The sequence below is a fragment of the Leptinotarsa decemlineata genome, unplaced genomic scaffold, assembly GCF_025532065.1.
Source record: "Leptinotarsa decemlineata unplaced genomic scaffold, Ldec_3_MD MMD2_tig00026328_RagTag_RagTag, whole genome shotgun sequence".
Lineage (NCBI taxonomy): Eukaryota > Metazoa > Arthropoda > Insecta > Coleoptera > Chrysomelidae > Leptinotarsa > Leptinotarsa decemlineata.
Window position 1 is genome coordinate 32,616,765 of NW_027412688.1, and position 247,105 is coordinate 32,863,869.

Genomic DNA, 247,105 nt, shown 5'->3' on the forward strand with positions numbered 1-247,105 from the left:
GTGCGTTTACGGTCGTTTTTCGTGCGCTTTCGATCGTAAACGCACGAAATACGATCGAAAACGCACGGAAAACAACGTATTTTAAAATGTCATTGTCGAATACTTCGCTCTCCCATTGCCCTTATGTTGAGTCCACAACGCTCAACCTCTCGACGGCTTTGAAGGCTAAGGCTCAGTTTACACATAATGGACGTCTGGCAGAGACGAGGCGCTGACCTTTACTCATTTCGTGTGAAGTGGGCCTGAGGTCCGAAAAGGACCAGAATGAAGCGCCATAAGAAAATACATGGGATTTTGGGCTGGAATTCCTATAGCTATATTACTTAAAAAAACACAGTTGGGATCCGCCCAGAAAAAATTGAACACACTGTGTGACCGCCAATATTTTTATTTTGTCGAGCTCGAGTAATAAGGTACTATTATAGAAATTTAGATTCTTATCTGTTTCTTAAATAGAGATATGGAACACCGCGCCACTGTTGCAGGACCCTGTATAGTGACCAAACGGTCATCTGTCAGGTTACGTTTAAGTAAGGTTACGTTAGATCTTCCGACAGTTCGAGTCTCTGCATATGATGATTCAAATGACACTGACCTGTAAGAAGGCCTGTTAGACATCATAGTTCATCCCTACTGTAATCCAACAACTGTTTGGTGTAGTATCATAAATCTTCTTGTCATCCAGGTGTTTAATCTGTATTTGGCAAAGTCTAAAGCGACGCCAGTGACAGGTTCTGGTCCAACTAAGCTGTTTGCAGCACCCTCTTTTGCAAGGAAGTCAGCAGCCTCATTGTCTTCTAGTCCAGTATGACCAGGAATCCAGACCAGAGACAATCTGTTGAGTCGTTTTTGGCAATTTGCTACCAATTTAGACATTGCTCGGTAGGACTAAGAACTTCCAACGCCACTTGACTGTCCGAGAATATTTTTATTGACTTGTGTATGGATTCTTCCAACCTCTCCGCACACAATTCAATAGCGATGGTTAGCTGTAATGTAAATGGTTTTCGACCCGTCTGTATGCTGATGGTTTAATAATGTTATGACAATACGTTTTGTTCCCGATATTATTAAATATAAAATTTCTTCATTAAGAAACGTTATGAGGGTGTTTAAACTTCTCTGGATCATACTTCGAAGATACATCGAAAAAAAAACTGTCATTGAAAAGACAAAATTCAACGACATCCTTCCTTTTCCTCCTCCTCACTTTATACGAGCCTTGGTGGAATTAACCCCCGACCGCCGAGAAATTTGCTCGCTCTCGAAACCCACACCAGCAGAAATCGCACCAGACATCTCACTCGAAGGGACATTAATAATTACACCGCGAACCGCATGCCTATCAGAATCAAGCCATCTTTGAAAATAACCCTTCCCTCCCTCCTCGAACCGAGTACTTTTCGAATCAACGACGTAAAAACAAAAGCGTGTGGGCCGGCATAATTAAAAATTCTTGCCGCAGTAGGCCAGGCCTCGTTTCCATTGGGTCTCATTACGTTCGGTGTCTTTTTCTAAAACGCCAGATAACCTTTCTCCATCATGGAATCGGGATGAAATTGGTCCGATGATAGATCCAGATGAGTAATCTGCATAAGAGTTTCTAGCATTCGGTTGAGGTGTCACTGCCACTGGCTTTTTCCGGAATTATGTGGAAGGTTCGCTCTCGAGGGGACTAGAGACATTTTGGATGCGTTTTTCCACTCCTAATATTTGTCATTAACTTTTCTCCACAACCACCCTTTGGTCTCTATTTCTTGGTCATGAAAATTTTGTCCAATTGCTAACTCCAGAGGAATGTAATCAAGCTAATTAGAACTTAATAATGTATCAAGACACGTCAATCTTCAAAAATCATTAATATTGATACCGTTGACATCAAGTCTGATGTGATCACTAGAACTGATAATCTTAGGCTAATTAGTAATTTTAATTCATTTGAGGTGTCGGATAAACTGCCACTGACTCCATCTGAGTGCCGTGGAGTTAAAGGTTTATTCGAGGGGGATATATTATTGATGCGTTTTCCCTTCCTAATACTCATCATCATTTGGTATCCAAAACAACAACACAATCACCATTTGTTAGCCATAACAATTTGGTCCAATTAGTAACTTCAAATGACTGCAATCAAGCTGATTAGAAATTAACGTTATTCTTCAGAAGAGTTATTCAAATACTAATCCAGAGCAGGTGCATCTGATATTGATTCTCAAAGACCGTTTTCTCGGATGCTATACCTTTGGCCATTAACTCTGGTGTCATACGTCGGAAACTATACCACGAACTGATAATCTTAGCATGGTATTCTTCAGAATACCATGTCTTGGAACACTAACACTAAGAGCCTATCTGCTCTTATTTAGAGCAGATACGCTTGATATTGATTCTCAAAGATCCTCCTTTCGGCATTTGGCATTAACTTTGGTATGATCTGTCAAACACTATACCTGATAATCAAAAACTGATAATATTGAGCTAGTTAGTAATTTTACTTCAGTTGCCAGAACTGATAATCTTTACAATACAAAAAGTACTTAATTTACTTTTGAAAAGAAGAATAAAAAGTTAAAATATTGCGATATCAGAAAACGACTCAGGAATTTTTCTGAAGAATGTTTTTGAGGATTTTATTGCTCCCCTGGCACGTCTGGTGAATGTGGCTTTCAAAAGCAGGTTTATTTCCGAATATTATTATAATTGGAAAGGTCATACCAATTCTCAAGAAAAATATTTTTGAAAATGAGAAATGAAAATTGTAACTTACTATGTTTTAACAATGTACACCTTCATATAACCTATACACCACTCTAGGTAATGACAGACGGTCCTTAATGACTTTATTACCTGAATTTTGATTACTTGTGACAATGTGAGTACGTTAATTTGAGAGCTGGAGAGTAGGTCATTTAGTAGGTTATATCTGCAATGTTTATGTTTATGAATTTCCAGGGATTCCGAGAAACTGAGTTTCCAACCCTTGCCTGCATGGTGCAAAATTTCCGTATCGTTTAGATTCGATAACTTGTGTTTGCATTCCAAGGAACGGTTTGAAAACGTTGAATCCTTTTCACCTAGTCTGAAGGACTTTTCATGTTCAGTATACCGTTTTGAAAAATTTCGGCCAAATTGTCCCACACAAAAACTATTACACTCTGAATATTAAGCTTATAAACTCCAGTTTTCTCCATCTTGTTCAAAAAAAGGAAATTAAATAACCCGGCATGTGACCTGAATGCCACTTCCTCATTTTTTTTCTGAAAAATCCCGCAATTGTCTCTGGCAAAACAGCAGTAACGTCAGTTACAAAGTGGTATAAAATCATAGGAAGTTCATTTCAAATTTTTCATGATGATATCCTACTCGCACCACGTAGTAACGGCCAAATCCATCATCATCATCATCAATCGACTAAAAGAGGAATTATCAAGACTCTATTAGACCGTGCTTTCGGGCTCTGTAATACGAATGAAGGTCTCGAGAAGGAACTAGACATCATCAAAAAAAGATCTTCAATTGAATGACTACTCCAAAGCGATGGTGGAACAGCCTTTGGCTAAAAGACAGCAGGAGCCTCCGCAAGGAAGAGAAGCCGTCACAACCAATGCACTTCTCTACATCAGAGTATTATCGAAAAGGATAAGAAGAATTGGGTTCAAGTTCAAAATCAGAACCTGCTTCAGGTCCGGAAACACTATCCTTAGCAGCCTCACGGAAACCAGGCCACCAAACGCGGACTGCGATTCCAAGAATTGCATTTACCGGACACCCTGTGAGTACGAAAAATCCAATATCGGTGAAACTAAGAGGCCATTAAACTCTTGCCGAGTACAAGAAACACATACAGCGAAGGGAAACCAGCAAATCAGGAATAGCAGAGCATGTTTGGACCCATCAACATAACATCGAGCGTTCCCAAGCTGAAATCATACACAGGCAGGAACACTGGTTTAGGAAGAAATTCAAAGAAGCCGCATACATGTTGTTCAACAATGTATTCAGCCAAGGTAGCGTAAAGATACGCAACATATGGAAACCCATAATCAGGCGGAAAATGGTCAACTCCCGCCAAACGGTCATCTCCCGCTAAACCGATGAAGCGGAAAAAAGAAAGCATGAACGAATGAACCATAAATAGTCTCTCGGAGGAATTAGTCCAGTCACCCGAAGACGATTGTGGATACTAACAACCAAAACGTCGTGAACTAACTTGGTTTGGAATCTCTTAAGTTTTTATTTCTTTTTTTTCGTTTAATTGTGCTTTTTTTCCTTGCATTTTATTTCACTGTAATTTTATTTCAGGTTTTTTTTGCTTAATATAATTGTTACTTTCAGTTCTTCTTTTTAATTTTTAATTTGTATTGGTTCTTTTAGGGATTTTAAATCATTTTATATATTAGTAGATAATGGAAGTCTGAACTAATGAAATTCATCAATTCATTATATTCTGAATTATTAGAAAATCACAGATGGGTTACAGTTCTATCTGTATTTTCAAAGTTATTTGAATATGTCTTTCGTGATGGTCTTTCATTCCTTCAAGAAAAACAATAAATTTTATCGAATAAACAACATGGGATTCAGGGTGAAAAATCTACTTCAACCATCATATTATTATTTTTCAATCAAATAATTGAATACATTGTTGCTGACGAGTGCCTGGTAGCAATCTTTCGCGATTTGTGTCATAATAATTTATTGGTTTTCTCGGAATTGGTTCAAGGGAAATTTTACTGAAATGAGTTGAATACTTTTTGAAGGAAAGACAGTAATATACAACTTCACTGATGCGAAACAAATAAAATATAACAATTGACTGTTTGGACGTTAATATATGTGACACACTTCAGCAAGTTTTGATGCTTTATACTTTATACTTTTTTGGGAGTACTGTCCTCATGTATAGAGATCCACCCTTAAGCATACCCTGAAGCTGAGAGACCAGATTAGAGCCATAGTACATATCAGAAATACGCGACGGACTGTGGCTGCGCATCGTTTTGAGGTTCAACTCAGTACATCTCGAACTTCACTGTTTAAGAACTCTTTCTCTTGGAGAACTGCATTTATTTGGAGTAAACTTCTTGAGAACGTTTTTCCAAATGTATTTAATCTCCAGCGATTCAAATCCAATGTGAATCGCTACTTTCGCACGGGCACCGCTCTTAGAGCACCTCATGAATTTTTCAGTAGTGCTTGTGTTTTATCCTTAAAAAGAAAAAAAGGGTGTCCTGTGGGAACCGTTATGTTTATTTTATGTATATATTTATTTATTTTTTATTTCATCCACTATGGTAGAGGATGAACCCAAACAAATTAAAGGTTCACAATAACATATCAATAAGGAATGAAAACGCCGAATGGATTGAAGACCCAACTTCAGTTGTGAATAGCTTCAATAATTTTTTCAGAAATGCTCCATTAAATATTATTGAAAAAAGCCAGAATTTCACAAACTTGTTCAATCCACTAGAAAAATATACTTATTCAAATTGGTCCTCACTGCTACCTCATAATCAAGATGAATTATACAAGCTATTATGGTCAAAATAAAAAAAAACACCTACTCATCCGGATTTGATGAAGTTCCAGGGTTTCTATTAAGAAAAATTTTAGGCTCTATTATCTCGCCTTTAACATATCTGATAAATATTTCATACTGTACAGGAATTTTTCCGAATCTTCTTAAAACGGGTAAAGTCATTTCCATATATAAAAAAGGCGATCCAAATAACACGACAAATTTTCGACCAATCACAGTGACATCTGTTTTCTCTAAGATCTTCGAATATGCATATTTGAATAGACTGAACGTTTATTTGAATGAGAACAACATTATATCCAAAAACCAATATGGTTTTCATCAACCGATGCGATTCATTCTTTATATTCTAACGTCTTGAATTCAATTAGCAGGGGCGAGTGCCCTATCGGGGACTTCTGTCACCTCAGTAAGGCATTCGACTGTGTTGATCACGAAAATCTTTGCATAAAACTCCATAATATTGGCATACAAGGAAATGCACTTAACTGGCTGAAAACGTTTGTCTCAACACGGAAGCAATATGTCAGTATCATCAATGATAATAATAATGTGAGAAAGTTATGTAGGTGTCCCACAGGGATCAGTGTTGGGCCCTATACTTTTTTATTATATGTAATAATATGGAATCCATCTCTACATATGCTCATTTTACACTATATGCAGATGACACATCACTGGTTATATCAGATGAAATAGATCAAAATCTACAAACCAAAGGTAACTTAATCCTGCAAATATTAAGGAAAATTCCCTACATTAGAATTATCAAAAAACACGTTGGATAAGATTTCATGCTAGACAAAAAGAAATAGCCAGATTCAACTTGCAAATTGAAGATGATGAAATTTCTCCGTGCTCTACGGTGAAATTTTTAGGTGTACACTTGGATGAATTTCTCAGCTGGAAAACTCATTGTGGAACAGGAGTCTCAAGAAATATAAGCTGTAAAAGCATTTTTTTAAATTTTGAAATACTAACACTGCCATGCCTGTATATATTCGAATTATGTGTTTTTATATATGATAACCGTAACTGTTTCATAAGAAATGAAAATGTGCATTCTATTGATACCATGTACAAGACAGACTTTCATATGCTATATTGTGAAAATGCACTGACTTACAATTCCCCCAGTGTAATAGGGTTCAGATTATTTAATCTGCTACCACTTGAATTGAAAAACTCTAGTACTATCCACAGCTTCAATATTACACTTGAGCCTTTCCTACTTGAGAAAACCTATTACTCCCTTCAGGAAATGATTAAATAATAAAATGAAAATTTCAATGAATGTATTGCTCTTAGTAAATTGTTTTATTTTTATTTATACTTTTAAGCTCTTTCCTGACTAATCCTACACAATGTACCTTTTTGATTGTCTTACAGGATAATAAAAATTATTATGATTTTTTTTCTACCGTAGTGTGCGCTGGTCAGGCCCTATCCCCCTAAGCCCCGATACATTCGGGAGGGCGCGCCAGCATTATCAACCAATGACCACTCCTCACACCGTGGGGTAAGTGATCATTGGGTCCGAGAATCATGTGCCCTGAGCAAGCGCAGTGAGCCAAGAATGACAGCCTTCTGCATCAGTGAGGCTGAGATTTCTGCCTTAGTGCGGCAAGCCGGTATGATTTTAAGATTCGAGAGTAGAGAGGACATCATTCCACCAAGGACTCCAATAATCAGAACAACCATCTTGACAAAGTAATCTGGATAGAGTCTGCGGAGTTCGAAGAGAAAAATCTCGATATTTTATCCGTTTTTCCTCCTCTTTTCTGACGATATTCGTCTCCTCAGGATCTGAAAACTCCACGACAAATATCGTTTTGCTCTGGTGGTCAAGAAGGACCACATTAGGCTTATTAGTTTGTATGAGCCTGAAGGTGGCGAACGAATAGTTCAAATAAATTCGGCACTTCTCGTTCCCTACAACGGATTCAATATCCCCCGTAGCGTAGGGCAACACCGGTGTCTCGTCAATACCGTAAGAGTGCCGTAGATGGTAATATAGCACTCTTAGGGCCGCTTTATGTCGATGGATATAGGCCGAGACCGCATATGCTGGACATGCTGATAGCAAGCGCATTAGGGTTTCGGGCGCCTCGCGGCAGACCCTGCACCTTGTATCAGGAACCTCTATACCCATCACGCGACTGCGGTAGAAGACACCATCCTGGCAAGCTATGATAAACCCCTCAGTTTCCGACTTCAGCTCATTCGACTTGAGAAAAGCGAAAGTTAGGCGCTTTGATAAGCCAAGGTCTCCAATGTTATTGAAGAAGACCCCATGCATTGGCTTATCCTTGTGTTTTCGCAGAAGTAAGGTGATCTCTGCGGCTTTTATCTGAGGTGTTTGCTGAACGGGTTCCAACTCGGTGACAGAGTTGTGGTAACCTCGTTCAGTGTCGAAAACTATACCGAGTTCATCAGCTGCTCGGGCAGCTTCCCCAAAGGGAAATGCTCCAATTCCTGCTCTATCATGGTCACGGACCATGCTGAGAAGGGGATCCGAACTCCTGACGACTTTACAGGCTGTATCCAGCACCATTCTGTCATGTAGACACTCCAAACTCAAAAGTCAACGGCCTCCCTGTTGCCGGGGGAAGTACAACCGTGGAACGGACGATATGGGATGCAAACTCGGGTCATTACGTCGAGTTGATACAGCTCCTCTCGAGTCCACTTTACTACTCCAAACGAGTAGAGTAAGATTGGAACGGCAAGCAAATTTGTTGCAGCAACTTTGTTCTTCCAATGACCAGATCTGTTGAAGTTTGTGCTGATACTTGCCGCGGAGAGAGTTTTTCACTGCTGTTACCTCTTGTGAGTGGCGTTGTTCCACCCCGAGGTAAGTATACGTCTCTCCGGCATCCAGATGGTGTAGGATGCTTCCATTTACGAGCTGCACATCCTCTCCGTAGTTCCCGCATCGTCCTCTTTTGAGATGGACCGTTGCACATTTGTCTATACCGAATTTTATACCCATAGCATGCGTGTACTCTTCCACAACCCTCAAGGACTGATGAATTATTATTATTATTATTATTATTAATTACAGAATAGGAAGAAACAGTGACATTTACAAATATGTACTTACATAATATAATTTGTGAATCTATATGAAAGATGAAAAATAGAACTGTCAGTTAGCTGAGAAATGTCTTTTGATTTGTATAATCTGGCAGTTGAATATATCAAGGACACGACTAACAGAATTAGAGGTATCGCACATTGTATAAATTGGGGATTTTTTCATTATACTTTGTATTGTAAAGATTGATTGTATTTTAACAAGCTGTGTATTCAATAAATTTGCTTGTCAAAAATATAGAGCTAAGAAATTATACAATTCTTATCTTAACGTTTCGGATGCCAAAATCTGTCTCCGTCTTCAGGAATGGACAAAATTTAAGTCTATACGCAGTTCTTCCTTTGCTGATTATTTGTATTTCTCAACTCCTTCGATAGATGTCACAGGATTTATCGTCAGTTAACCTGTTTTGTTCATTTGAAAGACCTGTGAAGCTTGTTGATTTCTCAAGAAATGAACCTAACCCCAAAATTTCATCCATCGCTTTGTTTGTTCCCTGTTCAAGCTCGTACGTAAACTGACTCAACTCACTCCGCAACTAAATCGAACTGAAAATTAATTGAATCACGACTCCTTTCAATAATACTCTCTGTCGCTATTCCAAGCCGGAATCTTTTCCCAAAACAGGGAAGCACATTAGCAGGGATTTAAGAAGCGTTGGTATTATTTAACTCGAAAGCTTTTCAAGCCGAATCTGCCCGAATTGCTGAATTTGTTCAATTTACTCAAGATAGTCGGAATGAATGGCAATACGCTTCACCTATATCGAGCATTAGATATTATGTTGAGGAAAATTGAGAGGAATATTCGAATATTGATATAGATTTGAGGACGTTTCGAGAAACCGCTGAATCAAATCTGCTTTGGAAATTATTTTATGATTATTACTGGCCAGGCATGATTAATTCGTTCCTTTCAGATCTGTTTGAAACACGGCCGGCACAAAAGTTATCCCATGGAGAGGGTTTAAATTTTTCATCTGAAATAACGAAAATGGTGCATTTCATTTTAAGGAACTATATTGGACGATTTCATCTCAGGGGTAGGGATTATTGACGCAGTAACTCCAATCCGAACATGACTCATCACATCCTTGACAAACATTTTTTCAAACAGGTCAATAACCAAGGTATACTCTCATAATAAAAATAACCCTAGCAGTTACAAAACACTCTCAAACGAGGTATGTTGAAAAATCAGGTGAATTTTAATGTTTCTCAAAAAATATTGATTCATCAATTTCCCCTTCAGAGTTGTACCCCTCAGATAAAATACAGCAAGTCAGCGTTTTTTTCCAATCCTCAACCGCCTCAAAACACCCCCCTTTCATAGATTGTTTCAATCTTGGGAAAAGGAGAAAGTCGTAGGTAAGCAAATCTGGTGAATACGGTGGCTGAAGCATGATTACGGTGTTGCTTTTGGCCTGAAAACACGAAAACGACGAGTGCGCAGGTGCATTATAATGAAGCAAAAGCCATGAAATATTTTTTCACAATACTGGACGTTTCCTTCGTATTGCTTCTTGCAAGCGGCGCATAACTTCAAGATAGTGCTCCTTATTGACCGTACGATCATGTGACAAGAACTCCCGATTCACTACGCAACAATATCTATATCTGTAGAGTAGGGAGGGTGAGTATAGGCTCACAGCACTTAGGCCACATGTGACCCATTGTACATCCTCCCGAGGAGTTTTCCTCCTAGGCCATCGTCCATCCTGTCCTTTCCAGGAAGGTGGACAGGTCCATGGGAGACATCTCCTTTATATCGGCAGGTGTAGGCCAAGACTCGCCGAACACACACTCTCTTATTGACGATAACTCTGGACACTCGCACTGGACATGCCTGGCAGTTTCATCTTCTTGTTCACACATCCTGCATAGAGGTGTGTCCACTAGCCCCATATTGTGGAGGTGTTTCCTTAGTTGACAGTGGCCAGTCAGAAATCCAACTGTTGAGCGTAGATATTTCCTGGTCTTCGCCAGATACTTCGGCTCCAGCTTCCCAGGGTCACCCAGGAAGATCCTGGCAAGATTGCATCCTTTCATTTCATCCCATCTCTTTAGGGATTGAGCATGGGTGTGACATTTGGCTAGTTCTACAATTGTCAAAGTCATCAGGCCGTAGGTCCTACTGGGTCCTAAAATTCTTAGTCCAGCCGCTTCCTTGGCTAAAGAGTCGGCAATGCGATTACCTTTACTTCTGTCGTGCACTTTAACCCACCTCAGGATAATGTTATTATCTACCAAGGCTTTGGCTAAATCTTGGTGGCTAAATCTTGTTGTGGAATTGGTCGCGGTGGTAGTGCACCCGACTCACGATCGGAAGGTCTTGGGTTCGATTCCTGACTCGACCAGATATTTTTCGATAGAATTCATGTGGTTGAAGCTGGGATGATTCTGCAACCGATTTAGGAATCACACGTTAAAAGGTAAGACCTCGTTAGTATTTAGCTCGCACAAGTTTCTCAACTTCTGAGAGTTGTCGTTTATATGGGAGCGACAGCTGATTAACGGTAAAACAGATTTTAAAACAGATTTAAACTCTACTACGCCACAGTAATGCAGTGTGCAAAACCTTGAAAACTTCGCGTGCTTTTTTTGGTCTTGGGTCTCCTAGGCTCTTTCAATGGGACAATTGGACGTTGGTTCCGATGTCATAAACGTACACCCATCATTCGTCATCAGTTATGACCCTTTCAAGCAAATCTGAATCGCCGTTGACGCTATTCAACGCCTGAGGGATGCTCATGCGACGGTATTATGATCAAAATTCAACAATTTTGAAACGAACTTCGCTGCCACCCGCCTCATGCTTGATATTTCCTCAGCAACTTTGATAATGATTTGACGATTCTCCATAACAATTTTATTAACTTTCTTTTTCATCGGTCCATGGAGCGTCCAGGGCGAGTGTCGTCATTCAAATCTTCTCGACCTTTCGCGAAAAGCTTTTACCACTTGTAAACATTTTCATAAATCAAAGTACAATCATCGTATGTCACTGTCAATATTTCAAGTGCTTATCAGCACTTAATTCTATTTTTTAGACAAAATTTGATGGAAATTCTTCGATTTTCCTTCTCTACATCTGTATTATTAATTTTATTTTGTCAGATTATTGAAAGTGAGAATTCCCAAAAAGGTATATGAACAACTCTGTTCTCTACAGAAAATACTTCTGTTTATCCCATGATATGCTTATTGGAAGTGAAAATTCCCAAAAAGGTATATGCACAACTCTGTTCTCTACAGAAAAGACTTCTGTTTATCCCATGATATGACTATTGGAAGTGAAAATTCACAAAAAGGTATATGAACAACTCTGTTCTCTACAGAAAATATTTCTGTTTATCCCATGATATGACTATTGGAAGTGAAAATTCCCAAAAAGGTATATGAACAACTCTGTTCTCTACAGAAAAGACTTCTGTTTATCCCATGATATGACTATTGGAAGTGAAAATTCACAAAAAGGTATATGAACAACTCTGTTCTCTACAGAAAATATTTCTGTTTATCCCATGATATGACTATTGGAAGTGAAAATTCCCAAAAAGGTATATGAACAACTCTGTTCTCTACAGAAAAGACTTCTGTTTATCCCATGATATGACTATTGGAAGTGAAAATTCTCAAAAAGGTGTATGAACAACTCTGTTCTCTACAGAAAATACTTCTGTAGAACTCTGTTCTCTACAGAAAATATTTCTGTTTATCCCATGATATGACTATTGGAAGTGAAAATTCCCAAAAAGGTATATGAACAATTCTGTTCTCTACAGAAAAGACTTCTGTTTATCCCATGATATGACTATTGGAAGTGAAAATTCCCAAAAAGGTATATGAACAACTCTGTTCTCTACAGAAAATACTTCTGTAGAACTCTGTTCTCTACAGAAAATATTTCTGTTTATCCCATGATATGACTATTGGAAGTGAAAATTCCAAAAAAGGTATACGAACAACTCTGTTCTCTACAGAAAAGACTTCTGTTTATCCCATAATATGACTATTGGAAGTGAAAATTCCCAAAAAGGTATATGAACAACTCTGTTCTCTACAGAAAATACTTCTGTAGAACTCTGTTCTCTACAGAAAATATTTCTGTTTATCCCATGATATGACTATTGGAAGTGAAAATTCCCAAAAAGGTATATGAACAATTCTGTTCTCTACAGAAAAGACTTCTGTTTATCCCATGATATGACTATTGCAAGTGAAAATTCCCAAAAAGGTATATGAACAACTCTGTTCTCTACAGAAAATACTTCTGTTTATCCCATGATATGACTATTGGAAGTGAAAATTCCCAAAAAGGTATATGAACAACTCTGTTCTCTACAGAAAATACTTCTGTTTATCCCATGATATGATTATAATCATAACCATAACCAATAATTATTGGAAGTGAACATTCCCAAATAGGTATATGAACAACTCTGTTCTCTACAGAAAATACTTCTGTTTATCCGATGATGTGATTATTGGAAGTGAAAATTCCCAAAAAGTTATATGAACAACTCTGTTCTTTACAGAAAATACTTCTGTTCAATCACATTAATATTCATATGGCGTATAATCACAAAATCAGGCTATTTGCGAATACATCAAATGGCATACAAAAATATTTCACCCAAAAAATTATTTACAGGCGTAACTATTCTATTAAAAATCGTGTTATGCTGAAGAGAATGAAGAACTTAGTGTTAGGTGAAAGATATTTATAAATACAAGGTAAATATAGCTGATTTTCTTCCATAAAGGTTAGATTGGTTAATTCTAAATCATAATTATTGGCAGCTGTCACATGATCATAGCATAGGTAAGATTTTTTCCAAATGTAAAAAATATCTAGCCATAAAAATGTAATGCAACCATATTTACCACTTTCCAATATAATCCAGATGAAAAAGAGACAAGAAAAACTTGTCCGATGATGATGAAGGTTTCTTTATTTCTCGCAAACATATTGATAGACTTCTGTGCAATAAACTTTTGTCCAAGATTAACTTTCCTGTCATTCAAAACTCCGATAAGAAATAAATTATTGAACAATCATTTTCCAACTTGTGACCCAATCACTAACGAATGCATCGAATCTTCAGGTTTGTATACTTACTCGTAGTTTTATCTTCTAAGAAGATTCTGAAGATCAACCTGCTGTTGATTTCTCAAAATTCCCTGCGAAACACTCAACCAGAAATGTTTCAAAATCATTCATGATAATTACCAATTTTCACGATATGGTACTTCAAACTGCTTCTACGATGCACAACAGGTGACCAAAATCTGTTTTTTTTAACGAGTGTGACACTCAAGTTTATTGAACTATAGACAAACACCAATAGTTTTCCAGCAAGAAACGGTATCCAGCGTGGTCAGAAGAAGTGGCCCCAGGAAGGAAAGGAAATCCAGTATTGCAGAAGGGACACCTTCAACATCTACCTCAAGGTTAAACATATATAGAATTTACTCATAGATTACATCCCAGTGAATCCGACTTTCTGGATAGTAACAATAGAGAAAAAGTGACCATCATTCATAAGATTGACACTAAAATGACTCATCAAATCCAAAGTATCAAAAATTCCCACCACACAATTTTGAGATCAGCAGTTCTACGATAGATTCGTCAACCTAACTGCCACAATTCTCCGAAATAGAAATATATCTTGAAGATTTGTTACTATTAAAATGAGTAGTGTTATTGCTTTCCACCAAGTGTTAAAAAAAAACGGTTCAAAATTACATTGGGGTTGTTAGAGCTATTTCGTAGAAATATAGGGTCTTCCAACAAGGACTTTCGAACTTTGACACTTATAACTGGTTGTTAAATCTACATCTGTCAAATTAGTTGTCATTCATTGAATCTGTTTTGCCGAATCACCATGAACGGATATATCATTCAACAACATGTGCAAATAATAATAATAAAATTATTTCATCAAAATTGGTGTTCTGTTTAGGCAACGTACCGCGCTTCGCTCATTTTATGGATGACATAATCGTCCTACTAAGAGGACTATTCACAATGTGGTTAATAAACGGTAAAGTTCCGGTAAAACGAATGATTAAAGGTATTAGGATCGAAATGATCTCAACCTATTCTCAAATTTTATATGGTGAGATCTCCGGCTCGCTCAAACTCTTATGAAGCCGCAAGACCCGTCGGGCGAAATGGAATCCGATTCCTATACCGGAACTCGGCAGCGGAACCGTCAAAAAGTCGAGCCCTCGCAAGAGATTTCGTCTGGGCAACCCAAAAGGACCCGGAGACGCCGTCGGGAGATCCGGGAAGAGTTTTCTTTTCTGCATAAGCATATGTTTAGTTAACGATTGATCAACACCCGTACGTCGACGAAACGCAAGATCTTCCAAAAACATCGCCGCTGTCTGTGAGGATGTGCAGGAGAATCCGAGGCAGTCGATCTCGCGTCGCTAAAAAGAACGAACTCGGCTTTTCGCAGACTGCAATTTGGCGATTTTTGTGTCATGACTTGGGCCTGCCTGCACACAAACAAAATCTAACTGACCCAAGAACTGAAGGTAAACGATTATACAGAGTGACCCATTTGAAAGCGGGCCACCTCTCTAAAACTGTTATTTATTATCCGATTCAGAAGTTTTTTTTTTCAATAGATAGAGCGTCAATAGTTCTATTAGAGTGCTGTGAAGTCGAAATATAAATAAAATTTTCAAGGCCTACTTCGAATTTTTTTCAAGGTCAAAAATCCAAAAAACATACTAGCGATTTTTTTATATGAAATTTGACGACGCCACTGGATTTGTGATGCTTTCAAATGGTTGTGACTGAAATTTCAAGATAAAATAATGTTTTTTAACAGAAATATGGCATAAGTAAAATATACCAATCACTGTCAAAATAATTCAAATAGTTGTATATTAAATAACAATTTTGTAAATAATATGGTTTGAAATACTTCTTCAGAACATAACAACTTTATGTGCGATATAGTTATCTTTATTAGCACACTGCAGTTTGTTGTCAAAGAATAGAAATACACATCTTTATATCATAATATAATTATCAATATTAAAACCATAAATGAACCACTACAAAAGAATGTATTAACATGACAATGCCCACACATTAAATTTTGGACTGTTCCACCAAATCTCCATTCAATTCGATACATTTATCATATCGTTTTCTAATGTTAACCAAAACATTCAATAATTGATTTGGGGTGATATCTCTGCAAGCCTGTCTTATTCTTTCACGCAGTTCCTCTTTGCTCGTTGGGCGAGTTTTGTATACTTTTTCCTTAACGGTGCCCCATAAAAAAAAATCAAGTGGAGTCAAGTCCGGGGATCTGGGGGGAAACTCAATCAGTGAACTATTTCGCCCTATCCACCGATTAGGAAAATTTTCTTCCAGCCAATCTCTAACAATCCTGCTATTGTGGATGGAACAGCCATCTAATTGAAATAGAATATGGGCCTCTTCTGCTAGTGGAAGTTCATCCATAGCGTTGGAAAACTCGTTTTTCAAAAAATTCAAAAAAATTTGACCATTCAAATTGTTTTCAAAAAAAAAGGGGCCAATTATTCTGGTATGTAATATTCCGCACCAAACATTTATTTTTTGGGAGTACTGTCTTCTGCAATTTATTATCCAATGTGGATTTTCTTCCGTCCAGTACCTTGAATTTTGAGAATTAACTGTTCCATTGGTTGTGAATGTTGCCTCGTCACTGAACAAAATTTTTTTCAGAAAATTCCTGTTATTTAGATATTCTCCTTGAGCCCATAAACTATACTCCATCCTCTTTTCATTATCGCCTTCTTCTAAGGTGTGAAGAAACTTTAAAGGGCTTCATATTATTATATTTCCTAAGATTTCTCCTTATTGTTTCACGCGGTAAGTTGATGTCCAAACTTGCAATTCTCACACTTGTTTTCGGATTATTATTAAAATAATTTCGAATTCGTTCAGAATTATTTCGTCTCTGCCTTTGTACAGTATTAATATTCTTCAGGATATGTTTACTAACAGCTCCATACTGATTGAAAATTTTGTTTACTCTTCCAACTGTAGCTCTGCTAATATTTCGACGCTCCGGATGCATGTTATTGAAAATTCTACATACTTCCCTTTCGGATCTGTCGTTGTTACCACGAAGTTTTACTATTTCAATTTTCTCCTGCAAAGTCAAATTATCTGCCATACTTCTTTATTAGTGTAGGTACTTGAAGAGTTATAAACTTCACTATTAATACTGACAAATTTGTGTCTTTTCGTCTTTTATTTTAATGACTTGTCATCTCCACGGCAACTTAACTTTCAAAGCCTTCTAATAAAAATAATATTTTCGAAATGTGGCATCCCAAACATGTTTGAATGAAACCAAGATATGTAGATATTCGGAATAACTGACAACCACCAAAGAGGAACTGCGTGAAAGAATAAGACCAGGCTTGCATAAATGTTACCCCAAACCAATGATCGAATTTTGATCGAATCTTATGATTAGTTAGCATTAGAAAATGGTAGAATAAACGTATCGAATTAAATCGGAAATTAGTTACAAAGTACGGAAATTAATGTCTGGGCACTCTCATCTCAATCCATTTTTTTGTTGTAGTTCATTTATTTCATCAGTATTGGTTATTATTGATTATTGAATATTGATTACTATTTGATGTAAAGATGTATATTTCATTTCTCTGATGACAAAAAAACTGCAGTGTTTTGATGGACATAACTATCTTCTATACTTTATGGAGTTCTGTTTGAAAGAAACATAATTTGACACCATTTTGAATAACTGCTGTTTACAAGCTCGACTGCTAACGACGTGAAAGAGCATTTTAAACGATATTATTAATAATATTGTGATTTAATATGACGACAATTCGAAATATTTAGATAAAGTGATAAAAATTTTACTTATGCTATATTTCTGTTAAAAAAACATATTTCATCTTGAAATTTCAGTCACAACCATTTGAAAGCATCACAAATCCAGTGGCGTCGTCAAATTTCATATAAAAAAATCGCTAGTATGTTTTTTGGATTTTTGACCTTGAAAAAAATTCGAAGTAGGCCTTGAAAATTTTATTTATATTTCGACTTCACAGCACTCTAATAGAACTATTGACGCTCTATCTATTGAAAAAAAAAACTTCTGAATCGGATAATAAATAACAGTTTTAGAGAGGTGGCCCGCTTTCAAATGGGTCACTCTGTAGATAACGACGTATGAATGGGCTCTGAAACAGTTGGCAACTGACCCTAATATTCATCGAAAAGTCATCTTCAGCGATGATAACCATTTCTGGATGACTGGGTACGTGAACAAACAAAATTGCCGTATTTGGAAAGATACCAATCCACATGAGATCCAAGAGTGTCCATTTTTTCTTTGAGAACAACGTTGGCCAGGCCATCCTTGTCAACGGCGAGCACAATAAGTTGATGATTACCAACTTCGATGTTCGATGATATCTTACACATACTTTGTTTTATTTAAAGTCTAAATAGTTGAAATCAGAGGAAACAAAGAGAAAATAAGACCCAGAGGATACACTTTGTTAAACTTCTCTTTCAGAAATGATTCTATAGGGTAATGAAATGATATAAATGGGGATAAGAACAATTAATTTTCACGAAGAATAATTTCTTATAATTTTTTTATTGCAATTATATGTAAACACATCCCAAGGTATGTATGTCAAAAATAACATGATGAATGAAAAATCAATTGACTCACATTGTACGAGGAAAGTCTCAAATCGATATACAACACATAAATCTGAAATACCCCTTAGGGACAGATTTTCGAGACTCTAAATAGAATGAGAGGGTGAGCGGAGGGTACGAAATCATTTATTTGCACATCAGGATAATCATGGAAAAGGTTCAATTTAAAGGTCACTAGATTACTAACAGATCTGACGTTTATCATGACATTTCTGATTGAAGTTTCATTTGCAGTCTAGTATGTTCGCATTAGAAACATCTAAATACACTTTATTATTCTTTGAATATTGACTTTGTTCAGATCTGCTTTGAATTTGCTTGTTCACTTCAATAAGCGTTAGTTAACCGTAAAAATGAAATAATGGAAAAACTGAGGAGATTCTGACAGAAAAGTATATTGGTCAGACTAGACAAACTTCTCAAACTAGTTTCAAAGAGACGGTACATGTATTCGTGTACTAGTGTCGTTCAGCAGGCCTTGGAACGGCCATAAAAACCTTGAGATCGATTAGATTTCTGGATGCTAATGAAAGTCGCGAACGTAGTAAAATGTTGTATGAGAAACAGCTCATGTTTTACATTTATATGAACTACTTCGGTGAAATAACGATGAATACCCTGCCAGAAAGTGAAAATGAAAGTTGGTTATGAATAGACAAAGTTAGAGCTAGAACGTTAGAAAGTTAGAGCTAGAAAGTTAGAGTTAGAACGCGTTGTGTTCTAACTTCTAGTGTTGTAGCTCTGGTATGTGAAAGGAGTGGAGTGTTTGGATATATATTACGGCAGAGATTCCAGTTCTATATTTCATTGAGCAATAGGAAAATTAACTGAGAAGAGAGCATAAAAAACTTTCAGTGAATATAGATTAAAAAAAAATCTCCTGAGAAAACCCAAAGCTATCGCAAGAAATAATAGAATCATCAACAAATAGAATACATTGGTTTGTATAAACGTGTTGATGAGCAAATAATACTAATGAAAACCAGGAAAAATACTTACTCATTTACTCAGCAGAAGTGATTACGGAAATGGTTGAAAATTCAAATTTCATCAAAAAGTTGCTAAAGGAAGATTGCGAAAAGCAAGAGAAGGAACTGAGATGGAAACTTCTATAAAGAAATCGATTGAGAAGTTTAAAGAAGTGGGACGCAAAATAATTGAATTTGAAAAAAAAATAGGTGAAAATAAAACGGTTATATCAGCAATACTACATGAATGCGAATTTTGGTAATAAAAAAAAATCATGAACAAATGTAATGGAGACATGAGATTCCTCAGAAAAAGTACAGGCAAAACAAAAGCAATGAATCGGAAACCAATATTGGAAAATCAATTGGAATGGTTTAACAGTATATCCAGAAGAGTTTTCGACAATTGTTAAAAAATAATCGACAGATAATCCCGTAAAATATGAAAGGGTGCTTCGAAGAAAGAACTCGAAAAAAAAAAGATGAAAATAGATAGAAAAAAAATTAAAGCAAAAATACATCAAAATGACGTAGAAAAAACTAATTGAAAGTTGTGAATCTTATATAGAATGTTCATACGTACATCATTGACTACTACAATTATCGCGAGTTCAAACAAAAATCAGTTCAGTCAATCTTATATCTCAAGAAAAAATATTTTTTAGAGCATTAGGCACTACAAGCAAATGCATGAAAATGAGGAGTGATGGAAATTTTGTTTTCCGTAAATACGACTAAAAGTTATATTCCATTTAACCTTAAACAGGAACATACATCAATAAAAATTAAAAAATATCAGCGACAGTAAAAAATTAATATTTTCATCGATTTGACATTACAGGAGTTTTTTTTAATTGTCTGAATTTTTGAATATTTTTTGTTCTTATACTAATACTCAGAACTGGATTGCACAGAAAGAAGAAGGGAAAGTACATTCAATGATACCTCCGCACTTTCGTGAATCCTACAGAGTAATTTCATTTCATAAGCGACAGTTCAAAGACTCGCTAAGCCACAATCCCAAAATCGATATTCATAGTGTCAATAAACTATCGATTACCTTCGAATGATTGAACTGTCAATTACTTTAAATGTCGATTACTTTCAACCGATTAAACTGTCGATTACCTTCAACCGATTAAACTGTCGATTACCTTAAATCGAATAAACTATCAAATATGATAAATGAAAAGTTTTAACTGCCGTTTATGGCTGATAGCAGTTTGGGTAATCGATTTCAAGGATACAGTCAATGACTCTTCAGTACTCGTGAATGCTACAGAGTAATTTCCTTTCATAATCGACAGTTCATACACTCGATCAGCCATAGGTATTAGAAGTTCATACTGTCAATTACAAAAACAGCCATATTCGACAGTTTTAAATGTCGATTCCCTTTGAACGATTGAACTGTCGATTACCTTCAGTTGATTGTAGCTAATGGACAGTTTTAACTGACGTTCATGACTAATGGAGTTCGAACAATGGATTTCAAACATACATTCTATGACCCCTTAGAACTTTCGTGAATACTGCAGGGACTATAGACGACAGTTCAAACTCCCGATTAGCCATAATCGATAGTTCATATTGTCAGTTAACTATAATACAGCCATAAAATGTCGATAACCTTCAAACTATCAAATTGTGGATTGCATCTAGATGATTGCAGCCAACGGACAGTTTTAACTGCCGTTCATGGCTATCAGTAGTTCGAACAATCGATTTGAATCATACATTATATGACAGTTCAAATACTTGATAGCTATATTAGAAGTTCATACTGTCAATCAACTATAACCCAGCCATATTCCACAATTCAAAACGTCAATTACCTTTAAACGGTTAAATTGTTGATTACTTCAAATAACGATTTCATTACCGATTACCTTGAATAACGATTACATTGTCGATTTTCTATAGACGATAGTTCAAACTCTCGATCAGCTATAATCGATAGTTCATACTGTCAATTAATTATAACATAGTTTTATTCGACGATTCATACTATCATTTATCTATTACTGATCATACGATTATAATCAACGCGGTTTGAAGTGATGATAATAGATAATCAACAATAAAATATTGGAAATCTAATAAGGATGGTTTAGATATGTATGCCGAAGTCCAGAGATGTTTTTAGTAAAAAAATGTGTTTGGAAAAACTCGAGAACAAATTCTAGGAGAATATAAAAAGGTACTTTGAAGGAAAAAGTAAAAAACGATTTGGATAGAAAGAAGAAAGAGAAGAAATGCAGAATAGAAGAAAGGGGAAAAAGAGGAAAGTGAGAATATTCTGAAATTGTCACAATAAATAAAGTTCAATGTTGGTTTTTATAATCAGTCAACTTCAACATAAATTTTCTTATACTTCACTTTTTATGAAGAGGAAGAAATATTTTCCAATGATGTCCAATAACAAATTACGAAATATATGGTAAAACATTCTGATGTATTTTTAATAAATTTAAAATTGGATTATGAACGACAATATATTGGAAAACTAATTAATATGGTTTGGACTTATATGTAAGAGGTAAAATTTGGTTGGAACAAGTCTCTATGAAGTTCCAGGAGAGCATAAGGACATGTTTTGGAGGCAGAACTTCTGAAAACATATTAAAATGAAAAGAAGTGAACAAAGAAATGCAGGATCGGAAAAAAAACTGATAAAGGTGACTAAACCCCACAATAAAGTGAGTTTTTCATAAGTTCATCATGGTGTTTAATTATTACTAGCCACTTTAATCCTATATTTCATTGTAACGAAAAAGTGTGTTGTATTTTTTTCTAATGATAGCATATCTTGATTAATAAAAAAATGATCCTTGGACGGGTCCGACAACCAGTTAAAAATTATACTTATTATGTTGTTGTACCAACATATGAAGTAACAATACCATAACAACACTCAATCCGATATCAGAGCTTCGAAATGACCTAAATCACCCGTATTAAAACCCAATTAAACCCGCATCCAAATTAATAACTAGCCTTTTAACGTTCCACAACAGCCCAATCGAAAAACAAAAATAATCCGACATAAATTAAACGATTAAAAAACTATTCCGTGTCCCGATGCGAAGCAAAGCCAATTAATCGAATCCAATTATGATAATTGAATACATCGCGACTAATTAAGCATGTAAACTATTTGACAGTAATTGTAGTGTAACGCACACAAAACCCAGCCGTATTTCTGATAGAGATAGAGCGCATGAAGAGCGAACGATTCTTCGGCAAACTCCGCCTAGGTGGCTGTCAAACCCGCCAAAATGGTCCTTCGAGCCGTATCAATATGGCCGACAATGCGCGGTGCGGTCGATGCCAATGAGGACCCGCTTTTCAGAGAGGCATTGGTGGAAATCTGGCCACGCCTCAGACGAGGGGTCCTTTTGAAAGGAATATTAGGGAGTATCTACAGAGACCTACAGGACAGCTTTTCCAAATTGAGCGAGTCAGTTTACTCTCACATTTGGTCATGTAAGGTTCCCCACGCACAAACCCCAAGAACAAAACCGCGCCAAAACCACCAGCGCAGTGACTTTTTCGGTAATCATCCCTAACGCAGTGTCGGCGAAAGTGAAAATGTGTCAGTTCTGTTTCCGACGGTAACTGTTCTTCCTCATACATCGAAAAATGAACAATGAAACTTTAGAGAACACCATCCACGTTACGGCGCCTAGCATACTGAACAAACCTCCTCAAACGATGCCTCAGAGGTCGCCGTTTGCCATACAGGAGCTTCTAGGGCTCGGGGACAGTCACCACAGATCCCCCACGGCGGCTGTGTCTGCAATCACCCCCAATGTGTACCCCCAAAGACATTTGCAAGCGCCGACATGTTTTCCGTCGGACCACGGATTCAACCATCATCATATGAGCATGGCCGCCAGCCGTATGGCTTACTTCAATGCCCAAGCGGCGGTGGCGGCGGCTTTTCTGCCTCATAATTTGGCGGCTAGCATGAATGCCAATGGGGCCCATTCGCCTGCTGCGGTTTTGGGGCTGGCGGGGCATCAGACTGGAGGTTCTGGTGAGTACCGTTTTTTGTAGATAAGTCGTTTCATAGTACAATCAATATTCATCTTGCGGAGTAAGCTGTCAAAAATAGAGGTACTGAGTTTGATTCAAATCCTCTTCTGAAGGCATACAAAAGTGTAAATTAAGCTTGATTACTGGTCTCCATCTCTAGCAGAAATTGTCTGCATATCAATATCGATTCAGATGGAAAATTATCGGGTTCTGTTTTTCTATTTCATACAGTAATAATCTTAGTCAGCTTGTACTTCCTTAGGTCTTTCATATTTCAGTTTATTCTCTGTTTATTCAACTTGGGCCATTCTATTGTGAGAAAATTCTTGGCATGGTAATATGTTTCTTACTCCACGATTTTGAAGTTTTCGTGTACCGTCAGATTATGATTTTTTTTACATTGTGTAGCCTCCATCTGTAGCTGATATTGTTTGTGTATCATATCGATTTATGCTATTTTTCTATTCCATATAGTGACGCTCTTACTCAGCTTATACTCAGCTTCCTCAAGTCTTCAATCTTCAGTCTATGGTTAGAAAGGCATTCTAGTTTTGAGTACTGTTAGTTAACGATTTTTTTTATTTTGTAAGGCTTCCAGCCCTAGCAGATATTATCCGTATATTATATCGATTTATTTCAGATAGCAAATTATATCCAATGCAATTTTTCTATTCCTTATAGTCATCTTGTACTCAGCTTCCTCAAGTCTTCATACTTCAGTCTATGGTTAGTAAGGCATTCTATTTTAGGTAAATTTCTGGCATGTTGATGTAATTTTTACTCCACAGTTTTGGAAGTTTTGAGTACTGTCAGTTAACGAATTTTTTGCCTATGTGAGGCTTCCAGCTCTAACAGATATCGTCCGTATATTATATCGATTTATATCAGATATTAAATTATCCAATGCAATTTTTTTTATTTCATAGAGTGATTCTATTAGTCAGCTTGTACTTTCTCATGTTTTCATATTTCAGTTTATTTTTTGGTTATTCAAGATATTTTATCGGGAGTAAATTCATGTAGGTAATGTTAATATAACTCTTACTCTACAGTTTTGAGAGTTTTGAAAATGATAATTGAAACAAAATATACATTATATCAATCACCACTCGAAGACGATTATGAAAACTTATAATCAAAATGTTGTGATTGAAATATTTTTCCTTATTGTTACTTATTTTTAATAAATTGATGGATGTAGGAACTTTTATTAAGGAAATATGACTATGACTTTTTGAGATATTATTCTGAAACTGGTTTATAAAATTATAATATCTCATCTATATTCATTTTTTTCCTTCCTTTTTTTTTCCTTCCATACATTCAACTCGTACAGTTAGAATCAGAGGTTCTATATTGGGTTTTGAAGCTGTATAAATGGTTTTTGAATGTCAAATATGTTCCATTTGTGTGACTGATTCAACTGGAAGAATTTTACGGTTCCAATTATTCAGAAAACTAACAAAAATTTGAGCAAATCGTGGTTGAACTAAACAAAAATATTGCGGATGAAAAGTAAAACTTAATATTTTTACTATTAGACCGTTAGATACCTATTGAAAACGATTCATATGATTTCACTTTATATAAATACCGTTTCATTCGGAACATGTAGAGTTTCAGTGAAATAATATTTTTTGGCATTTCCAGTATGAATTTATGATTCCATACAATTCAATATCAGTAAACGAAAGTTCTTATTCTACTTGAGCTCTTTTTTCAGTTCATGTGTGTAAAGAAACATCTGTGGATGATCAACAGTTTGAAATTTGTAAAAAAAAATTTAGGTTCCTGTTTATGGTGTTTCACTGAAGATGACTGAAACGAATCTAATTTGATGCACTGAAAATATGGCTCAATCTATTTTTATTAGACATTCATGTGTTAATTTTTTTACCTACTTATGTAAAAGGAAAAATGTTTCGTTGTTTTTATTTCCTTTCTTTCCATTTCACTTATTATTTCATTCAGATGAATGTTTCAAATTGAAAGCATATCGTATTTTGAAGAAAATGAGTGTATATTTTTTTTAATTACCATTTATTCAATCAATATAAGCCATCATTCAACTCGAAACATCTTGAGTCGTAGAATGGGACTATAGAAACTATATAAAATAGCATATAAAAATGGTATGATACATTAAAAAAAATTAATTAGTACCACAAAAAGAAACATATAAAAAATTTGTGAAAAGTGAAAGTACTATTAGCTAGTTATTAATAATTAATTCATTTTGAAGCCGCAACCATGAAAAATAACAAAATGAATTTATTATTCGTGAATTGTTGAATTACAGTTGAATTATATGTATCTAATCAAACATGAATTATATCTCAAAGCGTTAGGATTTCAGAAAAAAAAACAATTTACGGATGTTTCATAGAAGCTTGATAATTTACTGAAATAGAAATATATATAATGAAATTATTTAGTTTTTATTGGGGAATTTTAAAATAATCATATACAATTTTTCATTCAGATTATGAATTTGTCAAAAGTAGATGTATTTTATAGAATTCATGAAATCAAATTATGAGAATTATTCAGATGAAAATACTTGAATTGCAATTCCAATATTGCTTTGAGAAATACAGAAATATAATTTCGAAACCTCTACGGCGAATCAGTTTTTCTTGGAACCTTTCAAATGCGTTCATTCGAAAATATCTATTGAAAATTAACAGGTATCAAGGAAATTTGAGATACATATAGATTATTCATAGATTTCTTTCCAAATAGAAACGATAAGAAATGTTTTATCGGAAACCCTTTCCATTATGGATAATTAATGAAAAATCATCGATATAAAGTTTCACTTACAAGAATTACTTGTACTTTTAAAATTGAACCCAAGGTATTTTCTAAACACTCTATAAACTCGTTTTCATTCAGTAATCGAAACATTGGCTGTAAAATGTATTTGAAGCGTACCTACAAAACATATCTCATTATTTCAACTGGGGTGTTATTGTGGATTTCCACATATAAATATATTTTTCCCTCCATAATTGATTCTGAGGTGTACCATTATCAAAAATCACGTGAAAATGGTGGAAAAAAGTTTTCTACCTCTCCTCATTTAAAAGAGCGAAGGCTTTTTCTCAAAAACTGATTTCTACTGAAAAATATTCCCAATTATTTAGAGCTTGACGCAGAGAAACTAAAAGTATGGGCAATAATGTTTCAAAGTGTATCGCTTTTCAAAAAGACACTACTCGAAAGTATATCCAAGTCTTTCGTATCCACTTGATAAAAGTAATTTTTCAAAATCATATTCAAATATTGTGTAGTCTAAAGAAATGTGATTAATATTTAATTGAACCATCTGAGATCAAAGAAACAAAAATTATTGTCTCAGCATAAAAATTTCTACCTAATTGTATTATAGAAAATAATTATGAAACTAGTAAATAATCACTTTCAGTATGGTAGATTTTCAGTCATAGGTATAATGAGTAGAGTACAGTTTTAACTTGTTTCAATAAACTGATCCCAGTTTTTTTCATACAATTTATGTTTATACTTTCATTATTTGTCTTGAAATTCCTTCTTGGAACTGTTGTGAGTGGAAGTTCTTTTATCGGATATCTATGAAACAAGATTTGTCTACATATCATTTTTCAATGAGTTTATGAATTTGTAGTTTCTTGAGGCAAAAATGATAAAACTTTGTAATTTGACCGGTAGTCATGATAAATAATTGAAGACGAAATGAAAGAAAGAAAATTATTTTCCCATCTCAACGTTTTTCTCGCAAACTACCCATCCTACACATCTGGGCACATTATTACCAGTTATACTCGATCCAACGGAAACATACCAGAAGTGTGACATTTTTCACTAGGAAATGATTGATTGAACACGCGCCAAGAAAAGTGCCACAGTTTTGGTGTTTCTGTTTCATTCAGAGATCCAATACTAACTTTCTGCGATTACATTTAGTCAACATCGATTTCTAGTGTATATAAATGTATATAAATGATTTACTTATGCATATGTATAAACATATTCATCGTAGATATAACTTCAGCTGCAGTTACTAACCTCATCATTTCTGCAGTCTTGTTAATTAACTCCCTGTACCTCGCGGAGGGACGACGTTCAGGGAGTTAATCAGACGATTCATATTCTAAATTCAGTGTATGTATTTGGAACTTCAAAAAACTTCTAGTATGCTTTTGAATGTTTCAGTAATTTTTCATCATGTTGTTTATCAGATCAGACTAACTGGCCATATCAAATTGTCACCGTTTAATATGCATGACATATGTGTTATTTTTGACAAAAAATATTTCTTACATGGTCACTTTTGCAAATAAAAGTGATTGCTTTGACATTTTCATGTCAATTGTCACTTAGGTGTCCACCACTTGTTTGTTACTACTTGTCATCATTATCAAATTGAGGTTTTAAATTAACAAAAATCTACAACTATAGCAAGGGAAATGGAAGGTAGGTAAATGGTGAACATATCAAAAATTCACAGATTCACGTTTTCATTCAATCTGGTACTTTTTTTGTTTGTCTTCACTTATTTGAATTAATGAATCGAAGGGGTTTTTGTATTAAAGTGTATAATTTTTATAATATAATATAAAGTGTATAATAATTATATTATACACTTTAATACAAAAACCTCTTCGATTCATTAATTCTAGTCGGTTTGTTGCTTGTAGTTTGCAATATTCGGATCATTTTGAATATTTTCGTAGCTTATCCCAAACCCAAAAAAACCAAATTTCAAAAATCGTATCAATACTTGGGACCCAAAATCTACAATTTATTACCAATAGAATTGAAATGTATTAAATCAAATCCGCTTTATGAAAAAAAAACTTGAAATTTGGATACATTACTACCCAAGAATGGATTTACACCGTATCATCAATTAAAACGACCAATACATTTGAATATCATCCTCTCCCACAATCAACTCTCTGTAGATCTTTGTAAATTTATATGTTTGAGTTTATGTTTGCAAGAATGTGTCTAAGTATATGTATGTATATGTAGGTTGTGTATATGCGTGTGTATATATGTATTCTATTCAACGAAAGTCATTTTTTGTGGAGGAAAAAATCAGTTTTTTATCGACCTTTTTTTGGGTAATTGTTACCTTCCACAATCTGAAAAAATATAAAAATTATAATGGAGAACTTTATACAAGTGTAGAAGGGCAAACTTTTTAGTTTACCCCGATAAGTTACTGCGTAAAAATCAAAGTATTTTTCACAAAGAAAAATCTTCTATTTATCAGTAACTTGTCGTATTTAACAATTTTGCCTATCAAAAAAATTATTAAGAAATAATACTTATCTTTTACGTTTCGGAGGCCAAAATCTGCCTCCGTCTTCAGAAATGGATAAAAATTCGCAGTTATTCCTTTTTTGAGAGCTTATTTCTTTACTTCTTCGACAGATGTCAAAGAAGTTTTGAAATATGAAATTATGCCAATGTTGTTGATTGAAGATTGATCGAAGAAAACTTTGGATAGTGGCGAAATGGCAACAAACTGATATCGGAGAGTACCTTGTATTACATCGAATGTTTCAGTTGTCAATCAACAACATTGGCATAATTTCATATTTCAGAACTTCTTTGACATCTGTCGAAGAAGTAAAGAAATAAGCTATCAAAAAAGGAATAACCGCGAATATATTCGAATTTTTTATCCATTTCTGAAGACGGAGGCAGATTTTGGCCTCCCAAACGTAAAAGATAAGTATTATTTCTCAATAATTTTTTTGATAGGCAAAATTGTTTAATACGATAAGTTACTGATAAATAGAAGATTTTTCTTTGTGAAAAATACTTTGATTTTTACGCAGTAACTTATCGGGGTAAACCAAAAAGTTTGCCCTTCTACACTTGTATAAAGTTCTCCATTATAATTTTTATATTTTTTCAGATTGTGGAAGGTAACAATTACCCAAAAAAAAAGGTCGATAAAAAACTGATATGTATTCTATTCCATTCACAAAACATGTTCTCCTACGTCAATACTATATTTAATAATTTTATACATTGCCTTCATTTTAATCTTTTTTGAATGAATCAAATACTCACGCTCAAGGCTTTTCCTTATGTGGTTTTTAATTTGTTCACTATCTTTTGTCAATGGGTGGATGCATGTACATGTGTGTATACAAATATATGTATGTCTACATATGGAAATCTAATAAATATCACGCACAGGAAACCAATTCACCCAGATAGCTATCTGGATAAGAACTCCAACCACCAGCCACGACCAAAGAGAAGCATAATCAGAACTTTACTTGAGAGAACCTCAGGCATTTGTTAAACACCATTCGAAAAACATTTTCAAAGGACGTAGGTATAGCAAAGCTGATTTTTAACGAGCAATACGACCCACAACAGACACTGCCAAAGCTATTCCAAATTAGGCTGCCAATGGAAAAGCTTTCCAGCCACATGTGAAGAATGCTACCGACCGGATCGAGAGAAACCCAACGTGAGATCGATAGCAGAGAGAATCTGAGGTCAGCAAAGTATCCCAGAGGGTCTTTAGCAATATCAGGGTTCACTGGTTTCCTTGTAGCTGTGGATGGGTCTACTTTGGGACCACGAAGTACCTGGCTATTTGATCACAAGAGAAATTGTCGCCTGGGGCATCTGAAACTATATAGGGAGGCGATTGAAATTCAGAAGTACAGGCAGGGATAGGGAATTTAACTATCTGTACTCAATTGCTCGTGTATCAGGTCATTTGATTCAACTAATAGTGAGGCAGCCATAGGTACACACCACCAATGGAATGGATTCGGAGACCCAAACCAATTCTGTAGTATCTCTGAGAACAAGCAGAACACTTGATCCATTGCCTCATCGTCTTTGATAATGTATACATATACCGCAGTTGTAGATGAAATGTCAGGCATAAAAACTTGCAGACCACGACAAACAACTCGAAAAATAGCACCGGTTGTGAAAATTTACAATCTTTGAAATTCCCTTTTTCGACTAAGGCAATGATGAGACTTTGTGGCCAACTCTGCACAAACCTCTTCATTTTCTTTAGTATTTAGTCAGGTTATAATTATGTGAAAAAGGCTTTTCTGTTTATTCAAAAAATAATTTTATCAAGCTGTTGTTTCCTTCCTAATTAATAACGCAAACAACTGAAAACCCCGATTCCTGCTGATAATTTTCCAATTAACAAAACTCTTCGAAGACGCAAAACAAACACTCGAAACAAAAAAAGATTGCTTCAATTACTTACAAACTTACCTCGCATTGAAATTACAGATATGCAGACCGATAGCGACCATTAACGATTATCCACTTACTGTTTCCTGTTTATTTTAACAGGGTGGAATTAATAGACGATTTCGTCGCGCCCAACCTGGCAGTTATTGTACTAATTTGACATAATTATGATAAAAAAAATTGTTGAGTCACGTAAGTAGTACGTTGTTAACGTTTTCACGATCAAACAAGGCTACGCCTGAAAATACGATCGCCACCGTTATTACTATTATTATTTTAATTTTTTATATGCCCAACATTCTTTTATATTGTTTTCCCGGTACATGAATGATGTTGTGCGGTAGTTTAAAGCGTTTCTTTTCCTATTGGTTCTTTTACAAGTTGTTTTCACTCTGATAACATGTTGAATCGTTTTAAAAAAATATTTGTTATGCCCTGCAGCTATAGTGTAATAACAGTACTATCAGACTACAAAACTGAAAAAAATTTCACATTACTTGATAGAAATTAGGTATTTTGTGAGGCAACATATACGGACATTGGACTAGACGCTCTTTCTGTCGGAACAGTTTATATTTGAACCTTAATTCAAGCTAATTCTTTGAAGTAAGAAGACATCAAAATTTTCTCTGTGAACAACTCGGACTTTTGCAAAAGGAATCTGGTTACTAACAGATCTGGTGCTCTGTCTGTAATGAATATCTCGCACTAGCTCTGGTATCTCAATGAAAAATGCCCCTTATAAGCGATGGACTAAGAAACCTTGTAGGTACTTCAATTGATCGGACTCTTATTATCAAAACTCATTATTTCTGCGACTGATTGACAATTCACGTCAGTATATCAGCTATGGCATGAAATTTGGTTCCCTTTCAATGGGAGACCTTCATGGAGCAAGAGTCGAATCGATTCCTCTACGAAACCCTTCATCACTTGGAAGGATCGATTGCAGCTTGAGAAATGGTTCTGATGCAGATTCTGTGGAACATGTTCTACCTTACGAATCAGACAGTTGTCCTGAGAATCTTGTGAAGAAAATTTGATTAGATAATTTAGGAAACACTAGCTACGTGAATAGCATTTTATAAGTGTTGTTCATGACGAAGAATTTCAAGAACGAGGTTTTAATGATTAACGAGAACGAGAATGTTTCCTACTTATTCGCCAAGCACTATACTCTTAGGAAGGTTTGAAATAGATGAACACTTCAATCTAGCAGACCACTATTATAATCTTCATGCAGTTATTGTTCACTGTGGTTCTGGTGTTGAATCTGGTCATTATTAGGCATTAGTTAAAGATGAAACGGACCATAATCGTGTCACTAAGTGTTCTGGCGATGTACTGAATTTATTGGAGCCTCTGGAGACACCCCACCTTTTATTCTAAGAGAGAGGACATTGGCAGATCAAGATCTTCAGATGATGTGGTGCTGCAGGTTTTTCCAGGTTTTCCTACAGCTGAATAAGCAAATGCGCTACTGGAATCAATCAAGTCTCCGGAGTGCCAATTAATTTTTGTTGTTGTTTCATAATTTGTATTACTTTTGTTTCATATGTTTCTATAATTGAAAAGTATTATAATAAAAGAGAGATTCCATTATTGTTTCAGTATCTCAGATAAGGTATTGGTGATTCAGGACAATGTTGTTATTTTAGGTACAGGTTTAATTAACCTACCTAAATGACATTGACTATAGTTTGTATATTTGAGGATTTGTTTCTCAAACTGGTTCAATAAAACGAATCCGATCGTAACAAATGAAAATCTCAGTAGAAGCTATTTTCTCTATCCTATATTTAATATGAATTTTCACAAAATGAACAGGTCATCAAACGAGCAAGTTATTCATCAAAATTTTGTTCAGAGGGACCAAAAAAGAGCATGAATTAAAAAAAAAAAGTTCAGTGTCAGTATTTTCCGGGTTTGAAGGTCGTCAATTTTTGGAATTTCTCCCTAACGTTTCGTATGCGTGAGTAGCTAGCTTCTTCAGAGGTTTATACATCATAAGTCACTCCAATGACTGGATATAACGGCTGCGTAAAGCGTATTTTGTTGACTCAGATAGTTTGGTGTGCTAATATTTGTACCTGGATCAGGTAAAGTATCAATAACATTCGTTGACCCTTTTCTACCTGCCGTCATGATGTTTGCTATGCTTGAACTGCTTAGAATGAGATTCCAAATTCGGTTGAGGTTTATATCTTCTTCTTTTCTCTTCTTTTATCTGGATGTTTGTGGATCTCTATTGCCTTCCATACCAGTTGGTTGGAGGTAATGAGTTTCATATTTTCAGTGCGTGCTCCGTCACAGGCGACTTGTTCGTTTGGCCAAATCTACAGTTTCTTTCATGGTCCTTCAGCCTTGTTCCCTTGGATCCTTTGGCGGTTCCCACAAGTGCGCGATATACTCCTGCTGTTGATGATGGGTCTCTCTTGTCTTTAGCCGACCTGAGACTTTGTTGTTGTGTCTTCTTGGTTGGTTTGAAAACCGTTTTAATGTTGTTCTCCCAAGAGTTCTTCAATTCTGTCTGTGACCGAAAGGATATATAATAGATAGGCACGTGCAAACATCGTAGCCCCTCCCGGTTTTGAACCGTGAAGCCTTAAAAATTTTCCTGGAGTGCTTGTGTTTTTTTCTTAACCATTTCTTAACCATTTTGTTGAAACAGTTGAGAATGAGTTATTCGTGCCAAGTGTATGACCTTGACCTCTAAAACCTACAATTTACAACCCTCTGAATGAGTATCAAACAGAATATCGTGAATATTCCAATCGATCCAGTGTCCCCGTTCCAGACGAATCGCTTCCAATATCCTCGAAACCGGCAATATTGAACAAAAACCTAATAAAGCAATATTTCGCTCCGGCGAATTTCTAATTATATCATCGGTTGTCTGAGCCGGTGCGGTGCGAATTTAACCAATAGGATACGTAATGAGGATCAATGGCTCATTACAGCGTGATCTGAACATCAATACTAATTGGTAATTTGATGTGGGCCTGATTAGACTATCCAGGCTCTGGCTGCCTCCGCAATCCTCCATTTTAAACTAGCTCATATCCGATTCGGTAAATTCGAAGCCGGTTGGCTGGCTGACTGAATGGATAGGTCGCTAGCTCTGGAAAACTTTGTTAGCGCTCTGAAACAGTTTTTTTCTCTTTGCTTTCTGTCGGGAATTGGTATATTAGGTTCGATATTAGAGTTGGTTTTATTGAGCTGTATATAGCATTCCTTTGAACGATACGAAATTACGTGAATTCATAGAAGCTCCGGGAAAAATAACATTTCTAAGGACTACATTAATGTGTTGTGGTCTTCATTCTGAAATATTTCACTTCGCTTCATTAGTCATATCCATTTGTATATATGTTTTTGGTTGACAACAGAAGCTAGTTCTTCTTCAGTGGATCGCTTGCTTTGTGCTTGCTATCAAAGAACAATCAATATAATTTAATGTTTGAAGATGATTTCATGCAAATGTTGTTTGCGGCTCCGCTTTAGATGGCCCCTCTCTAACATATCGACCGGTATTTCACGTATGAATGCTTCAATATTGGCTTCCAGAGCGTCAGTCGATGCTGGTTCATCTCTGTAGACATGAGCCTCAACATGACCCCACAAGAAATAATCCAAAGGCGTTAAATCACAAGATTTAGGTGGCCATCGAATGCGGCTCTTAATTGGGCTATTGATTCGCGTGACGTGTGGTATGTGACACCGTCTTGTTGAAACCATATGTCAGACATGTCCAATTCTTTCACTTTGGGCAACAAAAAAGTCAATCACACGGTAGCGCTCGCCATTCACATTAACGTTCCGGCCATTGTCGTCTTTGAAGAAGTACGGCCCGATGATGCCACCGACCCATAATCCACACCAAACAGTGACTTTTTTGGGATGCATCGGTAACTCTGGCAATGCTTGTGGCTGGTCTTCACTCCAGATGCGGCAACACTTTGCTCATTAACGTATTCATTCAACCAGAAATGAGCCTCATCGCTGAACACAATTTTCGATAGAAATGTGGATTTTCCTCCATCTTCGCCAGCACACATTTACCAAATGTTAGACGTTGTGGGAGGTCGTGTGGCTTCAATTTTTGCACCAGCTGTATCTTATGAGGTTCTCATCCAGTGCAGTAACAGAGGCCCAATTGCTGCGAACGGCGGCGAATCGACATTTCACGGTCACCACGAACACTGGCGGATACAGCCGCAATATTTTCTTCGGTCCTCACTCTACGTATGCGTGTTGGTGGTTTAATGTCCAATAATGTAAACTGGGTTCAAAATTTAGTCACAAGCTTCCAAATAGCTTTCTCAGTAGCCCATAAATTGGAAGAAGTGCACGATGCAGTTTCTTCACCGAGCATGAATTTTGATAATAAAATTCAATAATTTGCAAGCGTTGTTCATTGCGAGTCGATTCATGGTTAACTTATAGACAGACCAAACTGAACAAGTTTGACATTGACACAAGACACGATTCACGCGTGATCTGTCAAAAACAGTGTTGCCAAAAAAATACAAGCAAAAAATCATTCATTAGAATCTTTGGTTTATATTTCTATGGACTACATTATTGAGTTGAATGGTCTTTGCTCTGAAGGGTGATATGTCAACTTGCTTCATCAGTCATTTTGGTTGATAACAGATGCTAGTTCATTGGTTGTCAGGAGATGTTATTTCTTACTTATCGCTCTATATAAAATGAGTTGAAGAATACGAACTTATGTTAATTCATAGACGCTCTATGAAAAATGAAATTTCTAAAAACTTCGTTAATGAATTGGAGTGTCTCTATTCTGACAGATTATGTGTAAATTTGCTTCACCAGTTTTTTTATTAACAATATTTGCCTAGTTTTTGGGAAAGAAAGTTTTTGGGTTTCTACTACTCCATCTTGATGAAAAAAAAGAATGAGGGAATCTTCCAAAGAAAGGAAGGAAGTAATCAATTTGAAAATAAGTAACTCTATACATGAATGTGTATATCATGCAAAGAAGTAACTTTCAGACGCAAACTGAAAGAAAGTCCTCCTGAAACAGCTACTTTCATATAAACATTGAATTACACGAAAGAAAAAAAATTCTTTCGAAACAAATACTTCTATATAATACATATATAATACAAACTGAGTAGAGGAAACTATCTTCTGTATAATTCAGTGTTCATATAGAAGTATTTGTTTCGAAAGAATTTTTTTCTTTCGTGTGATTTAATGTTTATATGAAAGTAGCTGGACTTTCTTTCAGTTTGTGTCTGAAAGTTACTTCTTTGCATGATCTACACATCCATGTATACAGTTACTTATTTTCAAATTGACTACTTCCTTCCTTTCTTTGGAATATTCCCTCATCCTTTTTTTTGTATCAAGATGGAGTAGTAGAAAGCCAAAAACTTTCTTTCCCAAAAATTAATCACTCCTAAAAATATAACCCCTTCAATTCAAATTTGTCTAGTTCTTTTGCGATCAGTCGCTAGCTTTGGAAAACGTTATAAGCGGGAAGTGGTATATTAGGTTAGATATTAGAGTTGGATTCATTGAGCTTTTGAAAGATACGAAATGAAGTGAATTCATAGAAGTACTACAGATAATAGCACAAGGGTTTATTGTGGAATGAGTATTTATTTTTTGAGAAATTTTTTGAACGGACCTCGTATAATAATCGACTATGATAATTAAAAAAAAATTCTTTCCTTGTAAATAATGTATCGTTAAAGTTGACTCAGTTGTATAAGACACTGAAAGGAAAGGAAAACAATGACAGAACTCCATCTCTAATAAATATCCAAATCAACCAATATTTCCAATGGGTCCTAAGATATATCAATCTAATGATGTCACGAAATGCTCTAAACGTACAGCGAACCCAGCAATTAATATAAAAGCGGTGATCAGTCAGGTTCGAAAAGGGCTGAACTAGAACGCGAGGGAAACACAAAAGCATCACACCACAGATTTTTATGAAGAGGGGTGGTCAGAAAATTGTAGTCTCTTTCCGCTCAGAGTGCACATATAACTATGAAATTTCTCAAGTCTTATAATGTATTACTTTTCTCGATTTCTATTTTGATGAAGGAAACCAGACGAATTGTCAAAATGTGCACATGGAGGGTAGCTGGTTGACTTTCATCCCGAAAAAAAATTTTTCTTTTACGTTCAACGTAACTTTTTCAGCGGAGAACTTTCACTTTCTTGACACCAAAACGTTAATTTGGTTTTAAAGTATCATTTTTTCTTCCTATGGTGTTGGAGCTTCTAATTTTGGCTGCACCATTTATTAAATTTGACAAATAGCATTTTTTAACCAATAAAGAAGCTAAGATGGAGCTGCCTCCATGTAATGGAGCCCATTTTCAAAAAACCACGTATGGAGACTCATATCACATGGTTGGGGAATTTGATGAATATTTTTCAGCTCAAAATGTAGAGAAGGAACTCTGTCATCAGAGAGACAAATTCGATCTTACGAAAGTTTTCATTCCTTTAGAAATTTAAATATGAGAAATATTCTGTGAATGATTGGAAACCGCTTTTTTTCCTTCAACTGGAATTCAACAATCTAATTTCATCTAATTGAAGAGGAAGTAAAAGTTTGGTCCGTGAATCAGTACTAATTTTATGAAATGTTGAATAGAAATTCCAATAATATACCATTTCATTATATACAAACTGACAAACTAAAATAGCATTTTATAAATTGACTGTTGCCACTGTAGAATAATATGTGCAAATAATATTAAAAAAATTAAATAGATATTACTACACAACATTCCACTCGACGTATGATGATAGTAATAATAATAATAATGCAATATTCGCCACGAAATTGCATTAAAATAAGATAAACAATTATCGAACTTCTCAATATGATTCTATAGCTCATTATTATCTACTTGAAGATAATAAAATCTAATATATCAAAATGGATGTTTGTTTGTTGGTTGGTTGGTTGGTTGGTTGGTAAGTGATAAACTTCTACATCGCTTAACCGATCGTGATGAAACTTGACATGTATAAGTAATTTTTCATAGAGAAGGTTTTTAGGCTATCAATTTTTCTGTGACTCGCCATTAGATGGCGCTGTTCTATAACGCTGCGCACGCCTAAGTTCGTTGATTCTGATTCTACCAAAACATTGAAACAGCAGCGATACAGCAACATAGTACTAGTCTAATATATAAAAATAGATATTGAGTCATGAAAACGGTTAGTTCATGAGGTTTCGGAAACGTATAATATGTTCAGATGTTCATGTTCCAGGGATTTCATTTGAGTGACACTTTTTTACGTACAAATCACCAGTATGAATGACTGCAGTTTTTCTAGGGAAAACTGCATGAAAAATTTAAACTCTCTCAAGCACTGAGCGTTTGGATAACATACTCTGTAATTGTATTCTTGAGTTGGGAAATTACGAATATACTACAACATATATCCAGTTGATTTTGCCACAACATTTCATCAGCTACTGTTATCCTTGAACATATTAACAATTTTTCCTCGTTCAGTTATCCCTATAATTATAATTCTATGAGTTTCACACTACTTGGAAAACTCTCCAATGCATTGTTTCTCCCACGTTATTTTTTAACAGTAATTATGAGTTGTTCACTATACCTCGTCATTTGTATCATACGCACATGTACTTGCTGAACAAGGCTCAGCACTGAACCTTGAGGAATTTCCTTTTCCTCTGGTTTTGTTTTCGATGATGTTTCGCTTTATCTGTTTTTTATTAAAGAAGTAACAAGATATCCACCCACTCTTACTCTAGAATGTTGAAGGATCATCCAATTGATTATTTCAACTTTTCATTTAATGTGAAAAGTAACATCGTTGAAGAAGAGTGTAATCAAAAAAATATTCAGTGATTTCAATTGTTTCGTAAAAGTGAAAGGTTGAAAGCTGAGTAATACTCAAATACTTTTTATGGCTATGTTAACTATATTTATACCGACAGCTTTGATTTTTTTTCTATCGTCCTTCAAATAGTAGACGTTTAACCTGTTTTTCGAGAGGATTAAAGCTGTCGAGGATAATGCTGTCGATAGGATATTCCAATAATTATTAGTTCTGCAAAATATACTGTGCTGTTATCAAGTTTTTTACCCGTGCAAATCCAGCCAAAATGACGATACAACACAGTCAGTTGTAAATTAAATAGAGTAATCATTTGAGTATCAGTTGAAGAGAAATCAGGATGAAAAAAATTATTGTGAAATAAGTGGGTCTTGATCATTTCTATTTTATTGAATCAGGAAAATATCATGCAAATTCTGGAGTGCCACAGGGTTCCAATTTGAGGCCTCTCCTCTTCATTTTATTCATAAACCATCTATCTTTGATTATTAAGTATGTACACTCAGTACGGGATTGTGCGTTATTCTGCAGAAGGACATGAATTGTATCTATGAATGGAAACAACTCGAACTGTCGGAAGACAGTGTGTGTCTCTCCTAATTGGAAAATGATGAAATAGCAGAGCACATACTTTGTGCCTGGCCCGCTGGGGAACGAATCAGGTTTTTTAGAGTTCGGCAGAGCCGTACTCTTAAAAACCTGATTCACTCACCATAAAAACTAATTGGCTTCGTTAAGAAGCTGGGTTTATTTGGTCGAGTGTGAATAGGTGTGAGCCACAATAAACCCTTGCGGGTTGCGGTGGAGGGTCGAATAGACCCACTCACTTTGAACCTAACCTAACCCAACCTAACCTGATTAATAAACTGCATTTCAATCTCAGTAAATGTAAAGTGATGAGTATAACTTGCACTAAAGAGCTAGTTTTCTTTAACAATAAGATGGGGGGAGAGAAACTAATCAGATGTACCGAAATTAATGATCTTGGTGTAACTTACAATATAGTTTTTTCATTTGCGGAGCATATAGGAAATATAGTATCAACCACTAATAGAACACTAGATAATAATCTGCAACGCTCAAAAATATTATCACAATAAAACTACTCTATTTTGCATTAATAAGGCTTAAGTTGGAGTTTGCATTATTACTGTAGTTCTCGAAGTATGAATCCTCATTACATAAAATAGAGAGAGTACACAATACATTTTTAAGAATATTGTATTATAGAAAATACCGTTCTTGGCCTGACTATAATACAGTTAGATCAACTAATTTGAGAAATGAATTCAAAATAATGTCCTTGAACCAAAGAAGAAATCTATTTGCTATTATGTTTTTGTACAAGGTGATCAATAGTAAATTGAATAGTCCCGAAATTATTTCACTTATCCCTTTTAATGTACTTGGGCGCCGTACTTATGTTCAATATGCCAAATTCTCTCATAACTATAAGATCCCTTCTCGTGAGTACTATGAAATTAATCAACAGTTACAATGTTTTTGTAACTGTTGATTACTGGAAAAGTTACATAAAAATGGCGCTGATACCCAAGTACTCAAATTGCTGGCATCGTATTTGAATAATCGACACTTCAGAGTCAAATATGAAGGTAATTGTACAGGGAAATTTCGCGCAAACTCTGGAGTTCCTCAAGGATCAAACTTGGGTCCATTATTTTTTCTTGTATTCATTAATGATCTAACTCAAAATATAAAGTACTTTGAGTGTCTCCTATTCGCAGATGACCTTAAATTTTATAGACAGATCGAAAACTTACAAGATTGTGTCAAACTACAAGAGGACATCAATAGTGTTTATCGATGGAGTGTGAAAAATGATCTTCCGTTCAATATATCCAAATGTTCTGTCCTGTCTTGTACCCGAAAACTGAATAAAACACTATACAATTACTTAATGAATGGTATTGAATTATCCAGGGTAGAGACTGTCAAAGATTTAGGTATATACTATAACTCCACACTCTCGTACAAACCTCATTTGGATTACATAGCATCTCAGGCACTAAGAATTATGGGATTTGTAATGAGACAAAGTGCACATTTCAATGATATTAAAGTGATTACTACACTTTATAATAGTTTGGTCAGACCTAAACTTGAATATGGGGCTGTAGTATGGCATCCTTCCTATATTGTTCATAAAAATAGATTGGAAAAAATTCAAAACAGATTTCTGAGATTTTTATATTACAAGAAATATAAAGTATACCCGGATTACAATACAATTAGAACAGTAGCACTACGAAATGAATTTAAAATACCCAGTTTAGAAAATAGAAGACAGGCAACTATAGTGTTAATGTGACATAAAATATATAAAAAAAATTATAACTGTCCCAATCTCAAATCTTTACTGAAAGAGAGAATTACCAAAAGAACAACAAGACTCATTCAATTCTTTGATGTACCATATGTATCAACAAATAACTGTCCACCTATCATTACAATGATCAAAATAACAAACAACTTCCTGTTAATGTCAGATATCAACTTTGTTCTCCGTCCCAAACAAGTTTATAGTGGTGTAAAAAAATACTTTTCAAGTTTAGAATAACTACTATGTTTCTTCCTTCCATTCGGCTTTATGTAGTAACTACTCGTAGATACAATGTAACTGTATTCACGTATAAATATTAGAATTCTATTCATGATTTAGACTGTATTGACATTTTTATAAGAATAATTATTTTCATGTAATGAGGTTTTTACCTGTTTGAAAATAAATAAATAAATAAATGTAGATTTTCCTCTATCTCCTGAAGTCTTTCATACAGTAATACTTATTAATCACATTCTGGACATCTCCTTATGAAATGTAACAACTCTTAATGGATTTTTCGATATTTCCAATATTTTTATTGCGGATTAAATACAAGCCCTTGCAATTCATTGGGGATACATTGATACGTATTATGTTTATGCTTTAAATTCATAGCTTAATTATTACACCTCAAGTATTATGTATAGTTGTGTAATAATAAAGTTATGTAATAAGGCCGTCTTGGCTTGTTTGGTTGGAATCAAATAAATAAATAATACAAGTGATTTTTCTCAATATGAATTATAAGAAATCGTTAACTTCAAGTTATGATAATGATGCTGGCAAAAGAAAATACATAAAACATATTGTGCTCTTTTGATTTCATCTATTATCGTATCATCATGATATTCAGAGTGGATACTATTTTTATTACTCTTCAAACTCAGTAGATTTCAGAAATATCGAAGAAATGGACAACACTGTCGGTAGACTCGAATGATCCGTTGGTGACAGACACACAAAAGCTGTGTGCCCAACAGCAGGGGTGATGATTCGCAGACTCGATCCCCGTGGATGCTAAAAACGCTCTACTAACCATACTCCGATAAATTTAGGTTCAGGTGACCCTCAAGTGGTTATATAAACAAAGGGTAGATTTTGCAGTGAAGAGCTCCAATTTTATTCACGCAAATTTCACTGAGTAGGAACAGTTACGTTTTTGTCGTTGAATTTATTAGATAACGTTATTAGATGCCTGATGCAAATACAAATCTCTCCAACGGTTCCAAACCGCATCAAGAGGTCATTATGAGTTTTTTATATAAGAAATAATGAAATAAATCGAATTCTTTCATGTGTTTCTGCCAAACCTCTACTACATAATCTTTCAGTTATCTAAAAAATGAACTTCTCATTTTTACCTTCATCGTTTTTCACAAATGTATGTACATCTCGGTTAATTCCATTGTTTCCCTTTATCATACCTTCGTATTATAAAAGATCTTGCAAAGGACCTCAACACTGGACAATACTTAGCTGTTGGTGACCTGTTGGTGACCTGTTGGTGACATATCCACAGCATATTTGAACCATACCTGAAAGACCGCAAAACGGCAATGCAATGTGAGTACGGAAAGGATAGTACAGTGTTGAGTTCCACAGGGGACGGTTTTGGGACCGATACTATCTATTATTTACATCAATAACCCAGTAACTTCACAAACCTCTGGCAAAATAGAAAGTTTTGCTGACGAGACAGTCATTTTTTATTCTGGTGTGACATGGAATGACCCCAAACTTGAAATTTAACAAGGGTTAAATACCATTATCGACTGCTTCAATCATAAATTGTTAACTATCGATATTGATGAAACTACGTTTCTTACAATATATGATGGAATTGACCGATACTTGATGAAAATCCGTGAGATTTTCACTGAACGATTTTTCAAAAACGCAACACGTGTTTTGTCATACAATGGCTTCTTTATGTTTACCAATATTAAATTCACATTTGATATACAGGGCCTTCCAGTATCTTTACAGAAACTAAGTTTTTGCCTATCACAAGTTATATGAACTACAAATATTCAGAAGTGAAGATTCTTAGAGATATTTCGAGAGTTGTGTCTACTAAAGATTTTGAATATTTAGGGATAAAAATTGACAATCATTTACGTTGGGATTGTCGTATAGTTGATGTCACTAATACTCTGAGAACTTTACTAGAGAGAATCAGATATGTGAGCAAAATATTGACCCTGTCTTTATTTTGCATTAATTTAATCTCGATTGAGCATGGGATTTTGGATTGGGGAGCTGCATAGTAAGCACATCTTCAAAAACTAAGATCATAGATATCTCATGAGAGCGGCTCAAAAACCAAAGAAGACTCAGAATGTGGAGTGTACTCCACATCACTAAGCCTGAGGATTAAGTGGAGAATGGGAAAAAATACCAGCGTGGTCCAAATAGAACTGGCTGGTATCTCAATCGCCACAAAAAAATAACCAGGAAAGGAATTTTTGGCAGAAACATTACAATCTGCACTGACAGCAGACAAACCCTATTAGCCTTGAACCACCAGCCACCAGCCACCAAGATTTAGCCAAAGCCTCGGTAGATAACAACATTATCCTGAGGTGGGTTGAAGGGCACAACAGGAGTAAAGGTATTCGCATTGCCGACTCTTTAGCCAAGGAAGCGGCTCAACTAAGAATTTCAGGACCCAGTGGCACCTACAGCCTGATGACTTCGATTATTGCGGAACTAACCAAATGCTCAATCCCTAAAGAGATGGGATAGAATCAAAGGATGCAATCTTGTCAGGATCACCCTGGTCAACCCCGGGAATCTGTCGCATTGCCGACTCTTTAGCCAAGGAAGCGGCTGGACTAAGAATTTTAGGACCCAGTGGCACCTACGGCCTGATGACTGCGTCATGCTACATCCTTAACCATGCGTCCGACACGAGGACTTTTGTAACATTTGTAGACACGTGGGGTGTGTGAGACTCCAATATGATTTTTCTGTTGAAATTAACATTTTCTTGAATTTTAACATAGTTGTTTTGAGAATTCTATACTGTGATATCTCTTTTTGCAAAAAAATTATCTTCGATTTACCAAAACGAGCAATAAATCGTTATATTCCGTCTTTACCAAAACAATGAGTTCTTTTAATGTAAAAAAATGTAGGTTTACTCGAAGAAGTCTTTTGCACATAAAACGACTAAATAAATATTTAATTGCTGGTTCAAACAGATAATGAAACATCATAAAATAGAAATTAAAAAACATATATTATCGACAAGCATAAAAAAAAATTACAGGTCATCAACATTTGCCATTTCTACGCAAGATTTGCAGTACATTTCCGCATGGTCCAGACATATGAATTTATTGTATTTGTTACAAATGTTTTTTGTATTTCGATAAGGGGCACGATGGCAATCTTGACACCTTCCTTGTCCATTTTGTTTAAGTCTTTTGGATGGAGGTTCTACAGTTTCGCCTCTGATCTTCGAAATCCGGATAGTTAATAAAGATGCTAACATTATCGCTCGTTTCATCATAATCAGATTCGTTAATTTCATCATCACTTCCTATTTTATCCCATAAAGACTGAGGACGGGCCATTTCTCGCTCATAATCACCTTTTTTATCGAATAATCTAAGAAACTACTCGATTTAGTTTTTTTGAATGCGCACGATTTTGGACCATATAGAGATACGTGGGGTTTCGTGCACCCCAGTTGCTTTATAACAGGTCTGATTCAAGCATACGTCAAACGACGACTGATTTGAGATGTGAATATGAGAGTGGAGGCTATATGCGGAAGTTACTGAATATATTCGACGCTGGGACGCAGGGTTGAAGAGATGGGATGGAATCAAAGGACGCAATCTTGCCAGGATCACCTTGGGCGACCCTGGGAAGTTGGCGCTGAAGAAATATCTGGCGATGACCAGGAAACATCTACGCTCAACAGTAGGATTTCTGACTGGCCACTGTCAACTAAGGAAACATCTCCATTATATGGGGCTAGTGAGCACACCTCTATGCAGGATGTGTGAACACGAAGAAGAGACTGTCAGGCATGCGTAGATTTTTCCTGGTCATCGCCAGATATTTCTTCGGCGCCAGCTTCCCAGGGTCGCCCAAGGTGATCCTGGCAAGATCACATTCTTTAATTCCATCCTATCTCTTCAAGGATAGCATGGGTGTAACATTTGACTAGTTCCGCAATTGTCGAAGTTATCAGGCCTAAAATTCTTAGTCCAGCCGCTTCCTTGGCTAAAGAGTCGGCAATACGATTACCTTCACTCCTGTCGTGGCCTTTAACCCTCCTCAGGATAATATTATTATCTACCGATGCTTTGGCTAAATCTTGGTGACACTATGGTACTAGCTCTAAGGTTATACGTTGTCTGCTCAAGGCTAATAGGGCTTGTCTGCTGTCAGTGCAGATTGTTATGTTTTTGCCAGAAATTCCTTTCTTGGTTATTTCTTTTGCGGCAATTGAGATACCAGCCAGTTCTGTTTGGACCACGCTGGTATTTCCTCCTATTCCCCACTTAATTCTTAGGCTTAGTGATCTGGAGTACACTCCACACCCTGAGCTCTCTTTGGTTTTTGAGCCATCTGTATAAATCCGTATTGCATTTATATCATCTGACTCTACGTTCTGCTTAGTTTGTATTTTGTAGGGCAGATATTTGAACGGCGTTTGATTTCACACATAATGGCGTCGATAGGTATCTCCAAACGAACGCAAAATTTCGATAATATCTCACATACACTTTGTTTTATTCAAATTCGAATATAGTTGGCACCTTATGAAAGAATCTATAGAAGACAATGTCAATCTAACATGCGTGGAAGTCCACTTATAAGAATTGCCTGTAAGCGATGAGAACTTAATATATAAGGTTAGAATACCGTTACTTACAGATATATTCTCAACACCTTCAATTTCGTAGAGAGATATTTGAAAGTCTGACATTTACGAAATGAATTATGAGGGTTGTCACAAAAAATACGTATAGTTGAAATAGGTTATTAGAGTCAAACATCTTGAAAATATAAGTCACTTTCTTTCTAATAATTTATTTGTGGTTGTTACTGTGGTTCCACGGCACTATAAGAGGTTTGATAGGTTTGTAATTATCATCAATGAAAACACAGTATAATCAATACTATGAACTGAATTTCTGAAACCATATCACAAAAAAATAATCATTTGAAAGCGTTGGTTTGACTCACTTTAGATCTCATCAGTGATTCTAGGTTATACTAAAATTACAGTCGCAACCAAATATTCTGCAATCGAATGGAACTATATTTATTGGGTGTTGTTACCTTGACATTTTTTTCAAAGAGTCAAACTAAAAAAGCAATAATGCATGTAGCCTTGAAAACTTCGGAAAAATAATCTCATAAAAAGGACTAATTTCGGTGGAGTATACGTGCCAAAAGAGCCTGTTCTCGAGTTGATTAAAATCTACGAACCGATGTTGGGACCCTGGCGAGCATTTAAATTGCTCCAAATTGTTCGATATAACTTAATTAAATTTATTTTCTAGTTGCGGTAGCTGTATTTCGTGTATTGAGTAAATTATTTGACAAATAGTGCTAGTCTGTGAGACAAGAAGTAATTTACGAAGATCTTTCATGAACCGCAGCAAAATTGAACCTAAACTATATTTCAAATTGACGATTTTGTGACCAGTTTCAACAACTTCATTTTTTGCCCACATTAACATGATTAACATGGGCATTAGCAAGTGTGGTTGAGTATCTAAAAGGAAATTTCTAGCTTCAACTGAAGATTCTATTATAAGAATATTACCAAATCCACCAGAATTCCTAACTTTTTATTTTCTGTGGGAAAATATTTCGAAAACAGTCAATATTTTCAGATCATGAAAAAATGATACACCAAAATCTTTTGACTGTACCGTACCGTTTCGTACCGTTTTTCACCGCCTTGGACCAATTGTTTTTCTATAAGAACAAAGGCCGGAGTCACGATCAAAGAGAACAAAATCCGGGCTGATAGGTCGTGGTCGAATGGAACCGGAAGTACTAAACGTTTCATCTGCTACTGCGGCATACATCTTCAGTGTTATGTGTGTTTACTGAAAAGATGGAAGTTATATCATGAAGTCTCAATTTCTAGTTTTTGTTTTGATTGGTGTCATCCAATTCTTCTTCTCGTTAGCACGAATTAAAAAAAATGCCGTAGTTGTTCTTTGCATAGTTATGGAACTGTTGTTCAAATTATTCACTTACTGAAGGGAATGCAAATACAAAGAAAACTCCGTTTATCTTTGATATTTCAAGATTGAGTTTTCTGTCGATCTTATATGAATGGAATCTTCCTCAGACTTTTTCTTGAGTCCAGCAATGCACCAGCATCACTGATGAGACCTATTGTGGGTCGAAATAGCGTCATCTGGTATTACGAATGCTTTGTTTCTGGACTATGTTCAAAACTGCCAATACATTATAGATAAAAATCATATAAAGTGTGAGTAATGCATTACATAAAATATTTTCATTGCAACTTCTTGATTCGTTGATGAAAAAACTATAATATTATTTACATACTCACATTTTATGTGATGGAATTCACGAAATGAAAGCGCAACACGTGTTTCATCAAACAATAGCTTCCTCAGGCATGTCCGTACTGACTGAATTCTACCTAATTAGTGTTTTACATAATATAACAATTTGAATCATATGACCTTCTACCTTCTCAATAACTGATAATTTCACCACAGCTTAGGTTAGGTTAGGATGGGTCAAAAGTGAGTGGATCAATTCGACGCTTCACCGCAACCCGCAAGGGTTTATTGTGGCTCACACTTAACTATTTAAACCCAGCTCCTTAAAGAAGCCGATTAGTTTGTATGGCGAGTGTTCTTTCAGGTCAGATTGTACGGCTCTGCCGAGCTCAAAAAACTTGATTCCTTCTCCAGCGGAGCGGGCACAAAATATGTGCTCTGCTGTTTCATTGACTATCTTCCGATAGTACGAGTCTCTGTATATAATGATTCAAATGACAGTGACCTGTAAGAAGACCTGTTTGACATCGTAGTTCATCCCTACTGTAGTCCAACAACTGTTTGGTTTTGAGAATGAACGCCTTGGAGTGAGCCAATCCTGGAAGATTTTACCAGAAGTCTTTTTGCCATCCAGGTGTTCCATGTTTACTTAGCAAAGCCTAAAGAGATGTGAATGGTAGTTTAGGTATGAACTGATTGAAAATTCAAACATCATAACAGAATATTACTGGAGTCTTTTTCCAACAGCAAACCGTCATTTTAACACCTCGACATGTGTTACGATCACCAAGTGATCATCATCATCTTCAAGAGGAAGATCAGTTTGATCTTGGGTTTGGTGTTGGGAAAAAACTACAGTTATATTCATTACTACAAAGGTCCCAAACAGTGCATCACAAGATAATTAAAGAAATTAAACCGTCCCAATAAATGTTGGTATAGTTCGCCAAGTTATGGTCTGCGAAAGGCCGAGTTCTTGTGAACGACGCAAAATCGACTGCCTCGGATTCACCTGCACGTTCTCACAGATAGTGGCGATGTTTTCGGCAGATCTTGCGTTTCGTCGATGTACGGGTGTTGGTCGATCGTTTACTGAACTATGGACATGAATTTATCAACCAATCAATAACAACTAATTTGACAAATGTAGCTTCAACAAGATCGCCGAAGAAGTCCCTGTTGGAAGATCCTATACTTATAACGGAACTCGGTGTCGGACGGCCGAATGCTCTTGTACCTGATTGTCCGATTTTTCTTCAATTATTGAGGGAATCTTTGTGTTGTGAAGTGCAGGTATCCATGTTTTATTGATGTTCAAGCTCTCCTACAATTGAAATTATTCTTATGTTTATGTATTTCCATAGGCTTATTCTGGTTCTCTGTCCGGACTGTTCCTAACAATCAGAAAACAGTCACTCAACTGTCGCGTTAACCTTTTCAGTCCACAACTGACTCACTGATTTTAGATGATTCAAAACAGTACAAACTGAGAACCAGAAGAAACCTTGTGGCATCTCTAACCAGTGTTATAAATTATAAACCAAAGTAGCCCCAGAACAGGTCCTTGTAGGACTCACAAATATAATTTAAACTTGCTAGCGACAATAAATGATATCTCAGATATCTTATCATTGCTTTCAGTAAATATATCCATGCAAATTCGAACCCAACTAGACCGTTCGTCGGACAAGTAAAACGTGTGAAAAGCTCAGTCACACGTCAAGTGAGGGGAGTGTATGCGTTTCCTGGCTGCCTATTCACTGCTTAATTCCTTCAGACAACTGAATGAAGAGGTGTTTAGCAGTATGTGTGTGTGTACCAGCAAAACTTTATACCTGCGCACCCTTCTACATGGTGGCCGCGTAAAAATACCGAATCATACTTTTTGATTAGACTGCTCGAGTAGTTTCCACATTCGAGTGGATCGTTATAATTTTTCTGATTGACGTTAAGGAGAGGCGTTTTTCGTTAGAATTCGGTGGTCATTGTGGCGGACAGAGTGGTCAACAAATTTTTCAATATATGGAAATTTCACTGTGATTTTGTTAGAGAAAAATCTGAATTGTTCAATTAAAGTAACTCAACTTTCAATATTGAATATAATATTTACTATATCTATTATTATTTTCCCGTTATAGTGAAAGTCAGTCAATTTTTTCCGGTTATATAAGGTGGTTCATGATGATTCAGACATCTAATATACAGAGTGACTAGTAAAGTCCGAATCACATGAGAATTTGTAGGCTTTATGCAAAATTTGACTTTGACATCAAATTTTGCTTGGATTGAGATGAAAAATAACCACAAAATTATAATTTTTGGTGTTTGATGAACATTGGTATTGCATATATTTGTTTATCCATTGAGGTCAAAGGTTTTTGTAGGATGTCAGATGCCTCTGATATCTTCTTTCACAAAATTGTTGAAGCCTGACTATTTGTTTTTGTCAACTTTTCGATAATTTTTATTATGTAAATTTAGAGAGAAATCTATCCTATCGGAAAATTTAGGTATCTTAGACACATTGTGGGGGCGAAAGAAGAATTCATCAAGACTTTGACTATATTAGGATAAATGATGCCAAGCGTTGACGCAGCATTTTCTCTTTGAATTACAATGGTGATTCGTTGTATTGGAAACACCTTGGAAAATAATGGAACTATCTTATCTAATTAGCATACGTTAGAAGTGCGGTAATATGAAATTGAATTGGGCTCTTTTACGGAAGGTAATTGTTATTCTTAGACGTATTGGTGAAGAGGACCGACAATAAATGGGAAATATCTGTATTCCTCACACGGGACAGTATCTGAACCACGAATCCAACCACCATCAATCGACTGAGAGAGGAATAATGAAGACTCTAGTAGACCGTGGTTTCGGACTCTGTAATACAAAAGAAGGTCTCAAATAGGAACTGGGCATCATCAAAAATGACCGTCAACGGAATGGTTACTCCAAAGTGGTGTTGGAACAGACTTTGCTTAGAAGACACCAAGAGACTCACAAGGAAGCGAACCCGCCACAATCAGTACTTTCCTACATCAGAGGACTGTCGAAAAGGGTTAGAAGTATAACATCAGAACCTGCTTCAGATCTGGGAACACTATCCGTAGCAGCCTCACAAAAACTAGGCCACCAAACGCGGACTGCGATTCCAAGAATTGCATTTTCTGGATACCCTGCGAGTGCGGAGATTCATACATCGGTGAAACTAAGAGGCCATTGAAAGTTCGCATTGCCGAGCACAAGAAACACACACAGCGAGGAGAAACCAGCAAATCAGGAATAGCAGAGCATGTTTGGACTCATCAGCATAACATCAAGTGGTCTCAAGTTGAAATCATCCACAAGGAGGAACACTGGTTCAGAAGAAAATTCAAGGAAGCCGCATATATGTTGTCCAACAACGCATTTAGCCAAGCTAGCGTTGAGATACGCAACATATGGAAACCTATAATCGAGCGGAACACGACCAACTCCCGTCTAACGGTCAGCTCCCGCTAAAACCGATGAAGCGGAGGGAGAGAAGAGGGGATAGGTGAAAGCACGCGAATGACCTATAAATAGTTTGATATCCACTGAAGAGTCCAATTATTTATTCAGTAACTTGTGGTATTCATAAATTTTACCTTTAAATTGAAAACCAATGGGAAAAAAATTGTCGAAAGAAATATTCCTACCTATTTCCGTTTGAGGCGTTTTGAAAATTTTTTTTTTCAGTTCTGAGAACGGGGGGAGATTACTTTTCGAAACGTTAACTATTTAAAGCAAGCTAATTACATACATTCAATTGTTTTTCATTATTTAATTTTTTATCGAATTTTAATTTACCATTTTTTCTCTATCAATTTGGCTGTTTATATTTCATACTGTGGAAGGTTGAAAACAAAGATGCTCAACGGGAAACAGTTTTCGAATTGATAGAGAAAGTTATTCAAAATGTAGGAAAAAGAAATAATTTTATGATATTATTTCCTACAATTTCACTTCGAATGTATAATTTTGAACAGGTCCCAAAAGATGAAATGAAACCAAAGAAATAAAGCATTTGTCATCCAACGATTTACCATAAAGCCCTTCAGTGGTACTAGGACAAACCACAAATGCATTAATCAACTGTCAACTATCATTAGAGATAAGCTTGGTTATAAGAAAGCATGGACAGTTCTTTTTACGAAAACACCATCAATGGGATCGACAAAAACTCTCAAATCTTGTGTATGGAAGGTAAACAAGTGCCGCACTCATGTATGTTGCATAGCGAAACTTTTTTGTAATTCGGTTTCATCTAGTTCTCAGTGAAAGCTGTAGATGCACACAGAAAGCGATTTCTCATTCGGTGATCGATATTGAGTTTAGCTTCGCTAAGGGTCCTATGTTCATCGCGGAAGTTATGTCTTACAAATGACTTTGTCCTTCTGGCATCGCATGCTGCAGACAAAGACAGAAATCGATTTTTCATTCGGTGGTTGACGTTTACGTTTGTTTTTTTTTTTTTCAATTACAGCTGTTATGTGGACCCTTGTATGAACAAATGTATCCAAAAAAGTCAAGGCTTATCCAATATATAAAAGTTGGTAGTTATGTTTAAGTTTTATGTCCATCCGATAGATGGCGTATTCATCCATGTCTAGTTTTACATTCTAAAAGAGAACTAGTTAAGTGAAATTTCGGACTTTCCATTAGGTATTTCACATCGCACAAAAGATAGAAAGCCCCCCTTGATATAGAATTACCCTTTTCCTGATTTGCGACCTGGCGAACTCTAAATGAAATTCCAAATAAAGCCAGTCTTGGAGCAATTAAGCTCCCGAGAAGGCTCATTGTAGTTTCGGTCGAAAGATGGTGGCTCTTCTTGCCAAACTCCCTGGATGTGTGCTTCCAAATGCCTGGCATTCTTCCCATTGTATTATTCTTGTAATAATTATGTTGCATTTTACCAAAGTAATTCGCGTATCGCGCATAACTTGAGGTTTAATGTCCTATATATTCCCCGAATACGACGTTTTATTGCCGTTATTAAAATCTTGGTTACTCAATTCCAACCCGCCGCCAGTGGTGGCGTTGGAATTTTTTTTCACAAGGGCACCAAAAACAACAACATTTCACGTTTTTTTTTCATTATCAGTGGATTATTAATATTGAACTTTCTTTGCCTAAAAATCTCAATGGAGAGCATTTTCGTAGTTGTAGTTGTGAAAATTATAAACACCAACCCCGTCAATAGATTTTGTTCCTAGAAAGATCCATCAAGCTCATTGAGAAGGTAATGAAAACTTGATATGCATAAACTGATTTATCGAGGCCTCTTGAAAATCAGTTCCATCATATGTGATGGATACTTGATGAGAATCGATAACGATAACCATAACACTTTATTGTGAGATTTTCACTGGGTATTTTACAAAACCTCAAACACGTGTTTCGCTAAAAAATAGCTTCCTCAGACGTGTTCATCCTGACAATGGTTTGGACACACCTGAGGAAGTTATTATATAGCGAAACATGTGTTGCGGTTTTGTAAAATGTTCAGTGAAAAGTATCACCTGAATACAACTTCACAGTATTGAAATATTTCTAATTGAAAGGTTATTATCGGTCTGGTGAAGGTATTATAGAAAAATTATAATGAAAAAAAAAATTAGTGAATCTGAAATTGAGACGCGAAGAAGAGATAGCTGATGATGGGATTCACTTTTGTTACAGAAATTATAGAAGACCAGTGGTAGTTTTGACGTTGCCGCAAGATGGTGCCAATGGTCAATATTTATTTTTATTTTAGTCAACTGATCCTTGATAAATGATGTTGTCAATACTTTTAATAATAGATACTGATTTTATGTAATTGTGTCATATTTGAAAAATCATTTTTGCTGGTAATCAATAGATTTGTTCTATTGCTCACTATTTGGATAGTTTATTGAGTACTGGGTGTTCCAAAAGTGAATATACAAGTATAACGTAACACATGATAACTAGGGTAAAATATAAATATGCATTTCAATATTAATGAAAGGGCTATTTAACTGTATAATATATGAATATTACAGGAGTTTTTCCTAACACCAAACTGTTATTTTAACACCTCAACATGTGTTTCGATCATCAAGTGATCATCTTCAAGATCAAACTTTTCCAGTTTGATCTTTCTCTTGAAGATGATCACTTAGTGATCAAAACACGTGTCGAGGTGTTAAAATAACGGTTTAATGTTGGAGAAAAACTGCATTAATATTCATTAGTACACCAAAGGTTCCAAACAGTGCATCACAAGTTTATAATGTATGTCTGTCTGTTGCCCTCCTACGAACGACAACCCTCAATATCAGAAACTTGTTCTAGCTAATCATTAATGAGGCCTGACTTTTCAACGTGAGATTCCTAGCACGGTTTATATTCGGGTTTATAAATCAAAATATAGAAACAAATGTATGTAACATTTTTCAAAAAATTAAACGGAAATTCTGTTTAACTATTGGCCAATCTACGTATGATTTTAATTTTGTTCTATCAAATATTATGGTAGGACTAACAATTTTGGAATAGAATACCAAATATTACTAGAGAGGATCCACATATGTAACATTTCTTCTGGAATATTTCGATTTCAGTCCCATATGTTACCAAAAAAATAAAACAAATGTCGATTTGCTGTCATCGAAAGTTTGAACTGCCGATTATATAAACATTATATGAGGCCTTTCAGCGCCTTTGTAGAATAAGATATATTTCGTAAGATTATATCAGCTTAGAACGCGGATTAGTTTGAAAAAGCGATGAGCGACAGTGAGCAAGTGAAATAAGGGCGATAATTATAAAACTAAAGTATCAGTGTTCAGATTCAATTTAGTATTTTCAAATGAAAACATAGTGTCTTACGAATAGGATGAATGTGCAGAGTTTCCATCTATCATATGTTCAAAAACAGGTTACTCTTATAAAGGTGCACGAAATCAATTTTCCTCGAAAATTCGTAACCGTACCGTTCATCACACACAAATGCATAATGACATTTCATTGACAGCTTGATTACGTTCAGAAAGAGTATTGCGAATCCTGTGTGTACACGTCGAAATTGAATTACAGTAAAACAAAGAGTTGGCGTTGACGAGTGGGTTATTCGAAACAGGTTTACACCGGCAGCAGAGGGAGAAGGGATCGGGAAGCCGGTAATTAACTTCGACTCGATGATTAATTAGTTCCAACGGGTGCCGTCCGACGTCGCTGCGCTGTTTCAGTGTTGCCACTATTTGCATTTATTATAGACCCTACGAGAATTTTTGTTTGTGAAAAACCTCACGTTTCTCAAGAGATCACTCTCTTAAAGGAGGGAATAATATAGAGATGTCGTTCCATCTTTTTCATTTTACATACCTTGAAATATTTAGGATAGCAGCCAAAGCCTAAATGTACTCTTATAACATTATATTTCCATTAGTTCGACAATGGTTAATGTCATCATTGCTTCAGCGACCTACACCAAGTAGATCATCTCCCAAAAAAAATATTCAAATAACAACCGCTTTTCTGTTTCTGACCTTCTAGAAGCACGTTTCAGTTATAAGAGAAAAGTTTAAATTAAATGCAGTGAATATTATACTTCGTGTCTTATAGTATAACAATGTTCAATTGAAGGTAACTCATTTACAATTTGAACTGAGAGCTAACGGCAACAATGTTAAATGTTACAACTAAATTCTTACCGGGGTCATTTTTATTGTCTATGCATCGCCATTGTAAATAATTGAAAAGTCAGATGATCCATAAAAGTTGCCCCCCCGTAACAAGATAGCTTCTGCATATCGATAGGATGAGCGAATAGGTGAACCAGTTCGTTAAATACTTTGAAACATCGGTAAACTGATCAACACTCCGCTGGTCTATTATATTTGCGTCCTCAAAATGCCATAACTAGTCATTCGGTTTTTTCATTATCAAGCGTCCTTATTTGCATTGGCGTAGTGTGTTGTGTTTCTTGTGAAGGTGACTTTGTTTTGTATTAGGCATAATAAGAAAATGTAATCAGTTTTACCATTGACACCAGGTAGCGCCACCTACTATAACAATTTTTCGTAATTACCTATGTGTTTGAATAAATAATTATAATTAACCATTTGATTGTGTTAGAGGTGGAATTGTGGATTTTGAAAAGTTTTGATTAACAGATTTTGCTATCGACTAGAAAGACCTATACCCATTGGGATTGTCAAGCAGTTTATCCCCAATTCTCTGATTGTGAAGTTCTTGCTTTCATTTATTCTAAGTTTCCAGCTACCAGATATTTGGAGGCGACAGCGTTGAACCAAGGTTTTGTCATTAGGAGTTCGTTTCATTGAAAACGGAATATATGCATCCTTGGATGATAGAGTAACTTCCGTAACTTTAGAAGCACAAGTTGATGAATCATTAGAGCTGAAACAAATATCTAGCCAGGGAAAATTTCGGAAATGGTCCTGAAGATCCTTTCACTCATCAGATATGTATTGCCAAACTTTGCGCGGCTGTTATTAACTGAAACCTCTAGAAGTGTTCATCCTTTGAGTGTTCTTCATCAATTGTCGACGTTTCTTTACCATCTCAAATGGCATCTTCAAGACTGGTTACTGCTCCTGCTTCGTGAGTTGCACTTCACCCATCGCAATCGGAGATGGTGAAGAAACTCATACCACTGCTGATCCGGGTTGAATGAAGGATCGAATGATGATGAAGTCAATAAACAAAATCTTTTCAAGATAAATTGTTTTCAATCGCGCGATGTGAATTCCAATTTGGAGCCTTTCGTTTTCAGTTAATAGTTTATCTTTTCCCTAGTTCTGTTTTTCAATTCTTTGCCCTGTTATTATAAAAAAATCTTTCAAAATGTTTCTGCTCTGAATACAAGGACATCATTTTTTCTATATTCACAACAGGGAAAATGTATTTCAATTACTTTTTATGCACATCCATGTTATTGAAAGCCTAATGGAAAATAGCGATGGCGTTGACAGTCAAATTGACACCAGCATTTTCGTCTCGCATTCGTTGTTCCGTCTTTTGTTTCCACATCTCGCTCGCTGGAAATAATGAAAAAGTAATTGCATAAGTTTCGGAATGTTCACTCATCGGTAAAATAATCCAAAATGATTTTTGAAATTTCAGTCTCAATAAAGGAATCACTCTACTGATAATGATTGTATCCACGGCAAAGTTAAAACTAATCAAATTTTATTGAAATGTTAATATAATTTCAGTGGCAATCTGTCCATTGTACAGTGTGATCAGTACTGGCAGAGTTATTTTTTAAACAGTTTTTTTTCGAAATTTGACTTTGGACCGCTGCCTGAAAAAAAATGGTCTTAAGAATCACATTATATATCAAATTTTATTTATTTTTTTCCAATGCGAAAAATGAGTTATTAATTATAAAAATAAATGAAAAATTTGTTTATAAAGAAAATTTTTGCGGAATTGCTAAATTTTCATCAATAAAATGCATTCATTTAGGCGCAATTCATACAAACTTCTCAGACACAAATACTTTCCCAAAAATAGGTATTCTATGAAGTTACCCACTTTGAATTTTGTAGAAGAGTATATTTTCAATATGGCGCTACTTTCTATGAAGAATTGTCAAAACTATGAAGTTGCGTGGTTGGTTACCTCTCGTTCACGGGGAGATGGGGCACTGACAAATATGTTTTTTGTCGTTCTCTTCAGCCTAGCTCGAAAAATGATACTCTGAAAAAGAATTCGATTTTTGATTATGAGAAAGCATCGACTTTATGTTGATGATGGAGACTACCTTGCACTGACGAATGGCCAAATAGCTCGACACCGCTCTGCAAATCGATTTCGGCAGTTGTATCGCCAACAGCATATGCAGGAATTACTTCAGTGAAGAATCCTGCACTGACAACTATCGGATATATATCCAATGCTTTTCGTGGTTTTAGCCAGGGGAGTTGTTTTCTGATAGGTGCCAGTCCATTAACCTACTGTGTATGTATTTTGCGTATTTTAACAGTGATTCAGTTTACAAAATTGTTATTTGTGGCTGAAATTTTCATTACAGCCTAACAATTGCATTTAGAAAAACATTTTTCTGTAACATTTTCCAATATTCATTTTTGGAAAAACAAATTTGACATTTTAAAGATAAAACGAATAAAGTGAACATAAGATTCAATTTGTTTCATCCACCAGTTTTTTCAGTCCTCCAACCAGATAAGTCTCATTAATGATTTCAGTGCAACCGGCTGACGGTAAAAATATTGATCAACTAATTTTTTGGACGATTCAAATTATTACATACTTCAGTCTAGAAAACTGATTTGAATTGATAGCTGTAACGTAAATGTTGCCCACACAGCACTTTCCAGTTTTTGTTCCATTTTCGGTTTGAGATCCGTTTATATTTCAGGTGTTTGAACCCAGTATGTTTTAGAGATGACTTTCAATCATCCTTTCTTCACGGTTCGTAACCTTAACTGAGAGTTATGAATTGAAAATATACTTCGTCAGCACGTGGTTCGTGAATACGGAACAAACATCAGATCCTCCACATATCCCTATACTACAGTTGATTGGTCCACCCTTGCCTCTCTTTTTTATCACATATATTTATAAAGATTCATTCAACATTGCTGATCTTGATGTGGATTTCATCGTTCCTGCTTCTCACTAAGGCAGTATTTGCACCCTGCTCAGCTTATGTTATCCTTGGCCACCAAACCAAAGCATATGTTATCAAAGGTTCAACCATCATTGATGAGAGCCAATATATCATGAGTGGTTTCATCCCCCATGTCCTCTTACGAATACTTCTAGCCAGAATCAGTGCTAACTCAGCCTCTTTTCTCATCTTATCTAAGTATCGATTCCACTGTGGGATCTAGTTTCACTGAGGAGCTGTTGAGGTCCTGGACCTACCTGTTCTTCTTCATCTGTTCATTGTGGCTCACACCTATTCCAACTCGGTCAGATAAATCCACCTTCTTTACAAAACCGACTTGCCTAAATGTTGCTCGGAGGGTGCCACGAGCTTCCAGGGTGGCTGATATACTTTTACTGATTTGTGTATGAGGTGGGATTCTTTCAATCTTGGCATACAAAAATCAATAACGTGAATTTCCTTTTGGAATACGGTTGCATAGGTTATCAGACTGTGACTGTATACACTACACCAGAACCTTTTTGACGAAAGGGGGTATCATTTTTCTGGGGTTTACAGACATATGCTCTTTCTGGCACCAATTGTGAACAACATTCAGAATTTTTCTGGGGGATATTACAGGCTACCCTTCTCAACGTGGTTTTTGCTAGAATGATGAGGTCAGCTGTCTAAGGTTGCAGATCTACTTCTTTTCTGTCACCACCACGTGACCACAGATCTCACACTCCTCATCCACCAGGAGTGATCACAGAAGAGGGGATGGTATACCAACATGGAGGTAGCCTGTGGCGACCCTGAACCTAATGGCCTTATCGTAAAGAGTCGTAGTTATTGTTTCAGTTACGAGCATGGAATAGATACAGCCAGATAAGGTTCAGGGTCACAAGATTAAGCCTCTGGTGACCCAGAACCTAACAGCCTCATCTTAAAGAGTCGTAGTTATTGTTTTATTCACGAGCATAGAATAGATCCAGCCAGATAAGGTTGATTATATGCCTTAGTAGCCGGTGTTTATTCTATAGAATATAGATTTAGGTAATGCATTATTAAATGCTCCTTCGATAACGAGCAATATGACCACCGCCATTTCTTTATTGTTCAGGGAACGGGTTACTTCTCTGCAAGCTTATGTACTGCGAAATCTGTCGATTAGCAATTCTGATACTTCCATTCAGTATCCTCAGGAATCTTCTGAATAGGAAAGATGTTATGGTAATTGGTCGAACTGATTTGGGTTGTCAGATGTAAACGGCCCACTTTTGGTATATATGCAATCCTTGCTATCAACTAACTGTGTGTGTAGCAGTGGGGACAAGGTTCTTCCTTGAGGTCAGGCACTTGCTATTTGTGCTACTGCTTTTTTTTTGTTTTTCAAAAACTTATAACCTATATAACATCAAAAAGTCAAAACTACCGAACCTTTTGTGGGTCCCCCTCTTTTGGTGTCTAATTATTGGACTGCTTTTTTTGTGTACCCCGTACCCCCGGATTCACTTTGCCATTACATTTTCGTGAAATCTCACGAAAACAACACCTCTCTGGCCTTCCTACATATTTTCCCTGACTCGCAGATATTGATCACACACGGGATTACCTCTTCAGAATATTCGCTCTAGGTTGTTGTTTCAAAGCCCTTAAACCAATTACGAACATTCCGAAAACAAATCTACCGCACACATATCCGGTTACATGTTGCTGAAGAGCAAGCGAGTATGTTCTAGAAAATGTTTTTCGTCGTTTTTGTGGCGTAATTACACATTTGACGTGGAAGAAGAGGAAGGATTCCACAAAGGAAAATACGCTTTTTAAGGGCGAGTCAGGCGAGCTCGAGACATAATAAAACACAAGGATTTAATTAAACTTATTCATCTCGGCAAAGTGGGATGATGTTCGAGGCAAAACTGCATTTAATTAAGAAGTTCAAATTCTTCGCATTTTTGACATAATTGAGTTTACGCCATCCTTTATTTCGAATGGCTCAATTCCGAGCCCAACTCGGCCGGCGCTCCTTCATTAGGGGCTGGGGAGAGGGGGATAATGAATTGGTTTGTTTAATTCGTCTGGTGAAAAATCAAGACGAATGTTGAATTGTTATTAAGAAGTGAAAATGTTGTGGGAAGAGTATGTCTTACTTTTTCCAATGCCATTTTCATTATTTGCTGAAATTCCTTCCAAACTAAATTCGTGACTGTGATCAGGAATTGTATTTTCTAATTAGATATTGATGTTTGTGATGGAATTGGCAAATATTTGACTGAAATTCATAACATATTCAAGTAACACTGAATAGTTAACAGAACGCAACACGTGTTTCGTTATTCAACAGCTTCCTCAGGAGTATTCATACACTTATAAACACACCTGAGGAGGCTATGGAAGCATAATATACCTAGTGAACATTGTGAATTGCCAATTTTTCCAATTTCGAATCGTAGATTGTAACATACCAATTTAAAATTTCTATTTTCTATTCTCACAGATCTGGGATGCCTCTGAGCAGTCTGCAGTCTGCTGACACATATTCAAAGCACATATTGTCTATTTTAATTTCAATTTTTTTCATTCATGTTACGGTTAGGTATAGAAACAGATGTCAACTAGTACTCTTCTTCTTTTATTCAGCCATAGAGTTGTTTTTGATAGTGATCAAAATAGAGTGTGAAGTAGTCCACATAGCAATAGATATTCAAGAAATATTTCATGAATATACATTTAAGGATATTGTATTATGCTATGAATACGCCATATATACGCCATGAATCAGGTACTCTTCTTCGTGTTAGATCTTCTCTAGAAATGTGTATGGTTTTGTTTAATATATTGAATGTTTCCGTCAGAAAGTCATTGTCTGTGGAAGAAAAATAGATGAGGGTGTCATCTGCAAATAAGTGGATTTCACACATTCCAGCTTCCCCTATTATATCATCTATATAAATGAGGAAGGGTAAAGGGCCGAGAATACTATCTTGTAGCACCCCAAATTCATTTTCTATTTCTTCGGATTCTATGTTATTGAGAAGCAACTTTTGTTTTCTATTATCTAGATAATTTGCAAACCATTTCAATGATTTACCCACAATACCGATACTTTCCTGATCTATTTATATCCACAGTCTCAAATCCTTCTGTACATCAAGGAATACTGCACCTACTAGTTTATTTCCTTCAAAACTTTTTTTCCAATCATCTAAAACACATTGAAATGCTGTTTCATAACTATGCTTGCTTCGAAAACCAGATTGAACACTATTAACGTTGATTATTATTATTATTAAAAATAATGAGAATAATCCATAAGAATAAATTACATCTCATCATTACATATATAGAATCGTATTTTGAAATTGTCAATTATAACTAGTCATAGAGTCATCAGGATTTTTAATAACAGTTTTTTTTTGTATTATAAGGGCACATCATGAAAAGCGTTCAAGTATAAGCAGAATACCAGCACAAAAATATCAAAGGGTAAGAACCGCTAATAGCGTAAAAACAGGAATACATCCGACATAACGAAGATATCGTCTTAGACGTGACTGTCTGCACTGCTGGAGACTTCCAGAATTACGAATCTCAAGAATCAGTGGAGTCTTTTTAGAGGAGTGTAAAACAACAGTGTTGAGTTTCCTTGATGGTTTCTGGAAATAGGATTTTGATCAGAATTCATAAGGTTGTTATATTTCCTAATAAAGCAACCATTGGAAAGAGTAAAAAATCTCAGAACCTCGACACTCTGATTTCTCCAGTGACAATTTATGTTCAATAGTGAGACTTCAGTATTTTCATTCATTCATTTCAAGGGTAGGGATGCAAAACCACAATGAAACTCTCCAGTAAACCGTATTCCTTGTTTTATTGGTATTCTTGAAGTGCCTCTTATTCCGGTGTAACTAAGTTGGGCTACAGTGTCAAGTGTTCTGCAAATTTCTGTAGATGGCGATATGTTATTCTTGTTTATTTGTGACTTGTTCTTTATATGTCTATATGCTATGTTAATATTTTGTTGATTTAGCAGTCTGATGCAAGCATCTGATGTGTTTACGGTATACGTGAGTGTCTTAAAGGTGCCAGTATTATATTTTATGTGAGGGTATTCTTACATGAGGTTTGAAGTTGTTATTCACTGCAATTTGTTTTATCTACCTGGTATCGCGTTCACTATCAACCACTCAAGTAAGGTACCTACTACTGCTGTGTATAAGAATTGTAGCCCAGTATGTAATATTCGTTTCCACGGTGTTAGCAAAAATGTTTGAGGAATCCCCTAACAACACTGAGGCAATATTTTATTCTAAACTTTAATGTCGTTACTGGACTATTACGTCGTATATTTACGTTCTCATCCCGTTTTCGACAGAGCTCGTTATCACAACCCTTCGAAACCCAGAACGTCAAAGATCGCAACCGAGATACTAGTGTTCCCGAACACTCGGTAGGTAATCGCCTATTTATTTATCCTCATGCGAATAAAACGGGACGAGAGTTCGAGAAAAGTGCATTATTCGCTATGAAAAGAACCACTTTAGACGAGGAGATAAGAGAGGCGAGAGCGAGGTCAGGTGTCCAATGTCATCCACACGACACCTACTCAATAGAATTGAACGGAACCGAGAGAGCAGTCCAAAGTGCCTGCTTATTGTGCCTCAATTTGTTGCTCGGATCCGTGCGAGGAACGTACACCCTTTTGTGGCAAAGGTGTCGCTTCGTCCCAGACCTGCCACCGTTCATTCGGCAGATGGGTTTCGATCGATGTTAGGATGATTATCTTAGCTCCGTGAAAGTAAATATACGAGGTGTTGGAAGTTATCGATCTTACAGTAAAAGCAAAAAAAACAGGCAAGGCCTCAGTCTAGTTAATCATACTGAAATTTGAAAATTTGGAATTTCGAAAAGATATACCGATTCGTAAATTGTTTGTCGAAAAGATCTGGAATACGTTGAGAGCGCTGAAGTGAACCTAACCTAACCTAACCTAATTATATACTCGTATTATCAATCGGCAGTCATGTGAGAGTTTGGAAAATTGGCTGCCGCGAAATAGTTGAAACCAATTACTCGTATAACTGTTGCATTATCTACTTATCCTCTTCAATAACAAAAACATTAGTATTGTGTTATTGAAATTATCGTCAAAAATTCATTTAGGGGAGTCTTAACTAACCTTTACAGTAGGTCAATGGACCGACACCTATTAGAAAACAATCAAAACTAAGAAATTGTGCGAGTGATTATCTCGTTTACGTGCAGATGGAGCGATGACAAATATCTTGTTTGTCGTTCTCTTCAGTCTTGTTCGAGGAATGATACTCTGAAAGGAATTAGATTTTCAATTATGAAAAATCATTGACTTCATGTTGATGATGGACACTACCTTTCACTGAAAAGAGACCAAATAACTCGAAACTGGTCTGGAAGTGTGTCTCTTCCATTAATTAAAAATCGATTCCAACAGTTGTATCACCAACAGCAAATGCACGAATTACTTATGTGATTATTCCTGCACTGACGCTTGTCGGATATATTCCAACGCCCTTCGAGGTATCAGCTAGGGGAGTAGTTGTTTTCTGATATGTGTCAGTCCATTAACCTACAGTGTAGGTAAGTTGAGACTGGCCTAAACGAATTTTTCTTTTAGATAATTTGATTTACAGCCAGTCTTCAAATTTGCCTTCAAATTTTCCACTATATGTGAAATAGTATTCGACGTTAAGAGGGCACTGTCAACTTTTCTAAAATAAAAAGGGGCATCTTCTGATACCTCATGGTAGACCTTTCAACATCTGGAATCGGATTAGCATTAGAAGTTTTATATAAGTACTAATTTCATCAGGAATTTGAAAAACGGTAAATAACATGATCTCAAAAAATATCTGAAACTCACTACTTTTTTTTTGTAAATATTGACAAAAATGTTCGACATCCACTTCCTGCAAATAATGAAATCTATTTACAAATCAATTTCTTACACAATGTACTGTTTATCTGGGGTAATTCTGTTGTTAGCACTTTTTATTTCATTTAGAAGTTCTGCACTAAACTGTGGTTGTATAACATAGAGACACTTCGTATCCTACAAATTATCTCAAAAAAGTCTAACGGCGTCATATCAGATAATCTAGCGGGTCATTCTAAGGAACCACGTCTGTCTATCTATCAGTTTGGCTAATTTACATATAGTGATTTTCAATTGATGTTTCATGTCAGCAAGATATTCTTTATAACAGACTGATTCCCGAAAAGCCAGATGACAATTATCCAAACCGTTGGATATGCAGACGTTGTCGTTCAGTATGGCCTGCTAGATCACTTGATATAACGTCCTTGAATTTTTCGGGGTTACACAACGTCAGTTCATTCCAAAACCCGTGGATAGAAAGCTTACGACGCATGACTTCGGGAATATTCCGTAATGTGAAAGCCTGGAATCAGGGCCGTCGCGAAAAGAAAAACCAAGGGGGGGAGGGATTCCAAATTTTCCCAACCCCACCAGCAAAATTTACCAACTTATGAAGAAATGAAAGCCGAGGGATTAGTTTCTACTATAATATATTAATTTTCTTACTTAGCAATCCAAAGATTGGATGAATGCGTATGTTCGTTAGGGTATGCACAAACAAAAATGAATTTTGGTGATTATAAAAATAATAATGGGAATTATTCTACTTTGGACCAAGTTCCTTGGTCTTTCACCATATCCACCATGTATAGGAATATTCAATACAAATGAAAGGAAACAACACTTAAATAATATTTCGCTTATCGTTTTCTACTATTATTTTTTCTATCTTCACGGCCCGAAAATTCCCAACTTTTTCAAGTCGAAAAAACAGCGAAAAGTTGGGAATTTTGTAAAATTGTCACTTCAAAATTTGTGGCCTGTTCAGGACTGTTTTCTTACTTGGGAGAAATTAAAATTTTTTGAAGATTTCAAACGACTCAGAATTCTCTTCAAGTTATGCATGTTGGGAAATCCCAACCTTCTCCTGGTTCTTTTCCTTTTCTCATTACCTCTCCTTTTTTTTTCTCTCATTTTTGTTTTTAAAATTTTTATTCTTTTTTTTTTTGCTATTATTTTTTTCTATCTTCATGGCCCAAAATTTCTCAGAATTCTCTTCAAGTTATGCATGTTGGGAAATCCCAACTTTCTCCTGGTTCTTTTCCTTTTCTTATTACCTCTCCTTTTTTTTCTCTCATTTTTGTTTTTTAAATTTTTATTCTTTTTTTTTTGTTATTATTTTTTTCTATCTTCATGGCCCAAAATTTCTCAGAATTCTCTTCAAGTTATGCATGTTGGGAAATCCCAACTTTCTCCTGGTTCTTTTCCTTTTCTTATTACCTCTCCTTTTTTTTCTCTCATTTTTGTTTTTTAAATTTTTATTCTTTTTTTTTGTTATTATTTTTTTCTATCTTCATGGCCCAAAATTTCTCAGAATTCTCTTCAAGTTATGCATGTTGGGAAATCCCAACCTTCTCCTGGTTCTTTCCCTTTTCTTATTACCTCTCCTTTTCTTTTCACTTATTTTTATTTTTTTTATTTTTATTTTTTTTTACTATTATTTTTTTCTATCTTTATGGCCCAAAATTTCCCTACTTTTTCCTAAGTCGAAAAAGCAAGGGAGGAGGCTCCCCCCCTTGGCGACGGCCCTGCCTGGAATACGTTTTGAATAATATTGATATTATGATAATTATTTTTGCTCTGCAGATTCTTGATTCAGTAATGGCTGCTCCTATTTCCAAGTACTGACTAATGTCAGAAAATTGAAATAGCTAGTAAAAGAGATATCATAAATATCCCATTCTATTTGAAAGAAAAAGTTGATAGCCACCTTTCGGCGACAAGTAACGCCGCATCATTGTTTTTGTCATTGAAAAGTATTAAAATCTTGCCTCTTTAAGTATCCTGTATAAGAATTTGTAGGTTACAAAATATAAAATTTTTCATTAGTTTTTTTGGTTGCATGAAGTCCAATAAATTGTGTGCGTGTTTTTTTTGCGTAATTGAGTTAGATTTAATTACATCCAAACAGACAAACTGTCAATTATTTGAATAATTCATTTATTTATTAGGAACGTGTCTTTATTAATATAAATGCTAATTTTTCTAATATGACGGAAATAGTTTACTATATTTTTGCTGTTCAATATGTATTGATGATATTTCAATTCCCTTCACGACAAAAAAAAGACAAACCACTCTACATGAAAGCTTCATCGACAAACCGAAGAAGCATCGACGAAACACCCATCCGCAAAATCTCCGACAACTCAATAAAATTAAATGTTTTGACTCGAGTGCATTGTACTCCGACAAAAAGCCCTGTAAAACCGTCGTTCAGAAATATAGGATTACATTTATTCCGACATAAAGACTTGAATATGGTCTATTATCCGAAAAATCCGAGCTCCCACATACACAAAGCCGAATATCTTGCGGTCAAAACATTTTTAAATCGATCTCGTTCGAGTCCAAGCCATTCCCGACCGTTTTGACATCGAGGATAAGGACTAAGGCGACTGGCACGGTTCATTAGGCACGCCGAATGAGGCTTACGCGTCTCAGGTTATACCTAACCTAACATTGTCAATGGAGATGTCGCACGAGATGACAGCTACTTAACATAGGTGTAGGTAAATGGTATAATGGGCATATGCGGAAGCTGTAGCTTGGATTATGCGGATCATTGTTCGGTTGTCAGTTCCGGGTGAAACGCGATAGTTTTACCATTGAAGATTTCGAAGGAACCTACAGTAAATTCCAGTGGCGGATTCTGTATGTTGTAAGTATCGTTATTTCTCAGTTTCTGAACGCTGCCTGTGTAGTTCCGTTCGAGAAATATTAATTTCGCCAGCAATATTCAGCCCCCTTCAGTTGAAGTTGAAACATTTTTGAATCTCGAGATGGGCAATTACTAATATAATTACAAATGCACTGATCTAGGGTATGTAAAGACACGTCTGAAGAAGCTATCGTATAACGAAACATGTGTTTCGTTTTTGTAAAAATGTTTTTGAAAATCTCACAATAAAGTTTTTCTTGAATACCTGATCTAACCTTCAATTTGATGATTAGAGCGATTTGGAACTCTCTGACCTGCCTTGTATATGCATCATTGCGTCTCCAAGTTATTATTCTTTCAAAATGATTCTCCCACAGGTAGAAATAATGCTGTTAGCCCTCTGTACTACTCTTCGTAGGGTAGGTAAGGTTATAGGTTAGGTTAGTATTTGATGATCAATTTTTCCCTAACTTATAACTAGGTTAGGTAAGTTAGGTTATAATTATGAGTTAGTTTTTGATATTGAGCTTTCAACTTCGTAATGTAGTTAGGTTAGTTATCAATTATGAAATTTTCAGAAATTATTAGTTTCATGTATGGCCACTGGCTCAGGGGGTATGGATCGGAATGTTTAAGTGTTCTCTAAGAAAATCATGAAAGCTAAAATTTCACAGTCTTAGAATACGAAAATTGATTGTCGTGTCGAACAAGGAATGAAAACTTTCTGAAAAAAGTTATTTTTTGCAGGTCTAGCACAATTCAAAAACACCTTTAGTTCCTCTGGACCCGGATCTTGTTTATCGGGTAAGTTGATTACTGTATTTATTATTTAGGAAGTTACATATATAGTTTTTTTTTTAAATAATGAGTTTATTCACCATAATGATAACAACAAAAATATTATAAAATAGAGGTGAACAAACAAAGGCATCACAAAAGAAACATTTTCGAAAAAAATGTTTCTTGTGCGTGATATCGCCTAGTATATCGTAAAATTAGTCAGGCCTAAAGTTGAAAGAATGTATTATATGAAATATACAGAGTTTTCATAACGTTTTCAAAAAAATAGAAAGCAGATTTGTTGTTTATTTTTGAAATGATTTCGTTTCTCCTCTGTGTTCTGGAGAAGCATACCTGCTGATATTCTGCAGCTGGTGGATCCTATCCTGGTGAAATGTGATATCTTCGTCCATTCCAACAACAATCAATGTCTAAGTTTTCTGTAGTTGTAACAACTCTTCTTGATCATGTGTCCTCCAGCTGATTGGTGAAGGCATGATAAGAGAGAACAAAATCGGTGATGATGAACCGTTGTGGAATGGAATAAGTTTCATTCGACTACGGACCACGAGCCCGAGGCAGTTTTTGAGAGCTCTCTACTGCGGACAAGATCACCATTCTTTTTATTCTATCAGAAACAGTTCTCCCAAAATCAGGTCTGAGGCATCTCAGTGTATTTCAAACCATATATGAAGGCTTGTAATCCATATTCTCCTCTGCTCCATATTCCTGCAATAATGTATGATGAATTTGCTTGTTTGAATCTCATTTCCATAACTTCCACAACTGATCATCACAAGTCGGGGGCTTCAGAATTTTTTCAAATCTATTCAATTTTGACTTCTCTTTGAGTCACTTATATTTTTATGTTATTTTCTTCTGGATAATTTGGTTCAACTAGTTTCGAGTAGCAAAAGATGAATAAGCAACTCGCACTTTTTTTTTGTTCTTCACCTTTCTTGTTCTTCTCTTTCTTCTCTCTCATTCCTGTATCTCTTCTTTTTATGTTTTTATGTAGTAGTTTTAGCAATATTTCTTGATCTCTTCTTTTTCTTTACTGTTCTTCCTGTTCTCCTTAGCTTCTCTTTTCGTGTTCTTCTTCATCCTGTCTCTTCATTTATTTCTTGTTCTTTTGAATATATTTAATAAGAAAATTCTTAACGGGCGATCTGTGTAACAAAAAATCTCTGTTTGAAATCTGTTTTTCCGTTAATCAGCTGTCGCACCCCTACAAACGACAACCCTCAGAAGGCGAAACTTGTGCGAGCTAAGGATTGAAGAGGTTTTACCTTACAACGTGTAATTCCTAACATGGGAAAGTTGGAAAGTCTACTTCGATTTGAACCTAGTAGCGATAGACAGCTGAAGTTTTCCTTGTACTGTTGTACATGTCGCTCTTATAAGAATCAAGCTGTTCCAGACTATCAAAGTCGTTGGTGATCTTTGGTTCTCCAATCATGAGGAAGGAAAATCTGACAACCTCGGGCATGCTTAGGGGTGGAACTCCATATATGTGAGCGATGATTTATCTTAGAATTTAATACTCGAACTTATACTTATATCACAGTACAATTATTTTAATTACTTCATTTGTTTATTGTCGCTTGCTAACACTAACATGTACACATACTGAACTGACTGAACTCCTAGCCAACCCTTAATATATACAGGGTGTTCCTGGACTTCCTCTTTTCCTCTCGGGAATGTATAGATGGGATCAAAATATTACCAGTACTTCATATAACTTTTTTTCCTAAAAGTCTTCGTAACCAAGTTACGGGCCCTCAAAGTTACAAAATGAAAAATGTTTTTCTTTGATAACTTTTCAAGTGAATATTCAAAATCATCAAAATTTTGGTAATTGACTAAACAAATGAATTCCGTCGATGAGCTTTCATGCAGGAGTCAGTTGTTTTGCTACAAGGTCAGGAACGGACTACCCCCAAAACTTTGAAATGACAGATATTTTTCAATATTTTTCAACAAAATAAGGTTACTTGGACAATTTTATGAATAAAAGTACTCGTGTGGAAAGTCGATCGGAGCAACGAGTCTTGATAAAAATGTAGTTCTACTCGACGACATCAAACCCGCTCGTCCACCATTATTTGAAATGAATAATTATCAAAGCAGAAATAATAATGATAACGTTAATTCAACAACATTTAAAACAGGAATAATACAAAGTATGCTAAAATGAAGTCGTAAACAAAAAGTACAGTACCTATATGGAAGTTTAAGTCACAATTGTGATAGCAGATATTTTTTCAAAAGAAATATCAAGTTCTGTAGATTCGTGGTGTTTTTAAACTAACAAGCTACTCTACTATGAAATATCGAATTCATTCCATATTTTGTATGCACATAATACGTGTGGAATAATCACGTTTCGTGTTGATCAGTTATCTGAATCTCATGAAACTCAACATTCGAATGTTTCAAATTCTTCTTCACAGCTAAACTGTTGAGGAGTTTCACTGATAATTATAATTTTATGGGAGAAATTCTTTAACACGAATCTAAATTTAGCTGAAAAAACGCACATCGGAAAAAATATTTACTATACTAATAAAAAGCAAACGAATGAACTACAAAAACGGCTGCACATGATCAGGTGAAAAATATCCAGGGAATAATATTTCTTTCACAGATGTTGACAAAAAAACCTTTTAGAAAGTTTTGATAAAAAATGAGAAACTGGAATGCGATTTTGTTTTGTTGAGTGGTGCGTTGTCATATGACTATCATTGTAATGTCAATATTCTATAGGATATTTTGAATTTTTTTGATATGGCCGAACAGTTTACATTCAATGAATATGCAGATATGCATGTATTTTATGGACGAGCATTTTGTGATGCTGCAGAAGCTCGACGTCTGTATTCCGAGCATTTTCCCAATCGAACGGTACCGTCAAGAGAAACATTCGAGCGTGTCGATCGCAGCTTGAGGGAGACAGGTATGTAATAATTGATAATTAATTTGAGCACGTTGTTTTATTTCGATATTATTGTAGGTACAGTTTTGCCAAAACGAGGTGGTGAGGGCGCTCCTAGGACTGTACGTACCGTTGTATTGGAGGAAAATATTTTGGAAGCCGTCGCTGATGATCCTTCAATGAGCATCAGAAATCTATCAGAACAGTTCCATACATCCAAGTCCACTATTCATAGAATAATTAGGGAACAACTGCTCCACCCATTTCACATCCAGAAGGTACATGCCATGACACCTCAAGATTTTCCAGCACGACTGGAATATGCCAATTGGTTCATGGATAGGCAAAGAGAGGATATAACTTTTATTAATCGAGTTTTATTCACTGATGAAGCAGGTTTCAGTAGAGATGGAGTTATCAACTCTCATAATCTCCATATATGGGCCGAAGAAAATCCCCATGGGATATTGCAAACCAAACACCAACGGAAATTCAACGTGAATGTTTGGGCTGGTATCATAGGAAACCATCTTATACGCTACACCTATTCACACAAGAGATGCATTGTTGAATAGAATAACATTACATTGTGAAGCCATACGAAACGACCCTGGAATGCTATTTCAAGTACAGAGAGGGTGTCTTCGCAGACTAAGAAAATGTATAGAGAGAGAAGGTGGTCATATCGAGCAGTTTCTGTAGCGGATTTTTCATTTCTGTTTGCTCTTGAGGCTCTTGAGTTTCGTTAGTTAAACGTGTTTGCATTATAAAAATTCGTTATGAACATTTTACCTATCATTTCCATTTTCCTTAAAAACTAATATTTTCGAATAATGGTAGACATCTCAGGATAAATGTTGTTGAATTAACGTTATCATTATTATTTCTGCTTTGATAATTATTCATTTCAAATAATTTTTATCAAGACTCGTTGCTCCGATCGACTTTTCACACGAGTACTTTTATTCATAAAATTGACCAAGTAACCTTAATTTGTTGAAAAATATTGAAAAATATCTGTCATTTCAAAGTTTTGGGGTGTGGACCATCGGGGGTAGTCCGTACCTGACTTTGTAGCAAAACAACTGGCTCCTGCATGAAAGCTCATCGAAGGAATTCATTTGTTTAGTCAATTACCAAAATTTGGATGATTTTGAATATTCACTTGAAAAGTTATCAAAGAAAAACATTTTTCATTTTGTAACTTGGAGGGCCCGTTACTTGGTAACGAAGGATTTTAGGAAAAAAAGTTATATGAAGTACTGGTGATATTTTGACCCCATCTATACATTCCCGAGAGGAAAAGAGGAAGTCCAGGGACACCCTGTATACCAATCGGATGCCTGCCGCTATTTTTTTCCTGGGATACGATAAGCATTCCGTTGATCCGTTGAAACGTGACCAATGCAACGGTTATAATAATGATGATATCGATGGTAATAGTGGTTCTTAACTATCGATCGTTCCAATTTATCGTTATTTTTTTTCCCACTCAACCGACTCTCAACGATGACAAATGATGCGACCGGCAAGCAAACCCAATAAAATCCGTATCTGAATAATTGATCGAATTAGGAAGCAGCAGAATGGGTAATCGAGCTGGAAACAGCCTTAATGTGTTTGCTACAAACGAACACTCTGTTCTTTCGGTTATGAATAATGCAACACTAAACGGATGATAATTTGATGAATAGATGTTTCGATGTAAAACAATCATCGTTAAAGTTACAGAACCGCGCTTACAAGCTAGTTAATGGTTTGTGAAATAAAGCGCACTCTGTTGGATGTTGGTCCTTTTCGAGGGAGTTCGTAGATATACGAGGGAGGTCCAAGAAGTACACAGCTTCACTTTTTCATTGTTGGCAAATATTTCTCCATCAAGCTGTTTTTCGAATTCAGTAGATGAAAGGAATGCGAAAGGAATAAAAATATAGTTACCATGAAGAAGCTGCAATTATTCTATCTATAAAATTTGGTTCAACAAAAACGTATCGCAAAGTAAAACTGCGTCAAGTTTATTTGAAAGTAGGCCAAAAACCATTGCAAAACCTCCAATCCTTCTATTGGGGTATAAAAATCCCCGAGGAAGGTACTGAGTTGTGAAACAGGTGTTGTGGTTTGATAAACTGTTCAGTGAAAATCTGCGTTTAATTAAAAATAAATAAAACCCTCCACTATAGTGACCCTCAAAATGTTGGTAGTTTTGGTTGCCATATAGTGAATAACGTAATGTGGTTTGATATACTCTTCAGAGAAAATCTCACAATAAAATGTTATATGAATACGCTATGAATTTTTATCGTCCAATTACATCACCTTTCTTCTCATTTTCAGGTGACTTGCTGATAATACTAAGCTTGTAAATTTTATTATTCTCTAGTTTCATTAATGTATCTGAGTCTTCGTTACTCTGTTCTAGAAAAAATATAAATTGTGATTGAGTGACAATTTTAAAAACAAAATTTTCATGAAAAAATTCAGGTAGGTATACAAATTCAATATTTAATTTTAACAATTGAAATAATACACTCAATTGAAAAAATCTAAATTTCAACTATACTCGCCAGAAGCAAACAGTAACCAAACTGAAAACAAATAAAGTGTAGGCAAATTTTATGTATGTTTGTGTTGTAATTTGTAGTCATATCACGGTTTATGATTATGATTCTGGAATATTCAATGCCTAACAGAATGAAAAATAACATCGAAAATATTCTTTATCTCACGAACAAAAGTTATAATTGAAAGTGAACAGAATATTTTTTTAAATCAAGTAATTTGACGTTCCTCATATTCAATACGAATTTGAAAAAGCAGACAAATATTCATTTAATTAATTAATTTATTGAAATGAATACAAATATCTTTTCTCATTGTCCATTATAATTGTCTAATATAAAATGATTTGAAATCTCTGAAACAACTAAAAGAGAAGAATTAAAAATAAATAGCTGTAAATAACAATCATATTAAGCAAGAAAACCTGAAAGGAAATAATAGCATAGACAATGGAAGTCCGAACTAGTGACATTTGAAACTGAATACACCAATATTCTTAGAAGACTGATATTCTGAAATTTTTGAAATAAACGTATCTGTTTTAAAATGTGTTTTCCGTTAATCAGCTGTCAGTTTGCAAAATTACATTTCAAATAAAAAGATTAATCAATTAAAACAAATTAATTTATTTGTGAAATTATAAGACAACGATAAAAATAAAAACAACAATAAAAATTAATTGGCGCTCCGGGGCGATGTATTGAATCTATTGGAGCCTCTGGAGACACGCTACATTTTATTTTATGAGAGAGAGTGCATTGGCAGATCAAGATCCTCACACGATGTGGTGCTGCAGGTTTTTCAGGGTTTTCCTGCTGCTGAAAAAGCAAATGCGCCACTGGAATCAATGAAGCCGCCCCGGAGCGCCAATTAATTTATTAAAAACAATACAAATATCTTATTATGGAATAAGTAAATAAAATATAAAATAAATGAAATGAAATAAATCCATTTCAAATGAATGAAAATACTAAATTCAAACAATCCTGTTTTTCTGTGAAAAAAGATGAATAAGTCAATGTAGTTCATGTATAGTCGAAGTAACCTGTATACAGAGAAATACAGATAAATAATGCCGCTGCCAACTAGTCCACGTGGACTGAAGAATTGGCGGTTCGTATTGGATAATTTTTACTAACCGAGTTTTATGATTGGCTGAAGAGTCATAAAATTGAATTTGAAGTCATGTTATGGTGACGAATAGAAATAGAAATCAGTTCAGGAACTGATCGCGATTTGAGTGTTGAAATTCGATATTGGTGCAGTTATAATTACTTGAAATTTTTGTTATCTGTTTGAAATGTGGCTTCCTTGGACAAGTACTAATAGTAATAACGAGTGTGATAACAACGCAGACTTTTTCCTGTGTAGTGATTCCAATAGCGATAGTGAACAATGCGACAAAGAGAACCAGTAAATAAGATTCGGATGCATTTGAATATTGAATCACAGGGAGTATGTTTCAATGTATGTATGAATCTACATCTCAAGTTTCGTTTCGAGGGAAACAAACTATTACAAGCAACATCATATTTGACCAAAATTCCTTTCTCAACTGTACGTAAAATAGTCAAAAACAAATCTTATGAATGCAAGACGCGATGTGATACAGGATTGCCAAAACCTTCATATGTACATATAATAAAATCATTGAAAAAAACAATATAGCACCGTTACAAAGCAATGAGATTGCTTCAATTGAAATCATAAGGAAGAAATTGAATACTTCCGGCCATAACGTGAGCTGCTGTGACAAAACTCTTCAAAACTGGATAAAGAAACTAGGATTTCGATTTAAAATAATAAACAAACGTCAAGCAGGTACGGAAAGCAGAAGAATAGTAAAATGGCGTAACAAATACTTAGAACAAATAGCTAAATATAGACAACAACAATGGCAAATTTTCTATTTGGACGAAACTTGGTATGACACTCACGACACAGTTACGAAAGGGTGGACTAAGGATTCATGAATGTGTACGCCTTACATGCCTACAAAAAAGGCTCGCGACTAATTATTGTATATTGCGGAGGAAGTGAAGGATGAGTTCCAAATTCTTTGAAATTATGTGGAAAAAATCTTGGGGACTGCAATGTTGACTATCATAAGAACATGGAAGCTAATATTTTTGAGGAATGGTTTGAAAACACATTGATTCCAAATTTGGATACGAATACTGTAATAGTTCTTTGGATATGAATACTGTAATAGTTCTTGACAATGCTTCCTATCATTCGCGACAGCTCATCAAAGTACCGAATAAAAATTCGAGGAAAGATGAAATAGGACAAAGTTTTTCAATGGAATACAATTTGTATTTTGAAGATAACTATACCAGAAACCAACTACTCGAAGTTTAAAAGACAAAAACATTTAAAAATGTGTATGCCCTTGACAGTATTATTGCTGAAAAGTATAAACACACCATACTGAGACTTCCACCCTATTTTTGTATGTTCAATCCATCGAGTTGATTTTGGGAAAAATTGAAACAAAGCATCAGGCGTAAAATAATTTTCCAAAATTTGATAAGAAAGTAATAGAGCTAGTTAAAGACGAATTATCTAATATTACCGAAAAAGACTGACAGAAAAGGTTGAAAAAAATAATTTTAGTTGAAAAAGACTATTTGGAGATTGGACACTTCCATATTAATGGTGGAAATGAATTCATTATTGATTTAAATGACGACAGTGATAGTGAAACAGAGAATATGGAAGATGAATTATCGGAAGTTTTCGAAGAAAATTAGTGAAGTGTATGTATATATATATATATATATATATATATATATATATATATATATATATATATATATATATATATATATATATATATATATACAGTGTGACCCATTTTTAATGGAAACCTAATCGATCAAATTTCATGCAATTCTTTAATTCTCAAGGTTATGCTGTCACGAGTAATGCTTTCGTATATAATAATTTAAAATAAAATTCAACTTACGGTCTCGGGATTTTATGAAATTTGAGATGGATTTGCATACGTTTCAAAAGATTGAACTTGGTGCACCCAAGTACTTCCCCGGACGGTTGCCGAAAAATAGTTTTCCATCAAAATGAGAATCAAGCATTCGGAGAACAACATTACCTCTCCGATCCTGCTTTATCCAGGAGTTTTTAATAGACCCGTGACAATGCCATTTAGAACGACTAACTGAAGTTAAAACATTTTAACAAACGTATAAAGCCCTTCAGAAATTGGGGATGTTCGAGAGAGAGTTGCGTCAGACTTAATTGGAAACCAAAGTGACAATTAGAGTGTCTCTCTCCAATAACTTGATAATATTATAATTGGAGGCAGCCTCCGGGATTGTACCTCACTCCACCCCCTCCCCGGTCCTTTGTCATTCGTTCGGGAAGATGACTGAACCCGAAAAAGTTTTTTCAGAACGGATGAAAGAGTCGGTCGAAGCTTTCATTTTTTCGATGATAATTACCGCGTTTGCACTGTTCAGATATGCTTGTTGGATATGCCAAATCGAGCGAAAGTATATAATGATATAAAAATTGGATATTACGGTCGATTACGCGGTTTGGGTTATTTCTTTGTGGAGACGAAAAAAATTGATGAAGCATGATATTTTTACACAAAAGGGGAATCACGTTTGATGAATAGAATTTGAATCCTCCGGACAGAAATGGATCTGTTGAAAACACGTTTAACTCACCACAGCAGAAATTACTGTCTCTCGATGAACGTTTCGCTTACCAAGTTTTTATCGTCAGGACATGACCTAATCTTCATCTGTTTTTTACCAATAAATACGCACAGGACTTTTGTGACCGATTTCTAAACTTTCGAATGCATTCAAAAACTTCATGTCATGAGTCTAAAGATTGAAATTAATTTTCATCTTTGTCAAAGTAGCCCCTCTTAGATAAAATACACTTGTGCCCGCGTTCTTTCATATCCTGGAGGCAGTTCTGATATGCACTTTTTGATATGCCTTTGAGGTCTTTCTGGGGTTCGGTTTTCAACTCCTCATTCATCACAAAACGCCAGCCTTTGAAGGGTCTCTTCAATCTTGGGAACAGAAAAAAGTCTCCGGGTGCCAAATCTTGTGAATACGGTGGTCGAGTCATGATAACGGTGTTGTTTTTTGCCCAAAAAATTACTAAGCGGTGCATAAATTTAAGATAATACTCCATATTGACCTTATGATTATGTGGCAAGAACTCCTGATGCACTACAACACGGTAAAATAAGAAAACAGTGAGCAAAACCTTGGCATTTGATTGAACTTGGCGTGTTTTTTTTGGTCTTGGTTGGATTGGACTTTGGTTTTGATGTCATATCCATATACCTATCATACGTCACCGGTTATGACCCTCTTGAGCAAATCTGGATCGCCGTTGATGTTATTCAACAATTCCTGGGCGATGTTCATCTGACGGTTCATACAACATTCAGCAATTTTGGGAGGAACTTCGCTGCCACCCTCTTCATGCTCAAAATTCATCAAAAAATTGTATGGCATATGCCAACCGATATGCCAACCTCAAAAACTTCTTTAATAGTGATTCGACGGTTCTCCATAACAATGTTCTCCACTTTCTCAACATTTTCATCGGTTGTTGATCTGCTGGGGCGTTCAGGACGAGCGTCATCATTCACATCTTCTCGATCTTCTGTGAGAAGCTTGTAACACTTGTAAAAATTTTTCTGACTCAGAGTACAATCAACGTATGCCACTGTCAACTCATTTCTATTTATTACACAAAGTTTGATGCAAATTCTTCAGTAAATTTTTATTGATAGCAAAAAATCGTCGGACACACAAAATACTTCTAACATTTGTGCCTCTCACCAACAAACTAAATATGCTAAACAACCAAAACTGTAAATATATGTTCGAGACGATTGTACCTACATAAATAAATTTAAAAAATCACTAATTGTATATACGTATCCCGCGAAGATATAAATTTCCATATAAAATCTCGAAATATTTATCTCTCCCAACTACCTACTTAGTAGGTTCTGGTGAATTTTTGCCGGAAACAACTACTTCCCCAGCTAATACCACGCTGGGTATTGAGGTATCTTGCATAAATGTATGGAGGATATAAGTCAATCATCAGCGTAGTATTAGCTGGGGAAGTAGTTGTTTTCCGGTAGGCATTTACCAGAACATAGCGTCTAGGCAGTTGGGAGATATGATTACTTCGAGATTTCATATCGAAATATTCATTTTCTTATCGTTGTCATGTATTTCAAAAATCTTAAGCATTCCTCACTCATTTTTATGTCACATTGAGCAACACTAGGCTTTGTGGTCTATGAAACCGATTATGGTGTGTTTCCACTTGATTTCGTGAAAAGCAAATGATTCAGAAAAAAATCTGAAGAAATGAACTTTAAAAGTTCAAGCCAGTCTCGGATATACCTACACAGTAGGTTGAATGGACTGATGCCTATCAGAAAACAACTACTCTCCTGGCTAATACCACGAAGGGCGTTGGATTATACCCGACTGGTGTCAGTGCAGGAATATTTCCTGCATATGCAATTGGCCGTACAACTGAAAGAGTCGACCTTCAATTTTGGAACGGACACACTTGCAGACCGGTTTCGGGCTCATTAGCCACTCGTCAGTGCAAGATAGTGGCCATCATCGACCTATTCCATAATTGAAAATCGAAATTCTTCCAGAGTTTTTCCTTCCTCTTCTTAAGTTGGAGCGAACAACAAAATGTCACTCCATCTAGTTGACGAGGTACTAACCAACTGCATATCCGAAATTTGCCCGAAATTTCTTCCGAAAGGAAGAAAACCTTTCTTATCAGTCACTAATAAGACTAATAAAAAAGATTCGGAAAAAGTTAGGTTATTTGGAAAAACGGTTCTTACAAAAGTTATAGTTTTTCATCTTTTTTCAATTCAAGGTCCAGTTTAAGTGGAAATACAGTTGAATCCCGTTTATCCGAGTCGCGTTCAACCGAGCTCCGAATTAACCGATCTTGTTGTCCAGTCATTTTAGGTCGATTTGGGCCTGTATTTCGGAAAGTTGACATACCCAGCTGTAAATTTGTATAAACATTGTATTTTGGCATCATAAAAGTATTCTCAAAATTCACATATGATTCGACGGCCGCAACTTAAAAAATTGAGGGTCAAAAGTCAAAAAAACCGACTTTTTGCACTTTTTTGCCAATATTGTAGAGAATTAAATTCTCTACAACTTTTGTTTCAAAAATTTTTTCATACGTTGAATCTTTTTTGAGATAGAGGGCAGCGCGAGCGCAGATTAAATATTATTTGAAATCAACTGATTGTCTAGATCGAAATCAGCTCATTTTAGGTTTATGAATTATCACTTGATAAATAATTATAAATAATTTTCATTTTTTATTAACAAATACATTATATTTAAATATTTTTTTGATTAATGAACCGATCTATGAATTCAATAATGCAATTTATTCCACGGTAATTGCATTTTAAGTAGAAAATAATTTAGTAAATTTTGTTTAAAATTTTGTTTCTTCACGCTTCAAGCGGCTGTGATATGACTTCTGCGCTCTTTAAAAAAGGGAAAAAAACGTTTTTAAGAACATTCGAGAAACTATCTAATTTGGATGAACTTGCCGCAGCATTTGAAGAAGAAAACTGCCCGGTTCAAAGATTATTTGATAGTGGATTGCAAACTTTATTGGCTGTTTATAATGCTCCAAAGTCTGTAGATACTATCGATCATATTCGTTATGCACAATATGTCAAGCTAACAAAGCTCAATAAACCTGTGCAGTTATCAAATATCCCACCAACAAGTGAAGCAGCCCACCAACATTTTATTCGTGTTCATTACCAAGTTCAAACTTGGTTAGGACATGATTTGGAACCCCAGTAATGGGGTTGTACAATGCGTAACGGAATGCTAGAACCTTCATGACCATTTTACCACCTGATCCAGATGAGTTACTCAGTACTATATTCTGTAACTGCAAAAGTGGTTCTGGTTCAAGATGTGGATGCAGGAAAGCGGGGTTGCAATACTTTTTAGCTTGTGGCCAGTGTAATGGTAAGCTTGTCTAAATGCTGTACCGTATGAGATCGATGTTAACGAAGATAGGTCCTTTGATACAGAAATTATGGAAGAATTGGAAACGAATCTGGGTGAAGATGACAATGAAGATGATAACGCCCTTGAATTCTTACAGCTGCGAGAAGACGACGACGATGAAGAAGAAAATTGATATCAAAAGTCATTATTCTTTCAATTATTTTATCTGTTTTTTTTTTCAATTTTGACATTCACAAATGTATCAAATGAGATTTTTTAATAAAAATATTATTTACAATTTTCTTTCTTTTCCATTAATTTTTATTCATTAAAGAATAATTATCATAGATTAGATTTAAATTATAATGTAATAAATATTTTTTCCTCTACAAATTTATACTACACGGGCAGGTAAGTAATATTAAATAAATTGATACTTGATTGAAAATAAATAATGAATGAAAAAAATATTTGAATATAATGTATTTGTTAATAAAAAATGAAAACTATTTATAATTATTTATTGAATAATAATTTATAAACCTTGTATGAGCTGATTTCGATCGGGACAACCAGTTGATTTCAAATATTTAATCTGCGCCCGCGCTGCCCTCTATCTCAAAAACGATTGAACGCAAGGAAAAATGTTTGAAACAAAAGTTGTAGAGAATTTAATATTCTACAATATTGATGATAAATACAATTAGCATAAAACCTATTGGAAACGAGATATTGGCAAAAAACGTGCAAAATGTCGGTTTTTTTGACTTTTGGCCCCCCAATTTTTTGAAGTTGCGGCCGTCGAATCATATGTGAATCTTGAGAATTCTTTTATGATGCCAAAATACAAAGTTTATACAAATTTACAGCTGGGTATGTCCACTTTCCTAGGCAAATGACTGGACTATTGTAGGGTATTCCAATTTAAAATCGATGGGGAATCCCCGAATAGTATTAGGAAACCCCTAAAACTGCCTTTTAGGTTTCTGCAGTTAGTTAGCGTGTGAATGTGTGTGGTGTGCTCAAAGTTTGTTTTTGTGTTCTTACGAAGTTTATTAAGCAGAAATATACTAAATTATTTTATGTATTTAGTTATAGCGTCACAATAATCTTCTGGTAGAGGCATTCATGTATGTATTATGAATTTGACCTACATGTTTTTTTTTAAATTTTAGAGTCATTTAGTTGTATTCTACTGATGGGCAAAACAAGCGAAAAAGAATTGTCTATCATTCCAATTCAATAAAATTTAAAGCTATTAAAAGAGTAGAAGCAGGTGAAACACTTAAAGTTGTTGCACGAGATTATGGAGTAGGTGAGTTAACAGTTGAAGATTGGAAAAGAAATCGCACTAAAATTAAAGAGTGGTGTATGAAACAAGCCTCTTCGTGTTCTGGAAGAAAGTCAATGAAAACTGGCGAACTTGAAAAAGTTAACGAAGCATTATTCATTTGGTTTAACCAACAAAAGGTGTGCCTTTGTCAGGTCCAATTTTACAACAGAAAGCAATATTGTTTAGTAGGCAATACCCAGAAGCAGACCAGTTTCCAGCTAGTTCTGGTTGGCTTGACCTCTGAAAAAAACGGTATGGTGTACGACAACTAACTGTATGTGGAGATAAACTTTCCGCTGATATATCATCAATTGATAAATTTAAGCAAAACTTTAAAAAGCAAATCCAAGATAGTGGGAACTCCATATGATCAAATTTAAAACTGCTATGAAAGTGGTCTGAATTATTAAATGCTTCCTTCAAAAACCTTGGCTTCTCAACAGGAAAGATCAGCTCTTGGGCATAAGAGGAGTAAGGAAAGATTAACCTTAATGGCATGTTCCAATGCATCTGGTAAGCACAAACTCCCCCTGATGAAGTGGTAGATGAAGAGCCTGTCACTAAGATATCCCATCAAGAAGATTTTGCTGCTTTAGAAAAGGCTTTAATTTATATTGAGCAGCAACCAGAGGCAACACCTGCTGATCTACTCCTTCTTAATAGATGGCGGAATATTGCAGCTAGAAAAAGACGATGCAATATGAAACAGAAGCGAATAGATAGTTATTTCACCGTTTTGTAATGTACTTAACTACATCCTATATATATATCTTTGTTATTAAAATATTTTAAGAACATAAATAATGTTTTACTGGATGAACAATAAATAAATCCGGATTATCCGAGTTTTCATTTATCCGAGATGGATTCCCCCTCCCATTACCTTGGATAACCGGGGTTCTACATGAAAAATCATTATTCACCCCATTTCATTCCCCGTACCTTGGACCAACTTTGTATAATTAATTTTTCTTGTTAAATGCTTAACATTTTCTACTTATTTTTATGGTGTTATTAATTTTTTCGCTCTCTTGTGTTTCAAACAGGCTTCTGCACTTGTCTACTTCCCTCGCACCTAGTTCTTCTCTTCCACAATTCCCGGATCATTATCCCGGTGGTGGGCGCCTAACGAAACAAAAGCGAAACTGTTATTGGCCACTCGGGCGGCCGTAAAGCAAACGACGGTAGCCAAGATTAGCAATAAGAATTTCTATATCGATCGCGCGTGCGCACAACGCACCGACACACGCACACATACAAGCTCTCCTGGTTCTAAAACAACGCTATGTAAATTACCACCCAATTCCGGGAAAGGCTCGTTCACAAAGCGCTCCCCTTCGTCCCCACGACCCCCTTTCGCTTCGCGAAGCCGGAGGAGAATATCCGGATGCTATGAACGGGGGCGATGTGTTTGCTTGCCATTTAATTTTAGAGCTTGCAAATATGTTAATTGTGTATCAACGTAGCGGAGTGCGTTCGAAAATTCATGTTACGTCCGGAATGCCATACAGTGTTTGTATAATTGTCAAGGAGGTTTCCATATAGACGGCAACACCATCCAAAGGCAGTGATGTTACTTCTCGAAAGAAATGTGTTACAGATTATACCAAAAAAAGTAACGTTTAACACAAGTTGTATCTTTTGAATGTGTCTCACGCAATGAGAAGCATTTCTCGCTGAGACGTTGGCAACACTAGCTGATTTACCTTCAAATTGATAGTTGACGTATCAAAACGGACAGGTGACGTTTTGATTTTAACGAACAAATGGATGGTTTCGCAATGGAAAGCACATTGAGTCCGGCGATGGCAAACTTTTCCATGGAAAATTTCAAACAACGGGCCTTAGAGCAAGCGGCCGTAAAACCATATTGTTGGCTGCGTTAACTTATTGACAAGTTCATGGTATGGCAAAATGGTGAAGAAATACTAAACAAGTTTCTCTTATATCTAAACTTTTCCGACTCAAAACTCCAATTCACAATGGAACAAGAAAACCAAAGGACTCTCGCCTTGCTGGATAATCTTGTGAACAGACGTGGAGACGGTACATTGGGCCACAGAGTGTACAGAAAACCAACATACCCAAACAAGTACCTGAACGAAAACTCTAACGACCGGCCACAACAAAAGACCGGCCTCAACGTTGGTTGAGGAAGCACGACGTATTCGTGAACCTCAAGAGTCTTCCTGAGGAACTCAATCACCTGAAAAATGCCTTCAAACGGGAATGGGTATAGCTAAGAAGAATTCAAGCGGGCCATACGACCCAAGAGAGAAAATGACAAAATAACCCCAGTTACGTTGGTCAAGGGAAAAGCGTTCCTTCTCTGTGGTAAAAATGTTATAGACCGGATTGGGATAATCTCAGACAAACACGACGTGGAACCAATATTTAGTCCAACAACATCCGGGGTATAGTGGATTCCTTGTAGCTGCGGGTTGATCTACATTGGAACCACTGGTTGCCTGCAGCAAACGTTGCGCAGTAAGAGCTTCTCATCACAGGCTCAGCCTCAATTGATCCATTCCTACTTCGAGGTTTACACCAGCCGTGTGCAATCGTACCATGGCCATTAACGCAACCTCCTTAACGTACAGGTGCAGAGGGGTCAGACCCGTAATTAAGTCCATTGCCGCGGTTGGTGTTGTTCACATGGCTCCTGTGATGTTTAAATAAGCCATTCGCTGTATTTGATATAATTTTTTGATGACCGTTGCTTGTAGAACTTTCGGTTCCCATGCAATGGCTCCGTACGTTAGCATAGGTCTTATTATTGCAGTGAAGATCCAGGTGACCACACGGGGTGAATGACCCCATGCGCGTCCCACTGTCTTCCGACATTGCTAACAAGCCACATATGCTTTTTTTGCTCTACTTTGTAGGTGAGAGTTCCATGTTAGCTTTCTGTCGAGGATAGTACCAAGCTATTTCACTCCTTCAGAGAAGTTCATTTTCCTTTTGAAGATTTCGGGAGGTTTCAAGCCCGTTAAACTTCTTTTCCTGGTGAAAAGGACCATCTCAGTCTTCTTAGGATTGATCGACAGTGAGTGTTCAAACCATTAATTTGAGCCCTTCCTGCGCACAGTGTGTTCATAAATTTGCCGTTCTGCAAGATAACTACGCATCTGCATATGCAATTGTGTAGAATCCATTATTGTTGAGGTGATTAATCAGGGTATCCAGAACTATGTTTCAAAGAGGGGGGATATATTGATACCTATTGCTCTACTAGAGAGCATCTTGAATATCCATTCTGCTACTACCAGGGGTACATTCCTGGAGTGTAGTTGCTGGATAATTGTTGGAAAGGTTGTTTTATCAAATGCTTCCTCGATATCTATGAATATACCCAGGGTGGATTCTTTGTTGTCCAATGAGCTCTCGATTCTGCCAGCCACATGGTGAAGGGCCGAATCAGTTCACTAATGTTCTCTATATAAGCACAGAATACTTTACAGAAGAGATCCTCAGTATGGAACAGGAACCATTAACTTCTTGACAGCTTAATTGTCAGCTTTAAAATTTCGTAAACGTATTTATGAACATATATCAATGTGAAGGTCCATTAACCATATTCGATAAAGCTGGTTTTCATAATTCATAGTTGGCCCAATTGAATTTGTGTCAATTCTTTCAACTGCATTCTCTCCCATAAGATGGCGCCACGTGAAATGTCCGCGTTTCAGCTGAAAATCGACCATATTAAATAAGAATTGAACGGTAGTTGCGCTTTACAATTTGAATTGAAGCTCTTATCAATGGAATGGTTGGAATATGTCAAATATTTTAATTATTTCGACTAATGACATTGACAGTTATGACAGAGATTCACGACTGCCAACAATTATATATAAAACTCGATCATCACTAAATCCATATGGAATACGGTCAATTTTCTACTCAAGTCTACGTCTTTTCCGAAGTACCCTGACTTTAGCTCAGCGCCTCATATTCCCTAACTGGAGACAAGTTCGAGTAACAAAATCCGATAGAAAAGACAAACTGTTACCGTTACGAAAACAAATGAAGTTCGAACGGAAGACCGCAGCCGTAACCGGATACCGAAGAGAATCAACCTTGGCGCCGCTACCGCCAATATGTTGTTACTTCTGGCTGTCATAACATTGCTAATGAGGGTCTGTCACACTGTTGTTTCTTGTCAACCGGCGGCTAATTACACGCAACGACGCCATGTGGGTGGAAGTGGATGGAAAGAAAACACGCTTAGAAACTTATTTCCCCTAATTTTCTGATTGACTCGGCCGTTACTTGATGAAAATCCATAGTAATTCTATAAACCTTACGATTTGATCTAGACAAACCTTATTTTCAAAAATATCACGACATGTGTCATTGGCACAGTAACTTTTCCGTGGTAAATAACATACTGTATGTTATTCACTATCCTAATTTAAAATTTCCCAAAAATCACATACCTACTGTATGTTATTCACTACAAAAAAGCTACTGTGATAGCGATACATGTGATACTTTTGAAAATGAAGTTTGTGAAAATGAAATCGTTGACGGTATAGTTTGTGAAATTATTTCCCTTGAGTAGTAGCAATTTTAGTGGCAAATAATGTCATTAAAAAGGTATGAAATAATTATTCAAACTTCCTCCATTGGAATTACGAGGAAATACAAAAAATGTAAGGCGGTCAGTGGGACTGAAAAAGATTACGAGGGTGGGAGAGAAATTAAAGTTTTTGAAAATTTTTTTTGATGTAAAATAAACCTGAGTTGGTAGTTGAGATGACTGTTATATTGAACGAAAGTTTTTTGTGGGGGAAATCAAAGTTTTCATCGACCTTCTTTGGGTATTTTCACCTTACACAATCTGAAAATATATGAAAGTTATAATAGCGAACTTTTTATATGTGTAGAAAGAGCTAATATTTAGTTTAACCCGATAAGTTACTGCGTAAATGAATATGATGTTGAAACTTTTTACAAAACAACAAATACACTAAGATCTAAACTCGCACACATACGAAACACAACAACACAGAAGATAGAACAAAAAATTGCATTTAGGAAAGGTCGTTCCATATAGAAACCGCAGCCTATGATTACCTCAATAACATATACCTCGAAGTTGATGCCAATAATTTATAAGTATTTTTTTGGATCTGTTGATGGCAATTGACACTATTTCACCAGATTTTCTATATACAGTGTCACCCCCAAAGTACGCACCATATTTATTAAGGGTTTCTCGACAAAAGTTATTCTTAGTAAAAGTTCGTGCATCCCCTAAAACTAAACATGCACTAACAAAATACAGTAAAACACACGTAATATACAAGGAACCTTCAAATATTTGATTTTGAGACAGGAGTAAAGTACTATTATTTTGAAAAATCTCGGGAAATGTTATTTGGAAAGTCAGCATTGAAAAATACATCTAGATTTGAAGTCATGGCCATCTGAGTGGAGATTTATTTCTTTACCAATTTTGTTAAATGGGGATTACGAAAAAAAATCATAAAACGATAAATAGATAGCATCCTGTATACGACAGCTTATTTTGAAAGCCTGTAATATTACGAATTACACAACTATGGTGTTAACCATGGTCAATTTTTTTGAAGAGTGAAATAATTTTCAAAATTTTTGGTGCAAAGTTATTTTTATTTTCTGAAAATTACTCAAAATTATATAGTATTCTAACAAGAACTCAATATTCAATAATATCAAATCACAAAACAAAATCAAAATGTAATAGGCATTTTGGAACAAACTCATTGATTTTTCTGAAGATTATTTTGGAGAATTATTTTGGACAAGAAATTCTGCAGAAAATCAATGAGTTTGTTCCCAAATAGCTATTTAATTTTGATGTTTCGTGATTTGATATTATTGAATATTAAGTTTTCGTCACAATACTATATAATTTTGAGTACATTTCGGTGTTTGTTAACAAAAAATAAAAATAATTTTGCACCAAAATCAATTTTTTTTCGTAGTCTCCATTTAAAAAAAAGAGTAAAAAAACAAAATTTCACTTAGATGGCCATGACTTCAAATCTGAATGTATTTTTCAATGCTGAACAAATTTTCTATATAACATTTCCCGAAATTTTCCAAAATAAGGGTACTTTCCTCCTGTCTCAAAATCAAATATTTGAAGGCTCCACGTATATAACGTGTGTTTTACTGTATTTTGTTGGTGCATGTTTAGTTTTAGGAAATGCACAAACTTTTATCGAGAATAACTTTTTGTCGAAAAACCCTAAATGAATAAGTTTCCTATATGGTGCATACTTTGGGGATGACACGGTATAAAGTTAGAGAGGCTTAGAGAGGATTTCCACATGACATACTGACTTGGTTAAAATCCTATGAGGGGTCGGCATTTGACAGTCAAATACAACAATATCATGTCCAAGCAACATTTTGTGACATTAGGAGTTCCTCAGGGATCGGTACCGGCACTTTTACTTTTTGTGGTATTTGTTAATGATCTCTCAGAACATGTTGACAATTGTCACATAACTATGTTTGCAGATGACATTCACTGGGTCCACACTGGTAGATGTACTAACAAGAGTCAAAGAGGTTATTGATGGATTTTCGTCATGCTGTAAACGCAATCATTTAATATTGAAAACCTCCAAATCTGTTTCATTGAAATTTTATGACAACAAAAATAACATTATAACTGCAGTTGATCATACTGATGGAATAGCGATGTCACATGACGTAAAATTTCTAGGTTCCATGTTAGATGTATCTCTGATGTATTTGCATACTGATTGTGTTCGCAAGAAACTTAATTTTGCCATTAAGGAAACGATATTGTTTATCGGCACCATTGCTAACTCCGTTATTATTGATGCTACGAATTTGGTTCAATGGGCAAACTCGTAGCATTTTTAATGGCCTTCTCGATGCCGAGAAAATGAGCGACTTTTGTGGAAATATTTATTTATTTCACTAGTACAAAAATTTTCTTTGTCTGGCAAATAAAACCTCATGATTGTCCAAACACCTAATTTTGGTACCTATACAAATGATTATATTTGTTACTAACAGCAAAAAAAAATTGCGCTGGGATTTGAACTCGTGAAACTCGTGATATCATGTCGTACCAATCACTTGACACCACTGAGCTATTTGACATTAATTTACAAAACAATAATTTCCATATTAAAGCCATTCCACTAGCTGTATTTATTTGGTGAATCAAAATATATCTGCTATAATGATAACATTGAAGCCGTTTTCGCACAGAACAGAAAATACTGGAACGTCAAAACTAGGCATTGGTACCAGAATTTTTCCATTTTCCAGTTACCACGGGAACTAAGGTTGAGCGTCTCCTTAATTTATATTTCCTAATGAACTTTTCAACAGGACTGCGATGAGTTTTGATAAATTTGAAAGTTTTCATTTTCACCATTTTCATTTTATCTTTCAGTATATTTTGTCATGTGACGAGACAATTTTCATATTCTACGTGGAAACTGTCACATTAGTGAGGAAAATCTATTTCAATAACATCTGGATCATACAGGTTTTTCATAACTCTCAGTCATTTTTGTATAATTAAAACCATGAAAACATTACTCAAATATTTGTCACGTCAACTGATTCAGTCTCACGACTGACCTAAAAACATTCGTGAACTGAATAGCCCAACTAATCGCTTATTTTTTGTTGCGTGACACCTTCATTCATCCGGTCCAAAGAGGATATTTGATATCTGTTCATTCAATGAAAAACTGAAGAGAGAAATAAAAACATTCCACAACAAACTCCTCATCCACGAACCCTCGAGGAATTTTTATTGTTCCTAGCATAATGTGGGTGCGATTCTTTGGCCAACATCTTTTGTAGAACGAATTTGATTAATTCACAGAGTGGACACAAAAAGTATGAGGAATATCGGGAGAAGATAGAATTAAAAGAGGTTAGATTCAAAAAGTTCGGAATGGATATACGTGATTCCAGGAATAGATATATATACAAAAATTACACTTTTACTGAAGATGATAGAAAACAATCAGATATGCTGATAGGCCGTGATCGATTGAAACTTGAAGTAAGTACAATTCAATTCAAAACGAATATTCAAATTTGGGTCAAATGACCACATTGTCACAGGTAAACAAAATTCAGGTAATGAAGTCATTAAGGACCGTCTGTTATTACCTGCTGTGGTTGTATAGATATATAAGGGTGTACATTATACAACAGGAATTTTTAATTCTCTTTTCGTTTTTATTTTTGTCTGGAAAACACAGCGAGGTACCAAAAAAATACTGAAACCAGAGTAGTTGTACTTTTCCTCTTCAGCTCTTACTTGAACAATCGTAAACAACGCGTTATTCTAGGTGAAAATAGAACTTTGGATCTTTTGCCAATCGAGTCTGGAGTACCACAGGGCTCCGTTTGGGACCTCTGTTCATCATTTATATAAATGACTTCTTTCACTTATTACCTTATAAATGCGTGTACTAATCAAAACTGTGAGAACTTGCTCGCCACAATGAAAACTGTGGTGAATCAGTCTGAGAAATGGTTCAATGCTAACCTATCGAAACTAAATAAAGATATAAACTCAAACTATCACATTCTCTACGAATAATAACATAGCAAAAGGTGAAACTGTTAAACTACTAGGCATCACCCTAGATTATCTCTGAATTGGTCATTCCACATCGAAGAATTAGGCTCGAAACTTTCCAAATATCAATTTTTACTCAGTCAATTGAAGAATTTCGTCAACTTGAACACTCTTTCATCAGCATATTATGCTCTTTTTCATTCCCATGTTAGCTACGGAACTTTACTTTAGGGAAATTGCCGCAAATCTGAGAAAATATTCTTACTACAAAAACGAGTTATCACAATAATTTCAAATGACGGTTTCAGAGATACCTGCCGACCCCTTTTCAGAAGACTAAACATAATGACGGTACCCTCTATTTTTATCTATCATTTTCTATTGGAAATTCATAACCACAAAAACGAACATCTGACCAATTCACAGGTTCTTGAACATAACATTAGAGGTGCTAATCTCTCAAGACCTCGTAGGCTGAAATACATAAATCCTACTCGATCATTACACTCAATGTTAATATTTACAATGTATTACCACCCACTGTGGTTTCAAAAGGTTTGCCAAATATCTCTTAACAACACATTGTTTTTAGTGTCAACGAGTACCTGGCTACACCAACTCACATGTTTGAATCTGAATCACTAATATTATTTACATCATGTTTAGATCTCTATTATATATTTGCGTCACCACTGGTGATAGTTGTGTTTTTTTATTTTACTTGTAACCTATTTGAAATGTTTGTTGGTTGTTCATATTTTTGTATAGATTCAAAATTCAAATTTATAAACAAATGTACAATATCAAATGAATGTCTATAAATATTAAAAAATTGTTGGTACATGTTTAATATTTTAACACAATCTGCTAAGTGTAAACACTTGTGTTTGACTGGGTTAGTTGAAAATAAAGATTATGTTGACTGTTAATGGATATTGTTCTTGAAACAATATATAGAAAAGAAGAAATGTATCAATAATAGTGTTTAATTATGAATGAGGGTGAAATAAATTATCTGTTGAACTGAACTATTTCAATGTGAGCACATTTTCAATTTTTTCACTATTGTCTAATATCCATTTGTGTAATATTTTTTTAAATGTTGTTGTTCTCAACTTTTTAATTTCTCGTGGAATTATATTGTAAATTTTACAACCAATACATATGCAGTGTTGTTGCATTAAATGTAGACTACACTTAGCAATTTGAAAGCATTTATTGGTGTTTGATCTTAGCTTATAAGGCCATTTTCAAGTACTTGAAAATGGTTACTTGAAAATGGTTACTTGAAAATAAGCCGAAACCGGTCGTAACGAATAAATAAACACAGTAGAAACTAGACAAAAGTATTTTTTTTATTCTATATTCAACATGAATTTCTACAAAATAAACGAGATCTTGTATCATACTGATGTTCTATTATATCAGTATTTGCAAAATAATTTTTTATATAGACGGCGCTGATTTTGTAAAATGTGTGTCTGAGATTTAAAATGAATTATTTTTTGAATAAAACTTTCGATGGAAATCTGAAGGGTTTTTAAAATTTGTTTTCATTGTATATTTATGAATAGACTTGATAGATTTTAACGAATTTTCATATGCACCACCCCAGGCTATCATTCCGTAGGTCATAATATTGGAAAATAATGCATGATGAAACATCAATAGTGTTTTCACTTTAAATATATTTCTCAGAAGTCTGAACTGATAAAAACATTTTGTTAATTTTTTTGATAATTCAAATGAATGTTTTTTCCACTTCAGGCAACAATCTATATAAATTCCTAAATATTTCATTTGTGAGGTTCTGTTTGATTTAAGAGTGCAATTGCATTTTTGAAAATGTTTCTGTAAAGATTTCGAACTATGAATTTTTATTTCATCAAATTTTGGTTGATATTTTCAACTACATGAAAATGTCATGAAATCAGTTTTCGTGATATTGAGTGTGAGCAAGTCATAACTCAAGTTATGTTTCGAAATTGACATGATATGATGATTATGTTTCGAAATTGACATGACATGATGATTGACATCGAATTGACTTCAGCCTTCGATATGGTCTCATCCCAGTTATCTCCATCCACTACATATACAGTGTCCTCTGCATATGAATATAGATTACCATCAAGATTTGTACAAGTTATGTTTCGAAATTGACATGATATGATGATTATGTTTCGAAATTGACATGACATGATGATTGACATCGAATTGACTTCAGCCTTCGATATGGTCTCATCCCAGTTATCTCCATCCACTACATATACAGTGTCCTCTGCATATGAATATAGATTACCATCAAAATTTGTATTTAGTAAATCATTAATGTAAATCAAAGACAGGACATGTCCTAAAACCGTGCCACACTTTGTTTCGTAAGTAACTTCGGAAAAGTTTAAGGCAAACATCTCTTATTCCGTATTGTGTTAATTTCTCCAGGAGTTTAGAGTGAGATACGGTATCAAAAGCTTTTTTCATATCTAAAAATATACCAATCACTTTTTTGTTAGTATTCAGGCTATTATATATATTTCGAGTTACATTGTTTAGTTGAGAAAATTTTTTCATTTGCAAGAAAGGTAACTACTCTTTTTTATACGTTTTTCGAACAGTTTACTGATATTACTTGTCGATGATATTGGTCTATAATTATCAATAGATTTTTTATCTCCATTCTTGTACACTGGTATGGCATTGCAAATTTTGAGAATTGATGGAAAAATACCAGATGTTAAACAATTATTGAAGATATGAATCGAGGGTTTCGCTATGAAATACTTAACAGATTTGAGTAAAGTGCTATTTAATTCATCAGGGCCTGGAGCAGATTCATTTTTTAAACCATTTATCATTTTAATCACTTCAGTTTCTGTAATAGGCGACCAATATAAACTTTTGTTATTTGATTTCAAATCTAAATTCAAATATCCATCAACTCTTTCAATGTTATTAGATAATTGAAGTCCGATATCACAAAAATAATTATTGAAAATGCAATTATCATATATTTCATTTACATTTTCCCGTATTTTTAATTTTCCCAGTTGCTTCATTGAGTACTTTCCATACCTTTTTTTATATCTCCCTCGACCTCTTTCGGTTTATTCTTATAATACTGTTCTTTTGTCTTTTTAATCAGTCCATTCAAGTAATTACGATAAAGTCTGAAGTTATTTAACAGTTTTTCATCATTCCCATGTTTTCGTTTTTTTTTCAATTCATTTCTTTGAATTATCGAAATAATCAAACCATCCAAGGCTTGGTTTTCCTATGTTTTTTCAATTAACACATTTTGGCAGGACTGTTCGAAATATTCTTCAAAAATATTGGAAAAATGTTTGATATTTCAGGATCATTTTCATTGACGACCTTCTCACAGTGCTCATTTTCTAACGAGCAATTCAGTGTTTCAAAATCAATTTTCTTAGTTTTCATTTGATAGTCGTTCGATTTTTTAACTGTATCTAAATGTGAGCAATAAGTTACAGGAAAGTGGTACAGGCATATGTCATATACATATTCAGATCAAACATTATTGTTCTGACTTGCTACAAATGTATTTTTTTTACATAACGTGGTTAAATAAACTATCTATCAACCATTGAAAATCAAATTGTATTAGGGATATTTATGATATCAAGGGTTTTTTGCATTTCCGGACCTATAATTTGTATGAATATTTTTTCATCAAATTATCTCCTGAGTACACCTTTACATTTTTCCACCAGAATAGGGAAACACCCTGTACAACATCATGAAAGCGGGTAAAAAATGGCAGCCCTAGCGCTTCGAAACTTGAAACTTCCCAATAGAGCGAAACGCACGACTGTGACCAATAAAAATACTCATCCTTCCAATTATAAGGGAAAAACACGATCCTTTCAAAATATTAAAAATGGGTCCACGCTTCCATTAGCAATTACGGTCCCGTTACGAACATTAGTCGGTGGGCAAGAATACATTTTCGGCACGACCCGAGAGGAAAACTAAACTTTATACCGACCTAATGAAAAGGAGGTTATCATCTTGACACGTATGCATGTATATTTATTGGAACTGCAGAATACCCGACTTTCGGACCAATAAACAAAAATTTCATAGGAATCTGCAGGGTTCGTAAATAGAGACCGACTTTAGACAACCAAACTAACTTTGGTGCTGAGTATTGTTGTTGTGCCGTGTTTTTTCAAAGAAACTTTGACAGTTGTGGATTTTCAAAATTATTTTCCTAATGATATTGATGGAGTTGAAGATAATATGGACCTTATTACCAGATAAAGGTTATAATACCGATGGCACATCAATACACCAAAATGTTGCTCGAATTGGATGTTCAGAGTTGAAGATATAAGACGTGAATGGGATTAATACTGGCCTCCCCGATCACTCGATTTAACATCATTGGAATTTTTTCACTAGGGCTATTTAAAACAGAGAGTTCATGATGAAAGATCTTTCACGGGCGTTCAGCATTCGAAACGAATACATTTCTAACGTGTGGAGAAGAACCGTCATCGGTATTAAGCGTGGAGGGCGACATACTGAAATATAGGGAGTGATTTTTTTTAAACTATGTTTTTCGTGATAATCAATCAGGTTATTGTTATTTTTTCAAAAAATGGTGGAACTATCACAAATTCGCAACACTTTTGCTTTTTTCTATATTGTCATAAAATTTTTCTCTCAAATTATTTTCCAAATGATAAGAATTGACATAAAAACTAATTCGCATGAGCTAAATACATCATTTTGCTAAAATGTATTCGTTATCAAAAATAACAAAATAAAAAGGTTCGTCCTAGATCAGGGGTCTCCAAGCTTTGAAGCCTTCGGACAATAATGATTTTTTCAGTTTGTTCCAAGCGCCAATTTCTACCATTAACGATATTTCTAGGTTAGGATAGTCGCAAAGTGCGTGACCTAAGCAAACTTACGCTTTTTTGCATTTCAATTATTATTGTGTATTGTGACACTTAACGACATCTAGTGGCGAGTAGTGGTACTATGTACTATCTTTTTCAGCTACCCGCTAGGTGGCATTAGGCGTAATTAAATATTTGGAATTATCGCGTTGATTCGAGAAAGTTCTAGTTCTAGCTAGTGTATTCCGATCACCTCGAGATGGCAGTAATAAATGCATATAAAAAGGCTAGCGGCCGATGAGCATCTTGAATCTCTTTTGATAATTGGTACAAGTAAAATTGATCCACAACTACAAAGTATTGGTGGTGGAAAATCACAATTACATAAATGTCATTAGTGTTTTTGTTTTACTGTGATTCATTTCAATTATTTGTTAGTTATTAATATGCTTAAACTTAGATACTAAAGTTAAGTTTTCTTTTGTCAACATTTATGTCGTTAAGTTTTACCTTGCAAGTAAATAAAACCGAGTAATTATTATTCTGTGTTTTCTTCTTCAACTTATCACAGCAATAGTAACAACAATTAGATAATCATATGCTGTCGCGGGCCAGATTGATGACAGTAAATCATTGGCTGTCGCGGGCCGGATCGATGACACTGGCGGGCCGTAGTTTGGAGACCCCTGTCCTAGATTGATAAAATTTGATATGGGGTAATAAAATTGTAAAAGGAACTTTTTAGAATGAATTTTTCCGAAATTATGTGGAGAAATGACATTATTGATTTTCTTAAATGTCAATTTTGACATGTATTGACTAACAGTTATCAGATAATTACCAAACTTCAAGCAAGTGAAACATAACAATGAACTGGTATGACATAAAATACTGTTTTTTAACCCTAATACATATTATTATGAAACATGAATATTTATTATCTTCAGGATCACCTTATCCCTTGCCTCTCGTATAGACCTACGACTATGTAGTTACGTATGGTAGATATCCGACGGAAAAACAATAATTTACCCAGCAAATGCCGCACAGAAAGACGTAAAACTGTCAGGCACCTGTGGAACGTCTTCAATTCGAAAGACTCGTCGCAAGTTATTTCCAACTTTGAAAAGCAGAAATTTATTTCATTTAATCGATTCGACCAACCGATAGACCGGTTTCGGGGTACTTGCTCCATCATCAGTACTGGGCATGATCTCTTCAGAACGGAGTGAACCGTCTGAGTATCAAAACTTCAAGATAGTCGCGTGAAATAGGGTGTAAATCAGGGTTGTTTGAAGTCAAACCCAAAACATAACTCCGAAGTAATTTTGTCTCCGTTGTGTGACGTAGTTGAAGATCATTCAAGGTCAAACACAACACTTTTTCTCAAAGTCACCTTGCCTGCATCGTGTGACGTTGGTCAACTTCGTTCAAGGTCAAACTCAAAACACTCAAGGTTGAAAGTGTTGGGGCGGTTTCGAAACCGGCTCAAACCAACTACAGACAATATAACGTAACTTTCTATAGGTAAGATAATGAGTGAATTTGGTTGAGTAGCTTTCAAGTTTATCCATTATGGGCAAACAAACAGTTTTTGTTTATAATACTAGTTTAGATATCAGCCGGCTCCCCGACTATAAAGCCCTGCTGCTCGGGGTTGCGAAATTCGAGCGGGGGAGACGCCAAATAATCATTCTTCGGAACCCCCATATTTTGGAGTTATAACTGAGTTGCAAGGGCAGGAGAATCGTTGCGAGCTCATTATCAGCATCCCCTCTTGCCGCATCGTCCACAGTTATCCAGGAAACCAGACCCCGACGTTATGTTCTCCGGCAGCGGCCATATTGCCGTTTTCTCGCGATGTTTTTTCTACGTTGTTCACTGTAATTGAGTCATATCATCGGAATCCACTATTTTTCTTGTTCGATGAGGGGTGAACCGATCTTGTAATTCCCACGAGAGCATTACTTTTCGCGTTATTTATATGGTGGCGTCCAGGACCGGTCCAATATTTTTGAAAGACTTGTATCAATAGATATATTTCAAGATCTCAGAGCCGCAGCTCTACATAATTTTAGTGAAGCCGGAAATTTGACTATGAGTAGAATAATACAAAGAAAAAGAACCGCAAAGCGTAACTGCTGCAAAAATCCAAAAATACTTTTTGTGAGAGGGGTAAGTTCTGATGCAAAAATCATCAACCCTTGAACACTCAAATTTCAAATATTACTATAAACACGTATGTATCCCATTTTGATGAGATAATTTGAAAATTGTATAAGACTAGAGGGCCGCCCCGGCTCAGCCCCAACCAGCAAAGTTATTTTATGATTCCATGGTGTTGCAACAGTTTTATTTTATTAGTATTTTATAATTACTTCCAAAATGCAAATTGATTATATTAGATGATCGGTGAACATAATACAGTTATAGGCAATAAAAGTGTTTTATAAATTTGTCATAGAAACGTTTATGAAATAAAATTGAAAAACCATTATAAAATAGTCAGGAAATTATCACAGAAACGTTTCTGCAACTAACTTATAAAACTTATTTTCATATAAAATCAAGTTATGTAGCAGTTTTATAACACTTTTCTGCGAGATTTTTATGATAGTTATGAAACTATTTCAAGCTTATTTTATAACTGTTTCCTGTAGCTTTAAGAAATTATTTTATTGGAATGCTTTCAGATACTATTTTATTTTCATCACCATATTGTCACTTCAATGATAATTTCCCAACTATTTTATAGTATGGTATATTAACTACAATTCAAAAACACTTATATAACTGTTATAAAATCAAATTGCTTTTCCTAATATATATTTGCTGCCACCAAGAATAAAATGCAGCATTTAAGAACAACCAGCTGACATCGATTCCTAATCAGAGCTTTGAAAATTAATTCAAAATTTTGTTTAGTTATTGGGACACCATCGATATCGTGGTGGAAATTAGTTTTCAGCAACTTCTAAATAATTGATTTTTATTGAGTATAGGTAGGTACCCCATAAGTAAATTCAATATTTTTAATTCATCCTTAATTTTAGACACTATGATATGCATATCTATGTGTATATATATATATATATATATATATATATATATATATATATATATATATATATATATATGTGTATATATATATATATATATATATATATATATATATATATATATATATATATATGTGTGTATATATATATATATATATATATATATATATATGTGTGTATATATATATATATATATATATATATATATATATATATATATATGTGTTATACTTTCAATTTGATAATAATTCCATTGTGTGGATACTGTAGTGGATTTTTCTGTTTGTATTCCGAATATTTAAATAAAAATAAATAATAACTCAATGGCGGCCATTTTGAACATTTATTGGGGGTTATATAGTAGTTTTAGATTCAGTTCGAGGTGCTTCAAATAGACGAAGAGATGACTTGGTGTTCCATAAAAAAAACTTTTTACTTTCACATTTAAAGTTCTTGCTGATTTTTAATGTCTTGCGCATGATGAAGAACAATAGTGAGGAATTGTGTGTCCCTGGCGATATTGAAGAGGCTGCAGAAGAGCTTTAATTGAATTGATACCAAAAAAATCGGCTTAGCATATTCTATTTTTTGGCTGGTTTAGACTAAAAAACGAATTTTTGGAATATATGGAGCCTGACGGCGTGAAGAGCTGTGTCATTTTTTGATAGAATATATTAAATTGATTGTTCAAAGTCCAAATACAAAAATGAAAATAGTTCGTTCTTCTTGCATTGTTGGAAAAAATATTGACTATTTTAATAAATACGTTGCATTACGCTCTCCTGATATCAAACATTAACGTTTTTTTCTGAAATACACAAATTATAAATGCAGTGTCCACACAGTTGGTATACACACGTTTGGGAAAATGCCCTCTACCAATGCTGAGTTTCTGAACCTCCCGGAACCAAAGGAATATACAGGTTACTGTTTCAGAAGGTCTTCTGCTTCATTGCTAGCAGAGTCAGGAGCAAATACAACGGACATTAAGAAGCACGGAGGATGGATGTCTACAAAAGTAGCTGAGCGTTACATCGATCAATCTATTCCTTATAAAAAGGCTATTGCCGAAAGAATTGAAATTGTCATGAAATTGTCAACTCAGCTAGTTCAAATATATTATAAGTCTGTTTGACATCGCAAGGTATTAATATCAGCAGTTGTTCTAATTGTACTTTTCATATTAATGTTCATAAATAATAATAATAATAATGTAATTAATGTATATAATACATTTAATTGTATTTATTGTATCTATCATCCATTGTTCATAATAAAACTTCCTTGGAAATTGAATAATTATGTTTTGTTAATTGCTATTCGGTCGCAAAAAATCGTGTTATATTTAACACTAGTGTTAAATATATTTTTAACACGCTACTTTGTAAACATCATCTTTTAATACTCTTGACAACCATTAAAAATGTCACTTTTGATGACAGTTGTACAAAAAAATGGTTATTGTGAGTTATCTCTAATTAAGAGATAGACATATACTGAATTTTTTGTAGACCTTTTTTAAGGTACACAATACTGTAGTACAACCATCGTTCGCAAAACAAGCGCAAAAAGAGTTGTTTCATACTATCTAGTTGGTATCCTTAATATCCTATATACAGGGTATTCCACTTGAAAAAATGGTTATTGCGAGTTATCTCTAAGTAAGAGATAGACATATACTATCGCTGAATTTTTTGTAGACCTTTTTTAAGGTACACAATACTGTAGTACAACCATCGTTTGCAAAACAAGCGCAAAAAGAGTTGTTTCATACTATCTAGTTGGTATCCTCAATATCCTATATACAGGGTATTCCACTTGAAAAAATGGTTATTGTGAGTTATTTCTAAGTAAGAGATAGACATATTATACTATCGCTGAATTTTTTGTAGACCTTTTTTAAGGTACACAATACTGTAGTATAGCCAGCGTTTGCAAAACAAGCGCAAAAAGAGTTGTTCCATACTATGTAGTTGGTATCCTTAATATTCTATATACAGGGTATTCCACTTGAAAAAATCGCATAAACTAAACTAAACATCAGTCTTTTTGAAGGGAGCTAAGTATTGAAATTGTATTTCTTCTATCATTTTTCTTCAGGCAAAAACTTTTGTTATTTCTGTACTTCAAACAGTAATTTCTCAGTGGCACGAGGAAGATAAAACTTCCTCTTGAAGATGATCACTTGGTGATCGAAACACGTGCCGAGGTGTAAAAATAACGATTTGGTGTTTGGGAAAAAACTCCAGTAATATTAACCAGTATAGACGTTGCTCGGTAAGAGCCAAGAGCTTCCAACGCTGCTTGACTGCCCGAGGAAATTTTGATTGACTTGTGTATGAAGTTGGATTCTTCCAAACTCTCCGCACACAATTCAAAAGCGTAGATTTTCGCTTGAAATACAGTCGCATAGGCTCTAGGCAGGTTGATATCTCTGTCCTGGGTCGGCGACTGAAAACACCTGCACCAGAACCGGAAGGTGTTAATGTATAGAATACTATTGATCAGTATATACTACGATATAGTAGAATATATATTTAACGAGATATGGAGCTACAAAAACATATGACATTGAAACGGGACAAAACTTCCGAAACATCCTGATAGTAACATCATAATCACTTGCTTAAGAGCAATAAAGGGAATTTAGCTTCAAGCTCTCAATAATAACGACTTCTTCAACTTTTCAATTTTTTTTTTCATAGTTGCTTCAAGAGAATATGGAGATGCTTTCGTGATGAATTTTTCAAGTCTTTCTATATTGGAGTACGTCTAGTTCCGTATTCGATAAGGATCTCTTAAAATTAACATCTCGTTAAGCACTGAATATTACATATGCGGAGTTTCCGTCAATATGACTATAGGCAGCCTGTTGAACTTTCCACTTTCCAGGTTAATCGTGAAAATTGAGCCCATCTCGTGACACAGACTTCGCTGCAGAAGAATTTTGTATTATTTTTCGAATATCTTATTTTGAACTGAATGTGAATATTTCAGTCGACAGTGTTAGCGTTTTCTATTGAACTATTGGTTGTTGTGACTAAATTATTTTGAAATGATGCTGAAACATCGACAATTTTTATTATTCTGACCTTTCTTTCATTTTGAATAAGTACGGTATGAACTTAGATATTATAAGTTCGCTTTTAGAAGTATGTCTGGATTAGTAAACCATCTGGAATATTTTTTCTAATCTGGACAAGAAATTGGTTTTACCGCAAAAATACACCTTTCGAAGTTTCATCATTTGATGCTTTATTTCATTTTCAGAATACCCAAATATTGTCGCCTAATTTATTTTCTTATTAGTTAGTGAGCGATGCTTGAAGACTGGCAGTAAACAAATCTAAAGAAATGAACATTAAACGTAAAGCTAGTTTCGAATATACCTACACAGTAGGTTGAATGGACTGACGACTATCAGAAAATAACTACTCCCCTGGCTAATACCACGAAGGGCGTTGGATTATATCCGAAAGGCGTCAATGCAGGAATCTTCACAGAAAATTTCCTGCATATTCAATTGACAATACAACTGAAAGAGTCGACCTTCAATTTTCGTACGGGCACACTTGTAGACCTGTTTCGGGCTCATTAGCCATACATCAGTGCAAGATAGTGGCCATCATCGACCTGAAACCAATGATATTTCATAATTGGGTGTAATCCAACGCCCTTCGTGGTATTAGCCAGGAAAGTAGTTGTTTTCTGATAGGCGTCAGTCAATTCAACCTACTGTGTAGGTATATTCGAGACTAGCTGGAACGTTTAATGTTCATTTCTTTAGATTTGTTTACTGCCAGTCTTCAAGCGTCGCCTACTGACTAATAAGAAACTGTTTTTTCCTTATTCAGAGGAATCAGGCAAATTTTGGATATGCAGTTGGTTAGTACCTCGTTCACTAGATGGATTGACATTTTGTTGTTCGTTCCAACTCAAGAAGAGGAATGAAATAATGTGAAAAAATTCCGATTTTCATCGACTTTAGATCGATGATGGCCTCTATCTTGCACTGATGAGTGGCTAATGAGCCCGAAACCGGTCTGCAAGTGTGCCCGTTCCAAAATTGAAGGTCGAATGTTTCAGTTGTATTGCCAATTGCGTATGCAGGAAATTTTCCGTGAAGATGTCTGCACTGACGCCTGTCGGATATAATCCAACGCCCTTCGTGGTATTAGCCAGGGGAGTAGTTGTTTTCTGATAGGCGTCAGTCCATTCAACCTACTGTGTAAGTATATTCGAGACTGGTTTGAACGTTTGAAGTTCATTTCTTTAGATTTGCCTAATTTATTGTTTGTAACATTTTATACAGCGAGATCTGCAGCTAACATATCCATAAAATAATATTGAAGAAAGAACAAAATTTCCTACATCTTTCTTTGGAGAGGAATCAAGCTTTTTTAAGGAGAAAACACAAGCACTACAGAAAAAACCTGAAGGGGCTCTAAGAGCGATGCCTGTGCGAAAGTGGTGTTTCACATTGGATCTGAATCACTGGAGATTAAATCCATTTGGAAAAATGTTCTCAGGAAGTTTAATCCACATAAACACAGTTCTCCAAATGGAAGAGTTCTTGAACAGTGAAGTTCGAGGTGTACTGAGTTGAACCTCAAAACGATGCGCAGCCACAGTCCGTCGCGTATTTCTGATATGTACCGCTCTTGGTAGAATCAAATGTGCCGTGAAAGTATCTATACAAGAGAGACAAATCTCCAACCTTTCTTTGATGTTCCAGACTATCAAGGTTGTGAGTGATGTTCGCGTCTTCAATCAGACGGATGGCTCATTTTCTGGATGAAATCCAGCTGCTTAGGGGGATGCTTAGGGGCGGAGCTCCATTCATAACAACAGTTCTCCAAAGAAGGTCTGATCTGTACAAGTGTGTACAAGTGTGTACAGTTTTCTGGTTCGGAACAATGTTCCAAGCTTTTGAGAAGCAACCTTTGCAATTTCAGCAACATGATTGTGCCAAGACATAATGGTGTCCATTTTAACCCCCAACAAACTTATCGTCTATCTGTCCTGATATTTTTATAACCGGTTTGGAGACATTTATCTTTTTGGAGAAAATCGATGTCCGGTTTTGTGGCATTGAATTAAACCTGGTTAGTTACACCCCAATTCGAAATCACTTCTAGATCCTCATTAAGATATACATCCTCCTGCTGCCGGTGAAGTTGTGCCTCCGTAGCCGATGTCCTAAAATCCAAATGACATGATGAGACAAGTCTGCTGTCGTCAGCAAAGCAATATATTGGATTCTTGGTTGTTTCCAATAAGTCGTTGTTATATAATAAAAGAAGGTTTGGAGACAATATGGATCTCTGGGGAACACCAGCATTGATGGTAAAAGATATCCATCGACGGCCACTTGCAGAGAACTTTCTTTCAGGAAGCTGGAGAGTTATACGCAGAAATGATCCGACAAGAAATATAATCGAGGTTTGGCCAGCAAACCCTCATGCCACACACGGTCAATGGCCTCAGAAATATCAAGCGCAACAGCTCTTGATTTTCCATGTTCCTCGATTGCGTTTTCCGAAATATGGGTGATGAAGGATAACGTGGATTTAAAAAATTTGTTGACCCACAGAGAGTTCACATCGGGAGCCAATTTCCCAAATTGAAAATGATCTTCCTGCTACATGAAAAGAGAAACGAATAGTAAATCTATTTGTGGTCTTGTTTTTCAGCAAGGATTTTCGAATTTTTTTTTCAAGACTGCATCTATAGAGAACGTTTCGTGAGAAAACAATACATTATAACCTCAAATAAACATCTGTACAAACTGATTATAACAAATTAGGGCAATGAATTGTGTTCTAGAAAGCGACCGCTTTGAAAGGCCTCCACAGTCACCTTATCTGTCGCCTATCGATTTTTTGTCAGGATACATGGGAAACATCTATAAGATACAACAAGCGTTGTCACAAGAGATATGAATTGAAATAAATATGTTTTCCGACGTTCTTCATATAAGACAAGGTATTGGGGTCGGCAATATTGACGAAATGAAAGAAACAATAAGAAGCTTGACTGTTTAAGAAACGATGGACGACAATTTGAACATTCAATGAGATATATCGTGAACCATCTACATAGTTACGATTATTTTGTATTGGTATATTACATGTTCTTTCGATATGTGGAATTTATGTATAGCTTTCATTTCCGAACCCAAAAAAAAATTTGTCCCTACATTTTTGAGGTAGCTCTGACCGGTAGTCGTATAACCATACAGTTATGATGAGAAAAACTTCGGGAAAGAAACGTATTGTAATACATACCTGAAAGTGTTATTACAGTGGCTACAAAAATCGATGAAAAAAACTAGAGGTAGATTCAGATTAAGTAGATGATGGAATCTAATGAACGAAACGTCTTATTGCAAATTTGTTTATATCAGACTAGTTAGTGCCCGCGGCTTCACCCGCGGTTTCGTGACAGTTCATTTTAAACAAATATGTAGTAAGAATATTTTTTTAATGACCCAAAACTTCAGGTTTTCAACTCCAAAACTGACGAAATTCAATACATATAATCTTTGAACCCTTATTTTTCCGCCTTGGGGGTGGAACTTCCTGATTCCCTTTCTTGATGGTTATTTATGCTATATGCCAACTGCACTAATTAAAGATATTCGCAAAACTAACACAACAGTCAATGACGTCTGCTCTCAAGCGTCTGCCAGCGTTCGGCGATGGCGCTTCATTGCTTAGACCGCCCCTCTACCCCCGCGCATCGTCCCTCCGTCGTCTTAGAGTAGGCGCGACGCGTAATGGCTTACTGCGTTGCGTCAAGTTAATTTCACCGTGATAACTTTGAAACAATTCGAAATTACTTAGTGTAAGAGACCAAGTTTATCGTTTTTTTCCCATCAAGAAGCAGTGTAAAATCAAAGCACAACATTGTGTTTGATCCATTGTTTAGAAAATAACAAGAGTAGTGTCACTCTCAGCACAATAACTCACAAACTTACAAGTAAAATATCATAAAATTTCAGCAGCTTCTTTTTGAAGGTTAGCACTAACTGAAGAAAAAAGGTGAATACAATAGACTAGTGCCATCTATGTGATAGGCCGAAAACTTTTCAACCAAGATAGAATAACTCTGTGTCATCAGCATAAGCATGTAGTTTACAATTCTTGATGGACCACATAATGTCAGTAGTATAAATGATGAACAATTAAGGTCCCAAAATGGAACCTTGTGGTACTCTTCGTAAAGAGAGATGTCATCGCCTCATGATTGATTGCTACTTATTTATTATTTACAAATTACGATTATTTAGAGGAGACGACCATGCCACCCTACAGAATGAATACCATGTAAGCGAATGAGCCGTACATAAAATTCGTCGTAATTAATTGAATCCTCGCAATCGCGAAGTATGTGACGAACAAGTCGAGCGAAACGTAGTCGGAGACGTCCTTAAGGAGCGGCAGCAAATTCCTTTTTACGTTTTCCATTTAATTTAATATATTTTCTCCATTCAGGCGTTCATTTTAGCTTAACAAGTTAATTCCGAATCCGTCGTTATGTGAATTCGCTCGGGTAACTTTTCGAGAGGGAAACCTCCTGTGAATGAAGGACTGAATGGAAGGATTTGAAACTTGTTTTCGCCGAGACCAATCTTGAGAGATTCCTCGTAACGGTTTTCGAATTGGATGGAGATGGTTTTCCCGGTTTCCATTTTTTAATACTGCAGTTTCGATTAAACACGTTAACGAATACGATGAATATATCGAAATACAAATAATGACATTGCATGAGGAATTAAAAAAAACTCATTCGACATCTGTCGAGGACGTTTGAAAATGAAGCAGACCATCAAAAAAGACCTGCGAGATAAGATAAGATTTTTCCAATTCTGAAGACGGAGGCAAATTAGTTCTTTTTGCAACACCACAAGTTACTGATAGATAGAACATTTTTCTTTGTGAAAAATACTTTGCAGTGACAGTCCGAAAAGATTGCTATTTCTACACATGTATAAAGTTTACCATCATAGTTTTTCATTTTATTTTTTTCAGATTGTGGAAGACGAAAATACCCAAAGAAAGTCGATAAAAAATTTAATTTCCTTCACAGGATTCATATCCTAAAAATTGGCAAATATAGGTTTTTTAACTTTTTACCCGAATGAAAATAATGTTGAAAATATAGGATATAGACAATAACTTTTGTCTAATTTCTATTAAGATTTTTATTTGTTACGACTAGTTTCGATTTATTAAACGATTCTCAAATGAACTGATGCTGTTTGACAAAAAAAATCCGTGAATATACAATTATATAGTCTAATGCCAATTGGTCCTAAACTAGTTGGCAGAATTCACAAATTCAAAAGGGGAGTACTGCTTAGTTCTAATTGGTCATTGAGGGTTTTGAAATTGGAGTTTTTATTCAATTATTTTGGTTTCAATGCTTCCAACAAACTCATGTCCCTTTCTTTACCGCACGTATGAAGAATTTTCATGTTTTCTTTATTTATTATGTGGTTTTTTCTTGTAGATGTCCATATATTTGTTGAGACTTTTCGACAATGCTTTAAGCACATTGAATATACGCAGGTCTTATCAAAAGAAATGATTAGTTCTGAAAAGAAAAGAAAGACTGACTGTTTTCGAGTTTTTTTTCGATTCGGCAACGTCTGAAATTTTACTCTAGGAGTTGATCAACTTACAAAATGAAATTTTACTAGTTTCATCGCGAAGAAACGCATTTCATTGGGAATTTTAACGTTGTTATGTCGGAGCTACAAAATTACCAAAACTGATGTCGTTCTCTTCTTAACGTGAGTATCCTATAGCGGATTTTTTTATATGATAACACACGCTCATGGTACCTTATGTTGAAATTTCTGTCTGTCTGGCCTGTATAAACTGCTGAACAGTTTACTCTCTATATATTCCTGATTTTTTCCACTTATGCCTTTTGGCTTTTGCGTTGAATAAATTGCGTTTCCTAAATTATTTTTACCAGTAAATGACGTGATTTTGTTAAATTTTGAAAAATAGTTTTTTATGTTTTCGGAGAGCTTTCCCGATTAGCTTACGCTAGCCTATTTCTTAGCTTCTTTAGGTTCTTCATGATTTAGACATACATAGTTCATTCACGATCAATTTTTGATGATAAACACCTAAGGTGTTTTAACACCTTAGGTGTTAAAAATAACGATTTGGTGTTGGGAAAAACTCCAGTAATATTCTAGAATGTGCAAAGTAACTTTTTATCTGAATTCCAAAATTGCTGAAGTTTGGGTGTTGTAGTTTTCCATATAAGAGGTTCATTTTTTTGGTTTATTGTGTTTTTTCATATTTTGTATATTCAATGTTCAATTTTCCATAACTATTTTGTAAAAATTTTAAACAATAAAAAATTACGATTTTTTTAGTAAACCGTTTCATTATTCAGGTTATTTTGACATGCAATTTTTAATATTTTTGATAACTAACAATTTGGAAAAATATTTTTAAAAAATGCATAAACTAATGTAAAATATATCAAAGAAATTATATTTAACATAATTTGTCATATTTTTGAAAAATGTTGGCAATACCAAATAGAAATTACATGGGGTCTACATAACACCACATCAGTAGTTATGTTCCAGAAAGTACACGTCAGTGGTAGAAGGTTGAGTAAACAAATAAATATCTCGAGAACGGTTCTTTTCTGGTATAGACATAAGTCACATTAGAATTTTATCAGGTACCCAAAAATGTTAAAATATACAGTTTGTAACATTTGAATGAGGAACTTGGTACCAATTTCCGGTACAACCTAAAGTATTTGAAAAACCGCTATTACTTCCATTCGATGAAGCGTATCAAAAAACATTTGCGTGCCAATTTTCAGGATATGAATCCTATTATTTCCCAAAATACGGCTAATCGACGGTCATCGCGCTGCACCCTGTATGTAATACGTGCCTATACCTCAACAGTTGTTTATCCAAATTGCTAAGAAATCACATACCTACATTTTACAATTGCGTAATGGTGCGATTGAAAATAATTGAAAAATTCGGAACCTGACAGATTAAAAAACGTCAATTGATAGATTTTACACAGTTTTGCCAATATGAAAATTTTGACACTTGACACTTTTACATCCGACCACAAATGCCACTTTTCAAATCTGTAACTTTTAATAAAATGTGCAATCATAGTGTTTATCTTGAATATTTTGAGAATTCAGAATTTATTGAAGAATGTTTTGAATTTTCACTTGCCTATTTTACTCGATTACACAAAACGGGAAAACCGAAAACTCGAATTAGTGTCCTCACAAATTTCCCAACAATTCAACCCACTATCTAGCTTATCCCGAAACAAATTAAAGTCGACATAAAGCACAAGTAACAAATCCCGAAAGCAGGACGAAACGAACCATAACTAGTAAATTTCGGTCTGTAATATTGGTAATGCGGCCATAACATCCAATCAAGTCGGATTTATGATCGGCGAAGCTAGTAAATTTCTCGGCGGGCGTTTCCCAAATCCAATTGTGTGTCAACATACTAGATTAAGCCGATTGTTATCCTCGATCGTTCGCCAAGATGGATATGCATAAAATACCGAATTATGGGGAGGTTGTAAACAACTTCTATTTGTCGAGTGGCAGCGTCGATGTCAGTGGGAGAATGTTTTCCTGTCGACATGTCAATTCATCAACTTTTTTTCCGTTAGTTTCATAGCGAGGATAACAATCAGAGATATACCGAATTAACAATTAGAACCTGAACGAAGAAAACAGCAAGTAGGTATGGTCGAAGTAACCGGTATTGTGCATAGTTAAAGATGTCAGCGTTCTCAAAGGCCAAAAATACCAATACAGAGAAATAAAGCCGCTGCCAACTAGTCCACGTTGACTGAAGAATTGGCGGTTCGTATTGGATAATTTTTACTAACCGAGTTTTACGAATGGCTGAAGAGTCATAATATTGAATTTGAAGTCATGTTATGGTGACGAATACAAATCGGGAAATGCGGGGATGGTTATCGCCGTCGTGTTCAGTTCAGGAACTGATCGCGATTTGAGTGTTGAAATTCGATATTGGTGCAGTTATAATTACTTAAAATTTTTGTTATCTGTTTAAAATGTGGCGTCCTTGGACAAGTACTAATAGTAATAACGAATGTGATAACAACGCAAACTTTTTTAAACAACATTCTTTTCAAGTTGTTTGATAATAATTCATATCCAGAACCTTTAATAAATAAAATACTGTTTAGTACTCCGTCTTCATTCAATGAAATAATAATAATTAATAATGATAATAATATTTTGAATAGCAATACTTCTGACATAGTTCCTGTTTCCCCACGTTTTGTATCACTTCTATATATAAAAGAGGTAACACCTTAACTTGTAAGAATTTTTAACAAATTTAATAATAATAACTTCAAAATTTCCTATAAAACCGCTCTATCCATTGATTCTATCTTTACCAAAATAAAAGACAAAACATCTCTTACTCATCAATCAAATGTTATATATTCTATCCCTTGTCAAAATTGTGACAGCATATACATTGGTCAAGCTTCCAGAAATTTGAAATACCGTATTACTTCACATAAAAGCGATAGCAGATTAGCCCCACATAGATGTGCTTTAGGCGAACATGTTATTCAAACAGGGCATAATATGAACTATAATAATGTAAAAATTTTATCAAAAGAATCTAACCTTACAAAGAGACTTTTTCTTGAAATGTCCTTCATATCACAATCCAGTCATTGCTTAAATACAAAAAGTGATCTAAGAGTAAGTGAAATTTACTCTTTTTTACTACAAATTGAAAAAAATATTCATAATTTCGAAAATTCATCTTTATTAGAATATAGTACATAAAATAATCATAATCAAATTGGCATTCCTATATAGGATGAAAGTTTGGCAATACTGAATCCAACAATGTAATTGTTTTCTGAACTGTCATGTAATTTATTTCTTCTTCTCCATTTTCATTCAAAATTAGTATTATAACCTATTTTGTGATCACATGTACCGGCCTGGTACAAAATCAGAATTTTAGAATTAAAAAAAAAGGAACTTAATCATTAGATTCACAATCATTTTACCAAAATTGACGTTTATATGTTTAATTGTTTGATGTGTAACTATAATCATCTTGAATCACTATCCAAACTAATTTCAATGTTTTCCCATTTCTCAAATCTAAGTTCTACATTAAAATCAAATAATAACAAAAATTATTTTAAACATCACTGAGTCCAACCTCAATGACAATGTAAGTACATAATTTTCAACTGTACAATATCAATTAGTCTTATGTTCTATTATTGTAGTTTTCCCTGATGAGGATGATATATATATATATATATATATATATATATATATATATATATATATATATATATATATATATATATATATATATATATATATATATATATATATATATATATATATTATTACATATATTTTTATTAGTTAGCTACCCAAGTATATTATTAAAGGGGATCTGTTGGGAGGCAGGTTGCACTATATCGTTTACTTGAACTATACTCGATTGGGGTAAACTATTGTTAGTTCAATTCTGAGACGTCCAGTAGTAAAAAGTTCAACCGCATGTAAGTTTGTGAACATTGCGATGGGTGCAGTAGGTATATGGTTCAATTATAAATGCAAGAATGATCGAAGGTAGGTCATGATAATGAAACCACGTGGACAATGACTATTAATGTCAAGAACTAATGTATTAGCCATCCAAGATATAAAGTTAATGACTAAAGTAGTCATTGGTGGGACGATAGTCAGTGGGTGATTAGTTCTACACATTTAAATTGACCGCTATGTGGGACGGTGATTCGAGCACTCCAACCTAAAAGATAGGACCTCGTTAATCCACAAGTTTCGACTTCTGAGCGGGTGACAAGTCGATGAAAAAAGATGGAAATATAAAAAAATATATGTACCTAAACTATATGAACACTTTTATCACACGCTACTGATACTATTCTCAGACGCATGTTCCCAACCAAGTTAGCGTCATTAGGAGGTGATCTGAGCGGTGGAATTCAAAAATGAATAATTTCAGTTCATCTCCTGATGTTATCAACTAGGTAGATTGTTAAATGGATGGTCGAGAAAAGTTTTTGATGTTTTCATTTTATATCGCAGTCTTCAATTCTACAAATGTGTATTAATGAAAATCAGCCCAGAAGAAAAAAATAATTCAAAATGGAGATATACCATGTTGAAAGACATTATATTTTATGAAAAAACTGAACAGTTTTGATACTGCTATAATTAACACACATAATTTGCAAAAAAATCACATTAAGAAATTTCGAACGTTCCACCACTGCCTTCCCATTTGACATTCGTCAAAACGGTAATCAGGATGCCATCATTTCTACCTAAAATAATTACAGCTGCAAACGTTATTGGTCGAAATGGCAGGAACACTCGAACAAAGAATAAAAATGTTAACCCCTTTCGCTAACCCTTTGATCGGGCGTGTCCTGATAAAGTAAATATAGGTATAGCACCAAAGGTACAAAAGAGAGACGGAGAAAGAGAGAAATGAGAGATATACCATTGCCGGTACGCGAACGGTTATTAAAGAGGTACAAAAGGTAATGACAGGTTGGGCGGGCGATATGGGAGGTATGTTGACAGATGTTTACCCAATATAAATACAATCGCGACACACTGAATGGATAATGAGGTTATTTAGTAGCTATATGGATGAGCAGGATGTGCTAACACGGCTCTGTCTAGAATGACAAAATGGCATTGAAACCGTTGTTCTGGGGAGAAGATACATTTCTCACTCGAATGATTATCAGTTTCACTTATATACAAGTTTTTTAATGATTCCATTCACGGATGTACATTCCACGGCTATACAGTGAATATCTATTCTAAATATTACGAATATACGTTGGACATCCAATTCATATCGCAAAACTGATTGATCGTTAGTAGGTAGTATACCAAAAAATATAAACGTTTATATCCACCGGAGATGATCACGATAAATTATCTTGCGAAAGTAAAAGTAGATTCGAATGTCAAGTGTTTCCATGAATGGTCCCATTCAAGAACTGTACATTCTACGTATATTCAGTGGATATCCTTTCTGGATATGACGAATATACAATGGACATCTTACTCATATTGCAAAACTATTTCATTGTCAGTAGGTAGTATACCAATAATATAAACGCTTATATCTATCGAGGCTGATTGCGAGATAGCTTTCGATATTATTCTTGAAATATTCAGGGGTCCTCCAGACGGTATCCTGAAATATATTTCGCGAATATCTCATGGGCATCCCTCTAAAATATTTCATGAAAGTAAAAGTAGATTCGGGTGTCTAATATTCCCATGAATTGTTCCCTTCAAAAACTGTACATCCCACGTATATTCTGTGGATATCCATTCTGGATATTACGAATATACGATGGACATGCCAGTGATATCGCAAAACTATTTCATTGTTATCAAGTATAAACGTTTATATCAATCGGAGATGATCACGAGATATATTTCCATTTTATTCTTGAAATATTCAGGAGTCCTTCAGAGGGTATCCTGAAATATATTCCGCGGATATCTCATGGACCTCCTTCTAAGATATCTTACGAAAGTAAAATGGTCCCATTCAAAAACTGTACATTCCACGTATATTCAGTGGATATTCTTTCTGGATATTACGAATATATAATGGGCATCTCATATATAACGCAAAACTATTGTATTCTCAGTAGGTAATATACCAATATAAATGTTTATATCCATTGGGGATGATCAGGAAATATCTTTATTTTATTATTCTTGAAATATTCAGGGGTCCTCCAGGGGGTATCCTGAAATATATTTCGTTGATATCTCATAGACATCCGTCTAAGGTATCTTACGAAAGTAAAAGTACATAAGGGTGTCAAATACCCATGAATGGTTCCATTCAAAAACTGTACATTCCACGTATATTCAATCGATATCCATTCTGGATATTACGAATTCACAATGGGCATCTCACTTATATCGTAAAACTATTTCATTGTCAGTAGGTAGTATACCAATAAATATAAATGTTTATATCCATCGGGGATGTTTACGAGATATCTTTCTATTTCATTCGTGAAATATTCAGGGGTCCTCCAGAGGGTATCCTGAAAAAAATCCCGCGGATATCCCCATGGACATCCCTCTAGAATATCTTACGAAAGTAAAAGTAGATTCAGGTGTTCAATTTTCCCATGAATGGTCCCATTCAAGGACTGTACATTCCACCTATATCCAGTGGATATTACGAATATACGATGGACGGCCCATTTACATAGCAAAACTATTTCATTGTTAGTAAGTAGTATATCCATAAGTAAAAACGTTTATATCCATCGGGGATGATCACGAGATATCTTTCGATATTATTCTTGAAATGTTCGGGGGTCCTTCAGAGGATACCCTAAAATATCTTTCGCGGATTTCTCTTGGACATCTCTGTAAGTGATGGTATCGGCCGATATGTGATGAAAATCCGGAACGTATTCAAGAAATGCCTTATTATGCCTCAAAAACGCAACACACAGGCGTGTTTTGAGGCGTGTCTTTACACGCCTGAAGAAGCTATTGTATATCGAAACACGTGTTGCGTTTTTGTAAAGTCTTCCAATGAAGTGTTTCTCGAAGACATCCCTGTAAAATAAATCGAGTAAAAGTAAATTAGGGTGTCTAAAGTTTTTTTATTCAATATCCACCATGAAATTTCGATTGTTCACATTCACTTTAATTTTTAATGCTCACCTCTCAGCATTGAAAATTCACTGACTTTAAGGGAAAACATAAGGAACCAAACCACGCCACATAATTCAATTTTAGTTTCATTCGATGTAAAGAGTATGTTCTCCAACATACCGTACAACGAGTGTAAGCGCCTCATTTTAGACATATTAGATCAAGCCAAAGTAGACCATATTACTTCCTTTGAAGTTTCAACAGCTTGCGATGTGTGCCTAAATCAGAGCTACTTACAGTTCAACAACAAAATTTATAAGCAGGATTCAGGTTTACCAATGGGCTCACCTCTTAGTCCACTTTCAGCAGACATATTTATGAACAGTTTGGAGACCACTATAGTAAATTCCGACCTGGGTAAAAAAAATATTAATTTTTGGTACAGACATGTAGACGTTATTCTCGCCTGTTTCAGATATACTACACGACAGCTGAACCAATTTATGACATTCATAAATAATCTCAATAGCAACATACAGTTCACACTCGAAACAGAGTTAGAGAACCAGATAAATTTATTAGACCTGATAATCCAGTCATTTAAGCTTAAATTAGGTAAGAATCTCGGAATTCGAAATACCCAGCTGTAAGTCTGTAAATACTTGTATATTGACACCTTGCAATGCTCTTTAGCTTGTGGCCAATGTAATGGGCAAGCTTGTCTTAATGCTCTACCATATCAGAGCGACATTAACGAAGATGGAACCTTTGACCCCGAAATCATGGAAGAACTTGAGACAAATGTCGTTGAAGACGATAATGAAGACCACTTTGAAATTTACCAGCAGCCAGAAGACGACGATGAAGAGGAAGAAGATGATTAAAATTATAAATTGTAGTTTTTGTACCCTTTATTCCATTTCTTTACTTTCAGTTAAAAAAAAATGTATTCAATGATATTTTTTAATAAAAAGATTAATTCATAATTCATTGTTTTTTTTTTTCATCATGTAAGAAGTTATAAATATTAATTAGGTTAAAATTCAAATATAATTCCTATATTTTCATCAACAATTCTGCAATTACATGGGCAGGTAAGTGTTGTTAAATAAATTAATATTGAATAAAAAGTGGATAAGTTAGGAAAAAATGATAAAATATAATATAATAGTTAATAAAAATTGACAAATATTTATAATCATTGATTTATCGATAGTTCCATCAATTATATATGGCGCGTTTTCGACCGAAGGCACCGGTTGACCTGAAGTGATGCTGTGACCGCGTGCTCTCCGCCCTCTATCTCGAAAACGGTATAAAAATTTTTTTCAAACAAAATTTGTAGAGAATTTTGTATTCAACAAAATTGATAATAAATACAAATAGTGACCTTTGACCTTGAAATTTAATAGTTGCTTACACTCTACCATATGTAGGTTTTGAGACAACTTTTAGGGTGTCAATATACAAGTATTTACAGACTTACAGCTGGGTATCTCGAATTCCGAGGTGAACTTACTATAATGACTGGACTATGACCATTACACAATCAAAATAAATTTGAGTTCAATGTTTTCAGAAAACCATCCCAAGCGATTCTTTCCATCCAGACAGTCATAAATTAGCAGCCTACAATTCAATGTTGCACATAACATTCTCATTACCTTTGTGTGTTAATTATCTAGCTAGGGAAATTGATGTAATTACACAGATAGGTCATAATAATGGTTTCAACGCAGATCCTATCCAGAAGTTAGTCAGAAAACAAAGCCGTAAATTCACTTACAGATTAGTATACCATCAGGTCAAACAACCAGAAATCAAGAAATGGGTAACTCTAACGTATTTTTTGAAAAAAGAACAGAGATAATTGCTGGTTTCTTCAGATAAAACAATGTAGGAGTGGCATGCATTCAGACCACATGCCAGGTTATCTCATTTCCTTTTCAATGCCAAAGATAAGGTGACCAAATTGGAGAAATCTGGAGTTTATAAGCTTAAGTGTCCGGACTGTAATAGTGTGTATGTGGGACAATGTGGCCGAAATTTCCAAAAACGATATGCTGAACCTGAAACGTCCTTCAGACTGGGAAAAAATGATTCGTCGTTTTCAAACCATTCCTTGACATGCAACCACAAGTTCCCAAATCTTAACATTACGGAAATTTTGCACTATGCAAGGAAGGGCTACAAACTCAATTATTTAGAATCCTTGGAAATTCACAAGCATCAAATCGATTTAGTTTACTCACTGGTTTTAAAATTAGCACAGCCGCATTGAAAATTGTAAATTCAGGTACTCAATTAAGCCAAGTACTTCTATTATTACCTACAGGGGTGCTATATAAAGGCTAATGTAATAAACCATTGTTAGTTTAATGTATAAGTTTGAAAATTTCCTTATAGAACGAACCTGCAGTAACATAGTAAATTTCAATTCTCTTTTCTTCATTATGATTTCCTTCCACGTAGTAACGGCTACATCCATCAATTTATTAAAAGTACTTCGTTTTCTAATGTTATCCAAAACTGTACTGGTGAGTTGATAGGGTGAATGTCTCGTCCCGAAACTTCGAAGTTCACCATTGAAGATGATAGTGTTCTATGTGAGTGACATTTTATTATATCAACACTATTTCATATATATCAACCACAGTGTATAGCGTTTCTATGAATGATATCTGTTTGAATTTCATAACTAATATTTGTAGTATGAATTTGTAGTATGTAGTATGAAGGCTTTTTCTTCCAGTTCGTACCTGAAAAAAAAATATGTGTGAAATTTACATATCTTTACATAGAGTTTGCATTGGATTTTATTTCTAGAAAGCCAAAAAAACTTTCTTTGAACGATTTGCTACAACCTTTGATCATCGGCAGCTATTTCTGATTCCATGCCTATCTGTGATTCTCCGAATTTTTCCAGTGGTTTTGTTTTGGATGACGTATCAGTCCTAAACTGAATTTGAAAATCACACAAATTTTCGCCTGAAACGCCAACTTCGCGAATAGCTCACCCCAACAACCCCTAGTGAAATCAAATCCTCTCGAGCTGAAAGACATAATTACGTTACGTGTAGTGCGGTATTGATTTCGTAAAGAATCAAAAGACTGTAAACTTGGGTATCGGGGGTTTGTATACCGAAAAACATAAAATAAAGACGTCGACGAGAAATTAATACTTCTTTCGGAAGGGAGGGTCGTTTTCAACGAGGGGAAACAAAAATAAGACGTTTAAAAAGGAACCAGAAAATCCACGGCCAGATCTGATGCCTTTGAACCAACAAGAAAAGAAGGTAATCAGATATTTCAAGTGGAAATGTTGATGAGATTTTGTGAAAGATTCGCCGAATTTCGTTGAAGTGATCGAGGAGTGCTAAAGAGATGATGGAGTGTGCCAAGGTACTTTTCTGAAAAGTAATTTAGCATAAAATTCTGAGCCACGTGAAGTGTTTCGCCTTTCAATAAATAATATACAACCGCTGAATGTATCAGATCAATTTTTCGATTCGAATGAAAACCAACAAAGTTTCTGGGATCTCCCTCCATAAGCTTCTCAAAAATTGATTTGTGCAGTATGTTTACGAACTCGGTACTGTTAGTATGCCTAGTTCTCTAAAGATATTTTCACAACCAGTCCTTTTGCTTTCGAAAACTATTGTTCTAATAGCTCTTTTCTGTAACTTAAAAACCCGATTGGCTTCTGATCAGCAACTCCATGCAATTGCTGCATAACTTATCAATTACTGGAAGTGTACGTGATAATGATTCAGGAAACTGTTCTGATGATGAAGTTTGTAAATACAATAATAGGTCGAAGCTGACTTTTTACCACGCTTATGACAAAGAATTTGAAAAAAATGATGAAATCTTTATTGAAATCGATAGAACGATCAATATAATTTAATGTTTGAAGATGATTTCATGCAAGTGTTGTCCGCGGCTCCGCTTTAGATGGGCCATGCGCAAGGTCCAATTTTGGCACACTCTCTAACATATCGAACGGTATTTCACGTATAAATGCTTCAATATTGGCTTTCAGAGCATCAGTCGTTCCTGGTTTATCCCTGTAGACATGAGCCTTAACATGACCCCACAAGAAACAATCCAAAGGCGTTAAATCACATGATCTAGGTGGCCAATTAACGAGCCCCAAACGTGAGATAAACTGTTCACCGAAGGCGGCTCCTAATTGGGCCATTGTTTCGCGTGTCGTGTGGCATGTGGCACCGTCTTGTTAAAACCACATGTCAGGCATGTCCAATTCTTCCATTTTGGGCAACAAAAAGTCGTCAATGATCACACGGTAGCACTCGCCATTTACAGTAACGTTCCGGCCATTGTCGTCTTTGAAGAAGTACGGCCCGATGATGCCACCGACCCATAATCCACACCAAACAGTGACTTGTTCGGGATGCATCGGTAGCTTTTGCAATGCTTGTGGCTGTTCTTCACTCCAAATGCAGCAATTTTGCTTGTTAACGTATCCATTCAACCAGAAATGCGCCTCGTCGCTGAACACAATTTTTCGATAAAAATGTGGATCTTCCTCCAACTTTGCCAGCACCCATTCACCAAATGTTAGACGTTGTGGGAGGTCGTGTGGCTTCAATGCTTGCACCAACTGTATCTCATAAGGTTTTACACCCAAATCCTTTCGAAAAATTTTCCACGTAGTGGAGTAACAGAGGTCCAATTGCTGTGAACGGCGGCGAATCGACATTACACGGTTATCAAGAACACTGGCGGATACAGCCGCAATATTTTCTTCGGTCCTCACTCTAAGTATGCGTGTTGGTGGTTTAATGTCCAATAATGTGAACTGGGTTTGGAATTTAGTCACAAGCTTCCAAATAGCTCCATCAGTAGGCCGACGAAACTGCTCATAAATTGGAAGAAGTGCACTATGCACTTTCTTCATCGAGCATGAATTTTGAAATGAAATTCAATAATTTGCAAGCGTTGTTCATTCGTAAGTCGATTCATGGTTTAATTATAGACCAAACTGAACAAGTTTGACAATGACACAAGACATGATTCATGCGTGATCTATCAAAAACAGTGTTGGCAAAAAGATACCAGCAAAAAAGTATCTCATTATAAACTTCACTTATACAATGTTTGATTGTTTCACTAATGTTCCTGCTTCCTACTGCTATATTTCTCATCTGCTCAATTCAAATTGGAATGTGCGACATTGATTTGGTATTCTCTCTAGGGTGTCCACGTTAAATCTTTGGATAATGTACAGAGGTGGTTTCTGAAATTGGTGGCATTGAGAATTGTTGGTTCGGGCTAACCCCGTAGATCAATGTCAAGTATAACTCTGTTGCGCAAAATTATTAATGAAATAGTAGATGCACCTCTATTACTAGATCAATTTAATTTCAATGTACCTCATGTCACAACCTGAAGAGAAGTTACTTTTTATATTTCGTAATTTAGAAGTAACCTTGTGAGTATTTCGTCAATAAGTGTTCAATCTTCAAATTTCATTTTCATTAATGTGATATTCCACAGTTGAGCAGAGTAATTAGCATTCTTTCGTTGATTTGAATTTGAATATTGTATATTATGAACACACATGTATATTTATTGCTTTAGGTATATAACTCTTTAAATGTTTATTATCCTGTGAATAGACTTATCTGTGGGGCAATCAGTTTCGTTGTCCTTTTCTTTATAATGTTTATTCCTGAATAGTTGAAAAAAAATCTGTTTAAAATCTGTAAACTTGTGCGAGCTAAGGACTAACGAGGTATCACCTTTTAACGTGTGTCTCTACAAATTTGGACCAACATTCAGCAAATACTCATGATGGTTGAACATCATCAGAAGTCTTGGAAGGGTTAACCACAACAATCGCCGCTTTCCTCTCACTGTAGACTCACATCCAACAATGAAAAGGGAGGTTAAAAAGTCAAGTATCTAGACGTATTACCGAAATATATAATTTACACACTGATCCGATGGAAAATGCGCGCCAGTTGCATCCAGAACATGAATTAGTAATGAATTTCATTGCAGCGGCAAGTTAAGATCGTTCTCTCCAATGGCTTTTAGTTTTATGTCGCTGCACTGCGGACCACGATCTCTCCATGTTTGTTATTTCAGTAGCACCACGCTTTCTATATTCAACCCAACTAGATTTTGGGTTAGTCACCTCAGGAAATGTTGTTTGCGCATCACAAGAACACTTGAGAATTATAGAAAAACATAAAGTGGTTCATGTTGCATACTAAACAAAACCTAAGAAATAATTATTACTATAATTGAGATACTGCCATCCCAAAAATAATATTGGAAAACCTATACGTGCTGCAACTGCAAAATCTGATTTAGAAAGACCATGACATGAAAAAGAAAGTCGGAAGATATATATTATCTGAAGCTGGCTCAAACCTGGTTCTGCTTAGTCTCTCAAAGTATGTAATTGCTAAGGCTCACTGTAAAATCTGATTCAGAAAGACCATATAATACATGAAATAGAATGTCAGAAGATAGATATTATCTGAAGCTGGCTCAAAGCTGGTTAAGCGAAATCTCTCAGTGTGATATAATTGCTAAGGTTTACTGGGGGCTTAGTGGGATTACTCCACGATACCCTGTTATATCGTGGGAGAACTCAGAATAGGCAGCGAAATAATAAAGATAATAATAATACACTTTATTTATTGTATCTTCAAGACCCTAGTCTACCGCAGTCGCGTGATGGATTTAAAGGTTCCTGACACAAGGTGCAGGGTCTGCCGCGAGGCGCCCGAGACCTTAATCAATAATTCTATGACCGTAAGTATTTTATTACTTGTGAAAATATTTCTGCATGAATCACGGGGTATGATTTTGTATAATATGTACCTAATGTCACTTTTTGGTAAAATGAGATTTCATTGGGAAGTGTTGAGTTACACGTTTCCCAAAAAGGTACTCCATAACGTAAGTATGGCTGCTGTGCACTATCACTGCATAGCAACCAGGAGAGATCTTGCTTTTAAGTTGTTCAACATGGTCATCAAATTTAAGATTTTTGTCTATGAGCAAACCTAGGACTTTAGTGCAATCTTTATTTCCTATTACATCTTTATCAGATACAAGTTCATTAATCGCACCACACTCTTACAATTTTCAAGTCTGTGGAGGTCGTTGACATATAATAGGAAATTAATGGGGCCGAGCACAGATCTTCGGGGAACTCTTGATGAGATTTTCCTCCTATTTGAATCCAACCATGAGTCATGGAAATGCAGAGATGTGCTGTATCAACTCCGTAAGAGGACACTTCGACATAAAGACCAAGTAATTCAGGAGCCATAAAATAGTGAGGCAGAAAAAACCAACAGAAGGTTCGTCGGCAGACTAGAGAACAAGGTGAAAGTCCATGAATTCTCTAAAAATGCATAGAGACTATACCAGTGATCGGAAGAAAAAGAGGCGTTATGGAAAGTCAATGACACAAAATTCCAAGAGGGAGAATGGTTAGGTCAATCCTAGAGGACCAGAGAAATACTTTCAAGAGGAGATGGAAATCTACTACTTGGTAACCGAGCAGAGCTAGAGTCATTATTTTAATTCATTTAATATATCTGAAGAAATAGGAAACTTTGCCACAATGGGAAATGTTCCTCCTGACGAAAATCAAGTAGTTTTCATAAAAGAGCTCTAAAACAACGCATTATCATTTCAACTTTTTTCTTTAAAGAGATTCGTTTCTATTTCACCATTTGGCAACATCGATTATAGCTAATAAAGGACAATGAATCTGTTACCTGTATGAGACAAACAAAGATGACATATTTCAGAGGCGTGCTGTTCTGTTTACTTATGTTCCGAGTTCCGAGACATTCTGTGATATATGACATTTTGTGCACCTAACCTATCTTCCTCTATATGGATAAATAACAAAACAACTGTTGTTTATGTGGCTTGTGGAGGTGGTATTGAACTATAATTTATATTTTGCCTTAATTGTTGATTTATAAAGATAATTTTCCTTTTTAAAGTAGAATGCCTAGGTACGTATAAATTATTTCAACTTGATATAGGCGCTGTTGCCAATATGTGAATTACAAACAAATCCCTTTGAAAATTAAAACCCAACATTTGAAACATCAATTTGAATACTTTTCGAAGTGAATTTAAAAACTCATGAATCAAACTCAACTTTATTTTGTTCAAACTTGCATTTGCTGTAATAACCCAAATTGAGGAACATTCCCCATTCAACAGACTCTTTATCTCTTACCCTGTGCGGATTTACTCAAATTTGTATAGCCAGCCCTGTTTATAAGAGAGCTCCAAACTACAAGATGGATTGAATTTGTTCGCAGATCAGTTCGAAGAAAATAGTTCGAGAGCGCATAAAGCAATAAGTAAACGACTGATACAAGAGGGGTTATTATAGTGTAGTATGGTTTTCAGTAATGACTGTAATGACGGAGAATAGACTGAACATGCATAGTTACAATTGAGTATTCAGAAGTGTTCATTACTATCATTACATTCAGTTATCATTGCAGAAGACAAGACTAATCAAGAACGCCGACAAATTGTTGTTCGTCGAATGAAAAGCGTGCGCGCATAAACTATTAAAAACAATTAAATCAATTTGCCGGCGTGTCTCCTTCGCTATAATAGATCTTTATTTGTTGTCGCATAATGCAATTCATTAAGTGAGTAAATGTGAACATGTTAGCAAGTGTATTACATTCCCTAAGCGACCCTAATCGAGCGTTAAGCCGGTCCCGAGAGACGGGGTAGTTACCCCGAAAAAGGTTCCTTTCCGATGATGGGATTCACGCCACTCGTGCAGATGTTGGGATAATCAATTCATTTGGCTATCGTCGAAAAGTTTTTCGGCGGTACACATACAGGGTATTTTTATATACCTTCGCGTTTTTTTCAATCGTCGAATGTCACTAATTTTCAAGCGAATCCCATTGTAAAAATTATAACTGTTTCTCCATCAACATGGCTTTTTTATGTAGATCTATCACGTGCAGAAATCTCATACAGTTTACAGATGATGTTATGGAGAGAATGAACGATCAGATACAATTTTTTCAAGGACAAAACACAAGCATTACAGAAAAGTTATTACGGCGCTCTAAGAGCGGTGCCTGTGAGAAAGTAGCGATTCACGTTGGATTTGAATCGCTGGAGATTAAATTCATATGGAAAAAGGTTCTCATAAAGTGTATTCAACATAAACGCAGTTCTCCAAATGAAAGAGTTCTTGAACAGTGGAGTTGAACCCCAAAACGATGAGCAGCCACAGTCCTTCGCGTATTTCTGATATGTACCGCTCTTGGTGGAATGAAATCTACCAAGTCACCTGAAAGTATCTATAGAAGAGAAACAAATTTCCAAACATTATTAATACGGTTCGGAGATGTTTATCTTTTTGGGGAAAACGTATGCCTGGGTTTTCGTGCCATTGAATTGAACTTGGTTACTTTTTTCCCAATTCAAAATCACCTCTAGATCCTCATTAAGATATGCAACCTCCTGCTGCCGGTGAAGATGTGCATCCGCACTCAATGTCCGGGAATCCAAATGAAATGACGAGACAAGTGTGCTGTCACTATGGATGTGAATCTCACATCCATAGTGACAAAAGAAACCAGAGATGTTTTATTCCTCTGTTATAAATAGGTATCAGGCATTAGGGTTTGCTGGTCAAACTTCGATGCTATGGCTTATCGGATCATTTTTGTATATGACTCTTCAGCTTTCTGAAAAACGTTCCCTGCATGTGGTCGTCGTTGGATATCTCTGGACTACTCTCACCATCAACGCTGGTGTTCCCGAGGGACCCATATAGTCTCCAACCCTCTTTTTATTGTATATCAACGAGTTACTGAGAAGAAAAACAAGACTCCAATATATTGTTTTCCTGAAGACAGTACACTTGTGTCGCCATAGCATTTGGATTCCAAGACATCGGCTACGGAGGCGTATCCTCACCGGCAGTAGACGGTTGCATATCTTTATGATGATCTGGAAGTGATTTCGAATTGGTTATCTCCAAGAAGATAAATATCTCCGAACCAGATATAATAATGTCAGGTCAGACAATTCCGCTTTCAGCTTCGATAAGTTTAATAGTGGGTTTAAAATGGACACCAATATGTCTTGGCACAGTCATATTGCTGGAATTGCAAAGGATGCTTCTCAAAAGTTTGGAACACTGTTCCGAACCAGAAAACCGTACACACCCCAGCAACTTTTGATGTTTTATAAAGCTCAGATCAGACCTTTTTTGGAGTATTGTTCTCATGTATGGAGCTCCGCCCCTAAACATACCCTGAAGCTGCTGGATTCCATCCAGAAAAGAGCCATCCGCCTGATTGGAGACGCGAACATCATTCGCAACCTTGATAGTCTGGAACATCGATAAAAAGTTGGACATATCAGAAATACGCGACGGACTGTGGCTGCTCTTCGTTTTGAGGTTCAACTCAGTACACCTCGAACTTCACTGTTTAAGAACTCTTTCATTTGCGGAACTGCGTTTATGTGGAATACACTTTCTGAAAAAGTTTTTCCAAATGGATATAATCTCCAGCGATTCAAATCCAATATGAATCGCTACTTTCACATAGGCACAGATCTGAGAACGCTTTAAGGATTTTCCTGTAGTGCTTGTGTTTTGTTCTTAAAAATAATACTGCATAGAATAAAACAAAGTGACTTCCCGCGGTCTGTCCCTATGTATGCAAAGATCTTTAAAACTACGCAACGAATTTTGATGCTGGTTTCTTTAATAGATAGAGTGATTCAAGAGGAAGATTTAAATTTATATAACATGCATAATATAGTAGAAAAAAACTGATAATTTTAAAGGTTTCTAATGTAATGTCGTAAATAAACACTTTTTTTTCGCTTACATTGCAAACGCTGGCTGAACCCTACGAGATAGATCAAAAAATGTGTTACAGTATTATACACCTTGGAAATGTCTACAAAAAGTCCGCGATGGTATATGTCTATCTTTTTAGGATAACCCACAATAACAATTTTTAATCCCCGAGAATTATTGGCTTATTCACTGAGCGATTTTAAGCAATTTTCAGCACTAATCCTTATCCAATTATTAATTATCCACTGATCCGTATCCAATTATTAATTGGATACGGATCAGTGCTGTAGAACCAGCACACCAACTGTAGAATCAATATCGCTTTTTATAATGGACTATTTCAACATCTGGAGTACTGCAAGGGTCTAACTAGAGACCTCTGCTCACTCTTATATTTATAGTTCTGTCATTAGAGGTTTTATCTGCGGAAAAATTCCTACTGAACTGAATTTTGGTATACACCTCCATTATCACGTTTTAATGAAGATATGAAAAATCAACATTGATATCGTACCGGCTAAAAAATTTATCAGGGTTAAAAGGTCACGAAAATCAGTTTTTTGGAATATCTCGTGACCTATGACTCGGAGGTCAATGAAGGTCCTTATAAAAATTATTCCTCATACGATTATCTACAAAAAATGTATTTTGCATTTTTCTGTGAAGTCAACCGTTTTCGGACTAGAGCGCTTAGAAAGCGACTACATTATAATGATGCACTCGTTTCCGCACCACCTTTGAGGTAGAATGCAAGGCGGTTTTTTTTTACATGGTTTCCCCGTAGGTATAATCCATGAACTGTAATAAAAGTTTTTTAATATTTTATGCTCAATAATTTTTTATTTATACATTGATAAATAGGAAAATAATGTTTGTATATAATTTTCTTTTATATTCATTCGTCGTCGATATCCTCAATTTCAACTTCATCAAAAGTTGCTGACAAAACATTGAGTGGAATTATTGCTGTATTTAAATCAACATCTTCATCAGTTTTTTCACTATAGGACTGTGCGTTTAAGCATGACTGACTACGACAATGTCTACAATTTTTTCACATCCACATTTGCCGCCACAACCTTTTGTTGTTACAAAAGATTGTATTTAGTAGTGGTGGTGACGATAAAGTTGTTATTGGTTGTAATATATTATTTTTCAACTCCCAACCCCACTGTTCTTGATCAATTTATTTTCCTAGCCAGATTTGTATTTGATAATAGACTCGATAAATATGCTGTTGAGCTGCTGAAGAAGTGGGTGGTAATAATTGAAATTTCACAGATGTGCTTTGTCTTGTTAGTTTAGCAAAGCTGCAGTATCTGTAATTGTCAATTGAATTTTCTGATTTTGGAGCACTGTACATTTCTAGTAGAAAATGTATTCCAGCATTGACAAGGGCATCTCGAGCGCAATTTTCTTGTTGGAATATTTCTGCAGAATTGTGTAAATCGGGTATTTTTTCAAACATCTTCATGACTTCAATTTTTCCTTTCCCAAAAAGTGTTGAAATTGTGTCACATCCGGTCATAGCATGTAGAAACAGAATATTTTTCTTGCAGTGTGGATACTTGTTGAGGCTCTCGGTCGAGTATATTTTTGTTTTAACATTGTTTTTCTCTGGCTTCTTAAAAAAAATGGATGTAGGTTGATCAAGTATTTGTGTGCGTGCTATGAGAAGTACCAATAGATCTATGTCTCCGTCAACGATAATTGTAGCATTATTTATTGATTTTTCATTTGCTGTTTCAACTATTAAGACGTCAGCAACATCACGTGATTGTTTTGTAGAAATTCCAACTTCTTCGAAATTCTCAATGAGCGGTTCGTCTTAGTTGTTCCATCGCTTTGATATTTTTACTGGTATCGGAGTAACCATCTAAAATAACAACAGTATTTTGACCAAAATTGTTTGATAAATAATTATTATGTTTGTTAATGATGATATTGAAAGTATTATTTTTTTCCATACAACACAAGACGCCCGAGTGGAAGTTAGAAGTTTTAAGAAAACTTTAATACATTGATAAAAAGCAATAGAGTTGACGCCTTATATGTATACGGCATACAATACCGCTACTCGCTTTCTCAGCGCTCTAGTCCGAAAACGGTTGACTTTACAGAAAAATACAAGAAACATTTTTTGTAGATAATCGTATGAGGAATAATTTTTATAATGACTTTTATTGACCTCCGAGCCATAAGTCGCGAGATATTCGCAATAAACTGATTGTCATGACTTTTTGACCCTTATAACTTTTTTAGCTGGCACGATATCAATGTAGATTTTTCCCATTTTCATTAAAACGCCATAGTGAAGGTTATTACCAAAATTCAGCTCAGTAGGAATTTTTCCACAGATTTAGGTTTAAAAAACCTAAAATGACTGGATTATTATAAATGATCTGAGCTTTCATGTGGAAATTCACTCTTCGCAAACGACCTAAAGATCTCCACAACTATTTCTAACTATGAGAGTTGGATATGTCTACAATCTCCACTTGATATTATCGAAAACTGATGGTGTCAACATAATGATATGAATAAGAATATCACAAAAAAACAAATTTGGCACGGTTGCACAAAGTTATAGTGGATGACACAGTAACCATGATCTTTTTTTAATGGGTTTTCGCCTTTTAGAAGTGCCTGGGTAGCTCATTGGTGTCAAACCATTGTCCTGAACATCAGTCGTCGTAGAGGATCCGTTTCTCATCACATGTGACGATCCGATCCAAAAAATGATCGTTTTAGTTGCTCGAAATCAAAGAAGAACTGACCTCGAAACGTGACAATTTTTTTTGATCGTTGAAATCGTAGAGTACCTACTCTTCAAACATTATAATTTGGAAAAAACTTCCCGTAAACTTCAAAGCTGGCGCTTTGACTCATCGAAAGAGATAAATAATAATCATCCCTGTACAAGTTTCTTCGAAAGATATCAAAGCTTTATAAAAACATCCTGTATCCCTGGGCTCCAATAAAATTACCTCGCAAATAATTATCATCCATATTCCACCTCCATCCAGGCGTTAAAACACTTCTGAATACGTTTCGAGAATGGCGCGGGGCTATATTCGTACCCCCCAGAGAGCAGGGGCCGTCGCTACCCCCTGGAGACAGCACTTCACTTGGGCATAATTGAATTTTCGAACCGGTAGCTTATTGGGCAGGAGATTGCCGGGCTGGTTGTAGAACCCCGTCAGATGATTAGTTATTTCGTTTCATTTTCGTTTTCCGCGGATTACAACATATGGGTAATTTTAAACTTCGATAAACTTCGATTTCTTTACGCGACGGTTCTGGTTTAAATTGCTTTTTTTGATTAGAGTGGAATTATGAGCGTTCACTGAGGGGTTTGCGGGCAGAGTCGTAAATGCAAGTGAATCATTGATCGAGAAGAATATATCTCTGGAAAAACTCTTTGTTTCTGAGAAAAACGTGACCAAAACTGAAAGTATACAGTTGTATCTGCTTCCAGAGGAAACGGGCGAAACCTCATTGTAACAGAAGTGCTCACCTCAATCTAAGGCGGTGGCTGGGGATGAACAGAAATGTCCACCCCAATCTACCGCTTGGAATGAGGCTGGACATAGCAGATCACCTTCAACAGCAGGGGCACTTCCAGCGGCGGGTGCCAAGAGCTACGCCTTCAATAAAGGCAAGGAACCGGCTGTCCCTGCAGGAAAGCTCCCTCACTTGTGCACCTCCACGGAGGGATCCCCAAGAAGGTTGAAGAAGCCGCACAACGACAGTAATATCGCTGCACCTTCCAAAACCTTCGCGGAGGCCACCGTGCGACACCTCGAGGTTGCAGGTTGCCAAAGAAAGTGTGTTAGGCGAGTCTTGGCCTACACCTGCCAATATAAAGGAGATGTTTCCTAGTGACCTATTCACCTTCCTGGACAGGACAGGATGGACGATGACCTAGAAAGACAACTCCTCGAGAGACTGTACAATGAGTCACATGTGGCCTAAGTGCTGATACAGATACCAGATCTGCTTCCAGGTGAATTTTTTAAATAATGTTTCCATAATAGCATTCACCAAGAGGGTCAAAACAGACGGCCTAGGAAGAGGGAGGTCAAATACCTGGGAATGGTACTAGATCCCAGGCTGGCGTGGACCCAACATCTAGAAAGAGTGGAAAAGGAGACGAAGGGGACACCGATGATGGCCAGGGCCAAATGTACCCACGGAAAAACATGGAGACATGTTGTATTGGCTCTACATGATGGTGGTTAAAAATGAAACAAATGACTGCTATCAACAAACAAATCGCAAAAATGTTAACGCTTGAGAATAACGGGAATAATGAAAACCTCTTCAACAGCTGCCTTGAAGGCACCTTTGACTCTTCTTCCTTTTAATTTTGTAATAATTGGAGGAGACAAGGATTATGCCAATTCATACTGAAAACTCACCGAGTTACATGAGATCGGGCAAGACAGAAATTTTGGAATAAATGGAGGAACGAACGTGAAACATATTTTCAGGGTGGAGAATGAACATTCATCCTGACAACATGCTCGGCAGGAACATCTGGTATACAGGTGGGTCGAAAACCGAATCTGGAATGAGAGCTGGAATTGACTATGCAGGAAGAAATCTTCATTTCAGTTATCCACTCTTTCAGTACACATCTGTTTTCCTGGCTGAAGTATATGAAATCTTGCAATGCCCAAGGAACATTAGTTTCAGGTTTCCACGGAATGGGCGGATCAATAACTTCATAGACACCCAGGCTTCACTTAGGGCCCTGATGAATCCAAAACTGACAGACTGATCTGCGATTGCGCATAATACCAAAGACAAAATATTAGTAGACAGTTATCATGAACTAAAATAACAGCACAGAAGAAATATAAGTAATGCGAAAAATATGTACTTTCAACATGAAATCAATGAAGTTGATAAAATAAGTGAAAAACAAAGAGCAGGTTTGGAAAATTGTCAATGAGAAGAGGGAAAAAACATCAACTAAAAATAATGTTCAGAAAATAACCATCAATAATCAAAAAGTTGATGATTCCCAACAAGTTGTACAGGCATTTGCTCAATATTTTTCAACAGCCATGTCTGATAATATACTACATGGGCTGAGAAGTCTTGGGCCTAACACATAGATCGCTAGTCTCATTGCATTCACCGCTTTTTCAGTTAGTACTAACCCTCAAAAGATAGCTGTTGAAATTTCATGATATTCTACTCATGAGTTTGTGAGTTAATGTGCTAAGAGTGCCACTACTTTTGTTATTTTCAAAACAATGGATCAAAAACAATTTCGTGTTTTAATTTAACAATGCTTCTTGATGGGAAAAAATACTGTTCAATCGAAGCAATGGCATGAAAAGTGTTATAAGGGCTCCGCTTCATCAGAAACAACAATTAAACGTTGGTTTGCTGACGTCAAACATGGTCGTAGAGACACCGATGATGCAGAACGCAGTGGAACACGTTTGTGGTCTAACATGAGCAATCGCGGCACCAAACAAGCGGACAGCTTTCTCATATGTGACAAACTCGTTATTTCGACATGTTCATAACCTTCGCTATCTCCGTCAATTCAATTCAGCGGTCGTCTAGCACCATTTGGTGAACTTGGCTATGTTTTCGTCGGTAGTTGCAGTTTTTGGACGTCCCGAACTTTCATCGTCTCCCAAGCTCTTACGGCCACGTTTAAATTCAGCTGCGCAAAATTTCATTGTGGTAAATGATGGTAGAGAATCCCCATACACAGAATTCAACTCATCTTTGATTTACGTACGCGTATTGGCTTTCAAAAACAAATATTCAATGACACCTCGATACTCGATTTTGTACATTTTCATAAAAATATTTACATAACATAACATAACAACTGCGCATCCAAAATGGCTGAAACTTTGGTTTAACACCGAAATTCATTAGCTTCTATTTCCGACTGTGTTGCTATCAACTAAATATTCAGGCCCTGTGGCAGTTGTGGGTATGGAACCAGATTGTGAAATGGGTGTAGAGAAAACATAAAGAGTACTGGCAAAACATACCGGAAACACAAGTAAAAGCCGTTCGAGAAGAGAACTAAAACCTGCTTCAAAAAGCAGGGATCGGCTCAGAACAACGGACACTGTCCATTGGGCAAAGCCCTGTACTAAATAGGAATCTTCAGCTGCAGCCGTATATTAGCTGCCAGGACACTCGGGTATCATAGACAATGATGATTGTGTCTGACACGGAATATCAACTAAATATTCAGACCCTGAAGCTGCTGTGGTTTGATTAAGAAAACTGAAACCGGCTTCAACAAAGCAGGGTTTGGCTCAGGACAACGGACACTGTCCATTGGGCAGCAGAAACCTGAACAAAATAGGAATCTTCAGCTGCAGGCAGCGCATCATATTCCATGCAAATGCGAAGGGCACTGGATCAGAGCAGCATTATGTTCATGGGACATAATGGGACATAATTGAGCTTTTTAGTTGTATGTTGTGGGATTTCTATTGTTTTTTTGTCGAAACATTACTTCAGCAAGAAAATGTGGGACAGACGGTATTACAGTTCTCACAGAAAATTATTCAATTCCGTTATTTGCGAACCGAAATAGAACATATTTAATAAGAGCGCAATTAACACGTCAGCCCACGACACCATCTACCTGTTCTCGTATTTTTTTCTTCTCCAACGCGCGTATCCTGTTCCCGAACAATTGAATATCTTCGAACAAAAGAACACAAGTGTGATTAAAGGCACGGTGTGAAAACGTGAAAGGACCGAGGTGTGAACGCGACGAAATCCGGCCCCACCACCCCACCTTCTCGCACGCCTATTAACCGTATGGCTCTTTCGAAAGGGGTTAACCAAGGTGTGAAAACATCAACATCATGGTCGGCCATTGTCTGCCGGGCCGAATTTCGAGTAAATATCTGCCCTCGGGCATTGTTCTTTTGTGAAGGGTTTCCATTCGATGGTTCTTGAGGTCTTAATTGTCATGCATGGCGTTCGGGGAAAGAAAACGGGATCTTTTACCACTTTTTTGTCGAGAAAGGAATGGATCAAGTAATATCTAATCATGAGAGGGTTACGTCAAAATCAGTAATGAATCGACTAGGTTCTTATAAATTTTTGGGATATTCCACAATGATCTGCATCGGGGGCACTTCGATTCGGAATACACACGAAAATGCATCATATAAATCACATTAATATAGGATAATACCATCGAAGATGGTCAAATAGTACACGATGGGGATAAAACATTGGCAAACCATTAGGTATGTCAAACTTTATAATGCACCCTATTTTACCTAATAATAATAATATGTTTATGAATGAACTGATCCGTTATTTGATCAAAATTGATAACACTATCCATTTGTAATGCACTATTTGAAACCTCTGGTGTAGTAATGAATATTATTGTAGTTTTTTCCCAACACCAAACCATTATTTTAACACCTCGACACGTGATTCGATCACCAAGTGATCATCTTCAAGAGAAAGAACAAAACTTTAGTAATATTCAACACTATTCATGATAATAAACAAACAATTTTCACAAACATTTTTATTTCATTTCTACCGAGGAGGCTACGGTGTCAGCAAAACATGTCTAAAAATAAAAAATGTTTGTGAAAATTGTTTGATTATATAATCATATTGATAATAATAATGAGAAAGTTCATTTACCAGCAATAGAAGGAATTTCCAAATACATCGTATGTTCAGAAGGAATAAAAAAACAGATCAATCAATTGTTTGTCCTAGATAATGGGTGATAAACATTGAGAGAACCCAATAAAATCCTAAAGTTGTGTGTGGGAATTTTCCACGTATTAATCAACAAACATTATTTCAGTTTGAATATTTACAATATTATGGATATTCTGGACCTGGGAGAAAGTGAATGACAATGAGAGGAGAAATGGAAATCCACTTCATTTCTATAGTGATGGAAGTAGGGAAACGAATAATTCATTTGTTATTAATTATATTTAAGATGATTTCATGATCTAAATTTTTTAGTGGTGGTAACGAGTTGACTTTCATTTGATTATTTTTATACATATCGTCTAGAGAGTTAAAGGAGAATCTGCTAAAAAATGAAACATTGTTTCTTGTAGCTATGCTCTAACTATTGGAGCAGGATAATAAAACATTCATTATATACCATTTCTGCAAATCAAAATTGTTGCACAAATGTTGTGACTGAGGTTATAATATAATGTAGTACATAAAATGGTAAACAGTATAGTAGTAATAATAAATGGGCTTTATTCATTGACATAAATTGTTAATAAAGAATACATAGATACAAAAATCAATGAAAGGGCGAAGAAACAAGGGCTATAATTTTCAAAGTAAATATTGAAAATATATTTAGCTTAAATAAGGTAAAATATATAGCAAAACATACACAAAAGTGAGACAAAGAGAAAACCATATGAGCAAGGCATAACATGATATATTATCTATCCAGAAGACTTCAGATAAAACAGGATGTCGAGTGTTTTGGAATGATGAAAGTATGACGGTTTCGTGTCCTCGAATTATTGTGACATTTCAAAGTTTCATATCTTTCATTAATATAATTTCAAAAAGTTTGATACATTTTTATTACTAAATATCAAAGTCACTATTTTTTTTGGATTTACTTAAAACATTTACAAAATTTGAAGTATATAGGTAGTGTAAATAAAAGAGGCCCCAAGATACTCACCCTGAGGGACTCCTGAAAGTAACTTTATTATATTTTATAAGCTTTGTCAACTGCGTTGATATACACTTTGTTTAGTAGTTAGGTGATAGTAGTTGATGTAAAAAAAGTTGAATTAATAAACAGTTTTGGTTTGGTTCATTCTACTCATTCTTCCATTTGACTCAACCTCAGCTCTTCCTTCAAAAGTCTAGCCGTCAAGTTATCAAACGTTTGTTTGTCCTCATCATAAGAGTCCCATGCAGTAACAAACGCGCTATATTTATAAGGTAAACTACCCAAAACTTTCGCAACTTTATCAAGATCTGACACCTTTTCTTCTACGTCGGATAATGCTTGGGCCATTGATTCAATCTTGCTTATACGCTGAGCAATCGTATCTGTTTCGGACATTTGATAATTAAAAAAATGCTGCTTTAGCATAACTTTCTTGACATAAGATCTTTGCTCGTGTATAAGATTGATTCTTGTCCACATTTCTGGAGCAGTTTCACAAAACATTATAGTTTGGAGTTGGGAGAATTCCATCGATGTAGATATCAGAAGCATTGCTTTCGCATTGAGATCATCCCAATCCTTTCTCTCTTCGCGAACTAATTCACTTGGACGTTGGTTGGTTCCATTAACTAAGGCAATTAAACCCTCGGCTCTGAAGATTATTTCCATTTGAAATTTCAATAACTGGAAATTGCTGCCATCAAACTTTTGGATACTGAGACTTCTAAACTTGTCCATTTTATTCCTTACTGTGCCTGAACTTTACGTTTCCCTCAGGAAGTAAAACCAATGTGACAATGACAACTAGAAGAGTCACAATTTTCTCCAAATTCAATACAGGGATGCTGGCTTTTTCTGGAACGTTTTCTCCTATTATTAACTTCAAGAACAGTTACTCATTCGTGATCTGGGCCCATAACCTTTTGGAAATACCCAATAAACTGTGGAAGAATGAGTAGAATGAACCAAACCAAAACTGTTTATTAATTCAATAATCAGGTTTGAATCTATCAGAATACTTTTGACGTTAGCAGCTGTCAGAAATTTGGAAATTCGTCAGTTTGACATCAAAACTGCGTTTTTGAATGGAACTTTATCAGAAAATATATTCATGAAACAACCTGAAGGTTTCGAAAGTGAAGATCGTTCCTTGGTCTGCAAACTGAAGAAAAGTATTTATGGGTTGAAGCAGTCGCCACGATGCTGGAACATGGAATTCACAAAAGTCCTTGCTGAATTTTCGTTCAATCAATTTGAAGCAAATAAATGCGTTTTTTATGGGAAAATGGAAAACGCAGATATATTTTTGGCATTGTACGGTGATGATGGACTAGTTCTGTGTGAATCAGTTCAGTTAATAGATATTTTTATTGAAAAACTGGCAGCCAAATTTAAGTTGACAACCTCAAATGCAGAATACTACGTGGGAATTGAAATGAAAAGAAACCGGGATGAACGGAAAATTTATTTGATTGAGAAGGGTTATATAAGCAGAATTCTGAAGAAATTTAACATGCAAAACTGTAATCCCAATGCAATCCCTGCTGATCCCAATGCACCACTTTATTCGAAAGATATAAACAATGAAGAAGATTGCAGTGCACCATATCGAGAGGCTGTTAGCTGTTTGATGTTTTTGGCAGTTGTGTCACGTCCAGACATAATGTTTGCTGTCAGTCAAGTGAGTCGATTCCTGTCTAATCCAAAAAGAAATGACTGGAATGCTGTCAAGCGTATTTTCAAATATCTTAAAGGTACTGAAAATGTAGCACTACTACACACTGGAAAAGAATAAACTTTGATTGCTTACTCAGATGCTGACTTTGCCGGTGATTTGGATACCAGAAAATCAACAACCGAGTACTTAACAAGTATAGCTGGAGCTCCCGTGACATGGTCTTCTCATATTCAAAAATGTGTTTCACGGTCGACTACAGAATACGAATACATTGCCGCCTCGGAAACATGTCAAGAAGTGATGTGGCTTCGAGAATTTTTACAAGAACTTGGCTTTTTAACTGAAGTTCCTACCAAGCTTTTTGTAGATAATCAGAGTGCAAAACAGTTAGTTAAAAACACCGAATATCATAAACGAACTAAGCATATCGATGTAAAGTATCACTACATACGTGAATGTGTAGAAAATGGTTCTCTTACTGTCTGCCACGTCCCTTCGGAAGATCAGCTAGCCGATATTCTCACAAAGTCCCTTCCAAAAGAGAAATTTGTGAAGAACAGAGAAGCCTTTTTTATCGTATAAAACACAGTTATCAAAGAGTGGGAGTATTATATTTTATAAGCTTTGTCAACTGCGTTAATATACAATTTGTTTAGTAGCTAGGCGATAGTAGTTGATGTAAAAAAAGTTGAATTAATAACCAGTTTTGGTTTGGTTCATTCTACTCATTCTTCCACAGTTTACTGGGTATGTCCAAAAAACTTTCAACAAATTTACTCTTTCTCGTCCAGTTTCATTAACTGTGGTTTATTTTGAAAGTATTAACACTCTGAGTGACTAAAGAATATGTTTTAAAATATGTTTTTCCGTTAACCAGCTATCGCACCCTTACGAACGACAACAATCACAAGTCGAAACTTGTGCGAGCTAACGACTAACGAGGTCTTACCTTTCAACATGTGATAGCAAGTGAAAATCGAGCGTTCAGCCTGGGGCTTGAACCATCGACTCACACATCGGCCGATTGACTGAGTGAACAAAGCACTCACGTCGAATCGCCCGGCTACCGACCTGAGCTGAGCTGAGTAACATGAACAGAATATTGGTTGAAAAATTGGACACTCACCCGCGAATAAGTCGAAATGTATCGACTTTCAAAAAAACTTCCATAGGAGAAAAGTTGCCCAGGTTTAGTCAATCTGTCCATTCTAGGAATATTGCGTTTAAATGTAAGACCTCGTTAATCCTTGGCTCACACACGTTTCAACTTCTGAGCGTTGTGGTTCATAGGGGGAAATAGCTGGTTAATGGAAAATCAAATTTCAAACAGTTTTTTCATCAGTTATTTCCAGTAAAATATTTTTCACCCCTGAGAGGGGGTAGAATAAAAATTATCTGGGAAAATAATCATTAATTGGACTAGACAGAGAATTGTAAGTGATTGCCATCAGACAACTTCAATAATGTGAGGGAGGGTCTAGGAAATCGAGTGGATTATTTGTAGGTCGTTATTCGGTACTTTCAATTCCATTTCCGTTAATTGGAAAAAAGAAAGCAAATGTTGAGTTTTCTCTTGAACTAAATGTTCATCTCCGAAAATGAACCGATCGCCCTTTGAAAAACCATTCAAATTAAATCCACGTGTCCCGTCGCTAACAGTGGCGGCGCAAGACCTAAATTTAATTTAAAGGTCTCAATGAGTAAATAGCCACTGTGGCTATTCACTCATTGAGACCTTTAAAATGTGCACAAAAACATCACATCTGTTGGAGGTTGCTGAAGAGTTGGTCCTTTGCAGACTGTTCTGGTTGCAGCATCAAGTCAAAGTAAAAATGTTATAGTACATACCCAAAAAATATCGAATTTTTATTTCAATCACTGAAGTGGATGTATTGTTAACCACATTTAAATCCATAATTCCTCTTTATAATCTTGGAAACGAGCTGGTAACTTTCAAACGGCTGGAGCGTTTTTTATGAATCCTATCTAACAACCATAAGGGACAAGATAATACACTAGATGTCTTGCAGAATAATTCGGCAAATATATTAGAAAAAGTTAAAATTGATGAACAGTTGAGTACCCCACAGAAGGCACTATTGGCGTTCCTCAGGGAACTGTCCTTGGAACAGTTCTCTTTCCCATTTACATAAACTCTATCACATAAATTACTGATTTTTGCTATGCTAATGACACAGCTATTGTATACCTACACATGAGAATCATTGGAAAATTTCTATGAACTTTTTGAAGACGGGCTTCAAAAGATTAAGACATGGCTTGATTATAATCTACCGACCTTGACTGTTACTGAGACGAAATTTATTATGACATTTTCTCTGCAAAACATTGATCAGCCACAAAGAATAGAACGATAAATAAAAAGTTCGAGATGCGACTCACATCAACCATGAACATGTGATATGATAGAAAAGACATCAACTATCAAATACTTCGGTGCTATGCTGGACCTGAATTTCAGGTGGGACGAACACATAAATCAAGTCACAAAAAAAATGAGAAAGCCTTCATTCACCTTCTATAATGAGTTATACACCTTTAGCTGAGTCGGAAATACGGTAATGTATAATAGCTTGGGGTGGAACATTTCATAGTACAATAACTTTCATGCAAACAGTGCAAAACACTTCATTAAAAATAATATTCAAGAAACACAGATTGCAAGCAAGTGATTCTCTATACAGTGATACAAAATTACTAAACATCAGATCCCTATATACTTCAATATTGAAATATTGAAAAATGTGACCAATGTAAATCCAAAGTGAGTAGATTCACCGAAAAAATACAAGTATCATCGTTTCACAAAACTCACACTCAGAGATTTGTTTTCTTTTTTGGTTTGAAACTCTACAATATGCTCCTAGCACCTCTGAAAAATATAAACACTCTTCCCAAATTCAAAAAAATTATAAAATTATACCTCGCTGAAAATTCAACAGTGTTTAACAATATCTTTTGAATCCCCTAATATAAAACTGACACAAATTTGTCATAACATACGAAAATTCCAAGGAGTATTCATTCATGGAATGCCCGCTCTCACTCCTTCCTTTAGTCCATTGCATCTACCTTCTCTCTTCAATATATTATGTAACCTATAATATGAATACCAGCGTGGTCAAACAGAAATAACCAGGAAAGGAATTTCTGGCAAAAACATCAGGGCTAGTACTAGAGTCCCACCAAGAGTTAGCCAAAGCCTCGGTCGATAATAACATTATCCTGAAGTAGGTTAAAGGGCAGGGCCGACTATTTAGCCAGAGAAGCGGCTGGACTAAGAATTTCAGGACCCAGTGGCACCCACGGCCTGATGATTTCGACAATTGCGGAACTAGCCAAATGTTACACCAATGCTCCGTTCTTAAAGAGATGGGATGGAATCAAAGGATGCAATCTTGCCAGGATCACCTTGGGCGACCTGCCAGGCATGTCCTATGCGAGTGCCCGGAGTTATCGTCAATAAGAGACTGTGTGTTCGGCGAATCTTGGCCTACACCTGCCGATATAAAGGAGATGTCTCCGAGTGACCTGTCCACCTCCCTGGAAAGGACAGGATGGACGATGACCTAGGAGGACAACTTCTCGGGAGGATGTACAATGGGTTACATGTGGCTGTGGGCTTACACTCGTCTTCCCTACTCTACAGATACAGATGAAAAGGTTTTGTTTTGTTTTCTATAGTAGTAAGGATTCATTCAAATTGAGAGAATAGGCACAATGCAAGGTGTAATTCTCGACTTTTTGATGAATGCACATGAAGTAGTTATTTATGTAATGTAATTATTCAACTGAATACATTTGAAATTTGAACCATCCCGATAAAATTAGCTATCAAATTAAAAAACCGCATCAAAATCGGTCTATTAGAAGCTATACAGCTATGTAGGAGCTATACAGTTCCGCATACAGACACACACATGACGGAGTCAAACATATAACACCCCTTTTTGAGTCGGGTGCTAAAAATGAAAAAAAAATCAAATTGAATTGAAGAAACAAAAAATTACTACGTTTGATTTTACTGAACTCCTTAATTATTGGTTCTTTATTTATCTTTGATGCTACATCTGCTTCAATGTATAAAACTGCCAAAGCTGAAGCCTTTCCTGGCCAATTATATTTCTCAAATGAATGAATGAATAAATAAAATAATAAATACTTTTGGAGTTTCCATACTTTTTTCAGATGTAATTTCCGTTTTGAGGCGCGAGGCCCTTTGCACCGCGAGGCGGTGGCACACACTACCCACACCTTACGCCGCCTCCGGTCACCAATATATCAAGGTCAAGAACATTATTTCTCCGTCGGAAAATATTTTTTCAATTTCCAGTTTCTTCCAGCGACAATTCGTGCACTTAACCCATTAGCTTGTATTGACGATTCTTCCGTGTATAAAGGGTGGAAGCAATAACATCCGAGGCAATTATCGGGCCATAAATTGCACTAATGGCCCAATGGTATTTCATAAGTCACGACAGGCTGTCCGACACCAGGCGGAAACCCTCATCGCCGGACCGAGGTTAAATTACTCTCTTGTACATTAACGGTGGTATGGTCAAATAGTTTTGTGGCATAAATTAACTATCTGCTCGTAATGTGGGATCGATTTTTGTTTATTGGAACAGGACACGGCTAATTTATATTTTGTAACGGAACGTGTTAAATTAGCTGAAAGACTGAGAAATCTGCACAATCGTAAATAGATTTAATTTGGTAACATGTATGTGAATTACATACAGTTTGTCCCAGGATTGATGTCACAGGAGGTGGGATGTGCTAAAAATGTTTTATTTTCATTTTAAGATTTTAGGATCACGTTTTTCATGATGTGAAATGAACGTGATATGGATTCAAAGAAGGGATTTCTACCCAAGATGCTTTTTTTTCTCACATCCAAAATAGCAGAAAATCTAGAAAAAAGTAAACCAAGTCTATGTGTTTTTTCAGATCTTGCTAAGGCCTTCGACACCGTGAACCACTCACAGCTGTTAGCGACCTTGCAAAATATGCGTTTCAGACGAAATACATTCAATCTCATGGAGAGTTACCTTAACGACAGAGAGTATTACGTGAAAATTGATAACGTGGTCAGTGAAAAAAGAGTTATGAAATGTGGAGTTCCGCAAGGAACAGTTTTGGGGCCAATTCTCTTTACAATATATATCAAAGACATATTACGACACGATACTTGTGGCAGCATCGTTTGCTTCGCTGATGATACAGCAGTATTGTACAGTGCTGATATAATAATAATATAATACAATAATATTTTATTTGCACCTAAATTACACATTATACATAATATTATATGTTACAATTATATAGATGATATAGATAAAAATTGATAAGATAAGAATTAATTAAAATTTAGTACTTATATCATGGTTCGTGGAAGTGATAGCTGGAATAACCTCAAAACTAAAGTAAAAGATGACATAAGTGAACTCTTTGAATGCTTCGCGGATAAAATACTATTGAATAATCACGAAAAAAGGTTATTTATTACTATTCTCGTGATATGCCAACTCACCCCAATATGATACATTGAATATCGGAAACAACATAACAATTCGATCAGCAGAAAAAATAAAGTATTCAGGAATAGTGATAGATAGACACCTGAGATAGAACTATCATGTTGATCAAGTGACTAAAACATTGAGGAGCACACTTTATAGATTCAAGTTCTTACGAAATATACTAGATACCTCGCGAATGAAAACAATTCATTATGCAATTATAGAGTCTCGTCTTGCATATGGAATAGTAGGCTGGGGCCGGAGTAGCAACATCACATTAGAAAAAATTGGATGTATTACAGAAAAACTTTTCAAAGAATCAAAATTGCTCGACCTCAGACATCTTTACTTCCTAGGAACTGTTGTGGAACAACACAAAAAACGAACAAAACTGAACTATGTAGATCACAAGTATAATACAAGACTTAAAACCAATGCGCAACTAACTGAACACGACATGCTCAACAAAAACAATCGTTCAGAGAACATATATTCATCCTGCAAACTGGGTCTACAATTACTTACCTCTGAAAACCAGATTTGCACCGACAACTATTTCATTCAAAAAAGATATCAAATGTTTCATTTCAGAAACAGATATAATTTGATCATTTGCCTTACTATACTTACCCAGAGAAAATGGGTCCATGTTCATATTCCTTATATTTCTGTATATTTTTTCTTATGCTCCTTTAAATACACTATTCAATGTCTAATGGCACTACTCCACTATTTTTTTATATTATACCTATAATTGTTCAATGAAAGAATACCCATGCCCAGGCAAGTTCTTAGTAAATGTTCCTTCATCACTAAAATTATTTTTACCACGTAAGAACACTGTTGAAACTACCTACTTGAATAGGAACTAGTGAAGTGGGATATTTATTTGCCACCCACATATTTGTATAAGATTGTTTCAATCATTAATATTGTAAAATCATGGCGGATAATGCATATTTTACAGACCCATTTGTTGCAATTTTTATACTTTTTAGATGTTTGCATTTTCATTTTAATATTTACCATTTTCTCCTTTTCTTGCCTTTTATTTTTACACATTATCTTTTTACATTCTTGCATGATTATACTTTTACATTTCGCATTTTAACATTTCTAACATTCAAGATTTTCACATCTTTACATTTTAATAACCTGAATTGTCAAAACCATTTTACTCTCACTGTTCTGATTCATAAAATGAATATTGTGAGTAAAACAGTAATACCCACGCACAGGGTTTCCTTTGTGGGTTTCCTGAATTTGTTCAGATTGTTCAAATTGTTATTGACTGATCCTTGTACTGAAAATTTAATAAATTCATATTATTATTATTATTATTATTATTATATTATCAAAGAATGTAAACTTTCACGGCCGGAAATAACTGTGTGAAAGCTATTTTCCGGATTAGCATTATTACATCGCCTTTGATAATGTCTGACGTGGTCTGTAAGTTTTTATGACGAACCGTCAGACATAAAAACTCACAGACCACGGCCAAAAAACCCGGAAAATAGCTTTTACACAGAAGTATATTATGTTATACTTCACCATCTCTTCAAGCTCACAGAAAATTCAATATCACACTGATCTATTGAAACAGGAAACTCAATATACTTCCTGATGAAATGCTACTTGAAAACTATCTCAATACATTTTCCATCAAATGGATAACTTTCTACATATATGGTTTTTGTTTCAGGTCAACTAGATAATTCCAAAGACTTCTCGGTATCCGATGGATTAGGAGGTTTCAATAAAAAGAAGAAGAAGAAACGGCGTCATAGGTAACTATTTTTTCCGATAGAAAAAGATATAGATCTTTGGTTTTCCTATTTGCTTCCATCCATCCATATTACTTCATCAGCCCTCTCCTTATTCTCTTCCCTTGTAATATTTTTTATTTATTGTTTTCACCGTTGAACGAATACATTTCGTTCAACAAAAGAACGCTTTACGTTTCTTAGAGAGCGCAAAAAATTGCTTAGATGAATCGATTCAGTTTTGTAGGTAGTTTGTTCGGCCTTTTTTCACATGTGCATCACAGTCTTCTTCCATTGTTGATATTTATTAAAAACTGCCTAGAATTGGAAACTGCCTAGAATGCTTGACTATTTGAAATGAATTTGAGATAGAATGATCACATTTGAATCAAGAGACTCGTAACGCTACAAGCTATATAATGGACTGTTCAAAAAATAAGGTGAATATTCAAATTTCGCCGGCTACTTACATTCGATAAGCGATTTTTTTTATATTGGAACACTCTTCTAGAACATTTGTTCACAGTTTCTGCTGTTTATTATGTTTAGTTTGTTGGTGATAGATCTTAAAGTTGCTGACTTGTTCACTTGTCATTTCTTGTTAGTATTTTCTTGCCGGAAACAACACCGTAATCATGCTTCAGCCACCGTATTCACAAGATTTGGCCTCCTGCGACTTTTTCATGTTCCCAGTTTTGAAGAGACCCATGAAGGACGGCGTATTGAGGAGATGATTGAGTACATAAAAACCGGATCGCTGAGAGAGCTAGGTCCAAATAGAGTGGGTCTATTCAACCCTCCACCGCAACCCGCGAAAATTTATTGTGGCTCACACCTATTCACACTCGACTAAATGAACCCAGCTTCCTAACGAAGCCTATTGGTTTGTTTGGTGAGTGGTCTTTCACGAGTACGGCTCTGCCGAACTATAAAAACCTGATTCGGTCCCCAGCGAGGCAGGGGAGTATGTGCTCTGCTGTTTCATCATTTTCCAGGCTAGTATAGCCAGGAATCCAGACCAGAGACAATCTGTTGAGTGTTCCTATCGAGGAGAGTCGTTTTTGGCAATTTGCTACCAATTTAGACGTTGCTCGGTAGGAGCCAAGAGCTTCCAACGCCACTTGACTGTCCGAGAATAGTTCTGTTGACTTGTGTATGAGGTTGGATTCTACCAATCTCTCCACACACGATTCAATAAAGTTGAAATACAGTCGCATAGGTTCCTAGGCAGGTTGATATTTCTGTCCTGGGTCTGCGACTGAAAACACCTGCACCAGAACCGGAAGGTATTTTTGATCCATCTCTTTACTCGGAAACAGTACTTTATAAGGCAGTTCGTAGTTGACAGTTGGAGGCATGAAGTCAGAGGTCATTTCCAGAATGCTGTGAATTTAACCAACCAAACTGCACTCTGCATTGAATTGATTTGTGCCATTGGCAATGTGCACAAGTTTATATGCAGTCCATCTAACCTCTCTCTCCAGAAAAATGTGGAAAGGAGGTAGATCTAAAAGGATCCATGGCTGCTGACGGCCATGGATTTGTTTGGGAAAACCTCAAGTTTTACCACAAATCTTTCGACATGTCCATAGGGACAGTCTCGCTTTATGTAAAACTCTTTCCAAGTGAGCGTTCCAGGTGAGTTTTTCATCAAGGACAATGCCAAGATATTTCACCTCCGTTCCAAATGGAATGACCTCACCATTGAGGGAGAGTGGCGTTAGATCGTCCAATTTTCCCCTCCTGGTGAAGGTGATTATGACAGTTTTGCTGGGGTTGACAGACATCTGCTCCCTCAGGCACCAATTGTGAACAACGTCCAACGCTTTGGAAGTGCTTGAGAGAGCTGAATAACATAATAAGAAGTTCATATCAGAACTGCTTCGAGAATTGAAGAAAACGCATGCACGTTTTATATATGAAAATTCACCTTATTTTTTGAACAGCTAAGTAGACCCAGTTAATTTTGAAAACATCTTTCATGTTTTAGTTTTCAAAAATATCAAGAGTCGAAGTGCCTCTTAACCATTCTATTCCTGTGATCATCCCTCTTCAGATTTTTTAAAGAGTTGCTCTGTTATCTATACTATCTTTGACTACCTTCGGCTCCAAAGTGAGTGGTAATTGAATATTTTCCAATAATTGTCACACCGTGTAACCTAAACCACCCTCTTATACAGTTCGGTACGATTGATATTTTCACTTCGACTCACCGTACATGTACGGCAATTTATTATTTACGGTGAATCGTAAAGTTAGAGTTCGGGGCCTGAATAGTTTAGCTACCCTCTGTACGTTACATATTTAACTACCCTTGGTGGGTGTGTGGCAGGACGATTTTTACGAGCTATCAACTGGAGGAACTGGAGAAGGCCTTCAAGGACGCCCATTATCCTGACGTCTACGCCAGAGAAATGCTAAGTTTGAAAACGGATTTGCCGGAAGATAGGATACAGGTGAGTTTTTCCTTATTTTCACTGTCGTGTTTAGATGGTTGTCCAAGTTGCATTATTTGTAAGTGATCCATATGAAGATATTGTAATTTGCTATCCGTTCATCAGTGTTTCAATTCACAATTATAATAACTAACTGTAACAGTAGCCTGTTTCGGCAAAGCTTTGTTTCCATTTGAATTCGTATAAAAAAAGGGTGAAAATCGCTCATCATCATATACTTTGGAATGTGGATAAAAATTTAGCATCAATGTATACAGGGTGTCCGTCGGAGAAAAAAACCGAAGGACTACTTCAATATAGTAGGGATCGGCTCAAAATAATTACAGGGTTACTAACCGGTCATTGTTCTCTTAGAGGACACCTGAATAGAATGGGGTTGTACAACCGAGACCTCAGCTGCAGATTATGCAACGAAGGGATAGAAACAGCTCCACACATCTTATGCGAATGTGGGACACTGAATCACAGAAAGCAGGCAATATATGGACGTACCAAATCACGTACAGAAGAATATGACGAACATCCAACACGGAACTTGTACAAACTAGTACAGGGAACAAGACTGATGGAATGGGTGTCATGAGAAGATGGGAGAATAAACGCAATAAGCCCAAGAGGCAGCATGGTTTTCTAGAGACTTGGACTAAATGGACAAGTCAGACAGCTCCCAAGGTACCAAAGAAAAAAAAACGTATCCGAAATAAAAGTATAGTATACTTCACTGGACCTACCAAGTAATAAAAAATCTAACAATTCCGTTAGTAGCTATCAACAATCCGATTACTACAAACAGCTGCAGACATTCAATTTGCTGGGTATAATGCAATCAGAAACGATCCTGTTGTTTTTGAAAGAGTTCGGGAGTTGATGACGAGAAGATTGGACCCTTACATCCGAGCAGGGGGTAGTCATCTTCAACAGTTCTTGAAGATTGAGAAACATTACATGTAATTTTTGGTAATGAATTATTAAGAAATTCTTTTTCGCTCCGTATCTTTGAAACAAACAAACAAAAATCATCGAAGGACAAAATATCCTCAGAGTATTTCAAGGAATAGTCCCTTACAATTTTTGTTGCATGTTCAATGAACACTTGAACACTCTGTATAGTACAAAATTGTCTATCGATTAGGATACACCACCACACAGTAAAAAGCACAAAACTTTTAAAACAAGCCAATATACAGTGCGGTCCTAAAGTAACGGATGAATTCATTTTCTACGTAACTATGAAAGCAAATGAAAAATCCTGAAACAGGGTAATTTTTATATTTGAAAACACACTTTTTCAATAAAATAATTCATCTGCCCTATCGAACCCCTTGGGGGTTATAGCAACCTCTATGAAAATTTAAAATGGAAAGGGGTAGCGTATATGTTTTCTCGTTTGGAAGGGTTTTCAATTCTTTTTTCAGCAATATGGTATTTTTTATAATTGGACGTTGGTAACAAAAAAAATTTAATTGTTCAATTTGTACAGTTTATTAATGATACCATGGAACGAAATAAACTTCAACGCTTTCAACAATGTTTAAAATACTAACAGTCTGAAGCATACGCTCAAAATGGGAAACGTTCATCGCCTGATAAAAAATTTGACGGTGTTGAAATTCTTCGACAATGTTTTGGAACATATCTGTGGTGATTTGATTGATTTCTTTTCTGATGCAGTGTTTTAAGTCATCAGCATCAGTTGGTTTTCTCTTGTAAATTTTTGATTTTATAGCCCCACAGAAAAAATCAAGTGGAGTTAGATCGCAAAAACGGGCTGGCCATTCAATTTCGCCACGTCTACCGATCCATCGACGGGGAAAAACTTGATTCAGATATGCTGCTGGCGCAGCTTCATCCTGTTGAAAACATATGTTTCTAATAATATATGCGGTGTTAACACGATCAGGAGAACGTTGTCGTAAATCTGATATTAAAACATTCTTTAAAAAATCCAAGTCACTGGCCCCAGTTACAGTCCCCTCAAAAAATAGGGTCCAATCATAGTTTTATTCAGTATATTAGCCCAAACGGTCACTTTAATAGCATACTGAGTGTGACCTTCTTTCATCAAATGGGGATTTTGCGTACTCCAATACTGATAATTTTGCTTGTTCACCGTTCCATGTAAGGCAAACGTTGCCTTATCGGAAAAAAATGTTTTTGGGAAACACCTGATTCCGTTGACTTCTATCCATCATCATTTCACAAAATTATAATCTACGATCAGGATCATCCTCATTCAGTTCTTGATCTATATGGCTGGTATTTATGTGTTTTGAAAATTCTCAATACAGAAAGTTTCACATATATCATTATCATCAGCTACTTTTTTTGCAGGGGTCTGTGGATTTTCCTCAAAAGATAATAATACATCCAATTTCTTGTCGTCGTTCAGTTTTGATCTCCCAGCTTCGGAAAGATCTTTGACAGTTCCAAATTCACGAAATTTTTACTCTGTTCTTCTCACCGTAGACTGGGAATATTTCTCATTGAATATTCTTGTTTCATCACCTACGCCGAGCAATATCAATATCTTAATTATTTGGGTCTCATATAGGCGCATTTTGAAACAATTCACAAAAAAGTTTAGAAATTCCTGAAGAAAGAATTTACAACAAAGTACAATACAAATAATTGGAAAGGTCTAGCTAACTAACTGAATTTCAAATACGTCCTATCTTTTTGTGTCATTCAAATGTCACAATAACATTTGACAATAAAAATACTGATAGACTAGTCAATCGTGACCGCTATTTGTCCCGAAGGAGATCTGTTTGTATTAAATAAAAAAAATCAGTTTCTGTTTAAAATCTATTTTTTCGTTAACCAGCTGTCGCACTCCTATGAACGACAACTCTCAGAAGCAGAAAGTTGTGCGAGCTAAGGATTAACGAGGTCTTACCTTTCAACGTGTGATTCCCTAAGTATCTCATTTCGAAAATTAAAAAATATCATATGGCTGAATAGAGAATTGGAAACCCTTTCAATCAATAAAATATGCTTTAATGTCAGAAAAAACAGTTAAAACAAGTTGGAATGTTAAAAACAATAAAATGGTACTGATACAGACTTAATATGAATACAATGTGTATAAGTAAAATGTTAAAGCCAAGTGCTAGTTAGTGAAATGAATAAGTAGGTACAGCCACATGATGAAAACATTGAAATCAATCATAATAAGGAGACAAACGTATTCTAATGGCAACAAAAAGGTTCACTACTAAAAAATTCCTCCATATTGCAGAATGAATGAGTGAATAGCAGCTCTTTAACATGTTTTTTAAACCAACCTAATGATTCAATTTCTCTTAATCTTAGTGGTAAGCAATTACAAATTTTTAGTCCATTTTAAATGAGAGATTCCTCAACAAAGTTGTTTTCTGGTAGAGGGAGAAGTCATCTCAATTTTTGTTACGATTCTTGTGTATTAAGCAAGTGGTTTCTAAAACAAAGATTGATGTGACTGTGAGGATTCAATCATTTTTGAAAAGGTCTCTGCAAGAATCACGCATTTTTACTTAAGAGAGCCGTCATAGCCTATTTTGTACAACTTGCACCATATTTGAGAGTTGTTTGTTGTACACTCCCCAGAAGGCTATGCCATTGACTAGGTGGGCTTCAATAACAGCAAAATAAGCTGTTTTACCAGCTGTAAAACCCAATTCATGTGATATTATCCTAAAGAAATCTGATGGAATATACATTTTCAATGTTTTCTGTGCCCAAGCACAGGGCAGAAAGCTCACAGCGGAATGTTAACAGAGCAGACTTAGTAGTATTGAAGACGAGCAAGTTATCCATACCAGGTTTTACCTTTTTCAAAGTCTACTTGCATCTTGTGATGTAATAAGTGCCCATCATTATCATGCCAAAATATGGGGGTATCATCGGCAAACAACGTATACTTTCCAGATATATGAAGTTTTGTGAGATCAGTTATATAAAGTAGGAACAGTGTGGGACCTAGCGCTGAACCCTGTGGCACACCGCATTGAATTGCCTCTGTTCGAGAAAGATTATTAGTTTTCATCATTTGTGAGCGATTTTCTAGGGGATTGATGGCGCAGTTGAATATTTTCATTGAAAAAGTTTATTTTCGAATATAAAAATTGACCTTTTTCAGGATTTTTCATTTGAATTCATGAACACGTAGAAAATGAATTTATCCGTTATTTATCCGTTATATACAGTGCATTTCTTTAATGCCCCCCTTATATTTTTGAACGGGATAATGAAATTAATGCATGAATACTTTATTTTGAAGTGAAATTGACAGATAAAACTTTCAAGATGGCGACTGGGCGCCATCTGGAAAAAAATTAAATGGAAAGGGAGGTCTTGTGACACATCTTTTTGAAGCTCCTGAAAAATCTTCAAAACCCTAGAATATAATGTCAATATCTTCAACTACTACAACCATCTGGAAAGTTTCATCTGTCAATTTCCCTTCATTATCCTAAATTTCAATTTTTTGAGTTGAAAAAAAAAACACAGAATTACAGACCTCACAATTGACAGAAGAAGCGTATAGAAATGTTGTCTCTGTGCAAACTTTTTAACTATGGCTATATTACCTAGCCTCACACGATTATTGGAACCTCTCGAGTGTTTTCGGAAGTTTTCCCTTTGTCGTTTGCTCTAATCAGCGTAGTTTATGCACTCCGAGTGCAAATCAAGATTTCGGAAGAGTTCATTGACAAGGAGCGATATTTCATTCAAATCCGCTCTCCACACTGCCGTCTTCGACAAACGAGCTTGGTAATTATCGTATTCCATTGGAATTCATACGTTCGGGTTGACTTCATGTAGGCTTCACAAGTTGAGAGGTTCGCCATTTTGATTGATGGCGCGATGGCGATGTAAATTCAGTTTCCACGTTTCCACGTGTTTATAGGAGCGAAGGAAAATAATTCGGTTATGACTTACTCAACTGGTCTGAGACTAACAAACTACACACATCGGAAAAGTCTAGGGATATTTTCATAACATACTAAATATCATAAAAATAAATGCATGAGGTCGTTTAATTTCGATTAAATTGGTACACTCGACCACCCTGTAGATTTTTATGGGTTGAACAGAGCCTGCAAAAACGGTAACTAATCTTTTATCAAGTTTTTTACAAACTGTAGGTTTTCGGCTAAAATAAATAATCTGAAAGTGTCGACTTTGTACTTTCTATGCAGTTCTTGCTCAGCAATTAAACTGGAAATATTGTGCTTTAACATGGAACGCCATCACTTACCATTGGCTGAGATGAATAGAGCTGTAGGGCTTCTTCAAGGTGGCATGCGACGAAATGATGTAGCTCTTCGTTTGGGGGTCTCCCAAACTGTTATCAGTCGATTGTGGCGGTGTTTCCGTGAAACTGGCAGTCCAGCCGAACAACATCCAGGGCGAGGATGCGCTACAACTGCAGTTCAAGACCGATTTTTGGTCTTAATCGCAAGAAGACAACCGACAATCACAGCACCTGAGTTGGTTAACGTGTTGCAGCAGACGCACCAGGTAACCATTGGTCGTGATACTGTCAGAAATCGACTGCATGAAGCAGATCTCCACAACAGAAGGCCACTTAGATGTCCACCTTTGTCGAGAGGCAATCGCGGTAGAAGATTAGAGTGGTGTCAAGAACATCAAAACTGGGATGCAAGTGATTGGGCCACAGTTTTGTTCACAGACGAATCCAGATTTGGATTTCATCCAGATTCTCGTCGAGTAAGACTGTGGAGACGACCTGGAAATAATGAACGTTTGAGACACGTCCAGGAAGTCCACACATACAGAGGTGGTACAGTAATGCTATGAGGCGGAATCATGATCGGCGGCAGAACCGATCTCGTTTTTCCAAATCGTTCCCTCACAGCTCGACAGTACCTCGACACCATTCTTCTACCTATCGTCCGTCCGTTTGCTGGTGCTGTTGGTGAAAACTTCCACCTAATGCACGATAATGCTCGTCCACATGTCGCGCGTCTAGTGACTGACTGGCTCACCAACGAAGGAGTTGATGTATTGCCATGGCTAGCACAATCACCGGACCTGAATCCCATCGAGCATGTGTGGGACATGCTTCAACGAAGAATTACTCCTCATATGGGAAACATTCACACAACGTTTCAATTGAGAGAGCTTTTAATCGCTGAATGGGCAAATGTACCTCAACAAGACATTGACAATCTCATTTTGTCGATGCACGATAGATGTAGGGCCGTAATAAACCAGCGTGGAGGCCATACTTTGTACTGATTCCAATTTTTTTTGTATTATGATTTTTTTTCGAGGTGCCAAAGAAGAGCCATATTTTTTTTAGTTTTGCTTATATGCGCACTCAGTATTTTTGACCATTTGATAAATTTTGTTGTAAGTTACATTCGTTTAATAATCACCCGTCAACTTTTTTTTCCCCAAAGCGATCTAAAAAAAAATTATTGCCATTTTTAAAAATATCCCTAGACTTTTCCGATGTGTGTATTTTTAAACGTGAGTAAAACTGAAAGCATTCATTGGAACCCTCACAAGGTAAACGAAGGTATAGAAGTCGTGGTCGTTGTAGGAACTATAAATGCAATGTATAACTGATTGAAACTGATTCTTATGTGTTATAATGTACATGGTACGTAATGCTAATATAGATTTCGTTTTATGTTTCGATTTTTGTTTTTCAGGACTAATATAAGTTTTCCATTTTGTATTTTGTACTCCTGTAATTGTGCCTCATGACCTGATGGATATATTCAAACAAATAAATTCAAAAATTGAACAAATTGACCAATCAAGACCAATATTTCTATAGGTTAGGTATCTTGAAGGAAACAAAAAACCAATTATGCTCACAAGAGGAAGGAATTTCATCTTCTCTGTTACCTTAGACTCAATCATCAAGGGGTATAGGAAAATAAATAGCAACAATACACGACAGTAGAGCTAGATTGGTACATAGGAACTGTGTGACCATGGTGGGGAAAACATAGTTGCACGGGTAGCCACAACTGCAAGACCATAGTAGCATTCACCAAAAGAACCAACATAGAGGCAGAAAGGGAAAAATATCAGGGAGTGATACTAGATCTCAGACTAACCTGATATCTATACTTCTTTGCATTGGTAAAAATAAGGTAAAATAGGCGTCTTCCATTCATGAACTATGTAGGGTGCGAAAACTTGCTTGTTTGGGAGCAATGAATATCACACTAACAGTAGCAATGGATACACCCCCGAACCTTTCCCCTTTATATCAAGAGGAAAAAGAAGACAATTGAGCCCGGAAAATTCAACGAACTATAGGGAATACGAAAAAATTTCAATTTGAATTTGTCAACAAAGTACACATTGTCGACACCAAACACAACTTATAACTACCCGCCTTTCAAACCAATACAATCTTGCAATGTCTAAGGAATGCCAATTTAAGGCCTCAAAGAAATGACCGCAGTATCCTCACAGGTAGCCTGGCTGCACTTTCGGAATTGATGTACCCCAAGTGAGATATTAAAGATATTAAAATGCATGATATGACACCACATAGGGAAATGGGTAAATGATGAACAGGAAGACTAGTAGAAAATGAAACTCATGGGAAAACCTAAAAGGGGCCCTTTAAGAAGATACCTAAAGAACTTCTTCAACAGAGCAATACAATACACACTAGATACTGTCTATTAAGAGTGCACCTGAAAAAAATGGGTGTGTACTCGTATAATGGAGACCTCAGCTGCAATTAATGTATATAGCAAAGGGATAGTTTTCTTTCCATATTCCGTCGAATATGAGGCAGTGGAGCACAGCAGTTTGTGGCCAACCCAAATTATGCTCAAGAGTATTAAACGATCATCCAACAAAGGACCTTTATAAACTATCATCAGGAACAAAATTGCTGAAATGGATATCATTAAAATAAGGATATCAGCCCTTGAGGTCACAGTGTTTTCTAGAGAGTGTACGTCAAAAGACCCCGATGCACCATTAGGTTCTTTGGAACTAACAGATAGTAGCGCGTTGGGTCTGTAATTTTTTGCAGAATGTTTTTCTCCATATTGATGGAGCTCTGGCTGATTTTTAGTTGACTGGCCTTTTTCTAAGGTTGGATAACTTGCATATTTTCAAGTTTCTATATATTCCTGTCAGCAGCACCTTTGTTTCTATTGGAGCGATCGGGTGAACGACCTGATAGGAAAAATTCTCTCAAGAATTTTTCACGGAACTTCGTATATGGTGACGTTCAGAATCCTTTCTCCAAGTAACCAACAAAAATAATCACCAGATATCAATCGAAACGATCAGAGATAACGATTTACTGTCAGACCAGATGAAGTCTCGTCGACACTTCCTCTTCGAAGTGATTCTACCTTGTCTTAATTAAAGTAAAGCCGTAAAGACGGCCCCGCGACGAACGAACCGGGCACACCGTAGTTGGCAAGAATTTTACTAACGAAGTAATTACGTAGCTGCTAATAGAGGGCTATGAAGTTGTGCAAGTTTTGTTCTGACATTCGGTTGTTTAACGCGCGACTAATGACGTAACTTGTACAGAAACGACTGCCTCTAATGAACCGACATCAGTTTTCGGTTGTTTGTAAATAATTGGTTATTGTACAGCTCTGTACCATTTTCCGAGTCAGGAATACAGGCGAGGTTACCTCCGCCGACCTCTCGAGGGGGGTTTTGACTAGGACATTCCATTGTAATGAGGGTTTTCTGGATTTGTTGAGATTGCAGTGTACATGTTATTCTGAACTATAATCTATTTCCTAATTGTGAAAAGTAATTAATGCTCATTATAAATGCAAAGCGTCAACGAGTGCTCTAATGTTTTTGTTATTTCGTTGCTACAGCAGGTATAGGTGGGTTTATAATACTAACTGGGTACATCCTATTTTTCTATCGCAAACCATTGTCAAGTTGGGACTATGGAAGATATGGCTGCAGAGTCTAACGATTATCCTTCTGTTTACTTTCATTAGATGTTTTCGTATTGAAGAATTACTCTGTATTACTCAATGTATTGGTAAATAATATAAGTATTTTTATTACAAACGCGTTCAATGAGATTAAGTTCGCAATTATAACTAGGCAGACGCAGAATAATGATGCTGTGGCTTGTCGGAGAAGTAGGAGAAGTGCAGGGCGTACATGTTGACATCACCAAGTGAACGACATATAAAAAAAGAGCTATGTTGTCAGCTGATGTATCTGCAATTCTGGAACCCTTAGGTACAAGTCGAGATGATGGTAAACGACCTGATGGTATGTCTCTCGCACCATGGAAACACGGTAAACCTATGGTATGGGACTTCACTTGCGTTGACACGGTCGCGGCTTTCCATCTGGCCGGAAGTTCGAAGTCTGCTGGAACTGCAGCATTGTCTGGCGAGAAATTGAAAAGAAAAAAAATAACAAAATCTTGGTAACACGTATCTGTTCCATCCAGAGGCTCCAGCAGGTGCCTCGCAAGGAAGAGAAGCCGTCACAACCAGTGCTTGCACTTCCCTACATCAGAGGATTATCGGAGAGGATAAGAAGAATTGGTTCCAAGTACAACATCATAACCTGCTTCAGATCCGGTAACACTATCCGTAGCAGCCTCACGAAAACCAGGCCACCAAACGCGGACTGCGATTCCAAGAATTGCATTTACCGGATACCCTGTGAGTGCGGAAAGTCCTATATTGGTGAAACTAAGAGGCCATTGAATGTTCGCATTGCCGAGCACAAGAAACACACACAGCGAGGGGAAACCAGCAAATCAGGAATAGCAGACCATGTTTGGACCCATCAACACAACATCGAGTGGTCCCAAGTTGAGATCTTGCACAGAGAGGAACATTGGTCTAGGAGAAAATTCAAGGAAGCCGCATACATGTTGTCCAACAACGTATTCAGCCAAGCCAGCGTAGAAATACGCAACATATGGAAACCCATCATCAAGCGAAAAATGGCCAACTCCCGCTAAAACGGTCATCTCGCACGGAACCAGTGAAGCGGAAAATGGAAAGCGGGGATAAGTGAAAGTACTCGAACGACCTATAAATAGTCATCTCTCGGAGGAATCAGTCCAGTCATCACCCGAAGACGATTGTAGATATTAACAATCGAAACGTCGTGAACTAACGTGACTTGGAATCTCTTCACTTTTCATTTTAATTTTTTTTCTTTTTTTCATTTCTTTATTTTTTTATTTATTCAATTGTTCTATTTTTACTTGTATTTTATTTCACTATTATTTCATTTCAGGTTTATTTTGGTTAATATAATTATTATTTTCAGCTATCTAATTTTTAATTCTTCTTCTTTAGTTGTTTCAGGGATTTCAAATCATTTTATATAGTAGACAAAGGAAGTCCGAACTAGTGAAATTCATCATGAAACATTGTCAATCACCTTCAAACAAACTCAATTGAAACATCTTCTCGATACTGTTTGCTCGAGTGTGAGCAAACGCGGCAACAATCTTGCACACAGCTTTCTCATGTAAAATTTTTCAGATAATATACGATATATGACACTTTTTGAAATGTCCACCAAGTCTGCTAGCTCGCGCATTTTCAGTCTACGATAAGTCAGTCCAGCTTTGTGGATTTTCTTCGCCGTTACTGGAGTCGTTACCTCATATGGTCGACCACTGCGATGCTCGTCTAGGCAGCTTGTACGGCTTGTACGTTTAAACTCTGCTCCCGAAACGAATGAGCAGACTCATCCGGAGTAGAATCCAATTCAGCTGAGGCCTTTCAAATAAAAGTATTGTACCACATATCAATGACCAATTTTCTCCATTTTCACAAATTCATCGGAAACTTTCGCTATTGATGTCTGCCAAACAAAATCTAAACAACGCAACGTCTTCAAACTTGAAACATATGCCTTATAGATTGTGTACTCTCTAATATAGTGATAAACAACTACCGCCATCTCTAGATCCATCTGGGTACTTCTGGGACAACATAAGCAAATCGAGCTAACTCAAAAAATAATACTGAAATGATTCGTTAAAATATTTAGGCTCTATTGAAAATATTTTTTTACTTTTTTCTAATAACTCGTAAGAGGAGTTTGCAGACCCAAGGTCGAAGTAGTGTCTTGCGTTGAATCCAAATCCCAAGAGCTGATTGTCAAGTGTATATTTATTTTCCAATCATTGTTCGATAATTAGTTTTGAAAAACTACCATAATCCGGAAAAATTTTTCAAATCGTTCTTTCGCAACAAAAACTCCACCTGCCGGTTAAAAAAAACCCCACAAACTTCACACAGGCCCATCAACGTATACCTAATCGAGTTTTCCGACTAACTGGTCGTATACCGCTCTGTTGACAACAACGTCACCAAACCGGAGGAATGCATCCGGAATTGTAGTGAAACGCAAACAAAATCCATTTTCAGCGGAATTATCCAATTATAAACGGTGCGCAGTTCGTCACGTCGTATTCAGTTTATTTCACGGAAAATTGAGGCGGCCGCGACGGCTGTCGAAAACATTCGACGAACAGCCCTTAGTGACGTATTATATGAGAGTCTCGTTCAAAATGAACTTTTTGTGTGCTGCACGATTGATCTGCCAACAGCAATTCGTTGCTGTTGCATAGCGAATCTGCAGATTTGAGATTTGGATGAATATAAATTGTCGACACCGGGGTCGCAGGAAAAAGCCGACCCGTTTCCTGCTACCTGTGGGTAAACTGTTATTATCTAGTGAATGAATCGGTTTTGGTTGAATGCCACGAACTCACAGGATATTTTAAGACTCCAGAAAGCATAGAGAGGAACAGAAAGTCCCAGATATTACCAAGAGAAAGTTGGAGTGAATTCAAAGCAACATCGGGCTGTCAGTTACTTCCAAATAGTGACGATAGATTGCTACTGCAGAAGTAGCGCGTACATCTTGGCAAATCTGGTTGTGCCTCTTCATAACGGCCATCATTTTGGAACTACATCTGTCAAATTGGATCTGTTAGGAATCACATGTAAAAAGGTAAGACCTCGTTAGTCCTTAGCTGGCACAAGTTTCGAATTCTGCGTTCGTAAGGTTGCGTTAGCTGGTTAACGGAAAAAACATATTTCAAACATATTTATTCAGTCTGTTGTGCCAAATCAACGATCGACCAACACCTGTACGTCGACGACACGCAAGATCTGCCGAAAACATCGCCGATGTCTGTGAGAGTGTGCAGGAGAATTTGCGTCGTGACTTGGGCCTGCACCTGTACAAAATTGGCTCAAAGGCAAAAAAAACAATACATACAAATGAATCGGCTGCGAATTAGTCCAAGTAGACTGTAGAATTGGCGCTTCGTATTGGATAATTTTTACTAATCGAGTTTTATGATCATCATCAAATCAAATTAGAAGTCATGCTACGGTGACGAATAGAAATCGGGAATGCGGGGATAGTTATCGCCGTCGTGTTCAGTTCAGGAACTGATCGCGATCTGAGTATTGAAATTAGATATTGCTGCAGTTATAATTTTTTTGTTATCTGTTTTAAATGTGGCGTCCTTGGACAAGTACTAATAGTAATAACGAGTGTGATAACAACGCAGACTTTTTCCTGTGTAGTGATTCCAATAGCGCTGCTGAACAATGCGAAAAAGAGATACCAGTGAGTAAGATTCGGATGCATTTGAATATTGAAACACAGAGAGTATGTTTTAATGTATATAAGAATCTACATCTCAATTTTGGTTTCGAGAGAAACAAACTATTACAAGCAACATAAGATTTGACCAAAATTCCTTTCTCAATCACACGTTGAATAGTCAAAAACAAACATTGTGAACGCAAGACGCGATGTGATACAGGATTACCAAAACCTTTAGATGTTGATCTAATAAAATCATTGAAAAAACAATATACGACTCTATGACTGTTACAAAAGCAATGAGATTCTTACAACTGAAATCATATAGAAGAAATTGAATACTACAACGAAAAATTTTCTATTTGGACAAAACTTGGTATGACACTCACGACACAGTTACGAAAGGGTGGACTGATGGTTCGAGAATGTGTACGCCTAACATGCCTGCAAAAAAAAGATCGCGACTAATCATTGTGCATTGCGCAGGAAGTGAAGGATGGGTTCCTAATTCTTTGAAATTATGTGAAAAAAAATTTGAGGACTGCAATGTTGACTATCATAAAAACATTAAAGCTAATATTTTTGAGGAATGGTTTGAAAACACATTGATTCCAAATTTGGATGCGGATAGTGTAATAGTCTTGACAACGCTTCCTATCATTCGCGACAGCTCATCAAAGTACCGAATAAAAATTCGAGGAAAGATGAAATACAAAGTTTGTTTTTGGATAATAATTTGTATTTGTAAGATGAATATACCAAAAAGTAACTACTTGAAGTTTTATAGACAAAAACATTTGAAAAAATGTATGCCCTTGAGAGTATTGCTGAAAAGTACGGACACACCATACTGAGACTTTCCTATTATTTTTGTGTTTTCAATCCCATCGAGTTGATTTGGGGAAAATTGAAACAAAGTATCAGGCGTGAAAGTGGAATTATCAGAAGCTTTCGAAGAAAGGTAGTGAAGTGTTTTTGAAGCGATCGATTGTACATATATGTGAGTAAGTAGTATTCAAAAGTGTTCAATTATCACCCTAATATTTGAATCCCTATTTTTCCATTCACCTATATAAACGAAATATTCATTATACATATATTATTTATTTATTGTGATTCTTATATAATCAGAAATGATTATTGAATAACGAAATTAGTTGGTTTCTTGAGGATTATATGATTTTTTGCCTACTGTTGACAGATGGTTTCCGTCAGGAAGTGGTTCGATTCCGGATAGAATACCATCTTCATCCGTGGTATGAATACTTCAATATTTTTCCCTATAGGTCCGCATTTTCCTCAAGAATTCTATCTGAAGAAATCGAATAGGCTGGCGTTCGTTGCCGCCTCGAAAACACCCAACAAGTTCTCTTGTCACGGTCCTGCTTACTATCGCAAATCACCACCACCTTCGCGACTTAACGACCTCAGGAAAACAGGGGAATTAAAACGAGGTAAAAAAACAACCGCGACATGCATAACACACAATGCACAGTAAGCACGTAAGGCGCGGCCATCTCACTAATTAATATCAAAAAGAATATAGTCTGGGAGCAAGTTTCAAAAATATTTGTGCTCCATGTAATTTTATCACTTTCTTATCAACAACCATCAACATTAATAAAAAAATTTAATGCAAATAATCAACAGAAGAAGAAAATGTTAGGTTATGCCACTAACTAATCAACTAATAAGTTGTGCAGAAGAAGAAAAAGTTAGGTTATTAGCTACATGAGCCAAACAATCAAATATAATTAACCAGAAGTATAACACAAGTACAGAAATATCATCTGCATTGTGACGTCAAGATTTGTTATTAGGTACACAATTAATGGTTCTTAGAATGTTATATCGTTCGTTTTTTAATTAGATTATTCTGTTTGATATTCATATAAAATAACTGCTACAGTCATATTCGAAGAACAATAAATATCGTTCAATAAACGCTGTTACGGCTAGCCATTGAGGAAATACTTTTGTCAGCGCCACAGACCACAAGATGCTTTTTTTATTTTATTTTTTTTTTATTTTTCGTTAGAATATCATAATTGGTATCATTAGAAACTGAACTACCACGAGACTCAACATCAGCTGTTTCATAATCGGTGAGTCCTTGTGGTCACGAATTCAATCAAAACTTATCGATGACTGCATATTGATGCAGTCCATTTATCGATAACCATTCATCAAGGGTTATCGAACATTATGGCCCTTCGAGCCGGATATTGAACCGTATTGATAGTATTTCGTGAAAATTACGTTTCGATATTCCTCCTATTATAATCTGTCAGCTCGAAAACAATAGAAAGAGGTGGACATTGTATGATTTTGGGATAAAAGTGGTGTTTTCTGTCACCGTTCTGATGAAAATCGATCATCTGATATCTCATAGAGGGCCTTACTTTCGGAATAGTACATATGCAATCATTATTATTAACTGCATAATGGATTCTGTGCAGCAATCATCAATTGTAATGTGATTGAACTGGCTGAATATCCATTATAACAGTGTATAAAACGCGACAATATAAAACAGCTTCTTCAGACATGTTCAGTACTAACTGAAAATTAATTGTTTTCATAAAATATGGTGAGTTGTATCTTGAGGACTATTACTACCTATCAAATTTCTAAATTAAATACTTAAAGAAAATTATGAACAAATGGACACATAATAAATATTAAACCAACTTTTGATCTCATATTTCCTTAATGAAAGATCTATCCTACCCACCAATTTCATCGTTATAAAACAAATTGAATGAAGAGGAAATTATTCAAATTTATTTGGTCACTGAGCTAGCTACGAATTCTTGAATCTAATAATTTCTAAGTATGCCACAAGATTGAGTTTTGAGAACTTCTCTTCCGAATGCACTACGTCGTAATCATTATCAAACTAGTGCCCCTCTGCCAAGAGATGATTTGCAAATGTCCAATTCGTCTTCTCATTCAGAAAACTATTTCTACGTTCTTTTATTCTTTTCAGTACAAGTTGTTTTGTGGTCCTTTCTGGTACCTTTTAAATTCCACAACACAGCATATGATGGAACTGTGACACGTGTAACACCATTCAATAGCATCTGCAGGCGTCACATACTGACTGAACAAATTCTGTGTCGTGATTTTGCAGTAATTTGAATCCTTATACATTCCCAATTGTATCATATAACTTAGGATTCAAATTATTATAAAAGCATGACACAGAATTTCTTTAGCTAGTATTGTGACGCCTGAAGATTTTATTGTATAGTGAAAAACACGTGTCCTCTGTTGAGAGGAATGTCACATATTGAAGTGTCTTTTTTAATACGTGATAAAAAAAAATCTGTTTTTAAAGTCTGTGTTTTCGTTAATCAGCTGTCGCCCCCATATGAACGACAACTCTCAGAAGTTGAGAAACTTGTGCGAGCTAAGGACTAACGAGGTCTTACCTTTTAACGTGTGATTCCTAACACGGAGCATTTTTGATCTGACATTACTATTTTGGATGATAAATGGAAAGTTTCTACACTTATAGATATCAAGTGGAAATCATACTAAACGAATCATTGAAAAATACAAATACTCTGACCTAGAAAATCAATGAAGTAATACACTATAATCATTCCATTCTGAACCAAGATCCCTGAGACTTAATGATAACATCAACATGAGAATCAAGAGAAGCAAAGTTCAATTGGTTGTGTCAAAAACTATAATTTTTTTTCACCTTTCTCTATTAATATAAATATAAGTTTTGATAAAAATGAAGTAGGTCTGGTTGCTCTGCTATTTTGGGCTATCTGACGGAGAATATTTGTTTGAAAGTAGGTGACAATATTTCATGGTATTTTCATTTTGTACCTTGATTATTTTATTCTATTCGTTGTATTTTCATTTCACGTGTTATTGCTTAATATAATTGATATTCTAATTTTATTTGTTCTTTCATAGATTTTGAATCGTATTAGAATCATATTACACAATAGAAGTTCGAACTAATAAAATTGATGGATATTAGATTGAAACATTCCACAAGAGAATACTTATAAACCAAGATACTTTCTATATTTTATGGTTCATGCCACAAACTCATTTCAGTTTTGAGTGAACCAAATTAGTCTTGAACGTTTATATTTTGTTTTAATGAACAGATCTTTTAACGATATGTTGGGATTAGTCTGGTTTCTCTAATAACCTCATCTATGATATTTGATGAAATGGGAAGTAAGAATATACTGAGGTGAATAACTACAAAAAAAACGTTGTCAAAATTTCACCAAGTTCAGGATTCTACCACTAACACCAAAACCAAATTTACCTGTTGAACAAGTTGGATTCCAATCCACTGTTGATTTTTGAGTAAGGAAAAACCTTACTCACTCTCGCCAGTGGGTAAGGCGAGCCAGTATACAATCCGCAATGCCAGATTATACTTTTCCATAGTGTCTATTTATTAATAAAGATGAGAATCTTGTATACACTAATTTCACTGAGAAACTGGAATACTTCGAAGTAATGTAATTGACATTGCATGAAAATACATCAATATTCTTTCCTGATGAAGCTCAATGAACTCGCTTCTTTGAAAATAAAAAAATTCTACCCAATCGACGACAAGATATATTTGGAAAACCTTACTGCTTTGCCCCCAGACTATATCTCCAAGAGAATAAAGCAGGGAAAATCAAAAAGCGCGTCTACTTGAACGCAGTTCATTCGAAGACCGAAAGGGTGCGTTGTCATCGACCGCAGCGATTGGCCAATCGACGTGACGCCTACCAATGGCTGCCGAGAGAACGGCATGGGTCTGTGCTTTCGGACTATAATAGCGTTCGAGTCTTTCTAAATGAAGACTTCGGTGTTGATTGTGGGTGAGTTTTCTGAAGGTGTTGAATGGAAATGAGTCGTTAATTGTTGATTTCGAGTAGTTGTCTGTGGAGAGAGGAGAACGCGTTGTCATCTAAGGGTGTCAATGGATAATGATCAGGGGTGGACCGACAGGGGTTGTTCTTCTTTCAGCAACCAATGATGTAGTTTTTAGCTAAGAAAAAGCGATAATGGAGAAAGAGTTATCGAACGAGTACGAACAAAAGGAAGTTCAAAATATACATGGCGTGGAAAACAAAAACGAAAAAAGGCTTTTCGGAAAGTTTGATTTAGGTAAACCCGAATGAGTACATAATAATTTCAGAAAAAAACAAGAAGTATTGAATACTAGAAAACAATTAGAATAGTATAGAAATGAACCAGAAATCAGGCAAAGAATAGACAACATTAGAAAAATACTATTAGAGACATATACAGGGTATACCTAGATGAGTTAATGCAATCTATATATAGAAAAATGAGAGTAGGGCGATTCTGAAAATTGGTAGGATGTGTGAAAACTAATCTCAACTTTTTCAAATGGGAACCCCCATTTTTTTCCTCAAGGTTCAATTCTACTATGAACACAAGCCCTAGTTATGATACGCTTCCCTATACCCAAAACTTATAATTTTGGAGATATTCCATTATTTACATACTTTCCCGAAATGTTGATATTTCTAGTAGGCTGCTGTCCATCTTTCAACACAATGTTTGGTGACAAATGAAATAAAGTTGTTTATTGTCAAATTCGTGCTCTCAGAGGGTACAATATGGCTCGTGCTGGTTATAATAATCACGATTTCTTTAACTTATTGGTGATTTATGGCGAATGCAATAAGGTGTTAACAAAAACATGTGATGCTTATGCTACAAGGTATCCAGAAAAAACGAAACCATCTCCAGATATTATTAGAAGATTAATCTTCAATCTTATGAACTTTGGATCATTCAAAAGGAAAATCATCAAAACTTAAACGGTGGTTGACAAATGAAGATCATGAGATTACAGTGATTGGGTAATTCACTGCTTTTCCAGAAGCATATAAAAAACGAGATGTATTTTAACGCATCAACAACACCGGACATGATAAAACGAGCTGTAGGAGACGTCATACGGAAAATTTTAAATTGCTTAGAAATTGGAGGCAATCTATTTGAACATATTTTGCAAAACAAAAGTGTCACATGTTCTTGTTTAGCATTGAAACTGAATTTGAAATTGTCGTTTATTCTAATCATGATTTTTGTCTTGAATATGGGACAAATTTTATCGGACAAAATTGGGGGGTAAAAACGTAAATCCTCGCGTGATGAAAACTTCTATTGCGGAATATCAGCAAAATTATAAGTTTTGGGTATAGGGAAATGTATCATAACTAGGACTTATTTTCATAATAGAAGTGAAGCTTGAGGGAAAAAATGGGGGTTCTCTTTTGAAAAGGTTGAGATTTTTAATTTTTCTCATTCACTCATTGGACTCCAGTTTTTGCGCACCCTGTGGATTATTCAGTGGACGTGAAAATGATGCGTGATCCGTTCAACCATCAATTATCACAATGCAGTAGCTGCATATTGTTAAAAATGTTAATTTACATGAAAATGACGTATGTTCGAGAGGCTGCATTTGTCATTATTGTCATTATCATTGAGAGGGTTCCATTACCATATATAAACACTACCAACACGCTGATAGAGGAAGTCTAATTGAAAGTGCGGTACGAAGTAATCTAATAAGGCCATAGACATTTGACGTTTCACTTAAGGTGTTCGTGTCATATTGTCACTGTAGCACCGACATGAAGTAGAGTTTAATTGTATAATACTATTTACATATCCCTTTAAGAAGTCTAGTGGCATTAAACCAGGGGATCAAATTTCGTCGATGGAAAAACTATAGAATGTTTGAATAAACAAGAATATACGTCAAATGATGTATAAAAAGCCCTTACTTTCCATTTTGAAGATTTCGAAGATTGTTCGGTGTGGGAATGAAATTTCTACACGATAGGATAATAAAATCAGAAAATGAGACGTGTCAGATTATTTTTATAAATGAACATCATGATTTAAATAATATTTTGTCTATCTGCCCCGCACTGTATAACCTTCAAAAAGAGAATTCAAAATTCACTGATCTCATTTTTATTGTACAATCCATTTTTCATTATCATTATTATTATTAAAACAGTGTAGAGCCAAGAACTAAACCTCTCTACACCATCATCCCGTTGAGATCGGAACTGTTATATTCCACTCACTCTCATCCAGATATAACAGACCTGCAATCCAGTTTAAATCTAATAAAACGACATTTTTCATCCAATTTTCCGGTGAAAGATATTTTCCAACGGTTGAAGTCGAGAGGTAGGTGAGTCAAGACTAGCAGCGAACCGGAAAAATAGTGCAAAAAACGAACATCCTCTAAAATAGATCAATGTGGTTTTGTCGCTGAAGTGCATCTATTGTGGAAGATATTTTCAACGAAACCTTTCGATGAGCGCAGGGAAAAAAGAACAGCATTAATCTGTCTGAAAGTAATTGATTGATTGTGTTAATTCTAATCGGAAAAACCCATTAAGATTGATCGGAAATAGGCACATAGAAATACTTATTGAAAAAGTGTATACATACAAGTATTTAAAAAAAATCCACGATTTTGGATACAAAACAAATTTAAACGAAGTTCAAAACAAATGGAATTGTTGACGCTGAGTCTGGTGATTTTTTAGATATCTTCAACTGTTTGAATCAAAGGATTATACAGCAATATCGACGCCATAAATATTTGAAAGGAATGAATCTATTAAAACACTTCCCATAAATCAGAATTTCGTGTTCACAACCGAATTGTTCCGCTCAGTATGTCGGACAAAGTGGTAGGAAAATTAAAACAAGAGTTCTTGAACATGTTGAAGTAATTGACAATTTCAAAAGTTCATTCTCTAATCACAATCTTAACTGAAACCATAGTTTTGATATCGATTCTGATTTAGATATCTTACACGTTTGTCAAAAAGGCACTGCACCTAATTTACTTAACATTTTTGAACATGAACAAGTACAGTTTGATTGCCAGAAGTTTTTCAATTCTCTCAATTTCAACTAAATTTCCCCTGCCTGGATTTTCCATGTAACAAGACGGCATGCATAGATGGTATGGGATCTGTTTGCTCAGAGCATGATTCGTTATGTATGTCCTTCTCCTGTTGTGTTCTGTGTTTGCAAATCTCCTGTCATTGTTCCATGTCATCTCGATTTTTATCTCTTCATATACTTTTGACAGTTGATTCTCCTCATTAAATTCAGTTGGAATATCTTTAATTATAAGTAGTTTTCATGTACCGTTTGATGATTTTCATGTTAATGAGTGGGTATAAATGTTCAAAGTCTCCCATAGTTCAATCTTTTAAATATTAAATGTGACAAACTTCCGTCGTTTTTACTATCATTAAAAAATATTTTTTCATTATTATTAACATTGTGACCGTTTGTTCATTGGTAACATGTGACAATTTTATTTTCTTCATTACAAAATAAAATATTTTCTCCTCCATGTGGGTATTTTATACTTCATTGTATTAACTATTGTTATGTTGTTCTTCTTTTATTGTAGAATTTCAAATAATTAGCTGATGATGAACTTATATGCGAAACATGTACTGATTGATGGTTTTACCGTGCTAACATCCGCGTGTGATAATAAATTGTAGAGACTACTTTGAGTTTTTATTCTTCGCACGAATACCTAGCGATTCAAAAGTTATAACACACAAATTTAAAAAACGAAATTAGAGACAAATGATGATGAAAACTGTGGAAATCCCCATGAGGAAATGATTCACCAAAGAGTTTACATTGGAATGTTGAATAATAAACTAGGATGTTCCCAAAACATTCTAGACTATTCCCGAACATTCCAAAGTGTTCCCACGTGTTACGGAATGTTGTGGAATGTTCTTGAATAATCTCAAATGTTCTGGACTGTTCTTAACTATCTCCATCCAACACACAAAGTAACCCAAACAATGATAGATGCATGATCGAAGCATGATCACCACTCACATTAACATCTATTGGGTAAAACGAACAAGCTTCGTTACGCTGGCTAATCAGATTTAACTGCAATCGGCTGGCGGAATCCATTCAGGTATATCGCTACAGGGTCGGAGTGGTGAGTTACGTTTCAACGCCTGTGGTGTGTATATACACGGTATTTTGAAGTTATAATTTATGAAATGTCAAGTACTGTTACAACTAAAGAAAGTGATGATTTGTGTCCCTACAGTCCACCTAAAAAAAATCATATACCCAACCGCATATTATTAAAAAAAATTGATCGTTCCTTAGTGCGACTCTGTACAAGCAGCCTTGTTTGGGAAATCACGTGCACTATGTACACTATGCATGATAATGTTTTGGAGCACTATATTGCTCAGATGGACAGTGTATAGTCCATCTAGTCTCATTTATTCACAAGGATGTCCTTCGGGTAGTAAACTTAATATTCTTCTTAGAAAGAGCATATAGAGGGCTACCACACCATATAACTATCAATGATCTGAAATTTTCCAAGATGTCTTAGACTAGTCTTGATAATACCATAATGTTTTGAGATGTTCTGATTGGAGACACGAACATCACGTGCAACCTTGATAGCCTGGAACATCGAAAAAAGGTTGGAGATGTCTCTCTTCTACAGATACTTTCACATGAAGTGTTCAAGTAACTTGGTACATCTGTATCTGTAGATTAGGGGGGATGAGTGTAGGCCCACATGTGATCCATTGTACATCCTCCCAAGGAGTTGTACTCCTAGGTCATCGTCCATGCTGTACTTTCTAGGAAGGTGGACAGGTCTCTGGAAGACATCTCCTTTATATCGGCAGGTTTGTTCCGCAATTGTCGAAGTTATCAGGCCATAGATGCGACTGGGTCCTAAAATTCTTAGTCCATCCGCTTCCTTGGCTAAACAGTCGGCAATGCGATTACCTTCACTTTTGTCGTGCCCTTTAAACCACTTCAGGATAATATTGATTATCTATCGCGGCTTTGGCTAAATCTTAGTGGCACTATAGTACTATCCCTGAGGTAACACGTTGTCTGTTCAAGGCTAATAGGGCGTGTCTGCTATCAGTGCAGATCGTTATGTTTTTGCTAGAAATTCCTTTTCTGGTTATTTCTTTTGTGGCGATTGAGATACCAGCCAGTTCTGGTTGAACCACGCTGGTATTTTTTCCCATTCTCCACTTAATCCCTAGGCTTAGTGATCTGGAGTACCCTCCACATCCTATAGCATCTGACGCTGTGTTCTGTTTTATTTGCATTTTGTAGGGTTTATTAAACACAAACCTGGGTTCAATTGTGACTTGGCACATTTGATTCCACCAAGAGCGGTACATATCAGAAATAAGCGACGGACTGCGGCTGCTTATCGTTTTGAGGTTCAACTCAGTACAATTCGAACTTCACTGTTCAAGAACTCTTTCATCTGGAGAACTGCGTTTATGTGGAATAAACTTTCTGAGATCATTTTTCCAAATCTCCAAATCAGCGATTCAACTCTCTACTCACGAACAGGCACCGTTCTGAGAGCACTTCAAGTATTTTCCTGTAGTGCTTGTGTTTTGTCCTTGAAAAAAATGCTGTCGAGCATTCTTGCTTGTACCCTTTTATTCGTTTAGTCATCTCCTGATGATACTAATTTGGTTAGCGAAACGCGCAAGACACCGCATTATTATTCTGGTGAGAAAAAGTATTTTCAATAGATCCAGAGGTTCCAAAGCTTGCTAATCGACATTGAAGTTTTGTTTTCATTATTCATACAATGAAAACAAACGATGTGGATGTAGATACTAAGGTGTGTGATATTAGTCACTGAAATTGTTGAATTCCGAGTCGTTTCGATTAAAGCTAGTATTTCATTTTCTATTTCACAACTCCCAGTGGGAATACCATGATTCAAAAAACAAACATTATTTTCGCATTTCCATAAATTTTCCCAGCCGGGCGGTTCCACGTGGGTGCTTTGTTCACTCAGTCAATCGGCTGATGTGTGAGTCGATGGTTCAAGCCCCAGGCTGAACGCTCGATTTTCACTTGCTATAGGAATCACATGTTAAAAGGTTAGACCTCGTTGGTCCTTAGCTCACACAAGTTTCGACTTTTGAGAGTTGTTTGTAGGGGTGCGATAGCTGGTTAACGGAAAAAACATATTTTTCAACATATCTAATCCCTCGTCGCGTCGCTAGTATTGAGTTCAATGAAATCTAACATTATTCAAGTTATAATCCATTCGTTGCCGGACAAACTGGTAACTGTTGTAAATTAATTTCAAAGTAATGCTCTAATGACTAGTTAGTTCCCAAAGGGTTTCCACCCCACGAACATTACCACGTTGAATACAAGTATACTGTTGCGTTTCCCCTCGTCAGTTTTCCGTAGATCGAAGGGTGCTGGAAATTCGTCTCGCTAAAATGTGTGTAAAATTATTTTCGGGTGTTTACATGGCCTGAGGGAACACTTGCAGATACGTTTTGATGATATTTGTAGCAGAAAGTTCGGTATATGACGGAATTGGCCGATACTTGATGAAAATCCATAACTAACGTAGATATTCAATAAACACTTCATTGTGAGATTTCCATCAAACAATTTTACAAAAACTCAACACGTGTTTTGCCATACAATGGGTTCTTCAGGGATGTGTTTCCTAACTATATTCTACATATGCAATGCTTAACATACCTAATTTGAAGTACCTATATTTCGAGTACCTGATTTTTACCTAAGTTTGTGATGAATTAAGTTACCTGAGCTTATGAAAAAATATTATTAACGGGGAGTCATTCAATTCTAATTGATCATTCAGTAAACTACCCGTATTTCTGAATCTATTGATTTCTAAACATTCTAGAAGATTGACTTTCAAATTATTCTCTCCCAAATGTACACGTCGTATTCATGATTGAACTCATGTCCTTCTGCTAAAAGGTGGTTTGCAAATGTAGAATTGGCCTTTCTATTTGCGAAACTACTTCTATGCTCTTTAATTCTTTGGGAAAATGTTCTCCCTGTTTGACCAATATACAGTTTTGGGCAAGAGCCACAATTCAGCTTATATACTCCTGATCTATCCGACACCGAAGTTTTGTCTTTATTGTTTTTAATGAATTTACTTTATCATTCGTTCTGTACAGAAGGAATAATTGTATGGCGAAACACGTGTTGCTTTTTTCTAAAACTGTTTAGTAAACATCTCACAATAAAGTGTTTTTCGAATACCTCAGAAAGTTCGAAACTATTTCATGAAAAAACCGTCGTTTCAAAAATGAAAATTCTGTTCTTCAGGATCCAAATACAAATATTTCTCGCTATCAATTCTTGTGGTTCATGAAAAAGAAAGGATTTTTGGCTTTCTGCCTCTCCTTCATGATCTGAACACATCTTTATAAACAGTTTGTTTCGAACCTAGTAGCTTTCTTCCTTCGGAAGTTCTCCACATTTTTTGTTTGAATATGGATAAACAGACAGCCGAAAACCTTTATTTCGAGCTGTCAATAAATATTTGTTTTTGAAAAGCAATACGCCTATACACGAATCAAAGATAAGTTGGATTCTGTGTATGGGGACTCTGCACCATCATTTACCACAGTGAAATTTTAGGCAGCTAAATTTAAGCGTTGCTGTAAAAGCTTGGGAGACGATTAACGTTCGGAACGTATACAATTTTCAACCACCAACGAAAACTTCGCCAAAGTTCACCAAATGGTGCTCGACGACCGCCAAATTAAAGTGAGAGAAATAGCAGAGGTTATGAACATGTCAAAAGAACGTGCTTGTCACATATTAAATCAACATTTAAGGATGATAAAGTTGTCCGCGAGTTGGGTGCCGCGTTTGCTCACGTTAATTGCAACTGAGGAACCGGCTTCAAAAAAAGCCAAAACTGTTTTTTTTTGCTAGGAAAGTGATTTCGACCGTTTTTTGGGATAGTCATCTTAATCGATTATCATTATTTGACAGGCTAAAGGCAGAACTTGCAGAAAAAGAAAATTCTGTTCCACCAAGACTGCTTGACCATCCGCCTTACTCACCAGATCTAGCCCCAAACGACTTCTTTCTGTTCTTTCATCTGAAAATTGCACTCGAAGGACAGATCATTTCGTCAAATGCCTACTATTTAAAAGTTGTTGTTGATTTTCACCTGAGTTCTTCTTCTTCTTAGTTAACCTCTTCTTCCCGTTAAGGTATCCAATGTTAAATCTGAAGTTCTCACGGATAGGACTATGCTGAACTGGTTTTCGGGTATTTGATCCGTGTATGTGATATTATCTTTAATTTCACCAACGTTTCGACAAAATCTCATTTGTCATTATCTACGTGTGCTGTTACGTGTTCGTGAGAACTTCAGATTTAACATTGGATACCTTAACGGGAGTAAGAGGTTTACTAAGAAGAAGAAGAACTCAGGTAAAAATCAACAACAACATTCAATTTCAAAAACTACACCTCAACGATTTGATCTCCACAAACTTTATTTGAAAAATATATCACAACATGTTTCGCTAAGACATTAGCTTTTTCAAGTGTTTTGTACATTCAATTATGCTTACATCACTATTTATATACTACAGGTAATCATAATTGAGACTACCGCTAAGAAATTACCTGAACCTTTACATAACGTACCTGTTCAATTATGATTACCTTAAGCATATTGCCTCACATCTACATCGATAATAATTCTTGCTCGGTTTTTAAGAAAACAAGTTCAATAATGGTGATTTATTCAAATCTAGTTGGTCATTCATTAGAATGTTTGAAGTTTTAAGTTTATTAATTTCCATTGCTTCCAAATGATTCAGTTTCAAATCTTTATTTTCTATGTGCAAAATTTCGAACTCTTCATTAAAGATGTGATTTTCTTCTAGAAGATGATTTGAATATGTTGAATTCGTTTTCTTATTTACATAGCTCGTATGTTGTTCCTGAATTCGATTCCTAAATGTCCTGCCAGTTTGACCAATATATCGATTGATCCAACGAAAAGTATGCACCTTGCTTTTCTCTTTTTTTTGTAACTTAACGCAAAAATGCTCGGATAGGTCAATTTTGCTTTTGAGGGGGACACATTTTAGATGTATTTTTCTACTTGTGACTTCAACCTCCTAGCGAGGGTGAGTAACAATCCTAAAATTTCAAATGGAAAGTGTGGTCGAGTGATTTATCATTTGAAAGGGGACACAATTCTCTTTCCAATGATACCTAATTTGTTGTATTTACTTGAATAGTTATAAAAAAAGCAAGAACATTTATTCGATATTTTTGGTGTTAATGAAAATGCGGAAAAACGGCATTTTTTTCACTACTACATTCCTCAATTTCTCTCTTGCGTTTTTTGGTTCAAATAACAACAGCAGATAAGTGTACAAAAAGAATTTAGGCAAACGTTCATTGATTCATTTCGGTTGCTATTGAAATTATTTCAACTTTACTATAAAAATGGTTTATTCCATTCCTGAACGAGTTGAAATTTTTAAACTTTATTATCAACATAATAGTTGTGCTAGACTTACTGCTCGCCTCTTTAATAACAGTCATCCCGGGAAAAATGTGAATGATTCGTACGTTGCCAAGTTAGTCCAAAAGTTTGTCGATACCGGATCTGTCTGTAATGTGAAACACCAGCCACGGAAACCGATCAGAAATGAAGCAGTGGAAGTCGCTGTTTTGGGACATGTTGAATTGGATCATACTCAAAGTACCCGTCAGCTTGCTGCAGCCTCAGGTGTCTAGCGTTCGTCCATAATATGGATATTAAAAGCCTATAAATTTCATCCGTACAAAATTAAATTAGTACAGGAACTCAATGAAGATGATCCTGATAGAAGGCTGCAATTTTGTGAACAACTGAGCCAGCTACTAATTGATGATCCGCACCTATCATTCAACACGTGCTTTTCCGATGAGAGTACATTTTTTTGAATGGAGCTGTGAATAGGCATAATTTCCGTTACTGGGATGACAGTAACCCACACTTATTCCGAGAGGTCCATACCCAGTACCCTCAAAAAATCAATGTGTGGTGTGGCATATTAGGTAGTCATATTGTAGGGCCACTTCTTATTCCTGGGACTGGTGAGGTCTACCTGAACATGCTTGAAGATACAATCGATCCTCTCATAACAGAAATAATTGAAAATGACCAAAATCATAATGATGATCGGCTTCATTTCCAGCAAGATGGAGCACCTCCTCACTATGTTGCTCCGGTAAGAGAGTTTTTAGATGACCGGTTTCCTGGACGGTGGATTGGAAGGAGAGGCCCCATCGAATGGCCTGCCAGGCCACCAGTTTTATCGCCTTTAGACTTTTTCTTTGGGGACACTTGAAAAATAAATGTTTTGCTACGCAGCCCGAGTCCATAGAAAATCTTCGCCAACGAATTACAGCAGAGTGCAGAAGTATAACACCTGATATGCTACAGAATGTTAGGAATAGATTTGAACAAAATCTGTATTATTGTATGGAAGCAAATGGGTGACATTTTCAGCACTTGTTGAAGTAGGATTCTACTAAGTCAATTACACATTTCAAAGTACTGGGTTGTAGTTGTTTTTCTTCATAATACCTACTTGTTTGAGTGAAATACAACAAATTAGGTATCATTGGAAAGATAATTTTTTGCCCTTTCAAATGATATATCAGTCGACCCCACTTTCCATTTAAAATTTTAGTGTTGTTACTCACCCTCGCTAGGGGGTTGAAGGCACAGGTAGAAAAATACATCTAAAATGTGTCCCCCTCAAAAGCAAAATTGACCTGTCTGAGCATTTTTGCGTTAAGTTACAAAAAAAGGAGAAAAGCAAGGTGCATACTTTTTGTTGGACCACTCTGTATACCTTAGGGCACGTTCCACACTTTAATTTATATAATCCTGATTTCTCGAATTTGGATGTTTTGTCTTTATTATTTTTAACTAACTTTCCCAACGTATTACTTGTACTATATGCATTTTTAATATCTCGATTCCTCAAAAATGAAACCACTTTTTCCGTTGGTTGTCCAAAATACGTTAAAGCTCTATAATTTTGATTATCTACCTCATCAATGGGAAAAACGTCTCGAATCGCATTTGTGTAGACTTTCTTGGCAAAGTATTTTGTTTATTAATTCGGCTTTAAACCCATTGTTTACCGCAATTTGCTTGATGATATTGAGTTCTTTATCAAAATTATCTATTGAAAGAGGAACATTGACTAATCTGTGAATCATGCTATTATAAGCTGCTACTTTGTGTTGATACGGATGGGTAGAATCGTAATGTATAGTAATATCCGTATAGGACGGTTTGTGATAAATTGAAAAATCATGTTTGTTGTTCATTCTACTAATTGTTAGGTCCAAGAAATTGATTGAGTTTTCTGTTTCTATTTCAATAGTGAATTTAATGTTTTCATGAATTTTGTTAATATCCCTATGAAAAGTATCTAATTGCCTTTTAGTACCTGTAAAACATACCAAAACGTCATCCACATATCTATGCCAATACAAAAAATTCTTAATCAAAGGATGTTTAAAAATCGACTTCTCTATAGAGAAGTCTAAAAAGAAGTAATGTGGATTGGAATGAGTTCCTAATAATGAAGCCAAGCATTCTATATGCTCTGTTTATAATATTGATCATATGTTGCTCAAAAGTGAGTTTTTCATCCAGCGTAACTCCCAAATCTCTACATTCTGTCTTCTCGGCTAAGTATTCATTGTTTATCTTATACTGAAAATCATTCCGTAGTTTTTTCCTAGTAATTGACATACTAAAGTATTTGTCAACATTAAATGTGAGGCGATTTGACAGGGACCACTCGTAAACTCTATCTACGTCATTTTGTAGCAAAATGAAACCATCTTTACTTTTGATTTCCTTGAATAATTTGAAATCATCCGCAAATAGTGCACATTACGAGTCCTGAACTACCTCTGGCAGATCATCTATTAGTAATGAAAAGAAGAGGGGTCCTAGATTGGACCCTTGGGGTACACCAGATCTTGCGAAGAAACACTCTGATTCCCATCCCTTATAAACTACATACTGTTTCCTGTCTATAAGATAGGAAGCTGACAGCTTCAAGAGCCGATCTGAAAGCCCAAAAGTGTAGTTTTTTTCAACATAACCTCATGATCAACCTTGTCGAAGGCTTTACTGAAATCTGTGAAAATGATATCTAGATGACTATTATTTTCGACAACTTGATTTGCTTCTTGTATAAAACATGTTAGGTTAGTTATTGTGGACCTTTTAGGTAAGAACCCATGTTTTTATTCACTCTTTGGAAAATTTTAAAAGTTCCCTTGTAAAATTATTCGGTCTTCCGAGGAGTTTTCGTTGGTTCGTGGTTCAGGATTCATGAAGAAACAAAATCATCTGATTCATTCCTTTGCTGTCGCTCCATCCGGTATATTTTTCCACACAAACGTTTCGGATTCAATTCCGCCCGATTGAGTCGGCCTGTGCTTACAGAAGGATCGTCCTGCGGGGATCGAAAGGGTTACGAGATGGATCGAACAATGTCCGTTAATCCTGCCAGTCCTGTAAGCCGATCAACGCGTCATTCACTCGATTGCTAATCTCTTTCAAGCGATTCGACAAATTGGACTCGGATTCGATACGCTTTAGACGGACATAATCATTTATGTAATTTCGGTTAGTTGGGCTTAGAGGGCAAATCAAGATTTTTGGGAAGTTTTTCAATTAACGGCTGGATCGCGTGTTCTTTCAGCAAGGATTCGACCAGAATGGGTGAAATATAATAATGTTTGTATTGCAGAAAGAGGGCAGCAATTCAAGGGAGCAAAGAGGCGGTAGTTGCCGTCGCAGAACTGAAAATGAAGGTGAATTTCATTTTTCCCAAAAAATATTCGCGATTCGAATTGTTCCTCAATGGTCGCAAAACGTCGTCCTTTCTTTTCTGGGTTTCTTCAATTTTGGGAACAGGAAAAAGTCGCAGGGGACCAAATCTGGTGAATACGGAGGCTATAGCATGATTACGGTATCGTTCATTGGGACGATTGGACTTTGGTTATGATGTCATAACCTTATACTTATGATTCGTCACTAGTTCTGACCATTTCAAGCAAATCTGGATCTCCATTGACGTCATTCAACAATTCCTGAGCTATGCTCATAAGAAGGTTTTTTTTGGTAAAAATTCGGCAATTCTGGAACGAACTTCGCTGGCACACACTCCATGCCCAAAATTTCAGAAAAAAATCCATGGCATGAGCCGACCGATATACCGACATGCTCAGCAGCTTCTCTAATAGATATTCGACGATTCTCCATAAGAACGTTCTTCACTTTCTCAACATTTTCATGGGTTGTTGATGTACTGGGTCGTCCAGGGCGAGCGTCGTCATTCACATCTTCTCGACATCCTGTGAATAGCTTGTACCACTTGTAAACATTTTTATGACTCAGAGTACAATCATCGTATGCTACTGTCAACATTTCAAGTGTTTTTGGGTACTCAATTACATGTTTTAAAAAAATTTGATACAACATAAAGCAAGTCAAGACTGGAAATGACTTGATTCGTACATTTAAGAGTGACAAATATCTTTATTATAGATATCATTAATTTGGTTCAAAGGCAGTATAATATTTAGTTATTGGAACAACGCAGAATAATTACTGATTTAGTATTCCCCTTCAAAATTTTGAATATTTTCGATTCTCCTTCTCTTTTATCTCTGATAACCTTTCACGTACCTACTCACAGCACTCGTATTAAAACATTATTTTTTTCTTTACATTTCAACACTAATTTAGAAAAAAATTTGATTATGAAAAAATTGCTGAAACATTTGATAAATACCGTAGTCAAGTAGACATTTTTTGTTTTGCATTAAACTCGTTTAAAACAAAATTTAAAGGTATATTTCTATAAATTAATCGTATTAATTAATTTTCATTAACTCTTATCAATCATATACAGCTACAGCGTGACTCACGGTCGATGGTAGGTTAGACGTCTCTGGAAAACGCAAAGCATGATTTTTCTGAAAATTTCACCTCTCACATTTCCTTACCTGTTCTATCGATCTAAAATATTTTGAGCATTGCGGCGTTGCCACTTCTATCAAAAAGTCCTAGCAATTATATTTGTTTAAATAGAACACCCCGTATATTAATACATTTTTGGAATCGCTCTAGTATTTTAATACTGTTTTGTTGATAATGTACTATACCTATCTGTATCTGTTTTTGAGATAAAAAATAAATTGTGCTAAATATGGTCCAAAACATAGCCTTAATTGAAATTAAGTACATCAGTACTCTCAATTCATGAAAAGTTGATATTTTGATGATAGTTTGGACAAACTCGAAATATTCAAATAACACCAAGAAATCGACTCCATATCATACAGGGCGTGCTGAAATTACTATTATTTCCATTGTGCATAAAAGTAGTCGAAAGTTAATTTTTTCAAATAAAACCCCCTGTATATTACTCGATAAATTGAAAGATGGTGAAAAATGCTTCAAGATGATGTACATATCCCTATACCTAAATCGTCAAGTTTTCGTAATAAAGCCGTTTTTGTGGAAAAATAGTTATTCACGTTTTACCTACAAGTGTTGAAAGTGGCATTTTATTTTGTGAGTGGGGATTATTGCAAAACGAGCGTCAGCAAGTGGAGCAAACTCACGAGCAAAATAAAATCACTTTTTACAAATGTATCATACAATTTTTTTTGTATAACGTTACTGCTGATAATAAAAAAAAATTATAGGGTCCATGGGATTTGAACCCACGATCTTTGGATTACAAGGCATATGTTACAACTACATACGCCAACTCACGTTATTTTAAAGAGGATTATTGGTAAGTCATGAAGGACTTCCTACAGTTGGTCAGTCGGTAGCCAAGCGGTTCGGCGTGGGTGCTTTGTTCACTCACTCGAATTGACTGTCGTGTTGGTCGGTGGTTCAAGCCCTAGTCTTAACGATCGATCTTCACTTGCTACCGCCCAACCCGTGTTAGGAATCACACGTTAAAACGTAAGACCTCGTTAATCCTTAGCTCGCACAAGTTTCGACTTCTGAGGGTTGTCGTTCGTAGGGGATTTAATATTACCAATAGCATGAACTGCATGTGTGAACTTTTTTAAATGATTTTTTGGTAGGTGTTCTGATTGAATTGTTTCTATCAAAGAGATTTTCAATAACAGTTGTACAAAAAATAATTTCTAAAGAATTTGATTTTTAGGTAGCCGTGGAAATATCAAGCTTATGACAGTTTGGTGACTTTATAAGTAATTGATAAATGGTTATTGACGGTGTTTCAAAAAATCGCCAAAAATGAATGCAAATATTGATAATTCAAACGAAGTTCTCATGAAATTATTTATTATACACGGACAGTGGGATCAAATCATTGCCAGAACTTGTAGAAAATTCAACCAAACCTTCAATAAAGGCTTGTCGTGCACTTGTTATATTACCATCCTGCCATACTTTTTTGACCGTATATCCTTGGTTAACCCATGTCTCGTCCATGAAGTACAATTTTTTTTTGAGCTTCCGAAATTCGTCAATTTTTCTTAGATAGTTTCTTCTCCATGCTATTATTTCTTGACGTTCAATGAGAATGCTTTTCCTGTCAACTTTTCCGTACGTAAATTTCATTTCGTGTACAAGTTTCCTAAAAGTTTATTTACCCATTTTTGGTACCAATTCATGATTGCTAAGTGCCTCCAGAACTGTTTGTAGTGTGGGCAGTTCATTTCTGAAAAAGAAACTGTGAATAGTTCTGCGTATACTGGTTTTGGCTTCTTCATCAACTGTGATTTTTTTCGTCCGCTACTAGTTTTTGGCGTTTGTACGTCCCCATGAATTTCTACTTCTCTTAGTATTTTGTAAATCGATGATTTTGGTACACCGGTATAATCAGAGCACATATCAACTAATTTATCTTTTGTAATTGTGGAACTTAATGATGTAGAAATGCCCGGTTGGTTATTCGGAGGTACACACGTACAATTACAGCACATATGCACAAAGTCATCTTTTGGTGGCTGATGATCTCTTTCAAGACAGTGAAATACTCGCAGTACAATTTGTTTTTCTCTTAATGACCGAGACATCGACCGTCGACCGTTTTACCTTTTTCGACGTGGAAGGCCCGACCATGTCTCCCATTTTTTGAGTAGTTTGAGAACGGTGTAGAAATATAATTATGTAACGCTTAAACACTTATTAGCACTATTATTTTCACCAATTGTTATCACAACTCGTCGATTGCTGACTAACTTAACTTTAAAACGTACAATTCACGCTGTATAATAATTCACAAACCAATGATACGCTCATGGCTGCAAGTACATTAGTGAGGACTGCAACGATGAGATGGAAGTTACGGTAAAGTGACAAAGACAGAAATATCGTTGCGTACAGCGTTGTCACTAGTTGTAATAAATATCTAACACTATACAGAAAATAATGAATTTTAACTGATCAGTAATCAGGAAATGTATAAGTATTACTCATTACAAGCTCATTACTGATTTTTGTCATAAATAATACCTTTTAATCGTACTAGTATTGTGTATTATCTATAATTTGCCACAACCTACAACTCTACTGCTTGCTATATTTTGATTCTGCTATAAACTGGTAACGTAAAATTTAGATATGGCAACGCGCTTTACTCTCAATCATTATTGGTTTTACTATAGTTGTCACAACTAATAATATGTGTTCACAGTAGGTAAATTTTATATCGTAACTATAAATTTTAACTTCAAATTGGGAATGGCTCTGTCTAATATTCCGACAACGGAAAATTTTAAATTGCCAGCTATCGGATTTGACAAATTGATAAAGGGTTGACGATAAATCGTAACACAAAGCTTTCACTATCAACAAATTTGAATTTCAAAATAAAAGCACGTATTTACTAAAGGCTAGGTTATTTGGAACAGTAGCCAAATCGTTTCGTTTTCATTGCTATGAGCCAGTTTGGCACCATTACACCAGTATCTTAAACATTCATAATCCAGATTACTGCCACCGCCGTGCCCTGGATACCTTCCTTTTCATTGAAAGTAATAAATAAAGAGGGACGGTCACAAACACATTCAATAATTGACTAACGCATTTCGAGGCCCTCTAGATTAACTGGTGCTCGCGCGTAGGCCAATTCGACACTCGACTATTCGCCCAGGGCACTGTTGGCTGATTATCTAGCTGGACGGCTGCCCAGGACGGCAGGAATGCTGGCGAGGAATGTCCTGCGGGTCGGAAGGGTTGCAGAATACGGGGCAGCGTTGCAAAGGGATGTAGTGGTTTGGGACTTTGTTTCGATTGATTAATAATTTCGTTCTGACTGGTTTCTAGAAAAAGTTATGTATACCGAGTGAAGAAGAGAGACGAAAACCGCAGGGTTTCTAACTTTCTACATTCTGAGAACTAAATGAATATAGATCAACAGAGAATCTGCTCTCAAATGTTATGAAAGACAAACTGAAAAATTCACCTTGAAAATTTACTGACGTCGCTGTAACATCGTACCAATGCTCCCAACAAATCTAGAAGGCTGGGTGACTAGAAAACGATTTATCTTATACCAAGAGTAAGATATATTTTGAATCTGCTTTGCGCCAAACTCATCCGAACCAGAGTCAAAACTATGCTTAGTTGAAACTAACCTATCAACAGGTATAGCTGTGTTGATAATGCTTCCATATGGAAAGCTAGCTGTGGTCATTAAAATGGGAATCTTGAACCTTGTGACAACCTCAATATCGTCCAATTAACTAGGATCTCTTGATAATGCTATTATGACTATCATAGAGGATGATATTCTTGAAGATGGTCCACAGGTAGGATTTAAGATCTGCACATTCATGCTTGGTTGGCTGAAGATGTCTGATACGTGTCTAATGGGCGCAACCAATGGTAGGGTATATTCCTTTAGTGGAGACCGACTTTCCAAGTCACATTTTCGTTTCTTGCCTACCTGACGGAGTTAGTCGTAGACTTAACGTCGAGCAAGTCATTGTCATAGACAACCTTGAACTGGATTACACAAGTCTGCAACAAAAAAAGTATCTGGATGTTTTCAACTGATATATATGTATTTCGGTGTTCTGAAAACTAAAAAAATACTCAAAAAGTTTCAGAAAGTCAGGTTATTTTACAAAACGCAAAATTGAATTATAAAAAAGAATTTCTTGGCTAACTTGAAGCCATAAATAAATGCTTCAAAAGAAGCCCTACAGCAGTTTTGCTTCACAATGGCGGTTTCTATGCCTCTATTCCTGTCGGTCTTCTGTACACTTCAAAGAAACCTACAAGAACCTGGAATTGATTCTTTTTAATTGAAAAATAAAGACCACGATTGGCAAGTGTGCGATAATTCAAAAATCTTGGACACATTAGAAACACATCAAGCACATACTTCATGAAAATCATATTGAAGACATGTTTTTCTGGAGTAATGAGTACTTGTCGAAACTAAAGAACCTCCCAGCGGGTCATCTCTACTAGGCGAAAGTTATTTTTGAACACTATTGAGCACTTTTGTCCAAGACAGGAAATTCTGGTTGGGGAGAAGTTGGGTAGTGTTAGGATATTTCAAATTATCAGACAGTAAAAATATAAGTTGAATATTTTATACTGTTCTTTTGGGTTTATAACCTCCCACAATCTGAAAAAATAAAAGATAAATCAAATATATCGTGTCTTGTATTCATGCTGTTGACCCACTATTGAAACTCAAAGCTGTTGACTATTTTTTTTGTGATGCACTGTACTGTTGGATTAAATACTCAAATGTACTGTTGAATTATGTATGTACCATTCTGTTAGACAATAATAGTGGCTTATGAATCATAAATCCATTCCTCCAATAAATGCTCCTCAAATTGAAACACGAACACATTCCTTTTCGAACAATTAGAACTAATAAAGTCAAATATTTCGTTCCCCACTGCATTGATCACGATACCAAATCTATGATGGATTTCCAGTGGCGTACTGACCAATTTTAATGGATCCGAACAGGAACAAACACCGCACCACAAAACCTACAGGATTTTGAAAATTGAATCAGAGTCGGAATTAGTAGACTTTCTCTAGAAGTTATTGGCAATATACAAAAAGATTGTGTCCGTAGATTTTCTTATTGTCAAGATACTTGTTAATGGCAGCCTGAGCATCTAATTTACCTGAAGCACGATTAAGTTTCGCGTATTTTGTTTGTTGTAAAGTAATTCTCATAATGAAATATATTAATTTTTGTGTCTGACTACTGTACGTACTAGAAAATAAATATTTCGAAATAAAATGTCGAAATATTCATCTCTCCCAACTACCTATACTGTAGGTTCTAGCAAATGCCTGCCGGAAAACAACTACTTTCCCGGCTAATACCACGCTGCGTGGTATTAGCCGGAGAAGTAGTTGTTTTCCGGCAGGCATTAACCAGAACCTATGGTGCAGATAGTTGGGAGAGATGAAAACTTAAGGCTTTATTCTGAAATATTCATTTTCTAGTATTAATTTTTGTTCTCCTTCAACAAATGCATCATTCAGTATGTAAATGCAATATCGGCAATAAAGAAGGTCACATATACATCAATTGCAAATCAATTTATTCCAGGATTCATGTACACAAAAGTTAAGCACAAGATGCAATGGCATTTGTTACATAATATATCTATCTATTGTGACAAGTAAGAAAAGATGGTAAAAAACTGCTTGAAATATTGAAAAATTATTACAATAAATTGGTATGTTGTAAATAAATCTGTTTAAAAAAAATCTGTCTTTTCGTTGAACAGCTGTCGCCCCCATACGAACGACAACTCTCAGAAGTTGAGAAACTTGTGCGAGCTAACGACTAACGAGGTCTTACCTTTTAACGTGTTTAAAAAAAATCTGTTTAAAATCTGTTTTTCCGTTAATCAGCTGCCGCCCCCATACGAACGACAACTCTCAGAAGTTGAAAAACTTGTGCGAGCTAAGGACTAATGAGGTCTTACCTTTTAACGTGTGATTCCTAACACGGTGTGATTCCTAACAAATGCATTAATACATTCTTTAAAATTATTTGAATGTAGTGTTTGAACTTTCTGGTATTTTCATCAATTTGGTAAGTTATTATAGAGATCAGTAAAAATTGATTCAATCACAAAGATAATATGTCAGGAGATGAAACTGATTGTTCGAGAATCCTAGTTCCATATTAATTAGTACTGAAGAACTGTTTATATCATGTTTACCATACTAAAGAAAAATGTATGTTCTGAGTTGGAAACAATATCAAGAACACTACGTGTTTTATAAAAATTCACAGTATTCACAGTAGGCAGTAATTTATGTATACATTTTATGAATTCGTTCAGCATCCCAAAATGAATTCCCAAAGTTGTCCTTTATAAAAACGGCAGAAATATGACGTCACAAGAAGAAGACTATTCTCTAGAGAGTCTAGAGCGATAGTAAATGAATGTGCAATAGCAAATATCCAATGAGTACTGAACCTTTACTCTTTATTTCGTCATAATTTATAAAAAACGTGAGAAAATTCTATGCCCGGTAATGAGTATCAAAATCATATGTATCTTTCTCCTCAACCTCCTAAAGATTATCAGTGAATTTGGCAACGTCGCGTGGTTCAATACGTCCTCGACAGTATTTACAAGAACGACTAAAGAGCGTTCTTTGCTTTGTGGTTCACTGTATATTAGATTAGACTAAATTGTCGCGGAGCTAGCCCATGGCCAGATTTATTGCGACCTTTCCAGATCTATGTGATGTTCCTTAGTTGTTAGAGCTCATTGTCCAGCTTGATCTCTTTGATGAGACTCCATAGCCTTGACACTGACCCCTTCATATAGCTGGCAACCTCTGGTTCCTCTTCCCCGCATCTTACGTGTCTCAGCCTTGCTATCGCTTCGCATTCACAGAGCACATGCACTGCGGTTTCTTCCTCTTCTTGATAGAACCTGCATTGGGTTTCTTCTGTCAGACCCATGTTGGTCATATGTTTTACTGAGTCGGCTATGCCCCGTTAGTAGACCCACCACTACCCTTACAACCTTACGTTGGGGTTTAGCAGGTTTTCCGTGAATCTGGATAATGAAACCTTTCGCCTGCCTCATTCCTGGGAGCTTATTCCACCAATTTATCGATTACTTTGCATCCATGAATTTATGGATGTCTTTATACATACTTTCGCTACCCCGTAGAAGGGTTTGATATATAGACTCGCTACAGAAAGCATCTCAGGTGATTCAACAACCTACTCAATGAATTACGAAAGTTGCTGGCCAGCCAGTATTTTGTGTTCCAACGGGTTCTTACGATCATCCTCTTAGAACCAGAAGTCTCTCTACAAGCTGCTACTATAGCCGACATATACTCAGGTGAGAACCACAACCACGTAATCTCTCGCTCTTTTTTTGTGCCCTGAACAAAATTCTATTGGGAACTTCCTCAAATCATACAACCCTATATTATACTACAGTCCACTTATCTAATGAAGCTACACGGGCTAGAACATCGACTTCCTCATTGCCCTTGTGATCCTCATGTACGGGTAACCAAGCTGAAGTGACCCTATTTTGGGTACCACCAGTCTTGAGGAGACTTGAAATGAGCTGAGCGCCTCAATTCTGGCTGTCGGAGAAAATGGCAATGGTTTTATTTGTGACCTTTTGCCTGTTTATTTCCCCTATACAGTGTTCGATGGCCGCTACTTCTGCCTGGAACCCAGTTGCATTACGTCCGAGGCTGAGTGCGATTCTGGTCTTTGATCTGCCTCCGTATATACCAGCTCCCGCTCCTATTTGGGTCTTTGAGCCATCTGTATACCAAGTTCCTTCCTCTGTTACCTGTGGGCTGGTTTGCCAGTGCTCTCTACTTGGTATGATGATTTTGAAAGTTGTACTGCGGAAATGTGTTTTCCACGGGCATTCCTAGTATTCTGCCTTCAGTTTATTGTACAGTTTCAAGTATTCTGCACCGTGTGACTAGCTGATTGGGGTTTGCTCCTGCATTAGCCTGTGTGTCACCAGTCGGGCTTCTTTTTGTATGTAGATGTGCAATGGTAGAAGTCCGAGTAGGACATCAAGTTGGGGTCGTTCTCATGGCTCCCGCGAGGCACACCAGCCTTTGTATGCCGCCTAATAGCCTAGCCGTATCCGATTGCTCTGTTCTTTTCCACCAAGTCACTAAACCGTATGTTATCATGGGTCTTACTACTCTTGTATATAACCAAAGTGTCATTTTTGGGTTCAGCCATCAGTTTTTCCTGCATTCTTCCGCAGATTCCCAGGACCATCCTGGCCTTATCCTTCACATCCTGTTTTTTGGATGTGAAGGTTCCACTTAAGGCTGCACCTATATGGAATCCGTATTTCTCCCGACCCGATGTGGGACGATCATCGGATGCCCCGCGATCCGATGCAGATGCAGATAGGAGACGTAGGAAAAAGGTATGGCTGCATCAGTTTAATGAAGATTAATCTGAAGGGGAATTTCTCAAAACTTCCCTACTCATAAGAAACTACCCGGATAAATTTAAGGACTATGGAAACGTTTAACTGTATTCTCGAAGGCATAAAAAACGATATAACTGGCCAGTCTAACTTCAGAGCATGCATCAGCCCTTTTACCAGTAATTGGTCCCCAATAACCTCCCATAGTTTAGGCTTAATATCACACTATTATGGTAATCCTTGTTTCGCAAGTCCCACAAGCGGGGCTCATATCTCACAAGAATTGTCAAAAACTCTTTATCAATTTTATTATTCATTATTATACCACTCCGTCGAAATGAAAGATCTGACTAAAAACAAACACTTTTGATTTTACTACTCGTCGGTCAGTAATCAGTAATCGCCATATCGGATTACTCTTTCCAATGAAGGCACCTACTTTAAAACTTAAGTGTTTGTTTTTCTTCCGATGTCGTGCGATGGTCGTCCTACATCGGGTCAGGAGAAAAACGGATTCAATATAGGTGCAGCCTAAGCCTGTGATCGAAAGTCACACCTTCGATCACATTGGTTCACTGTAACTTCATTTATAATTATCAATATATTTATTCTTCAGCCATTCGATTCAAATATAACTATTGTTTTTAATCGCCAGTTCAAGTTCTCTTGCCCTGTTATTCTGTTTCTGCGAGGATCATCATGATGTAAGTAAGTATGGTTTCTTGGATAAGCATTTGATTCTTGCTCCATCTCTTCAAATTATTCAAAGTAAAACTATAAATGAACATTTGAAAATCTGGTTGTGAGTCAGCTACAAGCATGAGTCATATAATTATTGCTCCAGAAGAACTCAATGAAAAATAGGTATTCAAACAAATTTCCATTTTATGCGGTGGATGGAAACTGTTAAACATTTTTGTCAAAGTTTCATATAGTCGTGATACTCTGAAGTATTACAATCATAGGACTTGTTATATAAACTGGAGTCATAACGCTGGCGAATTCACAATGTGTTTCACTTGATTATTACACAATAACTTATATAAATATCATTTGATAATGCAAATTGATACGATTATGTTCTTGTCCAGTGCGCTGGTCCGCCACTGTCCTCTCTCCGGCCATAATCCAGAAGGCATCTCTGGATCGTGAGTTGGGAGAGCGAGTCGGTCCTTAATTGACTAATTCCTCACATAATGGGTAATTGCTATGCCGGTGATGTATTGCCAGACTCGTCTCGCCTACTTCGACTGAGCCTGGCATTATATTCATACTCGGGTTTAATCTGTCCCGTGTGCCGTTATTATCACTTACCGCGAGGAAATTGCTCGCCGCTGCTGCCAATATTAGGTGCCAATCATTTTATTACCACCGCCGGATGGAGACAAACTAGTAGGTGATATCGAGTTAGGTTGAAATAATCGGAATTATTCGGTCGATAGTTGCGAATAGAGAAAATCAGAAGTGGGATGAAAGTAGGATCAGAAGTGGGATAAATGCAAGCAAAACTGTCTGATACCTTCAATAAAATACCGTTCTCGAACAGGTTTTATACCATACGTATACAAATAGAGAAGAACAATTTGCAATAGCTTAGCTATGATTGGCATCGGATTGTGGGTTTCCTTCCATCATAAAGGTACTGATTTCTAATGATATTCTGTAAACGATCAACAACAACTCGCAATGTGCATGGCTCTCCAGCTTTATTAAAAAAAAAGTTGATGCTCATTTGTCCACTCAGCTTTTGTTATTCTACTGACTTGCGTGTGAAACAAAACTTCAATATTTTTTTACCTCGTGTAAAATTGTTTTTTTTTTGGAAACTGCTCATACATGAATCAATTCAGTGTTTTTACGGACATATCTGCATCATTTAGAAAGAAACTCATGAAACAAATAAGGATACTAACAATTGAAACGTCATTTTTTTTTTACTCTGTGATCATTTTCATATTTTATCTTCTTTATTTTTATTCGTTTTATTGAAGGTTCATTCCACGTTTTATTGCTTGATATAATTGATATACTATCTATCCTTTTTAATTTTTTTTGTTATTTCATAGATCTCAAATCATATTAAAATCGTATTAGATAATGGAAGTCTGAACTATGAAACTATGAAATATTGTCAACCAGTTTCAAAACAAAGGTTATGAGTGTGTCATCTTCATATATTTATGAATGCAGTATCATATTTTGTGAAAAATATGTCATGTCATAACCGTAAGTCAGATTTTCATTTGTATACCACTAGCCATGGTAATTCGATTGAGACTCAAAAGCACTCTACAAGTCTCTTTGAAAGTTGAAAGTACAATCTATCACCAGACACCTAAAAAAATAGCAATTGTTGAACACAGTTTTGAAAAATGATGAGTATTTCACTATATGAAGTGTCTTGGTAGTATAAGCTTTATATTTGTGTTTATTTGTGTGTATTGTACAGCGTCATCCCCAAAGTATGCACCATATGGGAAACTTATTTATTAAGGGTTTTTCGACAAAAAGTTATTCTTGATAAAAGTTTGTGCATTCCCTAAAACTGAACATGCACCAACGAAATACAATAAAACACGTGAGGAGTGAAGTACTCTTATTTTGAAAAATCTTGGGAAATTCAGAAAAGCGTTAAAAATACATCTAGCTTTGAAGTCATGGCCATCTGAGTGGAGTTTTATTTTTTTACCATTTTTTTTCAAATGGGGACTACGAAAAAAAAAATTGCTAAAACGATAAATAGACAGCATCCTGTATACGACAGTTCATTTTAAAAGCCTGCAATATTATAAATTATTTTCTTTTCCAAAATAATTTTCCAGAATAATCTGTTTAAAAAATCTGTTTAAAAACTGTTTTTCCGTTAATCTCCTGAAAATCAATGAGTTTGTTCTAAAATACCTATTTTATTTTGATGTTTTGTGATTTGATATTATTGAATATTAACTTCTTGTTACAATACTGTATAATTTTGAGTAATTTTCGGTGTTAACAAAAAATAAAAATAACTTCGCACCAAAAATTTTTAAAATTGTATTACTCTTCAAAAAATTGACCGTGGTTAACATCATAGTTGTGTAATTCGTGATAATACATAATTTTAAAATAAACCGTCGTATAGAGGATGCTGTCTATTTATCGTTTCATCAATTTATTTTTCGTAGTCCCCATTTAAAAAAAATGGGTAAAAAAATAAAACTATGTTCAGATGGCCATGACTTCAAATCTAGATGTATGAACAATTTTTTGCTGAACAATTTTTTTAAATAACATTTTCCGAGATTTTTCAAAATAAGAGTACTTTACTTATGTTTCAAAATCAAATATTCGAAGCTCCTCGTATATTATGTGTGTTTCACTGTATTTTGTTGGTGCATATTTAGTTTAAGGGGATGCACAAACTTTTATCAAGAGTAATATTTTGTCGAAAAATCCTTAATAAATAAGTTTCCCATGTGGTGCATACTTTGGGGATGACAAATGTATGTGTATACAATTTGGGCTAAAGAGTTCGTAGGCTCACATAGAAAAAAATAATTTTTTCATAAAACTTGATTTCATTATTCAATATAGTCGCCTTCGCGGGCGATACAACGATTATAGCGGTCATACAATTTGATACCATTTTCATAGTTCGATTTGTCTTCAGCATCAAAATATGCCTCAGTTTCAACGATTACCTCTTCATCGGCGCTAAATTTTTCCAGCGAGCATTCTCTCGAGCCATGGAAACAGGAAAAAGTCGCTGAGAGTCAGATCTGGAGAATACGGTGGATGCGAAAGCAATTTGAAGCCCAATTCATACAATTTTGCCATCGTTTCCATACGTTTCTGATACGGTACATTGTCTTGATGAAACAGCACTTACTTTTTCTTTACCTTAATGGAGCCGTTTACCATAATTTTGTCTTCCAAACGCTCCAATAACGGTATGTTATAGTCGCATCCACGCGCATCCCAAAATACTGTTACCATAACCTGTCCGGCCGACCGTTGCGTCTTTGCACGTTTTGGAATCGGTTCACGACGAGCAGTCCACTCAGATGACGATCTCTTCGATTCTGGTGTGAAATGATGGAGCCATGTTTCATCCATTGTCACATATCGACGCCCTAATTTGGGTTTTTCATGGTGCAACAGCTTCAAACAATGCTCAGAATCATCAATTTGTTATTCTTTTTGGTCGAATGTGAGCACGCGCGGCACCCACTTTGAACAGAGCTTTCCCATACCCAAATATTCATGCACGATATGTCCAAAACTTTCTTTTGATATCTTTAGAGCTTCAGCTACCTCAATCAACTTCACTCTGCGGTCATTCCAAATAATTTTGTGGACTTTGTTGATGTATTCGTCGATAACAGTCCACTGCGTTCATCGTCCTCTGTGATCATTCCAACTCAACCACTTCTCAACGGTTGATTTTCCTGGTGCAGAATCCGAATAATATTCACCAACCCAAGCCTTGGTTAGGCTGAGAAAAAGTAATGCTCCATTAACACACGAAATTCATTTTTATTTATTTTATTGAAACTAACAAAAGTTGCTTCACTGAAAATGATCTATCCCACAAACTAATAGTCCAACAGCTGTGCAGCTGTGTTTTCTGAAATTTAGGGATAACTGAAAATCATATGGATATACTACTCGTGGCGCCATCTCTGTGTTAGCCTTCGAACTGTTGAGCCCATCTAGTATGTGTGTATGTGTGTAAATTATTGCTGTTGTATTATTTTATTGTTCAGCTCAACTACTTTTTGTGAAGACAATATTCATATTTCTTTTAATGAAACTGACGTACATATATCCTTTGTTTGTTCGAAAGGGATTCAATAAATATTATTATTATAATCCACTATAATCGTCGGAAGCAAAGTTGGCGTAGCTGGCCGTTCTTGGATTGACTAAACAGTAAACTCATCCTCAAGCTGGCTCCTACCTTCAGATGTTCATGCATTGTTAGCTCGATCTTCTTGTACTCTTGTCAAGCGATCCATTCAAATGTCCGTCAGGTTGCCACTTGAACATTTAAGGAAGATTAACACCTCATTTTGGTGTCATTATTTCTTTGGGCTATAATGATCTTTGTTACTACACACTTCTATGGGTTTGTCTGGTAGTTAATACTGTCAATTTGTTGGAGATGGGACGATTGTGACTGAATATGTTATTATATTGGGGTAACAATGAGAGTGAGACCGACAATATTTTAATTTTGAGTGAGACACATGAAATGATGTTGAACACTCTTCAGCCTGCCATTTTGTTGTAAAATGTTAGTTAAGTGAGTTGAAAAAATAGGGTGAATTTTCGTTTTTCTCAGAAAATATTATTTATTCATCAATTTCTATTTTATCCCTTTCAAAGTAGTCCCCCTCAGATATAAAACACTTTTGTCAGCGCTTTTTCCAACACTCGAAGTAGTTCTGATATACATTTTTCGGTATGTCATTGAGTTTTCTCGCAATTCGGTTTTTATCTCCTTAATCGTCGTCCTCTTCATGGGTCTCTTCAATTTTGGGGCGCATGGGACCAAATCTGGTGAATACAGTGGCAGAGGCATGATTATGGTGTTGTTTTTGTCTAACAAACTACACATGCTGAACAGCCGAAACATATGATCCAGACGAGTGTACCAACATAAAAAATTTCAAAAATCACTAATTGAATGAAGTTACGTAGCCCGCGAAATTTGAACATTGAGCATATTTTTTGAACAACCCATGTAAAGTATCGCAATATGATGAATGTATAAATATTTTCTGAGAAAAATGAGAATTCACCCTCTTCAGACAGCGTATATTGAAATGCTTTCAGCTGATAAAGGTAATGCCACAGTGATAATTGATATTATCAATTATGAAACTAAATTACCTCAGTTGATTTCGAATACAACATACTAAACACACAATATGGCAAAAAATACTTTCACAAAATCAGTTGAACAGAAATTTTCTAGAACATTGGCTGAACGTAAAAATATCCCAAACAAAACAGAACAAACTCAACTGATTTCTCATGTTAGTAAACCTCCTCATTATCATGGTTTACATAAACGTAATGCTCCATTAATTGAATCTCCTTGTCATAATACTTCATGAAAATTTGGAAACCATTTCATAAGTGTACTTGAAAATCGAATGACCAGAAAGTTGTAAAATGGAGCGAACCGAATAGATAACTTCAAGTTATATCAGATTTTGTTCAATTCTGAATTCGAAGGTAGATTTTAGACTATGAAATGTTAGGATTCCCTAATATACATGTCATCTAACTTAAAATATAATATAATCAACAAAATTTATATAAATAATACAACTTTATATACATACATAATTTGAACTGAACAAAAAGGAATTTTTCAATTTTCATCATGAATATATTTTAACAGTTCACTCTTGAAAATCTTTAATGATAGAGTAGATTTAATTGAATCAGGTAAATCATTGAATTGGACAAAACCTTTAAAAAATAAACTGCTCATACTATTTCTTGTATTTGTTTTATTTATATGAATGTGACTGTTGTGCCTAGTAGAATGGTGATGAATGTCCTTATTGAAAGTTATTAATGATAGTGGGGTCATTTTATTTATTATTTTATAAATGAAAACCATGGAACAATAAAATAATATTTTGGATACTAAGAGCCATTGTAGAGCAGATAACATGGTAAAAATTTGTGTATAACTATTACATTTTAAAATTATTCTCATTCCTCGATTTTGTAGTTTTTGTATTTGTTGCACTTTGTTCAAATTGAAAGAGAATAAAATAGATGCACAGTTGTCAAGTTTTGTATCTGTTGATACGTTATTGGCGATTCTTGAGAAAAAATATAATTTTTTTACAATCATTTTTGAAGTGGTCGTCGAATGATAAGCAATTATCAAGTTGAAATCCCAAATACTTCACTGATGATACTATTTCTATACGTTCATCTTCAATTTTTATATTTACGTTGTTTGTATTTATTTGATTATATTTGAATTCTGTAGTAATTATCATTGCTTTTGTTTTTTTAACGTTAAGTTTCATTTTATTGGTTTTCAGATATCTTTCTACTTTATCTAGAACTTCATTCATTCTGTCAACAGTTTCTTCTAAATTTACTCCAGTACAGGCCAATAAGGTATCATCTGCAAATAAATTAATGAACTCACAGTCTGTAAATAATTGAATATCATTCAGATACAGAATTCTACAAACTACACCTCACGATTTGATATCCACAAACTTTATTTAAAAAATGTATCACAACATGTTTCGCCAGCTTTTTCAATTGATTTATAAATCACTTGACATATTTTTCAAATAAATTTTGAGGAGATCAAATCGTGAGGTGTAGTTTTTCAAAATTATTGAATACGAAAAGTTACTGATAAATAAAATCATTTTCCTTGCGAGAAATACTTTGAAATGGTAACTTTTCGGGGTCAATTGAAAAGTTCACCTTGCTACACCTATATGTAGTTCTTTTATTCTTCGAATATTCTGGAAGATGAAATCTTTTGAACAATTCGATGAAAAAGCAGAGCACATATTTTGTATGTGCCCCATCGCGGTATTAACCAAGTTGTCAATGTTTAGCAGAGTACCATTCTTGCCAGATGACCTGGAAGGATTCTCAATGAATAAAGTAAGATGCTGGACTTACTAGTGGAGTTGACTTGGTGAGAGCCACAATGAAAATTCGAAGGTTGCATTGAAGTTGCACCCACTAACCTTGGTGCACCAAGGCACCTGCAAACTACTTTTAATAGGCGGTATTTCAAGTTCAATATAGTATGCGAGGGTTCCGCATTATGAAAGGTGAATTGAAAGGTGTATTTTGTGATTTTGGATAGGAAGGAAAAAATAAAAAAGAAAGTAAAAGTAAACTCAACATTCGTTCTCAACCAAGACGATATAGCTATTGCTATATTTTGTTTGCTAAACAATTTCAATTTACCCGACGAAAATATATGCTCCTTAGATTTAAAATGTCTTTCTGTAGAACGAGGTAAATTTTTTAAATCAGAATATCCTATTTTAGACCTCGTTTGGTATTCGGTGTGTACGGAAAATAAAACACAGGGCCAACAAAAAAGTTTTTCTCGTTTAATGAAGCCGTTACTAATGTTAAATCGATTTTGTCGATTATCTGACGCTTTAATTGAAATCAAATTTGGTTGAGGCCTTCCCAGAATTTTAATAATGTGAAATTTATTATCATAAGATAAAGACTTGAAATTATTTGTCAGCAACCAATCAACTATATCTTCAGATTTTTTAATTCCGTCCAACTTATCCATAATAAATGGAAAAGTGAAAACCTGAAAACACCTTGAAATTGAAAGAAAACACTTCAAAAACACATTAAAAATATTACTAGAAAGCACTACTATAATACAATACTGCCTGTTTTATATACAAGTAACAAATATTATCAAGAAACACTAAAACGATTTACCTAAATGTTTTTCAGTCCCGGTCCGTCACGGCATCCCGTCCGAATAATTAAATAAAAAACAAACGCAATCATACACTAACGGAGACCAACTAACTGAAGGCTAGCCTCCTCTAACGCTATAATTTCTGCAACTAAAACTACAAATCGGGACGTATGTCGCTGGTTGGATCCGTTTCGCGGAGCTTATGTTTTTTAAAACGGTCGGAGACTTGGCTCCCTTGCAACGTATGGCATTTATTATTTTGGGTTGATGGTTTATTCGTTATTCGTTCATGGGCGGTGCGTTTGAGGTTTGTTGATGCAGGATACAGTGTAGTACGTACTACATGGTGAGTGATAGTGTTTTTTCGGGCACATTATGTATTTATATTAAAAACTAATGGTAAAGTAATGTTACTCAAGCATTTTTAGAAAAAAATATTCATAATTATTTGTCAATATCTTTTAATTTATTGCGATGAATAGCCTCAAATTTTATGGGGAGGCTAAGCCTCCCTTGCCTCCTCTGACGAGCCGCCGCTGCTGATATGTATCGCTCTTGGTGGAATCAAATGTGCCAAGTCACTTGAACATCTTCCGTGAAAGTATTTATAAAAGAAAGACAAATCTCCAACCTTTCTTTAATCTATCTATTTTCTATCTATCTTTTATTTATCCCAGACAGTCAAGGTTGCAAGAGATGTTTGTGTTTTCAATCAGACAATGGCTCTTTTCTGGATGTAATCCAGCAGCTTCAGAGTATGCTCAGGGGCGGAGCTCCATACATGAAGAAAATACTCCAAAAAGGTCTGATCTGACCTTCATAAAGCATCAAAAGTTGCTGAAGTGTGTACAGTTTTCTGGTTCGGAACATTGTTCCACGCTTTTGAGAAGCTGCCTTTACAATTCTAGCGGCATGATTGTGCCGAGACAAATTGGAGTCCATTTCAATTCCCAACAAACATATCGAAGCAGAAAATGGGATTGTATGTCTTTACATTATTATATCCTGTTCGGAGATATTTATTTTATTGGAGAAAACCGATGCCTGGGTTTTTGTGGCATTGAATTGAACCTGGTTATCTTCAACCCAAATAACTTCTAGATCCTCGTTAATATATTCATCCTCCTTCTGTCCTGGAATCCAAATGTAATGACGAGACAAGTGTGATGTCGTCAGCAAAGCAATTCATTGTTTTTTTCCCAAAAAAATCGTTGATATACAATAAAAAGAGGGTTGAAGACAATATAGATCCCTGGGGAACACCAGCGTTGATGATGAAAGTATACGAGATAAACCTATTGACCGCTACTTGTGGGGAACGTTCTTTCGGGAAGCTGGAGAGCCATACACAGAAATGATCTAACAAGCCATAGCATCGAAGTTTGATCAACAAATCCTCAGGTCACACACGGTCAAAGGCCTCAGAAATATCAAGCGCAACAGCTCTTGACTTCTCATGTTTCTCGATTGCGCTATTCCAAATATGGGTGACATACGATAGGAGGTCGCCTGTTGATCTTTGTTTCCGAGAGCTCAAGATGTTAAAGCCTTCCAAATATTTAAGGTATTGGTGGTTCACAGCTTTGATTTTTAATATCACTAATAGCATAGCGACTGGTCTACAGTTATTTGGAAGATTTTTCTTGCTCTTCTTGGAAATAGGCTGAACGCCAGACGTGAGAGAACGTGAGAGACCCCTTAAAAAACAACAGAAGACTACCGCAAATCCTTTCATCCGGCACAGTTGGTAGCAGAGATAATCCCAGAGGTGAAATATTCCGCAATTAAATACAATGTAATGATACCGCAAAGTAATTGGACGTTGTCTGAGCACGCGTCTTTACGCTTCGTTAGTAAAACGGATCGGCGCCGCGACGCAGGCGTCGATGTTTTCGCGTCGCGGCGCACGTGTCCGGTCGACGCACGTGGCCATTGTACGAGGCGTCGTAATAACGTTATAATAACATCCTATAATGTCTGATAATGGGGTGTTGGATATTCATATCGGTTTTGATTTGATTAGTTTTTCCATTTAATTCGAAAGTTGGCTTTCGTGCTACAAATTTGATGAATGTGTTGGTATAAATTATGCTGGAGGTGATTCGATTAGCTAATTGAATTATTGTTAATGTTTTATGCAGTCGCGATACTATTCATTAATGCATACTTGAATTTTATAGATCAGTGACCGTCAGTGTAGAGGGTTGCAGAATGACCATGAATCTTCATTATAATAATGCTATCCATAATAATAACTGAACAATTCTCACAAACATAATATTATCCATAGTGTCATTAATTTTCTTTAAATATCAATAGTTGCTGGGAAATTAAAACATATGATCTATACTGGAAAAAACATTAAAGCTGGTAATATTGAACGCGGCAGTCTTCTCTTGCGATTTCTCTCTTATCTGCAGTGGATTGATTCGCAATATTCTGCAGTCTAATTGCATTACGAATATCTCAGTCGCTGCATTGTAAAAAACACTTTGATGGATATTGATGACTACTTGTATTATGACAATCACAAATGCCATAACCTCAATTTTCTTTGTGTGCAAGATGAGAACTATCATAACCTAACAAACCGAACGTTGCGTCGTCAGTTTGTTTATTCTTTTTTTTTTTTCAAATGTTTCAATAGTTAGTCTTGATATTTCGGGCTGAAACAAATTATTAATCATGAAGTTGAAATAGTGTAAGTATATAAAAATGTTTGATGAAAATAACTAAAATTGCAAAAAACTTATGATAAAAACCATCCATGTTTTGAAAAATTTCTCGAAAACGAATGATTTTTTGATAAACAATATAAAGGAAAAAGTTGTTCATTTTGACGAGATCCTCCATATACTTAGTTTTTATAATGTTCCCAGCAACTTTACTTAGCGCCCTAGGAGCTAAGTAATGTGCATCAATATAGAAAATTGTAAATATCTGGAAAATGATCACCTTCAGCGTTGTTGAGGAAGTTGGTCTAAGTTTTACTTAGAAAAGGTGTGAGAATTAGTATTTTTCATGAAAAATACCAAAAGTTTACTGTCAAAAAAGTTAGGACAATTTGAAATAAATGATGACAGTGTACACATCATCCTCTAGATATTACATGAAGATTAATACTAAGTTATGATTTCTCACGTCAAAAAACCCCGAGTATCAAATTTCCTGCAAATAACTTATTTTTTGCAAAAGTTATTTTTAAAAAACGACCATAATTCAATTTCAACACCCTGTATCTTCTAAACGAAGCATTTCCGTACGCAAGTTTATATTGACTTTTTTTCTTAAAATTGTGTTAGGAATACGTCACTTGAATATTTTAACGTACTTATGTTACACCCTGTATACAGTGAGTCTGCTCAAGTTCGCACTGCATTGAAAACTTTTTCATTATCAATTTTACGAAAAAAGTAGTTCTTCTCTTTATTAAAAGTTCTGCATGGTCTCAAACGTAAAATGCAATCATCAGATTTAAAAATTTTCAGTCGTATACGAGGTTTGAATGAAAATATTAATGTTGTCCACCAGTAAAGGAAATTAACTTTTTTTCACGAGATGAAGCTGTTATTAGTTAACAATCTTTCTCTTAGATGAAGATTTCAAATATGCAGTCGAGCTGCGTTGAAATCAATCGAGTCTCAGGCGTTTGAAAGTAATACCTATATAAGTATCATAAAAGTTCTAATGTGGAACTAACATCCATTTCTGTTCGATGTTTCAAAGTTGAGTCAATTTTCAACCTGGATCTTACAATTTGAGGAGTTTCGTCACCAGTTACATTCCTGAAAAGACTTCCAACATCGAAACTCTATAGAATAACATTACCATCATCACTGAGTATTGAATTATCAAGTTCACTTATGATTTCCAAATTTGTATAAAGTATCTTGCTATTTTTTACAAGGTAATTCAGTTGAACTTGAAGTGGTTCTTGGAGGAGCATTAACTTTATGCACACCATGATAATGAGTTGAGTGCGTTCTGTTGTGGTTGGGATGATATTATGTTTTCAAAGATATACCAAATCGATGTTTCAAACCTTGATGATGAAACCAGCTGGTATGTTATAAACAAGGATTAAAGTAATATAATTAATATAACGGCTTTTGCACTGTGCTGATTTTACATATTCCAGTTCCAGTAAAGAAAATCTCTGAACCAGTTTGGAACCTTTGGTTTAGTAATTAACTGGAAATCTCTCCCAACACCAAACCGTTATTTTCAACACCTTGACACGTGTTTTAATCACCAAGAGGAAGATTAAAATGAACTTAGTTCAATCCACCTCTTGAAGATGATCACTTGGTTATTGAAACACGTGTCGAGGTGTTAAAAATAACAGTTTGGTGTTGAGATATAACTCCACTAATATTCAATGAAATATTTCATTCTAGTTCAAATAAGGATGTACAATATGCGATACTACTTTATCGAAAACTTTCTGCTGAATCTGTTCCGGATTATCATTCAATTTTATAATATGTATTTATATTCTCAACTTCCATATTGAATCGTATTAGTGTTCAAAGTCAACTGTTCATAGTTTTTTTTATATTTCTGTTTGATATTTTCATATCTTTTATGTGTGTTACGATTAGGATTTGAAGCTTTATAACTCCTATTTAATTATATGCGAGCGCTTTCGACAGCTGGTCGTGCTGTCATCATCGAGGCTCTACTCAAACTGAACCTGTCAACCTCTTGTTTGTCCTTTTATGCGGTTCGAACGCCTTAGTGCAGGTACTTCAGGTACTTTAGGTAAATTTGCCTGTATTTGAGTTACATCAGGTAATATTCCTGGTGTTGGATCTTCTCTAGGTTTACTGCTCATAGGAGTATGTTAGGTCTGGTTGTGTTTTGATTTGTATTTGTTCCTGGATAAGTGAATTATGACTGTTAAATTCATGGATGTTTAAGTTTTACCATATGTCCATACGGTTTTCTTATTGACTTCTTTTATGAGTTTTATGTTCTCTGGAGGGGGGGAAATTATGTTTCTTTTGTATGGCATATGTTGCGAGGTTTGATTTATATATTATTATTGGGTTTTTGTCTTCTTCTTTTTCATAGCTGTTTATTTTTTGTGTTATTTTCGTGTTGGACTTGTTTGTGATGTTGATGTTCAGCCGATTTGAGTTGGGCTAGCTCTTATGGTTTGTTGTGATAGTCCGTGAAGTTGATAGATCTATGGATGAGAGAATTCTAGACGGAGTTGGTTTGTGCTGGATGATGGTGGGAATTTGCGTTGAGATATCTGTTTCTGTGTGTGTTAGTTTCCTGTAGACCGATGGGTGAAGTAGTTATTGGATTTTGTGATGAAGACATCTAGAAATGGAAGGCAGTTATTAGTTTCAATTTCCATTATAAATTTTAATTTTGGGTGGAGGTCATTAAAGTGATGAAGGAAGTTATGGAGAGTTTCGGAGCCGTGGGGCCATATGTTTATGTGTTCGGAAACCTATCCGAAAAGGCGAACAAGAATTCTGCTACTTCAGTTCACAATCATCTTCATTTATAGAAAGTCTTCATTGTATATTTCAGCCGTCTAGTATTCCACGGATTGAAGAAGTTTGTAGAGTATTTAGACTGTGGAGGCAAAAGTTGATCACAAATTTCTGGTGAATGATAATCTTACTCCTGAACAAGTAGAAATCGCATACACATTAAGGGAAAGCTCAAATTTTAATCATTATGGGAAAGAAAGGTTTTGGCTTTCTATTTCTCCATCTTCATACAAAAAAATGTGAGAATCTTTCAAAGAAAATAAAAAAGAAATAAATTTCAAAATAAACTCTATACAAAGATGCTTAGTTCAGACATTGGAAAAAAAAGTTCTCTCGAAACAACTATTTTCATAGTGAACATTGAATTATACAAACAAAAATATTTTTTTATTCAATTTGTACTCCAAACATTCTTTACGGAATTGAATCAGATATCATTCACAGGATTGCTACACAATATAGTCAATATAGTACAAGAAAGAAGTGTTATTTAACTTATATGGAACACTCGTCCTCAATGGCGGATATCCGATGTTTCGTAATAAAACACTTGCCGTATTACCTCTTCAGCACCAATTTGGATAACATTATGAGATAAAATACAATATTCATTCATGAAATTACGACTCAATGTCATGAATGAGTTGAATCTACTCAAGTCATCGATGACAGTACGTAATGACATTCATTCATTTATTTGATTCAATTCCAGCCACAGGAATGTTGTTTAAATTGAGTGGGGTATAGTTTTAGGAGATATTAATTTTTGGGGAAAAACAGTTTTGGCGGTCTACTTCTCCATCTTCATACAAAAAATGTGGGAACATAAAAATATATTCCCTTCTAGTTTGGTGTTGAGAATAAAATATAAAATGCTCTAAACGAGCTGTGCATGGAAAATAAACGTACTTTTTTCTCGGCTTTCCTTCCTTTGAGAGAAAATTTTTTCCTTGCCCCGTTCTGGACAAGACAAAATGAGACAAGAGACGGTAATCTTTCGTATTGGTGACAACACTAGAATGTGTGACAATAAAAATATTATAATGTTTGCTATTGAGAATAATAAAGGAATGGACATTTTCTGTTGTGAATATTATACAATAACTCATGTTGGAACTATTCAAATTATCGATGTGTAGTTTCCGAAAATACCCTAAATATCTAATCAGAATATAGGATTATATATATATGAGCCATCATTGAATAATCATTATCAATTTCACACGAACTTTTTTATATTCCTTGGAGGATACATTATTCATTGCTGTATGTGACTGCAACAGATAAAACAGGGAGTCATGAGAATGTTTCTCATTAGACCAACACGTGGCACCCCCTGTTGCGCAAACAGGAGTTTAGTTGTAGCAGACAGTACGACACCCTTGTTTTTTATTATTTGTTCATAATCAAATCAGTTCATTGATTGGTGGAAGATACCAGAGAAGAAACGTTTTGTCTTTTAACATGAGTCTACTTTGAACTGTAATATCTCATAACGATTCATAATATAATTTAACAATTCCAAACATTAAGAGTTTTGAGTCAATAACGTATCTGACAGTGTAAACATCGATCGATGATCTCCATATATTTTCAACACTCAGTAATATATTAGCTGTCAATGATATCACTAACGCTAATTTACGTTCGTTTCTGATTTCAAGTGTTTATTCTCAAGAAGAAGGTAAATACTCTGACCAAAATCAACATTTTTATGGTAATTATGCTACAAAGACGCCATAGTATTTCGAATTTCCTCGTCATTCCAAGTAGGTATTTTTGGATTTTAAAATAACATCCAAACTCTCGAAATTGTTTTCAAAGCAGTGAACTTCTACTACGGGTATGTCTGTATTAATAAAATAATTATGATGATTTTGTGTGCATGATACCAACTGAGGTAAGGAATGATATTTCGGTTGTTGAGAATTGAATAATATGTCGGAAGATCAATCCTTTTGCCTCAAACTACGGAAAACGAAATGAAAATGGATGAGGAGACCAAACGAAAGAGGAAAGATAATGAAAGTATTTCGAATGAAGCAAGATAACTAAGAGAATGCCAAAGAAAAATTAAACGAAAACAAATAATGATACAAATACAATTATGATTGGAATGATGAATAAAGAAGAAAAGCGACAAATAATAATAACAATAAGTTTAGTAGCAGTCGGTTGGTGACAATATAAACAATGTACAAAAAAATCTAGGAAATGATGAAGGATACAAGGCAAATGAGGAAAAAACAAAACCAAAGAAAAATTAATTAGTCGAAATGAGGCATGAAAACCATACCTTGAGAAGGAAAGTTACAATAACTACAAATAAGAGGGGAACAAATGGAAAAAACAATCCAAAGAAGATTGTAAATACTAACAATCGAAACATCGTGCAGTAACTTGGCCTGGAATCTTTAAATTTTTTATTTTCATTTCTTGTTAATAAGTTTTAATTTTCATTTCTTGTTAATAGTAAAAGTTTTCATTGTTGCTTGTATTTCATTTTACTCAATATAATTGTTATTTTTTAGCTAATCTTTTTAATTTTTATAGATTCTTGTAGATATTTCAAGTCAATTTATATCATATGGGCCTATAGCGGGAAGCGCTTACTGCGCAACCTCTGCTGCAGGCAACCAGTGATGCAATTGAATCACTGCATCACTGAATTGAATCACTGCACTGAACCCTACTAAATAAAAATAAAACAGAACACAGAGTCAGATACTACAAATACAATATGCATATATACAGATGGATCAAAAACCAAAGAAGGCTGAGGATGTGGAGTGTGCTCCAGATCACTAAGCCTGAGTATTAAGTGGGGAATGGGAAAAAATACCAGCGTGGTCCAAACAGAACTGGCTAGTATCTCAATCGCCACAAAAGAAATAACCAGGAAAGGAATTTCTGGCAAAAACATAACAATCTGCACTGACAGCAGACAAGCCTTATTGGCCTTGAACAGACAACTTCAGGGCTAGTACTAGAGTGTCACCAAGATTCACCTGAGGTGGGTTAAAGGACATGGCGCAGGAGTAAAAGTAATCGCATTGCCGACTCTTTAGTCAAGGAAGCGACTGCACTAAGAATTCTAGGAACCAGTGGCACCTACGGCCTGATGACTTCGACAATTGCGGAACCAGCTGAATGTTACACCCATGCTCAATCCCTAAAGAGATGAGATGGAATCAAAGAATGCAATCTTGTCAGGATCACCTTGGGCGACCCTGGGAAGCTGGCATATGGCTATGACCAGGAAAAATCTACGCTTAACAGTGGGATTTCTGACTGCCCAAGTTCAACTAAGGAAACACCTCCATAATATGGGGCTAGTGGACATACCTCTATGCAGCATGTCCTATGCGAGTGCCCGGAGTTATCGTCAATAAGAGTGTGTGTGATCGGCGAGTCTTGGCCTACACCTGCCGATATAAATTAGATGTCTCCCAGTGACCTGTCCACCTTCCTGGACAGGACAGGATGGACGATGACCTTGGAGGACAACTCCTCGGGAGGATGTGCAATGGGTCTCATTAGATGTCTCCCAGTGACCTAACTGTCCACCTTCCTGGACAGGACAGGATGGACGGTGACCTTGGAGGACAACTCCTCAGGATGATGTGCAATGGGTCTAATATGGCCTAAGTGCTATGGGCTTACACTCACCCTCCCTACTCTACAGGTACAGATCATATTAGACAATGGAAGTCCAAGATAATGAAATGCGAAGAATATTGAATGGCCGATATTTGATGAAAATCTATATTAAAATTCATTAATAACGTTTATTGTATGATTTTCACTATAAAGGGTTGTACAAAAACCGCAACACGTGGCTATACAATAACTTTCTCAAGCGTAAAATAATGAGTTACTTCTGAATTACACGTACACACATCGGAAAAGTCTAGGGATATTTTTAAAAATGGCAATATTTTTTTTTAGTTCGCTTTAGGAAAAAAAAAGTTGACGGGTGATTATTAAACGAATGTAACTTACAAAAAAATTTATTTAATGGTCAAAAATACTGAGTGCGCATATAAGCAAAACTAAAAAAAAATATGGCTCTTCTTTGGCACCCCGAAAAGAAAACAATACAAAAAATATTGGAATCAGTACAAAGTATGGCCTCCACGCTGGTTTATTACGGCCCTACATCTATCGTGCATCGACAAAATGAGATTGTCAATGTCTTGTTGAGGTACATTTGCCCATTCAGCGATTAAAAGCTCTCTCAATTGAAACGTTTTGTGAATGTTCCCCATATGCGGAGTAATTCTTCGTTGAAGCATGTCCCACACATGCTCGATGGGATTCAGGTCCGGTGATTGTGCTGGCCATGGCAATACATCAACTCCTTCGTTGGTGAGCCAGTCAGTCACTAGACGCGCGACATGTGGACGAGCATTATCGTGCATTAGGTGGAAGTTTTCACCAACAGCACCAGCAAACGGACGGACGATAGGTAGAAGAATGGTGTCGAGGTACTGTCGAGCTGTGAGGGAGCGATTTGGAAAAACGAGATCGGTTCGGCCGCCGATCATGATTCCGCCCCATAGCATTACTGTAACACCTCTGTATGTGTGGACTTCCTGGACGTGTCTCAAACGTTCATTATTTCCAGGTCGTCTCCACAGTCTTACTCGACGAGAATCTAGATGAAATCCAAATCTGGATTCGTCTGTAAACAAAACTGTGGCCCAATCATTTGCATCCCAGTTTTGATGTTCTTGACACCACTCTAATCTTCTACCGCGATTGCCTCTCGACAAAGGTGGACATCTAAGTGGCCTTCTGTTGTGGAGATCTGCTTCATGCAATCGATTTCTGATAGTATCACGACCAATGGTTACCTGGTGCGTCTGCTGCAACACGTTAACCAACTCAGGTGTTGTGATTGTCGGTTGTCTTCTTGCGGTTAAGACTAAAAATCGGTCTTGAACTGCAGTTGTAGCGCGTCCTCGCACTGGATGTTGTTCGGCTGGACTACCAGTTTCACGGAAACGCCGCCACAATCGACTGATAACACTTTGGGAGACCCCCAAATGAAGAGCTACATCATTTTGTCGCATGCCACCTTGAAGAAGCCCTACAGCTCTATTCATCTCAGCCAATGGTAAGTGATGGCGTTCCATGTTAAAGCACAATATTTCCAGTTTAATTGCTGAGCAAGAACTGCATAGAATGTACAAACTCGACACTTTCAGATTATTCATTTTAGCCGAAAACCTACAGTTTGTAAAAAACTTGATAAAAGATTAGTTACCGTTTTTGCAGGCTTTGTTCAACCCATAGAAATCTACAGGGTGGTCGAGTGTACCAATTTAATCGAAATTAAATGACCTCATGCATTTATTTTTATGATATTTAGTATGTTATAAAAATATCCCTAGACTTTTCCGATGTGTGTATTTCATACTCTAACATATTACTTACTTGTTTGCCTACTTTCTAATGAATGAATCTACCTGAAAAGGTCAGGTATACATTCATTAACTATATGAATAAATTTAATTTTCGAAAGTACCGTAATTATACTCAACTTTTCTCACCTGGCATAATAATGGTGAATTATTCAGTTCAGTTTGATCGTTCATGACATATTGAAAGTTTTTAAATCTGTTTATTGCCATACTATCTAACAGGTTAAGTTTTAAAACTTTCTTCTGGAAACGGAGAGGCTTGAATTCATATTTGAACTCATGTCCCTTTGTGATTAAATGAGTGACATATGTGGAGTTTGTTTTTCCATTCTGGAAACTATTTCTGTGTTCCTTTATGTGGGCTTTGAACGTTCTTGCAGTTTGACCTATATAAAACATCGGACATGACCCACATGATAATTTATACACTCCCGATTTTTTTTGAAACTGAACTTTTATCTCTGTTATTTTTAATGAGCATGCCTAAGTTGTTGTTGGTTTTGAAAGCAATATCTACACCTTTGTTGCGCAGAAAATCTGAAATATTCGTGGGATGGCCTAGGTAGGTTGAGGTTCTATAACGTTTATCTTCATCTCTTCGAATTGGGTAAACTTCCTTTAAAGCTTGGCTGTATAACTTTTTTGATAATATAAAATGTATTAGACTGCTATGGTAATTATCGTTGACGGCTATTTGTTTCACTATGTTCAGTTCTTGTCAGATGCGAATTTCAAAATACACAACTGGACCCCAAAAACTAGTATAAACTTTGTTGGACTTTTTCAGATGCATTGTAACTGCTTATCTTGTTCAAAAAATAGCGGTTCTGGAGTTGATATCTCCAACACATGGTTTTTGAAAGCTTCAAAAGCTTCTTGAGGTGATGAAAATTGCAGTCCATGATTCACTTTTCAATTAACTTGATGTTTTTTTCTTTCAAATGATCTATTGTTTGATGTAATGGGTAGCAGCTGGCATTTTTGACAAACAAATTGTTTGGGATATGTTTTGCATCTAGTTGCTTTTCAGTTAAACCTGCAGTGAAAGAAGTCGATGTCGAAGTTTGGCCTTGCAACTGACCGCCTTAGGGAGCCTCCTTCGTATTTGATATTCGGGGACATAGATGGCGTCTTCGTAAGAGGAGATGTCATCGGTCTTACTTACTCGAGCTAATTTTTTAAGGGCAGTTGAGTCCAGCAATGCATTTTTGGTTCAGCCTAGGACAACTGATGAGACCTATGATTCTGTATGGAATAACTTTGCCTCAAAGAATTTCTTAAAAGTTATCCCATTCCAACGATAGGTTGGAATTATTCAATTTTACAACTGTACACACAATACCGTTTATCCAACTCATTCCTTGAAGATACTCACTTGGTGAAGAGTGAATTTCAACAAGAAACGTTTCACTCTTTTGATTCATCTCTGACTGTCAGCTTGTTACTATCTTCCAAGTAATAGATTCTTTCCGACAAGGTATTAGTATTTTCAGAGAATTTTTATACGAAATGTCATTTTGTATTAAATACCCCCCTCGAATAATGAAAGTGAAGAGAAACTTTGAATATCGATCCATAATCCTCCAGCATCGTATGTGGCTGAAAATGATTCTGATTGTAAAATTCCTTTGCTCCTAATAAACTCCTTCGTATTCCCGAAGAACAAAGCCAACATTCCGGTTATACCTCAAAAAGTTCTGGATGAAATTGCGTGGAAAAGAAACACTATAAACACCGAATAAATGAACAATGATCGAGGGTAATGGCAGAGACTGGAGCCAACCGAATACGAGGAGAACTCTGCGATGCTGTCTTGCGGAAAATATGAAAATAATCTAATTTATGAAGTTACATCGTCCAATATTTCATCGTTTTGTTGCCGGGATTCCTCCTTCTAATCTATTCTGGTTCTTTGTTATCCCGAATAAAGCCATAAGTTCGGAACTTGATTGATAACCTGCCGCTTTCGAAAGACCGTATTAATCCCATTTGGGCTTTTGGTGGTGGCTTGTTTGTTCTGCCTAGTTACAGGGTAATGTATTCTTCACTCAACATATATTTCTATGAAGAAAATCTATTCTTCAACTCTGTAATCACTGAAGTAACTGAAGTTAGAGAAATGCTACCACTCATTACTCACTTACCAATTATAATCTAAGTAGGTCTGAAGTCAGATCATGTTTCATTCACCTCAATCCAGTAACACAGACCTGTGACGTATTTTGCGGAGGCGACCTATTGATGAGATTTTCATCGAAGATCATACCTAAATACTACACCTTCGCTGCAAATGGAATGACTTCATCACTGAAGGATAGTGAAGTTAAACCATCCAGATTACAGACACCTGCATACTCTGGCACTGACTATGAATATCTTTCAGCATTTTTTGGAGAATATTACAGGCTATCCCTGCGGGCCTAATCCTGCAGATCTACTTCTTTTCTGTCCAGGAGATCAAGTGGACTATCCATCAAGAGTGACCACAAAAGATGGGACTAATGGCCTCATCTTAAAGAGTCGTGTTTCTGTTCTGTTTCTGTTCCAAGAGCACTGCGTAGATCCAGCCAGTTATGACCGATTCTTTGCCTTTTTAGTGTTTTTCATTATCCTGGTGGAGGAAATCATCACAGTTTCAGTAAGATTTACAGACATCTGCTTCCTCTGGCACCGAGTATGATTATCCTCCAGCGTTCTTTAGAGGATATTACAGGCTGGTCCTGCCGACCTGGTTCTGGACAAAATGGCAAGGTCATCTGCATAAGGTTGCAGATCTACTCCTCTTCTGTCGAGGTCATCAACTAAACTATCCATCGAGAATGACCACAGAAGTGGAATATTTATGGCTTCATCTCAAAGAGTCGTAGTTGCTGTTCCTGCTTACGAGCATTGCATAGATCCAGCTATAGTTATGACCGATTATATGCCTTTTTCGGTGTTTTTCAAATAGGATTAGGTGGTGCCTCTTTGATGTTGAAACATACGTACATCACAATATCTTTACTGTTGATTGAATGATTTTGTCAACAAGATTATGTGATCCGGAATCTGACGATTTGTCAGTTTGATAATGGTACTGGTGGTCGCTAAGGGGATGCATAAGAGCGACCCGCTTGACGTGATTTCATGAAATAAACCCTACGATTTGATCTTTACAAACTATATTTTCAAAAAAATATCAAGACATGTTTCGCTATCACAATAGCTTTTCTATAGTGACGTGTTTGTGTTCAGTATTCACTCAAATTTGGTTATACCGAATTTGAGTGTGGGTCTTTGCAGCCTACTATAGGTATATACCACCTTTGACGTCAACCAACCTTGTGGTAGATAATCCGGAACCAGACAACTTGAGTTTCCAGTATATTTCAAAGCAGGGCTGGGACTAGATTCGAAGAGCTGAAGGCCATTGAATTGCTAGTACTATGATAACTATCTTGGCGATGCCCCAGTCATTATTTTTTGGCACTTAGCACCGTTGAAGGGAGAAAGTCGATTGTCATCAAGAGTCAAACTTCTAGGGAAGTGGTTTTCTATCGAAAGCTCCATTGTTCTAGAAGTCGTGAATGGTCTAGGAACTCTATCAGCTCCTTAGAGAGAATCTGGTGAATTCTTTCGTGACGAGGTATCAAAAATACTCTCACTCATTTTGCATTTATAATTTCAACTGATCTCTTTGTTGTAGATCAGTTCTACAAAGCTCCCAGTTACCTGACTCTTTAGCACTAGAAGTTCTCACTGAAAGTGCTATTAACTTTCCCCTGATTTGTTGATAAACTGTTTGACCAACAAAAAAAAATTGAAGAAGTGATAATATCATCTGAGTCAATTTTTTTTGTGATGTGGAGTTTATCCGTAGGAATGAAAAAGCAAGAATATTTAGGGTCTTTCATTAGGCGCTTTCTATCTTTGAATTCAAATAAAACAAAGTATGTGTAAGATATGGAAATTTTTTATTGGTTTGAAAGACCTCTTGATGTATTTATGATGCCAAAACCCCATAAGAAAAAGTCTAACGGGGTCAAATCACACGACCTCGGTGGTCAGTTCCCACCATCTCCACGTGAGATGACCATGCCTTCAAATCGCTCGTGCAGAATATCTATTGTGGCATGAGCTGTGTGGCATGTAGAGCCGACCTGTTGAAATCACATGTGGTTGGTATCCAGATCATCCAATTCAGGTCAAAAGAAGTTGGTAATCTACACCTACACCTACAGTGCTAGTCATTGACATTGATGGCCTAGTCATCGTTCTCAAATAATAATATTATTATATTTGGCTTGAAAACAGACGAACAAACAATCACAACAGATTTCATAAAAGAAGAAATAAAAAAATTAGTTGGGGCAACTATAGCTGAAAGTGACCTCAACAGCTTTTACCCTCTTGGAAAAGATGATAACCCCCTATCAAGATTGAATTCACCTCATACCTGAAGAAACGATCAATCTTGAATGTGACCAAAAAACTGAAAGGTAAAGTTTATTCCATATCCAACGATTTGGCCATCGACCAACGACTCCAAAATCTCATATTGAGAAAACACCTCAATCTAGCCAAGGGAAACAACGAACAAAATTGTTACATACGAAGGAATCGATTACACGTAATCAAATTACAGTAAACAACAAATTCAGCATACCAAAACATCCTTTTTAAGCAAAGCTGATATCTTGTAGTCGCCATGGATCCGTATATTCGTGATTTTTCTACAACCAAAACCTATTCACTGTCCACTGTCAAAAATGTGAAAGAAGTACTACAAGTGAATCGGAATTTCAATAATCTTACAATCATCCAATAACAGTTATGTGCTTTTCACAAGACTAAACTATTACTATTATTATTATGTTATGTCAATGCTCACTAACAGGTAGAATTCCACCTCGTAAGTTAAATCTCCACTTATTCACCATATTATTGTTAGACAACTCATCTGTTTTATGTATTTGTATGCGAATAAATTATTCAAATGTTTTGATTATGGACTGGATTATGGCCTTCTCAGCTTCGTCAAGAAGGCCGTTATCAATTGTCGAAGTTCGGATCTTACTCAATTTAGATCTTACTGCGAAAATCTCATTTCTTGCACCTGCGAGAGAAAAACCAACTCGAACAATGAACGATACTTGTGGGAAATGATCCACTTGCAAGTATCAGTAGCTGTTACTGATAGACACTTAGCTTTTCGAGTATATTGGTCGGAAAGATTGTGTTTCAACCTAACAATATGTAAACCAACACCACTTCGAAAAACGTAATGTGATGTTGAAACCCATACATCAATTTGTACGTCAATTTGTCTCGTATAGTTTGTTGAATTTTATGTGGGTAATTGGGCATGTGATATAACCTGCAATGGTGTTGGATCTCATATTACTCCCACTCACTTTCTTTTCTCCCGTGTACTGGGATCGCAATTTTTTTCATTCCGGCAGATGAAATGATAATTCTATGAACAAATCATTGAGTAAAAAGGTTAGCATTGGATAAAATATATGCAGAACATGAACGAAATAACGGGATTAGTAAAACAGTAAGTGGATTTGAGGGGCAATAAATTTTTCAGCACTTCAGCAACTAACATCACCAACAATGGCATTTTCAATAGGAGGAATGTTCATTATTGGTCACAACAAAATCCACGTGTACACAAAATGTCTAGACCACAACATCGTTTCGATTTTAACATGTGGGTTGGGATTCTCGGTACGAATGTAATTGGGCCTTTTATCTACCAAAACAATTTAACAAAAGAGCGGTACATAAATTAGTTAGTAAACGATTTGGAAGACGCTCTACATTATTTGTCTTTAGCAGTTTCTCACAACTACTGGTTTCAACAAGCTGATTCTTCAGCACATAACGCTAGAATTGTTTGTGATTATTTGGACCTTTGCTTCCCAGGACAGTGAATTGGTGCTCATAGTGATACATCCTGGCCTGCAAGGTCCCCTGACCTAACCTCACTAGACTTTTTCCTTTAGGGATATATCAAGAATCAGGTATACTTTCATAACTTTCAAAATGAAGAAGATTTGTTAAGATTGGTTACTGCATCCTTTAACAATATTGTTCCGAATATGTTAACTCAAGTTAACGCAAAGCAGGTTAAGGTAACAATTTTCATCTTGCGCGAGAAATGGTTATGAAATCAAATTGTGTGATACGTTGCTGTACTCGCCATGAAAAATGGAGTCGTGTACATGGAATACTTCAGTTTCGGCCCATATAAAAACACAAAGTTGATGATGTTTTCTAAAAGACGAAACGTCGCAGAAAAATTTTGCTTACGTTTACGTGTAGTCCTTACAAAGTGGCCATGGCACAGTGCTATTTGTTTTACATTCTAGTATTTCATTCAATTGTGATAAATGTAGAGTTGATTAACGATAGTTACATTTTTAATAAAATCGTAACTTGGATCAATTCGAACTTTTTGATTGTAATGAAGGGCTAGAGTTATTTACAGACGTGTTTACAGTTTTCTATTGAGTATACTTGACGTATAGGTCGAAAGAAGACTCAATCCACGAATATCAGATAAACGAGGCTCCTCAAATCGGTCCTTTGCGTGTATTTCAGCTCATATTTGCTGAATCAATCGATATTTAATTCGTAATCAGAATAACATGCTTCGCTCGGGAGGAAGCACTGATGAATCAAAATAATTTTCATAATAATTACTCAGAAGCCAACGGGACAGGTGCCATAATACATTTCCGGTGAGTCGATTGGAACGGACGAACAGGATTATATTTTTTTCATTATATCATTACTTGTCAAAAGAATAACGAAATGCTAGGTGCTAATTGGGAGCTGTCTTGTTTATCACAGAAATAATTATATCATCGTCCGGACCGACAGATTCATTGTCTGCAAAATCACCGAGTCATCTCCTCCTCGAATCGATACAGCTTCAAATTTTGTGCTTAGTAATTTCAACGGATTTCCTTATGAATGGACGACTTGTTGAAGAAGTAACTCGTCAATAAATGATTTTGTTCCACTTGTGGTGGAACCTGTTCTAGTTTTTGGATGTGTTGAATGTTTGAGGTGCCTTTTTATGTTAAATTGTAAGGAATTTACAATAATCAGGTCCTTAATAATTGCTATTAAACTATTTTGAGTATCGAAATGTTACGGTACTTTTTTGTATATTTTTTCATCCACCATTTCACAGATTATCACCTTCCACAATTCTAAAAAAATACAAAACGTAATAGAGAACTTCATGCGGGTGTAGAAGGGCAAACTTTTTAGTCGAACCCGATAAGTTACTACATAAATTTGAAGTATTTTTCACAAAAAAACGTTTTGTCAGTAACTTGTCGTATTTAATGATTATGACTATAAAAAAAAGAGATGAGCAATTGAATAGATTTTTGTCTTAACGTTTCGGAGGCTGAAATCTGTCAACTTCTTCAGAATTGAGAATAATATGATATAATTTGAATTTTTTTAGTTGATGCGCATTGTTTTTCATACTTCCTCATCATATGTCGAAGGCGTTTTTGACATCATCAGTCGAGAAAGTTTGAAAAACAACAAAAAAGTCGATGAGAACCTCTGATTTCCTCTACAAAAAACCACTGTTGTGCAATATTTTTCTATCGTATCTTCTATCGTACGTCACCCAAATTTGGAATAACGCAATCGATAAACATGAAGAGTCAAAAGCTGTTTCGCTTGATATTTCTGAGGCCTTTGACCGTGTGTGACCTGAGGATTTGTTGATCAAACTTCGATGCTATGGCTTGTTGGATCATTTCTGTGTATGACTCTCCAGCTTCTTGAAACAACGTTCCATGCAAGTGGCCGTCGATGGACATCTTTGGAATGCTTTTACCATCAACGCTGGTGTTTCCCAGGGATCCATATTGTCTTCAACTCTTTTTTTACTGAATTTCAACGACTCATTGAAAAAAATCTAGAATCCAGGTTGTTTATTTAGTATGTACCATAAATTTAACAGACGATTCTTTAGGTAATTTTAAGATGAAATGTTCATATAAACATGGGTCCGCAAATTCTTAGTTCTCAAGATACAGGGTGTTAAAAAAAAAGTTATTCGTAAATATCTAAAATATCCCTTACTTAATTTTGTTGTAATTTGGCAATGGTATTCATAACATTAAGGAGCTAATTAGATGTATAGATAATTATAGGTACTTATTCTCATAAAATATACCAGCTTCCTCTGTCTATTCACTAATACAACTGCAACAGTTATTTAATCTTTTGTTACTTTTGTGCCTGATATATTTTTAAAGTACTTCCACGGGGAGACAGACGGAAGCACATTACAAGCCACCTGCGCTTAGGCTGCTTTCCTCAAACTCCTAGTGGTCATAACCATAATATTAATAAATTGTATATTAACATATTCCAAAATTTAGCCCGAACGTGATTCAATTTATTAAGCCCAGTGGCGTCTCGAGCGGGATTTAAACGAATATTTTTGACTTAAAAATGTATGCCACTGACTTTTATGCAATTTTTATTATTTCTTTGGATTAAGCAATTAGAAATACAACTTTTTTGTCTCTTGAATTTTTTTCGTATCTTGCTTAGTTTAAAAAAAAGTCTACTTAATTGCATATCCCTGGACCTCACAAGGAATAATATGGGGAATTAAATGTTTCTTTTGGAAATTATTATTTTTACAATTTTTCATTACTAATTATGTAACAAAAACAACAAATATTAAATAACATTAACATCTAGACTAACCAATTGCACTGAATTAAGTGTTGGAAATGGCCTCCTTCGGCTTCAATACAACCGTCTAGCTGCCGAATCATTGAATTTCGCACTCTTCTGAAAATACCAGGCGTATTTATTATTATGTCACATGAATTAATGATTTTATTCCGTAAATCCTCTTCACTTTGAATAGCAGTTTTGTATACCAACGCTTTAAGATGTCTCCAGAGAAAATAATCTAAGGGATTCATTTCGGGCGAGCGACGTGGCCATGGATGTGGGCCTGCTCTCCCAATCCAGCGATTAAGGTAATTTTATCCAAAAATTGCCGTACCACTACACTAAAGTTTGGTGGAGCACCATCGTGCATGTACCACATACGGAATCTTTTCATGACTGGAATTTCTTCTGAAAGTCCAGGTGAAACAAATTGTAAAAACCTTCGCTATTCTTCTCCATTACGTCTAGGTGGAGGGAAATGAGGCCCAATAAGATGGTCACCGACAAATCCAACCCAAATATTAAAAGAAAACTGTTCTTGAAAATTATTTTCTATAAAGGCGTGTGGATTGTTTTCGACCCAAATGTGATTGTTGTGGAAGTTAATAATTGTTTCAGAAAGTCGTGCATGGAGACGTACAAAAGTTCTTCTATTAGGCACTACACGCTGAGGAAATTTTTCATGGTAAATGCGTCTTGCAGCATTCGAGTTTCCGTGAGCCATTCCATAACAGAAATGCATATCTGCCATTTCACTGTTAGTAAATTGAACCTTGTTTTACAAAAATGGTTCGAACACTAAACACACTTTTTATAACAATTATAAATTGAAAGCTTATAAAGTTGACAACTGTCAAGTTGTTTATTGAATGCTGCAATCGTTTTCCAAGGCAACCCTTGATTATTATTTATGGTATTTTCAGAAGAGTGCGAAATTCAATGATGCGGCAGCTAGACGGTGGTATTGAAGCCGAAGAAGGCCATTTTCAGCACTTAATTTATTGCAATTCGTTAGTCTAGATGTTAATGTTATTTAATATTTGTTGTTATTGTTACATAATTAGTAATGAACAATTGTAAAAATAATAATTTCCAAAAGAAACATTTAATTCCTCATTTTATTCCTTGTGAGGGATATGCAATTAGCTCGACTTTTAAATTCAAGAGACAAAAAAGTTGTATTTCTAATTGCTTAATCCAAGGAAATAATAAAAATTGCACAAAAGTCAGTGGCGTACATTTTTAACGCTCGAGACGCTACTGGACTTAATAAATTGAATCACGTTCGGGCTAAATTAGCTCCTTAATGTTATAAATACCATTGCCAAATTACAACAAAATTAGGTAAAGGATATTTAAGATATTTACGAATAACTTTTTTTTTATTTCCACACCCTGTATCTTGAGAACGAAGGATTTGCGGACCCATGTTTATATAAACATTTCGTCTTAAAATTACCTAAAGAATCATCTGTTGAATTTATGGTACATTCTTAATTAACACTCTGTATTGCTTTGCTGACGATAGCACACTTGTCTCGTCATTCCATTTGGATTCCAGGACATCGGCTACAGAGGCACATCTTCACCGGCAGCAAGTGGTTGCATATCTTAATGAGGACCTAGAGTTTATTGGATTGAGGTGAAAGAAACCAGGAATTGCAAAGTCTGATTCTCAAAAGCTTGGAACACTGTTGCGTACCAGAAAACTGTACACACCACAACTTTTGATGCTTTATAAAGCTCAGGTCAGACTTCCGTTGGAGTATTGGTCTCATGTATGGAGCTTCGCTCCTAAGCATTTCCTGATTCTGCTGGATTCCAGCCAGAAAAGAGCCATCCGCCTGATTGGAGACGCGAACATCACTTGCAACCTTGAAATTCTGGAACAACGAAGAAAAGTTGGAGATTTGTCTCTCATTCATAAATACTCCAGCGATTCAAATCCAACGCTATTATACAGTGCGGACAAAAAAATTTCCCCTCCATATTGAATTTTCAACGGTTCAATATATCACAGTCGGACAGAATTTATTGAAGAGGCATCATTTTCATGACTTTTTGATGAGAAAACAATTGTTTTTTCAGTACTAGTCGTCGAGAAGGCGTTATCAGTGATCATCAGTAAGATCAAACAGTTGATCTTACTATTGCAGTTGATCACTTGGTGATCGAAACACGTGTCGAGGTGTTAAAATAACGGTTTGTCGTCGGAAAAAAACTCCAGTAATAATAATTTTCATATGTAAGCGCGCCCCCCTTCTACTCCACGGAGGGCGTCCCAGTTGCAATATTCGAAAAACCTTTCTTAGTGCGCATCTAAGACCTAAGAAGCACCTATAAAAATATGTTGCTTCCTAGAACTTACCAGTACGAAAAAACTGAAATGAATGAGTGTTGCTAAAGTTCGAGGGTTTCATTTACTCATTTAAATTTGAAGAGATTGAAAACTTTTGAACCGACCTTGTAAACTCCCCAAAGACGTATTTTGTTTATCAAGCGTCAAAAAAGAACAGCGAATATTTCATCCCCTCGAGGTCGATATGTAAATAGGTCTAGCGCCAAATTTTCTGCTCCTTTTAACAAGGAGTAGCGTCGAGACGCCAAAATAAGATAACGAGTCGCGCATTTTGACTTCCGAACTGTATACAAATGGAGCATTTACACTTTAATTCGAATTTATTGCAGCCAGCGAATCAGTAGCGTTTTCACTACGTCCATTATTCAAATATAATGGAAGAGTGCATTATGCAATTTGAATATTTTACAGCCCGGCGAATAGAGCGTTATTTATGGGCTGATATTGTTGTAGTGGGTCTGTTCTCCCTGAAAGCAATGCCATCAGGTTTATACAATGTAGATGAGGTGGATCCAAAGTGAGTAAGTCTATTCCACAATGATCTTTGAGTAGGCATCTGAGACAACATAGATCACCTCTGCTGTAATCTCACTATTGTTGGGTGACATTCTTTGAAAGATGCATGAATACTTTAGAGTGGACCAATCCGGATATGAATGAATCGAAGAGGTTTTTGTATTAAAGTGTATAATTTTTAAAATTCTTGCAGAGCGCTTTCAAATTTCGTCATCATCAGTGCTCACCTGAAAGTAAGTGATCTAATTGAAATGGAAGTTTAGTGAAAATTGAAGTTGCAAAACATTTCTTTAAGGTTAAGAAATTGGGAAAATTGTTTGAGATTATTTACTTGTCAGGCAACAGAAAGTATCAAAATAAGTACATGGCACATTTGTAATATTTGACTTATATATATAAAACAAAATAGGCTGATAGTCAAGAAAATACATTTTTGGATTGAGGCCATGTGGTTCTGTCATCTGATTAACGGAAAAACAGATTTTAAAACAGATTTTTTTTTAAACAGATTATATGAAAGAAGGACACTTCGAGACAGGATATGTCAAGTGTCATGTTAAAAATGATGGTACCAACTTGAGGAATGATCCATTATGGGTTTAAAATATTCAAAGTGTCAAATATTAGTAATAATTAATGATTATATAATTGTAATTAATATATTATATATTATAATTAATAATTCATAATCCTTTTATGAAGGGGAAGGAAATCTCTGTTTAAGTTTACTTGAGTATTCAAACAATGATCATTATTGGAAAGTTCTTTGGAAATCTCCAACTCTTCAAACAAGTCAAGTCTAAGGAAATTTTTATTATCTATTGTATGTAATATTTTGGAATTTCTATTGGGACTAAAGTTATGATTGTGAAATTCAATGTGGTGGCCAAAAGCAGATTTTTCAGGTTTTTTTTAATGTTCATTATTACGAGTAAAAAAGGTCTACAGGTTCTACCAATGTAAGATGCAGAACAATCAGAGCAGTCAAGCTTATAGACTCCACTTCTGTGTAATTTGTTAATTTTGTCTTTGGAATTTACTATAAAGTTACTTAAGTTATTTTGAGATTCAAAAGAAATCTTTATGCCAGGTATGGTATTTTCTATAAATTTAGAAATAACAGTACACATATTTTGATCAAAATAAAGTCTTCAACTTTTTTAACATAGTCAGTGTTATCAAGAATTACAAGGCAATTGCCTTTGTCTGATTTAGTTAATATGAGATTATAATTGGAAATTTTTTTGAGTAATTTTTGTAAAAAAATATTCAAATTCCTATGACTATACTTATTCAAGTAGCGAGGAGTGTCCTTGAGAGAACAATCCGGATATATTTTCCCGGAAGTTTGATACTCTTCTTGCAGTATAGATATTCAGTGTTGGTCTGGTCTTGAACGAGGCCAGTGACAGATTCTGGTTCGATGGAAGCGCTTGCAGCATCCTCCGTTGCAAGGGTTTCCGCAGCTTTAATAACTTCTAGGCCAGTGTAGTCACTCAGTGATACTAACGGAACCTTCAAGATAACGAGCGCTTTCTCATCTTACAAAGCTTTGTGACGGTGATGCGGAATTCTTATTTGATGGACCTTCTTTGCCTACTCGTGGAGTCGTCTATGGACTATTGAGTAGCCAAAGTATCCCATCCTGAGTCTACAGATGAGATAGACGTTGGGTGGATGACCCCAATTGTCCTTCCTGGAGCATTGAATCAAGATTAAGACCTTCTTATTTCTCCAACTCTTGATTCTGTTGACAAACCTAGGAGGCTAGCTAGTACAGTCAAGGATTTTCTCCAAGCAGGACATCTTATGAATCTGCTTTGCACCAAATTCTGGAACAGTAGAATCAGAATCTCAATCAGGAAAGGAAACAGCAGGTCAACAAGCGCTTTCTTTCAAACGATGATTTATTCAAATCATAGGCAAAAAAGACCTACGTGGCTGTTCTACAGAACGAATCGAACGATTGCTGCGGTCATTAACGTGGGACCTTGAGCATCTAATAGCCTTCGAATAATTGTTAAATTGTCCTATGGTCCACAGCTTGAACGGTGGATTGTGGATAATCAAATTATGTACAAAATATACATTTCAAAGAGTCAATATTGTATGACACAACAGTTTGAACTGTTCATTATGTATAATTATATATAATCAATCAATAAATTATAATCAATAAATTGGCCTATTATCGATATATAGTCCACAGTTTAAACTGTAGATTGTGGCTAATCAAATTATGTACAGAATGTACAGTTCAAATAGTCAATATTGTATGACACAACAGTTTAAACTGTTCATTATGTATAATTATATATAATCAATAAATCAATTATAATTAATAAATGAACCTATTATCGATTTATAGTCGAAAGTTTGAACTGTGGGTTGTGGCAATCAACACTTTGAATAGTCAGTTATGTAGTAACTGTTTGAACCGTTCATTATGTATAATGGATAAGTTGACATAGACGTTATTATGAATTGTGGATTGTTAATTGTTACTAATCAACAGTTTAAGAAATCGGTTACGATTAACTGACATATTGAACTGTTGATTATAGGTAATTCATTGTGTGAATGGAGTGCATTGTGTCTGAAACACAGTTCGAACAATTCATTATATGTATATGTGATAAATTGACCTATAATCTGCAAATAGTCGACAATTTGTACTGTTGTTTAATTTGTCAGTTATATTCAAATGACAAATTGAACTGTGGGTCATTGCTAATTCACAGTTTGAATAGTCAATTATATATAAAGGACACAACAGTTTGAACTGCTCATTATGTATAATTGCTAAACTGACTCGACAAATTGAACTGTGAGCTATGGCTAATCAGTTTAAATAGTCAATTATTTGTAACTGACAAAACAATTTGAACTGTTCCTTATGTATAATTGATAATAATTGACTTACTAGCGACATATAGTCGACCGTGTTAGGAATCACACGTTAAAAGGTAATACCTCGTTAGTCTTTAGCTTGCACAAGTTTCTCAACTTCTGAGAGTTGTCGTTCGTATGGGGGCTACAGCTGATTAACGGAGAAACAGAAAATAGTCCGTTATGTATAACTGAAAAATTGAATTGTGGATTATTGCTAATTCAGTCAGTTATGTATAGAAGACACAACAGTTTGAACTGCTTATTATTTATAATTTATCCGACAGATTGAACTGTGTATCATGGCTAATCAACAGTTTAAATATTCGGTTATGTATAATTGACAAATTGAACTGTCGTTTATAGCTACATTAAAGTTTAAATAGTCAATTATGTGTAACTGACGAAACAGTTTGAATTGTTTCTTATGTTTATCGAAGGCTTTCGATACAGTGTGCCCGGAGTTTCTACTCCCTAAACTATCCAATTTAGGTCTCCCAACTAATATAATTAATTGGATACAATCTTACATGTCCGAAAGAAACATGAAGGTACTTTGCAATGGGTCGTTCTCTGAGACCAAAAAGATAACACTCGGTGTGCCCCAGGGCTCGGTTGTAGGCCCCCTACTGTTTCTCCTATATACAAACGACCTACCTCAATATATAGAAGATGGACACATTACGATGTTTGCGGATGACACTACCATAACTTTAACGGGACAAAACGTTGAGCAACTTATTTGTAAATCTGAAAGTATTGTTGACCAGTTCAGTGTTTGGTGCCAAAGAAACAAACTTATCCTTAATACTTCCAAATCAGTATCGATGAAGTTTCACTTTAGGACTGATACTCTAAATTCTCCTGTTACATATGATATTGAAAACGTACAGGTGACGAAATTTCTTGGTACCTATTTAGATTCTAATCTAAACTGGGAAAAACAAGTAGACAATACATGTTCTAAAATAAATAAAGCATACTATGCAATAAAGCAACTGAAATCAACATTAAGGGAATCAGCGTTACTCAGCATTTATTATGCTATGGTATACTCCCATATCAATTTTAATATTATGATCTGGGGGAGAGTTTTTGTTGCCCAAAAACGAATTATAAGACTTATATTCAATATGAACTACAGGGACAGTTGCCGTGCTATCTTTATTGAGAAAAAATGTTAACAGAGCCTTGCATCTTTATCTTGAAATGCATAATGTTTGCTAGGGAAAACCCTAATCTCTTCACAGAGAACGCCACTGTCCATAACTACAATACCAGAAATGGACATCTATTGCAAATCCCTCAACATCGTATGTCATTTTTCAAAAAAATCCACAGTACAATGCTATCACCTGCTTCAATAAGATACCAGATAAATTTAAAAAGGTCAAGAGTAACCTAAAATTTCACAACAATATTAAAAACCTTCTAATACAGAAATGCTATTATAGTTATCAGGACTTCTTGAACGACGATCTCCCAAACAACTCAAATACATTTTAATTTAAAGTTTTGTCTGGCATTCCTAGTCTAACATTGTTATTATGTATATATTTTTGCTTGTTTTGTGTGTGCCTTATCACTGCGATGTAAGTTCACTGAATGTACTACTCATTTGATTATTTGACTTGGGGTCCTCATAATGTCATATTTTAAATATATAACCTAACTTACCACATATACCAAGTGTATCGCGTTTTGGTCAATAAATATTATCTTATCTTATCTTATTGATAAATTGACTTATTAGCGATATATAGTCGACAGTTTGAACTGTGGATTGTGGCTAATTAATAGTTTAAATAGTTGGACAAATCAAACTGTCGGTTATAGCTAAATTATAAATAGTTAATTATCTATGAAATACGGAACAGTTTGAACTGCTCATTATGTATGAGTGATAAATTGACTCGACAGATTGAACTGTGGATTATGGCTAATTAACAGTTGAAATAGTCGGTTAGATATAACTGACAAATTGAACTGTTGATTACTGCTTTTGTGAAAAGAACAGCAGCATATGGTTTGAGGACAGCGGCGAAAGAGAGCATTTGAAAATTACTATAGACCATCCCTGTGACAACTGAAACTCTGAATCGAAGTCGGATTGTTCGATCGCGACAACAAACACATTAAATAATTACATCGGGACAAAACAGCTCCGGCGCCCGCGAACACTGCAATAATCAGAAACACGCACACCGATAACAAAATGCAATAATGAAATAAATGTCAATAGCAGTTAGAGGGAGGCCGGGCGGCCGCCCCCGGAACGCGGGGGCGGCTCTGAAAAGGTGTAATTCCGGAATACAATGAAACCGATTAGCCCCCGCCGCGCACTGTTACAGAATTAATTATCAAATTAAATTAGAAATTAACTCGTTCAATGGGAGTGCTTGTCGCGTTCGCGAGTCGACAGACAGGGAATTGGGAATTTTTGTTTGGATTACTCCTCGACTGAGATTGCGGCACTTGATTTTAAAGGAGTTCGAATATTGTGCTCGAAGAAGTGCCGCGGTTCGAATTGGTTCAAGTTTTCGGTTTTGAAGTTCGAATGAATTAAATTAGAAATAGTTCGAACACGCAGAGGAGCCACAAATTTTGTTTATTTCGACTTCATTCCATAAATTCGACTTTCAAGTCAAAATTTCGCTCTTGAACTCATAATTCCACTCGAAAGCCGATAGAAGTTTCAATTATAAACTCATTATTTCAACTTCAAAGCTCTAATTTATACTTTCAGTTGTGTTTTTGAGCTGTCAAAGTTATAGCTTCAACTCAGAATTCACAATTCAATTATGACTTTAAAGTTGAGATTGCATTTTGAAATTCGCAAATTTGACTTTGAAGTTGAACTTCAAGTAGACATTTTGCCTTAAAACTCGTATGTTTGAACTTAACCTAGAACTTTGAAATATGCAGGTAGGTACATTGTAGAACGTAAATAAGCATCAGAAAAGAAAATCAGGAATTTTTACACCCAAAGGGAAAAAATAGGGTTTCAAAGATTATATTGAATTTTGTTAGTTTTGAAGTTACAACCTGGAGTTTTGGGTTGACGAAAGAATATTTATAACTATTTGTTTGAAATGATCTGTCAGATCTGCCAGTATACAAATGGATTGAAGACCAAACATGGAACGAGAGCTGCAATATACCGAGCGGAGAGAAATTTAAACTACAGCTATCCGCTAGGACTATACACATCCGTCTTTCAGGTGGAAGTGTATGCTATCTTGCAGTGTGCAAGGCTTATTAAATTGAGACCTCAAAGAAATGAGCGGATCAATATTTCAACAGGCAGCAAGAGCGCACTAGGGGCTCTGACAAACCCGAAGGTGACATCAAAACTGGTCTGGGAATGTCAAGAAAAACTGAATGAACTTGCAAACAGGAACATATTAACTCTGGACTGGGTGGCAGGGCATTCAGGAATCACAGGTAATGATAAAGCTGATGAATGCGCTAGACGCGGATCATCAACTTCATATATAGGTCCTGAACCAGCTCTGGGGGTACCAAAATCATTGGTAAGAAACCAGATTAGGATATGGACCAATAAAAAGCACACAGAGTACTGGACAAAAGTACCGGGCAACAAACACAGTAGAACCTTCATTAGGGAACCGTCCGAGAAAAGAACCGAAGAACTACTTGAATATAGTAGGGATTGGCTCAGAATAATTACAGGGTTACTAACCGGTCATTGTCCGCTTAGAGGACACCTGAATAAAATGGGGCTGTACAACGGAGACCTCAGCTGCAGATTATGAAACGAAGGGACAGAAACAGCTTTACACATCTTATGCGAATGTGAGGCACCGAATCACAGGAGGCAGGCAATATATGGGCGTACGAAATTACGTCCAGAAGAATATAACGAACATCCAACACGGAACTTGTACAAACTAGTACAGGGAAAGATACTGATGGAATGGGTGTCATGAGAAGATGGGAGAATAAACGCAATAAGCCCAAGAGGCTGCAGTGTTTTCTGGAGACTTGGACTAAATGGAAAAGTCAGACAGCTCCCAAGGTAGCAAATAAAAAAAATGATCTGTCACAAAACTTAATGTGACAAACCAAATTCTACGCGAGCGAAACCGCTGGCAACAACTAGTTTAAAGTCATGATTTCGACCTCAAATTCTCAATTACGACTTTGAAGTTGCAATTGAACTTTAAAACTATCAATTTTGACTTCTTCGATTGACGACTTGTTTATTTTGTGGAAATTCAAGCCGCATTTTCACGTGTCAAGTAGCTAAAGCGAGTTACTAAAGCAAGTAACTAAAATTTAGTCCGTTCGTTTTAGTGAGCGTTCACATGTGTAGGTACCTGCTTTGTTGTTTAGTTGTTTAGTACAGATTAAACATGGCAGGAAAAGTGACGCGTGCAGCAGTGCGAAATTGTATATTGACGTTATGTGGCGAAGTATCCGAAATACTTGCAGAAGAAATGAACAAAAACAAAAAGAAGCGTTGCTGGGTACGTAAATGGCTGAGTAGAAGAGAAAGATATGGTGCTTCATCTACGTTATTAAGAGAATTAGCAGCTGAAGACGCACCAGAATATAGAAATTGTCTGAGGATATCTCAAGAACAGTTTGAAATATTGCTGGCTCAAATTGCGCATCAAATTACGAAATACGACACTGTAATGAGATCGGCTGTTCCAGCTAGAATAAAATTGGAAATCACATTGTCCTATTTAGCCACAGGGAATAGTTATAGAACGTTGCAGAGGCTATTTCGTGTGTCAACACCTGCAATCTCCAAATTTATACCCGAGGTGTGTGATGCTATTTTTGAAAGTCTGAGAAAATATATAAAGGTATGTATTTTTTGAATATTTTTATTGCGAACAAGTTGTTGATGAACAAAACATGTTAAATATTGGAAAAAGCATGTGCTATCATCTGTGATCTTCTAATATCGTCGTCATAGGTAAGATTTGCTTCTGCATGGATTATAGTGCTGAAGCCATCGCTATACGAAGAAGGCATGTCGGAATATGTAGGGGACTGCATTGGTGTAGAGATGGCAGATGGGGCGTTAGCACTGCTGGTATGTGTGTCTGTGTCGTACCGAATACTCTGGAGGTCTTGGAGTTTAAAACTGGTAAGAACAGACTGAATACGTTCCTGTGCTTTTATTGCAGAAAAAGCAGTTAACGTCATTAATTGTGCAGCAACACTGCGACCAAAAGCTATGTATTCATGTTCATTGGCAGGTTCATGTGTGATAGTTTCGGTTATTTTTTTTAGGTCGTTAACTACTGCAGTAACCTGTCTCAATTTTGCCGTAGCTCTGATTTTTTTCTGTGGTGGTTCCTGCGACTTTTCCTGTGGTGGTTCCTGAGACTTTTCCTGTCTGGCAGTCATTATTGCCTCTTCATCTTGTTGTTGTTGTTCGTCAACTGCTTCTTCGCGTTGCATCTGAAATAGAACAAATAGATATACCGTATTATGTATTTTAGGTACCGGAGTCCCAAGAAGAATGGAACGTTATTGAAAAGGGGTTTCGTTTGAAGTGGAACTTCCCCAAATGTTACGGTACGATTGATGGGAAACATGTGACGATTCATGCGCCGGCAAATTGTGGTAGTGAATTCTTCAATTATAAGGGTACTCACAGCATTATTCTGTTAGCTCTGGTAGATGACAACTATTGTTTTTCCTATATTAATGTTGGATGTTCTGGAAGACAATCCGATGGTGGGGTTTTCCAACAATCATCTTTATTTGAAGCCCTAGAGAATGGTTTATTACCAGATGGTGGTTTCATCGTAGGTGACGATGCATTTTCATTGAAAACATATCTGATGAAACCCTATTCAAAAGTAACACTGTCGGAAAATCAGAAAATTTTCAATTACCGCCTTTCACGGGCAAGACGGATAGTAGAGAATGCGTTCGGAATTCTGCTTAGCCGATTTCGCATTTTTGAAAAGCCTATGGCATGCTTACCAGAAACTGTGGACAAAATTATCAAGGCCAGTTGCGCACTACACAATTATTTGCGAATCACTTCTCAGAACACTTACACACCAAATTGATCGTTAGATGAAGAAGATAGAGAACGCGGTCAGATTAGACCAGGTTCTTGGAGAAATGACAGTAATATACCCTTGCCGTCAATAAGACCTTTGGGGAGTAATCATTCGTCACGACGTGCAAGAGAACTGCGAGATCGACTCTGCCAGTACTTTGTGGGCGAAGGTGCGGTGCCATGGCAGCAACGGATGATATTTTGACTATACCTACTTTAATATTAATATTATAATATGTACATACTTATTCCGTATTTGGTTACATAGCTGGAGAGATGTATTGCTTTAATTTATTACAAGTTGATACTTTCGGGACGGGAAAACACGTATACGGATTAATTACCTATCATATGAACACTACTATAATATACCTACATTGAAATTATCCTGCGTGGGCCTCTTATTATCCTCTATATTACGTAAAAATGCGTCCATTTCTTTGAACCATTTCACACTGGGGACATAAATATCCTCCGCTCCTGCTCCAGACTTCATCGAGTCCCTTATTTTCTTTTTTTCTTGAGAATAAGTTGACCTCAACGCCCGTATTTTGTTCTTGATTTCAGGCACTCCGAATCCTTCTATTCCCATGATCTCCTCAATTTCCTTATACGCCGCGTCCCGAGCTTGTTTATTTTTATAAATCACAGCCTTTGTATCCCATAGACATCGCCTTTCCCGATACTCTTCTACAAACTTTATTGTAGTCGCTTCACTCCAACGAGACATTTTCAAAACACGCCACCAAATTAAAACACAACCAACCTTGCAGTCTGTACTATGAACTTGCCTAAACTGAGCTGTCTACACTTGTTTAGTCGGCTTGGTAGTTGCTAGAAAGCGAAGGTGGGAGAGGCAACTTGCTCAAGTAAATAGAACTTTTTCTATTCACTTGACTAAACAGTTTACTAAATTATGTACTTGCGCAAGTACTAAATCAAGTTGTTTACACCATACAAGTTACTAAATTTAGTTACTTGCTTTAGTAACTCGCTTTAGCTACTTGACACGTGAAAATGCGGCTTCATGTTCACTGACTTTGAGTCAATTTTGACTTTGAGTTGAATTTCTAATTTTGTGTTTCGTTTTCAAACTCCTAATTACGACTTCAAATCCAATATTTTGACCATAAAGTTGATATTTCGACTTCAGTCTCATAATATCAACTTTACATAAATTAATTCAACTTTGAAGTTTGAATTACGGCTATGAAAACTAATTAATATTTTTAATTTCTAATTCAAACCAATGCTTTTGACTTAGAATTCAAAATGTTGATTTTAAATTCGCAGTTTCATCTTTAAATTTTTAATTTTAACTCTTTAAATTCCATATTTGAATTTTATCTCATGATTTTAATTCAAAATAGTAAATTTCGACGTGAAACTTGTAATTTCACGTCATACAGTATTGCCTTCAAATGTTCTTTGTGCAATAAAGTATATTATTTTTTTTTCACCGTAGTGTGCGCTGGTCAGGCCCTATCCCCCGAAGCCCCGATACATTCGGGAGGGCGCGCCAGCATTATCAACCAATGACCACTCCCCACACCGTGGGGTAAATGATCATTGGGTCCGAGAATCATGTACCCTGAGCAAGCGCAGTGAGCCAAGAATGACAGCCTTTTGCATCTGTGCGGCTAAGATTTCTGCCTTAGTGCGGCAAGCCGGTATGATTTTAAGATTCGACTGTACAGAGGACATCATTCCACCAAGGACTCCAATAATCAGAACAACCATCTTGACAGAGTGATCTGGATAGATGGATAGATATAATTATTATTATTATTAGTTGCCTTATTGGTTGGAGTGTCCGGTTCTATAGCTGTGGTCGTACTTGAGGGTTCGGGTTTTTGTTGGGCCGGGGGAAGTATGCCTGAGACTTCAGGGTGTTCCAGGCCGTGCGCCGTCCTCTATCTGATCGCCAGTAGGTACTCCTCAAGGATGTCCTGGATTTGCTCCTTTGGGTCTTCAACTGCTCCCAGGAGTCTGGCTGGGGAAAACGGGAACTTCTTCCTTGGTATCCTTCTGGGTCCTGCTCATGGCGTCCAATGGGTGGTGAGGGTACTGATGGCAGCGGTGTTTTTTGTCCTTCTCATGGCTTTCGCAGCTATCGACCTTGTAGTTCCTGAAATCTCAAGTTAATTGGGGTAATATTTATTTGGTTATATGAATCTTGGGAGGGGGATCGGAATGGGAGGTTATAGATGTTTCGTAGGATTCCTCAGTTGTTAGTTTGCGGTGGGTTCGTCTCTGGAAGAGCGTACAGTAGATTGTGGCTTTAAAATCCAAGATCGGTCTTATGAACATTTTGTACGTGTGTAAACGAGTCTTGCTGTTGTATCTACCAAGCTTGCCTCTCAGAGCCTTTAGAAGATTGACTCTTTTCCGGATTTTGTCAAGAGTTTCTCTAAGGTTGGTCTGCCAGTTGAGGGTACTCGTGAAAGTAACCCCCAAGTAGGACACCCAGTCCTGAAGTTGGAGGTTCTCTCCTAACAGTCTGAGGTGCACGTTGTTAGTACTTAGTCTAGGGCGAGTAGTGGTATTGGGATGTCCGAATAGAATGGTTTGTATTTTTGTGTTTTGGAGGGGTTTATTTTGATGCGCCACTTGTTGCACCAGAACTCGAAGTGGTTTATCATTGTTTGGGATTGTGTTTGTAAGATGCTGGTATTAGAGGTGGAGGAGTAGAGGATTGTGTCATCGGCATATTGTAGGGAAGGGGCTAGGACTGAGCCCTGGGGGACTCCGGATATGGTGATAGGAGGCTACTAGCCTAATGAAATGTGGAGGAAGTTGGATTTGGATAAGTTTCCAGATCAGGCCCGCATGCCAGACCTTGTCGAAAGCTTTCTGGATGTTTTTGGGAATGGCGACTGTACCATAGGAAGAATTGATACTTTGGGAAATATGTATATGGAGTTCGACTAGTGCGTTTTGGATGGAGTGTTCAGGTCTGAAACCATGTTGGTGAGGGGGGATAATGTCGGTGTCGTGTATAAATTCATTCAATCGTTTTGGTTTGTCATTAGTCTCTCAAGGAGTTTTCCGAGACAGCTGAGCAGGCTGATGGATCTGTAGGAATCGGGTTTGGTGTGGTCTTTCTGTGGTTTGGGGATCAGGATAGTATTAGCGTTGGAAAGTATACATGTGCTAAGGATGCTTCTAGGATGTGTTTGAGGAACGGCAGTGAAGTCTCGGGGAGGTTTCTTAGTACTCGGTAGTTTACCGAGTACTAAGTTTCCCGAGCGGTATTTCTACCTTGCAATTGAATAGGTATTTAGTGAGATATTTCAGTTTGGAGCAGACTCATAAAAACGGTCAAAACTTTTTAAACAACATGATATTTCATAAGAAAGCATTTGCTCTAGGCTCTAGGGAATATTTCCCAAAAAAGAAACAATAATAAAAACTTAGTTTCAAAATCTGAATTTTAGAGTTTGTGTGGAATAAAAGAACCGATTTATGTCCATTTTAATCTTTCAAAAAGATCTGATGCATTCAATCGCAATTCTCAAAGTGCAGACTATATTTCCACTGTTCCATCGTTCTCACACATTGACAGACTTATTCAAAATATATTAGGTATATTATATACGAAGTCAATTCGAATGGCATAAAAACTAAATAGTTACCGAACGTTGGCAGTTTCTTTGTATGGCATGGGCGGTGTGGTACATTTTTTTTTCAAAATGAATTTTATTTTTCATGAACGTACACGGATTTTTATTAGAAGTAAAGAGTAGTTCACAATACATCATGATAAATTTTTTGTTGATAGACAGTACCGTACTCGTCCATTTCAAAACAATACTATTAAAATTTGTTCTACTGCTAGTTTGAACAGTGTTTCACAGGAATAAAGTATGAATCTGAAAAGTATTTTCTGTTTTTTTCAAGGTGTGGTTTCAAAATAGAAGAGCGAAATGGAGAAAAACTGAGAAGTGTTGGGGAAGGAGTACAATAATGGCTGAATACGGGCTCTACGGTGCAATGGTGAGGCACTCCTTGCCTCTTCCCGATACTATCCTCAAGAGTGCGAAGGAAAATGAAAGTGTAGCTCCCTGGCTGTTAGGTAATGACTGTATGTCTATTTCTCAAAGCAATTGGGGTACAACTTTTCTATTGGTGCAAGTAAGAACTCATTGGTGGAGCTAACTAAAAGAAACTTCGAACAAATTGGTTTGTTCAAAATTTAACTTCCTTATTGGATTGTGAAAAAAAATAGAGTTTGAAGGGAGGCAGAAAAAGACCAATGAAATGAAAAAGACTTTGAATACATGTCTATGAATCAACCACACGTAATTTGTAAAACTGTACATGTCGTTACAGTTGATTGAATATTTTGTTTTTTTGCTTGAAACATTTGAAGTTTTTTGTGACTGCATCAATATGAAGTTGGTAATCCATTGCTTCAAATATGTAATAATATTTCGATAAATTGTTGTTTTGAGGTCAACATCAACATAATATCGGCACTAATATCATTCATGCAAATAATAATAACCAGATTTTTCTCTGTGACAAGACATATTTTTATTGAATGATTTTTTTTATTTTCCTCATGGAAAATGGAAAAACTTCCGGCATTTTACGTCACTTGTATCCTATTTCATTTTCGACACCATAAATTCACTAAGGTAGTTAATGTTTTAGTTAATGTATGTTCATAATATTTACGGAAAAAATGGTTTCTTCTTCCTACTTCTACATCTTCATACAGAAAAAAATGTGGGAATCTTGCTTTATTCCTTTCTTCTGAAGATTCCCACATTTTTTTTTGTGTAAAGATGGAGAAGTAGAAAGCCAAAACTTTCCTTTCCCAAAAGACAAAATCTCCCAAAAATATTTACTGAATATTACTGGAGTTCTTTCCCAACATCAAACCGTTATTTTAACACCTCGACACGTGTTTCGATCACCAAGTTATCATCTTCAAGAGGAAAGGGAAAAGAATTCAATTCCAGTTGGTCATCCAGTAAATGTTCCAAAGTCTCCGAAATCTCTATCAATTTCCAAGCGTTCCAAACTTTTCTTTTTCAAATGCAAGAATGCATGCCCCTCTGTCGAAAAGATGGTTTTCAAATGTCTAATTAGTATTCGCATTCTATAATTTACTCTTATTTTTTTTATTCAACGGAAACAGCTTCTCCCCGTTTGGCCAATAATTATATAGTTATGGGCAAGAACCACAAGCCTAAATCTATCCGACACTCAGGTGTTTTGTTTTAATTGTTTCTGAAAAATTTGCTCAAATTATTGAATTGATATTTGTTCTGTGAGCCGCGTATAAGTTTTTCTTTTTAAAAAAAATGAGCAGTGTTTTTGGTGGGTTCACCAAAGTACGTCAATATCCTATGACGCATATTATTGTGTCTTGAAGTGGGATAGATCTGGTAAATAGCTTGGAAAAAATTATCAACGTTGTGTGCCTATTAGTATTTGAAAATGTCGTTGAATGCATCTATAATATACGTTATTTGAAAAAAAAATAATTCTCCTGTTTATTTTCTCTCAACCATATCTGATGACAAATTTTAATTATAGATTTGTCTGAAGATGATTTATTTTTTGGCCTTATTTTATTTGAATGTTATAACGAGTTATTTTTTACTAGACGTGTTCTATTGAACAATATTTGAAGAAGGTGGTAACATAAAAATTAATGAGTTCACCTGATGGGTCCAATCTGAAACTAAAATAGATTCCTTCAAGGTTAATTTTATATCAATATTTTTCCATTCTTGAAGACTGGCTATAAATCAAAGCATCTAAAAGAACAATTCGTTCCGGCTAGTCTCAACTCCCTACACTGTAGGTTAATGGACTGACACACCCATCAGAAAACAACTACTGCCCTGGCTAATACCACAAAGGGCGTTGGATTATATCCGGCAGGTGTCAGTAAAGTTATTCCTGCATATGCTGTTGGTGATACAACTGCCGCTATTGGACACCCTTGCAGACCGGTTTCGGGCTGTTTGGCCACTCGTCAGTGCAAGGTAGTGTCTATCATCAACATAAAGTCGATGATATTCGATAATTGAAAATCGAATTCCTTCAGAGTATCATTTCTCGAACTAGGCTGAAGCGGACAACAAACAATAGGTTTGTCATCGCCCCATCTGCCTGTGAACCAACCGCATATCCGAAATTTGCCCAATTTCTCCTGGTTACCTCGTTCACAGACAGATGGGGCGATGACAAACCTATTGTTTGTTGTCCGCTTCAGCCTAGTTCGGGGAATAATACTCTGAAGCAATTCGATTTTCAATTATCGGTAATTATCGACTTTATGTTGATGATAGACACTACTTTGCACTAAAGAGTGGTCAAACACCCCGAAACAGGTTTGCAAGTGTGTTCCAATAATTGAAAATCGATTGCGGCAGTTGTATCACCAACAGCATATGCAGGCAAAACTTCAGTGAAGAATCCTGCACTGATACCTGTCGGATATAATACAACGCCCTTCGTGGTATTAGCCAGGGGAGTAGTTGTTTCCTGATAGGTGTCAGTCCATCAACTAACAGTGTAGGGAGTTCTTTCCTGCTTCTTGAGCCTTGATCCCATGGATCTTTTGGTGGTTCCGATGTATACCAATAGACAATAAGCTATAGAGATCCACAAACAGGGATAATTTCAACAGAAAAAAATAAGCTGTGAACCTCGACCGATCCTATTCCAAACAGTTCATGAATAACAAGTAGAATGACAGCAGGTAGAAAGGAATCGACGAATTTGACAATTTACCTGATCCAGGTACAGGTATTAGCACACCAAACTACCTGAGTCAACATAAATACCCCCTAAGCAGCCGTACTATACAGTCAGGATGTATGAACCACTGAAGAAGCTAGACAGTCGCACCAGCGAAACGTCAGGAAGAAATTCCAGAAATCGACGGCCTCCAAAACCCGAAAAATAGCGACACTGAAAACCTCGGTTATGAGAGCCTCAACAATTTTTTACGCCTTTGAATATTCTTAGTTTTATTGATCTGGGATAATACTGTCATCAACTCTACAACCCTCAACTTGCACTAATCCATTGTGAGAAACTTCCCTGGTCTCTCGTAAAAGTAAGCAGGTAATCTAGGTGTAGTTCTTTGAATATCAAAGAAGATTACTTGGAGATAGGATATATATGACAGGGGTTGCATTTGAAAGATTAAAAGAAAACCGCCATTTCATTTCTCATTTCATGTGTCTCTCAAAAGAATATTTTATGGAAGGTATGCCTCCTCCAGGAAACCGAAAGAAAACATAATGGTGAAATAATACTATCATATGGAAATTTACCGGAAAATCTCAGACAGAAAGTATCTCGGCCGAAGAATTTTTTAATTTATTTTTCATTACAATCAATTAGAATGTTTATGGAAATACTAAAATTGCCTTGAGGTGTCTAGGCATTATGTTTCAAATCAAGAAGAAAATACTTTCTGTTTTTTTTTATCCTTCAACTTATGATGACGATTGCTCATGAAATTGCTGAAGAAAAACATTTTTTTCAATTTTGGTATGTATTTGCGATAATGAGTTAACAATTCATTAACCATAATTATAATTTCGTGTACTTCCAGTTCCAGCACTTTTTTTCAGAGCCAGAATAAGGATGCTTCATTTTTAGAAATCTGTAGAAGACAGTTTTTGAAGGTACGCAAAATATTTTCACACAAACAAAACAAACGAATTTATTATTTTGGCGGCAAGTAGGAGTAAAACATTATTGTGTATACAACTCTGTTCAAAAAAAGGTGAATTTACATTTTTCCAAAAAAAAAAGGATTTATTCATCAATATCTGTTTTGTCCGTTTCGAAGTTGTCCCCCTCAGATATAATAAATACCTTGACATTTATGATGTGAATCTTTGATCTTTGAAAATTAGAATTTCCCGTCATTCCGAGAAAATTTTGGAAAGGTGGAACGAATGTCACAGAAAACTGGAAAAATTTCTCAATAAATACTCTAGATGGCTCAATTTAGATGACTCGGATTTTAGTATTTCAGTTATCCAATCTACTTGTCAACGCTCAGGACGCCCTGGAAGAAGAGTTTTCTAATTAATTTAAAATACATCTATTAGCAGGTTTACGTCTCTTCCCGTATTCTGGGACTCCAAACGTTAAATGTAGGAAAGTTTTATTTTTTGGTAAATAAGATTGAGTTTTGACCACTGTGTGCTCGCAATCGTGTCAAAAAATCAATTCGATATTATTTATTTATTTACGGACTTGCCATTATACAATGAACACATAAATAGTGTGATTGAAAAATAAACAATTAAATAATAATATAGAATACCAAAAAAAATATCAATTAATCAATAATAATAATAATACGTTTAACCTGATTTTAAAAAGCGTACAAGGATGAGTCAAACAAATCAATATAGCTGCTATTCTTATTTGCTAACCTAAGAATTCTAGTAATGGTTTCATTCAAGCCATAGCTAGTAGAATGGTAAGGAACTTTAAACAACTCCGACACTCTGGTTTTTCTTGAATTTACATTGAAGTAAATCATTTGTCTTACAAATGGACCGTTCATATCACCATTTATAACTTTATGAAGGAATCTTAAATCAATTTCAGCTCGGCGGTGCTCCAAAGTAGATAAATTCAGAAGAAGCAGAATGTCTGAGTACTCAGTCGGATCTCAGATATCCCAGCTTAAATGCACATGATCTCACAAATTTATTTTGTACTTTCTCAATCATAGATATGTATGTCTGATTTAGAGGACTCCATATCACGCAATTATTTTCCAAGACCAAGCGTACCAAAGAATAGTACAAGATTTTAAAGATATTTATAGAAAATTTATCTGTGGATCGTTGAACAAATCCCAATATAATTTGAGTGATTTAGATATAATGTGATCAATATGACCTTTGAAGGTTACTTGGCTATCAAATAACACTCCCAAGTCCCGAACGCTGTTAGTCAACGTTAGATTAATGTTTTGAATTTTATATGGATACTAGTACTATGTTGCTGTATCGCTGCTATGTTTTGACAGAATCAGAATCAACGAACTTAGTCGTGCGCAGCGTTATAGAACAGTGCTTTCAAAAAATTGTTCTACAGCGCTATCTAGTGGCGAGTTACAGAAAAATGGATATATATATATAATAAATTGATAAGTACTCTTTGATTGATCATTCCCATATTGATTTCAATTTAAGAGCCACCGGTATACAGCTGTTTCAGCCTATTGGGCATCGTCAGTACCGGGCAGGCGGTCCTCGATTGAAGACAAAATGAGAAAAAACCAAGAAAGTACTTGATAAAAGTAGCTGCATAAACGCAAGCGAAACATAAGTGGAACCACCTATTGGTGTGACACCCAAGTCAACTTGCCAAGATTTTATGTCAGTGTTGGTGGTTTGACCAATCAACCGACAACTGCGGTAGCAGAAATTTGAGAAGCTAACCTGAAATGCCATCGGAAAGCGAATCCACATGTTTCTAGAAATGATATGAAATCTAGAAAGGTTAATGCAGTCAAGCTGCTGGAAAATAATTCCATGAAAATCAAAAAATAAATTGATAAGTACTCTTTGATCATTCCCATATTGATTTCAATTCAAGAGCCACCGGTATACAGCTGTTTCAGCCTATTGGGCATCGTCAGTACAGGGCAGGCGGTCCTCGATTGATTTTCATGGAATTATTTTCCAGCAGCTTGACTGCACAGCTCTTGATAATGTTATTTGATAACATTTATTTATATTTAAATGAAGCATGTTTTCATCAAACCAACGAAATAAGTTATTTGAATCTATCTGTAACAGTTCTGCATCAAAAAAGTTATCTACAACTCTGTAAAGTTTGAGATCATCTGGAAACATTGATGACATACGACACATCGTTTACAAAAAGAATTAAGAGTATTGGGCCTATATGCGATCCTTGAGGGAACCAGACGTTACAGGAATTTGTGATGATATGGAACCAGCATATTTAACATACTGCGGTCTATTATCCAAATAACTCTTCATCCATTTTGACATGTTACCACTAATGCCTAATGCTAGGAGTTTAGCCATGAGAAGATCATGATTTACCCTGTCAAAGGCTTTAGAGAAATCAGTATAAATAAAGTCAGTTTGGTGTTTTTCCTCCAGGTTATTCAAAAGAAAATGTTGATAAAGCAATAAATTCGTAGTGGGACCCCAAAGATCAAATAAGGCCAAGTTTCAGAATGTTGGCGTACGTAATAAGTAACCTCCTAGCGGTCTCATCAAGTAAAACACTAAAATCGCATGATCCTGCCCCCTCTATCAGTTCCTTCTGAAAGTGCCAGACATTGTTGGAATGCAGAGGCTGAAATCGTCAATTGAAGGTTTGAATAAAATCCGTATGATGCCGCCACGATATACGATCGATAAGAAGCTTTTTTTCTTCTCTGTCTGTTCGTATATAACGGAAACAACACTACAGCTTGTTTCCACTTAGACTTTCATCAAAGCGAGTCATGGGAATTTACGAGTAAATATAGTAATAACATTGATGCTTCAGAATGAATCGACTGACGAGTAGAGATTATGTTAATGAGTATAGCGGTAAATACGAATGTGTAAGCTACCTACTGCCTTCGTCGAAACTTCTCAGGATTGAAACTGGTGGAAGTTCCATTACAGAGTGTACCAAAATTAACGCGCCGTGTGCAGAATATGGAGATATACTTTCCATGGAGGATTTGAATAGAAGGTTTCTTTTTATAATTTCCTGATTGATTTGGCCGTTACTTGATGAAGATCCATAGTAATTTCATAAACTACATCTCACGATTTGATTCCCACAAACTTTATTTGAGAAATATAACACGACATTCAAATCACTGTTGAATATATTTCTCAAATAAAGTTTTATAAACCCTACAAAACTGAATTAGACAGTACGAATTATGATATTACATGTTCAATGCCTGGCATCAAATTTCACAAAATAATAAAGCCAACACAAACATATTGCGGTACATACCGGACTTGCAACACTTTTCTCGGAATGCGTTTCTTCACTATAGTTAGCGTCATCCTCAGGTAAACTATACTAATTCCTAATCTAGAATTCGTCCATTGATATCTAGAGTATACCTTTACTTTTAGTCATACATCAATAATGTTTCTGTAGATTCAATGTACTTTAGTTCATATGAAACAACAATTAACTTCCACAAAGGATTGATGGATATAGCCGTTACTACGTGGTAGGAAATCATAATGAAGAAAAGAGAATTGAAACTTTCAATGTTATTTACCACTTCTATTTGTAACTTATATTACTGCAGTTTCATCCTATAAGGACATTTTCAAACTTATACATTAAACTAACAATGATTTATTGCATTAGCCCTTATACACCACCCCTGTAGGTAATAATAGAGGTACTTGGCTTGATTGAGTACCTGAATTTACAATTTACAATGCGGATGTACCAGTTTGAAAACCGCTGAGTAAACTAAATCGATTTGATCATTTAACAGGTTGCACCCGCTATGTTTATGCTTGTGAGTTTCCAAGGATTCTAAATAATTGAGTTTGTATCCCTTCCTTGCATAGTGCAAAATTACCATATCGTTTAGATTCGGAAACTTGTGGTTCCTAGTCTGAAGGACCTTTCATCTTCAGCATACCGTTTTTGGAAATTTCGACCACATTGTCCCACATAAACACTATTACACTCCGGACACTTAAGCTCATAAACTCCAGATTTTTCCAACTTGTCCACCTTATCTTTGGCATTGAAAAGGAAATCAGATAACATGGCATGTAGTCTGAATTCCACTTCCATATTGTTTTTGTCTGATGAAACCCGCAATTATCTCTGTTCTTTTCCAAAATATGTTAGAGTTACCCATTTCTTGATTTCTGGTTGTATGACCTGAGGGTATATTAATTTGTGAGTGAATTTACGGCTTTGTTTTCTGAGTAACTTCTGGATAGTATCTGCGATGAAACCATTATTATGACCTACTTCTGTAATTATATCAATTTTCCTAGCTAGATTGTTAGCAGACAAAGGCAGGCAAATTAGCAGTCTACAATTCATGTGCAACATTGAATTGTAGACTGCTAATTTATGACTGGATGGAAAGAATCGCTTGGGATGGTAATGTTTGTATAGCTAGGTTTTCTGAAAACATTGAACTCAAATTTATTCTAATTTTGTGTAATGGTCAGGTCTAAGAAATGTATCTGTTTCTCTATCTCTGTTTCGAGTGTGAACTGAATGTTGCTATTGAGATTATTCATGAATGTCATAAATTGGTTCAGCTGTCGTGTAGTACCTCTGAAACAGGCGAGAATAACGTCTATATATCTGTACCAAAAATTAATATGTTTTTTACCCAGGTCGGAATTTACTATAGTGGTCTCCAAGCTGTTCATAAATATGTCTGCTAAAAGTAGACTAAGTGGTAAAAAACATAGAAAGTTTCAATTCTCTTTTCTTCATTCAAACAAAGACTTTCCCGGCCGGGGTCACGATTAAAGAGACCAAAATCCAGGCTAGAAGGCCATGGTCGATTGCTGAAATAACAAACGTTTCGTCTATCACCGCGGCAAATATCATTATCATTGCTGAGACTTCTAGATTTGACTTTCGTCCTCACAGTCCACTCACATACCACTGATGTCTTTAATAATGAACTTTGTATGTATTTTTTAGAATTAGAGAATTTGCAAAGACTCTCAGTTAATTTATGTTTCCTTATTAATTTAGCAGACTATTTTGAAAATATACTCATTGCAAATAAATCAAGTATAATGGAATATAGGAATGTGAATTTCATTAGTTCGGATTTCCATTGTCTAATATGATATAATATGATTTGAAATCCCTGAAACAACAAATAAAATTGTGAAATATCAAAGAATTTGTAATTATAATGACTACGAAAATGTATAAAAAAATATACAGGTTCGTATTTAAAAAAGTATATTGATGATGAAATTCAATGAACGAAACGTTGCATTGAAAAATTAGTTCACCCAGATTATAAAGCACGTGAAATAAAGCAAAAAGTTCCTTTGTCATTTTTTGATATTATTCAAAATGGAGGCGGTAGAGCAAAAAAATTAAATCTGTCATTTTCAGTTTTTTGCAAATATCTCACAAACCGTTGATGATTTCATAGATCTGAAAATACCATTGTGTTGCATCTCTAAAAAGGTAACTTTTGTTCCATTCAACCGTCCTTGTACGACCTACCGTTTCCGAGATAGCAATAGCGGTATCAGCTAAATATATTACAGTGTATCACTCTTAGTTTCAAACATAGTTAACCCAGATATTTATAAATTTGTGTTTGGAAACTTTGGTGCAGTAATGAATATTACTGGAGTTTCATTCCAACACCAAACCTCTTGATGATGATCACTTGGTGATTGAAACACGTGTCGAGGTGTTGAAAATAACGGTTTTGTGTTGGAATAAAACTCTAGTAATATTCAAGCTTTATACATCAGTACCTATTATCAGTTGATCCTCAAGCAACAAATCATCCTCCACTACCCTAACCTCATTCTTCTTCTTCCAGGAATGCATCGAAAATCCATAGAAGCCGCCGAACACCTGAAAGAAGACAGCGCCAACAGCGACCACGAAGAAACGACCTCCATGCGGACAGACGTCAGCGACACGAGCGCCACCTCCAGTCAGCCACCCACCAACCTCGTGACCTCGGGCGAAGCGGCTGAAAGTCAACACCCGTCGAGCAGTGGCAGCGCCGCCGCCCAACAGACCTACCCCGAAGATCCCGAAGCGTTCCGAAACAACTCGATCGCCTGCCTCAGGGCGAAGGCGCAGGAGCACAGCGCGAAACTTCTCAATCACAACTTGATGTTGCACGTCAGGCCGCCCCCGAGTTGCGACGCCAATGCGAATAATCTGCATCGGCAGGAGGTTGTCAGTGGCGGCGAAGGATCCGGGATGTTTTGACCCGGCTCGCAAGGGTCAGCGTAAGATTTGGTACTATTTTAAATTGTTTTTCGTCGGTACGCCACTGGGGATTGTCGGTGTTCTGTTTTTGTTCGAGTTGTTCGGGAGGTTGGAAAATAATTTGATTTGAAGTGCCGTCAATGTTTACTTGAAACTTGCAGTAGGTACAATTATTTCTTGAACGAAAGTCATTTTTGTAGTGAAAATACCCAAAAAAAACGTCGATCAAAATCATTTTATATTTTGTTTCAACATACTGACATGAAAAATACTTTCCAATAGAATTTCGGGTTGAGAATTTGTTTTTATTGGATGAATGAATGCATTATTTATCATGATGTTAATCATTACAATCACAATAGAAAATAAAAAATACATTTAATAGAATTGAACACATTTTCAACATTTCAACACTTCAGCAGATTATCTATTGATTCATCATTTATTTTTTTAGATTGTGGAAGGTTATAATCCCAAGAAAAAACAGTACGAAATATTTAATATCTTGCACCATCTCCAATCGTTGACCGTTAATTTGTATATGTAGTCCCAAACCAATAAAAATAGGTTGAGTAAGTTATGATATATGTTATTCTTTCCCAATGAATGTTTGAAATAAAACTGGAACCCAGTAAATCTTTTAAATATTTCCACATCTTCCGTGGATTGCCTTTATTTCTGTCAATATTTTTTTCACAATGTTTTGTAACTGTTCTATTTCTGTTTTTTTATAGAGATTTCAGTCCGCTTCTTCATTAATCAGCACAAATTTTTCAAAGGCATGATGTTCAATTACATATCAATTCCCCCTTTACACCTATCACAAAACCATTCATTATGAAGTCCCAAAGTCTTTTTTCTCCCCTGATCATTTCAGTTACAATTTTGTCGGGAGTATTATATGGCTCAATATTCTATGATCGTTTTTGTATTTTTTTTCCTGTGTAAGTCACCATATTGTAGTAATTACTTATTACTGAGTCGATAATACAACTATATTTTTTATGAATACATCTATGTTCACAATTTATCTGTTTTAAGCCGTTGTTCTCAATATTCCTGAATCTTTTGCTATCGTCAATCTTTTTATCGTATGATACTGTATGGCCAGGAATCCAGTGATCGTTGGTCTGACAATCATCACATAAATCTTATGGATATGTTTGGGACCTAAACCCCAAGTTTTACCACAAATCCTTTGATGTCCATAGGGACAGTTTGGCTTTGTGTAATTTTTTTTCAAGTGAGCGTTCCAGGTGAGTTTTTTATCATTGACAATGCCAAGATATCCAACACTAGTATCTACATGAACATAGACGCAGTTCCCTTCAGTGTGTAATTTCCAATTTGAATAAATTAAATCAAACTTAATCGTCTTAGAAATCTTTTGCAATGTTGGGGTCAGCCTGGAGCTTCATGTGTCTGGAAACTCTTAGGATTATTTGAATTATGTATGGGTACTGAAAAAGCACTGGTTGAAATATCCTCCACGAGCTCCAATTGAAGAAATAATTGCACAATAACGTCTCATTTACTATTTTTTCACATATCTACATAAACCAAACATTATACAATCGGTTAGGTACACTACAGAATTGTTATAAAATCACAAGTGGTATATCAACAAAGTTTCAATTAAGAAACCATTCAAGCATTAGAGTTCAGTTATGAACCTAACAAGTAAGATCCTTAAGATGAACTATTGTGCTAAGTGCTTATAAATAAATAAATCTATTTATTTGTATTAGTCCAGTATACCACAAAATATTAAATCAAATAGAACATGGAAGAAGGAAAAAATATGAAAAAGACAAGAATAAACATAAAGACATTCAACACTAATGATCAATTAAAATATAATACAAAACATAACTATGTCAAGTACATTACATAATTGTAATTAAGTCAATATACAAACAAACACTAGAGTAAAGTTTTTACTTCAAAATAAATAAAGGTATGCATTTTCATTAGTCAAGTGTTACATTATATAATTGTAATAATATCCAAATGGTAAGCTAAGGAAGTTTGAATTGAAAAAAAGACATACAAACACTAGAGTGAGTTATGAACATTAAAATATTTACAAATTTAGAAGTGAAGATGGGATTTGTTTATTTCGAAAAAATGATTTTGATAACCTTTCAAGCAAAAACCTTTCCACACCAGTATATTCGATATTTTTATTATTTTTGATTTTTGAAAATCGATCTTTTCAATATATATTTCTTGAACCATCCGGTACGGTGGATAAAATACTGAACTGATAACTAATTTATCTGATACTGCAATCTAAAGTAAACATTGATAACATTGTTAGTGGAATCGTAAACTTGATTCACGCGTGACACTAGATATCAGTTTTTTGAGATTTACAGTAGAATTTATGAAGAACTTTTTCGAAACCCAACTTATTTTTTCAATGGACGATCTCAAAATGGTAGATGTAGATCTCAAACAACGAGAAATGCCTAAAAATTTTATTCAAAGTAAAATTGCTAAACAAACTGTCAACATCGAATTATTGATGAAGTATGATGTTTTAATATTTCCAACCTTATAACAAATGTAATATGAGTTGTAGTGCAATATAGCAGGGGTAGAAACATTTCAAGAACTCCTAGACGTTGACGAAAACTTTGGGAGTTTTGCAATTAGAAAAATGTTTAACTACCCTCAACTGTAGCAATGTGTAAATTTATATAATTTTGTAAATATATAGATAAGATTATGGAAAACTTGTAGATTTTTTTAAATTATTTGTATAAAAACTGTATATTATTAGGATATAATTTCCAACTGAATGACTGTTGGAATAATTACGTTAGATATAGGAATTTGTATTCAAAAAATTCATTGTTTTTTTTTCTTATAAACCTTACTTGTGATTCAGATCATATTCAAAATTAAAAAAAAAAGTAAAGGTATTTTATTAAAGCACTGAATTCTAATTGAATGTCAAAAATGAGATATCTAGCCTAACCTATAAAATATCATTTATTTTATATATTTTCAAGCTGACCTGTATCATAGGGGATACATTTCGAATTCATTCAGTTCCATATGGCATGCCACAAGGATTCATTTTGGGACCATTGTATTTTTATTCACACATTCGAATTTACAAACTTGAAAGCATACAATATTCATTAATTCAATAGATAATCTTGAAAATTTAAAAAAAAATGTAATCAGTGATTCAAATAAAATATTGTAAGGCTGACAAATCAAAATTGAATTTAAATTTTAATAAATCTTCATAATCGTACATATTCAAAAAATACCTGTCAAAGTCTAGTGGAATTTATATTTTAGTGAATAGCGAATACCTACTTTGAATATTCATCTTGAACAAAATTTTTGGGAGAGTATGTTGGTCAAAATTTGTTGTATTGAGGTATTAAGAAAAAATATATTATTTATTCTTTAGGAAATCAGAAATCCTTGTCTCAGTTTAAGATTCATATACATACATACCCAATAAAAAAAATTATTGTTCGATTTGATTTCATTATAAAAATAAAAACAAACTACTTTGTTCACAGAATCAAAAACAAAATTAGACATTCTGTCCTAAAAAGTACCAACAATTAACAGTCATTCAACAAGACAATTGAAGGATATTTCTCGTAAAAAATTAAACATATATTGGAAAAAATCAACTTATTCAGACAAAAAATGCATGACAATATTTCAAGTACATCTTTGGATTATTGAAAAAATACTACATTCAAAATTAATCCTATGAAATATGAAAATGCAGAGATGTATGATCTTATTCAAGCATGTTCATTTCAGAACAAACCTCCAAAGGAGTTTCTATTTTATTGCTCAATATATTCAATATAATGTTCAATAGTGGGAAATGTTCCCTATTATGAACTGTTCTCTCTAGAGAATTATTATAATAAAGTGAGTTGAATGGCCCGGTATTCTTGACACTTAAATTCCAAAAAGCTCCATTCTCTTGATTTTGACGAACTAGTCATCATCTGTTCACAAATTATCTGATACTTTGGAATGTCATACCATCGTGACTTTTATGACAGATCTTTCATGTGTTACAAAGGTTTCAGTGGTGTCATTACCCTTCTCGTTGTACTGGGTATTTGCTTCTCATGATAGTTGAGACAGTAGATATTTTTATAATTTCTGCGATATTTACACTCTGGTAGAAATTCTGAAAAGAATCTAATTTGCAACGGTTCAGATCTGATGAAATTAGCATTTTTTACACCGAAATTATGAAATTACTTTGTGAATTTTATTTTGGTGGCATGCGTTTGTGTACACCCACTCCATACAGACTTTTTGTGAGGGATGAAATTATTGTTTTTGACTTCTTTTCCACCTATGATATGAATTAATGATGATATTTATTGTCATGAGTTCCTAGCGAATATAAATATTTCACAAAATACATAGGTATCTGAACACAGTTCCATATTAAATAGTTTTTGACTCGGAGTTTGAAAGAGTCAAAAACTATTCAGTTGAAAAATATCTGGTTGAAAATTATTTTCCCTATAGTCTCTGAAACTAGCACTTTCAGGTTAAAATTTCTCGGAAATTCGAAGTAGAGGCCCAATTTTGATGTTAGATTTGAATTCAGTGGCTCAAACATATTTTTCCAGGTATTCTGGTAAAAAATCCTTGTAAACTTGTGAAATCATTACGGTACTTTTGAAGACCTGTGGGGTTTATAACCGTTCCCTATATTACGAGTTCCTACTTTGCTCACTTGATTTTTTCAACCGTTTATCCCTACCACAAATACCTTACAAATTGTCGACCATTATTATCTGTCTACCCATTCGAGTGATAACCATGAAACTTATTTACGTACTTAGGAATGTTCATACGAAGTGCAAAAAGTTGAAAATAATTTTAGTTAGTAGTACTAGCGACACAACACAGTCAGTGTAGATAACGTACTTATGTAAAAAAAGTAGGAATATATTGCGTTGCGCAAATTTTATTATTGCAATTAAATGTCGGGAATAAAGTGTATGTGTTCGACGAAAATGTATAATAAAAAAATATATAATAACTTGGCATTTTTATTCATCCTCAATCGATTCGTCATAGAAAACAACACCGCCGATTTTTTTTTACATGAAGTATCTGTAGAGTAGGTAGGGTGAGTGTAAGCCCACAGCACTAGGCCACATTTGATCCATTGTACATCCTCTCGAGGAGTTGTCGTCCTAGGTCATCGTCCATCCTGTCCTTTCCAGGAAGGTGGACATGTCACTGGAAGACATCTCCTTTATATCGGCAGGTGTAGGCCAAGACTCGCCGAAAACACACTCTCTTATTGACGATAACTCCGGGCACTCGCATAGGACATGCCTGACAGTCTCATCTTCCTGTTCACACATTCTGCATAGAGATGTCTCAACTAGCCCTATATTATAGAGGCTAATAGGGTGTATGGCTACTGGGTCCTAAAATTCTTAGTCGAGCCGCTTTCTTGGCTAAATAGTCGGCAATGCGATTACCTTTACTCCTGTCGTGCCCTTCAACGCACCTCAGGATAATGTTATTATCTACCGAGGCCTTGGCTAAATCTTGGTGACACTCTAGTACTAGCCCTGAGGTTATACGTTGTCTATTCAAGGCTGATAGGACTTGTCTGCTGTCAGTGAAGATTGTTATGTTTTTGCCAGAAATTCCTTTCTTGGTTATTTCTTTTGTGGCGATTGAGATACCAGCCAGTTCTGTTTGGACCACGCTGATTATTTCTTCCCATTCCCCACCTAATCCTTGGGCTTAGTGATCTGAAGTACACTCCACATCCTGAGCCTTCTTTGGTTCTTGAGCCGTCTGTATATATGCGTATTGCATCTGTAGCATCTGACTCTGTGTTCTGCTTAATTTGTATTTTGTAGGGTTTATTAAACACAAACCTGGGTTCAATTGCATCATTAGTTGCCTGCAGCAGAGGTTGCGCAGTAAGCGCTTCCTGCCATAGGCCCAGCCTCAATTGACCCATTTCTACTTCGAGGTTTACACCAGCCGTGCGCAATCGTACCATGGCCATTAACGCGCCTCCTTAACGTACAGGTCCAGAGGGGTCAGACCCGTAATTAATTTCATTGCCGCGGTTCTCATGACTCCTGTGATGTTTAGACAAGCCAGTCGCTGTATTTGATGTAATTTTTGGATGTCCGTTGCTTGCAGAACTTTCGGTCCACATGCAATGGCTCCATACGTTAACATAGGTCTTATTATTGCAGTGTAGATTCAGGTGACCACACTAGGTGTAAGGCCCCAAGCGCGTCCCACTGTCCTCCGACATTGCTCATAAGCTCAACGTACAGGTCCAGAGGGGTCAGACCCGTAATTAATTCCATTACTGCGGGTCTTATGAATCCTGTGATGTTTAGACAAGCCAGTCGCTGTATTTGATATAATTTTTGGATGGCCGTTGCTTGCAGAACTTTCGGTCCCAATGCAATGGCTCCATACGTTAACATAGGTCTTATTATTGCAGTGTAGATCCAGGTGACCACACGAGGTGTAAGACCCCATGCGCGTCCCACTGTCCTTCGACATTGCTCATAAGCTTAACGTACAGGTCCAGAGGGGTCAGACCCGTAATTAACTTCATTGCCGCGGTTCCCATGACTCCTGTGATGTTAAGACAAGCCAGTCGCTGTATTTGATATAATTTTTGGATGGCCGTTGCTTGCAGAACTTTCGGTCCCCATGCAACGGCTCCATACGTTAACATAGGTCTTATAATTGCAGTGTAGATCTTCGGAGAAGTTTAGTTTGTTTTTGAAGATTTCGGGAGGCTTTAAGCCCGTTAAACTCCTTTTCCTGGTGAAAAGGACCATCTCAGTCTTCTTGGGATTGATCGACAGTGAGTGTTCCTTACACCACGTTTCTATTGATTTGAGCCCATCCTGCGCTCTATCGCAAAGTGTGTTTACAAATTTGTCGGTCTGCAAGATAACTATGTCATGTGCGAATGCAATTGAGTAGAATCCATTTTTGTTATGGTGATTATTCAAGGTATCCAGAACTATGTTCCAGAAAAGGGGTGATAAGACCGCTCCCTGTGGACATCCCCTCAGGACCAGTCCTTTCACTGTGAAGTCTTCTACATTAATACTTATTGCTCTACTAGAGAGCATCTTGAGTATCCATTCTCCCACTACCAAGGGTACATTATGACTGAAACAATCGAATAAAAGTCAGTATTTGAAAAAGCAAAAAAACAATTTTTTTAAATCTCGCTGAAATTTATGATGAAATGATGAAAAATTGAAGGCTAAGCCACCAAAACAGAGTTTTATAGCGATGAGTCGCTACTTACTACCTGGGCTGAAAAGTCTTGGACGTAACACATAGATAGCGCTAGACTTATTGCAATCACCACTTTTTCAGTTAGTACTAACCTTCAAAAGAAAGCTGTTGAGATTTCATGATACTTTACTCATAAATCTGTGACTTATTTTGATAAGAGCGACACTACTTTTGTTATTTTCAAAGCAATGGATCATAAACAATTTCGTGTTTTAATTTAACACTGCTTCTTGATGGGAAAAAATACTGTTCACTCGAAGCAATGGCTTGGAAAGTGTTATGAGGGCTCCGCTTCATCAGAAACAACAATTAAACGTTGGTTTACTGACTTCAAACGTGACGTAGAGACACCGATGATGTAGAAAACAGTGGACGTCCAAATGAGGCAGTAATATCGGAAAACATAAAAAAATCGATTAAATCGTTTTGAATGATCGAAAAATGAAGTTGCGTGAGTTAGCTGACATTGTAAAGATATCAAAAGAACATGATAACTTTATATTGGATGAGCATTTGACTATGAAAAATCTCGGTTGGAAGTGGGTGCCGCGCGAGCTCTCTGTTAACCGAAAACAAGAACGTCTTGATGATTCTGGATCAAACATGGATCCATCACATCACTACGGAATCTCGTCTGCCTCCGAAAGCACAATAGTCCGGTCAATTTAGACATTCGAAGCTACTTAAACTCCCACCAAGCTGAAAATCAGTAAGATTGTTTAAAATATGATTAAAAATAAAACTTGTGAGTTCCCATCTCTCCCCTGTATGGAAAAAATTGTATTCAAGGTCAAAGGTCAAAAAATAAGTTTTTCGCGATTTTCAGTAAAACGGTAAGTTGTATCATAAAAATACTTCAGACAAAAATTGTAGATCGCAAAATCATCTACAAAAAATGTACCAATACTTTTTTCCTACGAGCCACGGTTTTTGAGGTATAACGATTCCAAAAGTTATAAAAATTGTAATCGTCATAATATTCCACGCCACCTATGAGGTAATGTACTTAGCGCGTTTTTTTTCAATGTGGTTTCCCCAGTAAGCCTAATCCACGGGTCAGTTGTGATCCTTTTTAATTTGAAACTATTTCAAAATAATGGATATAAGCAGAGATTGAAAAGATAAAAGCAATTTAAGTTTGAAAAAAGTTGTGAAATTTAGTCGTCCGAGTCGTAACTTTCAAATTCTTCTTCTTGTAATTATTCTTGATCTTCTTGTTCTTGTTCATCTTGTTCTTCTTCTCTTCTTCTTCAACTTCTTCTCTTCTTCTTCATCTTCATCCTGAGTACATGTAAACTGCGTTAATAGCGAAGTATCCACATGTCGCCTCGTTGGAATCAAAAGGATCCTCCACTGTTGGTGATTCAATATTAGAGCACGACCGGCTTTGACAATGTGTACATGCCAGAGAA

At 35.8% G+C, this 247,105-nt stretch overlaps 1 protein-coding gene across 1 annotated transcript; it reads left to right on the plus strand.

Annotated features, from left to right (window-relative positions):
- Window positions 1-22,815: 22,815 nt before the first annotated feature.
- On the plus strand, window positions 22,816-243,403 carry LOC111506731 (uncharacterized). Its single transcript, XM_074182009.1, has 6 exons — window positions 22,816-23,372; window positions 67,508-67,564; window positions 142,094-142,178; window positions 144,487-144,610; window positions 228,330-228,504; window positions 237,979-243,403. Exons 1-6 carry the CDS (start codon window positions 22,976-22,978, stop codon window positions 238,377-238,379), a joined length of 1,239 nt encoding a protein of 412 aa, XP_074038110.1. The 5' UTR covers window positions 22,816-22,975; the 3' UTR covers window positions 238,380-243,403.
- The last annotated feature ends 3,702 nt before the right edge of the window (window positions 243,404-247,105 follow it).

Coding starts and splice junctions, on each gene's coding strand:
- LOC111506731 (XM_074182009.1), top strand. CDS start 22,976: ATGAACAATGAAACTTTAGAGAACACCATCCACGTTACGGCGCCTAGC. Junction 67,565..142,093: donor ACCCGGATCTTGTTTATCGG/GTAAGTTGATTA, acceptor TTTTTGTTTCAG/GTCAACTAGATAATTCCAAA. Junction 228,505..237,978: donor TGTAGCTCCCTGGCTGTTAG/GTAATGACTGTA, acceptor TTCTTCTTCCAG/GAATGCATCGAAAATCCATA.